General features: G+C 44.3%; 6 protein-coding genes across 16 annotated transcripts; 4 read left to right on the plus strand and 2 right to left on the minus strand.

The window, feature by feature from the left end:
• Positions 1 to 45,210: 45,210 nt before the first annotated feature.
• LOC306785352 (phosphofurin acidic cluster sorting protein 2) lies at positions 45,211 to 87,861 on the plus strand (the record flags this gene model as incomplete). 3 transcript variants are annotated; one of them, XM_079279700.1, is made up of 25 exons in its annotated part: positions 45,211 to 45,617; positions 62,991 to 63,078; positions 69,715 to 69,804; positions 71,257 to 71,382; positions 72,818 to 72,980; positions 74,272 to 74,363; positions 74,657 to 74,737; positions 75,098 to 75,157; positions 76,441 to 76,592; positions 76,752 to 76,845; positions 77,886 to 77,969; positions 78,686 to 78,813; positions 78,999 to 79,131; positions 79,219 to 79,323; positions 79,517 to 79,623; positions 80,559 to 80,713; positions 80,792 to 80,902; positions 81,846 to 81,948; positions 82,487 to 82,519; positions 83,377 to 83,419; positions 83,510 to 83,552; positions 83,825 to 83,963; positions 84,121 to 84,344; positions 84,989 to 85,102; positions 85,276 to 87,861. In XM_079279700.1, the coding sequence occupies 25 exons, from the start codon at positions 45,211 to 45,213 to the stop codon at positions 85,389 to 85,391; spliced, it is 2,991 nt and encodes a 996-aa protein (XP_079135826.1). In that variant the 3' UTR covers positions 85,392 to 87,861. The 3 variants fall into 3 exon arrangements, with proteins under 3 accessions (XP_079135826.1, XP_079135828.1, XP_079135827.1); XM_079279702.1 differs by lacking the exon at positions 82,487 to 82,519 and having other exon boundaries at positions 45,333 to 45,617; XM_079279701.1 differs by lacking the exon at positions 77,886 to 77,969 and having other exon boundaries at positions 45,333 to 45,617; positions 80,559 to 80,902.
• A 136-nt stretch (positions 87,862 to 87,997) lies between these two features.
• On the minus strand, positions 87,998 to 91,689 carry mrpl2 (mitochondrial ribosomal protein L2). Its single transcript, XM_079279703.1, has 8 exons — positions 91,589 to 91,689; positions 91,083 to 91,175; positions 90,826 to 90,994; positions 89,873 to 90,014; positions 89,676 to 89,791; positions 89,451 to 89,561; positions 88,408 to 88,481; positions 87,998 to 88,324 (listed from the first exon to the last, which is right to left on the minus strand). The coding sequence occupies exons 2-8, from the start codon at positions 91,155 to 91,157 to the stop codon at positions 88,115 to 88,117; spliced, it is 897 nt and encodes a 298-aa protein (XP_079135829.1). The 5' UTR covers positions 91,158 to 91,175; positions 91,589 to 91,689; the 3' UTR covers positions 87,998 to 88,114.
• A 583-nt stretch (positions 91,690 to 92,272) lies between these two features.
• klc1b (kinesin light chain 1b) lies at positions 92,273 to 112,881 on the plus strand. Of its 4 annotated transcripts, none has more exons than XM_079279695.1 (16): positions 92,273 to 92,314; positions 98,371 to 98,641; positions 98,954 to 99,184; positions 99,910 to 99,991; positions 100,243 to 100,471; positions 100,629 to 100,716; positions 101,387 to 101,488; positions 101,997 to 102,170; positions 102,521 to 102,620; positions 104,039 to 104,088; positions 104,353 to 104,420; positions 104,660 to 104,768; positions 105,193 to 105,345; positions 110,851 to 110,975; positions 111,165 to 111,222; positions 111,363 to 112,881. In XM_079279695.1, the coding sequence occupies exons 2-16, from the start codon at positions 98,393 to 98,395 to the stop codon at positions 111,438 to 111,440; spliced, it is 1,896 nt and encodes a 631-aa protein (XP_079135821.1). In that variant the 5' UTR covers positions 92,273 to 92,314; positions 98,371 to 98,392; the 3' UTR covers positions 111,441 to 112,881. The 4 variants fall into 4 exon arrangements, with proteins under 4 accessions (XP_079135821.1, XP_079135823.1, XP_079135824.1 ...); XM_079279697.1 differs by having other exon boundaries at positions 99,913 to 99,991; XM_079279696.1 differs by lacking the exon at positions 92,273 to 92,314 and adding an exon at positions 94,764 to 94,882.
• Positions 112,882 to 114,485: 1,604 nt separating this feature from the next.
• On the plus strand, positions 114,486 to 182,263 carry ptk7b (protein tyrosine kinase 7b). The gene is made up of 20 exons (XM_079280681.1): positions 114,486 to 115,019; positions 159,431 to 159,727; positions 166,351 to 166,453; positions 166,714 to 166,898; positions 168,514 to 168,661; positions 170,581 to 170,711; positions 172,371 to 172,637; positions 173,517 to 173,653; positions 173,787 to 173,922; positions 174,728 to 174,847; positions 175,152 to 175,301; positions 175,601 to 175,748; positions 176,823 to 176,950; positions 177,691 to 177,891; positions 178,601 to 178,762; positions 178,934 to 179,166; positions 179,266 to 179,346; positions 179,791 to 179,942; positions 180,083 to 180,261; positions 180,424 to 182,263. Exons 1-20 carry the CDS (start codon positions 114,908 to 114,910, stop codon positions 180,582 to 180,584), a joined length of 3,231 nt encoding a protein of 1,076 aa, XP_079136807.1. The 5' UTR covers positions 114,486 to 114,907; the 3' UTR covers positions 180,585 to 182,263.
• Positions 182,264 to 188,996: 6,733 nt separating this feature from the next.
• On the plus strand, positions 188,997 to 208,815 carry srfb (serum response factor b). 4 transcript variants are annotated; one of them, XM_079280261.1, is made up of 8 exons: positions 188,997 to 189,840; positions 193,333 to 193,599; positions 202,862 to 203,102; positions 204,865 to 205,029; positions 205,295 to 205,396; positions 205,745 to 205,942; positions 206,069 to 206,170; positions 206,744 to 208,815. In XM_079280261.1, exons 1-8 carry the CDS (start codon positions 189,199 to 189,201, stop codon positions 206,773 to 206,775), a joined length of 1,749 nt encoding a protein of 582 aa, XP_079136387.1. In that variant the 5' UTR covers positions 188,997 to 189,198; the 3' UTR covers positions 206,776 to 208,815. The 4 variants fall into 4 exon arrangements, with proteins under 4 accessions (XP_079136387.1, XP_079136386.1, XP_079136388.1 ...); XM_079280260.1 differs by having other exon boundaries at positions 206,069 to 206,145; XM_079280262.1 differs by having other exon boundaries at positions 193,333 to 193,566; positions 206,069 to 206,145.
• Positions 208,816 to 209,143: 328 nt separating this feature from the next.
• On the minus strand, positions 209,144 to 220,758 carry fhip2a (FHF complex subunit HOOK interacting protein 2). 3 transcript variants are annotated; one of them, XM_079280258.1, is made up of 17 exons: positions 220,507 to 220,758; positions 219,371 to 219,449; positions 217,585 to 217,754; positions 216,752 to 216,856; positions 216,516 to 216,638; positions 216,185 to 216,403; positions 215,891 to 216,087; positions 215,368 to 215,482; positions 215,150 to 215,226; positions 214,840 to 215,032; positions 214,246 to 214,409; positions 213,415 to 213,561; positions 213,236 to 213,326; positions 212,945 to 213,088; positions 211,888 to 212,028; positions 211,549 to 211,652; positions 209,144 to 211,456 (listed from the first exon to the last, which is right to left on the minus strand). In XM_079280258.1, exons 1-17 carry the CDS (start codon positions 220,549 to 220,551, stop codon positions 211,345 to 211,347), a joined length of 2,226 nt encoding a protein of 741 aa, XP_079136384.1. In that variant the 5' UTR covers positions 220,552 to 220,758; the 3' UTR covers positions 209,144 to 211,344. The 3 variants fall into 3 exon arrangements, 2 of the variants coding, with proteins under 2 accessions (XP_079136384.1, XP_079136385.1); XM_079280259.1 differs by lacking the exons at positions 219,371 to 219,449; positions 220,507 to 220,758 and having other exon boundaries at positions 217,566 to 217,618; XR_013772444.1 differs by lacking the exons at positions 209,144 to 211,456; positions 211,549 to 211,652 and having other exon boundaries at positions 211,895 to 212,028; positions 212,945 to 213,083.
• Between the last annotated feature and the right edge of the window lie 17,068 nt (positions 220,759 to 237,826).

Raw genomic sequence — 237,826 nt, forward strand, 5'->3', positions numbered from 1 at the left:
TTTCTTTATGAAGACTGCAAACACCTCTCTCAACCTGCACTCAGGTCCTAATGCACATGCCGTCTGCGTTTCAACCTCCTCATTAAAGCTGTACTGTACCTCTCAGAAACACTGCTGGCCACTCATCATAGATGCAGCAGTTTTCTGCACCAGTGCCACGGATATAAATCTCTGATTCCTGACAAACTCGGATTTTTAAATAAGTAATACCAATGCTTTTGTAGCTTATAACAATACCCTGAACAGCATAACACACACTGGGTGACGGTGTTAGTTCATCCTAAATCTGCAAATATTATTTGGTGATTTTCAAAGAGAAAGCGGCTCCTAAGAATAAAATGTATTGTATGTCTGGCTGCCAAATCAATAAGCTTATATGGTCATCTCTTAATGCTGTGGGAGGGAGCTTTGATTCCTCACACTCTAATCCAACTCGCATGCTTCCCCAGCAACAAACGGACTGTAAAAAGAAGATAAATTAGTCGTCAGGGACCAATTGCACGAGGTCACATGCTCAGAGATGTACGGAGGCGGCTGATAAAGAAACTAAGCAGGTCTTTCGATTTGTACCGACAAGATGAGCAAACTAACAGAACGCTGTGGAAGAAGTGATGTATTGTTCAGTACCACCTTTCATTTAGAAGGGCAGATAATGTACACCCATATTTGATACACGGTTTCTGTGTTAGGCATGAGATAGATTTGCATATTTTGAAGCAGTTTTTCCTCTCTCTTCCTCCAGAAAGACTCACTAGCTGAGCCCATAATCCCTGAGCATGAAACATCTTGAGTAAACTCTGAGTGCATGCGACTGCACATTCATGAGTCATGACACCCGCTTCTACTGAGCATACACATGGAAAAATACATTTCCCACAATTAAGTCCGTCTGTCCGTCTGTTTGTAAAAGAAAAGGTGCACAAAATGTGTTCAATAAATAGCTGCTATTTGTAATTCCAATGTGCAAGTCATGAGACAATGGGCTCCGGCACACACACAAGGGAGAGATTATTCATCTCATCTTTCCAGCTCTTCCTGGGGAACACCGGCGTTCCCCAGGAAGAGCTGGAAAACACGGTTGGTGAGAGCGGGATGTCTGGAATACCTAGAGGGCAACCTTCGGGTCTGAAAAGTGAAGCCGATACAGAAGTGCTTTAAATGTACATTCTTGGCCAGCAGGGAGCGACTCCTCTGGTTGTATGGACGTCTATGAGACAATGACTTGACTTGTCATTGAATTTACTTCCTCAGTAAACATTGTAATCATGACATCATGGGCTCAATCTCTCGTTTTAAGTCTCCTTCAAAACAGCATGATGTTCATTGAGTAGATTATGGCCCTTGGTAGAGTAAAATAGATGATGAAGCAGGGTATGCTTCAGAGCGGGGCTACATTGTGATTAACAGGTTGTTACCATGGCGTCGTCCGGTTGGCAGCTTTAACCCTTTCACAAATCTGCACTGCTCTGCTGCTGCTGTACGAATCAAAAACTTTTAGTTTATAATGTAGAATCCATCGTCTGAGTTTTATTTCTAAAAAAAAGAAGCTTAACAGAGGTGGGGGGAGTGATGTAATTGATGTATGCCTGAACACCCACTGAAGACTAACTTTGCATCCTGACACGAGATGTCTCTGTGCTGCTGCAGCTAAACACAGACGACATCACTGGCAGGGACTTTGTGGTGACTCCAGCACACCACATCCTGCTCAAAGAATCACGGAGGCCACCACACGCCAAATGTTTTCCCAGCTAAGCCTCTTGTTTTCTCCACTTTCCACTCTCTTTGCTTCTGCTTTGGCACAATTTGAACTTTGCCACTTACTCTTGGTGATGGTTTTTTTCGTACAATCAATTTCCACTTTCTGGGGCTGTTATTTTGTTCCTTTGAGGGTTACCTCTGCAAAGACCAAGGCCTGCATGACCATGTTGTTCTTGCCCTGCAATGTCGCTCTCCCTATCATCAGTCAGGCTTGTTGCACTTTAAGGGCTCCATTCACTTGGAGAGTAGATCCCCTACACTTCTAACTTCTTGTTGGATTCAGTTAACATCCACTCCTGTCTTAGTTTTACGCATTTCACTGCCTGTGTTGATCTTTAAACCGGATTTGCTTCCTGCAGCATGCTACGCTGCAGAGACTGAGTAAATCCTATACTTACAGACTAAAGCTGATCATTCCTGTGGGTGTCTTACGTTATCATTATCAGTGGTAACACTCTAAAGCTCTTACCAGTTCTCTGCACAGTTCATGTTACACCCACTTTTTGCAAAGCAAGAGACATTTTCTATAATTTGTTCATGTCTTTGGTAGCCGGACCTTGCAGCAACGATCTGCCTAACAACACGTAAAAAGCTCACTTATTAACACGTTGCAACTCGTTTGTTTAATGCGTACAAAAAACACGAAACCCCAGGAAGGCACTGCTTCTAGCCAAGAAATAGTCCACAACATAACCACAGTGAAATAGCAACTTTTCTTGTATGAGATATTATGAGGTAATTAATGAATTTTAAAGGAGTTGGTCGACAGATTTTCTTACCTTTGGACGGAGCCAGGCTTGCTGTTTCCCCCTGTTTTCAGTCTTTTTGCAAAGCTAAGCTAACCAACTGCTGGCTGTGTCTTCATATTTAACAGATAGACGCGTGAGTGGTATTATCTAAATCTCTGCGACGTTGAAATGCGATCCCTACTTGGAACACTTTAGTTTAGTCTTAAATTACAAATAAACTTGAATCTATCTATATGTGGATATATTACACATAGAAGTTACATCTCAAAGGTGCAAGATTCGAGATTGGGAGCATTTCAATTGCCTCTCAACGGCTCTCAACATGGCGACGCCTGAGCCGGCGGCTAACGGCGGGAACAGGACAAACGGCAGGTGACGTGCTGACAGAGCTAACGGTGTTTAAGTGAAGGGGGAACTGGGGGATGGGTCCTTCAACCTATGCTACGACAAACCGCCGCATGATCTCAGTGCAGAGCAGCGGCCGTGAGCGTGGCCAGTGAAGCACGCTCACGTGCACTAATGTGATAACCAGCTGTGTCAGGCAAGCAAGGAGAAACAACACACACACGTTCTCTGCTCCGGTACATTACTCCACTATATCTTCACGCATATAGTAGCTGTTTGCTGCTATTTCAATGCTCTGAATCCCTTTTACTGCGCCTTTAACTGCAGTCGTGATGGATAGAAAACCTCTATTGGAAAACTGGAGCAGAGCTGACAGCGTGTTCGCAAAAAGAAGACATTTTAAGATCGCGAAGAAAATAGGCCTGAATGAAAGATGATCCCCTCCTCTCTGAATATCTCATCCTCCCTCTGTGCACTTCCAAACTCTGCTCGGGTTTGATTCTTTATGCTGTTATACTCGACAGCTTCACACGCAAAACGGCCGGCGAACCTGAAACGAGCACTAAGCTTGTTTTTGTTTGCTTATTAATGCAGGCAAAAATGGAAATAAGCAAAGGATGTGTGATGAATATTGAACAGATTTAAGCTTTGAGCAACATATGCCTATTCTTGTATATAAATGCATAAATTAGTATGTAAGTGAGGAGCCTTTCTGCTTTAACTACTGATGTGTCAGTTATCCAGTTCATTACAGGTTTGTCAATGTCTTCATTATCACAACAAGGACGTGATTTTCCTCCAAATTAAAGAGGCGTCTTCAGCGTGGATGGAGCGATCCATGATCTACGGGGTATTACTCAAATTATTCTGTGCAACTCTCAGAAGTCTTTAGAATAGATACTGACAATGATGCGTGAATATGAATGAATTTATGAAATGAGTACACAAAGAACCTCTGCACTCGTACAGCAAACTGAAACTTTATTTTGCAGCTGGATGCTGAAAAAAGCATTTGATGGAATAGAATGGCCCAATTTGTTTTATCATTGTCTTTCATTTACTAAGTTGTCTGCAAGAATTCAAGGTGACCCGCAGGTTGAAGTGTTCCTTCAAAGTCTTTTGATTTAAAATGCAGTGATGATTGAATGTAACCTTGATGAAGCGTATCCACTTCCTTCCCCCGAACACTTATGATTCAACAAGGATACTGGGAGCAGCCTCTCATATTGTCTTTTACAAGCTCTTGGGCAAAAGTGGCGACAGCTGACGTGTTAAATGAAGAACTGGCTTAAAACTGAGGAAATGGAAATGGAGAATGAATTTGATTCAGTCAGTGTGACTGACAATTAATTGGTTTTACACATTTTCACAACTCATGAGACTTTTAACTAATTAAACTCAAGTTCAGTGTGTGGAATTTAGTGGGATCGAGTGGTGAGGTTGCAGATCGCGACCCATTGAATACCCCTCCGCTCACCCCTCCCTCTCAAAGCTTGGCGGAGCACTACGGTGGCCTTCAGGTAACCTAAATACGCTAGAGGCCCTCTGTTTGGTTTGTCCGTTCTGGGCTTCTGTAGAAACCGTACGGAGACGTAAAGGGCTCATTCTAAGCGAAAACACAACGATTCTTAGTTTCAGATGATTATGCACTTGTGAAAACATATCTGTATATTATATTGAATTTATTAAATACCTCTAAATGCTACACACTGGCCCTTTAACGCATTTAATGTATTTTTAAGGCAGCAGGAAAAACTCATCCCTCTACTTGCTTCTAGAGTTTTATAGTACAGTAAAGTTCAGTACACTGCGTCTGCATACAACCTAAATCATTCACTTGTATTACTACAATGCAACTTAATTGTTAACTGTGTTACCTTGTGAACAGGTTTTTCATTATGGCACTTGATAAGTTAAGGAACCAAACAAATAAAAAATTTAAAAAGCTGTTCTAAAAACTTATTGTTCTTATATTTGTGTAAAAAGCAAGTTGGAATATTGCATGCATCCAATATTTTGTCTTATTATGAAGTAAGCTAACAAATAAATAATCCTTTCACACATTGCTGTGTCGTTTAATGTTGACACAGTGCTGCACTTGTGATGCCTGTTTCTGTGCTGATGTATGACATGATACCTTTGTTCGTTCTGCTTTTCATCTCACTGGAATCAATCATTTCAAACACTGCTGTTTGAAACACACACACACACACACACACACATTCTTGGGACTTGTTTACTATGTGACCTTGAAATAAGTTTGACAGATAATTGCAGTTTCACACCGACGCTGTCCTGGAGGAGCAGTCATTATTATTGACCGGCTGCACAGCCGTGTGAGCGAAGAAGCAGGCGATCACGAGGGGTCGCCTTTGCCCAACGGTGGCTCAATATCTACGGGAACCAAATCCGTCGCATTCCTAGTCATTAAGCACAAACTCAACCTATGGCACAAATAACCTAAATTAATTTATAGCCGGGCTTTTCACACATACTGATTGGCCGTGCCCCAGGCCGCTCCACGTATCCTAGTACAGGATTTTCAGTGTATCGACTGAGTTGTAATGACAGCGCTTAGAGCGGACGAGAGGCCGGCTGTGCAGTGGGGGAAAGGAGGGATGTGAGGCCGACACACCGAGACGCGGCACTCCCTGGCCGGGATTTCAGCAGCTTCAATTTGACAGGCTTGATTTGATTCGGTGTGTGCGAGGCGGTGGTCTCCACAAAACGGTCTTAGATGCAATTCACAGAGACGAAATGGCTCTGCCCGTTTCTCCTTTATGTCAAAGTTCTGGGGAGAATGTAGAAGTATTAAAAAAGCCTTTGTAAAGTCTCCTCAGCTTCACAAGACATCCTTGGGAATTTCAGACTTTCCAAACTTCGCCTGGATCATCACTTGCACCCCTAAACTTGGCGAGACATGCGTAAAGATGGTTTTGAAATGTACCTTAAAAGGCCCTGTATGGACTTTGTACTTTTTAAAAGGCAGTTATTCAGATTTCTCACCATCAGCCACTCAACAAAAGTTCTTCAAGTTTCACTTCCTGGAGAAGCTGACGCATGACCTCCAACACAGAGCGCTGCAGTACCAGACATAAATAGTATGAGGGTGGCTTCCTCACAGCCTTGGAGAAGACTGCAGATACTAAGAAGAGATTGAACAGCGAGGTAGGAGGAACAGCGTGTTTAGCCGTATGAGAGGCCTGTGGGGTGTGTTGTACTTCTCTGTTAAGCCCTCACTTACCACCACACCTGATGGTGAGCCAACGCTAGTATTTGATGCTAAAAATGTTACTTCTCTCCCGTAAAGTGAATGAATTTTGCAACAGAGTCTTTGTTCAGGGTTCTCTTAGATCTGTTTAAGCACTGAGATGTCACAACTTCTTGCGAATTTAACAAATGCCCTTCCCAGCTTTCCATTTGGAATGAACGGAAGAAAGCATAAGAAAACACACTGTTTATATCTTTATTTGCCGTATGGTCGTCACTCCACCTACTGTACACTTCTGATGATATCAGCAGGCACATCACACACATCTACATGCCGCCCATCTCCACTTTTGCCACTCCATTTTCTATTTGTCCAAGTAAATCACTTTCAAGACCGTCTCATTGAAATGCAATTTTCTGTTGCCAGACAACAGGGAAGCACCGGTGAAGGTCCATCGAGGGCTGTATTTTCTCTGTAGGAAAACAACATTAATGTACTCCCCATTTGTTTGATTTGTTCTCTGTCTCACAACTATTTTAACGGTGTTTGTGTTTCACGCCTTGTCGCTATATCATTTAGGACAAAGCTTCTCCAGCATTGTTAAACGGCGTGTGAGGACAGTTTTTCTCACCGTCCAGGCCAAAATGCAACACAAGAGATTTTGGTATATGAACAAAAAAAAAGTCACAGTTGCCATATGGGCTGAAAACGAAATTAATGATAATCTTTTGCAGAGTTTAAAAATAAAATGTCATAGGTTATCTAGTGTCTTACAATTAAAATGTCTCCCCAGACTGAGTGGCGAGCTTTTCCTCTGGAGGTGAAGCTTTCATCCTGCACATTTAATTCCAGGTGTTACTATCAATGAGAAAATCAAGATTATTTGATGCATAACGTTAATGATAACTGAATAAAAAGTCCTCCTGCGTGCGGAAATGATTGCCACACAAGTGCCTCATAATTGAATGGTAATGGCCTTTTCGTCTTGTCTTTAAATGTCATCGTGCTGACCACGTTGACCGATCAATGAGAGATCCGTGACACAGTGCAAAAACACCACATCAAAGATTAGATTGATTACCTTTTGATACTGCTTTCAACTTCAAATGAAAAAGAAAGGATCTGAAGCTTTGCCAGTATTATATTTTCCCAGAAAGACGTTTATCAGAGTATACTGACGAATGACCTGTTTTTGGATTGTACTTTGCTGAAATCTTCCCTCTGTTTCCAGTGCTGATGTCGCCATGGCAACATCGGTGAGGCAGCCATGAAGTGAACTCCAGTCCGTGTGAACTTTTCATCTCTAGAAACTTCAAAAAGTCTCCTGCATGCAGCAGAGTCAGTGTAAACCAAAACACGTCCATTTTCAGAAACAAGCCTGAGGTTGGCTCTGACTCTGAGCAGTGGGAGTGAAGCTACATTATAGTTAATGTGGGGATAACATGTATAAACCAAGTCTGGGGTGGTTTACCATTTTTCATAATCCATTGAGGTTTGGATTCAGCAGCTTGCAGGTAGCGACATGTTTCTAGAAACTACTTTAAAAGTCAAAATGGGTATAAAGTCGAAGTAATCCGACCACTTTGAAGAACTTGTATGTTTCCTCGGCATCCCCAGAAGCCAATTGATTTCCCCCCGCAGCTCTTCTTCATACTTGATTCTTTATTATTCCTATTCCCCACACATCGCCCATCTGCCTTCCTCTTTGAAGTTGCCTTGCTGCTTTGTGGTTTTCACGCTATCGATCCTGAATCAAATCCACACAGATGTGTGCGAGAGACGGCCTTCTTGTCTCACCTCTGTAAACCCAGTTCAGAGAAAGGACTGTTTCAGAGGAGACTTCAAATACGCTTTCATTCCTCCAGACAGCCATTTTATACATATATATATATACAGTATATATATTTATATAGGATAGAATAAACTCTGGCTGAAACTCATAACTTGTCCAAAAGCAAACAGTGAGGATGAGGATGAATGTGACAGCAGCTATAAAACCAACCACGGGATTGTGGCCTTAAACACCAACGCTTCCGCATAAATCGCCAGAGATATATTTCAGTTATATTTCATATTTAGTTTGTTGTACGTAGTCTGTTTACGTGAAATGCCGACTCCTTACTTCCGCCATTGTTTGTCAATTTTTATGGCTCATTTTTGGTGCTCTCTGGGCCTCTCTTGTGGCGCCGCAAGAACCTCAATCAATTGTGTTTGTCGGCCCGACGTGGCAGCAAATCCCCCCTCCGGCAACACAGAACCACCTGACAGCTTGCATTACAGCGAAATTGCGCCGGCCACTTCTCTAACGTGGAGTTTGAATTAAGCAGTTGATTATCACTTGTGAAAAAGCTCTTCTTTCAGCTTTCTCATCAGTGTGGAGGATGACCTTCAGAGCTGTGTGGAGGGAGGAGGGAGCCATCAGAATTAATTAAGGCTGCTGCCCGTGTCACAGAAGTCCTGCTCGTGGTTGTAATAGGGGTGTGTGATTCTCTCTCTCTCACTCTCACTCTCTCTCTCTCACACACACACACACACACACACACACACTACTTATAAAAAGGACACAGTACTGAGGGCTACAATTATTACTGTAAGCTCGGTGGGCACATACTAGAAGTAAATGAGACAGAATAAAAAATTACAGGTATAGATTAGCTCATAAAAGAGCTGTATAGCTGTTATGAATATATCATGAATATATCATTTAGAAAAAAGACACTTGAATCCATGTTGTGATTCATCACCAGAGTGATTTGACAAAGGCAGAATAAGCGGGGGGGGGGGGGGGGGAGTCGAAGTGATTACCCAGCCTGTTCCAGCCCTCTAACTCGCCGTGTCAATCTATCATAGCCCGGTCTCATTGCCGGGGACTCAAATACCGATGCTTTGTAACGGCCCTCTGGACTTTCAAGTAACTACGATGTAAACCCACCCGCTTCATTATGAGACGCTCAGAGAAAATGCTCCGGGAGTGTGATGACGTAGCATTACGAAGAAAAGCAACAGGTGGATTGGTCAGACAAAGACAGGAGTTGTGTCCCAAAGTTAAGTTAGGGATGGTTGTGAATTGTTTTTTAAACCAACCACTATGGTTTTCCTAGACCTAACTAAGTGGTTTTGTTGCCTAAATCTAAATCAAATTATTTAGTTTAGCCCAAAGATGATTATTTTCACAAATCTTACTACGTGTTTTTTTGCCGAAACCTAAGTAACGGGTTATGTTGCCTAAAACTAAAATATAAATACTTATTTCAGCGCAACCATCATTATTTTTCCAAACTAAAAGCCTAAACCTAGCAAGTGTTTTTGTTAGAATGCACAACATTAACCATTTGCCTGTGACTGTGCGTTCCAGTGAGGGTAAGGGTAAGTGACGAGTTGGAATGAAAACGTGTTGTCTGTCATTGAGTGAATAGAGGGTCCAAGGCCATCATATAGCCCCCAACCTTTCTTTCATAATTCATCCACATCTCACTCACTGTCTGCCACATCCAACTCTCACATTCACATTGATTCTCTGTGAGATTTCTTTTTTTCTCTCTGTCTGCTTCTCTCAGATGGCTCCTGATCCCAGGAGTGGATGGCCACATTTTTAAATAGCCATAACTAAGGTTTTTGCTGGCCCCAGAGCTCTGAATGACCACCATCTATCAGCAGGGGTAGCCGGCAGTGTTGTTGATCAACATCAATGACTCGAGGATCACGTCGCAAGGCGCTGACATTTCCCCCTTTCCAAGCGTTATGCTCTATTTTGAGGACTAATCACATTTTTCAGCTGTTCTACGAGGAGCTGGCAATACAAGATGTTTCAGTTACCAAGTACCGAAAAGGCGTGACGGAGGCCAAACATGACAGCACTTAGATTTTCTAACCTTGACATCGTGATTAATATCTTCATTAGATATTTTCTAGATAAAAACCCAAGCCTGACTGGCCTGAGCAGAGATAACTCCATATCTATATATATATATATATGTATATATATATATATATGAAGATATATATGAATAAATATAGATGTATAGATATATAGTTATTATATATAGATATATAGATATAAAGACATATATCTATAGCAAAAAGCAAAACTTTGCCGTGTGTTTACTTTATTAACATAAAAGTTAAACCAAAGTCTGTCCCTAACCTTACCCAAAGTGCTTTTGTTGCCTAAACCTTGAAGGTTTGCATGTTCTGCACTTTATGCCCTATGTCTCGACTCTCTTGTGGTACAAAAATGTAGCGCTTTCATCACTCACAAAAAGGTTTCTAATTAAGATAATCGAGGCTGCAATTACGTGTCCCACCACAACAGAACTGGCAAAACAAATAATCACAACACAAATGTAATTTTTTCAAGACAGAAAGATACATTATCTTTGAGTCAGAAAGATACAAATTTGGCCAACAAAGTGGAGTTTGAATTGAGCTACGTCTAAAGCCAGAGGTGTTAATACCTTATCCAAATGGCTAAATAAAGCCTGCAGTCATAAAAAGGGGTGAGATGCAATCAAAACTAGGATAAGGTCACACACTTTCTGGCAGTCTCTCCTCAAAGTAAAACATGGCATTGCACTCAGTTTAACACGTAAAAAGTGTTGAATGAAAAAAGAGCGCTTGGGAGAAAAGTCAAAGCCCTGATCAGTTCTCGCCACCGCACACCTGATGAATCGCTGCGTGACGTGGACGTGATTATCGTATTGTCAATTATGGAAAGCATCCATAATTCCGTAGCAGCCTTCCCAATCTGACAAGGACATCACTTGAGCCACAGAGATATGTCAGATTGAAATACTTTTTCAGAAAGACTCGCATCTGATACGGGACAAAGGAAAATCGGTGGCGAGTGAGTGAAGGGTATAGCTATGCAGCAAGTAGTTAGCATTTATGCTAACAGCAATCATGCTAACGCTAACTTATGTGAGGCTCTGCTAACCTAGCATGATGCTAACTTCCTTAATCATCTGTTCGACATTTCTGGACCTAAAACAAAATGAAACTGTGTTCCTGCTAAAAGTGTTTGCTAAAATTGTGTGTGCTGTGTTTTCTCATCATGACTATTAATATAGTCCTCGATTCTGATTGGTTCCGCGCTCGTTACTTAGCAGCTCCTCGCTAATGTGTGTACCTATTGTGAAGTGTTACCCCATTGGCAAAAAGGCCAACCATGTTATAAGAAAATATCACCCAAACAAAAAAAAAGAAATTTCTCCCTGGCAGTGCCAGAGAGCTGTCAGTGATGTTGCACAAAGTCAAAAGTGCAACAGTGGAGAAAAGGTACATATTGTTTCTTGGAGACGTTGAATACAAGAAACTCAAGAAACTCCTCCAAAGGTCTGAGCCACTGTGGCAAGAAGAGAAAGGGAGAAACAGGAGGAAACGGCACTTGTAATGTTAAATATTTTTTGAATATCCACGTTATGAACATATTCCACCAACAAGTGGTGTACTAAAGACTTAACTGAAAAATGGTTTATTTGTTATCTCTCCATTCACAGAAAGAACACAAACTCACTTGTACCCAGACAATTGAACAACACTGCAGAGAGAGATGTCCCTGTGTGTCCTTATGTGTCTGGAGGGATTGCGAGTCCGAGACTAGAAAGACGGATTCATCGATTCTTGTCTTCTCTAGGTGACTTTTGATTAATTCCCATTGAGGTAATTGGACTCCTGATCCACATTAATTTAAAAAAGAGACACCTGTCGACTGATAAAGAACAAGTCAGTGTTTCATCAACATTTTAATCACAGTGTAAATTAGTAAAAAGGTTTTGTTATTTACCACGGCGCTGTCACCCAGTCGGCACCGGAAAGATCATTCAACTTTAATATTAACAGTGTCAGTCTTTTTAACAACTTATTGTTTCTTGAGAACAACCGCAGTGTTAAAAAAAGATAGTACCAACCCAGTGTGAAGTAAATGTGGGTGTTACAAACAGCACACAAATTAAACCTGAAGTGGGATTTAATATTCTTGACAGTATTTCAGCTGAGCCAGTATGTTAAAAAGCCAAATAAAATCACTGAATGTGGAATCAACCATTTATTTTCAACTGAATTACCAAAGCAGAACTTAAGCAGAACATTTTGTTAAAGCTGCCCTCGTCAATATCTATTCATCAACAATGGGTCAAATGATTGTGAGTAATGTTTAACGGGTCACTCGTAGGGATGAACCCTAAAAACATACCACTCTACTCTGCAGTTTCCCTCAGCTCCAATCAACATTTTATCTTAAATCACTGTTATATAGCAACATATGGCTATGAACTTTACTGTTTTGGTTCAATCTCACCGCTCTCACCAGTGTTGTTTCCAGTTTCAGCAGGCAACTGGATGTGTTTATATTTCTGTCTTTATGTGGTGCGAGATGGTCTCTAATTTGTAATAATGTTTTGCCTCTGGAATAGTTCAGTGGACAAAGCATTGAAGACTACGGACTTACAAACACATTGAATAAAGTACTGTTATAGTGTTGATGCTACTCTGATATCACAGGTGTAAGATCTATACTCCTTCGATAGCAAGCCAGCGTTATAGGGTTCTTTTGTTAATATCTGTGGTTTTATGCCACAGTTTCATGTGTACTTTATCGGATGCACACAACATGTCTAGATCGATGCATCAAAGTTTCTATGAGTCTGTCATTCATCTCACACCCAGCTGACAGCCATCCAACATTTCGCCTGGTTTCCCTCGAAGTCTTTTCATGCAATATCTATTATACTGCGAAGTTGAGCAGCATTAGAAATAATTAGTTCATTATTTTACAAGTTAAGATCAAGTGCCTCACTGCCCTTTTTTCCCATATTAAGTGAGACGCCTTTGCCAAAAAGAGCGAACTGTGACAGCACTGAAGAGCCACATCAAGCCAGTCACACAGCTCACTCTCTCTTCATGTATTTTCAGCTTAATGAAAGAAGTTCATAAGATATGCCTTTTTTTCCCAGAAATAGACATTTGGGGGGGGGGGGGGGGACTGTGACAGTATCCATTGGCTTTGATGTAATGTTAATTGGCTGTAAATGTTCTGATTGATAGCATTAAGGAGACGTAGACAAGCTCTTAAGCTCGTACTAACAGGCCTCCTGTTGCTGGATTGAAAACGCATCAATAACCCTGCAGTATCTCTATAGCACTGTGTCTGCACTCACACTGTTGCTCTGCTTGTCCCCTTTCTTTCACTCATCAGATAGGGGCATCCCAGGGCTCCCTCAGTGAACAAGTTACGTGCCTGTTTTGGGCTCCTTGTTATCTATCGCGGCTGGCATCCTCCCTGTGTACTCGTGATGAATGCAAAAGAAGAAAGCTTCAGAGAGCACGGAGGGCAGCTTTTTCATAATTCTGATGCTCAAGACAATATTTCTTTGACAATAAAGCTTTGCAGGGGAAGTGGCAGTCTTGAATGGTTGCTGAAATTGTCTGTCATTCCGAGCATTTTTACATTCGGATCAGCCCAGTGCCGATTGTTGATTCATTGTGCCTCCTTTCGACAAAGAAAATCCACTTATTATGCTGACTGACGCAAAACAAATAAGCAATTTTTACAAAGATGTGTTCCATGTTGAAGACACATTTCCCAAATAAGCAACTGTGAACTGTGTTTTCACATTGACTGAATAATGAATGCTGAGCTGTTTATTGATGCTTGCCAGAGGGGCAAGAATCTTGATTTTGTTTGGACGTTAAAAGGCGTTTTCAGGGGTTCTTGTTAAACTGTGCATGCCATGACTTACACTTTTGAATAATGAACAGATATCTAGTCTTGGATAGTGAGAGTTGCACCTTCTCTTCATACTATGACTGACAACTCTGTCAGTGTGACCAAAAACAACAAAAGGCATACAGTGTGAGGCAAACAATCGTGTGGCAAACTTGTTCTCATTACAACCCGACAGCAATCAATAAATCAAATGCTCTGACAAATCGACCTATTTCTATGTACTTGCCTGTGCATATCCTGCTCCTGCACTCACTTGCGCGTCACCGGAGTCTTAAACCAGCGGCTAGCTTGACAGCTGTTCAGTGTTTATGTTCATAATGATCATTTTGGGGGTGTGGCTTTGGAGGGAGGCCTGAAGGGACGGTCTGTCAGTGTTGCAGACTCGGGGACATTCTCGCTAGATTAAGCGACTTTTGGAGCTAGGGCTGCTCCTCGCTACCTTCATTGGTAAAGAGTTGGCAACAGCGGGCTGGACTTTTCCAGCTGCATCATTTTTTTTTATCGAGCAAACTGCTAGTTTCTCAAGATTATCCACCCTAGCTTTAAACGGGAGGACAAAATTGTGACTTATATTATGAGAGTAATTGTACTCTTATTAATGTTTTTCTCAACTCATGTTTTCTTCCCACGGATGTTATAAGTACAAATGAATTGGAATTCCAAAGAGATCCATTTGCGAACACATTCAGAAATCTGAGTAATGTGCAGTTCATATTTGAAGGTTATGGCAAGCCTACTTCTGTACAAACACTGTTTATGGAAACTCTGCAGCAACTGACTGCAGAGTTTCTGTAAGCAGAGGGCCTTTCACGGCCTTAAACCTCCTTCAGAGGGCTAATCCACTACTTTTTAAAAAGTCAGAATAGCTCTCTTGCCTGGGAAAACAACATAACCTTTATTCACCTAATACAGACCATGCATCTTAACACACACACATTCTAGCCTTAGGGAATAGAACATTATGCGTGAGAGTGTGAGTGTGTGTGTGTGTGGGTGTGGTGTGTGGGTGTGGGCACAGTGGCATGAATGCTTGTCGTTTGTGTGAGCTTGAACAAGTGCCCGAAAAACTGATATCCAGAAAGATCTAAAGACAAATAGCTGCGTAGGTAGCGCGCCTCGCATGACAAGTATGGATAAGCGATTATGTGTTGGCTTCTGCGGAGCAGGTGATTCCTCAGGCCCGCAGGCAGGGGGTGAAGCATTTCAGCAGTGCCAAGTGACGGCAGAAACATCAAAAACTCAGCAAGCTGGGAGCTCCGGCTACGCCTTGCGAGATCAACGATAGGGGTTACATCTACAGCTGTTCTCTCAAGAGGGTTTTGTTGCTTGAAGTGTGAAAAATGAATCCCGGCACTGATGTGGTGTGTTGATTACGTTCACTTTTGATGTGAAAAAAAAATAAAACCCTCATTGGTAAACAAGACAAGAGCCTGGAGGATATTAGAAGAGGTCGCTGATAGAGCAGATAAACGAAGGTTTAAAAATGGAGCTGCTTATTAACTACGTTGTGGTCTTTTCTATACGAATGAGAATAGTAAATTCTAAACTCTATTTCTTAACATGAGAAAGAAAGTGTCTCTGGTTTTCCTTGCTGCCCTACCTTACCATGTCCTGTTGATGAAGCCACAAACCTGGTGTCAGCATGACCGTGCATCCTGCATCCTCCCACTGCGGCAAGACTTGAGGCTCACATGAATAATTTGTCCATCTGGGAGCAGTTGATTTAGCATAACTGACTCATCTATCTGGGCGTGAAGCGCGGGGCCGCGCTAAGATTGGCCGCCGACACACAAGTCAACTTTTTTGCAAATGTTCATGGGTGATTTTACGCCAAACAGATTTGCGGAGAGGCTCTGTTTTTCCAACTTCACGGCTACATCAAATTGCCTGTGAAGGCACCACCCACTGATACATGAATAACTGATCCACCTCGGGATGAATATAAGATGTATGGCACACAGTTGGTTTCCATATGGCAGCAATGCTGGATAATTACTCCGTAATTACCTTGAATGTTTGCACTCTGGACCATTTGCCTCGCCAGCTGTCACTGCCGAGGCATCTGCAAGATATCGCAGTACGTAGCAGCTCACACCTTGGTCCCCCTTTGACCACCCAGAGCCACATGCTCATTAACTAACTCGTAAAAAAGTACAGGCAGCACTGCCTCTACCTCCCCTTCTAGCTTATTTGTTCCTTTACCCACTGGTCCTCTCGATAAATGCCATATTTTCGTGACTTAATAGGAACCGCATTGCATCGCGGCGAGTTCATCCGTAATAAACAGAGGAGGCTGCTCGAACCGAGACCCCGCTGCAACTCAGCCAGTGGCGGCTGGTGGAAAATGTTCTAGGTAGGGCCATCCTATCAATTTCAGCAAACATCCCAGTATGATTTAATGCAAACAAAATGTAAGTATCAAACACGCATTATCACTTGGCAGTTAAATATTTAACATGTATTCCAACACGAAAACAATCAGTAAATAACACTTATATAATATAATACAACATGTTCATTTATTGAGATGCCCCTATGGACCTTGTTATAGGAGGTAAAGATCAGGAGAAGTAAACATGAAGTGTAATTATGAATACTGATGTTAAATTAAGCTATGATGAGTTTTCACTGTTAATTTAACATCTCTATTACATGTTGATGCCTCCATGACCAAGTTAAGCAGATGAGACTGAGGACAACTATGTAGAAGAAAAGATGTTCACTTTGCCCAATATGTAGCTTGACAGAGTTCTCCATGTGTGTCCTGGTGTTCTCATGTTTCCTTACCTCCTCATCCCTCACTCCCTACCCTGGTGTTCTCATGTTTCCTTACCTCCTCATCCCTCACTCCCTACCCTGGTGTTCTCATGTTTCCTTACCTCCTCATCTCTCACTCCCTACCGTGGTGTTCTCATGTTTCCTTACCTCCTCATCCCTCACTCCCGTAACTGTCCGTGCTGGATCCGTCCCCGTTGTTTTAAAAAGCTAAACAAATGATTAGCATGGCGTCATCCAGCTGGCCAAACCTGTCTGGTGTACAGCTAGTACAGAAGCTTCGCATGTACTGCTTCCCTTTCCCGCGAGTCTGCTGTCTGATTGTGAAGTCAGGCTGATCTGATATCAGCTCTTTGGCTGCAGAATCGCCGCCAAAGTTCTCCTCTCAAACGGGTCTTGGAGGAGGAGTGCTCGCGCTGGCGCTCGCCTGTAGAGACTTCTCCTGACGAGAACGCGCAGCGAGGGGGCCTGATCGTTCTGGCCCCACGCTGAATCTATTTGAGGGCGCTGATTGGCTAAATTGTATGTCACTCATTTATATCTTGAATCAGCAATTGGCTAAACTGCTTCATAGACCCGCCTCTTTTGGGCCAAAACGATTAGCCCCCCAAGCTGCGCGTTCTCAGAGTGTCGTGCACAGATGGTCAAGTTCCAGCCTTTACATTTGTCACTCATCTTGTCTCCTATGAATGCATCTACCTTAAGGCTGAGTTGCCACCAATACAGACAGCACAGGCACCGTCGGTGAAATCTGACGATCTGCAGTGGGTGAAGCAATTATGATACTCACACCGGTATTGAGCTCAGATTCCCAAAGAAAACGCGCCCCAAAACGTCCCTCAAGCAGCAAAGAAAACTGTATATTTATACTTGCGCACTCAAGGCCCCATATTTACAGAGGGTGTGCTGCTGTTATTAAGTTTAGATATTGCACCTAAAATGTATCTGTTTAAAGAATTAATGTGTATCTGTGTCTGGCAGACGAACTGCTCCTTCTGCTTTTCTGCTGTGTGTTGTGCTGCCGGATGATCTCGGAGGCCTCACTGGCTCATATCTGACAGGCATATCTGATTCGTGTTTTGCAGTGCAGTGGTCCAGGGACAGGTGTAATCTGTTTGGATTTCTTGGATTGCTGTGAAGAATGCTGCTGCATTTCCACCGAAGTCAATGTTTTTGGAGTCGTCAGATAAGCCTTGCATTAATTTCTCTGCTCAACGCTGCTTCTGCTGTTTTGTGATTTGCAAGCGAGAGATTGCCAATGTCATGGCTTTATGGTATCTTTAAAGAATCAAAAATGAAAGATTCCGCTCCTGTGCTTATTCTTGACACACAATTACTTCAGGAAAAGATGGTTCAGGAAATAATTTTAGCAACACTAGTATGTTTTTCTCATAAAACAAGTCGAGTAAGATGTCTCTGGTTTTATCGGGCTCTTTTCCACATATCAATAATGTAACGGAAAGATGAAACACATTCCACATAATCATCGTCTGCTTTTGAATGATGTTTTCGGTCAACAACTCGCTTACATCCCAGCAGGAATGCTTGCTGAACATAGTGGGAGTGTCTTTTCAGGGTTGAAATCTTATCAAAGACTCAGTGGGAATCAGATGACATGCAGCCTTTTTGTGTTGTTTGACAGAGATGACGCACTGCAAACAGTATTTAGGCAGAGGGAAGAGTTTCATTTTTGTTCTGTTGGTTCTCAATTTGTGAGGCTTTACGTATTTATACAGTCTGTGACTGCACATATCTAATCGCTCAGGCTGGGAATCAAATTGCCAATCACATCACTTGTTATTGTGACTATACTCCATGTTGTCGCGGCACCGCTGAAGAAATGCAGACAATCTCCTCGCTGCGCTCCCAGAGAAGCAGAGGAGATGTGCAGAACAATATCATTTGATTTCCCCGCAGTGCAGCTCGCAGGCGTGCCAGCCAGAGACCACAGTCCCCGAGGATCGACACCCCGTGGCTCCTCCAACCACCGGAATCCATGTGAACTTGTTATCCGCCATTTTTAAAACTTTGAAAGTGTAGAAGTTTTGATACTGTCCGGTGTTTACAACTTAAAAGAGTTGAATGAAATGTACTCATTATATATTCATGCCAAGCGTTAGATGAGAAGATTGATGTGCACTCTCGTGTTCGCTGGAATCAGCAGGCGGTTAGCTTAGCTAAAGAGCTACCCTGGCTCTTTTAAAGTTCCGAAATATGCCCGCTAGTACTAAAATCTTGACTAATAAACACATTATATCTCATTTGTTTAAGCCGCATGGTGACAAAAAGACGTAGGAAGTCCCTACGTCCAGCTCCCACCCTTTATGCTAGGCTAAGCTAACTGTCTGCTGCCTCTAGCTTCATAGTCAGCAAACAGATATGAGAGTGGTACCAATCTTCTTATATTTTGGCAACACAGCAAATTCAACTATTCCCAAAATGTTGAACTAACATTGAACTTATTTGAAAAATATATTTTCAGAGGATGGAGGAAAGCAATATAAGTAACACTTTTAACAATTGGATTACTTTTCAATGAAACAACACAACCTCAAAATATTAATAATTCATAGTTATTATGACACCCACTCAATATTATAATTATGCATTAGAAACAAAGTCACCTTTACTTTTCGGTAGAACACTGAAAAAAATGATACTTTGGAGTAACTTAAAAAAATCACTAATTTGTTACACATAATTGTTTTTGTTTTTATCAAGTTATATTTTCAATTTGGTTGAAAGCTTTTTACCTTGATTTAAATCAAAAAATATTGCTTTGGCTAAAGACAAAACTTTAAATTCACAAGTAAAAAGATGATTTATTTAAAAGACCACACGCCATTTTTCACTTAGTTACAACTTCATTTCTTTATTTAGAAAAACCTAAATTTTCCCATTACATCCAAGTATAATTTTTACTTTCAAATAAACTAATGAAATCACTCTAATTTTGTTACAGGTAATTTATTTAGTTTTTATCAAGTTCTATTTTCAATTTGGATCAACGAAAGCTAAAATCTTGACTTGATTTTAATCAAAATATTGCTTTCAACCAAATTGAAAATATAACTTGATAAAAACTAAAATAACAAATTATAGTGATTTTTTAAAGTTAGTCCAAAGTATCATTTTGCTTTGGCCAAAGACAACAACTTTACATTTCACACATCCAAGTACAGTTTTTACTTTGAAATAAACTGATTAAATGACTGTAATTTGTTACAAGCTATTTTATTAATTTTTCCCAAGTTACATTTCTGATTCAGTACAAATAAAACATCATATCACACAAATCTTACATGTAATCATACCTAAATCAATATATTTTCTTTAGTTACAAGCCAAAACTTAACTTAATGCAGGTCAATATAATATATTTAGCTTTTTTTACAACTTAAGCAGTAAAGGTCAGGCTCATCTGATATCAGCTGTTTGGCTGCAGAATCTCCGCCAAAGTTCTTCCCCCAAAATTTTTTTTTAAAAGTGTATAAGGCCATTGGTCTTAAAATAAAACAGTGTTTGTTGGAAATTATTTCCACCAGCACTCCCTTTACTTCTCTCGGCTTCATAAGCAGCCACACATAACCGAAGGTTATTCTACCGAGCAGGGGTTAGAATCAACCATATATTGCATGCTGAAGGAAAGTGTGAGGATTTAATGAAATAAATTGTAAGGCACACCTGAATTGAGGGGATTAAAGGTAATTACAGTTCAATAGAAAAAAGTGCTTCTGGAGCAGAACTCTGACATTCGCTTTAAGGGAAATTAGATTGCAGGGGATCAGCGTGACCTGCTTCTTAAATGGCTTGTATAGTTTTCTGGAGGAACGGCTGCCTCTTACCGTTATGATTCCCTTATATAAGCCTTGATTGGTTCTCAAACCTCCTCAGTTAAGCAGCAATTAATACTCTAATTAATTAAGCTAAAACACTTTAAAAGTTTGCTTTGCCCCTTGTTAGGATTTCATGCCGTGCTAAGCATTGGGGCAATGTTTTGACTGTGGAGAGGGAAACTACTCATCCTGCATTTTCTGTCAAAACAAGCATCACGACATCTTTTGACCAAGCAAAACTGTCTGACAACTTAACCACAGGCGTGCACTTTAAATACTCAATTCTGTTTGCATGTAAACAGTGTAATTATCCCAAACTAATGCCATTCCTCGACTGGCAAGGGTTCATTTTCCATTTGATTGCATTAAAACAGCATGTGTCACCTAATTATTAAATTATTGTTTTTCAGGCTGTGAAACTGTTCTCAAAGTGTTTGGTCCAACAAAGAAGCAACTGTAGGCTGTAGAGACATCCATTAAAAGAATAAGCTCTTTTATTAAGAATACTACAAAAAAATAAAAGAGTAACATTGAGCATATGGGAGATTCTTGGATAGCAGTGGAAACATAAACTCGTCTTTTATTTCTCCTCTTTGGAAGGCCTTTCTTGGAAGCTGCAGCATCAGCAATAAACTGCACATTAAAAAAGGAAACAAATCCAAGTCTATTAAGTCAAACAGCAGCCGGCTGAAACAGAAAAATAAAAAAATCCAGTTGAGGATTTAAATATTGGAAATCACACGGTGCAGAATCTGTCGGGAAAGCTTGTGCTTTAAGTATCAAACGCATTAAAACCAGAGAGGACCAAGAAAGGAACATGATCAGAAGAAACAAACAAGAAGATGACAAACTGGCGTTGCGTCTTTCCAGAAGCTCCTTTGACACATATCATGCCCTGATTTTCACTGTTCTTCTCTGTTGTGTGGTGAACTTTGTTCTCAGTGTGGATCTTTGTGACTCGTGAGTCATGTCCGTCGTGTTTTATATTCCACCTGCGTGCTCAGTAGAGAGCACAACTCAGAGCTTGTCACTGACAGAGGATTGCAGCGACCTATAATAATACCAAACCTGTCCACCATCAGCATCATTCGTGAATATATTGTGAGTCAGTGCAAGAAAACATCTCTCCTATAGATTTCATCTCTGTGTACAGTATGTGAATCCAGAGATCCAGCATTTACAAAACTACACAATGGGAGAATTCTGATATTGTTGCTAGAGGTAGTGTTCGGAAATTACACATGTGATAACTCTTTCATTTTTTCTCGCCAAATACTATAATATACAAGATTAATTTGAACACATCATGATAATGCTATAATTAACCTTTTGTCAGTACTGATTTTTACTGAAAGCATTACTTGATCGCCTCATAATGTAACGTCAACTCAATGAAACCTCCATACATTAGCGGTTAGCGCCAGTGCTGCTAACGTTACGTTACCAATTCCAACATGTTGGAGCAATATCAGGGATTGGCAAAAAGAAAGCCTTAATGCTCGATCGCATATTTTGTCTGAGTAACGGTCGATAACGCTCGCCGTTGAAACTTGAATTCACACTATGACGGTTTAACTGTGTAATTACACTGTGATTCATGCATGTGTGGCACCCTGTACCATTTAATGGCTACAATTATTTGCACAGTTGTTATTGTATTAGTTGTGTCATTACCTTGCCCCCCTCGCTATTATTTTCTGGTTATTAGAATTTAAAACGCTTTGTGTGACTTTTAAACTCCTACTTTCACCTAAAGTAGCTGCAGGACGATACTCATTTTCGCCAATAGGTGGCAGTAGCGGGTTTTGGTTTGACTGGCGCTGTAATTCTTGTCTAAGATAAGCGAGCTAGACCAGAAAGGACAGTCGACATCGCAGAAGCAGATATTCATCTGAGACTGTCTTGTTGTTGTATTCACACGTGCGAGAAGTACACAGGCGCCATATACATTTCTATTAAGTTTGCTCGCTTTTGCGGTGGGCGGCTAACTAAGGCTAGCATCATTAGCTACACGAGGCTATTCGCGCGCACTAGCGGTTTAGCGACATTGTAACTTCAGTAACCTGGCCTGATAATTGTATTGTTCCCATGTAAGGCTATATACAGATAAATGGTGTGTCCTGTGACAGATATAAGCAGTAGTTTGTTAGGCTGTATATTTCAAGTTGTGTGTTCACAATTCATGTAATTCTTGTCTAAGATAAGCAAGCTAGACCAGGAAGGACAGTCATCTGAGACTGTCTTGTTGTATTCACAGCACAATACATTCATCTGGAAAACTGAATGGACATCATCAACATTCAGTGTGTAACATTATGGCACCAAACCAACGCAAGATGAACTGTTTGTAAAAACTCTTCCAGAACGTTGACGTAAATTGGCATTACCTATATCGTGGATCCGAGGACAAATGATGGCGGGACCTGATTTTAAAAGGGAGCACAGTTTGAAGACCACGAGATGAGCAGCTTTGTAAAGTCAGGTGGGTCCAAAGTGACCTACCGTCACTCACCTCATCTGAGGATTAGTAGTCATGCACATATAACCACCTGAACCTGTGTAAAGTTAGTATGTGTTTGTTTGTATGGAGGCGTGGGTTCAAATCTCACTTCTGACTGCCAGTGATTTTAATTCACTGCCGCTGTTATTCTATAAACTGCCTCTGAACAGCAGATCAACCACAATACTAATTGATTCACAATTTTATGTATGTATATATATATACACTAGGGGTGTAACGGTATGCGTATTCGTATTGAACCGTTCGGTACGAGGCTCACGGTTCGGTACGCATGACGAACCGAATACGTTTGAATTTAAAAAAAAAGGAAAAAAAAGGTGAAAAATAATTTATTTTAAAAACCTTTATTTAACCAGGTAGTCCCATTGAGATTAAAAATCTCTTTTGCAAGATGTAAGTAACAATACAAGATGTAAGTAACAACACTACATCACATTAAGGAGCAGTTTTTGTTTTTTATGCTTATGTGTTGCTAAGAAGACACCCCAGAAGATGGGTCACTCAGGTATAGTTCCATCATTGTTCAAAGTCAAAGAATAACTTCATGATGTTAGTTTAATGAATAAATATATTTTAAAATCAAGTACATTTCTCTGGCATTTATAGTTTTCTACTCTACCGAAACGTACCGAACCGTGGCTCCACTGTATCGTACCGAACCCAACCGTGAGTTTTGTGAACCGTTACACCCCTAATATACACAGTATATGATATCTACGTTTTTAAATGTACGTATGTAAACATAAATGTATAAATAAACACAGTAATAAATAAATACATGAAATATACAAATTAATAAATACAGATACAAGGATCTGACTTTTTCCGTCCCTATACCGATAATGAAACCTGTGTTTTGTGTATCGGCCGATACCAAGTACCGATCTGATACCGGTGTTATTAATGTAAGAAAGCCAAATGGCCTGTTTCAGAATGTATTATCATGAGACTAATATTGCTAATGCATGCTAATGGCATAATGTATACAGCCTTTTATGTTTGTTTGTTTTAGCCGTTAGATGCTGTGCCACTTATCAACCACCCTGTATACTGTCGGGCAGTTTTAAGGTGCTAAATACGAGATTGGGAGCATTTCGGTTGCCTCTCAATCAGCGCTATAACCTGAGGGTAATCGGAGGGTGGGCGCTATGATTCTACGACGACAAACCACCTCGTGATCTCAGTTCAGAGCGGCGACACACATCCACACATTAGCTGTCTTCTCCCTCTTGTCCCACTTCCTCATGCCAGTCCCTCCTTCATGCGAGCATCTTGTTCCTCTGATCTCCTGCCTGCGATACGAGGCTCTGGGCACAGTTGGCCCTAACCGTCCCGTGGGTCCCCTGCACCATCAAACACTCAAGGGGCCCGTCCTGCCTCCCATCTTCCCTCAACCCTCTGCCACTCAACAATGCTTATTTGAAGGAAGCTCATTCATTATGTAATGCCGTCTTCAATTATTTACCCTCCGCTGAGCTTCCATTAACATGCAGGGAGCTCATCCGTTTTCCACCGTGGTGTTCGACAGTGGTGATACGTGTCTTTGCCACCTTAAATGCTAATAGTTGTCACGCTGTATGTCATACAACTCTCGGCAGACCAGATACGAGACATGCCAGGTGTTAAATCTTTTTGAAGTTTTCCTGTGTGTGTATGTGTGCCAGTGTGTGTGTTGAAAGGCCTTGGGACTTTTAAAGGTAGCAACAGCTTTAATAAATATGTCTCTATAATAATCATAATTACTTGTGTATTCATTACTTGTGTATTTTTTGAAAGCCTCACTCTTTAACTGGCAAACCACTTACAGTTGTTATCTGTCCATGTGTTTAAGCGCTCAGTTCAACAAGCTAATACGCTGTTTGTAGGACGTGACCTCCGCTTTCTCTTCAGGCTGCTATCTGCTCATCATTTTGTGTGTCAGAGCGACTCGAGCCAAGCGATGTGGTTGAATGTTGGATTCCCTCCAAGAAGCGTCACTTTATTGATCTTTTATTGTAGCCATGAGGGCTTTTGTATTGTTTTGTATTTTTATTATACTTCTTCATTAAATTGCTGAACCTAAAGACGCTGCGGTTAACTCAAATTGTTCAGCAGTGTTTAAAGTTCAATCGAGCTGATATTGTTTTTGCCTTAAACTATCTCGAAGACTCTGAAATATTAATTTGTATGGACTCAGATCCATTGTACTTTTTGTCTATGTTTGAATAATTGTGTGCTGTATGGCCAAATGAAGTCTGATCACTGTTTCCTTTGCACTCACCAGTCTAATGTTATTATAGAGATCTCACTGCAGGATGTGGGAGATGTTAGATTGAGAAAAGGTTTGCAGAGTGACATTTTTTCTATTTTAATTTTGGTCAAATCTATAAAGAATTGATCACAAGGATGTTTAAAAAGAAAGGAACTTTATATACACACTAGAAGGCTTGACTGTAAAGTTTGATGTTGCAGATTAAAGAAATGGTTAGAGACGACTAAGAGAAATCTTTCGGGTGGTTGCCAAGTTTCCATCTGTGTTTCAAATTACTGGACAACAACAATGATTTAAAAAACACGTTGGCATTTTAATAAAGTAGTTGCTAATTGCTCTTGATTGTCTTTGGTTGTATTCTGCTTGTGGCCTTTCTTTCTTTTCTTGCACTTTTGTGTCACTAAGTAAACTGTAAATGTTTGTTACCAGTTGGCTTCTATTCTGATTTCTTTCTTTCACGTTTTAGTCTTTGAGCCTACGCACCTGAGACATCCACTCTCAAAAAAAGAAGTGAAGACATCTTCACCTCCACACAAAACAAATGTGCAGCTTGGATCTCACCATCAACAGGTATTTGGAGATATCTGCTTCAATATCATTTTAAAAGCAGGGGCATAAAGAAGCTGAATGAAAGACAATGCACGAGGAAATTAACTGCAAATGAATATGTTCATTAAAAGCATTTGTAAAGGAAATGCCTCACAAAGGCCTGTATATTTTAACCAGCTTGGTTAATGTCAAGGCTTTTAGAGCCTTGACATTAACTAGCTATGAGTCTTTTTGTATTTTGCAGTCATGATAATGGTTTGTTAGCATCCACATTTCTTTTGGTTTTAAAGATAAGAGTGATTGGAAATCATATTTCTCATATTATGTCTTCAAAAATCACTGTAATTGTATTTCCTGCAGTCGAGGAAGTCAGAGTTTCTCTTCGGTTATCGTCAAGCCGTTTTAGTATGAAGGACAGAAAGGTCAGATGACAAGCTGTGAACGTGACTTGTGTCTTTTTGAAGTTGGTAATGGAAAAGTTGGGATCGGGGTCTCCTGTGGAAAGAGGTCAGGTAAACAGTACAGTACCTGAGCTAGAATGGAAGCTAAAATGTCACGGGAGATCAAGCGCTCTCCTGTCAAGGCCTCTGGCCCAGAATACCTGTCACAGGGTTACACGGCGTAGTAGGCAGGAGGTGCTTCCGAATGCATACCCAGGGACCAGCACAGGTCAACACTTTGAGCCTCCAGCTCTTCACTGTTAGGAGGGATCCGAAGGACCTTGAAGTGCTAAAAGCGACCGCCAGCGATCGCTCCCATGGCCTTGTGGCAGGAGAGGCATCACAATGACATATAGAGTCTGACGGCAGCCTTAAGCTGACTGTCAGCGTGGGACATCCTGCGGTGCCCAGAAGCCCAACAGGGGCTAAGGCAGGGGTCAGCAACCTTTACTATCCAAAGAGCCATTTTGCTCTATTTTCCACCAAATAAAATGTGTCTGGAGCCGCAAAAGCTATTCGACATCACAGCTTATATACGTTTTATATATAGTTGTATTATATATACAAAAACTATAGTTTGTTGTATTTATGAAATAATAGAACAAGAATAAAGACAATTATTGACATTTTATTGCTATTTTAACTTTCATGAAGAGGAGAAAAAAATACACTGGCATGTGTAGGCCTACACATGCCTACACACAGGCCTGAGGTCACAGAACTAAACACAGAACTATGCAGGCCTTGAGTCCTCCCCATAGTGTGGGAAATAACTTAGAACATACAGCTGCAGAAGTGAATCAAACACAGAACAAGTCAAGTCTATTTGGGTCCTCTCCCCATGTTTGTGGAAAAAATATTAAATAAAAAGTAGCTTACTTTGAAATAAATATAACATATAGCTGCAGCCTAATATCTTAAAATGAGTGAAGATAAAAAAAAGAGGCAGTTTGTATTTAAGTACGACTAAAGTCCATTTCAGTGCGATGTCATCCTCTTCTTTCCTCAGACACGTACAGCCATCACCCGTCGCGCCTGAACATAAAAACACAACTACATCAGTTCAGGATCTCAAATAAATATTTTTCTCCAAGATAATAGCCTATTAAATGATAGTGTTCTCACCTGTTTGATGTGACTTGTTTCTGAACATCGCTGCAGAGTTTCTCTATGTCAGGGCTGTAAGATGTGACTTTGAGCTTCAAACAGGACTGCAGGCTGTCATCTGTGAGGCGGGAGCGATATTTAGCGCATTTCCAGCTTGATATTTTTCAGCAAATGCTGTGTGTTTGGTCTGAAAGTGTCTTTCAACATTCGATTTTATGTTGTTTGCAAATTTCTCGCCACATATTAAGCATACAGGTAGGCCAGCGTTGTTGGCAGTGAACGCAAATAAATACGTCCACGCAGAATTAAATTCTCTATTTTCTTCCAGGAGTTTTCTTTTTTTGGATTTATCCATTGATAACCTTACCGAGTCTGCAATCACGATGAGCCACCTGCAGGGGAAAGGGCTTGACGGTGACGTAATAGGATGTGACGCACATTTTAGTTGACTAAATATTAAAACGTTTTTTATTTTCCGTGACACAGTATCACCTCAAACTTCAAGATATGAGGTGTTCCCTTTGAAAGATTGTCCACTGACAAAAAACATAAAAATAAATTAAAATTTTTTTTTTTTTCTTTTTTTTGCACAAAGACTCAGGGAGCCGCAACAGAGTGGCTAAAGAGCCGCATGCGGCTCGCGAGCCGCGGGTTGCCGACCCCTGGGCTGAGGCAAAGAGTTTGACATATTGCTGCCCCCGTTGCAATATTGATGTCCACTGCGATGTGTGAAAAGTCTGAACTGCCCGTTGTGGTGAATGTAAGCAGGACTGACCTTCGTCCCACCTCATCTGTGAGGTATTGCTTCGGGGCTGTTCTAGCTCATCTGTAGTACCACTTTCACTGTGTTGTATTGCAAATACATTCATGTGGACCCCAGGGAGAGGAGCTTCGGTTGTTACAAGAGCTAAATATGATGTAAATAAACAATCAGGCCAGATGGCGCTAGCTCAAACAGGAAGTGTTTTAATGACATTTTGGAATTGGCCCTGTGCATGTGTGTTGGGAAGCCACTGCTCCCAATGGCTTGAATTATGGAAAGATCTACATGGAAGGAGGAAATTTATTTTTTTTATTTTTTTTATGTCATGATTGCAATACAGATTTAAGACCTCTAGTGGCCATATGAAATAACTCTCGTCCATCAGGAGTAAAGGAGGAAGTAGGACGTTGTTATAGAACCACAAAACATCTGCCTTTGTTTGTTTTAACCACATAAATGTTCCCAAGTCTCAATCTTTCTTTTAACCACAGAGATCAAGACACAATTTGTTATTTTAACCCAAACCAGAGTGTTTCACTAAACTTAGTCATTTGAACCTTTCCCTAATACTCGTTACGGTTTTGCAAGGGACAGGCAAATGATGTTGTCCTGCCGATTGGGCTGTCAGATCGGAAAACAAGTTGTTGTTCTGGAGGGCAATGGCTGATGACGTATTTTGCAAGCTGCAAACTGAAAAATGAAGCCAATGCAGAAATTCCAGATACTCGACTGATCTTTTCTGGGTCTGGGCCTGCAGTGTGTCAATGGGTTTGAATGCTGGTTAGTTCTGATGGGCAGGTGGCACCTTGCATGGTGGCCCCTGCCCATCAGTGTGTGAATGGGTGTGAATGGATCAATGACATGTAGGGTAAAAGCGCTTTGAGTGGTCGAAATACTAGGAAAGCGCTGTACAAGTACAAGCCCATTTTTCCCTTTACCATATCTCGCCTTGTTCTTTTGGTCCTTTTTGAGAATATTGGAGTCAAGGATAAATGTATCACGTGTACAGGTGTATGTACATGACACATTTGAAAAATGAGAAAAATGTCCTCATTCAATAACTAATACTAACGACACAAAAAATCAATATCATCTTTTTGTAACTTGAGTTATTATTATGGACGATGAAGAACATGTAGGTCATTAATCAGTTGGCGTCACCACAGACTCCTCAGGGACCCCTGCACTATCCGACAAAAGGGACTGGTTTCATAAAACAAGCATCTCTCCGTCCTTTATGACAAGCTACCTGTGTGCAGCAGTGAAAGTGGGGCAGCGGCTAAAAGAAGTGACAACCTTGTGCATAAAACTTGTATCCTTAAATCTCGCTCCATCATGTGAGGGAGACTTCTGACAGCGCTGACTCCCACAGTCGGTTCAGGCCCTTAACTGCCGAGGTCACATCTTCACATCAGAACAAAAAGTGTCAGACAGATGGTGCCAAGAGCAAGACTTTCGCAAGACTCGGCTTTGCCTATCATCTCCCATGAGTACCTTGGGCCGTCACCGCGGGGGAAAGGCAAACTTTCAGATGACAAAGATGGATTTGATATATAAGAAAAAATGCTGAACATTAAATTTGAAAACCTGTTCCATCTATCAATTCAAGATGCACTTTAACGACAGCACACCGCTCCTTTCCTCCTTCGTGAAACGCACCTCCTTTTCTGACAAGTGTGAGATATATCTGGAGGTGACTCTTTTATTTAAAGTTTTTTTGCAGAGAATAGTTTTGTTTTTGAGAAAATTGGGCAGGAGTAAAGCAACTCTATCCCTTTGATTTAAGCCCAGGATAGACAGCTCTGAGGTAAAGTAAGCTGTAAAGTATAGTAACTCTCACAAGCAGTCGCCGAGTGCCAGAGAAAGAGTTTGTTGAGGTCATTGTTAAACCCTGTAGTATAGGCTTCACATCAATAGATTTACTGAAGGGAAAATAAAACGCCTACAAAATCTGACCTCACAGGGGAGTTCTCTCGTCGCGCTTTAAAGTGCTAAACACTTCACAGATCCCCATTTTTCTGGACCGATGTGGGTTCAGAAAAAAAAGAAGAAAAAAAGTCTCGGCTGTTACCCTGTCTTGCACGAACGAGGTCTATTGTTCTGCCTGCTCACTTACGGTTATAACAATTATTCAAAACAGCATCAGCTGTCCTGCAGTAGGGCTGTAGCCCTCTTCACTGTGAACATGGCTGATTAAGGATAGAACGCTGTTATATTTGAATGACTCCTGCAGAAACACAGTATCCGGCTTGTTGTGCGTTTGAAGGGTGACGTCGTAATCTACAGAGCCACATTGTTGCAGAACGAGCAGCCTTGTTTGTTGGCAGCGACTTGGTGTCAGTCAGTGTGAATTCTGCTGACTTTGTTCTCCTGGAGGGCATCAGGGGAAGCAGGAGAGCAAGAAGATAGAGACCTCGGAATCTTGTGCGAGCAGCCAGCCGTACACGGAACTGGAAAAGCAGTCCGCAGGACCTTGAGGGAAAGCCCTGATAAGAATTTTGTCTTATCATAAATCCCACAACTGAATTATTCATACAAGGCAATTATATTCTATCTCTTATTTGATTCACAGTAGAATGTGGGTGTGAAAACAGTTCTTTGAAGTTTGGAAATGTTGGCCGTTGGCTGAGGGAATAAGTTAACGAAAACATTTTTTGCATTAGCGGATGCTGGTGTAGCCTGCTTTGATTGCAAATGACAGCTCTTGTTGTCTTATATCCGCTCACGACAGAAGTTATTTTTTTTTATTCCTGAAACAAGAAGACAATACACACAGACAGCCACTCAGAGAGAGATGTGATGTAGTATTTGCTTTACATAAACTCATCTTCTGCTGTGCAGACATCGTTGGACTGTGTGATTACGTTTTTAAAGGTGCTTTCATGTAAACAATCATAACTGAACTGTGAGACTTATAGCATCACAGTTGCTGTTTGAATTGCGTTTAGATAATGATGCTCAGTGAGAATAGCTTTTGAAGTTGTAATCCTTTGTGCGGTGTGATATTATAGGTCCCAGAATTCATGCGACATTGACAACTGACCCGCCATCAAAAAAGTGCAAAAGCTACCGTGTTACCGCTTCATGTTTCCTTGACAATAAAAGCCACCCCGTGTTTCGCCATTAAACGCCTTTAATGTGAAACAGCAGCAGTCGGATATTCTGTTTGTATTAGCAGTAACTTAATACAACCCTGCTATGGTGTAAAGAGAATGACTGGTAAACATCGAGGCTCTTATCAGCGGGATAAAATCACACTGGATTACATTTCTGTGACTCTTGCGTGTCTGTAACGGCAATTTAAATCCAGGGCGGGAATGACGGACTCTGCCACAGACCATGAAATCTACTACATATAGCTTCGGTAGATTTCAACATTTCATATCTCTCCTTACATTTACGCCACACTTAGATGAAGCAGCAGCTCAGTAACACTGTTGTGTATTGGGTTTTGAGCTTCTTGTTGTTCAGTATTGTAATCTCATGTGTTAGAAAGGATTGTGTCGCCGGTGCTCCTGTAGTGTGTGCGTACTTGATATCTGCGCAGTGTGGTTTCATAGGCCAGTCAACACTGTAATTTACATCCAGATGCGTTAAACTATCATAATAAAAGGTATAGTTAGAGCCCTGCTGTCATTAAAACCGTCTCACAGCACCAACACACCAGGCGGAGCTGCTTGGTGGCTTGTGATGTGTGTGCAACACTTCTTACTCAACTCAAAGGTCTCCCTTGAGAGCTTGCAAGCATTCAAGATCAAAGAGGGTTTAATAAAAAATGATTTCAGGTTAATTTAAACATAAACCACATTTGATATTAGAATCATTTGATTGCTCAATAGAAAGTGACTATATCCTCACAGAAGTGGGGCGAATTCAGCCGACCAAGGCCACGTGAGTCTTGGATGTGTGATGTGAGAAATGGATTTCACTCAGCCAATCTCAGTATCCTCTCTTGACCTCGTCACCTTGGTGGCAATCTATGTTTTCTATGGAGAAAATCCAATGTTCAATTTCTTTGAAATAAACTGAGCTTGGAAATGTATGTCTTAATGTATGTCTTAATGAAATGTATGTCTTAATGGTCAAGGTTACTCCACATATACTCAAGGCAGCACCTTGTGAGTCTGAGTGCATTCCCCTTTCCCTAACCCTCTTTTCTTTTCTCTCCTATGACATGTAATACTCACAGCACCCATTACAGTGTGAGCCATTATAGTGTGAGCCAGGGGGGGGGGGGGGGGGGGGGCAAATGAAAACACAAAGCACCTGCCTCGCTGGGACAAGCAAAGGTTCACGGTACAAATGCCAGACAACATCACGTCTGTGTAGACGGCTGAATGCAAAATGCTCCTCCAACATGTTCAGATTCAGCCGGCTGAAGCTGTGGAAACAAATGCAGATCTTGTTTTTTTCTCTGAGCGGGAAGTTCACATCTGTCTGCAGGGGTTGGTTACAGCGGTCCAATATGGCGTCATGGACTGGAATGAGGTGGGGAAAAAAGAGCTTGGAAATTGACTGCATCTGCCGCGTGGTGATTTCACGATTGATTGCTGTGTTGTGTAGGTGGAATTATCCAATTGCTGGAAACATCACATAGTAACAGTCAATTTGTATCGACCCTGCTGTGTGTGGAGTTTCTGACCGTGGTTTTGAGACGTGTGCGTATCCGACTTCACGTGGACAACAATCGTCCTCCAGAGAAATAGGAGCAAAATACCATGTGGCCAATTACAGTCTCTGTTATACGTGCCAGGCCCTATAAGAGGAAGAGACGAGCGCGAAACCGAGGTTTGAGCTCAGCAAAGAGGGACAAGGATGAGATTGCTTTGGTAAGCCTGTTAACGGGTCTGTTTGTGTGTTAGGGACACACACATACACACACACATAGGCATGGGAAGGGGCTGTGTGTTCAGCAAGCCGGTGTATTGCATGGTCTGTTCACCCATTACCATGATGTTTTGCTTGGCTGAAACATTTTTTGAATTTTTAGCAACCCCCACTGCAGCCCAGTTTTTTTTTTTCGTTTTTTTCTGTAACAAATGCAAATTAAGTCTATGAAATATCAGAAGTTGTGTTACTGAAAATACCGTCAACATTATGACTGGTAGTCAGTTTTGCCCATGGCGTGTTTGTCTGACCATTTTTCTTACTATCTTATTTTACCTGCCCAGTGACTACAGGCAGAAAACAATACGTCTCTCCTTATTTTGTGTGAGGTTGATGTTCTTTGATCAAATGAAGAAACATTACATAGTGTGTGTGTGTTGTTTCAGGGGAATGACGTTTGGATAGGTAAATAATGGATTCAGGCGAGATACCCCTGCTCTAGGGCCCCAGGGCCAAAGTGAACAGTAGGATCCAAGGTCAACCCATCATCCTTCACTTTCTGTGCACTGTGTGTATGCAATAGTTGTTCATTTTAGTTGGTCTTTGGTAACTTGTTAAAAAGGGTTCTGCAGCAATTTAGTATTGTACTCACAAGAGAAGGATGAAGAAACGAATGCTCAATTCCTGATTTTTCACCCGTACCATGGTTTCAACTTTTAAAAAAACTGGATCCTACGTTGATGACATCACCAAGATATTTTCTGAGACATTACAAAGCTCTCTTTATTTATAAGAGAGTACTCTTATGAATAAAGCAGATATAAAAAACCTTAACATCTGGTAAAGCAATCAGACGTTTATAACTCATCTTTTGAAATGTCGAACTGCAAAGTGTTTCTCACCGTGAGAACAAACTAGAAGCACATTTGAGTTCGCTGTCACCAAAACCTTTCAACCCTTTAAGAAACATCCTCTAATGACAAAAGTTCCAGATCAAATAAATGCAAATGTAGACTCAGTGGCAGACGTTTGGCCTCAACTTCACACAGCTCGAGGATTTAAAGCAGGCGGCGGCTGCTCTTCAGGTGTTACGGTTGAGGCTTTCTCGTCAATAATAAATGACAGGAGAGCTCAGCAGGATGGGGTGCTGGGCAGCGGGATGAGAGAAGAGTGTGTGTGCAGTGTGAGGATCAATAGATGTTTGTGCATTTGTCAGATCTTATGGACAGCACATGCTGTGTATTAGGTCTCTACCACACGCCTCCACAGGGGCCTCCAATATAATAGTTCCTGGATAAACTTTGGGTTTACCAACACATATTACTGGGTAAAACTCTTCAATTGTATCTGTACTCTGTAATATTTTGAACAGCAGATATACAGCGCTGAATATCTAAATGTGACGTATGGCACCTTTTGTCTGTAAACTGTACCTAAAATCCTGTAATGTGGCGTTTTCCATCAGCAGTCAACAGTTTATACCTCTGACATCTTGATCTACATCTATTGCATTGACACAAGTGACACAGCTGTCAGCTACAAATACAAATCGAGCATGCAGTGACAAACCATTGGCTTTAATGTAACCCCCCCCCCCCCCCCCCCCACACACACACACACACACACACACACACACACACTCACACACACTCCCCTCACCCACTCATTGACCTCTTGTGAATTTTAAGGGATGGCTCAAGGGATGGCAATGTCGGTCAGTCGATCGTTCCACCACTTTGGTCCAGACTGAAACATCTCAAATGGCCATGATTTTAGTAATTAAGCCAGCGGCTGTGAGGAAGTTAATTTTGATTAAATGAGGGGATCATTTAAGGTGATAATCGCTGTGAAGAAGAATGCAAATCCACACATATGTCGATATAATGCTCAACCTCCTTTTTATTTCCTCGTTTGATGTGTCAGTGTGGTTGATCGCTCATTTGGGTAGATAGATACCGGCTAAATGGACCAGACCAAATCTTGCCTCTCGGTTAATTGTCCTGGCAGATTCTCTGTTATATTTTCACATCTGACTCGGTTGCCGTTAAATTGTTTGATAAATGCATCTGTCAAGCCATTCAGAATCTCCTTCTAAATCGCAAAAGCCAAACAACCATTAACCATTTCTAATCCTCAAACTGTGGCCATTCCCCATCTTCCCATCAGCTTTAGAACTGCAGTATGAAAGTTAATCACCGGAAAGTCATTGCTGGACTTCAATGATATGTTGATGGTGATACGGAGCTATTAAAATTGGTGTGAGAGGGTAAATGAGGTGCCGGCGAGTAAGCTGCTTGGTGACTCGGCATCGGGCTGAGGAGGAGGAGCTGAGTCATTGAGGTGACAGTGTGTGGACAAGATAATGAAAACTCCAATGATATCTAAGAGAGGGAGAGAGGGACAATAAATCTGCAATCTGTGCCTGGAGATGTGATGACCCATTACCCACATAAAGATAACATCTGGTCCCCACACTCCTCACTGGTGTGAGATAACAGACCATTTTACATTTCACTTTCTTATGCTTTTCTAATCCCTGGGCCCAGGCAGTGAGAGCCGCCCCAGTAATCATTCGCACAGCCGCACACAAACAAACTTAATCTCCTCGAAACTTCAGAAAATTAACAAGACTCATTTTGTGGAAGCATGCACAGCTGTTTCCCATACAGGCCTGAAATGACCAGAATATACCAGCGAGCCAAGGCTCTCTCCCAAATTGACTTTCAGCATTGACCTTTGTATTTTGCCATATAATGCAAATCCATTATATATTATGACCTTGAGTCATATGCGATTACTGCAACCATCTTGCAAGTGATCTTGAAGTTTGAGAGGGTGACAGAAACTCTGGTGTTTTGAAATAAATCCATTCTCCGTCATTTCACTCTTGGTCCAAAATCAAACAATGACAGTTCTCTAAGAAAATCCTTCATTCAAGTTCATTCAGTACATTGTCAGACACTAAAACACTCAGCAATATGTTTTGTCTTTCACAGATCACAACTCTTCTGTGCCTCTTTGCTTTTTTTTTCTGCGAAAAATGCCGCATTCTAGGTAAATTGTACGATGAGATGGATTGTGTGGGTGTCTCGACGTATAAGTGCACAACCTTGCAACGGCACACCGGTGAAGAGTTCCGTTCAGCTATATGCAGAATTAACAGAATACAATTTAATGAGTGTATGCTTTGGATCCGTGCTTGGCACAGCGTGCAGCTTCAGGTCTCTGTTCCACATATCTGGGTCAAAAATCCCACTGAGAAGCGACCTAAGTTGTGTTTTCGAACAGAGAGAAGACTTTGATTTGTCTGTCTCGCTTCCTTGCCTTTCAGCTTTCTGTGATAGTCGACTGTGTGTCACAATCTGGTGAGTTACCGCATGTGATTTTGAGCCAGCTTACACCTAGGTCACACAAAACACACTAAAAAAACCTCTGCTATACCCAGACAACCCTACTGTATCGGATCAGGACTTCATTGTTTTTTATAATAAAGTTATATACCTAAAATCCCTAAAAAGGAAATGGCGATACATGGTGTGTGTGAAGAGCATTGCCAGATTAATCCCTTGACAACCTCCCAGCATGCATTGTGTATGCAAATTGTATTTTTTAAATGTTTTTTAAAATATCCATATGGGTACAATACCAAGTGAAAATAATATAGGTAATAAAACTAGATTTGACGCATCGGCATACAAGACAAGAAATAATGTGTCATTTTCTTCAAAACATTGTTACCGTTGCAACTTAGTTGCATATAAATGTAATTCTTAGCAGACAGGAAGTCACTGCTCCCGGCCAAGAAATAGTTCCAGCACATAAAATCATGATGCTACTTGTCGTTTTACACTTATACTAACAGTATAAGTAGCAGAATGAAACAAATCAGATACAACGTGTTAATTATGAGTTTTAGAGGTGATGGTTGGCAGATTTTGTTACCTTTGGACACAGCCAGGACAGCTGTTTTCCCCTGCATGCTAAGCTAAGCTAAGCTAAGCTAAGCTAAGCTAAGATACGGCCAGAGGTGGGAGTTTTTTATCGATCTTTGCATCTAATACTGTGTCCACTACATCAGCTTCCTGTTCACGCCTGCTCGCTCCTCACACCTATATGTCACCTCATGTCACCCACACAAATTAACGAATTTAGTGAATTAATTGGCCCAAGGATTTAAAACAGGTGGTGATTTCAATGAGCCAAGAGATAAGGAGATCCTATACAAGCTGCAAGAAATTTTGTAAAAGAAGAATAAATCAAGACAATGTGATTGTTACCCGTCAATAAGGACGCAGCACCACATTTTGGAGGCATTGTAAAGGTGCAGATTGTGCTTGGCAGAGTAAAAGCAGTGTGCCTACTTTTATGGTCAGTTTTACTGTTGACATCTGCAGTACATATTCGCAATTTATGTCAAGCTTTATACGACACAAGCCTCAAACATAATTCTTGACTCAATATGTGTTGCTTTTATGTTCTCTCAATCTAACGTTGAAGGTATAGTGGTCACACAGCAAAGCACAGGCTTACTTTGACAGCGTTTAGTCTGGACAGGGGTCAGGAAAAAAAAAGCTTCTGACATTTAAGGCTCACCGACAAGATAAAGCCAGTGCTGTTTTTCTGTTTTGGTGAAGTGATCCTTACGCTGTTCCTGTTCTGCTCTGTCGCTTACATTCAGACATGTCAGTTTGCTGCCCTGGAGTGTCCACGAGCAGAGCGGCGAAGGGACGTCTGTGACATGTTATGGACAAAGGTGAGCTCGGAGCGTGGCCTGTTTACATTCACAGTGTGCCGCATGCGTCCTGTCACAGCTCAGTGCCTGCCGAAGGGCAACTTGAATCAAGGACGAGCAATATATATCTATAATGAGTCGGGGTGTAACGATACGCGTATTCATATTGAACCGTTCGGTACGAGGCTCACGGTTCGGTACGCATGACGAACCGAATACATTTGAATAACCTTTATTTAACCAGGTAGTCCCATTGAGATTAAAAATCTCTTTTGCAAGATGTAAGTAACAATACAAGATGTAAGCAACAATACAAGATGTAAGTAACAATACAAGATGTAAGTAACAATACAAGATGTAAGTAACAATACAAGATGTAAGCAACAATACAAGATGTAAGCAACAATACAAGATGTAAGCAACAATACAAGATGTAAGCAACAATACAAGATGTAAGCAACAATACAAGATGTAAGCAATAATACAAGATGTAAGCAACAATACAAGATGTAAGTAACAATACAAGATGTAAGCAACAATACAAGATGTAAGCAACAATACAAGATGTAAGCAACAATACAAGATGTAAGCAACAATACAAGATGTAAGTAACAATACAAGATGTAAGCAACAATACAAGATGTAAGCAACAATACAAGATGTAAGCAACAATACAAGATGTAAGCAACAATACAAGATGTAAGTAACAATACAAGATGTAAGTAACAATACAAGATGTAAGTAACAATACAAGATGTAAGCAAGATGTAAGTAACAATACTACATAACATTAAGGAGCAGTTTTTGTTTTTTATGCTTATGTGTTGCTAAGAAGACACCCCAGAAGATGGGTCACTCAGGTATAGTTCCATCATTGTTCAAAGTCAAGGAATAACTTTACGATGTTAGTTGTAATGAATAAATATATTTTAAAATCAAGTACATTTCTCTGGCATTTATAGTTTTCTACTGTATCGAAACGTACCGAACCGTGGCTCCACTGTACCGAACCGTGAGTTTTGTGAACCGTTACACCCCTAATAATGAGCATATCTGGCAACACGTCCTAGCCTCTTCTGTTGGCTCTCAGGAAACAGTGCTGCATTCACTTCATAACTGTCCGCTTGGATAAATGTATCATCATCTACAGTACAGTGTGGGTGGTATTAGAAAAAACGGCAACATCCTGTCAGACTTAATCGCATCTATGCTATTCCCTTGAAGTGCCCGTCCATCCTTTTACCGCAGTACAACAAGTATGGACATTTGAGCTGGCAAGTACACACCGTTCTCACATCAAAGCAACATTGTTTAGAATTCCATGGTCCAGTCTGTTTTTTATTACAGTTGTTAAAACAGCATCAATCTAGGAGTGACAAGGACGTGATCCCTCACCAGCTTGCCACCTATACAAACTTTATGAAACATGACCAAGGCAGAGGTCTCACTACACCAGGGATCCAAACCAACTCTCTGCGTTGGTGGATGAAAATGTTTGTCTCCCCTGTGTCTTCTGACAAAAGGCTGATAACTTTTCACACGCATGGAAAAAGGAAAAGATGAGTAAACTATCTGGCGGTCAACTGCACATTTTTCAAAAGCCAGAAAATGTCAACTGATTTCAGGCCAGATGGAATCATCACGTTGTGGAGCTGCCTATGAAGAAGATGTTGCCCACCACTGCAGGGCTTTTTGAAATAAGCTGATAGGTGTTCTTTTGTTTTTACCTCTGCTTCTTTTGTTTTTGTGAAAGGCTTGCATGCTTACACGTGATAGCTTCCTTCAGAAGTGGCATTGATATTATTTGACAAACCTGCAAGAAATACAAACATATCTTTCTGGTTGTCCCGGTATAACGATGAGAATCTGTCATCACTGAATATGTTTCCACTGGACAGAAGACTAAAGAAAAAAGACTTTGGATTTGCTTTGACAGCTCATGTTTAGTGTTTTGTGGCCTACGCTTGGATGGGCGTGATAGATGGCATTTCGAGACAAAGACTTGTTTCTCACTGTGACTTCGGGGAATGCTGTGATAGACAGATACCTTTTCAATTTCGTGGCGAAAAGTAGCAGAAGTTTAGGGCTGTCTGATTGCAGTGGAGTTCAAAGGATTGGGGAACAGCAATCAAACGTACCCCGGGGCTGCCATTTTGGATATCTGGGTTAATGGCAGAGAAAACATGTACTCGCGATCCAGCTACAACTCCAAAGCAGAAAATAATCAGCTAAACTTAAAGGGCTCATTAGGAGGAGCTTTTTGTCTGAGAAACATGTCGCCAAGCGGGGAGTTTCCCTCCCCGTGCCTCTTTTTACTCTGGGAAATCTAAATGCAAAATGATTCCTTTCAAACAAAGGTTCCCACCTGAAGGCATTTAGGAGAGGGGAGGAAAGACAGCAAGCTGGCAGGTGCTTTTCCGGTTTCCACTTTACCGAGAATTAGAATGGCAGCAGAACATTTCCCCCAATGTTGGCGCTTGTCCAGACATGCCTTTTGTGAGGCTGGCAGTGCAGTGGGACCTGGTCACAGGAGATGCTGTAGGTCTTTAGGACTCCAGCACGGCTTTTGTCTTGCCTGGCTTGTCTCTGTTCTCTGCGGCTGACTTTCATGCAAATGGATGTCATAGCTCTCCAGTCTCTCTTGTCTTTCCAGGCGGCGTTGTCTCGAGCGGGAAACACAATGAGTGTCGGAGGAATCTGCCTGTGCATTCTTCAGAGATCACTGGCGCTGCACTGGCACCACTGAATGGATGAGAATTATCAACGGCCTTTATGCAGAGTTCATGTGCGGTGAGATTCGAGGCTGGCACACGATGTCCCTCCTGATTTGCATACTGTGTGTTCTAATAGGATTTCATCGACTCATTCCATCACTTATTCCATTCCCCTTGGCTGTTACCCGTCTTCTATCCTCTCCCACCACTGTCCACTATCTGCGTGTGACGCTGTTAGCGCAAAACGGCAGACGTATACGGGGTGATTTTATGTTAATGCGCTCTGCGTAAGGAGAGTTTCCATAAACAAGCGGCGTGTTGGCTAAACATTCAATTTACTAAGTTCTTAGAAACCTCTATTCACAGATGCTCTCTTGCCATGCTTTCGTAGTAACGTGATAAAACTTGTGTTGAAAAATTTCTCGTTCATTCTCAACCTTCAAATGGGATTTCCACATCATTTCAGTGGCAGGTGGTGAAATGAAACTGACTTTTGAATGCTTCCCTTTTCTGAAATGAAAATTAATATTCGTTTTTTTTGTGACATCAGAAAGATCTGTTTTGTCAATTAGATGGTGTTTGTCCTTTTCTGGAGAAAAAGACATTTGTCTCATGAAGACACCCACACCCGTCCACAGCGGCTGTGCCGCTGGATATCTATGTCCGCCTTTGTACAGAGTCAAGCCACTTCATTTAAACTGTTGTTGTATAAAGTAGTGACTGGATTCCAGTCACTGGAAGCAATAAAAGGCCAACTGAACATCATACTGATAACTTAGATTGGTCAAATTAGACTTGAGCATCCAGGCCACAAAGGATAATCCATTAATCAGACTATCAGGTTGTATTCTGTCAGTCACGTGATCCAAAAGAAACGAAGTTCAAATGAACAACATGGAAACATGACATGTGCATTTGTGGACCCCACCTTGAAATAACCTTTCAAAGAGCAGAATTTAAAACCACATTAAGTCAGACAGATGATTTTCAAAGTAAAATATCTTAAGTGCTATGAGCAAAGATTGTTTAACCTGACCTTGGATCTATATTGACTGGTCAAGATTGGGAATATACAGAATGATGTGGTCCTGTTTCTCTCTATAGATGTTTCTGACTTCCTTTTCACAGCAGGAAGTGAAAATAAAGTTCAACAGGATTTTACAGTATTGTTGAGTTGGAAGGATCTCTGTAGCTTGGGTTGGGTTTGTTCTTTCCGTCTTCTCCTCTCACATGTTCAGTGAGCTTTAGTTTCACCTCCCCCACAATATGTTGCTCTCATTTGTATTATCAGTTTTTAATCAGTGTCGCAATCCAGACCACGCAGAAATAATGATAATACCTGAGATGAATCAAAACACAGGAAATTGTACATCGATTGTGCTGTTATGAAGGATAAAATCCACAGGACATAATATCCTTAATTTGCCAGGCTTGCAAAAGCGTAATTAGATCAGCAGCTTATCTGCAGCCCTTCGTGTTTTGAAGCGTTATTAGTAGTGAGAGGTGTGCCGAGATGTTATGCAGGAGACCGAGATGTGCCTCGGATTGATCTGCTGTACTGTAACGGGGCATGTGGCAATCTTCCCAGCAGATTACGAATAGACAGGACCTTTAAATTGTGTCTGACTGCTCAACGGAGACCAACCACTCTGAGGCGAGAGATGTGTGTGAAACGGGATGGCATTACAGTGAAACTGTGCACAGTTTCCCTGATGAATTTAGACCGCTTTAAACTCACGTGAAATGCTTTGGCTTTGATAGATCAGACATTTTCTTTCACCGCAGTTTAGGAGATCACTCCATCAGTCTCCTCTGGAACACCAACCACTTCAGAGAACGCTGACAGCAACCTCAATAATAAAAAACACAACTGGAGTGCATGTGCATGTTGATATTTGTTGGTTGATAAAAGCACTGCTGAGATATGCATGGAGGCAGTTCAGGGCGAAAAATGATTAATGTCTTTGTCTGTCTCATTTAATGTTGTCCAGTTAACGCCTTTATTGCGGCACAGACTGAAGCAGGAAGGCAGGTGTTGACTCTGCCTCCAGAGGCACCAACTCAGATAAACACTGGCTGCAGGTATTATACGACTCCCACGCAAACTCATCCACGGCACGACGCCACGGAGCTCCTCGGGGGGGTCAGCATATGGCTGCCCATAATTTCCTCTGTGCATCTGAAGTGGCCCCAAACACTTCTCATGACTGCATATGGTCCAGCTTTAGCTGCGTTACAACTGTGATTGACAACACTAATATTCTCTCTGCTAGAACAACGATCACATTATCAGATCTGATTGCTTTGAGCCGTATCGCCAAATTGCAGGACGAAAATCCAGCAGACACAAACTTATTCCTATTATCCCCTCCATTGTTCCCCGGTGTGAACTGCAATATCTGGTGGCAATCCTTGAAGGGAATTACAAAGCAGACCCTTTTCTCTTCTGGTGTTGCTGTTCATCACACATCACAAAAACCCGATGCCCTTTCAGCTCTACAAACAAGAACATGCGTAGCTGCAATCGTAAAGCCCCTTGCAGTGATTCAGAAAAATGTTTTTTTAGCTTGTAATCCAAGGCTCGCTCATTAAAAATGTCTGACTTTGATGGCGTGGAGGTGGCGCAAGCCGAAAACAAAAGCTCCCGCCTAAAAATAGAGAAGATGCATTTGCTTGTCACCACTCTGGCATTATGAAAGATACTGTGGCTTTCAGTGAAATATCTGAGAGAGAAGACGCTGTTACCTAACAGATGATAATTAGTCATGTTTGTTGCCTGTATGCTTCCGTCAGAGAGATGCTCTGCAAACTTTCCAAAAGATTACATTACCATGCAAACATTACTTCTTTGATTTTGTGGGATGTTGCCTGCCGCTGAGCAGATGTTACCTGACAAACGGATAATTGGGTATTTTATTATCTCCGTGCAGAGTGTAACAAAGGTGAAAGGTGGGCTCATAAATATATGCAATAAATATATGCAATATATACACTTATAGGAGGAGAAGGTTCAATCAGGAGGGCAGAGAGAGAGAGAGAAGAAAAGAGATGCAGGGAGAACAACGTGCAGACAGTCTGCCATCTAGTGGATGAATCACAATGTGCAGGTTAGTGTTTCACGTCCTACATTTTGGTGTAGTGCTGTTTTGCAACACTGGGAGGCGATGCACTCCATCAATGTATTCATTAGCCATTACGACCATTATGGTGATCTTGAGGCAACAGCATTTCTTTAGGGCAGAAAATGATGATAAGAAAATAAGAAATACCAGAGGGAAGCCAACACGCACTGCAGATGTATTTAGAAAAAACTCTAGTCTTCATCTCCCGACACCTTGATATCACAGTTATTTCCCCCTTTAACATTACTTGTATTGATACAAAATATATTTTCTAACATCTAGCGTTCTCTTTGTCTTTTTTAATTTAATTTAAAGCACATTGAGTTTTACTCTCTGTATAGAAACTGCTGTATATATAATATTGCCGTACCTTGCCACACACATATATTGATGAATTCTACATAAGCCTCATCTTGTTCAAATGTGTTGTTGGAATGAAGAATAGTAAGCTGAGGAATGGCCCATTTAGAAATTGCATCACAATTTGCCATCATCATTATTATAGCAGCAGATGTTGCCACTGTTCCAGTCTGGAAGACTAAATGCTGTCAGGTGCAGAGTTGCCTAGCAATGATTAAAGATGAGATTGCTAACACTCACTCACGGCATTTCTTTGCAACAGCGAGCATATGTCCCATGAGCAGGTAGAGAAGTGTAGAGTTTATCAGCATATTTCACCTGTGGGTGTCTCTGTGAGCCAATGGTTTACCGCTTTGTTGAAACTCTAAACAAACAAAATGAAGCAAAGGTGAACCTGACAACAATAATGATTTGATAGAAGTATTCATTACTATTACATAATAACAGTGATTGTACAAAACACAGTCACAAAATCATGTGTCCCCCCCCCCCCCCCCCCCCCCCCCACCAGTCAGTTTAAACATGCAGGCTCACACACGTTTCCCAACCCTCCTGAGCAAGTCAAGTCAGTTTTATTTGATTCCTTATAGTCAAAGTTACAGTCAATGGCTTTCACAACACCGGCATTTTGAGAACAATGACTGAATCAAATGTGTCATCGGAGATTGATGATGAATCACGAATAACGTTACAAAAGCAGGTTCTGCCCACTTGAATGTTTGTGAAAGTTTTAATTTAATGGTTAAGACACAACCATGCACAACACTATGCAAGTGTTCATTGTGTAGCCTAGGTATTTTCATTGCAAAAAAAGGACCAGGAAAACAACTGTTTGTCTTAATCCTTGAGAAACGCAACTGTGTCAAAGTTCTACTACTCCCTGAATCACCAGTTTGAAGAGCATTTACATTACGCCATACTGTATTTGCACTATACTTTACCTCTCCACAACAGCTTACAGCAGTACACCTATGGATTTAAAACTAAATGCTGCATTCATGAGCATGAAGAACCAAATCAACTATAGGACCCCTGCATGTGGTTACAATTTAAAATCCTTTCAGTTTAATAGACTTGCCCTCATTTGTGTAAGAACTGTTTGTCTCATAGGGCATGTTTGAGTTAATATGCTCAGCTGTATACAACACGATTGCCACTTTTAGAATGTTGTTGGTCTGGCATGTCTGTGCACGCAATGTAAGATGTCTGATTTTATGTTGCATGCCCATTCTTCTTTATTAACAATTCACACAGCCAACAAAACAAATGATGGAGGAGGGAAATGAACAAGGCTGTGGCCTAGCTGATTCTTTTCTGGAATATACCACCTGTAATAGCTACGCAGTATTTCCCTGCGTGTATCCGTAATCTTTACATGTAAAGTGAGTATAGCGTTGTGTTGTGAGGCCTGGTTGATAGTACAGATGTCCCACCCTAGAAGCAGGGACGTGCTGCCCCGTATCAGATCAGTAGTGGCATGCTCCGCCCCGCCTATCAGCATCTCCAGTCAGTGTAGAGGAGCTGGGAGTCTGGAGGAGCACGAGCAGGCAGCGCAGACTTCAGCGGCTCGCGCGTTCGTCCGACACTCAAGAGCTGCTCCCCAGGCAGTGGAGGTGATGATGGCTGCGGCTGTAGAGAGAGGAGGCGTCCGGGCCGCTTTCCTGAACCCGAGCAGCGGCGGCGGCGGTGGACCAGCACCGACAACCCTCCCGACCGGAGCGTTAGCCGCCGGGGCTGTGGTCCTGGGCTCGGGCTCCGGCAGCATGCCTGTACCCATGAACCTCTTTGCAACCTGGGAGATAGACCGATCATCCCCAAGCTGCGTACCGAGGTAACGTTAACAGTTGTGTTAGCGTAAAGTATCACACAGTGTTTACAAACCACCACGTCGTTTAATAAATAGTAGGCTAACGTTGGGCAAACAACGCCCTCGTTGACTGTAACGTTAGGCGAGAGTAATGAGCTGCCACACATTTCTAACAGTGTTGGGCTGGATTACTAGCAGGCTAACTAGCAAGGTGGCTAATGCTAAAGCTACCTAGCAAGTCGCACTGGTGTTCGAGTGTCTCATGTTGCATGCTGCAAGCATTTGACTCGAAAAAATTTTTTTTGGCAATAACTAAGCAGTCGGCCATAATGGTCAAGGTGATGTCTAATGTACATCATCATTTTAGACGTGGTCTCCAAGTGTGCACGTTGTTTGCTCACAGTTGGTGTATATAATTGTATTCCGACCGTTATAACTAGCTAACGTTAGCGTTAACAAAAGTTCAGCTAACCTAAGTTACGTTAGTTTATCGGTCAGAGCGGCTGCTGCTCTTCTGCTTTGTGGCTACGTTAATAAAGCTTGATAATATATTACATTTCCCTTTGTTCACGTAGGCCCGTGCTTGAACTGATTTACGGAATGCATGCCACCTAATAGCAACATAACTATCTATAAATACAGTGACACGGATGCCGTAGGGCTCATAACTAGCAAACATCCTTTCCATCCTTTTAGAAGCACTGCGTGTCGCGAGCTGTCAGGGCGGCCAGCTGCCTGTGCAAGTGAAGTCCTCGTAATGTCGTGTTTCGGGTCTCATGTTTTGCGGGCTTGTGTTGTGTTTATGTTCCGACGCCCCTGCGTAGCTTCAGGGTTTGGCCAACCGGTCACACTCTCAGCCATAAGACTAACTCAAACAAAAACCTCGGATAGTGTTGACACAGCAGCTGGTTGACACGCAGAGAGTTAACTGTTTTGATCGCCACTTTTTGTGTACGCAAATCACGGTCACCCGCATTGTCCAGGTGTTTTTCAGTAATGCTCTGCATCAGTATTCATTGTCAGTGAGCAGGCACTGATGCCACCTGACCAGAAGCCTCTCGGGAGCTGTGGGCACATTAATCAGCTTTGACCTAGATCTGTTCCACTCATTGGGAGAGAAGTGGGCTGGCAAAGGGGAGGGTTTCCTCCACAGTCGATGAGCGCGTGCATGTGTGCCTGCATGAGTATGCAAGTGTCAATGGCAGCATAGCATGTGGAAAACATGATTCATTTACAGTAAATCATTCAATTCTCTGTTCAAATATTGTTCTGTTTTGCGGGTGGAAACCGAGCTGATTTGAAGCCAGCCAGAACGTGAGCGTGTGATGTGATAGCGTTGCTCTCTAATTCGACAGCTTTATTGCCATCCCTTTTTTGTGACCTCAATATCACGTCTACCATGACAAGCACTATGAAGATCCATGCTGTTTGTCCTTGATGGAATGCTGAAGGTTTCAGATCTCCTTTCTTTCAACACAAACCGATACAAAACAACATACAATCAACTACAACTGAGCAATCTTCTAATAACCGGACCCATTAAATGTTAAGACTCCTGGCAAGCAGAGGAAGCTGGAGACATGTCGGTACATTCATGTAGTGTGCCATACATAGCGCATTGATTTCCCATATTTCTGCCTCTACACTACGTGCATACAAGGTGCTGTATTATAGATGAATAAGGACAAGGATGACAATGGATTATTAATGAGGCACAGTCACTAGTCATTGTTCAGCACAAGACTGCAGTGGCTGCCTGAGTTGATGTGTAACGGTGTAGAAGTGGCAATGATGTATGACACAATCGTTTATTTAGGCTAAAGAGTCAGAGTTTTTGTTTTGACATAGTGGCTTGAAGTAATTTGCTCTCTCTAACTCTATTTCTGCCTTCTGTGTTTTTTTACGCAACTGGTGTGAAAGGTCTAGCGTTGAGCCCAACCCAAGGCCTGTTTTGGGGATTCTGCCTTGGCATGCTTTCATGGGCTGGCCCATTTTGTGTGCAGCTGTTTGCTCCTCTGCTAGCCGTTAGCAAATGTGGGTGTCCAGCTAAGGGGCAAGGTTTCAAATGAGGGCGTCGGTCTTTTCGAAATGTACTATCTTTGTCATTGTGGTACTCAACATCACACACTGCTCTGGTTAATATGACACTGTATTTAAAAAACGAAATCATTAGTCCTCCTAAACCCTTGCTGACAGACACAACTATGGCAATGGACCGCTAAATGACTTATTTTTCTATATGTTTGACCGTTACACAGGATCAAGCTTGATTGATCCTGTGCATTGAGTATTTCAGTCTTCCACTTCCACTTAGTTATTGATTGCTTGTTATATCTCAATGCTACCATAAGCTGGCAGATAAAATGTTATTGCTGAGTGTGATACAGTATTTGACAGTTTTTTGCCCTCCGGCCGAATGTTGTGCTTCCTTAACAGGCCTGTCGGGGCAGTTGGATTGTTTTTGTGTTTGACTGCCCTGCCTGCCAGCCTGCCACCCTCCAATGTTTCTAATACCATGTGGTGTTAGTGATGCAGCTTATTTCATATCCGCTAAGTTTTTTTTTTTGCTTATTGTGTTATCCATCTTCTAAATATCTGGAGGGTGTGCTGGGAGCTAAACAAATTGCTGAACAATGCTTTGGGAATGTTGCTGAAAAACCAAAGACAGCTTTGGGATAAAATGCACAGGAAGGATACAGTATATACACTGTATCCGGGGTTTAGCGGTCTGCTCAGGAATCCAAAGCGTCTGCATGTATCTATTGCAAGGCACGCATTAAATGGACATGTGCAATCGATGGATGAACGTATTCGCTGTCTTTTTTTCTTTGCTGTGCTGTTATACTGGCGACACGGTGATGTGCAAGTCAAATGTATCTATGTCAACTTGTCTATTTGTTGAGGGAACGATTTGGTATGACACTAATGCAAAGGTCAGAATGGTGTTTATCTACGAGCGATAGAGAATGTGTAGCAGCGTGTGAGGGCTGGCTTCTCACCAAGTTCAAAGATCTTTTACAACTTGGTGCCAAAAGTCGTGACCTTTGCCCTCATCGCTAACATTGCGGGGGGGAGGCAACCTATTAATTGTGTCGTGTTTTGCTGTTCAACGTCACCGGGCTTGATTGTTTCCAACATGGTTGTTGTTTTCACGCTCTGGAAATATCTTTGCGTGACATTTTCAGTCCATGGTATTTTTTTTTGCTACAAATATGTGTCTTGTCTTTTAAGTTTGACCGTCTGGGTTCAGAGAGGGGAAGAAATGGCAAAGGTTTTCTCTCAAGGGACAACATCAACAGCATCTTTCCTCTTTTCCTCTGATGTTCCTCTATCTCTCGAAGACAGCAGAGCATCCTTCTTTCTGTCCGTTCGGTTCATGCGAGTCCCGAGATGAACTTGTTCTCTTGTGAGTGGCACAGCTTTATCTGGAAAGTAATTGAGTGTCCTCTGCAGCCCCTGGTCAGATGTTTGTTTTCAACCCTGTGTGTGTGTGTGTGTGTGTGTGTGTGTGTGTGATATCAAATAAATAAGGAAAACAAACTCATGCCTGGACCGGAGTGCCACATTATTGTGTCCTATTTGTTCTAGGTCAGTGGCTATAGGGCTGAGGGCTTCATAACTCTTTACATGTACCGTACGCTGCGACGCACGCAGCTATTTATAATATCCGGAAGGTTGAATTGTAAGCACGCAATCTCCAGTATCATCCCTGGCCTAAATCTCTTTGATTTAATGTCTTATTCTCTGCATGTTCATTTTTAAAACTCAAAGATGAAACCATTAAATCAGGATGCAAATAAAGGAAGCTTGTCGGTCAAAAAGGATGAGCTTACTGTCCCCTTTCAGCCCCTCGCTAAACCCTCCATCTCAAGGCTGGGATATTGTTTCTCCTAGCGGGGGAGCTGCAGTAATCTGATTTCACAACAGGAAAAGAAGAGCCAGTAATCCAATGCTGCACACAAACACGGTCTGCGTATTCCTGCCGCTTCCTTTTGCAATCATAAACAAGGCCGGTCGGCCTTCTCCGGTGCCCTTCAGGATTGTGACACGGCACGCGTCCGTCTGCGTCTTGTTTTACAATCTTTGTTCGGCCACACCGTCTCTATCGATATCCGATGCAGAGCGTGTAAGCACAGGAATGTCCCTCTTACTGTGATGTCGAAGTCAAACATCTCTTTGGGGCCATGTCACTGTTCCTCTCCTACTTGATGAGAGTTTTTCTTTATTTAACTCTTAATTTGTACGCTGATTGATTTTGTACCATAATACAATTACTGAATGTTGCTGATGATGAACTATACTCTTACATTGAAGAGTTACCTCAACAGTTAATTGACATTATATTAATGCCCAGAAGCCACACTACAATAAAAGCATTGGACTTCAGGGACAGGAGTGTGATGGATACCCGCACCACTGACAAATGAAGATGTCCCACTGTAGATAATTTCACTTAAATAGATAACAAGACTCATTGAAAAGTAGCTGCAGCTCGAAGTTTCAAAGAAATGATAATGGCCATGGAATTTGAAGCTGTAATGTAATTGCTTTTTAATGGTAATTTGTTTATCACCACATCCATGGTATAGGGAACTAAACTATTTTGGGCTATTTAGTCGTTTTTTTGTAGGTCCTTCTTAAAATATGTTAGTAGGGTTTTGGAAATATGAACCGATAACTGCTGCAGTTCCCCTTTTGTGTTATGCTGTCCTTGAATAACACGAGCCCTAACTCGACTACATGCTCCATCAGGCTGTTCACACACTTTCCTAACAGAATACCAATCAGCACCCCCCCACCCCCCTTTTTTTCATGCTCACTCCCACTGCCTGAAATGTGTCAAAATTCTCTTAGTTTCCTTCCCTGCCTTCCTGGAGGAGGAGGAATTTCAACGAGAAACATTTCACATTCCTGGCTGCTAGAGGGGCCGCTGGTGCAGATGAAGCCGGGTTGACTTTGCTCTGCCCTCGGCCCCTCTTTTGTTTTCTACCTGCTCTCTGGGGAGGGAGGGCAGGATCGGAGCTGTGGATTGCCCACCCTGTTGAAAAGTTTTGCTGAACTGGCTCAGAGCATCACGGCAAATGTGCTGAACACTCATGTTGAATTCCTCACAAAAGGGAAGACGGGTCTTGTCCCCCTCCCTGGACCTCAGAATGGGAGAACGGCCAGATTCGTTTGTGGGTGGATACCGGGGGGTCTCTGCTCGTGAAGAGATCCAACTTCCTGATCCAACAAGTGAGGCGAGGGAAGCTGTCCTCTGACACGGGGAGGATCCTGCCTAAATAATCACTTTGGGGACAATGTCTCTCAGCTCATTTCTCTCTTGTTCTTGCTCTACTTATTTCCCACCTCTCCCATTCAGGCATTTCCTGAGCTGCATGTGCCAGCAGCAACACAGAGACCATTACTTCAGATACAGAAACAGCGTGGCGTGGGTGAACGAGAGCACTTGACACAATCATTTGAAAACATGAAGCATTTTCATAATGGCAGTCGGAGCCCCCTGTGCCGCATTCTAGCAGGCTCTACTCTTGTAAACAAACACAGGTGGGTTACTAAATAATTTCAAATGAAATGGTGAAAAGCATTGTGTTTATCCCGCTGAGTCAAATGGGGTTCTTTTTAAGGACAAAATGTATTGCTAGCCCTATTCACGGCGCATTTATTTGATCTCGTTGATGTGCTCACAAACCCAGTGGAAATGTTGCCCTTGTCTTGGCTAAATAACACCAGGAGGACACAATCAACACCATGCTGTGTGGTTGAGGACATAACGGTCCCTGGAGTGTCAACTCTCAAATAGCATTGCGCTGGTTGGCCTGCCCACTTGTTTAATCACAGATTAAGGCGTCTGAACTGTCTGGAGTCCTCGTTTTTCTGCTCATGTTTCCTTTTGCTCGATTAACCCCACACTGTAACTCTGCCACTCTTCTCGTTTTCTCTGCAAAAAACTGTTTTGATGGTTTCATGGACAGCAATTAGGCCTTGTTCTAGACTTCAATGAAACCCAATAGATATGTTCACTGGGGACAAAAGACATTTGGACTAGGCTTTAGGGCTTGGGTGAGTGGACTCCACCAGAACTAGTTCCCTGCTGTCAGACCATGTGGGAAATTGAAAGTGTTTTCCAAGCAGAGGACGGAGGACATGAGTCCTTTCAATACGATAAGATATTCAACCATCTGCCAGTTTACCGGTGTAAAACTGGCCCCTTAAAGCTTATCCAGAAATACAATTTTTGGCAAAGAGTGGAGTTCATTTTACTGCTTTTAAATGTCTTTCAGTCTCAGGCAGCTCTTTTCAAACTGTAGAGCGTTTGTTATTTAGTAGCATACTGTTAGCTTTGGTCATTACTCTGACCTAATTGGCGTCACCTTTGCTTCACTAATATTAGAAGTCCTGCTGAAAAAATACAGATACTGTGAGGAAACTGGAGCGCGGATACATTCAGCACATTAATCATTTGGACATATTCAGCCAGGGGGACGTGGGCTGGGAGGAGGAGTCAGAAAGCATTTTTTGGCCGCCGATCGCCGTTGCTCTTCTCCAGTAATAGTGCCAAAGCAGTATAATTACATGCGACAGCTGTTTTAACAGCGGCGTTGATGGGTATTACAGAAATAGACGCAAGTGGCAATGCATAGCTTGTTTATTAGGTATCCTTCCTTCTGGGATTTTTATTTTTGTATCTCTTTATCATAAAAAAAAAGCAGAATCATATTTGCTGATGCTGACCATTATACGTGTATTGATTGCACAATTCCCTGTTCACAGCGGCCCTTCATTATTCTTTGTGGAAGTGTTGTCTACTTTGCAGAAAGTAGTTTTGAGTCGGAGTCCAGTTGTGAAAGGACTGTTTGTCAGCTGCAGTGCAGCAGGCGTCGTTAGCACAGGTAATACACAGCAGGCTGTATTCCGAAGGCTATATCTTCTAACCTTGGTTCTGCATGCTCCCGTAGCATGTGCAGTAACCTCTTTACCACAGAAGTAAATACAGATGCATGACAGCTGTTTGTCTTTGCTCACAGGCAAATGAGGGTGTCGGGTCGACTCTGTGTAAAATCACTGATGAGAGATGGATATGATGGCTGCATGAGTTAAAGGGCAGGCGTAATCCTCTTTGATACCCCATATGGCAGCATGAAATATGTATAGTGGAACTGGATTGAGCCTTTGGATAAAATGTCAGCCGTTTAACTGGAAGGCAGCACCTTGTTTTGCTCATTTTCACACCCTCCAACGAGGTGAATGGGATTAGGTATTAGCTGTAGTCTTTGCTGGCTCTTAGATTTCAAACAATAAGTAATGTTTTGATCTATTCAATTAGATTTTTAGCCAAATGTGATTCTGACGTGTGAAACCTTCCAGGGGTCAATGCAGCTGATGGGTAGCATCTTTTTCATTGCATTTTCAAACTTTTCCAAATAATGGCTGAAATGATAATCACACTTATTTTGCTCAGTATTCAGCAAAATTGTCAAAATATTCTTTATTCATCTCTGGCAACTAAGTAACTGTTCTGCAATTTAAAATTGACTTCATTAGCCGTGTATACACTTTACAACCTTTGCTACAGGCAACAGGAGCGTTCCTACCAGTCGGACCATCCACCTTAATAGGATAACCTTGTCACCTCACAGGTGTCGCCACCTGTTAAACTGGTTACCACAGACTCATTGTGAAGTCATTGCCTGCAACAGGCCTGAAGTTGAAGAGGACGCGTAGCTGATCTTGTCAAGGTGTCTTACTTTTGGCTCTGAGTTTGCCTGTAAACATGTCACGTCTGGCCTGATCTCGTCTCGCACGGCCACAACAAACACGGGCCCGCTGACCTCATCAGTTTTGTGGTCGACGGCGAACAAAAGAGCTGTCTAGCACTGCGAAAACGGCAACAAAGGACGACAGCCACGTACCGAGTTCCTGAAAATGACTGTGAGGTCACTGACTGAGGGAGTGAATGCAGCACGTGGTTGTATTTGCTGTTAAAGAGGCTGAGAGTTTTGAGAAAGAACCAAGAAGTCGTCTGATAGTCACATGTATCTTTCATTTTAAGACTTCTGGGAGACGGCCTTTTTCACAACGAGTGCTTGACTTGATGATGAAACATGGGGACAGGTTCTCCCTTTTGGGGGGGGGGGGGGGGGGGGTTCTTTTCTTCTTCTTTTTTTTTTTTTTTTTTTTTGCCTTTTCCCAAACAACCCTTTTCCTTCTGCCCGTATTTCTCAATAGGAAACAGACACACTAGCACACCCTTCATTATCAGAGAAAAGTCTACCTCCCACACAACAAGAGCATTCTGGTCAGACCTCTGAATCACACTCCACAGACATAGCTTTCTCTTTTCTTTTTTTCAAATGGGCGTATGAGTGAAAGCACAAGCTTAAATCACTAAACAGAAATAAAATCTGGCACTGAACTCTAATGCACCGTCCCTGTGTAGTGTTACATAGAAATGTGCAGTTAATCCCGTCAGTCGATTGTGCCACACCTCTGGGGAGCCTCATGGCCACAGAGTTCACAAAGACCATATTACAGAGAATTATGACGGATATGAGTGCAGCTATTACGTCCTCTCGCGTTCTCGGAAACAACCGGTTTATCTACCCCGCAATCCAATTCTTCTTTTGGCAACACGTCCCTCTGGCTGGTTTCCTACCCGACCGATGACACCTGTCCCGTCCTGCCTTCCCGTTGCACTAAATCGCTCCGTCGCAGCTCGTGCGTCTGCACCAGCTGGGCCAACAAAGCTATAATCCATCCTGGCAATGACTGGACAAAAACTACATGTTGAATGAGGGATATGAAAAGGCTGAAGGGATGTTGTGTGGTTGCATCTTAATTACCAGAGCCAGATGGACTGGTTTCTGTTTTTCATTACATTCAGGTTTTTGTACAATTTTGTCATCTTTTTACAGTTAAGTGCCAAAGGCTCTTTATGGGTTCATGATGGGGCCGCACCAACAATAATTCATTTATGGTTGCGTCATCTCTGTGCTAATTTTCTCAACGGAACAATTGATCTTTATCCAACTATAAAGCAAGGGAATGTCTGTCTGTCCGATCCTCCGATCTACTTCACTCTCACGGTAAAGTCTGGTGTTTTTTCGCCCCGTGAACCAGACTGTAGGTCTATTTCCGCTGTGTTTCTGACCCCGATTAGCCGCGACTCGGGTGTGTGACGCAACTATGTCATGGCAGGTGTATTGCTCAGGACCCGAGAAAGCTCATTGTTGGGTGGGACTTTGTTTGTACGAGTAGTTCTCCAAAAAGCTGGAAGCAGCAAATGCCACAGGCCAAGCATGCAGCCCATTCTGAACAGGCATGTTTTCACCGTGCACTGCACAATAATATTTAAATGGAGAAAAAGGTAAAAAAAAAAAAAAGTACTCGTCATGGATTTAGATCTGTGTGTAGTTTGCTTGTTCTTCATGTGTGGGTTTTCTCAGGTGCTCAGGTTTCCTCCAACAATCCAAAGATAAGCAGTGTTTAGCCACAGCTTGGCTGAAATACGGCCATTGTAACACAGTGAGCATACAGGTGGAGAGTAGAGGCTTATTTAGTGCATGTAAACATTTCCAGTAAGATGAGTATGGCTTTTTGCTGCAGGCCACCTTTCAAGCCTACATGGGTTTAGTGTTTGGTGCTCACAACATTTAAGCCCGTGTCTACATAACATTGTATGAACTCTGTTTCGCTTAATCACATAACTTCTGGCCAGCGTCAGAAATACAAAGGGCAAAGGGCAAAACTGCCCTAAGAAATATAATTTTGCCCCTGATATCACTAGGAGAGGGGCAAAAAATGCCCCCATAATTTCCTCTAATAATAATGATAATTTAACGAACTTGTGAAAAACATCGTAGCCTATATGACCCGGTCCAGTTGCCATAGAATGGTTTTAGATTTTCGCCTTGACTGATGTTGCGTGAAGAACCGAACGTTCTAAACAAATAAATAAATGGAGCGCTTCTTCATCAGACCTGTGACTGCGGTCAACTGAGCAGACACTTGCATGTTAGTGCACCTATATGCTGAAATAAACGGTAAACGGCACAGATCGGGAGCAAGCAAAGGACTTTGAAAGTTAGCGGAAAGACAACATCCGGTTTCTTCAGACGAGCATCCGGTTTTCAGAATAAGATGCCAACAAAGTATACATATTGCATCACGGAAATTAGATTAAATTAATTATATTCACATGAAGTATAAAACATGCTACCTGCATCTCGTGAGGTAAAGGGAAAATACACCTTAAGTATCTTTATTCTTTGATTTGAGGGTTGCTTGACATGAATAATACCTGACTGACAGTCAATTAAGATATTTTACGAAGTACAAACTCTGAACTGAATTTGTACCTTCAAATGGCACATTTTTTAAATGTTTACGGTGCTATAAAAATGTTTTTCTCAAGTATTCCACACAATGACTTATGCATAAGTTCAGGACAAAAATGGGTAATATCACAATATTTGAGGTGCTACAAAAATATCTTTCTCAATAATTCCATACAATGACTGCTGTATATGTAATCAAGGCATCATTGACTTAATAATTCTTAATAGTTGTTTTAAAAAAATGTAATAATAACAATAAATAACTACAAATAAATAAGAATAAAATTGAATATGATTGTCTGATTTATGTTTGTTTTTTGTTCAAAAGAATCTAAGAAAACACTTTGAATCTGCAGACTACTGCCCAATGGTCTTATTGCCGTTTGATGACAATTGCTCATATACTGTAAGCCTAAATAAGTATATTTATTATTTTGAACAAAGGTTAAATGTTATTTCACAAGTTTCAAAAAGTGCCCCCAATTTTTTTTAAATGCCCCTGGATTTCAGTCAGTGGGGGCAAAAATTGCCCCCTAAAAAATATGTAAATTTCCTACCCTGCTTCTGGCCAGGCTTTGAGCTGGCATCTCAATACAACATACATTGTATTGTGATGTGGTTAATGGGTGCACACCATCTGTTGTTTTGCTTTGTAAGAATTAGTGCCTGATGGGAAATGTTCATTGTTACAAGTTTAGAAGATTAAAGGATATATTTGTAATGTCTGTCTCAATTCCGACCTCTGACATTCAGCAATGTGTTTTGCAGAAAAACATCAAAACAAAACGGACCTCTTTGGCACATCGCCGTCATATGAAGGTTTCTTTCTTATCCAAAGGTCTGGTCGACTTCAGTCTCAGTCGGTCTGTTCTTATGGTGACCATTAGGTTGTGAATCACACATAAACTTAACCGTCTCAGAAATCAAGCGATGCCAAATGAATCGTTTCCTCTTGTTCTTTGTGCACCCCGGTCACGGCCTCTTCCTCCTCCGTCACCGTGAGCCAGAGAGGATTTCATTCAGGGAATTAAAGCCCAACCAGCATATGGCCATCTGGCAAACACAACCAGACATTTGAGAGCTAAAATTCATTTTGCATGCAAGCCTGAGTGCCGGCTAAGCTCCTATGGCACTTCCTACTGTGTGGACCAGTTAAAACCAATCTATGCAGTCTTTTGGATTTGTCTTCATCGCTCTCAATGGAGATTGGCTCCTGAATTACTCTCCAAATATCTCCATTTCTTTGTCTAAGAACTGTGAATTTAATAACCAAAACTATAAAGAGGATGATTTGTGCTTTCTCTCTTTGTTTACAATATGTCAATCTATGAATAAAATGTCAAATATAAAGAAAGGAAACTTGTGTGTATTGCCGCCGGAGCAAATCTCACTGGCCGCATGTGCCTCACCGTGAAATGGTTTGCCCCTGTTTTTCATGTCGGAGAATAAAATATTCAGAAGAGATAGCTTTTAGACCAGCATACCCTTTATTTGGACTAAATTATGCAACTGGACATGAACAAATAATAGTGTTATGAAAGAACAAAGTGCTATGGCTTTCCTCAGCAATGCCATGACTGGAGAGAAAAGGCTTTTTTGTTTTGTCAGCCCCCCTACATACAAGCCAATAGCATACACAGCCTCCTTAAGAACTCCCTGCAGAGCATTATGTGAGAGCATGCTTTATGAAAAGAATGTGACCGCCTTCACCTCTCAAACAGAAAATAGGAGAAACGGCACATCGAATGCACTAAAAGCATGACTTGAAGCCTTTTTCTTTCTCTAGTTTAATTTTTTATGGTCCTATGAATGTTTCAATGTTAAAATCCCTGCTACGAATTCTTCAATCTTTCCAACTGAGACGAATGAGAACATCGACACTACCGTTGTGTAAGCAGCCACATCTCAAGATGTGTCTTTGTCTGCTGTAGCTGCTGTCTCTTTGTAGGCTCTTGAGCTTAAGGGTGTTTCCATCACATGTTATTTGAGATGCTGCTGTCACTGGAGTGCTCCAGAAATAGCGTAGAGATAGTAGCCCCATGTACTCTTACACGCCAGCATATCTTGGACTAATGGCTTTGGAGGATGTTGACGTAGACGGGATCTGTGTTGCTTGTTAACACCAGGGCAGACAAGAACAAACACTCCTGAGTGATGATTTATTGTTTTTTAACACTGTAAGCGAGACTTTTTGAAACAAAAAAAGAACATGGAAACGTTGAATATTTATAGCTTTTAAAGATTCCCTTTTTAGAATATAAAAAGATCTGTTTGTGAACTGCCTCTTTTTATTTTGGGTTTTTAAAAGCAAGTAATCGACGGAGCGAAACCTCTGTGATCTCAATGTTGTCGCCTTCATCTTGAATGATATTCCCTTCGTCACGTCTTCTAAAATCTGACAGAGTGCTTTCAGATTTCAGATCTGGGTTTTACATTTCATAAATACCCTTTTGAAGTCAGTGTTTTTTTATATATATGTGTGTGTGTGTGTGTGTGTGTGTATATGTATATATATGTATATATATATATATGTATATGTGTATATATATATATATATATACATATATACACACACATACATACACACACACACACACACACTGTTCACACACTCTGTTCCCCAAAGCGGCCAAACTCAAAGCGGCGACTTGCCGAAGCTCTGTGTCGGGCCAGAGGTTCTCTTTGAGACCCGACTCCAGAGAAACGTATGTGAGGCCCCGTGTGTGGGTTAAAGAAAGCCTGTCTCAGGAGAGGGTGAGGTCAGGGAGAGTCTAACAAAAAGGATTATTCGCTGTGTGTGTGCGCGCCTGGGATCAGCTGCTCCCTGACTTCCACCCTGCTGTCCACCTTCAATCCACCTCCCACAATTGATTTAGTTTCCTTCTGATGTTCCAGCCTCGCTTCAATACAGGTGGGCCGAGTTATTCAGTCTGCACTGGAAGCGAGAGAGAGACAGACACGTCAATAGTGTTAAACACTGGTGTGTACGATGTTCAGATGTAGTTGCGCGTGTGTGTGTCATATATTTAATTTTAGCCTCTCTTGTCAGTGGATGAAAGAAAATGGATGAAGTAGCCGAGATAAGATAATGCACCATCATGCCGTATAACCCGTCATCGCAGGCCGCTTATCTAAAGGCAAATATTTGACCACGGCTGTTTGAGTGCACTGCCTGATACGTTGTTTTGTTTGTCCACGACAGATAAAAGTGAAAGGATTTCAGCGTAGCTCACAGTCACCGATGCGCGTCTTTCTGAACTCTGTGACTCCAGCGGAAGCTCCCGGCTCCTTCTAATAATGTGTCATTAGACGGAATACAAACCAATATTCATTGCTGCCTAACTAAAGTGACATGACGCTTCTATGGTTAGAGGTTTTTAATGCTTTTTCTGTCCTCACACTAAACACAAATAGGATTCACTTTGAGCAGTATAGTCTAAAAGAGGGAAACGGCCTCGTAATCGAATGGCCTTGCTTCACTTTAGATGCCTAAAAGGTCAACGGTTAATGACGGTACAGCGAGCGTCTTGGACGCACTAATGGGCTTACATGCAGCAGCACTACTTGCACTGCGGTGAGTGATGCCATGTCTGCTAAACCTATTAGCCGTAGAGTGCTCCGGCACCTACTGGGCACCCTCCGTCAGAACAGCCAATAACGGTTCGGTTTTACGTGATACGACACTCTGTTGTTTTATGTGTCCATGTCAGTGATTGAAGATGTCATGTAGAAAAAGATTTGCACGCGTCTGCTGTAATTAGCCTGTCGTAGGACATAAATTCAGCTTCCTGCATTGCCTTAGAGCTGGATTGACCTCCACCTGATCTAAAGTGATTATTCCCCTCACGGTTTTGAAGGTTAAAAGTGAGCTGAGTAGAAGTCCTGCATTAAAGGTGTTATCAGAAAAATATCAAAAGTAAAAGTAGTGGTTCTGCAGTAAAATGTGACTGATGTATCATTACTGATGTCTCAATGTGTGAACAGCATTTTACTGATCGAGGTGGAACTAGTTTTAGCAATTTTATATACGCACAGTTAGGTAGTTTACTTCACTAGTTCCCAACCTCGGGGTCACAATATACATCTGAGAGGAAAGATGCAAGAATTTTAATGACCTTTTTAGACTTTTCCCTAATCTTTCCTTTTTTGTGTGGAAAATGTTACTCCTTGAGCCTCGAGCTATTTTCTTCAATTCATTTATTTGAGCAGGTTTGAGGGAAATGTCTCTTCACAATATAACAAGGAACACTGCGTGTGTATAGCAAGTCACGATCCACAAAGGTTGGACACTACCGGTTTAATCTTTAACGAACCCTATTTTGTAAAGTTATTGAAAATAGTAACGGTCAGATAAATGTCGTGGAGTTGAAGTATAAAGTAGCATTACATTAAAATATTCAATTCAGGTAAAATGACTGAAAGGGGTACTTAAGTGCAGTGCTTGGGGTGATGTACTTATTTTCCACCTCTGATCCTCCCGAGTATCAAAACCAGCAAAAGAGTCAATAATAACCAGGATACCATCGTGCTTATGATGATCAATAAACTAGTCTATACCAATGATGACCCAATCAGAAGAGCTCGGCAGGCACAGATATGTTGGTTTAACCCGCGCACGCACCGAAACTGAAAGCCGAAACCCCCATGGGCTCTTATCAACTGGGAAACAGACAAAGATAAGTGAATGCTTCACTTATCTTTGCTTTCCACCGCCTGTTCAAAGAAATATTAAAGTGGAGACTGCTGTATGGATTCTCCACCCACCCGGTCTTCTCTACGGATTGATAACACTGTTGTGTTTTGGTCCTGTTTGGCACAGAGGGCCGTTGCTTTGATCCCACCCCAGGCTCTCTCTGGGAATGTGGGAATGACATGCCAAATGGAGGATTAATGCATCTTTCAAGTGGCCTCTGCAAGCCCTTATTTTGTTCTTGAGTGTGTGCCAGTGTCTGCTGACTACCATAAAATAACAGCCCCTCCCCCCCTCCGCCCTGTAACGGCAAACGCACGGTGCATCCATACCGAGAAGGCTTTCTAAAACGATCTGAATTACGCCTGACTCAGTGTATGCTCCTTACAGCTATTTTAGCCTGGTGATAAGTGAGTCTGTGCAACACCTGGTCCGTCTCTGCAGGCACCGATCGGGTGGCTGAGTGAACTGGCACAGGGGCAGACTGGCATCGGGCCAGAACAGATGGCTACGGCGTTTCACTCGCACAGTAACACAGTGGCAGACAGGAGTGGAGCTAACACCTCTGTCTAATAATAAATAAATACAATCCCTGGTTCCCGAGGTGACCCCTTCAGCACCTGCAGCCTTTTTAATTACATCTGAATCCCAGTCTACTGAGAGAGAGAGAGAGCTGGATCGAGATGTTGTTAACCCATCAGCAACGCGTTCTCTCTCCCTCCCTCCTGACAGAAAGCTGTGGCTGACTGGTGACTCATCCCCACCATAACATAAGGCAAGCTGGATCCATGCGCTACCTACAAGGTTTAACATTTACTTCTGCCAGCCAGCCCCAAATAGATTTGCTTTTGTTATTCTAACGCAGACGAGGTTAATCGCGCAGCCGTGTGGATTTGGCAATTAGCACTCGACTAATTCCAGTAAAATGTCGCACAGTCGTGTCGCCACAGATTTGGGCCGAAGGGAGATTCTACACGGGAACGCCAGGTTCCTGTCGTTGAAAATGTGATACTGTCGTCATTAGACGTATTCTGTCGGCTGCTTGGATGAACATCTCTTCAAGCAATGATGAATGAAAGAAAGTGATGGGTTTACATTAGCTGTCATATAGACTACCATCTCTTCACAATGTCACAGTTGGTGGAATGGGAATCTAAGTAGAACAAGGACCGGGAAATGCACTGTGACAAATCAATATTTGACGCATTCAATATTCAATTCACATTGTTCAGTTGTATTGAACCTTGAAGACTTGACACATTTATTTATTGTTTATGCCCCACAATATCAACTACTAAACAGACCACCCCATTGTTGTCGTGTCTAACTCGGTGATCGCCGTTCTGCTTGAATGTGATGGTTCTCCGTGAATCATACTTGCCTAGCAGCGGAGTGCCCGTGGCTCAGGGAACGTCGGTGACTGGATAGCTATTTGTTTGCTTTGTCTCTCTCTCTCCCTCCCGCTTGGCTCTGGCTCCGACTGATCACAGTGTAATGCAGCTGGACTTGTGGGAAAAGTGGGTCAGGAGGAAGTTCAGCAAACTTGGCTTGTGTGTTGTTTACTTGCTGTGGAGTGTCTCGCTGTAGAGCCAACCCTGAAGGTTTTCTGGAGGGGGGGTTCTAAAAAAAAGGGGGATTTTGAAGGTCACAAATTGCTGTGGACCCATGAACGAGGGGTGGAATTGAGCTTGTGTCTGGCTCAGTTGTTGTTTTTATCTGCCTCTGTGTTCTTAAAGATAGGCTGGACCTGAGGGGTCACCAGGGACCCTCTGATTAAATGATGCAGGTTATTTTACTGTACTTCTTGACTCCCTCCTACTCCGCCCAGTCTGGATCCCAGCGTGCCAGTCACACGAATGTATTTCACGTCTTTAGAGGCATATGTTATATGTTTCTTACTTGTGTTATTTCACAATGAACAGATGTCAGTGAGTCACATCGGCCTCTGTGTTCAACAAGACATTTTACTGCACCACGGCTCGTCGGAGCATCTGTGCCGTGGCACCTTCCATGAAGAATTCGCCCCATAAAGCTGACAATGTGGATCCTGATTTAGTAGCACTTTGGTGAGCCACCCCTTTACAACAAGCCGTAGATTCTTTCCTTGATGACGGACACAAAGCGGAGTAGAGTAGGGTTTGATTACTAAGTTGTTCACTCACTTTCCTGGCGATCATTTTGGATTCCCGGAAGCTGCCTGTTATTATCATCACCGCTGACTAGGGAAGAATAAAGGCGCAAGTACGGCCATGCTTTTCATCCGCAGATGCTGCAGCGTGTCATGAATGTGTGCTCACATAGTGTTAGCCATGCCACTAATTCGTTTATTTTCCTCTCTCCCCCTCTCTTGTTCTTTCTCTTTCCCCACAGGCTCTGCAGCCTCACGCTGAAAAAGCTGGTTGTCCTCAAAGAACTGGATAAAGAGCTGAACTCCCTGTCTATAGCTGTAAAAATCCAGGTGGGTGGGTTAATCTCCCATGTGCGATGTGAGCAACGGGCTCACATTGCACAAAAGCATTCGATAGCAGCGTGTCACGCTCTGGGGCCTGTTGGGTCTCTGTCTCTCGATTCTTTGCCGGGGCTGTGCTCTGTTGAAAGTAATCACAAACCCTAGGCGATGATAAGACATGCTCCTAATCCCGACAATTGATAAAAGAAAAACCTCCTTAGCTGCACAGGAAGCTCTGGCGAGTCGCAGCCACTCAGGTGCTTCTAAATGACAGCCTAGCATTACCGCTCTAAGCAGGAGCATTAGCGCCTTAAGGCGGATTGTGCATCTTACGTTAATTGCTAATGCATTTTTTGTGACAATGGGTGTGCAGGCCTAACATGCCTAAACATTCAAAAGTACAGCGTCATCCTCCTTTTTACAAATGCATAACTAAAGAATAACCAGAGAGAGAGAGATGTACTGCAAAATCTACCTTAATTGATAGCAAAAACCAGCAGATGGCTTGGTAGGAGGCAGATAGCGTGTTCAATGTGTGAACATCTGCCGTGGTGCCTGTGTGCCATGGCAAAAGTTAATTTTACAGTTTGCAGCTCACTAAACAAGCATACATTTGGTTCGCTTGCTGTTGTAGAGTTACAACTTACTTCCCCTACACTGCAGAGCAGCGGGACGATAACTGTGGAGATGAGGTTAGTTGTGCTCTACTTTTAAAGTCACGGAAGCAACACATTCCCATTCAACACGTTCCCATTCAACGATCACCCACAACGAAGTGTGCCTGTATGGAAGACTGAGAAGGAAAAAGAGACAAAATATATGTAATGAAGCACAGATGAAGTGATTTTTTTTTTTTTTTAATAAAGTAAAACTGCTGCTGTCAACTGATTTCCTTGATTATATTTAAATTTTGTATTGCAGGTATTACACCATATTACCGTTATTGTTTTTAATGATATAATCATGGAGCACTAGACCCTTAGTGTTGATGTAAAATAGTTAAGCACATCTTAAGACACACTCATAGACTCATCCGGAGTGTTGGAGCCCTGCCTTTCGTCAGCAGACATGCCTCACAGTTTGAAAACGCACACTCAGCAGAAAGCCTGGTAGCGGTTGTAAAGATGATGGTCCGCTGCTTCTGAAACCGTTGATTCTAAGAGAGAACTATGACTGGCGAGGGCAAGTGTACACAGACGCACGTACGAACACTCTGCCCTGAGGTGGCCGTGTGGAAATAATTCTCAAAGGAAAAAGTCTTTCAAACTTTCTTGACTGCAGTCGCCCAGAAAATCCACAGAGAAGAGAATTTGAGAATTAGACTCGCCTCAAAGCGAGACGAGAGGACGGAGACAACTTTTTCTGTAACTTTTAGCTGAACGATTTAGTGCCATTGAAAGAAGAGAAAAAGCTTTTCTGCTTCCCACACAGAGAGAGATAATCTACTATGTAGCCTTAAAAGACCAGTGCTGCATTTTACAGATACGTGAACTGCCTTTTTTAGACTACCTTTTAAATCACATCGTTAAAAGAGCTCCATATAAAACTCAGAGAATATACATTGCCTCTCAACCGTTCTTAACATGGCGATGGCTGAGCTGGTGGCCTGCTGCTAACAGTGGTAACAGTGCTGACAGAGTGTTTACTTTTATCAGCTGTATGAGCGCAGTGCCGTGTTTTTGGCTAAGAGCCTTGAAACTTTACTGGTTGTGTACTTACCGGCTCTCTGCCTGCATGCCGCAATTCACCATTTTTCTTTCCCTCTCTCAATATGCCCCCCCCCCCTCATTTTGAAATCAATTTAAAAATGTTAAAGAGGTGCTTGTCAATTAAATTTAAATAGAAACAAATCATCTCCCCTCAGCTGTCACCCAGAAGGAGAAAGCTACCAACCAAGTGTGGCGTTATCCGTGAGCTACGTTGTCTCCGGAGCGTGAAATCTCTCCGTTTCTGTTGAGCCGCCCGGAGGACAGCCGAGCGGAAGCCATGTTCACCGCGGCTCCGGAACTGGAGCATTAAAAGCAATTTCCAGCAGGTTTTGTTTCGGGAGAACAGAGACGCTGAGGGGATGAAGAGACAGTTGGAGAAGATGACAGGGGAAGAAGAGGGTTTTGTTTTCAGACAGCGAACGACAAAGCCTGTTTAGCGCACGTCGTCTCTTCTCTGTTCTGCATACAGTGGGCCGTCTCTTCTCTTTCTCTCTCTCTGGGTCGCATCAGGTTAAGTGGCCTGCGTACACACACACACACAACCCCTATAATGGCTAACCATTTGGACGGTCTCCCAAAACCACAGCAGCCGGGCTGATGAGGCTGCAGTTTAGTCTGCAGGAGGCTCCGTTGTTCCCTTGGAGATGGTCTTCTGTTTCTCACCCCAGAGACTGCTGGGGTCACTTCAAGCAGCTGAGGCCTCCGCCGACAACCCGCTGCTACATTTTCTGCACATTTGGTTGCGATGTGGTCGGCTACTGCGCGTGCACACGTGATTATGCAGTTTGTGTCCCGTCTTTTCTCTGTGCGGCCGCCGAAAGGTTGTAGCCAGACATTGACATCAGCTGGATTATGATAGGAAACGCGCGCAATCCTCACTTCAGCACAAGCCGCAGTCCAAAGCACTTCCATTTGCAGTCCACTCAGATATCATGCACGTGTGTGTTGGGTGAAATCAGAGGCCTCAAAACGCCTTTAAAAACCTCTTCATTACGGCTGCACATTGAGCTCTTGTCCCGACCCTAAATCACTTCCGGCCTTTGCTGCAAACAGGAGAGACAATTTAGTGTCTTTTGAAATAACCTTGAGAAGAAGTGTAATGTTGAACTTTTCCCACAGGCTCGGGGAGCGTAGAGTAGAAGGGCTGTAACACCCCCCCATCTGGCTCCAGAGAGACAGTGGAGAAGCTTGTAGCAGGAGAGAGGGGGGGTGGCAGAGAAGGGGAGGGGGCCAGGGGACATTCAGTACAAGCTTGCCTTGCCAAGGCTCCGTGTTGTTAATGCATGTCAGGCAGTTTGAGAGTGCTCGCCTTTTGTGCCTTGGTTCATTGTACCAGCCACAGAGCATAAGAAAAGGGTGCATACAAGGCCTCTTTGTGGAGCTCAAGTTAGTGACGAGGTCAGACTGGGACAGAGATCTACCCCGTGTTGCTCTCTGTGTACAAAACAAAGGCCGCGGCTGCTGTCAAGGTACTGTTAGCGAGTCCTTCTGTGGAACATATTGAGCCATCGGGCTGGATGGAAAACCACTTATTGCAAGTGAATGCTTTGCAAGTGTCGGCAAAGCTAAATATTTTCCCTATAGTCCTTCAAAGCTTCGATTTCATTGCATGCATTAAAAACGATTGACATTGCAATACATGTTCTTCTTTTAAGATATTCACTTTATTTTATTTTACGAGGTATGCTGAAACAGTGTTATGTGTTTGCCCAGATGCTCACTCACACACACACACACACACACACACACACACACACACACACACACACACACACACACACACACACACACACACACACACACACACACACACACACACACACACACATCACCCCTGTCCTCCAAAACCTGCACTGGCCTCCGATAGAACAACACATCCATTTCAAACGTCTCCTCATTGCCTACAAAGGTTGCATACTTGTTAATAACAAGTTTGTAGACCGAGACTGCAACAGCCAGAACATGCAAACAGTGAACAAGAATGGCCGGGGCTAATCAAACCCAGGAGCCTCTTCCTCTCTGGGACAACAGTGCTAATGGGCCACTGAGCCTCCCGAAACATATTCAGCTCACTCGCAATATTCGGAGGCTGTTTGCCGAAGATCAAATTGGAAGTTAGAGAATGCCTTAAACGCGCCTTAGTTGGCAAAGAGCTTTCGGTTTCAGTGGACAAGAAAATGTGTGTGGTGTCAGTTCTGTGTGAGAAATCACGCTCTATACCAGGGGTGTCAAACTCATTTTCACTCTGGGGCCACATCAGCATCACAGTCGCCCTCAAAGGGCCGGTTGTAAATGTAAGACGGTGTAACTGTAACCCTAACATATTTAGTTTCCCGGGATATCTGTGACTTCCACAACACGTACTAAGCAGAAATAGAGGTTCTTTTTTCCATGGTTAATGGCGGACAGTTGAACGGCTTTCAGGGCGATAAGCCACGCCCCCTCTCCGGCGTGTCCAGTGCGAATGAACACAAATAGCCCCCGGCGAGACCGGCGGCGCAAATGTCTCAACTCAACTTTTTTTTTTCTACTCAAACATCTCCGCGACTTATTGAGTGGCGTAATAATCGCACGACACAACGAATCGTTGCCAACTTTGCTTTAACCAATAGGCTCCAAAAGGAGGACCTATACATAAACGCATGCGCACTCTGTCTAAGCGCCTTTAGCTTTCACTTTTCTAGGTCCGTGCACGTATAACTGCTGGACATAATACTTCTGTTACAAATAAATGTTATTGCTTGAATTTAGCTAAACGCCTCGATCTCAGTCTGTTCACTCGAGTTACATCCTCAACATCAGATCCCGCTAGCAACACCTCACATCTCCGAAATCGTCAGAGCAGATGTTTAAATCGGCTGAATCTTGACAAACCGACCACAGATTTGGTGCTTAAACAACTAACTTCTCGCCTCAACGGTCCGGGCATTCGGACCGTGCTTGGCTCGATGTGAACGTTGAATTGGAACAGTACTTGGGCTGAGACTGATGACGTTTCACAAGTCCACGAGTTTACAAGTACCGGTACAGAGAAGTACGCATGTTGAGAAAGGCACGATCACTTGTTGGAAATCCTCTTAATGGGTTGTTGCTTCTCCTGTCCACCTGTTGTGATAGTTTTAATGTCGGCACACAGACAATATGCTATCTCATGACTTCGACTTTCTATCTCATAATGTCGACCATGGGGATATTTTTGTTTTCATATCTAACTTTAAATGTTTGTAAAAAAAAAAAAAAAAAAAAAAAATTTTTTTTTTTTTTTTTTGCCGGGCGGATTCGCAGGCCACATAAAATGACACGGTGGGCCGGATCCGGCCCGCGGGCCGTATGTTTGACACCCCTGCTCTATACAATTCATCCATTCAGCTGTTAACGCTGCTTGGGTGATAGCTGGAAGTGTGCGTATGAACTGCACTGTAAAAGCTCTGGTTTATTGTGCTTGTTTGAAACGTACATAATGCAATGTGTACAACTCATTTCAAATCGCTCATGCATGTGTTGTACCTGCAGAGGCACCACTGCTACATCTAACCCCCTCTGGTATCTTGTGATGATTCCTCAGCACACACCCGGCCATTTAATTTGGTGTCTTGGTGTCTGCTACATGATTTAGCAGCTCTGATGACATCAGGATCCGGTGTCATAGCCATCCGACTATTCAAGAGTTCGTAGGCTATTGAGCCAGATAAAGGATATATTTACTGCTCCACGCTGCTCACAAAGTCTTACTTAATTCTACTGGCAGCCAGTTCAGCAGACACCTGAACTAAGCTATGGCGACTTATGAAATCTTCACGGCAGTTGATGAGTTGCCAAATGTATTACACAACAGATGGCGCTCTTCAGCTCAGACATTAGATCGGGAACTTGAGATTTGACAAGCTGTTCCTGTTCTCACGTCTACACGCTGACTCCCGGTTTCAAGATTAGAAGAGGGGGAAAAAAACTTGCTTGAAGAGAATTAAACTGTAACTTGACGAGGAACTGATCGACTTTAATCTGAGGCTTGTAAGAGAAACTCGCCAGAGGCTGAGACGGGTTCTCTGAGGAGACGCTGCGTGTCTGTGTCCTTGCATTTTGGAAGAGACTTCCTCTGGCATCTAAATCCCTCTGCTGTTTGGCCACAAGACGTTTGTGCCAGCTCCCAGAATTATCCTCGGCGACGAGTCGCTCTCAACCAAAATAGCAAGCTTTGGGTAATATAGTTAAATTTGGTTACAGTCCTTGTTTCACCTGGACCAAACGTCCCTCTCAAGGCTTAAGAGTCCTCGCCAGTTGTTCCTAAGATGCTGAAGGTCGCAGTAGCTTATTCCCCTTTCCCCACCGTGTATATGCAGGGTTTATAAACACGGAAAAAACCTGCTAAAATAGACGATGGACTCCTTTCCCATTGCAAGGATGCTGGTGATTTGTGGTTAGGAACTTCTTTTTTTATATCTGTTATTTAGTGGAAAGTCAAACAAAGACCGTTTTGATGAGTCTCATTATGTTTCTGTCGAGTTTGATTGAAGTGGGTTTTACGACACACTGGAGTCTGGTGGCTTCAAGGAGAACAAATTAGTTGTATGCTTGTGATTAGGTTGCTGATTTTTTAATCCGATTTTTTGTGTCAGTTAGGAAAACCTCATGGCATGTCTCTTAGCAGGCCACATGACTCATATTTCAATGTTTCTAGTAGCACTGTTCTCTACAAAGCAGTGAAGGAGGAGAGGACTATTTGTACCGGACTGCCTCAAGGTGTGAATCTGCACAAATGTGTGAATGTGAAGCAAGCTGGTCCTAAAATAAGGCTTGCACACTCGGGCCACTGTTGTCTGATAGATATTGGCTCAAGAAACAACATAAGATGAGGGATTTGTGGGATGTATAGTGTTCTATATGTTGCATTTGTGGATGTGCTTCCAATCAAACTTGGCTTTTCTTTGTCATCCAGGGTTCGAAGCGTCTTCTGAGATCAAATGAGTACGTCCTCCCACCCAGTGGACTGATGGAGACAGACTTGGAGCTCACATTCTCACTACAGGCAAGCACTCTGACATTATACTGTGAATTCTCACACTGACATGCCAGTTACTTGGCGGGGAGGATTGTGTTGAAGCCTTTATTCACACTTGTGCCCCTTCTAAACTCAGAGCAAAAGTGATGAGTTCAAAATATCCACGTGTATCGAAATGTGTGCTTACAGTATTTTGTATAAATGAAATGCTGTTTCATGTTATTTTGTGGTCAGAAGAGGTCTTCACTCACAGAAATTCCTTTTTATTAAAGTCACTGAAGTGGAATTTTTTATGACAGAATGTTTCAGATTTGAAATAATAGACACTGCATACATGCTGACTCTTTGCGGACTTGATTAGACGGACAACTATAAAGGTGAACTAAACCAGGACGAAGTTATGGATTTACCCATAAAGTATGGTGGCCCAGAGAGCTCAATGCTCTGCAAACACACTCAACACAAGCAAATTAAGAAACATCTTCACCAATTTGCAATTCGATAACGTCAAATAAAAAAAAACAAGAATTTGACGTCATATGCAGCATTTCACCTTGTGAAACTTGATCTTACAAGCTATTATTGTTTGAATATTAGAGACCAAGAAGGCAAGAAAAGTCAATGTGAAGATCAAGTTCTGGTTGTCAGAGACGATATGACTCCAGAGGAGAAATATAGTTCTGAAGTGATGAATGTTCGCCAACAGTTCAACCGCAGTCCAGCAGACGGACCACAGACAGGTTTTTTTTAATAGTTCCGTCAGTAGGACTGCAGAATCTAACACCCACCATGTTGGCTCAGTGCTGCTGGCTGTATTTATACATGAACATGAACCGAGTGTGTGTGTGTCATATCTTTACATCAGCAGGTCACAATATTCAGTGCAGACAGCTTTCTGACTCCAGATGCATCTTCTGAAATAGCGAAGTTTGCGGTCCTGAACAACGTAGGTTTCAAATCTTGCCTAGCACTCTGAGATAGCCAAATGGATTGTAAGGAGCACGCTGGCTAGTGAAACACTGGACATGTCTGATGGCACCGATTTATATGACATAGCCACACTTCATGCTACATTTATGGTGCCAATAATCCGTGGTGGGACAGATCAGCAGTCGACAGGCGACGCAATGACAGAAAATAGATTCAGAGAACTCATTCAAACCTCAATAGAAATTGCTGGCATAGACTGTCTAGGAACAGTGTGCATCAAAAGGCAGTGAAAGCCAGTGAGAACTCTTATAATAAATGGTGTATATATGCAATTTAGTTTTATTATTTCACTTGAATGGTTCAAAATGTCATTTGCAAGAAATGGAAGCGGAACACACACGACACGGCAAGTCACCACAAACTAATGACTTTTCTTATGAAGTAACAACAACTATTCATTGCAATAAGCCTGCATGTGGGTTGCCATCTAAAGGTGGATGAATATATTATATGGTTTGCCTCATCTGACTTTATAGTTGTTGTTTTCAGTACCCCCATTTTCTGAAGAGGGATTCCAACCGACTCCAGATCATGCTGCAGAGGAGGAAACGCTACAAAAACCGAACTATCCTGGGCTACAAAACGTTGGCTGTGGGAGTCATCAATATGTCTGAGGTACCGTACAGTGTTCAACTGGGGCACCACTTTCAATCACTTCCCGGTAAATTTCTCTCGAGGAACATCATTTTGCTCTGAGCTTGTGATTGCCTTCTGCTGTTCTCCGACAGTGACGGCTGTCGGTGTCCGTGGACCACGTCTTGGTTTGCCAGAGAGAGGGCCGCATGCGTTGCATATCAGTTCAGATGACTCACGGTCATCACACATACTGCTGTATGAGATTATGGGCCATCTGGACCTGGCTTCATGTACACTTTTCTAGAAGCGGTGCATTCAGCCATGCTATGCAGTGATAATGGAGCTGATAGAATGCCATCTGTGGATGCTTGCTTGATGTAGAACTTTACGATTAAGCTTTTATGTGTCCTGATCCAGGTCATTTCATGTGGAGTACTGCCAGTACATCCCTCAGCTGGACATGCAGTGGGGACTTTGCAGTTACGTCAGACTGAATGTTTAACCACCGGGCCACCGAGACAATGACATTATAGCCATCCAACACCCACGTAACGTTGGTATATCCAGCAACTTTGTATTTGAGAGAAATCAGGATCAAGGCAGAGATAATGAAAGTCACGCTTATTTGGAATGCACCCATTCATGCTCAGCCCATGTGACTCCACCAGTAGCCCCAGGACAGGAGTTGACTGACATGTGAAAACAAGGCTGATGCTTTATTATTACATTTTGAAATAACACTCAACCGCTGTGCTGCTTTTGGTGCTTGCTGCAGTGAAACGACCCACCGACTTCTATGAATGGAGCTAGATTGGCCGTTACTGGATCCTGTTGGGCAATTATGTTGTCATCCGCTGTAGTGTAAACTCTCCCGTGCCCTCATTCTGAATCTGTCGGGGCATTATGTGGGAGGAAGTCACTTATTGGACTTTGCATGCAGCGTTTGAGTGCTCCACTGCCAGTGTTTGAGCAAAATGATTCTACTCCCCGTGCAGCTATTCATCAAGTGAAATACTGAAAACGCCCTTTCGCTTAGAATGCAAGCTCATCTTGACTGGATGATGTGAGCGAATTGTCTCTTTACTTAGAGATAGCATAGCTGTCATTTGCTAAATCTGTGCGAGCATAAAGCAGTGTAACAGAAGCAATGTCACTCTTTGTTCTGTCGTTATTGGCTCAGTAAAGCGAGAGAATGTTCTTCCATCCTGCCTGTCGGTAGAGAAAATGTTATTTGTTCCATCTGCTTCGACATGGCTCGACAGTGATTGATGGACACGGGAATTGCACAAGACAATGAAGGCATCTCAGCTAGAGAGGACTTTGTATTTTTTCAAGAAACGATATAATTTTTATTAGGAGCATTGCAGGGGAGGAATGAAGTAACAGTGTTTTGGGTACAATTGGTTTAGAACCCGTTTTTGAATGGATTCTCAAAATCAATGTTCAGACTCGATGTTAATCGCCCCGTGTCCAGGTGATGCAACACCCGACAGACGGAGGACAGATTCTGGGTCTCCATAGCAACGTGAAGGATGCGCCAGTGCGTGTGGCGGAGATCAGCGTGTACTCTCTCTCCAGCCAGCCCATCGACCACGAGGACGGGAGCGGTCAGGCCGGCCACAAGACCAAAACCTCAGGTGAGCACAGGCGTCCCCCTAGCGTGGGTCTGTCGGACAGGCCTGTACCAACGCTGCCCGGGCCAATCCCGTTTGTGATTTCAGCCGTCACTCTGGAGCCAGCCCTTCCTGTCCAGGCCCCTCTCTTCCCTCCTTCCACATGGCTCCTATTTCCCAACTGAGGACAGAATAAACTCCATTAATCCCAACCCCGACCGATGGCCAAGGATATGTTATTCTCCCCAGCTGAGCTATGGTTGTAATGTTGATTTTGAGAGTTTAAAAAGATCAAGGGCCTATTACCTTACGCTGTTCTAATTCTGGACGGGGAGAAATGTTGGGCCCCGCTCGGACTCCACGCCTTCATCCCGCCATGCTGATCCCTCGCTGTTCTGGATGTTATTAAGGAGGCCGTTCAAACACAACAGATGAGCTCATGCACCAAGTATTATACGAGTGTCACTCTGAGGCGAGGAGGGGTGTTTGTCTTTTCGCCTTTCTCCTCTGCAGCGATCCTTAATCACATCCATCCCATCTAAGAGCACAGAACAGGACGTTTCACAGGCGAAAGGAAGTCTGAATTGGCTGTTAAGAACAAAAAGATCTTCCATCAGCTGTCAAACACGCAGTAAAAACCACATCTTTAGGAATCTTGGCTGACATTTAACAATCGTAAAACTTTCAACCGCTGAAATGTCATGAAAACGTAATCGAAATGTGAGACACGGATCACAAACAGAGCCCTCCATTCTAATCTCTATTCAGCATGCACATTAAGCATTTGATTATGTCCACAGATATGTTTTTCCCATTACCGTAGCTCATTATTCATGCCAAGTAGTCCAAACTCTTCTTTCCTGATGAACTGTAAACAATAGGACAGGATATTAAGTAACTTCATCCACAAAAGATGGAAAATTGTCTTCGGGCTCAAACTGATATTTGTGAAAATTAAACTGAAATCATCATTTGCAAAATCAGAGAATTAAACTGTTTTGTATGTTTCACTCATTGTGTCTTCCAGTGGCAGAATGAGAACAGCATTTATTATTGAGTTGAGGAGGCTTGTTTTCACTCAACAAATTGCAAACTAGTCATTCTTTGTTCCGAAAGACCGTCTCGGCACTAATAAGGCAGTGACCTTTGACCTTGACCCATTCCCCTCAGCCCACGTTTTTAAAGCATGTGGCCCGCGGGAGACTTGCAAATTTGAATCTCGACTTTGTGTAATGCTGGCTGATATAATGCTACACACGTGTCCCTGTGGTTTGACGTTCTTCTGTGTGTGTTCCCGTGCTTTGCCTACCTCCAGACCGCTCTCCAGACATGGATAACTATTCTGAGGAGGACGATGACAGCTACTCGTCAGAGCAGGAAGCCAGCGATGACGCAAATCATGGCCAGGTCAGTGGCAGAACACGCTCCGGTGCAAACAGATCTGCAGCACCCGGCAAAATTAAATACATATAAGAAATCCAATGAACACAATCTTATACAGCCAAGCAAAATGTAAGCGTCAACTTGCCCTATTGAACATGCTGATGCATGGTATACTAGCGATGTTATATAAGAAAAATAGTTTTTAGTTTGTATCATACTGATGTTTCTACATTTAGCTTATATGCATGCAGGTAGAGATGCAGGGGCACTGTTATGTTGAGGTTTCAGATATCTCATCCAGCCTCTGTGTATTTCAGGACCTTTATGATGAAGACGACGAGGTGAGGAAGCCCAAGAAAGCCCGCAGGAAAATGATCCGAACGACCTCCATGACCAGGGTTAGTTGCCTCCTTTTCCACCACATGGAGTTTCATGCTCGCCAATCATTGACTGTGAGAGTAACTCAAGACCTGCTTTTGCTGTCGTACAAGCTTTTTTTAAGGAAAGCACGCACCGTGTTCCATTTGTCCGAGCCATTAGGACGATGCGGATGAGCACGTCAATGAACCCTGTGGGCTCACTGCACTGATCATAATGGTCTTTACATAGAGTGGCTGCGAATGAGTAATCCAGTGGCCGGTTACGGGGAGAACCGATGAGCCCGAGCCCAGCTGTCATGTGTATTTAATGATGACAGTTATTCCCTTTTCTGTTTTATTTTCCCTCCTAATTGCATGTTGTTTTTTTTTCTGTTACAGCAACCTAACTTCAAGCAGAAGTTTGTGGCCTTGCTGAAGAGGTTCAAGGTAACAGACGAGGTGAGTGTGAAAACAATAATTGCTTTTGTTTTGATTGACCCCCGAAGAAGATGTTCAATGTCAAAGCAAACGGCGTGGGGTACAGCGTCCTCTCTCAGGCCACCCTCCTGGAATCTCAGTCCGTCTGTTTATGAAGCTTTTAGCGAGTCGACTGTGAAACATATCAGTTAATAAATTGGCCTCGGGGCCGGGGAAAACAATCTCAGTATTGACTGTCTAAACAGCATATTGCTGCGGCTAAAGTGCCCCTGACTGGAGAGGAATCATCACCACAGCGGAGGTACAAGCATCATTATGGTGCTCGGCTGCGTTACCTCTGTGCTCCTGGATGTATGATTCATACCTTTCCATTAGCAGGATCCATTAACGACCCTTATTCTCCGCCACTTAATCGAGTGATCAATGGTGGTTTGTATGCATGCCCCGTTTAGGTTTGTGTTTCTCATCTCTCAAAGTCCTTTTTGAATAGATGTTTCTGCGGATCCTACATAATGGCTTGTAATCAGGTCATCAGCAGGAAGTCAACCATTTTATTTGCAACAACTCCCTAGATGTCCATTAGTACATCATCTGTGTTAGGCCATTATGATGTTAATAAATCCCCTTGAACTGTGAAATTTATTGGAGTAATTGAGATTGTCATTGCCTTGTTGTTCATCTTTCTGACCCCAAAAACATTACTTTACATTAGAAACAGATTAGGCTCTGTTTTAAACTACAGGTTTTCAGACCTTCAGGTTTATCTGTACCTTTATCTGGCCATCGGAGTTGTGTGTTGCCGGATGCTTCTAGAAGCTCCAGGTGGCCCGCAGATCTTTCATCACCTCCCCGGTCTCTAATCCCTTCCTTGTGGCCGGCCACAGCTCTATAAATACATAGCCGGGAGGAGGAGAGGGGGACAGACTGTGTTTATCTGCTCCCTGCCAGCTTCTGCACTTATGGAGTGGCATTAATCACCCGATTAGTCCACAAGCCTGCCTGTGTGCAGTTCCTATGACATACATCCCCACTGTGCAGCTGGCAGATCAAGGCTCAGCACCTTAGCACTCCCTTAGCAATCACTTGCCTTTTAATTGGCCTGGTTAGGGCCAAGGCAGGGATGTATTTACAGCATAGATTTTCAAATTTTACAGCCTTCAGTGTCGTTCTTCAAGCTCCATTAGCCCAGCTGTGAAAGTGATTAGCTAATGGACAGCACCAGCCACTCCCTCCATCCATGGCCGTGATAACAAATCCCTGATCACTGTGTACTGATGTGTTGGAGTGTCTGTCCCGTGCATCAGGTCCTGGACTCTGACCCAGTTGACCAGACCCAGGAAGTGGAGGAGGATCTGGACCTACTCTACGACAGCCTGGAGGTGTACAACCAGAGCGACAGTGGGCCAGAGATGGAGGACAACGAGAGCGTCCTGAGCACGCCCAAGCCCAAACTCAAGTATGTCTGTACTCAACCTCTTTCATCAAAGGCCATCTTCTCCGGAACAGTCTTAGTATTTTATAGATGTTACATTATTTCTGATCACACCCTGTATGTTGTTGTAATAAAAGCATTTTTATTACCGCAGTTTTGTCTCATTCCAATCTTTGTTTTTAGGCCGTTTTTTGAAGGGATGTCTCACTCCAGCTCCCAGACAGAAATTGGAAGCATACACAGCCAAAAAAGCCAGCAGAGAGAGCTGTCGTGTCCTGTAAGTTGATCGCCCGGCACTCATTAAAAAAAAAAAAAATACCCGTCGGATGCCTTTCAGCCCCATCGTTCACCCACAAAGGTCCGCCTCCCGGTTGCTGGAGAGACTCTCTTTGTACACAGGGTTACGTAAAGGAATTGCCCCACGACAGTGTTTAAATATCTGGCAGTCCTCTGTGCTTGTTGTGGTTCAGGGAGTCCCAAGGACCATGATACGACAGGCAAGATATTCTGAGCACGAGTGCAATGCTGCTCCCGCCCCTGCAGAGGAGGGGGGGGGGGGGCTGTAGCCCGCAGCCCATACCCTATTCAGCCCTAAAGCCCTCTAGTATTTATAAGGACTAACACAGAACGACCTCTCCACCACCATCAACACACTCTCTCTCACACACACACACACATGCTCAGAGAGAAGATTGGATGGAGCAATCCTTGAACTTCTACTCAGATTTATGGCCCATTGGAAACAACAAGGACAGAGAGAGAGAGAGACATGTTGAGTGTAATGGTTAGAGAGGGAGTGCTGTTTATAAATATCAGGGAATCTTTTTTAGCCTGTAATAAAAAAAAAAGCCCGGCGCATTTCAGCCTGCTATAGCCTTCTATTTCGCTCAATAAATGTCTCCAGTCGAACTTCATAAACCCGTCTTGCAGGCAAAATGGAAAGTATTTGATCTAATATTGAAATTAACTGGATGTTACGAGCTGCACTTAAACACTTTTTGTCAGGCGACCTTGAGCTCACAAGTGTGTCCGTAATTCTCTGGGGGCTTGTGTATTAGCAGGCGCCTGGGTGAAACGTATAGAAGCCCTTGAGAGCTATTTATACACCCCCAGCTCTGCCACCGTCACCGAGCTTGACGGTGGCAGAGCTGCCACTGTGAAATTGGCCAGTTACGCGTCCCAAGAGTGGTCGATCTTGACCCGAGCAGATGGAGCGTAGCACTTCCAGAAGGAGCTGTGACAATTTGTAATTTATATTCACCAGAGAAGTGACCTCCGTGGTTAAAATGGTCGTGTGTGTGTTTGTTTACCCTGCAGGGTGGAGACTTTCTGACCGTGGACAGATGTAAATTGCAAGGGGCCCGGTACCAAGACGACAGCGTCACAGATACAGTCGTTGGGGTATGTGTTTGGAACATCAGCAGTTTTACTTCTTTTTGTTTTTGTTTGTTTTTAACTAAATCTCCCTCGAGCATCTCTTTCTCAGATTTCTTTTCACTTGAGTGCCCTCTCCTCCCATGAGTCTTAGTTGTTTTCCAGGAAAGAGGGAGGGAGTATGCAAGGGCAGGCGAACCAAACGGCACAGTCATCCATTATGGATCAGTGGAGCAGACAAGGCGGCCCCGTGCTGGATAAATCCTGACGGATGAGGATTAAAAGAGGGCTGTTAGTGTTTGTTGTTGTCTTTGTGCCGTCGGGTCAGCCTAACCTTGTTCGGCGACCATCGGCACCCTCTCTTGTTCGCACCGCTCCAGTTCAAAGTGAATGCCTAAAAACTGCAGGAACCTTGTCTCCCCTGCCACCTGCTAAGGGACCCCGACTTTTTTTTTTTTTTTTTTTTTTAATAATCTCATCGTTCGTGGTGGCCTCGCATCATTATCTCCAACCTGAACAGCACAGCTCAATTATTTACCAGACCAGCACCTCTCTACCTCCCTCCCCGCCTCAACTCTTTTAACTCTTGCTCTTAAGATGCTGGCTGCAGATGCACCACACGCTAAAGCACAGAAAGAATACAGAGTGCCCCAGAACCTGCGTGAGACACTGACTGGTGGTAGTAGTAGATGGGACATGACGGCCCCCGTGGCTCACCTTAACCCCCCCCTCTTTTGCTTTAGGAGCCAGAGACTGACGACAGGGGGCCGCCAGCGGGGGAGGTGAGCAGCTGGGACGTCAACACTGAACGGGTGACCAGCACTGTTGGCAAGCTCTGCAAGACGGAGTCCCAAAACCACATGTCTCCCAGGTACACTGCCGACCGCTCCATCTGCAAACATGCACACAAGATAGTGTTGCGTCTTCATGCATGTACACCAGCTACTTTAGATGTTCATCTTGTTTTTAAATGCAATTTGGAATGTGGGTTTCCTTCTGAGCCCAGTTGATTAGCGTCCCTGCTCCGCCTGTCATGTGCTTTGTCGTCTCCTTCAGCAAAGTGGAGAACAGGCTACAGAGGCGTCCCCGCAGCACCTCCATGAAAGACAGACAGAACTCCAAGGCCCAGAGCGACAGGACCAGCAGCATGGAGAGCGAGTGCTCCCCGGACTCGCGACTCATAGCGCAGGTAGACGCGTTGCAGATGTGTTCTTCACACACGTTTCTAGTCCGGCGGAGATGTGCTCAGACTCTCGGCTTCTCGTTCGTCTCCAAGGTTCCCAGGAAGTCTGTGTATGACCAGCTGAACCAGATCCTCATCTCTGACGAACGCCTGCCAGAGAGCATCATCCTCATCAACACCGTGGAGTGGCAAGGACAGGTGTGTGTCGTTCATTTCTTCGTATATATTCGATGAGCTTGGGTCTCACAGGGCTTGCTGCAATTATTCCCCGACGTTATTGCACAAAGACTGAAATACAAAAGAATACTGTTGTATTCTCTCCAACCCGATCAACCCTGCTTCTTGCACACCCATTAACCCATCGTGTCCCTCTTGTGTGTTTTCCGTGCAGTATGTGTCCGAGTTGCTCCATGAACAGGGCCAGCCCATTGTGTCCACCTGCTCTGCCGCCGATGTTCAGGCTGCCTTCAACACCATCGTCACTCGCATCCAGAGATTGTGAGAGACACAGACACACACACACACACACACACACACACACACACACACACACACACACACACACACACACACGCGCGCGCGCGTTTGTTGAACGACCCCCACATGGTGTGTGTTATCTCGCTGCCTGTTATGGCGGAGTATGGCTCTCTGTCCGTGAACGCGTTCTATCTGAATGTGCTTGTTTTGCCACAAAAAGCTAAAGTTCAGCCTTCGTCTCTCTTCCTGGCATCCATCTGTGTCAGTGGCAGACGGAGGCTGTGTCAGTCCGTGGCGCTGCTTCCGTTAAACCCGTTTTTCTCTTTTAACCCAGCTGAAGCGCAACCTTTCCATCCTTTACACACCTGCTCCTCAGTCGTCATGTTTGCTCCCGCTGCGGCCGTGTCGTGTGGAAGACATGTGCGTCTCTGATGTTTGACATGCTCGCTCAGTGCTGTCGCTGCTGTAGCGGGCTGCAAGGTTTTTCCTCAAATGTTGGCCGGGACATATTAAGGTCCCGTTCTGCTATTGGACATTATAATCTCACTTTATGACCCACATTTAGGCCTTAAGAAGGATCTTGAAGTGACTTAAATATCATAATTAATCGTAAGAGGTCAAGTTTTGAACACTTTAAGGGTTTCATTCCTTTTTATTTTTAGACTCATATTAAAGATGAATTTCTCTCTCATTGTAGGATTATGATATAAAAGCTGTTGCAATATTCGGTGTAACTTCAGAAAGACTTGCAGATACCTGCAAGTACCTGGTGTTATAAATCATAACATGACACCACCTGGCTCTCAATAAACGATGGGACCGGTTTTGAACCAGTAAAAACCCTGCTGAGATATAAATCTGCAGACTGCCAAGAAATCTCTCACACGCCCACATCTTCCAGGATTCGGAACTCTCGCTTCCTCTTAATTACTCATTCCCCCTCTTCTCCCACGCAGCTGTAACTGTAATGCACAGACACCGCCGACGATGAAGGTGGCGGTGGCAGGCGACCAGAGTTACCTCAGCACCATCCTGAGGTTCTTCGTGGAGCAGCTGGCCAACAAGACGCCTGACTGGCTCAGTTACATACGCTTCCTGGTGATCCCCATCGGTAAATCATCCCGGATTAGTACGAGCACGACGTGGTTTCAGCTTTGTTTTCTACTCACTTTTTTTTTTTCTACTCCAGGTTCTCACCCCCTGGCAAAGTATGTGGCCTCCTTCGACAGCCGGTTCAACAGCATCTTTATGGACACTGCGTGGAGGGAGCTGTTCTGCAGGACGGAACGGCCCGCCTCAGGTAAGATGCATCGCTCTGGTGTCTGGCTACAAAGCAAGTCTGCGTGTCTAATGTTCGGCAAACTTGAAAGGGAAAGAAATTGGGTCAGAGCATGGGTCTGGGGCTGATGGATGAGAAGAAGATATTTTTTTTCCCCAATTGCAAAAGACAGCTACAGCCAATGGCTCTAGATTATGGCGCTACTCCTCCTCCCTGTAAACGATCCGCTGCTGCTTAAGAAGACCACGAGGCTGTCAGAACTCCAGTTTGTAAGTCTTGGAATTGTTAGCTGGCACACACACACATCCATGGTTACACTTTTGTTCACATCCCTTTTTCCCCTAAATTCTCACTTGTTCTGCCCAGACAAGCCCAACGACCCTCACCCATCCCCACCTAATATTTCACTTCATTTACACCGCGTAGGTGCCAGAGTTACATTCTCACACACCGTGTTGAATCACCTCAAAAGGGGTTTCAAGCTTAAAATAAAAGATGTAAGAAGAAAATAATACTGTGTCTTCTTACCTCATTCTTTTATCCTTCACATTAACTGCCTTCACAACACACAAGGCAGCGTTTGGATGAATGGCTGTGAGGGCTTTCTTTCACAAGGAGAGTTAGTTGAGACTGCAGAGAGGCAATAGGCTGAAATAAATAGACGTTAAAAAATCTGCCCGTGTTGGTTAAAGTGTATCCCGGGCTGCATGTGGCCCAAAGGCCTTCAGTCTGACACACAATTCATCTCATCCTCTCGTCGTATGGATGGCTTCACCCACATTTTTAATGGCATTTTACCCCCCCCCCCCTACTTCAGAGGAAGGGAAATGATTAATGCGTCGTCTTCCAGCGATCTGCTGTGTGTGTGAAAATTAGCATCCGCATCAATTATCTCGCGGCTTGTTAGCCAGACATGAAACAGAAGAAATGCGTTGTTAACAGTCTGTCTCCCCGCTCCCCGCAGACAACATAGATGTAGCGGGACGAGTCGTTCAGTATCTGGTCGGTGCAAACGTGTCCCACCAGTTCCCCATCTCAGAGGCGATGCTCACCTACAAACAGAAGAGGTAAAGTACCTTTGATCGTTTTACGTTTTGAGCACACGCATGTGCTGCATATGTTTGTGTGTGCATGTATGTTTCTGTGCTCGTTTAAAGCATGATTTTGAACTTTGAATACTGCTATTGATGTCCTCATTCACAATGAGTCCTAGAACAAAAATAGCCACGGCTGATCATCAGTCAAACTGCATGAGGAAGATGTTTCAATGCATATGCATGCAAGCGGGCACATTCATAAATTAAACGCACACAAGTTGCATAGGTCAGTTGTCACCTTGGAGTTTATTCTGACATGCATAAAGGAGTCCAGGAGACGCAGGCTCTGGTCCACTTCAAGTAAAGCTGATGTTATATTTCATAGAGCAGCGCAGGCCTCTGCTTCCACAAAGTCCAACGTCAACCCGGCCGTCAGTCTCACAAACACAGACGCAGCACTCTAGAGACAGTGCGTAGCATTTTTGTGTCAGGAGGTACTGAACACAACACACAGCTTTAACTCTGTTGCACTCCTTCTGCCCCCTTTCCCTTTTGATTTGCATTCAAGGAAAAGAAGTTTGTATTTTGATTTTTACATCAGGTATCTAATTCAACTCTTAGTTTTTGTTTTTGAACCTCCCTATTTTCTCTCCTCCATTTGGCTTGAGCCCCTTGCTGTGTCTTAACATTTCCCTCTTCACACTCGATACTCACTGTATCTTCACTCTGCACTCTGTCCTGACTGGTGTCTTTGGTTTGGTGTGTCTTTTTGATTCTGTCCTCTGTGTTGTTGCTATGAAGATTTGCCGAACAACCTTTGAAAAGGACCCGAAGTATTGACAAATTGGAAACCAGTCATTTTTCCAGATTTCATAATGACTTGGAAATGAGCTGCCTGGTGTGTATTGGCTCACCCTCAGGAGTGGCTCCATAATCAGACACTTTCAATATTAGTGACTCGTCCTCCACTATGGTTGCCGCATGTTAGAAGACATTTGCAGAAAGATAACGCTATCTCACCGCTTCCCTGCTGAATCTCTGGGTGTATTTTTGAATTGCTGTGCTCTGCGTGTGTATTGAACTTTATTTGACAATGCCTGCCGTGCTGTTCCCCCCCTAACTTTGTGTAGGCATGTATTGTTGCACCGGTGGCTCGGCACTACTAGTGTAAAGAAGCCACGCGGTTACTACGACCTGAGCCCATTTAGTCCCATGTTTAAAAAAATGACTCCTAGTACTGGCTGATGAGAAAGACCCCTTCTTCTCTTGGTTGTAAGGAGCGTTCCTTCCCATTCATCTGGTTGTAACATAAACCAAGATGACGCCATTTCTGCTGCGATGGGACATGGTGCAGGTCATGCCACAGCCGTCTCCCCTCCAGGACCATTGAGTGTTCGTGTGCACCTCTGGAGTCCCCTCTGGTCATAATCACAGCCTCTTTACTGTCTCCCTTTACAGCCCTGATGAGGACTCCTGTCAGAAGTTTGTGCCATTTATTGGGGTAAGATTTCGTCTTTTTGCCCGACAGTATTGTTGATTCTTTGTGTTTAATCTAGTCTCACATGGAAAACCTTTTTTTTTATTCTTGCAGGTTGTGAAAGTTGGGATTGTGGAGCAAAGCCTCTCAACTTCAGGTAAGGAAGGGCTTTGTTGTTTTTAAAGGTGTGCTAGTATTTCGTCAGGTTAGCGTGTTCAACATTGCACCGTTGATGAGGAGACGGAAACCTTATGAAACACAAAAGTCTCTCCCTTGATGCCGATTCAGATCAGGAAAGAAGAAAATGACCCGGAAACCTCAATATTCTTTCATTTCTTTACTTCATTTATTCGTTTGGGTTGTGGCTATATTTAGTTTTAGTTTGAAGCTTTGTTCATGAGACTATCTCCCCCCTCCCCGATTTTGCAGTGGACTCAGACGATGCGATGGGGGTCAACACAAGCATCCTCTCCTCCCCAACGCCACCATCGGCTGGTCCGTATGGGAAGGAAATAGGGGGCACCCCCCCGCAGTCACCGTCTGTGTCCACCGCCCTCTCTGGAACTGGGTAAGACAATACACACACACACACATATATACATAATTATCAGCAACAATACTACATCCTATTATTTTTTGATTTCTCACTGTGAGCTGTGCTTTAGTAGAGAAGTAAAAGAAGAGGTTTCCGTGGTGTTCCTGACTTTGCCGGTTGTGCTCTGCAGCTCTCCGTGTTCAGGCAGTGAAGTGATGGGGCTTCAGGTGGACTACTGGACGTGGCAAGGCCCAGAGAAGAAGAAAGAGGGCGAGAAGAGAGACGTGGGACTGAAGAACACCCTGAAGAGCAACTTCCGTTCACTGCAGGTCAGCCGCCTGCCGTGTGGAGGGGAACTCACCCCCCCACCCAGCATGGCCATGACCGTGGTCACCAAGGAGAAGAACAAGAAAGGTACGCTTTGGGAAAACATGACTGAAAAGATCTAAAGTAAATCAAAATATATGGAATGATTGTATCTGATAGTCAAAGCACTTTTTTTTCTGACAAATGTAGCACATTTCTCTGGTTCCAAACTTGTCCATGCATGAGACAGATGTGTTGGGAAAAGTAAAAAAATGACCAGAGAAGGGTTAAAAGAGTACTCTGCAGATGTTGCATTACACCTCTTTATGTTGTCAGACTCACAATGGACAGTTAAAAAAAGAAGAAAGGATCAAAAGCGATGCACACTAAGTATGACGTTAGATTGCATATGTAGTGCGTTCACTCTGCATTGTATGTGGAGTCTGTGTACGTGGGGAAATGCCTGTACGTATACTACATTACCAAGAAGAACAGTATGTTTACTCATCAGCCCCACAATGTAAGGATTGCGTCTGGGTGCCTTGAGACCAGCCGTCAGTCCTGTGTGTGTGTGATTTTGATCCAGCTGTTAAAATCTGTCATTTTTATTAAGTTTCAGCATGTTTTTACTCTCCAGGAACTGAAGAACTGGCAACACACCTTTTGCAAGATGTGTAAAATTGAAAAGAGAGTGCATAAAGAAATATGTGTAGAAGATGATTTGTTTTATGCCTTCCCGGTTCTCTCTCCAGTGATTTTTCTCAGCAAGAAGCCCAAGGAGAAAGAGCTGGACTCTAAGAGCCAAGTGATTGACGGCATCAGCAGGTTGATCTGCACAGCAAAGCACCAGCACACGATGCTGAGAGGTGAGGCCCCCCCCCCCCCCCCCCCACACACAGCTGAGGCTACGCTGCCACCTGGTGTCGCTGTGCTCTATAACAGCTGCCAGTGCAAAGCCAGACACGTCTATCCTGAGATGTTGAATGTGTTTTGCACTTCCTCTCCTGCGTTTACCTGTGAACCTTTTCTTCGTCCTCAGTCACCATCGATGGAGTGGAGTGGAACGATGTGAAGTTTTTCCAGCTCGCTGCCCAGTGGCCAACTCATGTCAAGCACTTCCCGGTGGGGATCTTCGGTTACACAAAGCCCGTGTGACCGCGGCCACCATCCACCCGACCATCACCAGACTCTCCGCTGCATTTGTGTTGTTTAGGCTACAGAGAAGTAGAAGAAGAGCCCCCCGGCAGTAATAGTTTTCCTGTGGAAATCTTGCTGACTCGCAACCACGTGTTCAATACACAAATTTCATGTTGTCAAATGGATGTTTTTGATGTCAACGTTGTTGGTTGTTGTTGTTTTTTTACACACTACAAAAAGAACAAGTACTATTTTGTAAGATTTGTGCGACCGCCTCGGAGGTCTCTTGACAATTTGCCACATTTCGATAACGGCAGCTGTGTTTGCACTTTTTTTGTTAACGTTTTATTATTTCTGTGAAATCCTACATTTATTGTTACTCTATAGACAATGGAGGAGTGTGATGGTGCCGTGCAGTGAGGTTGTTTGAGACGTGTTTGTGTTTATTGTTGAAAGTTGGAATATTGCTGTGAATCTAGATGGAATCCTTCTCTTCTAACTCAGTGCTCAGTTTTCTTACTCGTCCCTTTACTTTCCCAAAAAAGGTAAACTTTTATAGAAAGATACGGCAAGTTCTGTTTGTCTGGTTGCTTTTTAGGACGCCGTGTACCAAAAGCGAATGCTGAGAAAATAACCTGACGTACGGTATTTCTGAAGGTGGCTATGATGAATGTAGCTATGGAGCATTTGTAACATGTAAGAAGTTCAAATCAAATCAGTTTGTTATTGTGAGTGTTTGTATCGGTGTACATTCAGACTGTACAGTAACATCTACTTAGAAGCCGGGTAACGTGACACCACAAAACATATTTCCACTATCAACAGCTGAATGCCAAATTTAGTTGTGACTGTATGAACTGTCGTATTGCTTCAAGGCCCTCCCCCCCCCCCCCACACACACACACACACCGTCGTGTTCAGCTCGATGTACTGGCTTACCTGTGCCATACTGGATCCTGGATTTCTCCAGATGTGCAGTGATGTGCCAAAGTCAAGTTTTACATTGTAACCACCAGAGCTCTTGGCTGGGCCAAACTTCATAGTATGTTGACCAGAGAACTAAAACTGTACATTTAATGAGTCTGTGGTCCCTGTGGAGATCAGTATTTAGATTACTGAGATATTAATCTTGGCAAATTTACCAGTTAGTGCTCCACATTTGGCCAGATGTAATCCCATTAAGCATTTACAGGACGGGCACACATCCTAACCAAGCAATTACCGGTGTCCTTTTTGTTACAGCTTCATCGTAGCGGGACATTAGAGACGTAACCTGACCTAAAACACACTGATCAGTCAGTGTTGTGTAGGCCTGCTATGGGAAAATGAGTTGGACTTGAAACATGCTTCGGCAGTAGTGTCGAGCGCAATGCAAGTATTGAAAAACTTTTAAAAAAATGATAGTGTATTGAGTCTTGCCAGGTGCCCGCGTCACTGCCTGTGTGTGTGTGTGTGTAGGTGTGCTATGTGTTTGATGGTACTCCCGGAATAGTGTTACGTGAAACTTTTGCAAAAGGAAACCTTTGGACAAAAGGCCTTCTGTATGAGGTAGTTGTTGCTTCTTTTATATATATAAAAGTGAACACTTACAAGCTTTGATTGGCTGGCTTTTCTTAGTAATGTATATGAATGTATACATAATTTTGTGAATCGCAATCCCTCCCCTCCCACTAAATTTAAAGCACAAATAGCTTCCCTTTATTCCTTGACATAAATGCCAAATATATATTTCCAGAACTCATAACTATGAAGTCGACTTGTACAAAGCAAACACTTATTAGGTTTGTCATTTCCCTGACTTTGTAATGCACTTTCATGTGGTTTTATACATATTGTCACTCAAATTGGGACACACTTTCTTTTTCTGTTGAGGTGAGCGTGTTTTATTTGAAATGTAAACCACTACCTGTAGTCAAAAGGAGGCCGTTCTTTTGTTTGCTCAATGATCCCTTTTCATAGGGATGTTCATGGTGTTCGAGCATCCTGAGGTTGGCTGTCTGTTACTTTGTTTTTGCCACTTGATGTTGAAAAGCTTGTTCTGCAGCTACCACCATACGTGTCTGCCTGTGACTTTACGGTCAAGTTTTCTTGTCTCCTGCTTTTCGAAGTGTTCGCCGTCTTGTTTTAGTCGGGGAAACCAACTGGCCCTTACAGATGTGTAAATTCGGGCTGTGAAGCGTTCGCCAGGGCAGAGTTGTTTGAGGGAATTTGTCATGAGAATTAGCCTTTTGAATTCTAAACGGGCATAATGACAAGTGTATTTCAATGTGTTTGACCTCGAGTTTTTTTTGCCCTAAATCTAGACGTAGCATGGGGGTGTTTCACAAGACCGGATCAATGAGCGGGCATGCTCACTCTGTTGCCATCATTTAGCACAGCAACCAATGAACTCTGGAACATCAGCGATTCATTAATGGTGACGCTACAATTCCAACATGCCGTCTCGTTGCTCCTGTTCCTTGAAATGCCACCCAGTGTCTTTGCACAAACCCTATTTTAAATGACATGACAGTATTTTTAAATTTACCACTACAAATATGGATTACTCTGCATGTTTTACTATAGATGTAAATATGTTTTGGATTTTTATATTGTTTTGTTTCTTTCCATGCTCTCACAAGCGGTTGTGTTCAATAAAATTTTTAATCTTCTATACAAACTGCTCATCTTTATTCACGTCAACATTACAAGGGTCATAAACGAGAGGCGACGCTCTCCGGTCCTGAGCATGCCCAGTGTGTTTACTTGGCTGAGATTGAGGGCAGGTTGACGTAAACCTTCATCGGCGGCAGCGGTTTGATCTTGCGTCCTGCCCAGCCTCCCTTTCTCTGCCACAGGCCGCTCGAGGGGCGGATGCCGAGCCAGCGGTTGCGCCCGGCTTTGCCGATGATCCGTTTATTGTGGTCGATGTTGGACACGCGTCCCACCGTCACCATGCAGGTCTCCAATACCTGCGTGTGTGTCGAGATGACAGCATTCAGAGCAGAGCGTGGTTGTAACACAGCAGGTGGAGTCTGAATCCAGATGAACTCACCTGAACCTGCTGCTTCGAAGGAAGCTGAATGATTGCCGTTCCGTTTACTTTACGGAGTAAAATGCCACTCGTGCCTGAAAAGCAAAAGGAACAACATTTCAGTTTAGGAATTATGAGACTCCTTTTTTCCACAGCAGCTATCACCGTCTTCCAAACGCCTGAGGCATTTAAACAACTTCATATGAAACAATCGATCTCTTTAATTAAACTGTCACACCAAAAGAACAGAAATTAGGTGTAGGATATGGCGGCATCTGGTGGTGAGGTTGCAAACTGCAACCAACTGAAATTCCTCTTGCTTGCCAAGCTTGTAGGGGAAATACAGTGGTGGCCGCTTTGTATGTAGATAAACGTCTCTTAATTTCTTAAGTATTGAAAAAAACCCACTTATGTTAGGGTGATAATACACAAAGGAAAAGATACTAATGAACTAGGGGTGTAACGGTACACATATTCGTATTGAACCGTTCGGTACGAGGCTCACGGTTCGGTACGCATGACGAACCGAATAAGTTTGAAAAATACATTTTTTTATTTATTTTTTTTAAACCTTTATTTAACCAGGTAGTCCCATTGAGATTAAAAATCTCTTTTGCAAGATGTAAGTAACAATACTACATAACATGAAGGAGCAGTTTTAGTTTTTTATGCTTATGTGTTGCTAAGAAGACACCCCAGAAGATGAGTCACTCAGGTATAGTTCCATCATTGTTCAAAGTCAAAGAATAACTTCATGATGTTAGTTTAATGAATAAATATAAAGTACATTTCTCTGGCATTTATAGTTTTCTACTGTACCAAAACGTACCGAACCGTGAATTTTGTGAACCGTTACACCCCTATAATGAACATATTGCTGCTAATAGATTCCACTACTCGTGGTTCCTTTGATGTACGTGGACTGTGAATTTATGATTGGAATCCTTCACTGCTTTATGACATTTCTAAGACTAATTTATTGCCCAAAAAAAAGATTAATCGGCATCACAAGCAACAATCCAAACATGCATTTAGGAAGTACAAACAGTCAAATAATAGACTACCTGCAGCACGGATGTACTCTGACCCCTTCCCTGGTTGTATCTCCAGGCTGTTCACCAGTGTCCCCACAGGAAGAGCTCCCAGTGGGTACGCATCACCCTCATTGGCCGAGACTGCAAAGTAAAACAAGTGTACACAACATAATTTAATGTTAAACGCAGACGATCTTGACTCCCATCATCTTGAGTGAAGGTTGAAAACCCGACAAACCAGAGTGGATCTCATACCTGCCATGCGTCCAATAACTCCAGATGTTTTAATGATGTCTCCGGCCTGCATGTTCTCCGTGGCAATAATCCATCTTTTCCGGCTGCCTCCAGCTACCAGGGCGATGTCAGCGGACCTGTGTAGCACAGATTATGACCACCGACTGTGTTCAGAACACATAATCAAAGAGTCACCGTGTGGCGAACGCTGACCTCACCTGCATGGGTCGTATCGCACTTCTACCACCTTCTCTTCAAAGGGCCGCGCCTCATTGTTGGGTTCGTAGCGCAGTCGCTGAAAGTCGATCCACCTGTATTTTTGTTTATGGCCTCCACCGATGCCGTGTGTCCGTATCCTTCCTGCACGGCAGAACAAAATACATCCCTAAATGCTGACGGCCCTTTAACTCAAGGCTGAACTTCACGTCTGATTGACCACTTAAGTGTATATGAAAATGATTATTAGGTGATTCTCATACTCATAAAACGATCAAACAGGTGCTCTATTTCATGTTTCAAACCAGGCCTGCAGATTATTCAAAACAATGAAATATCAATTATTCTGCCAATTATGTTCTCAGTTAATGGATCATCCTTTGGTGTACAAAATGTCATAAATGGTAATAACAAAGTATATTAAAGCCCAGGGTAAAATTGTCCAATATCTTGTTTTGTCCAAAACAAAACTCTTGGTTTAGCTCTATTTCAACACTGTTCAAGAGTTGTGAAAATGTTATTCTATTGGATGATTTTTTCATTTTCCCTCAGTAACGACTTCTGCACATAACCTTGTACCAGTTCACATCAAAGGCTGTCCTACTTAGTCTAAACAAACCTGGACTAGAGTAACACTGACAGGCTACACACTGTTTTAAATGTCAGATGTTTTTTCAAGCTTTTATTCTCTTTGTAAAAACAGGAAAAGGAGCAGTTTCACTGATTTTACCTTGTTCGATCACACAAGTCCGGGTCCATCTTAAAACCTTCTGTGCTTATGCCAGTTCGGCCAAAAGACTGTTTTAAACTCGGTTTGAGATTTGTATTATTTAAACCTATTACTGAAAACAGAACAAGGGGCAAATCCAGACCTGCGTATTAGATGTCAACCTCGTCCTCCTCCAAACACACAACAATGCATTCTATTCTTCTGCATTGACCACAGTGTTTTTACCTGAGTGGTCTCTGCCTCCTGTCTTTTTCATCCCCATAGGCCTGGTGGTGTACTTCTCCCTCTGCTTCCAAAATGTCCTGTTCTGCTCCAGACAGGCTGTGGTGAGGAAGCCCCTGCACTGTCCGACCACCGTGGGCACCTGAGCTCCCAGCCTGGTCTGTGCAATAGCCTGTGAACACAACAATAAGCAACATAGATTGTGTGGCGGTTGTGACGATTCGGATCTTCGGTGTGAATGACAGGCAGTGGATGTTTACCTGCAAGGAGAGCAGAGCAGGCTGGGAGAGAGTCAGGGATCGCAGGGCTCGAGTGAGACACGACACCGCCATCATAACAACGTCCTCCTGACACTGAGGAGCAGAGAAGAGCCGGTTTGACAGCTGGTGGTGGCTTCAGTCACTGTCTTTTCCACTACCAGGCGTGCAACTAAAGCTCCACTATATCCAATACGGTACAAACATTTCTCCTGCTTTTAATTCAGCATCTTACTTAACTCAGCCTAAAGGAATCAAACCATTAGCGGTCAATACAATAACACTTCCTACTAGGTACCAATTGTATCCCTTAATGTCAGAAGCCTAACTTTGCAGTAACCTTACCAAATGGCTAATAAACATGAGCTATCGCTAGCTTAGCTTTAGGTTAGTCTGGCTCAATAAATACACCTACGTTTCATTTTCTGTTATAATAAACCGAGCCGAATTGGCCTCTTATCTCGTGTCCATTTGCAATATAACTCGGTGAAATAGTGACATAAACCAACCTTTTCATTTGACTTATTTCATCAACAAGCTTCTCGTCGACGTCCTTCACAGTCTTGCATGCCGTGTCGCGCACTGATGACGTTGTCACCAACTCTGGGGTGTCACTGTGCAAGTTAAAGTAGACTATTTATAATATGACGTTATCCACTGTCCCTTGTCAACAGCTTGCAGGGTACGTGTTTACACCTGAGTCAAACCTGTCATAATCCACAGAGTACAGTAACATTAGATACATATACCGGCTTCTTCATCCTCTGACAGCTAGTTTCAATTTCGCCTCTAGGTGGCAGGATTGTTGTTTTACATATTCAGTCTGCAACAAAAATAAATACAATGTAATGTTTGTCTCCCACCTAATTTCTCCTACTTTTTCATGAGCCCCATGTATTAAAACAGTGTGTCATTGTCACATTTTATAGGTAAATTAACAATTAAAATGCTCTTTAGTATTGTTTCTGTGTTGTATTTTATGAGCTATTATAGTTGTTTGTCTTAGAAATTTCGATTTATATCATCTTCTGTCATATTCGCAGAGACATTTATATTTATTTTCCAAGTAAAGAATAGATAGATAGATGGATAGATAGATAGATAGATAATTTGTGCCGAAAACAAAACATGACGTCATAATTACACTCAGCCGTAGAGGCTGCTGGGAGAATCTTGCTATGCTGGAGACATTTTGGATTTAAAGGGGCTGAGCTACCCGTCAGACATAGCTCTCGGTAAGTGATAGCAAGCGTTACATGTTCACTAACCAATATTATAATTGCGTTATATATGTATATTGCTGTATATTGAAGTGGTATTAATCTAAGTTACTGTGAATATAAAGTATCAGCTCTGCGGTTTGAACAGGATGAACTCGCAACAACTAGGGAGTGGTGACGCTAGCTGGTTAGCTGAAGCTAGCTAGTCGCTAACCGGAGCGCTATACGATCAAAACGCAAGCGTCACTATGAGGTTAGCAAAAGTAATGAGTCCAGAAAACATGACAACCAATCTAGTGAATGAAATAATTGTCTATGTTTGCCGTTATTATTGATATAGACCCCTGTAGATGGAGGTAGACAATCATAGACCCGTTGAGAACTGCGAAAGTCACAACGAAATGAAAATCTGAGTCTATTAATATTATCTAATTCGTTGTTTTATGTTTTGAATGGATGTGCAAATGTTCAGAAGACTCTGACTGTGTTCCGAGCACATTTAGGTTGCGCAGAGTCATTATCACAGAGCTACAACGATATTCAATCAAATGTCCAGCATTGTGTTCAACACTGCTGACGTTGTTGTTGGGCTGTGTAGACATTACAACGGTGTAATACGCACACAGGTGTCTCCAGGTAGAGCGTCGTGCCTAACCTGATGAGTACCACGCTGCATCAGTAGCGAGATTCAGGCGGACAGTTTTCAAACAACCAGTGGTGGGAGAGCAGCCCTCCGGCAGCTGGTGTCAGTGTGGAGGACTGGGGACGTTGACATCACCCTCCTGGTTGTACCAGACCACTGCCACACCCTCCTTGATGGCCGACTCTCCTTTGTGTCTGACGGTGGTGCAAACGGGGTTGTTGGATTGCTGTTTTTGGCGGAAACAAGAGGAGGATAAAGTGATCTAATGGTATCAGACTTCATCTGGTAGACAGAAAATGCGTGTCTATGGAGCTTGCACAGACATCAACCACTGGCTTGTTGATCCACCCACTGCAGTCTGCCTTTTTTCCCATTTCCTATGCTCGTGTTTTATTATTATAATACCAACAAGCACCACACCCTCTCCCGACGGGTCTGTTTCCATAGCGTGTGCAATGTTTTGTAGCTGCATTTGTGTATTTCCCTCTCAGCTTTTCAGAACGGTTGTATGACAAACATGCAATTTTCAAGAAGAAAATAGCAGCCTAGTAAGAGTTTTTATCCTGCCATAAAGTCAATAAGATTCTATGTGCAATCACACTTGGCAGTAGCAAGTGCACACTCTGTGCACGCAATTAAGGATTATTCAATGTATCCGCTCTTTGGAGCTCGGTGTGCAAAAGCAAAATTGTCTGGAATGACTGTAGTGCAGTGATGGTAGGAGGAGATGAGGAGAAAGATGAAACGGGGGCCTGAGTGGTGATGGTGTGATAACGTGAGGCTTGAGGCTTCTCTGGAGATGAAGAGTGATGACGAGTGGAGCTCTGCATAGACAAACTCGACAGGTAGATGGCCCAGATTTCCACCGCTGGGAGGGAAATAAAGCAGAGTCCACAAAGTTGTTTCTTTAAACACAGAGCTGTCTTTTATAACACTGTAGGCTCCTCTGGGGCATTTGCAATACAACATGCCCTTTGATCCCCTGTAAGGATGAGTCATCGAACTTTTCTCTGAAATTTTGTTCCTGATCCATTTAATCAGAACAATGTCAAATTAAGACTTGTCTATTTAGTTGGTTTTTGAAAAGATTTGTTTTAATTAGTAAACAAGATTTTAATGATATGAGGTTTTAAGATTATTTAGTATTGTATAGTATTTTCTGAGGTATGATCTTTACAGTCCACCTGTCACGTTGAAGGTGTTTGCTGTGCTACAAATGGTTCCCATCACTTCATGACCATTTGCTTGGTTTGGTTTTAGATTATAAGTGAAACGTAATGGTGAACCTTGTTACCTTAAACAATGGGCTCACCCGACCTGTATTGCTTGTTGCTGTTGTGAGAATGTAGGGCCAGGAGCTGAAAGTCTGTGTAATATTTTCACATATGCTGCCTAGTAGCTCCAGACAGTGGGTGTTGACCTTGCGCTGTGTTGTGTGCCCTCATCCTCGGTGGCGTGTGAAACTCTTTTTGTGCCTGTAAATAGCGTCGTTGAGTCCGTCTCCATTGGACCTATTCCTTTGTGTCTGATGAGTACAGAGGAGCAGAGTCTTAGATTAGGAAGGCTCCCTCCCCCACCCGACCGGCTCATCCGCTCTCCTCCCGTGGGCGTGGCTGTCTCTTGATGTGTTCGCCCTGAGCCGTCGTTGGTTGTTCTGACGGAGCAGAGGGAAGGTCATCATCATCATCACCGCGAGCAGCTCCTCCTCCTCCTCCTCCTTCTCTCTCCATCACTCTCATTCCTCTCCAGTTTCATTTCCATTGGCCTGTGTTTCACACCGAAGGTTTCCTTTTCCATTTGTAAGGAGGATCACTTTGGATTAGCGCTGCAATTTTATGATGCACTTTGCCAGCGTGTAGCGCTATCTCTGGAGGAGTCATTATTTCATCAGTGTTTCACCGTGGCACAGTATGTGGCTCTGATCCGCCACTGAAACCGAGGTTAGTTTTCTGCTCCAGCAAGCTGGACTGACTGAAGAAACATGCTAGCGTGACTGATTGTAGATTTCTTTAGCATTTAGTGGGTTTTGTAATGGACATTAAAATATTCTGAGAGTGTAATTTGCCTTTTTTCCATATGTTGTCAGTAGTTCCCCCTCGTTTTTCCTCATGAAAAAAGCCACAACCTCTTTGCTTAGAATAAGTCATTTCACAATAATGGTCCTATATTTTGCATAATGCGACTAATGGATTGCAACCTCATTGTAAAGCTACATTACATGAAGTAGTCCATCTGCTGCAAAGCACCGATGAGTGGCAGCAGGAAGATCTGTTATTGCATCATGTCGTGGGGTTAGGGTGGTAGGTCATGTAGCTCTGAGTCGAGGGATATGTTGAAAATAGTAAACGTGGACACACGGGGAAACCTTGTGCTTGTGACATTTCTTCTTACTAGCTGCTATTGAGCCTTAAACAAGACTTGATCCTGATCATTCCTGTAACTGTAAAAGCACAAATCCAATGAATATGTGCTGTTATATAGTGTGACATGAACATGTTTATTATTGACCATAGAGCATTGTAATGCATGGCAGCAGTGTGAAAGTCATATGCTGGGCCTTGTGAACTGTTTCATATTGACCTTTGATGATATAATTAATTCGTTTTAGTGCGCGTGATTCGCATAAAACGCAACAAAAGTAAATGTTAAAGATTAATTCAAGGGCGGTCTTTGTAAAGGAAAAACAACAGGCCCTTTGGACTTCATCTCACCTCTTTAAAGACTTGAAACGTATTAACTTCCGCTGAGCAAAACAAAAGTCCTCGATACAGCTGTGTTTTGTCGAGGCGAAGCTGCTCGTTTCTCCCCTGACTTGACATGAAAGCGCTTGTTCTCTTTGTTAGCGACTGTGTACACTCGGCTAGTCAGGCCTTTCATCCACACTGAGTAACTGTGCCGGGTAATACGCTGTGTGATCTGTGAATACGCTTGATCATCCCAATAGATCATTTCATTTCTTGTTTCAGAGCAGGTAAAAGCTTCGGCGTCGGCCCTTATCAGGAAGGAGAAGTACTTCCGGCTCCCCTGGCAAAGCAAACTTCTCGTCATCTTTCTCACGTTTCTTCATGCAGAGTTGGGCTGTTATCATCTCTGCCCTGCCTTCTCATTTTACTCTGGGCTCACCCGTTTCTGTAGCATTATTTTAGAGCATAGGACTCAAACTGCTGCACAATGGAAGACAGTCATCTCTTTGACCATGCAAAGGAGAGTACTGCTTCATTTGTTTATTTGAATAGACTCTTTATGTAAAGTAGCGAGTTCGCTTCTTTCACGTTAGTTCTCCAAAAAACATGTTCGTTCTCCAAAAAACATGTTACTTCTTGCAACCACTGACCATAAACCCTCTGGTAGACCCTCAATGTGTACCATTGTGCATATTTTCTCACCAGAAATGTGATAATTTGACATTGATACAGCAAAGCACTTCATTGCAGATGAGAGATGCTTAATATGAATTAGTCAGCGTTGTAACAGCTTAGAAGAGCTGCTGTTAGCTTTGCATCAGGCTTACTTCACCCGTCATCACGCTTGCCGTCTCCACACAGAGGGAACTTAACAGAAAAGCTTCTTTCGGAGGATAACAGGAAAAATCAACTGATACCTTTTTTCACGTCGAACGTTATGGATTTTTTTGAATTCTTCAGTGGATTTATATAAGCTGGTTCGTGAACCCGAGGATGGTAAAGCTTTTAATTGGAGGAAAGGAAAAACAATATCAATTCAAGCTGTGAGGGTTTTCCCCTCTGTATCCTCCCATACACAACATAGTGTTGTTGTAACTTTTTATTATCTTCTGCACATCCTGAGCCTCCAGCTGGTGGGACATAATGCTCCAGTGTCTTTCTGATCAAAGCACGTTGTCTGTCTTGAGGCGAACACATTCTGGTGGACAGCCATCAGATGTGCAAAGATGAATTGGCTTGTTGGTCAAAAGATTAAACAAACAACTAATCATTTAACCGACGACATAATCAACAGATGAATCGAATATGGTGGCAATAATTGTTAGTTGCAACCCCGACAGCCGTTTACCATCACGTGACGTCTGAAATAGTTTGTTTCTTAACCCAGCGATTACTCGCCGTCGCTGAATATTGATGGAAAATCTTTTCACGGGTTTTGCATCTGCGCTGATTCCAGGTCACATCAACGTGGTTCGACATAGCAGTGTGTCTTCTGTTGTCACATCGCACAGCAAATAGCTATTTATTGTAGTTTGTTTCTGGCTTTTGTTGATCTTCTTATTTCGTCAATTCTTTGCTTTTAATAGACAATTGCTGGAATACAAAGTAGCAAAGCAGGGAGTGGCTCACTAATGGTGGAGAGTGTTCCTCTTTGGGCAGATGGCTCTCAGCTGGTGTTTATAACTCTTCCCCCCCCCCCCCCCCCTTTCATCCTTAACCTCTTAGCCTCACTGCTGTTAAAATACAGTGCACCAGCTCAATGCAGCCTGGGCCCCTGTCTGAAGGGCAGGGCCACTTTTTTTTTTTTTTTGCACAACGTAGCCAACAGTTACGTGGCTCGATGAGTCATAGTTTATCTTCAGACTGCTTGGGGGAAAATGGCACATGTTCCATGCGCTCACCAAAGGGCTGCCATTTCTTCAGCGCACGATATTGTTGACATCGGTGTTTTTTGGACCAGATGCTAAGCTGTCACCCTTGAGGCTTCTGTCGCGTCATCCTCTCCTTCGACTCTTCGGCCGGTCACGCAGCCGGCTGGGCCTCCGTTGGCACCAGAAGGCGGCCACACTGCAGCTTGAGCTTATTATAGGTGCTGAAAAGTTAACCGTCTGTCCAACGAAATAATATGTCCCCTGTTATGCGGTTAAGCATAAAGCAGGCACATGTCTTTACTCTATGTATTCATTCATGCAACCATTGCGGCAGAGTAATTCACAAGACTGTTTCATTAAACAGCCCTTCTTTATTTTCTCATCGAACTGCATAAATTCTGACTTTGTTAAATTAAACAGCTCAAAGAAATGCTGACCTATCTCGCTCGTGAAATTTGAATCTCTCATCTCCACCGCAGCGATAAAACATGAGGTCATATCCTCCTTTTATGGCTGTCCCGGTGCACGTGGATCATGCTACGAGCTCATTAGCCGAGCACATAACGAGTTCGGGCTCTGTCTGCATCAAGGGCGGGGCTCTACACCGGCACACGTCGAGATCTGTAGACCAACAATGGAGAGTGGCCTCTTGTCGTATCACAACGGCAGAGAAGGCCTGAGACGGTTTTTAAATGGAGGGAAAGTAACGAGCCGTGTTGTGACAGCTGCAGTTCAGCCAAGCTCTCGCGTTCTGTTTTGTGAATTTCAGTGTTAAACTAGCACAGCTGCAGCTTTTGGAAGGGCCGTTATGAAAATGTCCTCGCCAGCTGCTGCTGTTGTAACAGTCGTCTCCCTTCTCTGCAATCTGTACAGGTTTCCCTGAGCTACATAGAAGATGTCCACCATGGTGTATCCGCGGGAAGAGAAGCTGGAGAAGCTCTCTCAGGAGGAGATCATCTCCAACACCAAGCTGGTGATCCAGGGTCTCGAGGCCCTGAAGAACGAGCACAACTCCATCCTCCACAGCCTCCTGGAGACCATCAAGTGCCTGAAGAAGGACGAGGAGGCAAACCTGGTGCACGAGAAGTCCAACCTGCTCCGCAAGTCCGTGGAGATGATTGAACTGGGCCTGGGAGAAGCACAGGTGAGGCCGGGCGGGAGAGGTACGATGGATATAGCCTGGTCACTTGGACGATATGAGCAGCAAAGAAAATGTTATGTAAAAGCAGTTTTTAATCTCCGACTGGGCAGAAAAAGAGAACTTAATTCACAATGTAGTACATTTGTGTTTCTGTCTTCTGCTTCCTCATTCTATACTGAGCTGGTGTGGTGATCATGATTCACTCCGAATCAGGCCCCCCCCCCCAACCCGGTCATTTCTCTCTCCGCTTCGCCGCCGCAGACACGTAGTCCTCGTTAAACGTCGCTGCTTCTTCAATGCTGTGTCCGTCCCCAGGTGATGATGGCCCTGTCCAACCACCTGAACGCCGTGGAGTCGGAGAAGCAGAAGCTGCGCGCCCAGGTGAGGAGGCTGTGCCAGGAGAACCAGTGGCTGCGGGACGAGCTGGCCAACACCCAGCAGAAGCTGCAGAAGAGCGAGCAGAACGTGGCCCAGCTGGAGGAGGAGAAGAAGCACCTGGAGTTCATGAACCAGCTGAAGAAATATGACGAGGACGTCTCCCCCACTGTAAGCACTTTGAACAATCACAAATACACCGACGGATTATAATGTTTTTGTGTCTATAATTCCACCGTGTTTTGAGTGTTGTGGTTAGATTGTGTAGAGATAACATGTTAGTTATCATAAGCACGATGGTAAATAATAATACAAATCCTGTGTTCTGAACCGACTTGGAACTATTTTTTTATTTTGAATCTGCCTTAAAATGATTTATCTGTTAAAGTGCAGCAAAATGTCAATGATATTCGATACAGGAGAGAAAACAGAGCTGTGTGGTCTTCCAGGAATGAGGCTTTCTGCCCAGGTCCTTATTGATCCAATGGTGCATATTCTCACCTTATTGCAGGAAATAAAACCCTGAAGGATTCTTATTGTTCCCATTTTACAGCTTTCAGCAGGCTTCTGTGTTAAGGTCCATCTGAAATCACTGTTAGAATGCTGACGTTACTGCTTTATGCGAGGTTTGATGGGTTTTATCGAAATACGATAAGATCACCACAGAAATAAAATAACCGTCAACAAAGACAGATTCTTAACGGAATTAAGCCAGAACTAGTGTCGCCATCTGGGAACCAAATCATAAATATACATTTTGATTACATGGTTTCTGAAGACAAGCGATTGACAGAGCAGATATGAAGGAGAGAAAAACACGGACGTAACAGTGTTTCCAGATGGTCGTCTGCTGTCCGTTAGAGGATCTGACTGGCTGCTTTGTTTCGTCCTCTCAGCAGGAGGAGAAGGACCGAGAAACACCGAAGGACTCCCTGGACGACCTCTTCCCAAACGATGAGGAGGAGCACGGCCAAGGAAGTAGGAACCGGCCGCATTCAGCACTTCGGCCTAAATTCTGACTTTAAACCTGATAACGTAGCTTTTCTACGATAGACCTGGTGTGGATGATGTGGCGTCATCCCATTAAATACTCATTGAATTATCCCCATAATCCTCTTATTCTTTGTCACCGCAGTGATTGTTGGCATGAAATGTGGTTAGCGATATAATCGGGCACGAGTTTGACCCTTTGACTGCCGGGCTGACCTTTGCCCTCCGTACCCCCACAGTGCAGCACCAACACAACAGCGCGGCCGTGGCTGCAGCCCAGCAGGGGGGCTACGAGATCCCAGCCCGCCTGAGAACCCTGCACAACCTGGTGATCCAGTACGCCTCCCAGGGCCGGTACGAGGTGGCCGTCCCGCTCTGCAAGCAGGCTTTGGAGGACTTGGAGAAGACCTCTGGACACGACCACCCTGACGTGGCCACCATGCTCAACATCCTGGCCTTGGTCTACAGGTCAGACATGGCCACATACCGGAGCGTTTGCTAGTTCTACTGTTATTCGTCCTGTTTTGCTTGTGTCATGTTGCTCTTTTTGTTCAGCACAAATGAATACAAAGAGCAGCGATAAACGTTCAGCCTCATCACGTTGTCCTGTCTCTCCCTCTCACAGGGATCAAAACAAATACAAAGAGGCCGCCCATCTGCTCAACGATGCTCTCTCCATCCGGGAGAAAACCCTCGGCAAAGACCACCCCGCCGTAAGACTCCCATATCTTCACATGCACATCTTCATCTTTAGATAGATTAGATTGGTCATCTGGTGTTGGTTCATAATTTAAAGGCCACGGTATTTACGGTTCTACTCGGTCTGTATGGATTTCCTTTTTTCACATTGAAATTGAATATGTGCCTGCAGACGTTAAACTCATCAACCAAAGCTCCTGAATGCCTGCTCATACATCCAGCATGAACCAAACCACAAAGCCCTTTGCAGTCAGAATACAACAAACTATGGCAAAAACATTCAAGTGTGCTCTCCATTTCACTGCCTTTGACAACAGATTTGTATGAATCGATTGACACTGTGGCACCGAAACACCTTGTAAAGCCTGCAGGAAGCTATTGAAGCCCCGTGCTCGTCGCTGCAGCTCTGTGGGGGTTTTGCAGTTCGTCTCATATTGTTGCTCTTGTCACGCTGTCTGATCCTCTATATAGAATAATGAGACACAAAGGCGGGGTACTACAGCCCTGTGTAATCCAGGTGGCTTTGAGCTCTTTGAAAGCAAAAGAACAAGCATTTTTAGGACTGTGACAAGTCATTAGACAGCAGTAAATTAAATGCTGTTATTGTGAAGCTACACTGCCAGTATGAAAGCAAAGGAAGTGGCCTTAATCATGTTCTCTCTCTCTTTTTTTCTGAATGTCCAGGTCGCTGCGACGCTGAACAACTTGGCTGTGCTCTATGGAAAGAGAGGGAAGTACAAGGAGGCGGAGCCTCTGTGTAAGAGGGCTCTGGAGATCAGAGAAAAGGTAGGCCACACCCCTCCATTGCACCAGCAGGGCCGCCCACAGCAGCGCTATCGAGGCCTCGTCTTAACGGCTCGACCAGTGAACAATTGGCTCATTGTCATAAAGTAATTAACAGTAATAATATTTCCAGAATGTCAGTTGGAGCTACTGTACCAGCGACTATAAATAGGTGGAGAAGAGCAAATGATCTTCTTAAATTCTCTGTGAAGTTTCCGCTGGGGGCCAATTACCGTGTTGAAGGAGTTTAATTGAGAACACAGCTGAAACTGGATAGCAGGCGTTGGGGGAGATCGATAGGAGACGCAACAGAGGGTACGAAGAGTCTCTGTTTGCCTGAAAGCTCTATTCTGTCCCCTCTGTATCGATCAGCCGGCCTTTTATTAGATCTGCCGAGTGTCTGCAGCAGGCAGACCCGCTTCTCGGTGACAGCAGCGAGAGAGAGATGCATGGGATCGAGTCAGGGACACAAACTGAGAACATCTTGCTCCCTGTCCCCCCCCCCCCTCAGGTCCTGGGGAAGGACCACCCAGATGTGGCCAAACAGCTGAACAACCTGGCTCTGCTCTGCCAGAACCAGGGCAAGTATGAGGAGGTGGAGTACTACTACTGCCGCGCCCTGGAGATCTACGAGTGCAGGCTGGGCCCAGATGACGCCAATGTGGCCAAAACCAAGAATAACCTGGTGAGAGACAAGTTTACCACGACCTCATCGGCTTTTACCGTGCGTCTTTTTCAAACTCTTTCAGTTCTATCCCAACTTTGTTTTAGCGTTGCTAATAAGGTACCAAGCCACGAGTCCTTTGTCTACTGCATTGCTTCTTCTTCTGCTTCCTGCTTCTGTCTCTAATGATGGAGAAGCAGTATGCAGACGGTAAGGGAGGCGATGTGGTACAATATCATTTTTCAGGAGAAATGTGCAAACTCACTGCTCCTACTGTCTCAAGAGGGTCACACTGTGAGTCAATAGGCCCGTTTGATCCAGCGCTAAGATGTGCTTTCTCCTCTCTCTCTCTCTCTCTCTCCCTCCTTCAGGCGTCCTGCTTCCTCAAACAGGGGAAATACAAGGAGGCTGAGATTCTGTACAAAGAGATTCTGACTCGTGCTCACGAGAAAGAGTTTGGATCTGTCGATGGTAAGGCCTCGTAGTGTAGCTGACACTATACATGGCGGTCATTTTCATAACGCTGTGGTCCATAATCTATTTTTTATTTTTATTTTTATTTTTAAATAAACCCAGAAACGCAATAAATACAAATTTATCCCAAGAGAAATGGTAGTGGGTCACATCAAACTTCCTCTCGTAATACTCCGATTAGACTTGTTGTTTTCATCTTTCCTCCACCTTTGTCTGATGTTCCGTCTACTGTTTGTCTCACATCAGCAGAGTGAGTGATGGACAGATGTTTAAAAAGTGGACCATGTTGTAAGCAGGGGGCCAACCTTCACCGTTCAGAGGACACAAAGACTCTAAACAAACGTTCTAAAGAATAAAGGCTTCACTTGTCTCAAAGATCTTGCAATTTTCTTCTCTTTTTAATTTAAGTTGAGCTTTTTTTGTGGGCTTCCCTCCAGGGATTAGATTGACTGCTTTGAAAAAGGGAATGAAAGGGACTCGACATAACGCTCTGCTCTGGTGCTTTTTTATTTATTGATTGAAAAGCATCTCACATTTTTTCTGAGAGGTTTATTTTTCATGCGTCACTGAACTTGACAATAGCTCTCAGATATTTTTGAAAAGCAGTTTGGAGAGTTGGAGGTTAAGAGAAGCAGCATTAAGCAGCAACAGTTTGTGTTCCTGGGAATGAAAATAAAATCGCACAATGGTTTCTACTTTAATGGAGCTAAATATCTTTTAATGTTGAGCTATAAGTGCGATGTTTGTTTGTTTCCGATGCATATTAAATAATCGAATAGTTACTTGTAAATGTTCATAGTATCAGAAAAGGATCATTGTTTATATGGCATCACCAGAATCACCTACCGGTACTTCCACTTGCTCAGGTTTTTATTTCATTTTTAAGACAATTTAATGGTGCATAGTGTTTTCTGTCTTGACATCTATTGAACCATTTCTTTCTTAATTTATTTGGATAAGAGTATGAAAAGAAAATGTTTTATAAATTAAATTTATAACGAAGTACCCACATTATTTCTAAAAAAGCTCAAGAATGCATTTTTCTGAATCAAGCTTTATCTTAATAATGACTGTCTTTAACATTTAAACTGTTAAATATTTAATATTTAAGCTCCACGTCGACACTCTCTGCACCGGATCTCAGAATTCACCAGCCTCTTGTATGTATTTGAGAAGCCAAATACATAGAAACAATCCAAACGAGACTGTCTCGCAATCAAGACACGCACATAATCGACAGACTAATAAAGAATCTGTAGCACCGAGTGGCTGACGTCGCTGTCCTGGTCTGTCGGGTTATGATAGCAAGCTCAGCATTCATCATCGGGGTAGTTCCTGCTGGATTCAATGAAACCTCCCTGAGGTCGACCTGTTGTGCTGAATGTAGACCACCTCTCCTGTCTGTTTGTCTGCAGCTGAAAACAAGCCCATCTGGATGCATGCGGAGGAGAGAGAGGAGAGCAAGGTTTGTAATCCGCCTCATGTCACTGTGAACACAAGCAGAGCAACTTAAATAGACTTGGAAAGTGAATTACAGTTGATTGCCGTCTCTCACACACACACACACACACACACACACACACACACACACACACACACACACACACACACACACTAAGCCCCAGTAGGAAGATGATATTTATATGTAAACACAAAGAAATGCTTTCCAGTTTGAACCACCGCTCTCCTTCAGGCCCCTCTCTTCCTCTCCTCCCTTATTTCCTTCCAGGGCAAACACAGAGACAACACTCCATACGGAGAGTACGGAGGCTGGTACAAGGCCTGCAAAGTCAACAGGTGAGGCAGAGCGTGATGCGCTTTTACAACGTGGTCATGAATAAAGACACGTGGTAATGAACAGAGAGATAAGTCACTTATTAAAAGTTATTACTTTTTATTTCTGGGGGAATGTGACTAAATCCGCTTTAGTTTTCAAGTAGTTGACTTCATCTTTGAGGGTTTTAGCATTTGCTGTGATCCAATTGTTCCTCAAATGACCTTCAGCTAGTTGTGTTGGTCTTCCTGCCTGTGAGCAGCCCGACAGTGAACACCACCCTGAGGAACCTGGGGGCCCTGTACCGCCGGCAGGGCAAGCTAGAGGCTGCCGACACCCTGGAGGAGTGCGCCGTCAGGTCTCGCAAGCAGGTCAGCTGCATTTCATTTATTTTATGACTTAAATTGTCCGTTTCTGCATGCACATAACTTAACAGTTCCTGTCCTAAATATGTCCCCCAAATCTCATGATATTTCTTCCCCTTTCTCTACAATGCTATGGATCCAGAGCAACACAGTAAGTGGTTTGTCTCTAACTGATAGCCCCCCCCCTAACATCACTCCCATCTCAGATATTTAAAACGTCCCCTTGTCTCTGCGTTGCCTCTGTGACGGTGCCGTGAATGCATTAATCGAGACAGAAAATCCCACTTTAATACCTCCATGTAACTCTCACCCGTATCCACGAGCTAACGTCTACCTCCGAGCTAAGTCTGACGACGGGACGTCTGTTTGTTTTGTGTGTGTGTGTGTGTGTGTGTGTGTGTGTGTCCTATCTGTGTGTTCTCCGCATCAGGGCATCGACCCCATCCACCAGACGCGTGTGGTGGAGATCCTGAAGGACACGGACGGCGACAGGCGGAGGAGCAGGGACAGCCTGAGCAGCGTTAAGTACGAGAGCGGCTCCGAGACCGGCGAGGAAGTGAGTATGGGCGTGGAGTGGAACGGGGTGAGTACAAATCCACTACAGTCGAGTCAACGCGGCCGGTGACCTCACCGGAAGAACAAGGCGCTGAGAGAGTTTGGACCGGTACGGAGCGGTGACTAGTTTGTGACTTGTGACGTGTAAGTGGGGTTTCTCTCACGTCGCTGTGCTCAAACTACACAAAAACACGAATGAGTCATTCATTCAGGACCTATTGTATGATGTCAGTGTTGCACATCATCATAAGGAGAACATGTTTTTTACAATATAAAAAGATAACCAGTGGAACAGCTGCTCATTCCCAGTTCTTTGTGTGAGCCGTATCTGTACCGGTCCACCAACACCTTGTAGGTGTGTCTTGTTCTTCTCATGAGGTCAACCTGGAATTCCTTTTATTTGCAACATGTAACGCTGATTGAGTGTCTCGGCATGCTGACCTGTTGTTGTTGTTGTTGTCAGCATCTTGAGTTTGCTTTGGACTAGATGTTCATGTTTTGTTTTGTTTTGTTGTCCATTGCTTGTCGATGACGTTCCGGTGTCTCGTTTTAACAAGTGGATGTCATGCTGGCAAAGCTTCTGCACAAGTGGAGCGGTAACAAAAAGGAAGAAAAAAAACAAAAGGCACACGCTCATTCTGTGGCTCCCTGGCAACATGTGAAATATTTCTTTTCTTTTATGAGACTCTCAGAGATGCAGCCCGTCGAGACGTCTCTCGTTTCTCCTGTTAAACACGATTGACAGAGGTTCCCTGTATCCTTGATGCTCGTCCCTCTGCGCAGTAACTCTTTTATTGCCTCATTATAACGTCCACGCTGCCGGTGACTGAACAGTCCTTAGTTTCATTTCCCCCCAGGGCTTTTGTTTCTGCACAGCGCTTCCCATTGGACTTGTCAACCCTGTCCTCGTTATTAAAGAGGCCGGTGCTGAAAGCGTGATATTCACTGCAGCAGTGCAGCTGGAAGAAGCCCTCTGGTGAGGCTGACACAAACCAGAGGGCAGGGATGCCTCGTCTGAGCCTGTGCCTTTTTTCTTTTTTTTCTTTTCTTCCCTCACTTGAGCGCAGCCACACCCTTCACCGCACCAACCCAGTCCACAGCATGCATGTAGCCAGCCTGCTGGGCTCACCCTTTAACACGCACACTAATGGACCCATGTGTGTTCACATGGTTGATAACTGTCTGTTAACCTACCTGCTGCTCTCTCTGAGTAACATTTAAGTAGAAAACGGGGGGGGGGGGGTTGTTTGCTGGCTGCTGTTGTGTGAATGGGAATGCTTCTCTACACACACACACACACACACACACGCATAAACACAGCTACTCAAAACTGCTTCACGACAGCATTCGCGTTGGTCCGAGTGTGTCTGTGTTCGAGGCGTGTGAGGGCACGCGGAGGGTTTGCTCGGTGCGTGCTAGCGTTTCATTATCCCCGTCACCACCATAGCGGCAGACATTAAATGTGCGCAGTCCAAACAGGAAATGTATCCCGCGACATTCTCATGCTTCTTTCTTTTTTTTTAAAGATAGTTTCTGAACGCTAACTGGCGCTTTTTGACTCAAAGATTGCTTCAGAAAGTCCATCAATCCATTCATTTACGCGTGTAGCTACAGCTTCTTGTGTTGAAGAGATGAGGCTTGTGAAGTCTGCGTGTGTGTAGATGTTTTGCTGAGTGAGGATGTGATGTTACTGCAGAGCTTTGCCCGAACATGTCTGCTCTGTCACTGGTAGGAGCGCTTCACATACTCGTACAGACACCTGAGGGGACTAACTTGAGGGCCACACATTGGTGGCTGTGTTAATTGGTAGCACGTGTGTGTCTTTATGCATGATGTAATTTACGGCGTACGTGTCTGCTGTTGCTTTTTGACATTTTTTTCAATGTGCCGCCTGTTCTTCCGCATGTTGTCCAGACGTCATCCTTTTTCCCCGTTTCCTCTCGTCACTAACCCACATCGTTGACTCATGCCATGACAACCAATCAGCCTGTCAATCAGATTTCCTCTTTCTTGCTCAGTGGATTGTACTCTCCCTCTTGAACTGTCATTCTGCACAATATGCTTGGGTGGGTTTGGGATAGTGACATCATAGACAGGCCAGATACTTAGTCAATTAGTCATTAAGGTAAAGGAACAAGCCGAGGCTAGCACCCAAGAATGAAGACGCTGTTTTCACCCTTCGTCAGGTACAAATACCGCTTGAGGGAATGTTGCCTCACTGAGGTGAATGCAGAATGTTTTTAACTCAGAATGCTGCGCATAGAGACGGCGATCGGCGTAACGGCTCCGTCAGTGCTGATGCTTGCAGATGTCCTACGTCTGCAGTGCACAGCGTGCCAAGTGCACTGCTTCCTGGTACCCAGAGAGGGAAAAAAACAGCTGAGTCACGGTGACTGCAACCGCCAGCCTACTGCATCACCGACCTGCTTACCGTAGTGCAGCTGTCATGAGACAGAGAAGCACCACTCCAGTGCTGCTGGATTTACACATCCTTTTTGTTTGCTTATGCTGCAGTTAAGACGAGGGGGGGGACTCGGTGCAGGATAGATATTTCGACAACATCAGACGAGTGCAGCCAAGTGTAGAACAAGTTGACGAAGCTCAGATTTAGCAGTGTGTAGGTGTGTAGCGTAGGAAGCCCAAACCCAGAGCTCCTAATCTTACAATGTGCTGTTTTTTTTGTTTTTGTCTGTTTCTCTCTCTTTCTCTTTTATCAGGCCTAAGCCATCAAGATTATTCCTCCATCCTTCTCTCCTTACCCGACACAATAGCAAAAAGGATGCGTGTTGTCGTTCCCTCTGGCCTTCTCTGTCCCAACCAAGCCAACAGCTCCTCTACCGTCCCCGGTGCCCCCCCACCCTGTTCACCTGACAACTGCTGGGACGTTTGGTCTTCTCTTCTCATCTCTGCTCTTTCTGTTTTCTCCCCCCCCCCCCCCTCTTCCTTTCACTCTCTCTGTCCTCTCCTCTTACTAACTGTGTGTCGTCCACCATGTCGGTAATCGTTGCTTCAACTCCCGCTTTCACGTAACAGTTAAAAAAAGAAAGAAAGTCATGGTGGGTGAAGTCTTTTAGGAAGCCACTCGCACATTTCTCCTCTCTCCAAAGCAGCCATTTGTAATATTTCATTGGTGCGCTGTAGATTTCTTTGGTAAGAGGAGGCGGGAAAGTCATTTATTGGGAGACGGCAAGCGCCGAGAGATTTTGAGGATCAGTGTCACCTTTGTGACGGCCGCCTCTGCTCCAGGCGTCGCACGCCGACCCGCCGTCGGATAAAACGTCACATCCACTATAGAGTTGAGAGATATATAAAATTCCCACAGCTGCTCTGCTTTGGTCTCACTGTGGATTAGTTTGCAGTCTGACCTCAAAGCTAGCTTCCTACTCTGTGCCTGTATTTAGCTGTAATACTTTGGTTTTTTTTAAAGACAAGAACCGTTTCTTTTGTCGTGTTTTTAACTATCTTAACGATCTGGAGATCACTTGCCTAAACAGTTTGGGAATAACGGTACTGTATAGTTTTCATCAAAGGTCACTTCTTTATGACGTCTGCTGCCTCGTTAAAGCATTGCCATGTTTTTATAGATCTATTCCCTTTTCATTTCAAATCTTTTTTATTTATTTATTTTTTTTAATTTTTTAATCATTTTGTTTTTTCTTTTAAATGTTGATTATTTTGTGGCTGAATATTATGGCGGCAGATCGTCACGTAGTGAACGACCAGAGGGGCCGACGTCGGCGAATTGGTCAGATCACACCAAGCAGTTGTTGTTGCCGTGGTCATTTATTTTGCAGTCGCTGTGACTCACTGTATCACTGTACTCAGCATCCAGCTCAGACACCACCCGAGAGATCGATCAACAACAGCAGAATTTAAAAATAGTGGACGTAAATGTGCAGAAGTTGCCTTTTTATTTCGTCGGTGCAGGAGTAGAAGCTAGTGTTATTGTTCCACAGTAGTGTTAGTGTGTGCTTGTGTATGTGTCGGTGGTGCAGTCTGGCTATGGATACACGCAGCTCAATGGGAGTGTGTTGCCTTTTTCTTACACGGTTGTCAACAATTGTCACTTTGGTGAATCGTGTTTTTAGAAACTACCGAATTTACAAGTGCGAGTGTTTCCTTCAAGATCAACATGTTATTGCCGATGTTTAACTAATATCATCTTTCACGTGTAACCGTAGGCTGTGTTTCTAGATCGGACGTGTGCATTCACTATACGGCTTTTTCTCGGTATGCTACTTGCCATTGATTCTTCATTCCTTCCAATGAGTACACCTCTCCTTCTGACGCAACTCTGAACAAAAGAATCGACTGTGTTCATCACATAATTATGAAAATATTGTTGTGTTAGTGGAATGCTTATTTATTGAACTGTCTACTCTTGACATTATATAGCGTGACTTCAGTGGAAGAACGTCGATGGTAAGGTCTATAAGCACCATCTTAGTACGTAGGACTGCATCATATTTACCATTCTGCATTGTGAAGATTATATTGCATCAACACTTGTTGGTATTCTCAAATAAAGTTTTTCATTTGTGGAGTTCTTGTCTTTTCTCTGCGTCGGCTGGAGACGTCTGTGTTCAGAGGAAACGGATTCTTTTATGTTTCATCTCTCAGAGGAACGGAAACATTTACTCTTTGGCAGAAACATGTGAATGATCTGATTGGCCAACAGCGCCCCCTGCTGGTGATGAGCCCGTGCTCACACCCCAAACACAGTTTATTCAGTTATGTCTTCACTGGTTGGTTGGGAGTTAAAACACACTATGCAGTCTAGCTGGTTTATACTAATCTAAAAATGAATGGATGGATGGATACATTAGTATACACTGGAAACAAAAAGAAGCTTTGAGCGTCATTATTTTCATTCTCTGTTGATTTCTGAATAAATACATCAAATGTTCTGTCTGTAAACAGTCAGAATAAAGTGACAAAAGATTAAGTGTTTATTTATTGCCGGTTTTGTCCGCCCAACAGACGCGAGCGCTGTCACAAAAGACAAAGAAAAGATGCAACTTCTCCCGTTTTAAGATGCTGAAACAAAGTCACGTGTGACTATTTTACCTTCAAAAATACATGCACGATTATTCTATCATGAGAATAGTTGCGGATTACCTTTCGAAAATCAATGAAGCTCTAATTACTGCAGATTAAATATAACGCACAGCACAATTTGACCACAATGAGACCAATCACACGAGAGCAACCTGAACTACGGTTTATTCTGACGGGGTAACCTTTCAAGAGGTGACAGGAAATGAAATGCTGCTAATATTGCCTGCTGTCATTAATATTGCACACAGTGATAAATCTAAATAAGGATTTCAGATCTCCTTATTCTCTATGCTCTTTAAATAATTGCATGTAAAAACAACCCGCTGTTTGGCTGCAACCAGCCATTCGTAAGAGGACTGGGCCAACAACCACTAATGCGAAGCACAAACGGAAGAAAAAGAGATTTATCTCTTGACTTCTTGTCCTCACGTCTCCGGTGCGGAGCAGACGGGGTGATGGTTGTGTGTGTCTGCAGGATGGCAGCGGGGCCCTCCAGCGCAGCGGCTCTCTGGGGAAGCTCCGGGACGTCCTGCGTCGCAGCAGCGAGCTGCTGGTGAAGAAGCTGCAGGGCAACGGACCGCCGGAGCCTCGCAGCACCAAGTAAGAAACCCTCTGTTGTGATGGACGCCGGGCATTTAAAGACCATGATCCTTCTTGTGTCGGTAGTAAACACTGTCTATGGGAGGCAAGTAGTCATAGTTTGGAATTTAACTCCCCAGCTCCATGAGTGGTAGTTTTGTGCCCTGATCTCAGATACTGTATGAACGTTATTGTCTTACTATTCAACAGCATGAAGAGAGCTGCTTCCTTGAATTATCTGAACAAAACCAGTGATGACCCGTTCCAGGTGAGCAACATATATATATATATATATTTTTTTGTCTTTTACATTTTTTTCAATTCATGCTGTATTATCGTAAGTGTCATGTTTTAACCCTCGTATCATTCCCCCTCCTCTCTCTCGTGTCTTCTTCTGTTTCTCTTCAGACTCGGGCCGGCAGTAACTTCAGGGAGAGCCGGGGCCTGAGCTCCAGCACTGTGGATCTCTACTCTGGAAACAGCTGATCTGTTCAAGGAACCAGAAGAGGCTCCTTCCTTTGGCTCATCCTCTTGAGCCATGATGATCACCATCATCATCACTACCAGACCACCTCATCACACACACACACGCACACACACACACACACACACACACCCTGCCCGTCAGCATCCAACCAAAAGAGCCATCTCCTCCAACATTCAGACACAAAGACTTTTTCCAGTCATCAAAACATAAACATGCATAAACTGCAGTTTGTTTTTAAACCCAGGTTGTTGCTTTTTGGTCTTCCAGAGACAGATTGCCTTATGATTATTATTATTGTTGTTATTATTATGATTATCTTTTCCCTCATTCCTGACGTTGGTGTCGCCTCAGTGCCTCCTAAATGTGGCCAAGACAACAAACCTCATCGCTCCCTCTTCTTCATAATCACTGTGACTCTGCACTTTGGCTGCATCTGTTGCCATATTGTCGCCTGTTCAGGTGTTTTTCTCCTCATGTTGTTTTGATTCTGGGATATTTGTTTTATTTTTAATGCTGTCTTCTTGTGACATTTATTGGTTTATTAGTGCAAATTAGCAATAAAATGTCTATTTTCTCCAAAAAATAATAGTAGTGTAGTAAATAGGTTGGTTGGGTTTGAAATGACAATGATTTTGTAAAAAAAAAACAACAAATCATTTAATTTCCATGTTATTGTTTTTGCCGACTGAGATTTATTTGCGATGCGAGGTGTTGATTAAAGCTTTTGGAAACCGGGTGACATTGTGAACTTCTTGTTAATAAGAAGTTTTGGTAAACTGCTGCTTCAACCTTCTAAAGCTTTGAGATCCACGTGTGTTTTTCTACACAGGTTTCTCTTCCACTGCAGAGAGAATGCATTGATTCATCTTTCATCAGTTATGATCGGAGAGTACCGATGAACACGACCATGGAAATGTTCAACTTTTTAGACTGTATATGTTGAAAAGAAAAGAACCGGTTCTCTTAATTCATCCCGGTCATCCTGAATGTTCTCTGGTGCCATGCGGGACTCGCCTGCTTCGAGCTGCCAACTTTGAGCACGGCATCTTATAATGTTGTTTACAGTGATTCAAATGTGTGATACATATGATGATTATAGTTTTTGCACAATTCTCAGATGGGTGTCTTCTGTCGTTGATTGGATTTATTTTTTATTTTTTTTAGTGAAGCTCAAAAGTACTGGAATGTCTTGTAATTATTACTTTTTGATTGTTTTACATGTTATTCTTTTCATCATTTGTGATAAATGTATACATTTGATTCTGATCGTAAGTTCACAAATCATAGCGTTCATCAGGTAATGAATGGGAAGAGAATTGAGTGTCATAGTTGGTTGCATGTGCATCTGTTTGGATCTGATCAGTCCCACGTGTCATGGAGAATGAGATCCAATCAGAACCACTTTCTGATCATGATTCAGAAATAAAACCTTCAATTTTCTATTTGTGTTTTTGTAATCTATTGTTGTGTTTGTATGTGGCTGAACATGTTGAAAAACTTGTAATTAATTGGTTTAAAAAACAACAACTTAATGTCATGCCTTGCTCTGTCCTCAACCCTGCAAATTATAACACAGTAAATCCCACCAAGCCTGATCTTTAATGTCTGAGCCTTAAGTTAGTGTGGGAACCCCGATGCCTTGCCAAGATGTGATATGTCTCCCAGAGTGTTCCCTCCTCCTTGGTAGAAGTCAGCGCGGGGTTTCTCTGCTCCATGGTAATCTCTCTGTGTGTCTGCTTTAATGCGGAGCCTCAACCCTTCAGCACTTCTGAGAACTTTGAAATAACTAAACTCACCCAAAGATGGTTTGGTTCTACCGAGAGCTGTCGTGCTCATCCGAGTCGACGCCATCATCTCAAGAGACTTAAAGTTCTCATTAAAGTTTTTTGTATATCTTTTCCTTCATCTTGATTGACTGACTGCATGTTCCTGTCAGCCATCTATGGGCCAGCTGGACCAGAAACATGGCACCAGTCCCACATACAGTACTAACAGTGGCCGTCCCGTCCTGGTGAGAGTGATGCACGTGCATGGGCCGTATGTTTGCGCCATTTATCAGCTTTCAAACTCTTAAATGTACAGAATGTGCTGCTTTGCAGCTGGTTGAGATATGATATAGTGTCAACATACCCACAGGAACTATAGAGGTATAATACAGAGAAAATCATAGATAAGGGAATTAACATAATATACAATAAAACATGATAAACACATATAGATTGTAATACTGTTGCTTGAAATAGGTAACGTCACAGTGAACTGACAATGGATTTCTTTTTCTTAAAGAGCTAATCCTATATTTTTTACAATTAATCTACATGTAACAAAATGTATTAAATTAAATTATGCTGGACTTGATTTTTAAAGAGTTTAAATTTTTGCACGACATGAAAGTGTTCTATGTGCAGTTGAAGTAAACAGTGATCAGGTTGAACCAGGGGGTCGCAGTGTTGTATGGCTTATCCCAGGTTCGGTACGGGCACCGGAAGCTGCACTTCAGGAGAATTAACCGACCTGAATTCCCCACATTGATACAGGATGTTGGATGTTTTCATTTCAAAATAAAAAACATTTGGTGTACGGAACCATTAAAATTGTCGAGGTCAATTGACATTACAACGCCAACATATAAGTGAAAACGATGTGAGTAGAAACGTACTTGCTTATGAAAGTTATGAAATTACAACTCATAACGTTACTTGTGAAAAAAATATAGTGGGGTAAAGAAATAAGATCATCAGACAGATACATAACGCGCATCTATGAAAATACAGTATATTAAGTTGAGTCTGCTCAAAAAAGATGACTTAGGCTGGAAGTTTAATAAAGACTTTTACGCCGCAAATTATCTTTTTCTAGAGAAAACATGGAAGAAATCACACGTTCTAACATTTATTTTGAAAGTCCTCACAGGAACTCACGTGTATTGTTTCGGCCCACTTGATGCTGGTGTAAAAAAATCACACAGGCGAGTGAGAGGAAGGCAAGTTGGAAACACCGCGGAGCGAAACTCCCTCTTGTTGCAGACTGAACTGGCCCCGGCGGTTGGCGGCTCTGGACGCAGGCAGACGGCGGCTACACACACCGGCTTGTAATGAACCAAAGCGGCCTAAATTCACATCAGCCCCTCCGTACCTCACGCTACCTGGAAGTTTAAACTTTGCTTCAAACTTTCGGCGGGTCCGAACTCGTTAAGTCGTGTCGCCTGTCTGGCCCGTAACACAGAGGCGTCCGTCCACCACATGTTTCTCCGGCTTGTTCCTGCTACTTTCCAAAACAACCAGGTGAGCGGGCCGTCTGGCTTCCCCGGAGACCTGCGCAGGTAACGGGGGTTGGTCTACCTGCACGCACACGGTGACGCGCGGATCTCTTTTTGTCGGTCCACTTTCGCCCCCACGGCTCTCCACGTAGCGAACGGAGAACAGAGCAGAACCGGGGAACCGCCGAGCGTCAACCAGGACGGTTCATGGATCTACCGAGAGAGCGCGAGACCCGGGGGATGGAAGGCAGGATAAGCCCCGCAGCGATTACCCGGAGAAAACCACCGATGTACCTCGTCGGTATCATCTGCCTCCAAGGTTGGTAACAAGCTACTGTACACTTCAAACACACTGTACGCATACACTTCATTTATTTCAGTCATTCAGAGGCTGTAGGAAGAAAACTACAACCACTGCGGACCACGACATTGACCTCCATGCTTCTCTTCGGGGCTGTTGTTGGCTTTAAGTTAGTCCTCTCTGCTCACTGCCTGTGAGAGACATAACAGAAACACGACAGCGAGGGAAAGCCACAGATACCGCTGCTTTTTGTCATTCACTACTTCAGAAATAACGATTTATGATGAAATTTAAAGTGTTTCAACTACATTAATTACATGTGTGGGGGTCAATGAGGAAGGGGGCACCCCTCCCCCATTGACCCCAGTTTGGGGGGGAAGACAAATTCAGGCCTCTGGCTCCAAAATTATTATTTCATCCAAAGGATTTAACTAGAAATGAGAAGAAGAAAAAACACCCAAACACAAACATGTCAATTCACATATTACTCTACTGCCACTGTGATTCAATTTGTACTCTGGAGAAGGGGAATGGTAGGTTTCCACTGTTGGCAAGCCTCGCCGTGTCATTATGTATTCCCTGGATCATACTCCCATTCTCACACAACACATTGGATGTGTGTGATTATCATATTCATAACTCTTGTTTGCATGTTTGAATGGCCTCCCTGAGCCCCAGTGTGGCATGCTTTATGGGTGCCATTCATATGCACGGCTTGGAGAGCAGTGCTGGGCGTCTGCCTGAGTGTTTTTTTCCCAACAAAGAAAGAAAAAGTAACACTCGCACGCGCACACATGTTGTGGAAGCATTTTAAAAGTTCATAACCTTCGGCCTGCAGAGTGAGAAGAAAGCCACGTAAGGATCTTTCCTGGTTTGGTGCGAGGAATGCTCTTATCGTGCCAGGGATCCGGCTCATTAACTCACCGCTCATCATGTCAAAACGGAGTCTGTTTTATCTGATCTCCACATGTGGACTGAGACGCAGACGAGCGTAGATTGTGTTTGTGCCCGGGCCATCAACACAGCCGCGATAGCCAGAGTGGCTGAAAAAATTCCTTTAAGTTGAAGTGTCCGTCTGTCCCCCCCCCCCCCCACCCTTCCAGGCTTCTCATGGTGCCCACTCTGGGATGAATGTGTCCTCTGTGTGCAGGGGAGACGGAGGCTGCTGCTGGTTTGTGTTTATAAGATTTAATGAATAGAGCCAAGCCAGGTACTGTCATGACAGTCCGCTTTAGAAAATGTCCTATTTTTACCAGGGCCCTCTCCGTGTGTCGAAACACTGCATAGGCCAGGAATGGTGGTGAATGAACATTTTCTTTTTTTTCTCTATATATATATATATATATATATATATATATTAATATTAGTTTACAGTAACGGTTCTGTTCTGCCGCCCCGGTCTTTTGGGGTTTTCTGTATCTTGATCTGGTTTCTCTTTGTGGGCCGACCGTCGGCGTGCGTCTGAAGCAGCTCCGAGTAGAAGATTTTAGAGGCGTGCAATCAAAATTTTGTGATGGAATTCAATAGTGGGTCCAGCTTTATTGACGCATTCCACTGCTTCTATTAGAAGGTCCATAAAGCCGATGTGCAGCATGCGTCCTCTTTCATCTGGAGAGCTGCTGTGAGCAGATACCATGAGGGTTGTTTGTTTTTTCGGGATGTTTTCTTGGCGTGCCCACTGCCCACCCGCCGCTGCTTCATTTTCAGATCCAGTACTCGAGTACTCGAGACCCGAGTACTCTTGATTCAGAGGGGATGAAAGGGTGACGCCCAGATAAACACCGGGGTGTGTTGTGTGGGTTGGAATCTGTCTGTTTACTGTCGGGTAGCTGTTTACAGTCCTGGGGCGGTCGAGCATCATCAAAAAGGGAAATCACACTGGTGGAATTGTTTTCGATCATATTTGAGTGGATTACAAAACAGCTCTTTTGTGCACAGCTGTTGAAGCATTAAACCACTATAACCACATTCATACGTCATTATGGTTTTATCATATTACAAGACAATGTTAAGGAACAATGTCTTTTTTTGTCTTTTAAACGCAGCCATCGGTGTTAATGATTTCAGCCCTGCTGTCTTGTGTTTTCCCACCACAGCGTTCCAGTGTGATGTCTTGTTTGTTTCACTGATGGTTCTGCTGAGGTTTGATATTCCATGAACATCTGTGCACAACATTGCAACATCGAATGTAATCCCAGACAGCGTGTTTTTATCTGGTATCCTGCTCTGTTGTGACGGAGGTGATTTGTGGCTGTAGTGGTTTTTAAGTATACCGCACTTTCCGGACTATAGAGTGCACCGGTATATAGGCCGCACCCGCCGATTTAAAAAAAAAAAAAAAAAAAAAAAAAAGGGATTGTACAAGCCACACTGGTCTATAAGCCGCAGGTGTCCCAGTTGAACAGCAAGATGCTTTTAACAGTACTAAAGTTGTCTTCTTCTCTGAACATCATAAGATGTCGCTAGCTTCTAAGCTAATTTTAACATTACGGCCAATGGGGAAATGCTAACCGCGATTAGCATTAGCGACTATAATATATATTCGTACATCTTTTCATGCAGACATACTTACAGACTAAGGTCTCTCAAGGCTACCAAACGGAAGAAGTAAAACGAAGCAGCGTGTCTTCTCATTAGAATCTAAAAGCAACGAGGCAATAACTGTTGTTGCTCGTAGCTCGTAGCTTCTGAATACCGTAGCTGTTGTGCTAGCAGCTAGCAGAGCTACGAGCAACAACAGGACTCAGGACAGCAGAGTTATATTGCAAACCAAGATGATTTATTTCTCTCACTCAAAAACACGCACACAAACACGCAATAACATCATCAGTTAGGTTTTTCTAAATGTGAACGTGCATCTTAAGGCTATAGCCAGACCAGCACTGGATTTATGAGGCCGGTATTAATATTGATCTTTGAGCATTTATAACAGCCTTTAAAAAAATGTAATCTTTTGATGTGGGTACCATTAAATTACTTCTTTTTTTTTTGAGAATTGTGATAAAGATGGATACATGTAGAGCAGAATATTTTACCATCCTCTGGACAAACTGTCATGGCGACACACATTTCTGTTTATTTACACTGAAGCAACAACCGGTCTGTTTTAAACTTCACCATTGTGTGAGGCTTCATACGGCCGTTACTGTAATCTGCCACGGCTGCTTCAAGGATAGCAAAGCGTTCTGCTCGACGGCGAAACAAAGCACGGAGCAGAAAAAGAAGAGCAGAATAATATACGATCCCTCGGTGTGTTTGTGCACATCAGAGTGTTTTGAGTGGTAGCACAAGCAGAGAGACTGGGGGATGATTTCTGAAGGTCCTCCACGGCTCTGGTTTCTGGTCATTTATCAGACCATGTTTATTCAGGTTTAGGTGAAGCCTTTTGAACTTGAGAGTCCTCTTCTGCTCTGCAGTTTGCACTCTCTCCATCGTGGAGGGCTCCTCTCCCCGGGGGAGGATCCTCTCGCTCTCTCGCTCGCTCTCTCTCTCTCTCTCTCTCTCTGAGGTCACACTCTCTCTCTGAGGTCACACTCATGGCCACCCAATATCTTAGTTTTGGGGTCTTGATGCTCCCGTCTCCTCGGTTCTCTGTCCTCCAGCTCATGACCCCAGAATTAATAATTGATATAGGTCTGCGATCTTTGAAGATGTTTAAGAGGAGCACGGTGCCTCTAAGACGCATCTCTGACTAAATTGAAAACATACGCTGTCATAAATGTACGTGACGTCTCAAAAACAAAGAGCACAGAAGAAATGAGGAAAAGCAAAGCTGCATGATTTAGAGTTTAAAAATACATGATTGTTTTTTTCTCCAATTCACTCTGCTTATTTTTCTCATGCCTAAAGTATATTGGTGGCGCAGCAGGGGGAAAAACTGGCTACATTTCAGCTTCATTTAATTTTTAGTTTCTGAAATGTGTTGATTGGAATCTTTTTAAAGAAGTCATGGATCAGCGGTTGCCAGAAGCAACACTCTCTGCCCCCCCGGCTCCTTGTCATCAATAAAGCCAAATGAACATGCAGGGCCCGAGCTACTCTCCTTAAATGATGATTGCTGCCCCTAATGACCCGTGCACTGGAGCTGCTGTGTGATTGTGCGCGCTGCCTCACGTGTTGGTGGTTTGTACTGGCTCTGGTTGGACCCTGTGGTTGTGATTGGGATCTCTTTGTGTTTTTTCCTTCTTCCCTGTTTCAGTCGGTCCGTGGGCCCTCGTGAGTGCCGGCCTCGTCTGGAGGGATCTCTGTTGTTAATTGACTCGGTGCCTGCACGGCTGGAGGAGCGGTTGGCCTGCACCCACCATCACCACCGCTGCTGACTTTGTGTTACGCTCAGCAGCGCTTTTTATCTTCTTTGTCTTTTATTTGTTCTGTGGCGTTTCCAATTACCTTCTGCCATGCTTCAGTAGGATAGTTTGCTAGAAGAGCTTTGTAATTTACCACGGCATAACTACTGAAATCACTTTTCAGTTTTGAAAAATACAAATGATCCCAGCCTTCTCTCAACATTGGTTGTTTTTTTAAAGTAAATGTCTGAAAGGAGCTCATAATTCAAACCGCATACGATGGCTGCAACAGTTAAGCGGCAGAAAACAAAACTGCCTTTTACATTTACGAGTTCAGCTTTGATGCTTTTCTTGCTGAACCTGAATTTATTTATTTATTTTGTACAGTCGGTCAGACAAAACAAGGCTTCTTAAGAAGAGACGATTCCTTGGCCAATGGGAAATTACACCAGACATGTTTCACTATTTTCGGACATTTTCTAGACGAAAATAGCTGATCGGCGATTAAAGTAGCCGTTGGTTGCTGCACTAGTGGTGAGTTTTATTCATGCAAGCAGCACGAAGATTTAGATGTAAGATTTAGTTTCCAGGTCTAAGCAGGAAACCTGGTCCCTGGTCCCACTGTCTTTGCGAGGATGTAACCAGGTGGAGCCGTTCAGTGGAGTCAGCGATCCTTCAGTAATGAGACATTATTGTCTTATCACATTCAGTTGCTGACATTTGCTGACCGTCTTTAACCTCAGCACGGTCGCATCTTCTGTTGCCGGATCGCTTATCTGCCATTAGCGATGCGCTATGGTTTCATGTTCCCTTTTTAAAATGATAAAATACAGATGTTATTATTGGTTCGCCGCTCAGATAGAACCCACCCGACAGTTTTAAATCCTTACGACAACTCCCCCCACGGGGCAGGTGTGGGGCCCTGGTGAGGGGGGGCGGGGGGGGGGGGGTACTCTCCTTCAGAGGGAAACCAAATCCCTGTTTTGTTCCCACGTCGGTCGGTGCCGAAGCATGCGCAGCGCTGCCACCGCATTCAAAACGCATCTGATCGAAACGTGCAGGAATGCCTAATTTTGGCGTCAGCCCATTTGGAGGGGGAGGGGGGGCGGTGCAGGAGATGAGAGGAGAAAGGCGTCTGGCATGCCATTGCATAATCCAAGCAGCCATTAACTCTTTGTGTCCTGAGGCTGAATGAACTCATCACAGCAACGGGCCACAAGCAGAGTGACACCAGGCAGCTCTCAATCAGACCTCGGCTCCTCCCCGCCACACCAGCAGGTTTAAACAGGCTGAAAGGGCCACTGGTGTTTAATGTGGGGGGGGGGGGGGTCCTACTGTGTTTGATCCTCTGATGAATGGGGTCAGCTGGCTACAACTGACCCCGCACAGGGCCCAGTTGTTGTTTGGAGAGAATATATTTACCTTCAGTAGTGTGCGTGTCCTCGTCGGTGCTGCTTTCTTGGAGTTAACTCTGTCCTGAACTCATTATGCCGCTCCGGGTTGCATTAGAGCTCAGAGGCCCGATCTGTCTTACCTCCCGGTCCTGGTACCTGGCTGAACCTGCGGAGCTCGGATGTACTCGGCATAATGTGTGAGGTAAGCTGGGGGCTTCCTCGGCTGTTGGCGCGGGGAGCCTGTGAATGTTTTGGAGCTTTCCGGTTCCTTTGAATCCTCCCTCATGCATTTTGGATGCGAACCAAGTGCGCGCACCACTGCTGGTGTTCTCCCAGGCTTCGGAGGAGCACAGTTCTTTCTTTTCAGTTGTTCTCACAAAAGAAGAACTTCCCACCACAACAACGTTTCTTGAAAGGGTTTCCTTTTGAAAGCTAGAAGAAAATGTTGACTTGTGTGATTGACAAACGGGGGCGGCTCATACTTCCTGCCTGGATCAAGTATATCTGTGCGAGCTGATGTAGAACACTAATTAACTGGAGGAAAAATAGAAAGCCAGATAAGACAACAAAATCTTCGCAAATTCAGTCACCAACTATTCATTGTTTTAGTGGACAAGAGTCATTCACTCATTCACTCAGTTTGTGCTCTTTAGCCTCATTAAACCAGCATTAAACGTCTGCTCTTTGCTGTTTGTGTCGTTCAGCGTGTATCTCACTACGTCCTTTGTTAGCGGTGTTAAAATGTTTCAGAGTGGATTTGTCCTTTTACTGCCTCCTTTTCACAATCGTACGTCCTTCTGCCGTTCGCCCTGTAATCAGCGTCTGACAGTGAAGCCGCTCGTTCACTCGATTTATTTATTGGCTACATAATCGGCCGGTGAAACCTCTGCTGACCCGAGGTCTGTTAACCCAGCCGTGGTGGATGATTACACATCTCCTCTCCTGCAGCCCAGCGGCATTAGCACATTATGGTTCGCATTGTTCTGCATTAGTAGACAGTAATTACCCGCAGCTGAGAGGGAAGCTCATTACACAGCCAGCGTTCAGTTTTTGTTTTTGTGGTTTTAATTATGTCAAACAACGCCAGCCTCTCCAGCTCCGTCTCCTCTCCGCTGCTGTACTCGCACTACATTTCACCTTCCTCTGCTCCTTTTCATTTTGTTCGTTCCAGTTTGGCAAACTGTGCCAACTGAATCCCTTTAAACCCCCCCCCCCCCCCGCACTCCTTTCTGCTGGCCTCCAGCTGAACCTCCCTCTGAGTCTTCGTTCAAACCAGACTTCAAAAAAAAAAAATTCTGACAGAGGGATGGCACAGCAGAGGCAGACTGAGTGGGTTCGCTGCATGAAGAGGCTTTTGGTAAAGCTGCACTTCTTCGCTCAGCGTTTGGGAGCTGAAATGAGCCCACATGGACATGAAAATGTTTTCATGTCCAAACAATTAGTCTGTCTCAGGACTCCGTGTCCTGTGACCGAAATGCCTTAAGAAGTCTGTTTTAATATTTTACAGCTCGGTGGAGAAAGTCTGTCTGTGGGGGTGTGTTTGGATGTTTTCACCGGTGCAACAAGAGGGTCAGTCCTGTAACATCTGCTACAGGAAGGTGCTTCCTGTTTGTCTTGCTTTATTCCCCTCCATCCTTCCACACAACTCTCTTATGGCGTATGAGGCCGCTCTTTATAGAAACAGATTTCATTGTGTGTGTCTTCAGTTCTTCATCAACACTACTCTGTTTAAGCCATTGACATGTTTATTCTGGGTTTCCATGGAGAATACACAGTCTGAAAGCTTCTTTTTTTTAAAAATATTTTACCCACTGCCAAGAAGGGGTTTTTTTACATTTAAATGTCCCGGTGTAAAGTTATCTGCATAGGCTGGAAAAGGATGGGTAAACACTAAATGTAGAACCAGGTTTTCTTTAAATACGTCACTAGGCAGCTTTCTGAGAGGATACCACTTTAATGCTCTGCTTACATGCTGTCTATACCTTCACTGTACCCTGTTGACTTCATTCTAATGAGTGAACCAACATAAGATAACGTGTAACAGACGGCCCACCTCGCCTGAAATAATTCATACCGAATAATAAGTCTACCTTAACATCAGGCTGCCAAATAGGGCTGCAAGTGTTGATTATGTTCTTAATAAATGTATGCTCTTTTGCTTTGCCTGGAAAAAAAAAATCTGCTCCCTGATTATTGTGGCAGTATGAATTATTGCTACAGTATCACTTTAGTTTGTCACTCCGCAGTAATCCGTTACTACCGGCCTAAGTCAACTACATCATGTATTTTGCCCTCAAGAAGCCCACACTGGTCGATCCGAGGACAAACGGGCCAAATAATACAAAAATGATACACGCCACCACAATGGGCTGCTCTGTGCAGGTGCAGCCTGCTAACACAGCTCTGTTGATCGGGGAGCATGGGACTGTGTTTCCTGTCCTTATCTCTGGAGGTGACGACGGATAGAAATGCCTGTGTTGTGTCTGACAATTGACAATGGTTCCCCCCCCCCTGTGCCCGAGGAAGCAGATATTCTGTTGTGGTTGTTTCCTCCTGGCGTTGCGTCAAAGCGGACGGGGATCTCCGCAGCGTCCTCCCTGCTCCACGCCATAGCTGTCACCACCGCTTTGTGTCGTCCTCTGGGTTACGGACCCAGACAGCGGGCCACGGCCTTGTCTTTCCTCACTGTGAACCATGCGGCCGGGGGTCTCTGCTCTCTGTGTGTACGTGTGTGTGTGTGTGTGTGTGTGTGTGTATGTATGTCTCTGTGTGTGGTCAGGATGGAGGGTAAAGGCTGCTGTCTCCCCGAGGATCTGGACAACAGCTTTGGCAGGAAAAGGTTTACGGCTGTTTGGCTGTTGACTTCCTGTGGTGTGTGGTTGGGGGGGGGGGTGCTTTCATTGCCTCCGGAATTCAAAAAAAATATTTGTGCTGACGCATGTGTTCGTGTGGTATACAATTGGGACTTGTGCACCTGTGGGCACATATGTCAGTCTTGTTTATAGAAAGTGCTTTTTTTTTAACGACGCACACACACACACACACACACACTCACACTCCTTTTCTATTCATTCATACGACTGCTCAGCCTTCACCCTGGGATACATTTTGTATTGAGTCCATGGCTGCAGGAGAAAATGCAACGCCTGCGATGCCGTCTGTTACAGACGAGATGATGGAGTTCTACACAGAAACGGACGGAGCCCTTTCTGCCGCTCGTGCTTCCTCTGCCCTCATTCAGAGATGCATTTCAGCCCGGTGCGTTTTTGCACCATGACTTCACCGGTCCTCTTTCATCTCTCCGTGGACGGTCTCCAGGCAGACGTCTTATTGCCTTTGTGTGTGTGTGTGTGTGTGTGTGCCCTCCCGTCCTGTCATTTGGCAGGAAGCAATGAAAAGGTTGCAGTGAAAGCTACACCCCTGCCTTCCCTGCAACCTCCCGGGCCCATAAAATGAGGTCAGATGACACACGAGCCCTGGGTTTTCTCTCTCTCTCTCTCTTCCTCGCTCTCCTTTTCTATTCCTCCCGCACGCTCTTTGAACGTTCGCTGCGACTTTGACGGTAGAAAAACTACAGTTCTGATGCAACCCCCCCCCCCCCCCCCCCCCAGTCTGCAGTCATGTTCGGCATTCCTCACGTGCAACAAAAGAATGTGTCCGCTGGCAGCGTTTCTCGATGTGTGCACCTTTTTGGATCTCGTAGAAAGGTTGCGACGACAACTTATTCGAAATAGAAAATAATTAACTTGATTAGAAAAGTCTTCCGATTTTCAGTCGGGGCCGAATATGACAACACCTCGGCGGAGAAGACGCTCGTCATTAATGAATCGAGCGCTGCTATTCATAGACACCGGCACACATGTCTCTCATCTCTCACAAGAGAGAGAGTTGGATGTCCTGCAGCTTTTCCTCCACCACTCCCTCTTTGTTTGATCTTTTTTTTTCTGGCACTGTAACTCTTTCTGAAACTCTGTGGCTGTTCAAAAGGCATTAAACATGAGCGAGTTCCCCAGTGCAAGGAAACGGTGAGAGGCGTTCACAGAATATGCGGAGTGTATGAAAGACCCGAGCCTCCCAGGGCCGTTGGCCCAGGTTCCCTCGGTAAAAACACTCACGTTCACAAACTCACACTTGCGTTAGTTCTTATTGTTTTGTAGAATCGAGTTACTTTGAGGTAAGTCCGTACGTTTCCTCAAGTCATAACTTTGTGCCTTATTTCTGGTTTACTTTGGAAATTTGACGATAGTATGTGAATGTTTATGGAAGGAAGGAAAAGTCACCAGTGCACTTGGGCTTTGTGTTTTCCGTTTGGTGAGACCACATCTGGCTATGAACAACTGTAATCAGTTTCATGCCTTCATTATGTTCTGAAGAGTTGGGAAGCAGATCAAGAAAAGCCCAAATATTAACTGGGAAGCGGGAGAGTTGCTTTTTTACATCCAAGGAGTTTCAACTTGGGTGAGGATTTTCTTTTTTCTTTCTCCCAAAGAACCAAGAAAACTGTATTTACATCTCCATGTAGTGTACAAGTCAGACATGAAGAACTGCGTTTTTGGATGCAGACGGTGTACTCAATAACTATTACAGCCGTGTGCTGTTGGTGTGTGAGTCCATAGAAAGCTTGGTTTTCTACATGGGTAATGTTGGCAGCTGGAGGACATCAGAGGGAGAGAGGTTAGAGGTTCACAGAGGAGCTGAGGTCACCAGATGGACTTTAACAAGCATTAACCCATCGAGGAAGAGACGCCGCTTTTAAGCCACTACAGATGGAAGTGTGAGCTCTCAACCGCGACCCTGTCGGCTCTAAAAGGTCAAGGGCGCGCCCAAGATCCGATGGCTCCTTTTTAAAGGTAACATTTTTTGACAATAGGTATTTGAATAGACGTCCTGCAGGTTTTTCTACAAAGGGAATACGATGCAACAACTCATTCCAGCTGTGAACTTGTGAACACGACCATTGGATGCGCTTTTTTTTGTTCCTCAAGGGAAGCACTTTTCAGTCGACACAGGACCGTCCTCAAGCAAGAACACTGTCTGTGGTGGAGCCAGTTACCTCCCTGACGACATGCAAGTGGCTGTGTGTTTGGGGAAAAAACGTCAAAGACGTCTGCCGGTCTGCCAGGGCTCCTTCTGGCGATCACCAACTTGATCCTGTGATCTCAGATCAGATTTTCTCTGTGGGTCAGGTGATTTATTTACTAAACGGCACTCTAAACCATAATGCATCTGTATTTGTGATGCATCTGATCCCAGCAAACTCAGCCTGGTGGGTGGAGGTAGTTGGCGGGTATTTTGAAGACTGTGAGGTTTCATTTTTACGCCTTCTGACACCATCGTAAACTTAACTCTAGTGCTTTGTGGTGGCAGGATCATAAATTATAGCACACATTTTTATGAATTTTTTTACAAGAGTTTGTTTGCTTGTTACAATTAAAAAGAGGATACCACTAAATATTCTCACAGCTCGCCTTCAAACAATAGAAATATAACCCCCCCCCCCCCCATTCACTATTCATATAGAAATTGCGTGCAGAGTCCTGCTAATACTGCTTTAGCTTGAGCTTAGTATTAGGCTGAGGCTTGTGTGTGAGGAACCTGGATTTGAGATTAGATAAATTCAGAGGCCTGGATTAACCCTGTAATTGTGGTAGTAACTGTAACCTGACACTCTTATGTATTGTTCGTTTGTTGATAACTGAATTTAGTGGAGACATTTCCATTTGCACAGCTTTTATGAGCCGTAGATGATTGACTGCCCTCGTACTGAGTCGGTCTTCAACACTTTTTTCCCCCTGGGTATATATGCCTGCAAGGAAAGCGCTGTACAGGATCTCTTTTTTTAAGGTCTGTTTCTATGAATGAAAGCTGCTTTTAGGTGGCGAGCTCCTGAGGTCGCTCTGAGCCGTGCGGCGAGATGATTCCTCTGGAAGCCGTGCAGCGGAGAACAAGTGGTTCTTGTTAAATGTGAGCCGGAGAGAAAATAGCTGTAATTTAATGCGAAACCATATGCTTCTTATTTGGTGAAAATGTTTTTTTAGTTTTTTTTTATTCTAGATCTTGTTAAATGTGGTGTTGCCAGACTACTCAGTACATGCCATCAACAATGGCCCATTTTTCAGCGTTTTATGATGAAGACCAGTTCCCAAAGAAGCTTCAAGCTATTTAATGCGAGGCTTTCATTGATTTTTCCAGTTTGTAAATGAAACCACTGTGTGGTTTTCTACATGGAGGTGCTGTAGAAGAGTCTGCGCTGATCATTTTCATGTGATTTCTGGTGTAATACTGACGTAATCCTGCAGTTAAACATTATCGCCCCCTGAGAGACGACGAGCATCTCTGATTCTCTCATCGACGGTACATTTGCAGCGATGCCTTTTCCTTTAAACTTTGTAAACACACGCCGACGTGCAGGTGGCTGCATGAATCTGAAATATTGGTTGACTGGAGGTATTTGAGGACTGGAGCCAGAGTGTGCCGTTTCTTTTGGCCAAATTCCAACAGAGCTATGCTAATCCATATGAAATAACGGCTCGCTCAAAATAAACCTAAAACCTACCTTTTAGATATGTTTTCCCCCTTTACGTTTAATGTTTGCTTTAGCTTGTAAGTTGTTGGTTGAGTGAAGCATTTGGATTTTTTGGAGCACTTTATATGCTACAGAGAAGAGGTGGGTTTGTTGTTTTGACAGCAGAGTATTTAGTTACAGAGCTCTGACATCTTTCTTCATTTGAGCTGTAAGTGTCAGACTTGTCACAAAGGTATTTTCATGGATTCATTGCAGTGCAGGGAGCTGGGTGTGCCTTCAGACCTGTAAGAGTGGGGTTCAGTTGCTGGGATCAGTGGCTCTTTGTTACTTGCACGTTTAGGAAACCGCTGTTCTGAGCCTCCGTCGTAAGCCACGGTCTCTGGAGTCATAAGCCCGACCCTGGGTGTCAAACATGTCGGACACAGTCGAAGCTTTATGATCGAAGGTCGAGACGTGTGATTTAACCTCAGGTCCTGAAACACTGGGACTCGTGTATAACATGACCTCTCACCTTTCGAACAAGGCAAATCTGCTCCTTACAGGCTCATTATCTGAGTGTCCCCGCCACGTAAACTCACACAGGAAGCTCCGTCCACACCAGCAGCCATGTTGTGTGTTTAACGAAGGTCTTAAATCCTGACAAATTGTCACTTTTCTCTAAACGGCCTCAGCTGCTCCACATTGTCTGTTTACTCGAACAAAAAGCCGGACTGTTGCAAATGTCGAAAGCTCTCAGGATGTAAATTGGTCTGTTCTTTGTGCTGCGAAGGCAAAAGCCCCCTCAGAAAATACTGTTTTTCCAAACCTCAGTGAACTAATGCCGGGGCTATCAGTGGCTCCTCGACCCCCTCCCTTTATGTTTGTGTGATACTCAAACATAGTCTGCATCACCTGCCTTCTCAATGTGTAATAGATGTTTCTCTTTTGGTCCACACTGAACAAAAAATGCCTCATTGTCAGGGCAGAGCAGAGGTAATCTAGGTGGTATGTACTCATTGTTCGGCCGTGCACAGAAACGGTAGAGCTCCGACGGGCTCGATCCTGACCAAAGGCGTCTTCGCCGGGCAGCTCTTCAGTGCAGAGGCGTGAGACGGGGGGGGCAGAAAAACAGGTTCCTGGTGATAAATAGCAGGCCCGGTTTTGGAAAGTGTCTCCTTTCCGACAGAGGATCGGGCTTTGTCTTGAAATGTGAGCCGCCCCTCCGCAGCCACCGCCAGCTTCTCACCCCCACCTCACCCCCACCTCCTGCTCCGACTCTCAACAGCGCAGGAGGAGAGAAAGCTTTATGTTACAGGGGGGGGGGGGGGACAAAAAGATTTGAGTAGCTGTTGCTGTCTGTTAAAGGGGATTACCGTTTAATTAGAGCTGCGGTCAAGGATATAGCAATCAGTAACATAAGGAGCTGTCTGCCAGTGTCCAGTGCTCAAACATTTGATAGTACCATAAGACAACAATCACAAACTACTTTATTTTTTATCATAAGAGTGTAGATTATATATTTGATCTCTCACTTTAGTAATATATTTAGAAAGCCACCTATTGTATTGTTTCTGTGTGTGGGTTCAGGTTCAGGACCTTCCAGCAACCAACGTCACTGTGACTTGATGTACTTATCTTATCTATCTCTGTTTAATTAATCACTGGCGCAGATTAAACGACCGCTTTCCACTCAAATTTATGACCAATTTCGTGTCCTTTGTTGCGTGTAAAACACTGCAGCCGTTCTGTGTGTCCTCTGTAGGAATACGCTTGACTAATCGAAAGACAAATGTTTCCCTTTTTCTTCTTTAGGAACAGTTGCTATATGTTAGGAGAAACTGGAAATTCCAGGAGGAGAGGAGCCTCATATTTCAGCCCCCCCTCCTCCTCTAAAGACCAAATGCTTGGAGCCCAAGTAGTCCATTAGTACGAGCAGGCGAGATATGTCGAAGCTAACATTTATAATGAGATCCCTCTGCTGTTGGTCTCTCTGTGTTCCTGTTTAAACGAATTGTGCTGCCAGGGAACCGCTGACCTCCCGTGTCCTGGGATCTGGCTTTAGCGGATCCTGTTGTGGCTCATCTCGCCGTGCTCCTGGTGTCCTCAGGTGTGATGTGTATTTGTGTGTCGGTGAGGCTGGTTATGCCAGGTGGTAAATTGAAGCGGGTATTTTGCCCACATGGGGTCAACTATCTCACTATGCTGTGTCCCTTCTGGAACACCGGTTCAATCCCTGCTATGCCCACCGCTGCACTCCGTCCTTCCAAATTGACAGAAACACTCGCATATACACGCAGGGGAGTGAGGTGGAGTGCTCCAGACCATGTTTCCCTTGGAAGAAAGCCTGCAGGAGTAGCGTGTGATGGCAGGTGATGGATGCAGTTCATCTAATCTGCTCCCCGTGTGTCACTGATGGATGTGGATGACGGGTGAGGAGATTGTGGAGGCTCGTCACGGTCGTGTCACAGTGCCTTGACTTCTCAGTCTCAGTGATCCCCGCATGCACATACATGCATAGGACAGCTCTGGTTTGGCTTCACTGTGACCCCGCATCCGGTAACTGCATGAATACGTGTTCGTCAAGTCGTTCTTTGGCGATGCTTTGCAGAGGGCGGGCGCGTGACTCGCAGGATTCAATGAGTCTCTTTTTTTTAATGCCTTTTCTGAAATCGCTAATCGGGTTATTGTTTTATTTGGTCATAGTTAAGAGCACTCTAAATGTTTACCCCCTGCATTTCAGTTAAACACAGACTGAATTAAACACTTAACCCGTGGCCGATCTTGGAGAGCTGTGGGAGATGCAGACAATGTGTGTCAGCCTGCCGGTGGGAGTGTGGTTTCCTGGGCTTGTTGATATCATCCATGATGGCAGGAGAATACACAGTCTGCGCTATCAGCCGCAGAAGGCTTTGATCAGCCAGTGAGACCAACAGGGAGTCAGCAAGAGTCCTGGAGCTCTGCAGTGGACCTTGACTCACCCGGGCTCTTAGTGGATGAACCCCGGGGGCGGGAGCGGAAAGGGATCTTGCCGAGCTGAACACAAATACGGCAGGATGAGTGCAAAAAATGTGGGTTATTTTTTGAGAGGTGTGATTTATGCTTTTCTCTGTTTTACTCACTGAATTGAACATGTTTAGGTTATTCTCAGACAACTGCAATCTAAAAATGTCATCTTGGATCCTGGAGCTTATTTTTAGTTAATGAGTACTTAGCTCGTTGTAGTTAGTTTATTTGCGTATACTGATATTTTAACAATAGTCTGTAGCACTTGCACACGTGTGAGGCTTTGCTAAAGCACAGCAGAAGTTTGAGTGAAATGCTAATGTCAGTATGCTAATGTGCTCACAATGAACATGCTGATGTTTAATGGGTACAATGTTTACCACGTTCTCCATCTCTGATTCACCACTAAAAGAGGAGCTGAGGCTGATGGGAATGTCATTAGTGTTGCAGGTATTTGTGATTATTGTGCGAGGTGTAAAAGTGAAAGGATCACTGTTATTACAATTCATCCTCAATGGAACACTTCTTCATAATATTTAATGGCGATCCATCCAATAGTTGTTTGGGTATTTCACTCAAAGCCACAAAACTTAACTTCATGGCGGTGCTAGAGAAAATGTCAGGGACTCGTCCTTGAGATTCATCCTCTGGGAACCATGAATGTCTACCAAACCTCATTCAGTCCATCCAACCTTTGTTGACCCGACGTCAATGTGGCTAAAAAAGTACTGATGACGACTGGTCATACAGTAGTCTCTCCTAATTCACATCATTCACATGGCAACACGATCTGTTGTATATTCAGCGAAACACCCTCGTGTATAAATATCTTAATTAAGCATCAAGAGGTGTCGTTGCACTCGGCGCTCTCTCTCTGTCTAATCATCAATGATCAGTACTGGTGATGGAGACACGCTATCTGATTATGTAATCACAACTGATTTATTCAAAGGATTTAGCGGCTGTAGTTGGAAACACGGAGCGCTGCTCTTTTAATTGCACCATTTCATTAGCGCTTGCCAATCCCCTTTCCTCCGCGGCGGGTTTTGTCCATGCCATGTGTGTGTTGCCCGTCCACGCAGCGAGCCGTCACCCATACTGATGCGGAGCAGGGTTTTAAGCGGAACCAGTGTGGAGAGCTCATTCAAGGGCTTTTAAGGGGGGGGGGGGGTGCTGAGTTTTGCAGGGTTGTCACTCTCTCATTGAGGAGCAGAGGAGCGCGCCTCAACACATCTTACTCCAATACAAAGAGAGGCTCTGATGTACATACAAATGAGTAATATATGAGTTTGTCACTCAATTCACTCTTACTTGAATCTGACAAACAAGCCCTCTGTGTGCATGTGTGTGTACGTGCACATTTCACGCACCCATGCTTGCACCTTACTATATTCTTTTTATTTGCGTGAGCAGTTCCTACTTCCACGCTTTGGTTTTGAAGAGTCTGTTCAGGAGAAACCCAACTCACCCCCCCCCCCCCCCTTCTGTTTCCTCAACCCACTCATTCCCGCACCCATTCCCCCCCTCAGCCTAAATCCTGGGAAAAAGCAAAACATTGTTCGTTCTCGGTGTGCATGACCTGCAGGAGGTGGTGTGTAAAGCAGGAAGTAATTAGAGCTAATTATTCAGCTTTAATCATAAAAAAAAGCTCCTCGGCTGCTGCCTCACCGCTGCAGTCGGCTAACCATGTAATTATTGCTCATAGTGGTTTGTTGTTCACAGTGAGACAGAGAGGCAAAGGAACATTATGCTCTTGTTTTACAACCACTCTGAGTCATCTGAAAGTGAGTCACAAATCTCAGATACATTTGCTGCTATCAGGCGTAATACATATCCACATTCCTCGTTGTCATAATTCTCCCCTCAAGCCTTCCTTTAAAACTTGTTTTTAGTTTAGCAAAACAATAGCACAATATGTGGACGTATTGTGCTATTGTTTTACAAAATGATGCTGTCCAAATTAATGATTGAGACTACCTGTCTACCAATTTAATGAGTGTAATTATACATGTGATTTCTTTCCCCCATACATTTCCCAATAGTGATATTTCCATATCCGCTCTGCAAGTGCTGACAAGCCTTCTTTGTTTAAAAAAATATCGGCCTCCTGTCATAGTCCGGGAGCCGTGGGGTCGAACCTTGTTTTGTCGGATAAAGTTTTTTTCTTTGCTGTTTCTTGTGGCTTAGGGATACGTATTCAAAATACAAGAGGGTGCTCGGTGATATCCCTTGAGCATTTTCAGATATTAACCCCTTCTTGCCCAAAATCATGCAAAAACTAGATTTATGATATTTCATGCAATATACTTGATTTAAATGCATATAATTTGTTGCCTACAGTGATTATTACAAGCTAAAAACACTCAGTTAATTCATATAGTGAGTGCATTGTGTCTGTGTATGCCTGTATTGTCACATTTTTGTTTTTTTCCAATTACAAGACAGCCATGTGCTTCGTTTAAGACCATTTTTTGTTTACAACTGGTCACTGCTTACAACAGCTGCCATCAAAAAACAAGGTAAAAACACTGTAAAAGCTGGCCGTGCAGATTGGAGAGGCCATGTTAGAACATTTTGAAAAGACCTTGCCTGAGGGATTCTACTCCACCATCTCAAAGAAAGTGAAAACAATGACACTAACAAAGAAATCCATCCAGGTTGGAGACTCCAACTTGTGTGATATAAATGTAATCTACTCAAGGGTCATCGCACTGTTCTCCAGTGACCGCAGTGTTGACGTGAAGGATGTTCTTGCCTACGAGCTGGCACCAGTCCCAACTGCCATGTTTACAGAGGAAGGAATGCGACTTTGCAAAGGCAAGTCCACATTGAAGAAGTCACTCCAGGTGGAAGTCTCAAAGAGGAAAGCCGGTGATGCAGACATCACTGTCATTGATGGGTCAGCGCTTCTTTGGACCATTCACTGGCCAGCTGATGGCACTGTAGCTGATTTCATCAAGAATGTCAAGGCACGGCTAACTTCATACCTGCTAGAGAGTGATGTCTACCTTATCTTTGACAGATACTACGACTACAGCATCAAGTCCGTCACTAGAGATGTCAGGGAGACATTGGTCATCAAGAAACATCATCTTCTCCTAACAACCAAGCTACCGGCTCAGAAGGTTGTCCTGTCCTCCATTGAAAACAAGAAACAGCTGAACAGATTACTATGTGATGAACTGAGCAAAGACAGGCTATTCCATCTACAGAGCACAAAAAAACACAAGTTGGTGGTGACAGGTGAGGACCCATGTCCCATCGAGATCAGCATGGAAGAAAAGTTGACCCGATATGATCTAGAAAATCAACAAGAAGAAGCTGACACCATCATTGTCCAACAGGTCCTGAGGTGTGCTGGAGAAGCCCATCAAATCACTGTGGTTTCAGATGATACAGATGTGTTTGTCCTACTCCTTCACCATTACCATGAGGCAAGGCTGGATGTACCCCTCATCATGGAATCCCCACGAAAGGAAAGAGTAATAGTGGACATCAAGTCAACACTGGCCAAGCAGACACAAATTGTTGAACATCTTTTACCAGCCCATGCCATTTCGGGATGTGACACTGTAGCGTCTTACTACGGGGTGGGGAAAGGCTCTGTCATCAAAGCCCTGAAAGCTGGTTACGACCTATCGGCCATTGGCAATTTGGATGCACCATTCCAGCAAGTCCTTAATCAAGCCACTGCCTTTATCTCAGCCTGTTATGGCGTAACAGAGAGCACAGACATGTCGCACACAAGGCTACTTGTCTGGGGAAAAAAGAATGGGAAAGGCCACATGTCTGCACCTAATCTAGCTGCTCTACCTCCAACAAAGGAAGCATTCGTTGAAAATGTTAAGAGGGCCCACTTCCAAGCATACCTGTGGCGAAACCTCAATATGAATCAGTCAATAGTACAGAACCCGGAGGAATTTGGATGGAAGAAAGACAAATGCAACAGGTCACTAATTCCAACCCACCTACCAGAGGACACCAAACTTGTGCCAGACTATATTCTAAAGATGATCCGATGTGGCTGCAAGAGTAACACCCCTTGCAACTCCAAGAAATGCAGCTGTAAAGAGCATGGTTTGCCATGCACAATGTTCTGTGCATGTTTCATGGTAGGATGCTCAAGATCCTAATACCAGACTGCAAGATGTGTCCTAACCAGGAAGTTACTGCTGTTGTTTTTGAGTGTTATTCTGTTTGGTATTGGTATTGTATTTTGTCCTTATTGTCTTGTTATGTCTTAAATTTCTAAAATCAAAATAAACATTGTAAAAAAAAAAGGAAGTCACTAAAGTTTCATTCAAGTTGTGTAATGTTGAAAATAACTCCTGCTACCAAAACGGTTTTGCTGGCATGGCCTGAAAGGGTTAATATTCATAGATTTGTAGTGCAAGACATTTTTACATCACCCTTTGTATGAATAAACACTAGAAAAAGCTAATTTGATTTGTTACTTCAATATATTGCATGAAATGTCATGAATCTTGGTTTTTGTGTGATTTTAGTGATTTGGCCATGAAAGGGTTAATATCTCAAAATGCTCAAGGGATATCACCGAGCACCCTCCTGGATTTTGAAGAGGTACCCCTAAGCTACAAGAAACAGAAAAAAAAAAAACTTTATCCGACAAAACAAGGTTCATCAAAAAATCAGGCTTTGGCTCCCGGACTATCACATCGATGTTGTGACATCACCCAGGAACCAATCTATCAGAGACACAGATGCTATCAGAGACATAGATGCTATCGGAGACAACTAGCAGATGACAGGTGGGATCTGGTCCTCACGCCGCGGCCCAGTCACACGAGTGTCGACCCCACGGCTCGTTCAGGAGCACATAGGGGGGAAGTGAGCCCTAATTGCCAGGGGAAATGGGATGGCCTTACAGGGAGGTTTCTATTGTGGCCGAGGCAATTAACTTGGCTTCTTTCATCTGAGCGTCTCCTTTGAAAAGAGACATTGTACTTAGCTGCTCGGTGAGCAGCGAGAAGCGACCGGGGTCTTCGGGGGCCGCATTCCGCTGCGGTGCCAGAAAGAAGGTGTGCGGGTCGGGGGTTGTTGTCTGGACGCCACAGACGCCGTCCCTGATAGCCGGACCGTGTCGCGTCCCCAACGCTTGCTCAGTGAAAGAGACTTCCTTTTTTTTTCAGTGCTGTCAAGACCGATACGCTTTGTGCTTGTGCTGGTAAATTACAGCCGAGTTTGTCCAGGCCTTCCACTCTGTGTGTTTACCCTGCAGTATTTTACCTCGGAGCACTTCCTCTGAGCAGTTAGCACAGAGCCTGAACTTACTTTATTGCCCAGTTGTTGCAGTGAGCTGCTTGATCTTCTTATTGCTCTTTTTAAAGCCAGAGAGCTCTCGAGGCGATTGGATACACGCCTGCAGGGACTTGGCTCACTGCAACAAACCCCGAACCACAATCTGACCAGCTTTTTATTTTATTTTATTTTTGAAAAGAGGTAGATGATGTTTGCCGAGCCAGGATTGAGGTCACGACACATCATGCCAGACACTGAAACCAGGTTCTGGGAACAATAGGAGACCTGAGGAGAAGGAGAAGATGAGACGCTGGTCTGTGAAGTTCTGCAGCCAAGCATTTACGACAGAGCCCTGCATGTCTGCTCTCCAGTGGAGTGGAAAGGAGGCCATGCAGGGCTGAGGAGAGCCAAGCGGTGCCGGGCCAAGGCATGTGGAGGAAGAGGTGGGATCCAGGGAAGGGTGGGGGCAGACGGACACCCCACACTCTTAACACTTCACTGTGAACGAGAAGCTGACAGGCTCAAATTAATTCAACATTGCAGCAGTGAATCATCTCTTCATTTATATATGTATCATATATATATGTGTGTGTGTGTGTGTGTGTATGTGTGTGTGTATGTATATATATATATATATATATATATATATATATATATATATATATATATATATATATATATATATATATATATACGCATATATATATATATATATATATATACGCATATATATATATATATATATATATACGCATATATATATATATATATATATGCTTATATATATATATATGCATATATATACGCATATATATATATATATATGCATATATATATATGCGTATATATATGCATATATATATATATATATATAAGCATATATATATATATGCGTATATATATATACGCATATATATATGCATATATATATAAGCATATATATATATATGCGTATATATATATACGCATATATATATGCATATATATACGCATATATATATGCATATATATATGCGTATATATATATGCGTATATATATGCGTATATATATGCGTATATATATATATATGCTTATATATATATATGCATATATATATGCATATATATATATATGCTTATATATATATGCGTTTATATATATATATATGCATATATATATATATATATATATATATGCTTATATATATATATATATATATGCATATATATATATATATGCTTATATATATATATATATATATATATGCATGCCTACGTCTGAAGCCCGTCTCCTTGAGAGCTCATGGCGGCTAAAGCAGTAGCGGTGCTTAAGATACCCCCCCCTCTGCCCTTATGCTGCACACTCAAGGAGAGGAGCTTGACAGTCCAGTGGCTCTCCCTGTGAATACCTATCTTTGTCCCTGTTATTTTGAGGGAACTCTAGAGGCTGGCGCAGGACGGACACGCTGGCTGGGGTTCAGGAACTCTGCGGGGCCAGACATTAGCAAGGCATGGCAGGATCCCTGATAACTGACACCCTCCACGCAGGCATCCGAGCCGCTCTCCCATCCCGCTAAAGACCGCAGCCACAAAGACGCCTTTCAGCGCTTGGGCACGGTGGCGCTAATCCCCTTAGCACAAAGACCCGAGCCACCGATAGCATCTAAATAACTCTTCAGTAAATGTCATTTGCCTGAATTAGCTGTATATAGTATCTCCCGATAGCACAAATATTTGTGCCTGTTGTGAGTCCTCCTGACGTGCTCGCTGAGTGCTGGCGTTTAATAAGCCGCGGGGACAGGTCGCCCATTAGCCGCTTGGCCCGGGGTTTTAGGTCAATTTAGTGCTGCAGCTTTGTCGAAAGCATCCTTAACATTCATGTGGCATCCGACTGTCTTACTGTTGGCCCTCACTGACACCGTAGCCTCTTAACCCGCGGAGAGGAGCGCCTGAATGTGACAGGGCTGACACTTAAAACACTTAAAAGCCATACAGTTGATATTGCATGGGGTTTCTCTTTTATGAAACGGCCTCTGGGCATCGTCTCAACCGCGGGCTTATTCAGGTCACCAAATGCTAGATTGAGGTTAGATTGCGCTTGCAGTGCTGTTGTCACAGAAAGGGTTAAAGAAGCATCGAGGCCACGGAGGCCAACAGCATAAAATAACTGACTTTTTTTCTCCGGTTGAAGGAGTCATTTTTAGAGGCTTTTTGGGGCGAAAAAATAGTAATTTGATGCACATATCTGATGGAACTGCGCCGAATACCCACTGAAGCACTTTAAAAAAAACATCAGTCGAAGGGATCTGTCACTGGCGAATGAATATTAACTCTCCTTAAAGAAGCAGACCCGGGGGAATGGCTGCCTGAAGATAGGAGGATCATCGCTTCTCTCCGCAAAAATAAATTATCCTCAATTGACCTTTGACCCCTGGTAAGTCCCCCTTCTCCCTGGAGGACCACTGTCCTGCCATGGTTGCTGTGGAAACGCCTGTTGGAAGATGCTGCATGAGGGATGCTCTGGGTGCCTCACATTGCCCCCACCCACCATTCCTTCTGTGAAACACGCCCCCCCCCCTTTCCCTAAAGATATAGAGCTATTACAAGCAATATAATGATTCATCATTAAAGTTTAATAAGCTCTCATTTGTACGTGCAGAACCTAATTATATGATACATTTATTTTGCAATAGATGACCTGTAGGCTTCTCTAATAACCAAAGAAGAATTCTCCCCTTCTCTTTATAATGCAGCTCACATCCCGTCCTATTGTGAGCCCATCAGCCCTTTACGAGGGCACGTCTGGGTCCGCCCTTAGACCAGACCTTGAGCTGCACAGGGCTGCGGATCAATAAATCAGCTGCTGGAATGGAGAATGAAAACAAACAACCTGTGTGTTGGAGTCAACAAGGAGCCATCCCTAGCCCAGCTTTGTTTGCTCTCCTCCCTTCTGTCCCTCTGGTCCTGAATGAGTTCAAAAGGGGGGGGGTTTAACTCACTACAGTGCCCCCGTCCCTCCCGGCTTCAATTCAATAGACCCGACACCTGAGAACTTGTCCAGCGCTGCGTAGGCCCTATAGCCTGGCTTCTGGGTTCAGACCAGATTGAACGATAGACCAGACTGTTACTGGACGGGTGGGACGGGGGCTGAAATTAGACATGCAGATACTCCCGTTTTTTTCTGTGAAACACGATCTGTTATTGTTTGGCATTTGCCGGTAAAGTAGCACACTTTTTTTTTTTTTTTTTCTTTGGGTAGCAACAGACAATTTAAAAGCCAAGGGAGGGCTCTGTTACTGAAGTTCGCTCAGCCTGTGAAGCCTGAGAAAAATCATTAAATCAGTAGGTCGGGAGGCAGCGGTCACCATTGATGTGAAGAGAGGCAGAGCTGCTCTTTGTGCTATTGATACAGGGGGGGGGAGACGGTCACTGACTGTGCTTAACAGCCAGGTTTTACTTTACACCTTTTTAAAAGCCGTCTGTGATTTATTGGACTTCCTTTTGAGGATGTTCAAAGATGAGGCAGCGGGACTCGGGGGTTTGTTTACTGGAGTTTCACATGTTGTGTCTTCTGTAAGGCATCGGCATGGAGAACTAATTCAGCAACATTCAGAGACTCGGCTCAGGCTCGAGGCTTAAGACACCAGACGGGTTATATTCACTTGAGCACCTTCACGACATGTGTGGCTCTAAAGGTTTGACACACTTTTGCTTGCAGGGCTAGTTTTGGTGGGAGCTCCGTGAAATTCTTCAAGTTGAATTTGACCGGAAACATTTGTGAGGATTTACTTCACGAGTGAATCCATTGATGGTGGCAATGAGATTTAAGTGAGTTTGATTTTGCCATAACATTTTTGTTGTCTTACATGCAGGTGTGACTGGACACTCCTCAGTGCGTGTCCCTTTTATATATTCGGTGTGTGCATGTGACATTTCTCTGTGCATCTGCTGGTCTTGTCGTCTGAAAGCAGCTCGTCCCGATGACGTCACGGCACCCAGACGCCGCCATCGGGGTCGTGTTGCATTGCGCACTTCCATTTGATTCATTCAAACACGTACACCTCCTTAACCACAGTGTCTTGGAAGCCTTCGCCTTGGACGTCAGGCTACATACATGTGCTGTTTTGTCCTCCGTGGTCCTCCCCCTCGGGCTGGGAGTGCTGGCAGAGACAGAGCACCCTCCTGCTGTCTTTCTTTCTTTACTTAATCCTCTTATAAATAGGCCACTGTGTCTATTTTACAGGCAATAAAGCAATGTGTTCTGAGCGTGTCCGTTGGGTTCAGGGGGTGAGCGGGAGGGCGAGGGGTCTCCCATGGTGGCAAAAGCGCTGGTCTTTTAAGACGCAGAGAAAAGGAGATCCACCGCTCTCCCACTTTTTGATGTACTATCTGCCATTTAGCTTTCGCGTCTCCCCTATCTCCCCTCCTGTGGCGCTCAGACTGAGCCGAGATGAGCCCAAAACAGTGGGAAGATAAATGGGACCAGGGAGGCAGTGAAGGGGAGAAAATAGATTTATGTTTCACTGCTCGTGGGGGCTTTCGGAAAAACGTATGGCGCACCTTTTCAATAGATCATTCCTTTGAGGCAGAGAGAAAGCGAGAGAGGGAGATGCGCTGACCTGAACCGCTCTTCCCCCGGATGAAAGCATTACCCAGAAGCCCTTCGTTTGGGCCCAAGAGACCACTCTCGGCGTTGGCGGCGAGGTTTATACCGCCCAGCGGTGATGAACCGTAAATCCATCACTGCCGTATAGTTTTGGGGAAAGGAATGAAGGATGAACAGACGGATTCATGTTTACACCTGCATTGATTTATCTCATCCTGCACTCTATTCGGACGCACCGATGTTTATGTGCCAGGAGGCATTTTCACTATTGCTGCAATAATGCGTTGTGTGAGAAGTACATTAAAGAAACATAAACCCTTCAAAGATAAAGCATGTTCTTGTTTGCTCAGAGTCCTACTCCAAAAACAAAAGTGATGCTGGCAGACAGCGACCCTCTCCTGTTTTTATCGTTGGGTCGATGTTGTTCCGCGGCTAACGTTCTGCTTTTCTTTCCTTCTCTCCTCATGTCTGCTTGCACGTGACTGCGGCCATTTCCAACAAAAGGTAAGCTGAGATAAACTCCCCCTGCCTTGTTTCTGCAAACTAAACACATTTACTTTGAGGTCGTGAGAAATGCCCAGCTCTTCACTTCACAGTGAGACTCGTAGCTTCAGTATCACCTGGCCGCTTCACCTTTTAAGCAAACCATCGATCAGTCGCGCTTGAAGAGAAGCGGTTGGAATATATCACTGAAGAGCATCATTCATATCACATCTCAGATTGTGTTATTCATAGACTACATGGACCAACCGGTTAACGAGGACTAGACTGACTGGATTAGCTGCATGTGATTTTAGGGAATTTCCTCAGAGGAACTTCATAACCAATTTAAATGAATACATATCAATCATGTGTAAAAACAGAACCTTAAACGTACAATGTAACTCATTTACACACACTGTTGCAAATTACCGAACCAGATGGGCCGATACAACAAAACACCGTCAACTGGTAAGATAGCACAATAATATGTTACTTGTCGATGCAAATTACAGACACAAGAGGCAACATCCTTTCATGTGCAAATTAATCTAAATGTAGTGTTGGATAGACGAGTCCCCGGTGTAAGAAATTTGAGCGTAGAACTGTGTGTTTAGAAGTTATAATAAGTGTTTAATGATTCATAATTAAGAATTCATAATTAGGCATAATCATAAGTGTTTTGGAAATGCATAATTAAGATAAGCATAAGGTGTTTTAGGATTAGTAGCTAACAGTAGAATTTGAGAAGCTTTTGCCAAAGTTGCAGTGTCTTATCTATTATGTGGAATATTTATCATAGAGGGATTAAACAATAACTGACAGTCATTGAATGTTTAAGTGAACTCAGGGACAGAGAGACAGACAGGAGAATACACTCCTGGAAGTTAGCCAATAGGAATTGGGATAAACGGAAGGGGAGGAGTTTCGAACGGATATGAGGGCGGGATATAGAAAGACTTTTTCTCTCTGTTATTTACGTGCCCACGCAACGGATGTGTGGCCTGAGGAGCGAGGAGAGTTTTTTGCAAATGTGGGTTAAATATGTAATATTCCATAGAAGTAGTGTACTTCACTGTAATCGTACTGCATCAGTGGGATTAAAATCCTTTTAATTGTAAACCAGTTTAGGTAGATTTATTATCGCAGCGTGTCCACTGTGAACAGCAGCAGGACATGTGCTCTGGCCTACCTCGTTGTGTAGCAGACTCAAGCTTCCACACCGGTTTGATTTGAGGTGGCCATTAGCGTATCGGGGCAGGTTTCCCAGTGCAGCATATACAGTGGGTACGGAAAGTATTCAGACCCCTTTAAATGTTTCACTCTTTGTTTCAGAGCAGCCATTTGCTAAAATCAAACAAGTTAATTAAATTTCTCATTAATGTACACTCAGCACCCTATCTTGACAGAAAAAAACAAATGTAGAAATATTTGCAGATTTATTAAAAAAGAATAACTGAAATATCACATGGTCATAAGTATTCAGACCCTTTGCTGTGACACTCATATTTAACTCACATGCTGTCCTTTTCTTCTGATCCTCCTTGAGATGGTTCTACTCCTTCATTGGAGTCCAGCTGTGTTTCATGAAACTGTTTGGACTTGATTTGGATCCCCCTGTCTATATAAGACCTTACAGCTCACAGTGCATGTCAGAGCAAATGAGAATCATGAGGTCGAAGGAACTGCCCAAGGAGCTCAGGGACAGAATTGTGGCAAGGCACAGATCTGGCCATGGTTACAAAATAACTTCTGCAGCACTCAAGGTTCCTAAGAGCACAGTGGCCTCCATAATCCTTAAATGGAAGAAGTTTGGGACGACCAGAACTCTTCCTAGACCTGGCCGTCCAGCCAAACTGAGCAATCGTGGGAGAAGAGCCTTGGTGAGAGAGGTAAAGAAGAACCCAAAGATCACTGTGGCTGAGCTCCAGAGATGCAGTAGGGAGATGGGAGAAGTTCCACAAAGTCAACTATCACTGCAGCCTTCCACCAGTCGGGGCTTTATGGCATAGTGGCCCGACGGCAGCCTCTCCTCAGTGCAAGACGTATGAAAGCCCGCATAGAGTGTGCCAAAAAACACATGAAGGACTCCCAGATTATGAGAAATAAGATTCTCTGGTCTGATGAGACCAAGATTGAACTTTTTGGCGTTAATTCTAAGCGGTATGTGTGGAGAAAACCAGGCACTGCTCATCACCTGCCCAATACAATCCCAATAGTGAAACATGGTGGTGGCAGCATCATGCTATGGGGGTGTTTTTCAGCTGCAGGGACAGGACGACTGGTTGCAATTGAAGGAATGATGAATGCGGCAAAGTACAGAGATATCCTGGAAGAAAACCTCTTCCAGAGTGCTCTGGACCTCAGACTGGGCCGAAGGTTCACCTTCCAACAAGACAATGACCCTAAGCACACAGCTAAAATAACAAAGGAGTGGCTTCGGAACAACTCTGTGACCATTCTTGACTGGCCCAGCCAGAGCCCTGACCTAAACCCAATTGAGCATCTCTGGAGAGAGCTGAAAATGGCTGTCCACCAACGTTCACCATCCAACCTGACGGAACTGGAGAGGATCTGCAAGGAAGAATGGCAGAGGATCCCCAAATCCAGGTGTGAAAGGCTTGTTGCATCATTCCCAAGAAGACTCATGGCTGTACTAGCTCAAAAGGGTGTTTCTACTCAATACTGAGCAAAGGGTCTGAATACTTATGACCATGTGATATTTCAGTTATTCTTTTTTAATAAATCTGCAAATATTTCTACATTTCAGTTTTTTTCTGTCAAGATGGGGTGCTGAGTGTACATTAATGAGAAATTAAATGAACTTTTTTGATTTTAGCAAATGCCTGCTATGAAACAAAGAGTGAAAAATGTAAAGGGGTCTGAATACTTTCCGTACCCACTGTATGTTCCCAGTGAAACACTAAACCCTTATAAACTGCAAGCTGTCTTTTCTTTGTCGAGGAAAATGTAAAGCGACTGAACAACAAATATCTGAAAGGGCACCAGTGGAGCTCTGATGTGGCCTGTGTGTGGTGGGTAAGGATGGCAACGATTATGGGATAGCAGCATGGTCTCCCAGGCAGATGGGGGAACTCAGACAGGAAACAGCATTGTCCAATCGTGCTTAAAGACGAGACAGCCTCTGACAGAAAGACGAGGGGGGGGGGGGGGCTCCAGCTTCACACACAGGTAATTGGCTGTCTGCATGGGGGAGGGGGGGGGACACAGTGTGAGACTGGATTCTTTATTTTAACAGGCACACACTCTCTCTCTCTCTCTCTCTCTCTCTCTCTCTCTCTCTCTCTCTCTCTCTCTCTCTCTCTTCCTCTTTGCTTCCTCCCCTCTTCACCTTTGAGAGAACTGCCTATAACAACAGCTGTGCCCCACATCCAGTTCGTATTCACACACGGCCAAGCTCGCCAATTAACAGCCTTAGAGCGTGTAATTGTGCGTCTGTGATTGTGTGTGTGTGTGTGAAGGTGTCATTTCGTTAAGTCTCAGGGGGTCGCGCCACCTCCTGCCGTGAGGTGTCTCTCCCTAGAGTGTGAGTGACAGTACACTTGGAGGGAGGCCATTGGGCCAGTCAGGCCTCACTGGTTTCCAATGCTAAGGGGAAAAGAAACCTGTGTGTGTGTGTGTTTACTCAGGACTGAACAACTTATTACCCTCCCATTCCATGAATGAAGTGTTTTTTGAAAGTGTTTTTTTGAAAGTTCAAAGTTTTTAATAGTTTGTTGACTTATTATTATAAAACAAAATGTCTCATGTTCATGTCCTGGTGGCATGACAGGTTGATGTTTGCCAGAGCAAACTCACACTCCTTCCAATTTAGGAAGTGCTATTAAGAGGAGAGGTTCCCGGAGAGGAAATCATCTCTCCATTAGGAGGGAGTGAGAGAGAGAGTTGTGCTTTAAATGTCTGGTCAGAGACATCAGACATCAGGTTCTCCCTCGCATCAAGGGTAATGCTTGCTTTAACAAAGTGACTGCATGTTATGAAAAAACCATTGCATATCTACATTAAGGCAAGTACCAATCCTTCAGCAATACCATTGTGTTCGACTCCTTAAATACAGTATGTGGTGAACTTTATTCATTTTATTGTGAGGAACACAGTGCTGAACTGCTTTCTGTAAATGCATCAGCTTGAAAAACAAATAACCACCAAAGTCCATTAACCATGGCCTGTTGACCGAGTAATTAACTTAAGTCCTGATTGGAATTTTAATGAGCACATTTTGCCAGTTTAAAAAAAAATGAATTAGTTTGTTATTGCAGGTTTGCATGTCAATTTTGGCACGAATGTAAATCGGCTTTTTTTTCAAATCACTCAGATTATTCATTAAAATTGGAAGCTCTCTGCATCTCTATTTTCTATTACATGTTCATGTCAGTGCCTCTCATTTCATTTTAAATAAACATGCTGAAGATGAGGTGTTCTGTTTGATCTGAAGGCTTCTGGCTGTGAGGTGTGTTTTCAGGTCGTTGTTTTCGTGGTGTGAACGACAGTCCTCACCAAGGTTTTTAGCTTAATGGCCACTTTACATCAATGCGGGTGTGTCCATTGTGCCGTGTGGACAGGTCACTCTGTGCTTGGACTGCTTCCCGGTGATCGTCATTGAAAGCGTAAAACCATCCAGAGTACCTTTTCTTCAGACCCAATAACTCAAAAAGAAGCCGTGACTCTCCGCTGAGCCTGGAGCTCAGAGGGGGAGGGAGCTCGACCTGGCTGGTCATGATCACCGGGGGTCTGGCCGCAGTCTGTAACTCCATACACCGGCATCCTCATTAGACCAGAGCCCCGAGCAGAAACGGACCATTTGATCCCCAGGACGCTGAAAGGCAAATAAACAGAAATATTGACATGAATCAGACACTATCTCCATTTTGCCTTTCTCACTCTCTCCCCTTCTCAGTTCCTCGAGTTCATCCAACGTCAGCACACGCATTTGTAGAACAGATGTAGAGATGAATAACAGCTACTGTTGGGCTCTGAAGTGTATTCCTTTACTTGGAGGTTGATGAGTAGAAAGACATCCGCCCGCTCCATCAGGATTGGGTTTCTGGAAAGAACACAATGAAAAGATTGTCAAGGAATTAGGATAAATCACAATCAAGATGGTTTTCCATAGATGGTTACGGCCTTGTACGGTATTCCTGTGCCAGCACAGCAGACGGACAGTTGTTTCAGTAAGACTTTAGAGTCTTTAAGCCGTTGAAGGTGAAAGCCAGCCGATAGCTCGGAGCCTTTTGCTTGTTTGAGCAGGAAAGGTCGAGCGTCGGTCCTCTTGTACCCACCGACGTAAACCCCCCTTGTGTTGCCGTTTATCGGCCTCCCTTATCCCTCGCGGAAGTCTGCCGTCCTGTCCTATCTCAGATCCTCGCTCTCACCGTGTTGGTGTCTAGATGGCTATCAACAGGTGCAGGACCTGGACAAACACTCCACACAGCCACGACGTGGGGAGACCAAAAATTTAATTTCCTGTCCAGGGACCCTTAATCTACAGCTCGTCTACAGTTGATGCAGCCGGCGCCGCCTGATTTCCTCCGTGCTCGCAGTGTGAACACAGGAAAGCTCTTCAGCACGGAGGTGTGAAGGGTGAGCGCTGAGCTGTTCAATTGTTCACAGGAACGACTTCATCACCTTGACCGTGTTCAGCTCCACCTGAGTGGGTGGAAACACAACAAGTGGCGCGTGTTGCCAGGTAACGCAGCCAGTAAGTGGCTGTGCGATCGTGTATAATGACGGTGACTGTTCGCTGCAGTGCTGTGATACAGCTTGTGTAACATTAAGGTTTACAACAGAGGCGTTTAGTAAGACGCTCGTTTACAGGAATTACTTTGATTTTGGTAGTTGGAGTCGTTTTTTTTCAAGGCAGACTATTATTTTGATGCAAAGGAAGAAGACATCCGTTTGTTTGAGGGATCATTCTTCGTTGTTGTTCCTAAATTAGATTAATCTAGGCTCTGCTCAGTTCTTGCATCGGCTAGTTATCCTTCATCAGTGTGTATGCCTGCACTACAGCACCTGATAGTCCAGAGTTATTTACAACCAGATGGATCAGAGGTGATGCAACTAAGTCAGATATTCATTCAACATGTCTGCCAGTAAAAATGGAGACTTTTTTGAGTGACTCTCGATGACACCCCCCCCCCCCCTTCTCTCTTCAAAGTAGATGCAGCTCTCTCTATGCTAATACAAACATTGCTTTGAAAGCTAAATGCTGAGCATCGCTGGGGGTCCGCCACATCCTGCCCATTCTTCTGTTATTCAAATAAATCGGAGGCGCCGCAAATGTCATACACCCCCCCCCCCCCACGGCGCACACACTCAAAGTCGAGCCCATGACATTTGAAAAGTGGCACTTATGCGGCAATTTTCTTTAGATAAACCTCTGTATGGCAAATGTAAATAAAAAGAGAATTGGTGCATTTACACCCTTAAGAGAAATATCCCCGAATGACACTCTGCATAAAAAGATTCAAAAAGCAACGAATGCTCTCCTCTTAAATGTGATCGTTCTCATTCATGATCTTAGAAATAATTAACTGAATGGATATCTTTGCAGGTATACATACATACTAAGGTCCTGTTAATCTACATGATTCAGTCACACATGAGTATCTAACTGTAAATACACGTTTCTTTCAAACCTCCCAAATACTGTTAATATGCCGAACATGCAGGACGTTTTGTGCTCCGTAAGCAAAGTTCTGTTCTCTAAAAGACATGCTGGGTCTCGTCAGTGCATCACCTTCTAAAATACAATCAACTCCAGCAGATGTGTGATGTTTAATGTATGAACAACAGATTCTGATTCATCTCATCTGGATCGAGACTCAAACGTGACCCGGTATGTATATAGACGGATCTGAACAGGGTGTAGCAAACTAAAATAAGCTGAAGTACAGAAGTGGGTAAATAGGTTCTCTGCTCCCTGTGGCTGTGCAAACGGACCACCTGCTGCCTCACAAACACGAGTGCCTTCCTTCATTAAAAGATAATACCACCTAATTATAATCATTTGGGTTGCAGATGCTCGAGAAACATCAGGAACCGTGTTAGAACGTCACACTCCCTCTCTCTTTAGCTCTCCCAATGGGATGCTTTTGATGTCAGATTTTTATTTCGATGACACAAAGTCTGCAATTAGTTCCTCGTGTCGTGTCTTCTTTCTCTCTGGTTAGGGTTGGACCTGGGTGTGTTTTTAAATTAGGGTGGGCTGAGGTACTTGTTTCTGTCTATTTAATTTTGCTTAATTGCTCCTGTGGATACTTTGAAGATACCATTCATTTAAAATAAATGGCTAAATCTCCATAAGGCATCTTTTCTCACCTTCAGACTACACGTGTGCCGAAACGTTCTGCTCTGGTAGATTTCTAAAAACAACACACACACGCTTGCATCTATCTGGTCCACGGTCACAGGGACCTTTCTCTTACAGCGGCAGCAGGCGACGGCCGTTACAGTAGACGTCTTGTCCAGAAAGGTTGCGGCTAATTAAACTGCAGTGACTACACTGAGCTCACTCTGCAGAGCCAGCCAAGCTCTGCTAGGAAACCTACACCACAGAGCCGGCCCGTCCTGGAAACAACCTGGTTGCCAGGTTGTTTGAATCCCTCCTGCCAGCATCAACATCTGTGTGTGTGTGTGTGTGTGTGTGTGTGTGTGTGTGTTGGAGGAGGGGAGGAAGAGGTAGATACGAGGAGGCCACCCTTGTCTGGAATCCATTTTTCTGAATGAAATGAGGAAGGTAGATATACGCGGCTGCTTCCATGAACTTGTATCGTAAAGGTTTGGCTTATTTTTTGTGCGTCTTTTGTCGGCTTCAGTCAAGCACATTGCTTCAGGGTTGCACTAGAACAGGAAATACTGTTTCACGGTTGCTCAGAGGAGGATATTGCAGTATTTCACCAGAGAGATTCAGTACGCTTTTAAAAACACACTTACAAAGGGCAATGGTAGAAGGACTGTTCTAGTGTGATGGAGAGAGAGCCAGATGCAGAGAAGCTGAGGTTTAATGGAGTCCTTATTGGACTCTGGAGCCCCATCGAGTGACTGAAAGAATCTAACTCTTTCGAATGGGCATGTTCATCCATCTGCCCATCATTAAGTATTCCGTCTTCTCGTCTTTATAATCCGTCTCATTAGATCATTAAAATGATACTGCCCTGATCGAGGAAACTAATTACAAACTTTTTTTATGATCTTGATTAGATATATTAGAAAGTCTTCTTCCTTCCCTCTTATCTTGGCTCACTCCTCCCCCTCCATGCCAGGTAGTTTTCCAGGAGGATTGCAGAGTGCCACCGCATTCCTGGTTGGCACTCATGTCTGGACACAGCGGAGGTGCAGGCATTAGCCAGAGCCGCCTGCAGAGCGAGACCAGCGTCGGCTGCCAAGGACTCAGCGCCCGTCTGCTGCCAGAGCCTGCGAGGGAGCCGTCATTTAATACTTCCACTGATGCGAAAAGCAGCTCTTGTCACTCCGGAGACATATTGTCCCGCGATTGCTGCACTCTCGAAGTTTCACGTCCCAAGTCTGCATGTTGGCTTTGGGTTTTGCATCGGAGTTATCCCCCCCCAATTCTTTCTGTTTAATCCATCGAACTCGCTCATCATCGCAGATCATATTTCAGGAGACACTTGGAAACAGCATTCCATTTCCTGCCTCTGCTTTATCTCATTTCTGTCATATTACTCGTCTACGGGCTGCAGACGGAGATTTATTCCTGCAGCTCCACTTCTCTAACTCCCACTTTGGCCCCTTTCTGTCTGAAACATCTATCAGTGTTTAGCCTCACTGCAAACTGCTGAGCTCCTCTGTTCCACTGCAGACTTAATCTTCCATCTTTGGCTCATAATGCTGGAAAACTAAAAAAAAACAATCCCAGAGTGTGACCCCCAGATGTTTGACATTACCGGTCCTCTTTATTTAGTTTGATACTAAATCCTCTGTTCATTCTTGCTCATGGTAGTTACAGCACTTACTTGTGTAAACAGTTTGCATTAAGCTTTCATGTTGGCTGTGTGTAGAGCCTTTGTTGTATATATGGGGGGGAGAAATTAAACATACTTACAAGAAATGGCGGCCTTTGTTCTCCACTGCTGCGCTGTTGAGTTTTCCCCTCTAAAAGTAGTGTCATTACGGGATTAGTGCCCAGTTTGTCAGGACCAAAGAGAGAGAGGGACAACCCAACCTGCTTTACCTGAGCAAAGCCTAATCCGCTTAAATCTAATAATTGCTCTCATAGTCACTCGTATGAGCACAGCTGCAGGGGACGGTTGTGGCTCCAGATTGAAAGGGAACCATGGGTAATAACACCCATGGTTCCCTTTCATGGCCAGGATCCGATCTGTGGACGCCACAAAGCTTTTTTTTTCTTCTTTTTTTTCCTCATCGTCATCGTTTTGGGCGTTCCAGTCAAAATTTGCTCACCCTCCTCCCGGTGCCTCTCTCGTTCCCTCCCTCCTTGTCGGCTCATGTTCGGTGCTCAGCACGGCCGTGAATTACACAGAGATGCATTAGGCTGCCTCTGTTTCAACAGTCGGCCCTTTATGAGTGGGTGTTGAAAATTGGTGAGAGCTGGCCATGCTCAGATGTCTCTATTTTAGATACGGAATGACAGTTATGAAGCCTGGTGTCGAAGGACAGAGCGGGGGGGGGGTTGGTGTGCTGAGAGGCTCACATCTTCTCCGACAGGCTTCTTCACTCACTCAAGCTCCATCTGGCGTAAAGCAAGCGGATCACGCTCCGTGAACTGCCATTTCTACATTATACGATAACGTGGAATAGACATTGTGATGCTCGCCGTTAAATAGTTAAATAACCTCAGCCATCAGATAAAAGAAGAGAGTCGACCATGTGATGCAAAGTGGTGCCATGGATGTTAAACAAAAAATGTAAATGAAATCCAAAAGAGTCTTCTTTTTATTCATTGTCCGTCCTCCATGCAGATTACTCTGTGCTTTTTCCTGCTTAAACAACAAGCGAGGGCTTTTTTTCCTGCTGGTTGTATAATGAAGACCCCTACTTGAGTTCCTAGTCCTCGTAGTACGACTGAGGCGGTAATGGCCTGGGATGGGTGGCCTATTAAAGCCTATGTGAAGGAGTGTTTGGGTGGGGCCTAGCCAACACTTTGATGCTGTTGCCCTTATCCCGGTGCGCTTATTAAGAGATTTATGGCTGACGCCCGCCTCCCCCTTTCCCTCCTACTCGCACTGTTACATGAGTGTTCTTTATTATTCTTCCCGTCATGGAGACCATATTCTTCATTTTCAAAGGCTGAGGTGTGCTGGCAAGCAGCGGCTCGTTAGGAGACATGAGAGAGCATTTCACTACGGCATCGGGGAGGTGGCACACTTCTGTCAAAATGCCGTGTCGGGTAGTAACGGTGAAAACACAGCGGCGATGCAGTCGGTGTCATGTTTCTGATGAAAGGGTTAATTGTAAGTGTTGTCAGAACGAGGATCGCGGTAGAAATCGTCGGCGAGGCGTTATGAAAGACTGTTGCTGCTGCTTGAGGGTTGAGCGAAGCAAAGCAACGGTCCACCTGAGGTTGCATGCCTGTTGCCATGCCAATGTTGCCTGATAATAAGCTGATGAGGGTGGGGGGGGGGATCTCTAATGGGAGCAGGGAGCGACCCTGCTGTCAGCGGCAGGATGGAGGGAAGCAGGCATAAAGTGATAGTGATCTCAGCGAGGTTTGTTATAATGAGCCCGGCCCACTCTTTGCACCCGAGCGAGTGGCTTTGCAGAGCGAGACCCCTCCGCAGTGCAATTACACTGGCACCAAAAGAGCAGCGGTTGTATTAAGTTAGCGGGTGTGCATACCGGTCGCAGCCCGGCTCTGCTGCTTTGAACGCGGGTTTTCAATTAGAAGCAGAGGAATGAGCACAGGGATGTGCTCCGCTGATGTATAACACGCAGAGAATGAAATACTACCTGGGGTCAGGTTTCTTTTTGGATGCAATGAAAAGAGACTGCAGGGAATTGTTCTTTTGTATTACTTTGATCCATTTCAACTTGATAGAGTGGGGGGGGGGGGGTGGGCTCTGTAACTGCATTGGTGCTGGTTGAACATTGTCGATTTGTTCTACGGTGAAGGTTTCCTTGTACGAGGCTCTAAAGTCATTTATGAAACCCTGAGAAGAAAGGTAATATAACGGTAAATAAGATATTGGTCAACATGCCAATTCACTTTGCTAAGTTAGATGCTAAGCTAAGTGGCTGCTGGCTGTAGCTTCATAAGACACGAGAGTGGCGTCAATCAGACGTGTTTTTATATTGCTGTGAATTAAATACGGAGTGCTGGTTGAACAAAACAAGCAATTCAAAAGAATCACCTTTCAGTAAAAACTTCAGCAATTGTCAAAAAGAATTGTCTGCTGCAGCCTTTGACAGCTTTAGGATCAAATGCATGAACTCCACTCTTGTACGTTTTTTATTTCCCTACTTTTGTTTCCTATGTCAGAAGTCAATAACGGGATCGGTCTGTGGTGAACCAAACTGTCGCTCCGGTTACAATGTTTAGACGGAGACGTTGTACCTGGTCTGACTCTGCCCCGTTCAGCGTCTCTGCTGTCAAGTTAAATAGGGCAGCCAGCCCGACCTCTTTGTTTTCGGCAGCATTTCAGCTTCATGCGCTGCTGAGTTCTCTGTGTAAATCTCATCGGAGATGCCAAACTACTTCTGACACGCATCATTGTTCAAAACACTGACCGAGAGGTCACCGAAGCATGAAAACGAACCAGCTAAATAAACTCAACCTGACATCAGTATCTGACATTAGCGTCTACTTTTCTGTTCACGGTGCTCTGTCTATACGCCAAAGTTTGGGTTTTATATCATCTATTTTTTACACTTTCAGTACCATGATACACATTCTCCAACCCTGCATTGGGTTTGTGTTCTCAGAAAGTGGAATTTAAATTGTGATTTGTCAAGATATCGCAGTCCTAATCAATCAAAATACAGTTTATCATGTTTTTATACCTGCTTTATGCTCTTTGGGGTTCTGTGCCAGCTAGTTCTCACAGGGGCAGCTGTCAAGGCAACTGTGGAAAACTGAAACACACCCACACACACACTGACAGGCAATGAAATCTCAGTCAGTGGGCTTCGGTACATCCAGTTTGCCCTTCATTCCCACGGTTCATCTCCCTGACGTCTTGCTCCACAAACACAACTGTGGATGAAGCGTTCCTGGTTTTATTTCAGCTTTTAAAAACACACACCGTGACAGATGGTTATCGGCCTCTCTCTGCGAGTGCCAACATGACACCTATCCAAGCTAGCCCCTCTGAGACTTCATCACGATACGATGGATTGTTCGATAACGTGAAATGTATTTTGGCTGCCGTGTGATTGCTACTGGTTACCACAAATGATATGAAGTAAATTAAATGTTTACAGCTGAATGTGAGTCAGAGTCGCTGCCAATAGGACACAAGTTCAGGTACCGACACCAAAACAGGACTTATTAGTGAATTAATAGAAGTTTTAAATGAAGATCTCTCCTAAAGAAATGTTGTCTTATAGTTTCTTATAGTTAAAGGTATCTTGGTTCTTAGATCGGGAATAATCGGATCAAAGAATAAGAATCTGACCAGGCCTTCGTTATCGGACACTCTTTCTTACTCGATGCTAAGAACGCATTTTAGTTGGTACTAAAAGGTATTCAGGTTCAATACGCAGGACTATTTCCAAGTAGGTGAAGCTATTTGCCATACTGTGCGTATCTCCTGACGGTACGGACCTTCCCCCTCTTGCTCCGTCCTTCGCTGTGCGACATCCACTCTGATGGGAATGCTAATCTCGTTAGCTTGGCATTCCAGTTCAGCCAGCTGCTGTAAATAAAATAACGGATCTGTGTGTTTTCGCACCGACTGCTGGCGTTCCTGACTTTAAAGATGGCCTCGTTAAATCAGCCTTTTCTCTCATAAAGTTGAGGGCGGCAGACTTGCGCATCTTACGATGTAGGACAGCCCAGCAGCTGTTAAAATAGATGCTTCCAGAGAGAGAGAAGTTTACATCAGTGTGCTCTCTCTACCCATCCTCTCTCTGCATGCTGAAAAACTGGTGCCATGTTTTTTCCAGTCTGTGCTCATTCTGTCGGCCCCTGTATGACCCTGCGACTGCCATTAGCTGAAGAAGATGTTTTCAAATCATGCTGCTCTCAGATCTCACGCGAACTCTCAGTTGTTAATAATTGAGTTTCTCTTTTTTTGGTGCTCTTTTGATGTTGCACTGTTTGCTTGAGTGTGCCGTTTGAGTGAGGAAGGCTGATGTTATCTGGAGTCTTGCTGCTCTTATCCTTAATTGGGTTATGTAGATTTTGTGGCTCGGGGAGAGGAGGGAGGAATGAAAGTAGACTGATCATAGATGGTAGAAGTGTCTTCATTAACAATGGCAGACGTCAGTGCCGTGTTCATGGATTACAGACTTTAAACTCAGTGTTTCACAATGTCTTAACGGATGTCTGCAGCAGTTTGATTCTGGGAATTGTATGTCGGCTGAGCCGTCATTGAGATAAACATCTAATCGCGGCCACGCTCCAATCGCTGTCTCACGCTCGGCGACTCCTCGTTCTGCCGTCCTGTCACTCCGAAACGTTTCAGAGCAGCTGTCTCGCTCCGACACGGTCCGCTGAGAGACTGTGAAATCACACGCATAGGGGCTTTTCGAGCTCCCACAGGGGGAGACGTGAGTGTTCCCGGTGCCAAGTATTTGTGGGTGCCGCCGTTTGCGTCTGTGCATGCGTCTTCCCCTTTTAACCTCTTGCAGCCTCTGGCATGTGTTTCACCACGCTCGTCGTCAACCTGGCCGTCCTGCTGGAGACACTCTATCCCGAATACAGGATCCTGACAAGATAACGTCCTCTGATGCAGCTGTTCATCTGAAGGAATCCAGGCTCTTATCTTAAACATTTTTCGAAATACGGTACATATTCGCAGAAGCATCTTTTTAGTTTTGACAGACAACCTGCACGATAACAGCCCGTGTGTAGTCTGGATTAATGTCCAAACTGTTTCTTATCTGGATATTGTTGTTAATGTCCACAAACGATGCACACACACTCCAACACAACCCTTTTTTTTTATGGCGATACGTCGTTCTTTCCTGAAATATGATTCCACTCGGCCACTTCTGCCTGGGGGTGCGTTGCCTGCTGATGAGCCCATTATGGTGGGTTCTGTCTGTCTTCCACCTGACAGCCGGGCCAGGCTTAATGGAGCCGGCAGTGCAGCGACTTGAAGAGGAGAATCCCGGTGTGCGGATTATTTCACCCCTCTCAGCCGTTTTTCCCCTCTCCGTCTTTAACCTACTTTTCTTCCAGATACCTTGATCGAAATCCAGGAAAACTCAAACTATTTTTGAAAACTAAGAACTATTAATATTTCATGGTGACGGCTGCTCATCCGGCTGCATGAGCGTATCCGTTGGAAGCTTTTCCCGGCAAGTGCATATTGATTGGTATCGGAGCCAAGACTCTTTTGTTTTCTGTTCTTCTTAATCTGTGAAGAGATGGAGGCTCCCTGGAGAAAGTGTGTGTTTGCACCGTGCACAGTTTTCAACAGCTTTGACTTATTTCGACACCATATTCCTCTCCTGGTCTGAAGCCGGCTGGTTTTTAAAGAAAGGCTACATTTTAAATCAATTGAGCAGTTAGTCAACATAAACTCCTACGCTTAATCGTTTATCAAGATTATTTTAGATGAAGTCATTCGTCAATCAAAAATGCATTTACTTGTTTCAGCATCTCAAATGTGAGGCTCTGCAGTTACGTTTACATTCAGTGTGTATCCTTGACGTCTGATCTGTCGTTGAATCCTTCCAAAGCTGATTCATACATTTTGTTTTAATTGTTCTAGCTTGCGGTCGTCTTCTTTGCTACCTTTGATGGCACGTTGCTGCTCTTCTTTGCTTGTTACGGCCTTCAACCGTCTGTCAACGCAATAATGTGAGACGAGTGAGAGCAATGTGTCTTGTGTGCAAACAAACGGGGAAACCACAAAACGTTTCTCCGTAGCGCTGCTAGGATAATAATAATAATAATACATTTTCAGAAAACTCAGACACTTTACAAAGGCGATAAAGAAAGTGGTTTACTCCACTGTATCTTTATGTGCACTGGTTAGTTCAGCTTGTCAATTTAACATCCCCCCCTTTCAACACCTCGGTCTGAAGAGTTTTGTCATAACAACATTCCCATCCTGTCGTTGTTTGTCTCCCCTTTGTCTGTAACTCTCCCTTTTCTGAAGGGCCCTCAGTGGGAGTTTGGATTGCATCTGCCCCGCTTATCTATTTGAGATGACACTGTCTGTGCAAAACATTCCTCTTCCCCTCAGTCCTTGTGTGACTCAATGAAAAGCGCGACCTCAGTGAACTGTATTGATTTGGTCAGACAGACACGACTTTAGAAGTATTTCTGTTGCAACTTGCAGCGTGCCTACGTCATGGTGGTAGAGAGAGTGAGTGTGTGTGTGTTTGGATACGAGTGTCAGAGGCAGGGCTGCAGTGTGTGTGTGTGTGTGTGTGAGAGAGATGTAGGTCACGGAGCCTCCCCTGTTTGATCAGTACAGTAAACTTGGCAGACTTCATCAGATGTGATCGACTATGCGTCCCTCTATCTGCTCTTGTCGTCCTGTGGTATGTGACAACACCTTATCTGTGTGTGCTGTCTCTGCTGGGACTTTTCCAGGAAGTCCTTCCCTCTCTAAACACGCACACACACCGAATGTCAGCGTTCATCTCAAATACAACCATCAGCTGCGTGCCACAGCTCCGCCGTTTCTCCACCAAAGCCTGTAACATCGCTGTAGACGGAGTGTGATGGAAGCTGGCACGCCATCTCACACCGCAGCTGTGTAAGCTTGGCACGGAGGCAGCGTGCTGTCTGTGAACATTACACGATAGATTGTTTGAGGTGGATGTTGGGGATGACTCTGCTGGCGGTTCCTACCAATCTGCTGCCTTTTTATCCTGGTTTTTATTCTCAGCCTCCGAGAGAGATTGTCTGAGACCACTCTCTTATGCAGAAGAGACTTAATAACAATCTGTTGTGCCATATGTCCAGATGATTGAACAATGAAGTTGGGCTAATTATTATGTCCATAATCAGTAAATCAAAAGTTCTCAGAGACCAATACGACCTATTTAAGTAGCTTGTTTGGTTCAACCGGTTGTCCAGAACTCAATATCTTTAACTTAAAATCATGTAAAACAGAGGAAAGCAGCAACGCTTGAACAAGCCAATGTTTTGTATTTTTGCTCGATAAATAACTTTAAACTTTGAAATGATCAATCATCTTTTATGTTGATTCATTTTCTGTCTTTGGACCAACTATGTAGACCTTCACCCTGTGTTGAGACGGAGCATGAAAGATAAAAAGAATAAGACGCTGTGATTGAATATGAAATATCTCTGAGATGGGGAGATGGATGGTTCTCCAGTCTCGGCGGCTCAAATTGAGGTGAAGAGGTGAAGTTTGATCCATCGTGAGGCGTTTAGACAGATACGATGAGGTAGAAGCCAGTCATCTGCCAGCAGCTGTTTCTCCTGGAGCCTGTCCATTTCTCTCCAGCGTTGTATTAACGGCTGAAGGGAAAGCCACTGGGCCGTGACCTCTGATACGGTTTCTCCATTCAATTCCCCGAAGGAGCCATCGATTCTACTGACAACTTGGTGAAATGAAAAAGATAACGTATGATGGACCAGAAACAATAACACTGGAGTGCATCGTGTCATTGTCTCACCAGCCCTCGTTGTTTTAGCAAGTTGAAATATAGTGAGATATTATTTTTTGATGAAATGAGCTCACGTGGACATCTAGATCCAAAAGTATTAAGTGCATCTCTACGAAAGTGCAGTCAGAGCAAAGTGTCTTGTTGGACAGCAGAGATGATCCTTACGCTCAGGGTTCACTCCAGCATCCGTACCAATGCACTGACTCGTCATACAGACCATGTTTGTGACCTTCAAGGGGGAGATGTCTGTGGATTTGTCCCACTGTGGGAAAGCACTGAATGGTGATTGTTGTCTTCAGTGCATCCTGCTGCTGTGTCCTTGAGGATATTTCTTTCTTCCAGCGGCAGATGTGCGCAGTAAGGAGGCATTCAGCAGTGGATTTTGACTTGAACACAAGAGTAATGGTTTCCATCTGCGTGGGAGGTGTTTATCTCTTTACTTTATGTTCAAACGTAATGTTTTCACGTGCAAAAACCCTCAAGAGCACGGCAGATAGTATGTGAATCCATAATGCATACAGCTCAGTTGGATGCACTTACCGACCTCGTATGTAACGTTGATGGTATTTCAGTATCTTACTCAAGCTGACATTACCCACAGAGGTCCACATCTATAGCTAAGTGTTTGGTTCTTTTCCTGTCCTCCTGTCTGTAAAATATAATGCAAGGGGGCATTTAAAGCAAAATGATTCGTCCATGTCCCACCCTGCCTGTCTAGCGGCGTTATTGTGTTTGACCAGCCTTTCTGTCTCTCTGCCTCCTGCCTGCCACGTCTGTCTGTCAGCTCGAGCCACCTGCAGCTGAGACAAAGGTGAGTCTGATGAAGAGAAGGACTGCAGCGGTGGGATGACGAGGGTGAAACATGGAGGAATTACCTTGGCTCATCTTCTACAGGCTCCTTGATTTAACATTATTGAAAGATCCTGTTTTTACTTGGCTCCAGTACTGCAACAGGCTATGAAGACCCCCACACACACACACGCCGTTACGCAGGTGTAGGTATGCTCAATCGACTCTAGCGGTGGACCGTCCCTTAAGATAACAAACCTTTGACATCTGGTATGATAACATTGTGCTGCACGGGGGCACACGGGGGCTCTGCCTTGACACACTATTGAGATGGCTATTGATGAGTAAGTTCACTGAGGTAGTTGTTCAAGCAAGGAGGCCCGAGTGCAGCAGCTGTTGAGTTTAAATTGGAAGATGCCAGTCAGACTCCTTCCCTTGTTTCCAAGACGTGTTGTCTAATTGGCAACAATCATGAGTGCAGCTTGCCATGAAAAGTCTTTGTTCTCAGGCAGAGGTGAATGAGCGAGTGTGAAAACACTTTGAAAAGAAAACATTTGATTTCTTGTCTAGTCTATTTAAAATCAACACATGACGATTAATTGGTTAGATTATAATTCTTACCACATGCTACCGCAGTGTTGTCACAGACATGTTCTTCCAAGTTCCAGTTGTTCCATGATTGGCATTTAAAACTGGGAAAAATAAAAATGTGCACACTAAATGTGGTTTCCTGTGCAGCGTGACCTCTTAGCTTGTAACTGTAGCATGTTATTGTGACTGTGTGGTATTCATCCAGCCGTACTCCAAGTCACACTTCTCCACAGAGATGTGGGTAAATAGAGCGGAAAACCTGTCTCTCTCTCTCTCTCACAGCTTGTACTCCGCATCACGAGGGCAAATAAAAGATTTAAGTGTGTGTGCAACACATCACATCTTGTTTGAGAGGCTGATCTGATGGTGTGTGTGTGTGTGTGTGTGTGTGTGTGTGTGTGTGTGTGTGTGTGTGTGTGTGTGTGTGTGTGTGTGTGTGTGTGTGTGTGTGTGTGTGTGTGTGTGTGTGTGTGTGTGTGTGTGTGTGTGTGTGTGTGTGTGTGTGTGTGTGTGTGTGTGTGTGTTCGGATCACCCGCTCACGTCACAGACACACTAACGGGGGAAAAAGGGTATTTTCTCCGTGTTGGGTCTGATCATTTTTTACGACAAAATAATTCACAGCTAGCCGGTATTGTCTAAACATCACATTCCTCCACCAGGCTAAGTGGTTGCTATGACGTCCACTTAATGAACGGAAAAAGCAGTAAAATGTTAACGGCAACCCCATTCTTATCCACTGTCATTTACTTTCCCTCTTCTTCTCTCTCTCGCTCTCCCTTTCCAGTTCTGGCCATCCAGGCCGCTGCCATCCAGTTCACGAAGGAGCCCAAGTCCCAGGATGCCTTGCACGGTCGCAGCGCCATGCTGCGCTGCGAGGTCAGCGACCCGACCGACATCAGTTACGCCTGGCGTCACAACGGCCAGCGCCTGCAAAGCGGCGAGAGGCGCTTCCAGGAGGGCAGCAACCTCAAGTTCACCGCCGTGGATCGGCAGCTGGACGCAGGCAACTTTGTGTGCGTCGCAGAAAACTTGGCCGTGGGAGAGTTTCTCGAGTCCACCAACGCCTCCTTCAATATCAAGTGTGAGTGTTTCATTTCAAGCCCTTCTCACCCTCATTCTAAAAAGTAAAAAAAAAACCTTGAGTGAAAATTGCCAGCTGACAGGGTTTCATAATGGCAACAAGGGCGCGCATCAAGTTTCCGGATCAAAAAAGGCAAACAAAAGTCACAGTATAAGATGACAGGTAGTATGAGCTGGAGGAATGTTTCCACCTTGTTGCCTTGTTCTTTGTGGCTTCCTCTCCCTCTCTCCAAAGGAAACTGGAGACGTACGCCACCAAGCATGTGTTTCTTGTTGCTTGTTTCTTCTTCCTTTTCTCCGTTGGGCAATGCTCTCTTTTCTCATCTACTGTCAAAAGGCTTTTGTCTGGAAATTACTGAGCAATGTAATTTGCAACTTTCTAGCTGTATAATTATTTCGGTTGACATTAACACTGCCCTCCTCGCTCCAGCATTTTTATTCGTGTCAGGCTTTTTCGCTCCTCAGTTACTTTCCAAGTGGTTTGTCCCATTAAGGGGAGGCACACTAGTATATTCATTTTGTTGTTCAGCCCCTTAACCGAGCCTCAACGAACCTCTTAAGTTCCAGAAGAAGCCATGGGAATTCTGCACAGCGCTGTTTGGGATAAATAACAACCTTGTTCCCGTATTGTGGAAAGCCCTCTGGTACCAGTTGTTACTCAAAAGCCTTTGTGTCTTACAAACAGAGAGAGAGAGACGGAGATGGAGAGATAGAAAACAAACGGCAAAGCAGGGTGAAAAATGGGCCCCATCTGGAAAATGTTGTCCTCTCTTGCCACATTCTGCTGAAGGTTTCTCTTTGCGGAGATGTTGCTGATTACAAGAACAGATGAGTGTCCAGACCTCCTCGGAGCCGACTGAGAGAGCCAGAGGTTTAACCCCTGCTCTGTGATGAGCCTCCACTGGGGGATATTTGTGGGCCGACTCTGAACGATTCAAGTTTTTCGCCAGATAGACCAAAGAAAGCAACACCAGTGTTCCAAACCGTGTCTGATCTGAAAGGCAACTGCTTTGATGTGTTACAATTACGCATGAAGTAGTGTGTCAATAAAGCTCAACTGACAACCTCCCACAGATTCAAAAGGGAAGAAAACAAGTCTGACACGAAGCACCAGTTCTTAAGAGCTGCCGCCGTGACCCAGAATGAACTTTATTCTCTGCCAGGTCATTGATATTCCCACACATTGGAAAAGACAGACATGTTTTTATTGGAAGGAAGGTGGTGTGTTCATTTTAAAAATGAATTCAATTTATTCTCTATGAACTGATTTAATCATGGAAATATTTATGGCCTCTTGTGGTTGTACATAGAATAGTGGTGACAGATTTTATGATCGGCTCAGATGTAACATTTAGGGAAACGGTGCAACTTGATCTCTATCGTTGTGGCAAGTTCAAGGCACACGGATGAAACATCTGACTTCTCTTTTCACATTTAGAAGAGGTTTAAGAGGTTGCATGTTAAATCTGCAATAATCAATATTTTTATATTAATAATGGATGAAATTATGGTGTAATGCGAAAGGTGTAGCTCGTAGTGATAATTAGCTGGCCGTGATAATTAGCTCATAGTGGTTCACTCATACAGCTCTCATTGGCAGCATGTGTTGACACAACAGTCAACTGTTTTCAGCGTAAAGCACTACAAACCTCTTGTACTCTACCTGCCCAGCACCAAACGGCAGTGTTGGAGCACTAAGCAGCTTTAGAGGGAATGCTAATGTTGCTAATGTCCGTTGGATGACTGAATAAACAACTGTCTGTCAACACGTCTGCCATACCAAATCTGGTCCTCTGAAACCCCTCAGTAAGTTGATCCGAGGCGTAGTAACAAATGTGCTTGCACGAGATATTTCCTGTATTCCTGTTTCTGGGTGTTAATGAGCGTGCGTGTTTGGATGCACGGGTTCTCCAACTGCCTCCGAGGGTGTTTATAGGGCGTCGTATCGAGGAGCCTTTTAAGGAGGCCTTTGAAATTAGGTATGCTTGCAGAGGCTTTTAGCAAGTCCACTACAGACCCCAGACCTGCACTACATGCAGCAGATAGATGCATAGCTGAGAGGCAGATATTAATGGATGTAGCGCAGTACATTCTGCTAGAACTTGTTAGATCGATAGCTCTGTGTCAGTTTGACAAGAGTACATCAACAGGAGTGGACTCCTCAGGCAGGACTTCAGATAAGACACCACCTACAGTCCACCTCCTGTCCGCCGTTATCAGGAGTAACACGATAACTTACAGCACGACACATACTCCCCTAAATCAAACGCACACGGCGAGGTATCGGGCAGCAATACATCATCCTTAATCACTTCTGTACGCCGTGTGCATCAACACATTTGTGTCTCTGTCAGAACGCGCAGGTCATCTCTGGATCACTTTAGGTGGATCAGACCGCGTTATGACAGATGTTCTCATATTTCCCCAACATGCATTAAACGGGCGATAAAGCCGTGCACGGCCTAAACGCAAAGACCCCCTCTGGCATCAACCCTGCATGTGCGCTCACTCATGTGTATGCTAGTTTGCGTGCGTAGTAGTAAATGTGGGTGGGTGGGGGGGGGTATTCCATATGTACTGTACATTGTTTCCCCTCCCCCACTCCTGCTGAGAGAGAGAGTTCATTTATCTTGCTCTCAATGGTGGGTGGGCAAATCCTGCCAGTTGAGAGTAATTATCCCCCCCCCTCTGTTTTCACTAATGGAGGTTTTTAGCCCCCCTTCATCCCTTTGTCCCGCCCGGTCACTGGGCCTCCATGGCGAGACCGCGTCCAGCGGAGGCGTCGGGCTCAGCCGTCACTATTGTCAGCGTGTTTGTTGGTCCTGGAGGCAACGCTTCGCTTGACTCTCGGTAACAAGATGCGGACTGACAGTCTTTTTGAAATCGGGGACACTGGTTGTAGGAAGAAGGAAAGCTTACTGTAAAAAATCACAGGCAAGCTGGCACATATTCCTCCCTATTTAATCTCTCTCTCTCTCTCTCTCACACACACACACACACACAGGCCATCTCGGTTTAATCACACAGCGTGTGTCCTTAACCTACATTTGTTCGGCGGATGCATTTCAGAGTGTGCAGCTTCACTCTTTCACATCCTGTCATAATTCCTGCAACTTGTTTTTGTTTTTATTTTATTTTTTGTTTTATTTTTTTTGGTTCTTGTCTCACGTGAGCTAAAAAATGCAGCTCCTCGTGCTTAACGACCCAGGCTCCATCCGTCAGCTTCTCCCCTGCAGTGTCACTTTGCTCCAGCCGGAGTCTTTTCCCCGTCTTCCTCTTTCTGCGTTGTCACAACAGCAGCGTCTCTCTGAGTTGCCGTAGTTTGACCCCCGTCAGCCACAGCTGATAAAATCTGACACCTCGTCTAAAGCAGCGAGCTGACTCCATCACGCTGTTCCCAGGACTGCGCTAGGGCACACGGTTAACAACATTAAGCCACGCTGCCACATGTTTTAGTTATTTCCATCCCCACATGCTGCTGTCAGTTAAATCTCTATCCCCAAACCCTGGATATCACAATCCACCTTGCCTCTCTGTCGCAGAAACCCTGCTCCATGGCAACAAATCAGCTCATTGAGTGAAACGGTTGCAGTTGCCGTTTAGCGCAGTGAGGACTGAATGGTCCAAGCATCTGCCTTCACAATCTCCTCACAATTCGTCTGTTATCATCCCCGGGTTGATGGGGCTTCCTGTTCTGCCTCCAACATAATAATTATACGCCCCTAATTATGGCGGTAGCTGCCAGGCCTACTCCAACACTTAGTCATGCATTCTGGGAGGGATTACGGAGAAGTATTTGCCTCTAACAGGTTATGAAAGAGCGCCTTCTGTTTGTCGACTGGACAGCTGGAGAAACCTGAAGCGCGGATGGAGCTGTGAGCGGAGTAAAGGGTTAGAATGTGTGACTGTCCGGGTCAAAGTGGAAATTAAATAATACCAGTAATTGGATTTAATCTGCTAGAGAGCAGAATGGGCCAGGAGTGGCAGAAACTGTAGACAGTCACCATGCTGTGTGTGTGTGTGTGGGGTGCTCATTTTTCCAATGATTGTCAGGTCAGAGGTCAAGCAGTGTGTCCTGCACTGTGATTATTTTTTCACCATGGGTTCTCTTAGTGCTCACGCTACCTACTCGTCTCTCTTTGCTCGGATTTCACACTCATGCATCTGGAATGTAAAATATTTCTCACACATGTAAAAAAAGAAGAAGGTGTCGGAGGGGTTTTCCCAAGAAAGACATACCAGCCACCGACACGTTGAAATCTGTAGTTTGACGCATTATGTTTTTTATTATTTCAATCGATAAGCAGAAAACGCACGGACTCTCGTAAAAGCAGCACAGAATGTGACTTTAAAAAGGTTTGACTCCCCCTGATGGTGGAAGCATCCACCTGTTGCACCAGGCAGGTTGAAACAAATTCTTTATTTCATTTTGTAAATGTCAGTTGAATACTTGTTGTTCTATCAAACGTTGTCCTCCTCCATCGGTGACTCACTGTTTCCCCCGTCTGGTTTTGTGGGCCCCGCTTTGCTTCCAGTGCACTAATAATACGTCTGCCTGAGCGTCTGGCCCCGGGTCCCCGTAGCTGGGATGGCCTTCATCACCTCCTCCTCCTCCTCCTCCGCTAAGCTAGAACGGCCTTGGCTGAGGCAGCCAACCAATTAGGATCCTCTGCAGAACTCTCAAAAGTCAAATCGGGTACATTTGTACGCATGCATTCAAGCTCAGGGGCACAGCTCCGTAGTGTGTTCTACTTCTCACCACCACGTACACGCTCACACACTTGTCTCTAACCGACGCATAAACACACACATTTGATGTAATGCAGCGTGATGTGCACACACTGGCTGTTCTCGGGGGCATTTGTGTTGTGAGGGAGCTAATGAGCGCCCCCTGTTACTGTAGAGATGATTACCCATGATCCCCCCAGGGTGCAGAGTAATACCCGGTTCCTTTGTAATTCATTATGACAGGTCTTCCTCTAGCGCCCCCTCTGACCTCACAGCGGTGATTCTTCCACCGCCGTCTCTGGTGGAGGCTCATGGCATGCATATTTCATCGATGATCGAAACTGCAGCAGAGATGCAACCGCAGTATTCAGCCACGGGCTATAGGAAGGGAGCTCAGCGTGATGGAAGGACTTGCATTCACTCGAAACCCTCGTGGACTCGTGCAGAAACCAGGGCAGCCCAGAGAAACGCTCTGTCAGCAACCACGCCGGGTGTAAACAACTATTAGCCCTGGTTCTCATTCACCGTGAACATGAAGTATTTGTGTAGTCAACACACTCGGCAGGCGAAGGGGAATTCCTGCCGGGTACACTAGCGCTGTGTCACAGACAAATATAAGGTGCCACTCACCAAAGGGAGACTCCACGAATAACTTCAGTAGACTTTAGTGTGCATCTGTGTGTTACAGTAGAGCGATCAGTTGATATAACATTTTGAAATACAAAGACTCCGCTTTCCTGCCATATTTTACCACACCGCCTTGAAAAGGGCACAGCGGACTGGAGCCGATCCTGAAGTTCGCGACCTTATGTACCGAATCCAGAACTGATTCCCAAGAATCAAAATTGAATCTTGAAATACTGTAAGATTCACACCCCTACTCGGCAGCACGTGGACATTTTATCAACAAAAAATTAAAAAAAAGCGTCTTCATCAAATCAAATAAGGCATTTTCATGGCTGGCCCTGGATTCCTGGCTACGCCAAAGAGGCTTAGCACACAGGAGCCAGCGCACTGCTGTTTTATTGAAAGAGGGATGAAGTGCCTCGGTTCATCATGAGATGCATCTACTAGTCTCCCTTGGAGACTGAAAAATGATTGTATGTTGCCCTCCTCTCAGGAGAAGGTCGGAATGATTTGCTGCTGTGATGACTTCTTGACATATACTGTATGTAGTCGATGTATAATTCCCAGTGAACTGGGTCAAAGCCGTAATGGTAAAACCACACTGTTCTCATTCGTCACTGCCCCATGATGCATTCAAGGGACGGCTGCGGATCGTTTTCCCTGGCATCTGTTTCCTTCATTTATTCTCTTGTTCATCTGTCACTCAAGACGCCATTGACCAGGTTTCATGTTACGAGCGAGAGTGATGTCGCCTCTTCCCATGATGATAATAATACTGTAGACCCACCTGATCAGGCTTAAAGACATTTTGAAGTATGCGCTGTTCTTGCATTTAAAGAATTAAAACTGCATGGTGCAAAAAAATTCAAAACATGTTCACTGTCTGCCTTGTTGTTCGTTTCCCTTTTTGCCAGATTTTTATGGGCCGCTGTGACAGCAGTGAAGCTCTTTTAACAGAGTCAGCCAATGAACTGTCCATTAAATGTCCATAAAAAGCGCCGTAAAGGCCCAGCTCGCTCTTCTTGAGTGCAGGACAGCGGTATGCCGATGAAAGCTGACCCAGTGATGTGGTAGCTGCCTTGCTTTGTCCACGTGCATGAGTCACTGGGCTGTGACAGCGATGTGCCCGACTCTGCCCTCATCCCGCGAGGGCGAATGACGGGATGACCACTTAACTCAATCTTTCCTCCCGTCCTTCTCCTCCCTTTTATTACTCCTGCTCCTTCCCTCCGCCGGCTCACGGATCACTCTGTTTTTCTTCCTCCTCAGGGTTAGAAAGTGGTGGTGTGACGTTAAAGGAGCCTGCCTCCGAAGGAGAGATCGAGAGCTCCGCGCCGGTCACGTTGCGCTGTCATATTGATGGACACCCACGGTGAGTCTCCTCCCCCGTCACCTCAAGTTCAGAGCTCAAAGGGTTAAAGATCGCGTTGAGGACTGTACTGAAAAACTCTTCTTCTGTCCTCGTTGGCCTCTCTCATGCCCTGATGTTCTTTGTCCCTATTCTTCTTCTTTCCCCCTCTACTCACCTTTGTATCTTCTTCTTTTATTGCTTCCTCAATCGCACGGCTCGTCCCCCATTTTCTCTTCTCCTCTCCTGAACCTCCCTCATGCCTATTATCCTCTCCCTCTCAGGCCGACGTGCCAGTGGTTCAAGGACGGGGTGAAGCTGACAGAGAAGAGCCACCAGATCAACAACAAGGAGAGGACGCTCTCCTTTACGAGTGCCAGCACGGACGACAACGGCCTGTACTACTGCTGTGCCAAGAATGCAGCCGGCCACGTCTGCAGCAACAGCAACTTCACTCTCAACATTATAGGTGTGTGTGTGTGTGTGTTTGTTATTGTCCAATGTAACGTCTTAAGATTTTTGGTTTGTTCAGCACACAGTCCAAAACTCAAATATATTCATTTTGCAACTATATAAATCAGTCAAAAAAGCAGCACATTGCCTCCTTACATTATATACGTTAAAACCTTTAATCGCCATTTTTTTTTAAATGACTTGAGTGAGTTTTTCCACATTGCCACACCTGCCAGGAAGTGTGGCGAGGAGGGCGGGGGGGGGGGGGGGGGGGGGTATATAGTCCATTAGTGTTGAGAGAGAGCAGGAAGAGAAAGTGATAGAGTTCCTAATGTGATTACCAGAGAGTGTTAGCACCTTCCTCCTTCCACGCAGACAGAAACAACATCATAAACATCTGCAGAGTGAACAATAACATCAGCTCCCTCAGCAGCAGCGGTGTCGCTCTGTTGGCCTGACTCTGTAACTGTAGTGTGTGTGTGTGTGTGCACCCCTCCTATTATCCCCTCACTACACCACTGAGTAAGTAGGTTCCATACAGCAGCACATCTGTGTGTGGAACCTGATGCCCCGCTCCACTCTAATTAGTCACCTGCAACACAGAGGCACGCCAGGTTAGCACCTGTGTGGAGGGAGAATGGGTGATTGTTGAGTTTCCAGTTACCATGTCGCCACCCTCTGCTCCTCTATAGGGCTTCACCTTAAGGAAAGGCTGACAGCTTTTCAATGCACGGTCACAGCTCTTTAAGATGAGCTCTTCCTGCCGACTTCCTGGGTGGGCCAGGTGTGAACGCCTTTCTTTTTCTTCACACCAACCGGGGGCCATGTCCCAATCCTGTTATTGGCACCATGCCTCCATTAGCTGTTCAGATTTGAAAGACTCACACGCGTGAACCTGGATTAAGGGTATTTTCGTGTTCCTGTTTCTTTATTGAGCGTCAGCTTTGTATTTGGAGAATAACAATGTTCTGAAGTCTGTGAGGTATTTATTTTAATTTTTTACTCCTGTAGGATGTTATGTAGCAAATCTCCGGTTTTGGCAGGTCAGAGCAGCCTTGTCCAGTGTTAGAGGGCAGCTGGGGGGCTCGAAATAGTCATCAGAATGTGAATAGAAGGAAAATACTGTGCCGTGTTTTGCGGTGATATCGAAAATCCAGCTACATCCATTGCAAGAAATACAATATGACCAGCCCTAAATAGTTTTTACCCATTAAATGATATATTAAATTGATCATTCAGGCACAGATTTATCTTGCTTCCATAATAGTCGACCCCACTTGAGTCCCTCTAACCCCAATTTCTTGCCTTAGCGTGAGTTGAGATTACCACAGAGAAGAGAGAGATGGTCTCCTTTGTGTGATTCTATTCTCCAGGTGGTTAAAAGAAAAAAGGAGGAGATGATGGTCCAGATAAGCAGCAGGGTCGGTTCACTGACCTCATTAAGTCTCCCCGGGGCCCCTGAGGTGTTGACACACACCTGCAGGCCGCTTGCTCGCCAGCCCCACGCTGCTGTTGGCGGCTTTTAATAAAGATCGGAATAGATCGGCGCCTACGCATCCGCGCAGATGCAACCTGGCGGCCTGACGCCTGCAGATGTAATCATGCAGATGTTTGTCTACCCCTCTAAACAGATAAGAGTTTTCCGCGGCCGGTGGTCACTCCCGAGGACCAGGTGGTGTTGAAGAACGAGGAGGCCTCGCTCCACTGCCAGTTCACCGCCGTGCCGGCCCCCACGCTGGAGTGGTACCACGAAAACGAGCTGCTGGCGAACAAGTCCCGGTATGTTGAGCGCTAAATCCTCCCCTTCTGCAACACGCTCCTCTTTCCTATCGTACATCTCAAGACTCTCGACCCCACTCCTTACTTACCGTTATATCAGCTTCAGCCACAATCGGATATTCCTTTTGAACCCAATGAGGCGTAAACCCTTGCGATGGGCTCTCGGCTCTTTGTGTGCCGTTACAACTCGCGTGCAAGATGAATTGCACATTAAGGAATATTATTACTGGAGCAGAGCGCTATAAAGTTTCTCTGCCGTCTACTATACATCACTTGAACGCAGCCTTTCTCTCCAGCCTATCACAAAGGGCTCTCCTGTAGCCCTCAAGCTACAGTACGCTTACCAGCATGTCTCCTATAAGCACACGACATAATAACCAATTTCTATACCAAGTGCCAAGTATACCCTCAGGGCTCATAGCACCTCATGCTTCTACTTGGACACGTTGGAGGCAAGCTGTTCCACATGGGGAGCAAGAGCCTGGTTTTGTATTGTAAAGTGATTATTGTGTTCAGTGAGGGAGGGAAGAGAAGGACTTCAGCATCAATAGTTAGTCACTTGTATAATGAGATTGTCGGAGGCGGGCTTGGTCACCTAGGCAGTGATGACTCAGCACCGGGATTACAGATGGATGGGTATTAAGCATGAATATAAAAGCACGCGCGCAGACTGTTGCATTAAAATCCTGGCTTCTCTGTGGTTGAGGTATTCCAAGGCTGCCTTTGTGTTTGTGTTTATTGATCTGCGCTGATGTAACGCCAGAGGAATGCAGCTCTCTGTTTCGCACCTGCACTGTTTTGACAACCCTCCCTCTAGATCATGTGTGAATATTTGATGTAGATTGTTTTTCCACGCGTGTGAAACTAAGAAAAAACATACCGGAGTGAGCTCAGGGCTATTTTAGCAGACAGAAAGGTTTGTGCCCCACGGGTCAAACCAACTCAGGAGGGAGAGACGAGGAACCGTACCAATTCTTTCAGCGCATGTAGCTATGAAGATGAAGCGCTGCCTTTTGTTCATTTTGTTTTGTGGTTATTTTAGAGTTCCCTCAGAGTGAGGTACACAGATTCACACACGCAAGCTCCCACAGCTCATTTCCCTCCCGCTATTGAGAAGAGATGAGACGAGATGACACAGAAATATCAGCCGTCCTGAGGGAACCCTGTGCAGAGCCAGATAGTCCTGGATGGAAAACTCTGCATCCTAACTGGATCCAGCATCACTAATTCCACTCTGCTTTACATTTTCACTTTTCCCACGAGCTTTGTGATGTTTGTCTTGTAGCTGTGATGGGCTGTTGAGTTGTCCGGTCTGTTGAGCTCTGTTCTGTCCTTGTCTTTCAGTCCTGAAGCTGGGTTAAGGTCAGCCTTTAATTACTTCTCATCCCGTCCATCACTAGCACTGATACTCCCTTCAGCCTGCCGGGGGGGCAGCCATCAGTCCTGCTCTTTATAAAGCCTTTTTAGAATTAAATTGTGTTCCGTCTTCGGCGGACAAATTCTTAGCATTTCCTTTAACCTAATTGCGGCAGCAGATTGCTCGGGTTTAGTGAAACAGGGCAATTCACATAGCGTCAGATAACACGCCAAGAACGGAGAAAGTAGGCCTGTGCTAAATTAGTCTTTCCATTATGGCACTCTGGCACTTGATTTGTCCTGTGTGGCAGAGCATCTCCATCTGGTGATCCCAGCAGGCCGAAATAAATGCTGCAAATTATTTTCAGATGCCATCTGAGCGAGATCTGGCGGTGGGAGTTGCACGCGTGCAGAAAGCATTCCTGCGACATGCGCTGCTGTTAATGTGCTTTCATGTACAAATGATGTGTGATACCCTTTTTCCCGTTGGACAGCGATGGGGAGACGGTATGAATGAGCAGAGGTTGAAGTGTTAACGTGTTTGATTCGTCTCTCCTCCGCAGTCTGGTCCTGTTATCCAACGGCACACTGCTCATCACCCAGGTGAAGCCCAGGAACACGGGGACCTACAAGTGTGTCGGCCGTGGCCTCAGAGGGTCCCATGTTACACTGGAGGCCTCCCTCCTCATAGCTGGTACGTACACACACACACACACACATATATTTGCAGTTGAGAGATGAACACCTGTGATTCAGTAATCTGAGAGTGAGTGGGGCATTTGGATTACATATTTTTCCGCCCTCCAATCGCATTCTGCTCTCCCCTCCCGTCTTCTTCTTCTTCTGGCTCTTTCACTTAGAGCCAGATCCCTCCAATGATAATCACATTCCCTTATTGACATCCGGCCCAGCTGTATCCACTGCACGCGCCACACCGGTGCATTCTCCTGCTTTCCCTCCATATTATTTCCTCCTCCAAGTCCGGCCGTTTGCCAAACTTGTTTCGCTCAACAAGCTTCTCCCGAGCGCAGCAGCACCTGGCTGATCGAGCAACATTAGATAGCGTACCAGTGTGACTCAATCTGGTTAACAAGCAGTGTAATTATGAGCTCGTGAAATGTCATGAGAGCTGCTTCTGTGATTTTCTACCAACATCAGTAGAAATTTACTGCTAAGAAATGAGTACACCTGTTAAACCACTTAAAACAGCCGAACTATAACCAATATAATGTTGTGGATGTGCGCAAAGATCAGGTTCTCATAATTGCAGGGGAAACAATGTAACCTACAAGTCCAGACACATACAGTTGTTTTAACATTGCACATAACAGCGCCTGCTCTTTTCCTGTCACCAGTACTCCAAAATAAATAATAAATTTTGAATGGCTGCTTGAGCGTAAAGCAGAAACAATCGGTAGTATCTCCTTTTAGCAGTCAGTCAGCATTTGGAAATGCAAGTGTATGCAAGTCAAATATTTTGTATAAGCTTAGCGCTGGAATTTCTATGAGTTTCAGAATCTCGAACAGTTATTTCCCCTCGATCAGCCCCCTTTTCCCCCCAAGGGTTTTGGATTAAGGAGGCACGGCTGTTTCTGCAGTTTTAACCCAGTGAACCACGGCTCCATTTAAATACCTTAATTCTCTTAATCTGATGGTAATCCCCGCAGGCATCATAGGGGATTGTGTCACAGTAGAATTCAGTATTTAGGGAGAAGTTTAAACAGCCACTCCATCGTAGCTCAACCTATTTCATTCCCCTCGACTTCCCTTTCATCCGCTGAGAAATGTGTGTTTTCTTCTGTTCTCATTAATTGATTGAGATCTTAGACTCATAGGTCGTAGCCACTGACCAGCTTTCGGAGCGTTGTCAGCCAATAAAGTATTAATGACTTCCATTTAGGACACACACACATTAAACCACACAGTAGTGGGAGGTCTTGTGAGTCGTTGTACCACAGATCACATTCCACTTTTCTGTATAGGGGCTGCCAGCTTTGATATGACCCACCTCACACAGGCTGTAGTTAATTCCCACACAACCTATATACCCAGTTGGCCTACTGTGTGCTTTGTTCTCTAATTACTGTGACCGGCGCTACAACTCAGAGGACTTTCACTAACAAGACAGGATCTCTGCTAACAGAACCGTGCGTTGGAATTAAGTGCGCTCGGGGCTGCTCATGAAATTAAAAATCAGCAACGCTTCGCTGGCTTTTAAGACAGATATGTGATTATCAGATATGTGATTATCAGATATGTGATTATCAGGGGCCTTGTGTGAGTGGAAATCAATTCATTCTGCATTGCTACTTCATGCTAAAAGTTCCTCACTGTCTCTGCTTTCCAACCACAGACATAGAAGACGTGGTGGCCAAGTACTCGAAGGTTTTCACAGCGGACACCCTGCAGCGGGTAGCCTGTCGTCCCCCACGCGGCAGACCTGAGCCCCGGGTCTGGTGGGAGAGAGGAGGTCAGCCGGTGCCCACGGAGGGCAGAGTGTACCAGGACGGCCTGGATCTGATCTTCAGTCCCACAGAGGAAGGAGACTCGGGCACCTACACCTGCGTGGCCCAGAACAGGGCAGGACGCAGGACACAGGAGGTCACCTTCACTGTGGCCAGTGAGTCATACGCAGACAGCTTTAAAGGGACACTTCAGTTTACCCATCACAAGGACTACACCTCCTGGGAAACTGTTTTGAAATGTTGTAAAAGAAATAAGAGAAAAAACCCTTCGCTTGGGCCTGAGACTTCAAATTATTTGCAGGAAGCATTATAAACTGGACGCATGTGGTTTGAAAGAAGTTTGCGAGTACGGGGCCGGGGAGATCTATTGGAAAATGTTTTCACAAAGCATTGTGGGAGATGTAGGATCCAGTGTTTTTGGAGCTTTGCCCTGACTCGAGATATTTAAAGAAAATCAGGATATCTCTGCTGCTTTAATCTTAACTAAAATGCCTTTATGTTTATTGACGCACAATGTGTTTATTGTATTTTCAGTGTTTAATGTTAAGTTCGATACTCAAAATAGTTTAATAGTTGTATTTGTTGAGTTTTAGATACATAAGCCAATAAGGCCTAACAAACAGCACAGGTCATTGTAGCACTCTTTCATTCACAATAAGTCTTGTTCCTTAATGTCGGGAGCATGCTGGGAACACTTGGAGCTTCTAGATACACAGGGATTAATGGTGTCTATGTCTGGGTCATGACCAGTGGGCTAAGCTCATTAAGATAAAATCAGCTGTTATTGATCCCCAGAGGGGAAATTCAGATGTTGAACACGAACAATAAATAGACCAGTTTAAATACGCATAAATGAAATGGAATTACAGAAATACACGACTAGTATAAGAGTAGAAACTATACAACATCTATACAAGAATGAAGAAGTGTGGTCCTTCAAGGCACCGCCATGTAGCTGTGTATATTCTGTGTGGGTAGTTGTCTGTGCTTATATAATATTTTCTGTGTGTGTGTGTGTGTGTGTGTGATCACAGCCGCCCCGGTGTGGGTGACGAGGCCTCAGGACAGCCACCTAGAGGAGGGTAAGCCCGGTTACCTTCACTGTCACGCTCAGGCCAACCCTGAACCCGAGGTCACGTGGCTCCGCAACAACATCATGATCACGCCAGAGGTCAGTGACCAAATACAATAACGCACACACACACACCATCATTGGTGCCCTCTTTCAGACATGCATTCTTTCTACACCCAGCCGATGAACGTTTAAACTTTAAAATATCTTCCTCTCTCTCTTTTCCCTCTAGGACTCTCGATTCAAGCTGTTCTCTAACGGCACCCTCAGGATCAACAATGTGGAGGTGTACGACGGCCAGATGTACGGCTGTGAAACCAAGACTGTAGGCGGCCGACTGTCTGGGCAAGCTAGAGTTATTGTACTTGGTAAGCAGTGAGGGAATTAGTGTGTGTGTGTGTGTGTGTGTGTGTGTGTGTGTGTGTGTGTGTGTGTGTGTGTGTGTGTGTGTGTGTGTGTGTGTGTGTGTGTGTGTGTGTGTGTGTGTGTGTGTGTGTGTGTATATATATATATATATATATATATATATATATACACACACACACACACAGTACGGTAGATTATTCTTTGAACGTACACCGAGCAAATATGTGAAGTTATTCCCCCGACTGACTGAAAGATGATGTGTAATGAGTGAAATCCCATCCAGGCAATAGTACCGGTAATACATTGTTGAGAGTAAATATCAAACAAATGTGGTCATGCCTGTGGGCTTGTGTGTGTTTCCTAAAATAGGAAGAGCCATGTTCATGTTGTGTCCCAGCAGGACACCCACAGAGGCGTAAAATATGACCAAAGCAGGACAGCTTTATTCTAGCCTCCATTTTAACACATTCTCTCCACGTTGGAACCCTGTCAGCGTAGAGCTCTGCTGCTGTAGGATCACTGTGCTAGAAGGCCTGACGCATCGCTGCTTTGTCTGGCCGATCTCTGTTTATATGATCTCAGCCTCTGATAGACTTCAGTTTTCACACTCAACAGATCTGTGTCTACACGTGTGCGTGAAGCCACTTTCTTGAATGTGTGAACTTGATTAGCATCAGCTTCGTGTCTTTTTTTTTCTGCAGTGCGACTTGCACAAAAGAGGCTTTGACATGTCTTTCCCCCCCCCCCCCCCCCCACCATGTTTACAATGTGTGTAATGTGCGTGTGGTGTTTTGACTTGCGTTCCAGAGAAGCTGAAGTTCACGCCGACCCCCCAGCCTTCTCAGTGCCTGGAGCTGGATAACCAGATCATCATCCAGTGCTCTGCTAAAGGCAGAGAGAGCCCGAGCATCCACTGGACCAAAGCAGGTGTGCACGTCGCTGGCTCAACCTGAGCTCAAAAATAGCTTAAGTCAGATGAGGACTGTTAAACACTTGATTTAAATGTCTCTTTCAAAATGCAGCAGTACCCTTCATTCCTTTTTTTGTCCTAATGATGACAAATGATGTTTCCAGAAGCATGCGTGGAAACATCTGTAATAAACAGTACGAGGAAGTTTAATCATCATGGATCATTTCCTCCATTCATCTGCGTTTGCCATAGACTTAACCGCTTAACCACCGAATCACCCTAACCCCGCTTTTCCCTCTGTCTCTCTGTCTCCCCCTGCAGACGGAGGAGAGCTGCCGCCCCAGGTGGAGCAGAGGAACGGCCAGCTCCACTTCACCAAAGTCACCCGCAGCGACGCCGGCAACTACACCTGCATCGCCTCCAACAGCCTCCAGGGGGAGATCCGGGCCCTGGTGACCCTCTTTGTGGCAGGTAAACCCGCTCACTGGTCATGCTGAAAGAAAGGGCCACGCCGCGGTGTTGGTCAATAATCCCACACAGAAACTATCTGTGGTCTCAGTACGTACGAGTCATTGATCGTCTTCATGCGGCGAACACAGACTCATTTAATGTGCACTCGGTGGCTTTTTTTTATTGCCCAGTAATGAAATGAATTTGGGTTGTAAGAGTGTGACTGAGATGTTGACCACGTCAGTACAAAGGAAATGTTATGGCCCAGTTGTGGTCTAAGTGTTGTTTTAATGAGTGTGTGTGTGTGTTTGTGCACACAGTGTACATTCGCTTTAAGGTGGAACCGGAGAATACAACGGTGTACCAAGGTTACACAGCCATCCTGCACTGTCAGGCCACCGGCGACCCCGAGCCTCACATCCACTGGATGGCCAAAGACAAGACGCTGGACATCAGTAAGAACAGGAGGTAAGTGAGACGCGTGGCCTCCTGATCTGCCATCAACCGTCGTGGATTAGGATTACGGGTTGTGATTACAGGTTCCAAACAGGATTGATTGCAGCTGCAGGTCCGTGCCTTCATAAAAGATTTAGCTTGTGCAAAAATACTGTTGCACACCTGAATACAATGGGCCTCGTGCAAGAACTTCTCTCACGACCAGATCTGTTTTGAAGTGGCACATAAAAGAGAACTTGTCATAGTCCCCAATTTTATTGTGCTTTCTTTTAGTAGTCGGCAGATATACACGTGTGGTCCAGAGCTTTCGTATGAGTCATGAACAGACGTCCTGCCTCTCTCCACAAAGAGAAAACAACACAAATTGTCTGGTTTGACTTGACAATGAGAATGCTTTAATCTAAATGAATGCAGGCTTTTAATATGTCAACAAAATTAACTGAAATAAACATGAACAGCTAAAATAAATATAATGCAAAAGTTATATTTTGTGCACTATGTTTTTAGATTTATTGGCGTATCTTAACATGGCAATTTTTCAACAGTCAGGAAAGTTTTCTCAATGCAACAGTTGCCTCAGGGTATTTATGCAGGTTGCTGTCCATCACTTACCTGTACATTATGATATTCTGTCCTCCATCTCTGTGACTGTCACATGTCCTCTCCATCGCCTGCTTTGTCGACAGCTGTTTCACTAATATTATGTAATACCGGTGCTGACACTGCTAAGTGTTTCTGGTTTCGCCTTCTGATTTCCAACGGTGGGCTGTGCGGTGTGAAGTCCTTCTCTTAACACTTGAGTAACATTTTTGTGAATGAACGTTGCCCACAAACGGAGAGGAGCAGGCCGGGTGTTAATTATGCCAAAGATCAGATCTGACACACAGCCACCTGCTATTGAACAGGTTGAAACTAGCCATTTATGACGCGTTTGTGCTGTTAAGGTTTTAACTTTACACAATAAAATAGGAGAGACTCAGGATGAGAATGTGAAAATGCTCTTGCATGCGGCCCGTTGTGTATTTGAAGTGGACTTCGTTGTGCAAGACCTCAGCCTTCATCCTTTCCGTCCCTTCTTTCTTCCAGGTTCCAGAAGATGCCCAATGGCTCCTTGGTGATTACAGATGTTACTACCGATGATACGGGCAGGTACACATGTGTGGCCGGAAACAGCTGCAGCATCGAAGACCGTGTGGCTAAGCTGTATGTAGTGGGTGAGTTCAATACACACACACATCTACACACAGGCTTCTTTTGTCGGGGACAAAGGTTGCACACATGGGGCGAAAGCCCCGAACACCAAGTATAAAAGGATGAGGGCATTAATTAAACCTCCACCCTCTGCCTATCGTCCCTCTCGACAGCTTAATAACCACAGCCTCAACTCTGACGCCACAGCTGTCACCGAGGTGATGGGTTTGGGCAGACGTTAGATCTAATAATGCTTCACTCTCTCTGGCGCCGTGTGTGTGTTACAGTCACACACTTTAGCATTAGTTTCCCACATCAACTCGTTATCTCCCAATGTAGCAGAGTGGTCGTCCAGTTTAGTTCAAAGTAAGAGACGATTGAATTAAGATGTTTGCCGTAGTTTGTCAGGGTCGACGCCTCACCGGCAACTTGTTGAATGAAGTGACTGTTTCAAAAATAGTATTATGTTTTAAACTGTGCTCAAATTCAATGCAAGCACCTTTTTAATCTATAAAACCGACATAAAGGTTTTCTTCTGTAGAGCTTTTTGTGCGACAGCTTCCTAAGATGATTGCATATTGTATTTCCATTTACACTCTTACAACTCTTATTTTGAAAAGTCTACTCTTATAAAAAATGTGCATACCCGTGCTGAAAGATGTAACACCATATGTGATGCTGATTAAAGACTTGGGTGTGTTCAAAGATAAACACTGTTTCAGGACACTTTCAGTTGACCATATTTAATGCCTGTGCCCGACAGAAAAATCACCGCATTCCTTCGATGAAGAAATAGACAAGGCTCCCTACAAGATGATCCAAACCATCGGCCTGTCGGTGGGAGCAGCCGTGGCTTACATCATCGTCGTGCTCGGACTCATGTTCTACTGCAAAAAGAGACGCAACGCTAAAAGACTGCAGAAAGGCCAGGACGGAGAGGAGCCCGAGATGGAGTGTCTGAACGGTACGAGTGTTCGGTGGAGACGAACTTTCATTCATTTGTGGTTAGGCAGTTGTCCAAGCAGCCCGAGGGTTAAGTGAGTAGTCTGTATTCCCTCAGTCATGGTCCTCTAAGTGTTTAGGATATTTGCTGCCATCTTGTGTTTATCCGAGGTATTGCAGTGAACCTGTAAGATAACAGCACACTTCAGATTTTGAGTACGTCATGTGTAAATACTGGAAAGGTGACTCAATGAAGCATGCTCATCATTTAATATACACACAAAAAAAAAGATTGCTGAGCAGGTTGATGTACACAAACGTAGCAGCTGCTTTGAGCTGGAAAACAAACTCAACGTGGATGATGGAACAGCTCAGAGCACGATAAATATTCCATTATGTGAGAAACGGTCAGCCATAAGACATTCCTAAGTCACAGTTTGATTTACATTTGACTGAAACTACTAACTCCAAAAATATCACACTGTAAAGAAGTTCTGTACCAGAAACAACATCCAAAATGACTTATTTGTTATTTGTCTTTGCTCCACATTTAACACCACCTTGTTCTCCGTTAGCCATCGTCTGACGCTTATCTTGGATTTGTCTGAGCGGAGCATCGAGGAGGTGTTCACAGAACAACGATGAATACATTACACTCTGTTTGGACCCACGTCAGATTTGCGGTATTGCGTCTGACCCTGAGCCTGTGGGATGTGTGTTGTGTTCATCAGGAGGAGGAGCCGTTCAACAAAATGGCCACACCACCGCTGAGATCCAAGAGGAGGTGGCTCTCACCAATATGGATACCATGGCAACAACCGAGAAACGCCACAGCCACGTCAACGATAAGCTCCACTTTCCTCGAGCAAACCTACAAACCATCACTACTCTAGGTGGATTGATTTGAACTCTTCTCTTCTGTGTATTAACTGAGAACGAATGTCCCTGTGCTGTGTGTCGCCTGATCTTTAAGCCATAACTTAACAAAACAAGATGTGCAACACATGGAGCATGTGCTCTGACATTTACACTGTGTGTGTGTGTGTGTGTGTGTGTGTGTACAGGCAAAGGGGAGTTTGGTGAGGTGCTGCTGTGCAAAGCTAAGGGTATCGAGGAGAGCGAGGAGGAGACGGTGGTGTTGGTGAAGAGCCTGCAGGGCAGAGACGAGCAGCTCCAGCTGGACTTCCGCCGCGAAGCCGAAATGTTCGCCAAGCTCAGCCACCCCAACGTCGTCCGCCTGCTGGGCCTGTGCAGGGAGGCGGAGCCCCACTACATGATCCTGGAGTACTATGACCTGGTAAGCACACAGAAATAGAAGCGCCCACTCGCAGCTTAACAACAATGACAAACTAAATGTTATTCATGCATTCTTTTTTTGTTGCTTTTATCATAACAGGGAGACCTAAAGCAGTTCCTGAGAATTTCCAAAAGCAAAGATGACAAGGTGAAATCTCAGCCTATCAGCACCAAGACCAAAGTAAGTGTTGAAATACTCGTTCCTGTTAAGGGTCAGATGAGTAGCTCAGACTGCGCTGAATATGAAGCTGCAGCCAGGAGACGGTTGGCGTATAGCGAAGCGTGTGAAGTGGAAACATATGTGCAGTTATCCAGATTTTAGGGAACAATTCCCGAGCTAAGAGAAAGATTAGAATATGTATCAAGGGCCCAACTATAACTGAAGCAGCTAGCCTCAAAAGGACAGGGTCAAGACTAAACATGAGACAACAGCTGACCTGGCTCTGTGCAAAGATAAAGAAACTCACCAAAATGTTCCAGCACCTCTTCAGCTCACGTAATAACACGTTACATCTTCTTTGTTTATTCCATAGAAAAGCCAAGTGTAGAAATTGAAAGTCATGGTTTGATCTCATGCTTTCTTGGTCAGTTGAGTACCCTGACTGTTTTTTTTTTGTTTCTACAGGTTTCCATCTGTGCCCAGGTGGCTCATGGGATGGAGCATCTGTCCAATCACCGCTTCGTTCACAAAGACCTAGCCACCCGAAACTGCCTGATCAACAGTCAGAGACGCATTAAAGTGTCGTCGCTCAGCCTCAGCAAGGACGTCTACAACAGGTTCATAGTAATCACCCACTTAAATAATCTACGACAATAAATGCCATGATTCTAATTTAAAAAAAAGAAAGTCTCTGTTTGTCTGGCTGATTTGAGTCGTTTCCATCGCCCTGTTGTGTCTCCTGTGAACATGTGTGTAGCGAGTACTACCACTACAGACAGGCATGGATCCCGCTGCGCTGGCTCCCATCAGAGTCCGTGTTTGAAGACGACTTCTCCACCAAGTCTGACGTGTGGGCCTTTGGAGTTTTGATGTGGGAAGTGTTCAGCCTCGGGGAAATGCCTTATACCAAACTCAGCGACGACGAGGTGCTGGAAGGTCAGTGCGAGGCTTTTATATTTAGTCCAGGTTCTGATCCAGCACACCAAACAACATGTTGGGGTCTTTCAAGAGCTAAGAGGCCCCTGTTAACCACCAGGTGTATCCGTGTTTCTGATAGGGTTTAACCTCCCTCTCTCCTCTGGTCCTCCTCCCCTCCAGGTCTGCAGACAGGGAAGCTGAAGCTGCCAATTCCAGATGGATGCCCCTCCAAAATCTACAAGCTCATGGTCCGCTGCTGGGCGATAAGCCTGAAAGAGCGCCCCTCCTTCACTGAAATCGTCCACGCCCTGGGAGACCTGCCCTCTGACAGCAAAGTCTGAGACGCCCATGACCCCACATCCGAGGGGAACTTTGACCGCCCCCCCTTCCTCCAAAATAAAGACAGGAATGCTGGATTATTAGTCTCAAACATTTCAGGGAAGAGGGTTCGAGGAGGAAACACTTTTCTTATATGCATTTCAAACTGTGTGTGTGTGTGTGTGTGTGTGTGTGTGTGTGTGTGTGTGTGTGTGTGTGTGTGTGTGTGTGTGTGTGTGTGTGTGTGTGTGTGTGTGTGTGTGTGTGTGTGTGTGTGTGTGTGTGTGTGTGTGTGTGTGTGTGTGGATAAGACTTCTTTGGTACATCAGTGGAAACGCACTCACATTTGTGTGAATGGCTTCTCGTGAGCAGTGCCGGGCGTTCACGTTTGCCTTAACCGCAGCATGGATGACCCTTCCCGTGGTTCCACTGTGACCGACCCTGCCTGCGACCGCTCTGTCCCAGAGACTCCTTGTTTCACAGCGCCTCAACCTCAGTGCCTCCAGCCCTCCACACACACACACACACCCTCACCCAGACCTCCGACTGCTTTGTAGTATGTTACAGTGCTCTCACTAGCTCAGATCAATGGAAGTTATTGGTCGGACGTTTAGGAAATCCCTCTGAAATGTAGGTTCACTGCTCCGTCAACTCTGGAAGAATATTGAAGGGAAGGCGGGACCTGATGTGACTTCAGTGGAGCACTGAAGCTTCAACCACTCCGGAGTGTGTTGAGTGAGATCGTTTAAACTGGTCCAATCAACTGCACTGGACTGTAGTGCATGTTCAAAGAAGAAACGGAATAGGGTTTGCATGAAGGTTCGTCTGTTACGCTTTGTGATTTGGGCCGTGATGAAACTTGTGGAAAAAGTCATCTGTGTTATGGTAACACTTCAGGAACATGGAAAAAAAAAAGATCAAGTTTATAGCCAAGGAATATATTTAATAGATGATTGTGCCAGTGTGGGCTTTGTATCTTGTTTTTTTTAAGAGTGTGTTCTGTTCTTGTATTCATTTTGAGGTGCTTGTTGGTCACAACCTATGGGTAAGAACACCCATTACTCCACATTACCATGTTGCTGTCTTTAACCTGCGGCATCATTTCTTCAGAGGTCCAATCAGTTTTCCTCCGGGTCCAGTTGTTTCGTGCAAAGTGGACCATCACACCAGGCAATGTGTACATAATGTAGAAGCCATGCACTAACTTCACTTAAAAGAACATCCCTCTTTATCTCTATCATGTTGTGTAGTAGACCATGCAGGTGCCTGTTTATTTATGATGAAGGTCCTGTCGTCTTTTTTTATAACTATGTTCATAACATAAAGGTACTTCTCTGATGCTCTGTATTCACTCACTGTCCATCTCGGTGTGCGTTCAGTCTGAAGATGCTAACACAAAGTACAAAGGAGGTCAAAAGAGGGGCTGCTGGTCACCAGTATTCATTTAAGTGCCTGGTAAATGAAGGATTATCTTAACTGTTTCCAATTTTCTTTTTTTTTACATTATCTAATCAAATGCAATGGCCTTTGTTGATGAACTTGTTTTTATACATTGTTTTTAGTGTAATGTTTTTTATGAATGCTAGGCACTCACACCTAGACCTTTTTTTTTTTTTTCGTCTTTTTTTTACCTGCTTCAGCAAATGTTCACAATAATCACAGATATATACATACAGCTGTCAATAAAGGTTCAGTGTTTTTACTCAGTGTTGTGCTTAATACTGTAGAAAGCAACGCATCTTCAGGAACCAGGAACTGTAGTTGTTTTTTTCTTCAGTTGATTTTCCGACTGTTAATAACAGCAATCATTCAATTCAATCTTATAACCTATGACATGCTTTCAAAAGAGGTTCAGGAGTAAAAAGTATATGCAATTAATATTTAATGGGCTGTAATATGTACAACCACCTGTATTGACTTTTAAAAGAACATATGCTTGCGGTCCTCTTACTGCTAATCCAAATGCTTCTCTCATTGACCACTAGAGGGAGGTATGTCTCTGCTGTTAGTCTTCATAAACCTGATCCTAAAAGCTTGCCAAATGTTATTTTTCCATTGAATTATGTTGAGTTGAATATGCTAACATGGCCTTTTATAACCGCAAAAGAGGATTCCTACATGAGTATGTCCATTTCGTCCTGTCGTCGTTTGTTACAATATATAGGTGACCACAGGTGACTTCAGCAGTTCCCTGTAGAGGTTTCAGTATTTCGTATAGATGGTAGCAGGTGGACTGGTGTTTACACAGTCTGTGGGACCTATGGAAGACTCCTCAGCTCCTCAGCGTTATAAAAGGTCTTTAAAATGTCTGAAATACTAAGATGGTCAGTGGTCTATGTCTCCGTCCTCCAGAAGATGCAGGAGTAAGAGCTGGAGAACCATCAGAAGCTGCTCGGAGGAGCAGAGGATGCTGGAAGAACTCTGAGGAAGGAAAAAACGGGTAAAGCAGAATAATGTCCTGATCATTTCTTTTTTGTTTCAGTGAGTAGAGAGTATGCCGTGAAAAAGTGTCATGATAAAAAGTCATGAAAAATTTACAGTGTCACAAAAAAGCTGTCATACAAAATGTCAACCAAGTCGGTGTATAGTATGCAAAAAAATATATAAGATATCACATAGAAAATGCCGTAAGAATATCATTTAAAAGCTAATTTAGTATGCCATAAAAAGTCATGACGTCATAATATAATTTGTCATACAAAATTTGAAAATATAATTGTGTATTATGCCATAAAAGACAATGTAATAAAAGTAATATGAACTTTCTATAGTTTGTAGAATAGTCACAACATAGTATGTCAAAAAAGTTCATTTATACTTTATTGAAAATAAGTCTTATGAAGGTCACAGGTTATAGGTGTCATGAAAAAGTCAGAGTATAGTATGTCGAAAAGTCACGTCAAGTACAGAGTATGAAAAACCGTATACCATGTCCAAAAGAATCTTAGTATAGTATGTTGAAAAAGTCATACAAAGTCCTATTAATGTATGTCGAAAAAAGTCTTATAGAATCATGTTGAAAAAGTTAGAGAAAAGTCATAGTATGTCACAAAAATTCATAAACAAAACATAGTATAGTATGTCCAAAATAAGTTCCGAACGTTCGGTGTTCCGGACGTTCGGCGTTCCGGGCGTTCGGCGTTCCGAGCGCCCGCCGTTTGGCGTCTTCAGGTTAGCATAGCATAGATAAATAGGGGCTGAATCTTTATTATTAAATTATAAAATAGCTATAACTTTGTGATTCTGTTTAGTCCAGCAGAGAAGGCTTAGCTGGCCCTGACGGCCCACCACTGGACGGCACTAATGACTGATCTGAATACCAAACTGCAAGGCAAGGGCCTCTTTGCACACGACATGCAGCCTGGTGAAGGCTTTCATGACAAAGTTGCAGTTTCTTTCAAGCCAGATGCAGGTAACACTCTCACCCACCTGCAAACCCTGAAAGAAGCCAGTCCATCAGTTGAACATCTGCACAAGTACTCATCCATGTTAGGGGCACTGCATGGTGTGTTTTCAAGGCCATTTCAAGACTTCAAAAGAGTTGAGAGTGAAACATGATTTCTTCTCCCTTCACGTGCAGTGTGGATAATGCTCCCAGTGATGTTCAGCTCCAACTCATTGACCTGCAGTCTGATGCAGTACTGGCAGAGCACTTTAAGTCAGTGTCACTGCTGCAGTTTTATTCTTCTCTCAAAGAGGCGAACTTTAAACACATGAGGAGGCCTGCTCAGAAGATGTTGGTTCTCTTTGGATCGACCTACATCTGTGAACAAACATTCTCTGTGATGAAGTTGAACAGATCCAGATCCTCTCTCACTGACATCACCTGTCAGCTGTCCTTCACATCTCACCTCACACATTCAGCCTGGCTTCAGTGCACTTGTTCAAAGACTAGATTTCTCGCACTGAACTGAAAAACAGAAAGAGCTCATTTGTATAGTTATAGTAATAAAAGTACTAATTTTGCAAAAACATGATCCCTGTCAGTGTTCTACTATTATATATGAATATTTCAAATGTATATTTGTTTAGATCATTTTTCATGCTGCAGATGTTTTAGGTGGAGCTCATTTGAACTCCTTTATACTCTGTTGTTCAGTTTGGGTGGTTAGGAAAGGTTACACAAATTATAATGTGCAAAGTAACTAAAGCTGTTAGACAAATGTAGTGGAGTAAAAAGTACAATATTTCCCTCTGAGATGTAGTGGAGTAGAAGTACAAAGTTAAATAAAATACAAATACTCAAGTAAAGTACCTTGAATTTGTACACAAGTACAGTACTTAAGCAAATATACTTAGTTACATTCCACCACTGATCATAACATTTACTCTTCCCACTCGCAGCTTATAAAAACCAGACAACATACTGCTTTTATTAAAGAGGTGGAATAGTATTGAGCAGGATTGAGTTCAGTCTATTGGTCCGGCCCTCCACAACAGTCCCTGTTTCTCATGTGGCCCCTTGGGAAAAACAATCGCCCACCCCTGCTCTATACAATGAAACAAACATATTAAGTCATCAGAATTTTGAGTTGCATTCATTTCAAGTTGAACCATGTTGCACATATTCAAACCAACCTTGGTGTATGAAATAAAAGTGTCTAATTGCACTGATAAGTTCGGCCTTGTCTTTCATTTCTTTAATGTATGCCTCCAATAATTTGATAATTCTGCATACAACAGAGAGTAAGTGTGTTTAAGCAGTTGTAATGTGAGGCAATGACAGAATAACCATGAACATTGTGTGCATTTGCACATCAGGACTGTTTGATCCAAATAAGCAGCTGTGGGCTATACATTGGGCATACAGCTTTAACTGACTGCGCTCACTTCTGCAAATGTTTTTTGGCAGACAGACAATCAACTTTTTGGCATGAAGAGGCTTTACTGCTGAGTTACAGACACAGTCAATGAGTCCCAAAAGAATATATACTCTCATACATGTGCTGAGTGAAGAGGCACGGTTGACATACCTGTAAGAAATAAATAACATCAACTCAACAATGCTATTCATGGCTATAGCTAATTTAAAGATCTTTACAAAGTGATATTGATATTCCAACATGTCATACAACATAACATCTCACACATTACATCAACAAACTTAATAAAACATTGTGTGAACAACTTGATGATTCATCCACAGGAAAGCTTTGCTATCGCCAGATAATCGGTTTATTATTAACACTGATTCACCAGATTTGTAATGGTTTCATTTCAAGTCCACAGAGAAGAGAGACAATGCCTTTGCTGTGCTGTGATTGTAACACTGGTTATGGAAATACGAACATCTGGATTTTAAGTTTTTCAGAGAAACGAGTTGAGCAAATGTTTGGGACAGCTCGGCTGGCAGCTGCTCCCCAAACACCACCACTTGTCCTGGGTTCCACAGGGAGCGATGTCCATTGGTCAGTGTTGTTGCTGGCGGCTAGTGACACTACAGTCCCTTGGTCAGGCTCCATCGCCACCGTGACTCCGGAGATTGCCCCCCCAGTCGAGCTGAAGATCCCTAGATTCTACTGGGTCAGCTCCCAATATTGAACCTACTGACAGCAGGGCTGTCGTTGGCAGGGGAAACACAAAGTAGCATGCGATCTTGCCACGCTTGACAACCTGATGAGATCAGACTTGCAAATAGATTAGACATCCTGGATCTGCAGGACTTCCCAGGCTTTACCAAGGCTGGAGAGGCAGTCTAGCGGGTGAAAGGTGAGCCAGGGCCCGCAGAGCATGTTGGAGGCTATACATCCAGAGGTACGTGGACATTGGAGGCCGGCCGACATGGACCCTGCACACCTACCGCCCTCCTTCTGGTTCTTCTGGTTATGCTCTCCTCTCACCTGCTAGACTGCCTCTCCAGCCTGCAAGCTAACAGCAGGGTCTGTGAGCCTGACCCATCGACCCCCACAGCTTCCAGAAAACGTTGGGGCAAATTTTCGACTCTCCAAAAGACAAAAATAATTTTCAATATTTCTGTAAATATCACCTGTAGATGCCTGATGAGATTTGCAGCGAAACAAGCAGAAGCATGTCCTCTAGGAACCTCATTACTGTTACTGTTCAGTTACAAATGTGCCGGAAGCTCTTTCTGCTCTCTGAGCTTTTAAGCAGACTTCTTCTAGGTCTTCTTCACTCATCACAGATGCTAAGATAAATGATCCAAGTGGTTTTGGTCATTTATTAAGGCATAGCAAATATGTTCACTTGAGTATCCTACTGTCTGAAAGGCTTTCGGATGTTAGGATTCTACTTGGCTGTAAAAAACAGATTGACAATCAAACATTTCTTTCAGTGGTTTTACTATTTTCAAAGAGAGGAGTTAAAAGTGGAGGTGTGGCCTTTTTTACGTGACCTTTACTTCTGCCCAATTGCTTACAATCTGAAAGTCCCTGATCCTGAACTTGCTTTACGCTATTTTACCATTGTTTTTAACTCTGTTTTAGATGTGCAAGCACTTTTTAAAAAGACAAGAAAATGTTGCTCCACTCCCTGGTTCACTGCTGAGCTTTCTGGCTTTATTTTGTTCTAGAAACAAAGAATGGGCTCTGGCTGGGTCACACCAAAGACTGTTTAGACAATTGAGGAGTAGGTGCACTACTGCTGTTAGAAAAGCAACAACTGACTATTGTCGTTTCTTCTTTTACTGATTCCTAAATTCTGGAAATGAGTCAAATCTACCTCGAGCAACTCTAGCAACCGTACCTGCCTCTGTTGTTGGTGACCTTACTCAGATTGCTGATAGCCACGACGTTTGCACTGCTTTTAACAATCATTTAGTTGTATATTGTCAGCTATGTGTTTCTGTTGTATTCTTCTTTTGTAACTATTTCGTTGAAATTGTCTCTATCACATATTTTAGGCCCATGTAAACCTCGGGCACCATTGATAATAAGGCTTCTCGCTCAATGTGTTTTCCGAGGTTTTAAATAAATGACATGAAATGTGTCAGGACGTTGCTAACTTGACGTTTCTGCTGAGCTGCTGACACGGCTTGACTGACAGCCAGACTGTAGATGACAGTACCAGAGGAGAGGGGAGAGAGCTGAGAGGGGATTGGGAGCTCGAGCGGCTGCTGTTTCCGCGTGGTCCTAGTGAGTGCAGTCCTCATGTTTTGTTTTTTGTTGTTGTTTTTGTTTTTGGACTGCAGAAAAGGGAGGGGCCCAATACTGCCCTCTGAAAAAGTGTGTGTGTGTGTTGTCCATTGTCCATTCTTATCTGATAAACTGAGTCTTAATTAGGTCCAACTTCAATACTTGTGATATCGTTGCAACTTTTTTTTTCAAGTGCATTTACATGTGCCAACTTGCCAACAAATCTTGTTTGAGAAATTATTTGAAAATCCCGTGACAGGATATGTGGCATTTGTTTAACTTGCTTTACAGCATCGTTTCAAACACTGTCAGATACACCAAGGGCTTCTGACACATTTTCCAGTGAAGGATATTTTTTTATCACAGAACACAAATCACCTGTGCAAATAATTAAAGGGATGGCTGAATGCCATATGGCTGCTTCAGCTCAGGGTCCTGGTATTGTACATTCCGTCTCACTGTTTTTATGGGGCGCTTTAACAGCCATTGCTAATGTCAATAATTACACCTGTGCTTTTCCTGCTATGACAAGTTGAAGCCAAAATGTCTGCTGTGAAAAATACCTATTGTGAAAACTATACAGGGTTAAGTGCATGGCATTGCCACACAAATCAAACTTTGCTCTTTCAGTTTTTGTTTTTATTTTCTAAAATGAATTACAACTACTCCTACCTTCATGTATGTATCTAAACTCATACATTCACCAACATCAATGTGATATAAAATCTAATCTAAAATCAGAAAACTATCATTCGGCCAATAAAGTTCATTAAAGGGATATTTGGGAGTAAAAGCTCTGTAAAAACATGGTTTGTGGTTTGACAAAACAATCTGTAGGGAATAAAAAGTTGGATGTTTTGTTATTTTAGTGCCTCTGCTTGTGTACGGTGACGTTGTCGGTAGCGCAACCATTTTGGTATTTATTCTAATGAGCGTTTGTATTGACCAATGACAGCGCTACTCAGATAACCCTCAGCCAATCGATAGGCGACGCTGTGACTCACCAAATAAGGAGAGACAGGACCAAATAAGGAAACATTGTATCTCTTTATAAGGAGGGAAGTAGTTCTTGGATTGTAATATCACTCCGCTGTCTTAAACGGAGTTAAAAAAGAAAGAAACTGACGTTTTTATGCGTCCCTTAACTATGAAGACATACATATTGCGTTTTGGTGGAGTGACGATTTGCAATTGGATGCCAGCAGGCCGGAAACAGCGTTATTTTCCGCTCACAGTGCGGACTACGTAACATGGCGGATCGACATCGAGGGCGCTCTTCGCGTTTTCCTTTTTGAGAAAGTGCTCTCAGAGTTTTGGTAATAGAGGAGGAGGGTGAACCAAACCGACCCGGGTTGAATGGTCTTGGGGGTAGCATCACTTTCGAAAGTTTGTCCCGGTTATTTCCTGCAGTCTCCAAATGGGTCTGGTTTGTTTACGTTTTGTGGCCCAGGCGTGTAGCCTATGCGTTTAATCAGCCATTTACGAGACAACGCGCTCCAGCTCTTTCAGCTGGCGTTTAGAGACTCTGTTCAGCAGCCGAAATAGAATGTTACCGAGCCGGCTTGGATCGGCACCATCTGGAAACGGGTCAGCTTCAGGCAGAGGTAACACGGGACACGGTTCGGGGATTGTCGGCAGCGGGATCCGTCCCGTTTTAGTCAGAGCAGGGCAAGCTTTACCGGGGGTCGGCGAGAGTGACGGGCGACAGGGGGAACGAGACGCCGTCGGGATGCTGGGGGCTAACGGTCCAGGGGGCTCGAGAGGCGTGAGACCGGGGAACGGGACTGGGGTGACCTCCCTACAGAGCGCCGTCCAGGGCAACATGGTGGGCTTGAACTCGGGAGTCGTGTTAGCTCAAGGAACCAGGTTCGACCCGGACAGAGAAAGCGCTCCGATGTGCAGCGGCTCGGAGAATGACTCGGACTCCGGAGACGAGGATGACCCAGTGGGTTCACTCGGGGACAGCAGGAGAGGGGTGAAACGAGAGAGGGGGGAGATGGAAGCTGCGGTGACGGGGCAGGAGGTGGGAATACCTCCCGGAGGTTACGGCATGGTGCCCGGGGGGGTCGCGGGGGCAAAGCCGGGGAAGAAGACACGTGGGCGCGTAAAGATAAAGATGGAATTTATTGACAACAAGTTGAGACGGTACACAACTTTCAGCAAGAGGAAGACTGGTATTATGAAGAAGGTGAGTCGAGGGATTTCCTTTGGTTCTCATTCAACGGAAGTCACATTTGATTTTGAGTGTCACTTCAGTCTTGCTTGGTCTTGATACACTGCATTAGTCCTGTAATTTATGGTGCTGGGAATGCTTCCATTCATGGAATGAACGAGGTTGAGGTTATATCTTAATAAACTGTAGCATCATAACATCAGTGGGAAAGTAGGCCCACTGCAATATAATATAATAGTGGGGCACATTTAAAGGCATTTGACCTGCACGACATCTTATACCAATTCCTTTCTTTACAAAAGACAAAAACATTTGTGGCACAAACTAGCTCACTGGATGTGAGGGAGTCATGACAGGCAGTTGGTTTTAAATAGACTTTGAGCAAATGACAATTCTATTTATGACCATGCTCACCCCCAGCTATCTCACACACACACACACACACACACACACACACAGATAAACTGACGCACTAATTCATGCCCCGCTACACGCAAAGATCGGCCTCCAACTGTTGGACGTGTAGTTCCCCATCAGTAGCCCTCAGTGCACACAGGCTGTTCCTTCTGTCATTGTGAAGCAGGACTTTGCTTGCAGGCGGCAGCCATGCGGTGGTGAGCAGCAGCAGCAGGAGCGGTGGCCCTGTAGCTGACTAAACTCCAGGGAAACCAGATCAGAGGGCAGTCAAAGAGCACTGAAACAGAAGAGAGGAGCCAGGGACTGTCTGTGCATGCATTATGGTACTGTACGTTGTGATGCAAGCAGCCAGCCTCACCCAGTGATGACTTGTTTTGGTTTCAGTTTTGTTAGATGGCGTCTGGCACAGGAGCATTTGACATTAAAGAGGACAGAACTCGCTCCATGGTCGTAATGATTACCTCCACTGAGTTTAGTACCAAAGCAGTATTAAACTGGAAACCCACACAAGCACTCGATTGGTGCCGTGATAAAGTATTGCTCTGTGGCTTTTGGCATCAAGGAATCTGAAGTTGATTATTCGGAGACGAGGTTAACTGTTGAACAGAAGCACGGCAGTCGTTTTTCATTACGACTTTAAATAAACACACTTGTTTACTGTGGTGCAAGAGTCTTCATTTGTTACTTTTGAAGCGCATGAAGTGTGTGTTCTGCTTTGTTTCTCTCCTTTTTTTTTAATGTATCCCAGACTGTTGTCGTGGAAACTGAGGCGTCGTTATGTAGGCTCTTGGCAACATGAACACTGTTTGACACACTGTGCGAATAGAGATTTTTTTGGAAACGTTGCCTCCACCATGTCAGCCATCACAGAAACAGAGGTGGGTGGAGGGGGAAGATTCATAGTACACTGGTCTCAAACTGGTTTCTAGGATGAGCTTGTAGTGTAATTGTGAAGCATCGGCCCGTTTCTTCTCTTCTCATAAATTCTTGAGAGTATGTGCATGTAAATAATTGCAGAATACAACTTGTTACGTCAATTTGAGGCTCAGGATTACTCTATTAATACTCGTGGCTCATTTTGGGTTCAGTATTTGTACAGTAAAGGACACGATTTCATGTTTTCATGGCAGACCTTCTAATTGTCATACCAGGAAAAGCACAGATGTAACTAATAACATAAACGGTCGCTCCATTCCATTTAAGTGCCTCGATACACCGCGCAAGTGAGCCAACCGGCGCAATACCAGGGCCTAAATGGAATGCAGCCATTACGTTCTATTTACAAGCAATTGAAGACCCTGCCTTCTTCTCCTTCTTCTTCTCGGTTCACTGAAGCGTGATGGTTATATGACAGTTTCCCATTTCTTTACACAGTCCTTTGCATTTTTATTGCACACTGCCTCGGACTTCAGGGACTAAAGTCCTACTTTATACTTCATGATAAACTGAAAGCATGAAGGACAAATCCATAATGTAAGTAATCTTTAACATTATAGGGATACCGTGCTATGAGACTACATCATGTCTTACATTTACAGCTCTACAATAGTTGTTGTCCGTCACAATTTCCCGGAGCCTAAAGTGACATTCTTCAAATAGCTAGATTTGACTGAATAAACCAAATTGCACAAATACATTACACGTTAGCGGCCATCCGTGACTTTATCTTATGCCCCTTTTTTTTTTTTTTTTTTTTTGATGCGGTATGTAGGCTTGACCGGGACGTTTTGTGTGACAGAGGAACCAATTACAGCCAGGAGTAATTGGCACTATGCAGCCATGAATATTTATGAGAATATCAGCAGAGCAAGGGAACTTATTAAAGCATTGTGTGGCTCTAGTTTGTGCCGCCACCTTGCACATTTAAGGTGACAGATGAGTCCTTTCCTGCCCAACATCAGACTCTGTTGTTGGAGACTCCTCTGTAGCTGCTGCAGAGCTAATCAAGGGAGATGGTCGTACAAGAGGACGACTGGGGCTGTGTAGTTCATTGCCTACTTCTGTAGTGCTGCATTGGCAGGGGAGAGGTGAATTGTGCAGCTAACACTCCATTTAACACCGTTCTTCAACACACACACACACGCATAAATAACCCTCTATATAATCAAGGTTTGAGGTGCTCAGGGGAAACAAGCGCGTAGCAGCATTCAGCCACTACGGCAGTAGTTGCTCATCATTAGCCTTGCTGTGCTCTTGTCGTCATATTATTGCACACAAAAGATAAATCTACAATCGGCTTCAGCATGTGCCCGTATTGGACCGATAGTGCCCACAATGAGCGCAGTGTTTGAGCGCGATGGAGTGGACCAGTGTGAATGCATGGGGTTTTATCACGGCTCAATAAAAGCCTTTTTAATTTGAATGTGATTTGTCTCCGCCTCCTGTGCGCCAGCGTTACAATGACGCATCTATCAGCCGGCTCTGACTGTTCTGTGTTCACCAAGGTGACGGTGATGGCGCTGTGCCTTCACAGCACCAGCAGCATCCTCCACATAACTTGTGACTCACTTAGATAAACAGGCTTTCTCAGGAGTTCAATCGGAGTGCAGCACCGGCGTGTGTGTGATGGAGTTCAATCTCATTGTCTTTTGCCTTTACAATGAGGTGTGTGTGCGTGTGTGTGTGCGCGCTGTATAATGAATGGCGAGGGAGCAGACTGTGATGGCCTCATGTTTCACAGGCTACCTCTGGGTGTTGAGAATGATTCCTCATGTCCCCCGTCAGGACTGGGTTACTGCGCCCCCCCCCCCCCCCCCCGCCTATGCAAGCCAGCTGCAATCAGTCTCTCCGCTATATCACACCCTCTATTCTGGGAGCCTTATCTCATGTTATTTTAGCTTCATTTGTGCTGTACGTCAGAGTTCACTACAGGGGTATTTTTAGTTAATAGTGTCTTTTGTCTTGGCTCGGTTATATTTTCCCAGAGGTTCACTGTTGGATTCTCTTACTGTATGTTCCCTTTCCAGTTGAAATCACTTTGTCTGTAAATGAAAGTAATCCAAGCTTATCGTTGTGATGTTTGACCTGTAGCCCGACTCTTGTCCCATGCTCTCCGTCATAGACTTTAATTTGCTTCTGTCTCTTTCCCAGGCCTATGAACTCTCCACCCTGACGGGAACCCAGGTTCTTCTGCTCGTGGCCAGCGAAACGGGTCACGTCTACACTTTCGCCACCCGCAAACTCCAACCCATGATCACGAGTGAAACGGGGAAAGCTCTGATCCAAACATGCCTCAACTCGCCGGACTCGCCGCCGCGCAACGACCCCTCCACGGACCAGCGCATGAGCGCCACGGGCTTCGAGGAGACGGACCTCACCTATCAGGTGTCTGAGTCGGAGAGCATGGGCGACACAAAGGTTAGAATCAAAAGTGGAAAGGGGACAACAATTAAGAACCCACTTAGCGAGGCGGTAGCTTTGAATTCCCATTAAATGCACTCATTAATATCCCTGTCCCCTGGTCTTTCAGAAACAATCGTACCCGAGTTAAAGTCTTTGTGACTTTGAGACAAATATAATAAAAAAACCCGATACAGCACCATAGAGAGTCACTAATAGATATAGTGGGAAATCTTTACAGAGAAAAGGCTAGACAGGCACACGAAGAGAGCAAATAAATCAAACCTACAAGCAGCTGTGGAAAATAATCTGTCCTATTGTAAACAGTTTTGAACTTTTGCCGGTAATATGCGAGGCCTCTGCTTTGGGCTCGTGGTTTGGTTCTAAGCAACAAGTCATTTAAAAAAAAATGAAACCAAAAAGTCTTCGTGGTCCTTTCCAAAGGGCTCTAAACCTGAAGGGAGAGCCAGATAAGATGTGGAGTATTACTCCGCTCACTAAAGGGAGCCGTCTCCACTTTACCTTCCTGACCTCTCGTCCAGGAAAGCTTCGTAACACTCCTCGATAAATCACAGCAGGTCTGGCTTGTGTTAGGATGAGAAACGCACAACCTGCTGCACGGAGGAGGACTTTGGTGTTTGTCTTCTGTTTTGTGACGGAGCTGTCTGATGAAATGCGGAGATCGGTAACAGAACTTACATTTCTGGAAATATTTCAACGTCAGACATTTTGTGCCGTTTTAACTCGCTAACCTTCTAAAAGTCGTTGTGACGGAAATAAGATAAAAGATGAATTTCTACTCTGAAATCCTCATGATTGTTTTTTCGTTGGCTGTGTGGCCTCCTCTCATCCTCTGCAGTTCGGGTCTCTGTGTTTTCTGCCGCATCACTGCGAGGGTTCTTAAACTTCAGGTCTTTAGAGGTCTTGAAGTGACTCATAAGCGGACACACTTCGCTGTCCAGCACCTCCGTGCGCTCAGGTGCTGGACGCAGAGATTCCCTCCGCTCGCTGTTTACACGGCTTAAGGACGCCCCTTTGAAGACGAGGCGCTAATTAACACGTAGCGTACACCGTCAGGGATGGGAGATCAACCTTTGTGTGCTAAGCCACCGCTCTCATGCCCGCTCTGCTCATTGATAAAAATTAGATTGCTCTGTTGCCATATATGGTATGGTTTCCCTGCCTGCTCTCTTGGCTGAGGCCCCTCACATTCCTTATAAGCTGCAGCTGTCTTTGGAGTCCTGTGATCCCGCCCCGCCTCCCCCCCCCCCCACCACCACCACTCATTTGGTGATATGGAGGGGAGGTAAGGATGTAGATATGAGCGGCTGGAATGGAAACATTTGAGCGATATTCTACGTCCCGTTTCATGTGACGTCTATTTAGGTGGCTGACTGTGACAGCGTGACAGCGTGGGCCCCGTGGAGCCCGCTCACCGAGGGACACCCTCATTATGTGAGCCATGTCGGGATCAGCGCAGTTGCGGTCAGGACAGGGCGAGTGGATACGGCGGTTCATTTCTGTGCAGTGGGTCCGATGCGTGCACCTCTGCAGCATCTGGGCGCCGTTCATCACGAGAGTAGGATGTCGTACATACAGTGCAAGCCAGTCTAAACAGTTCAGAGTGTGCAATGGCTGGGGGGGGGGGGGGGGGGGGTGAAGGACATTTTGGAAAAGAAAAAGGGTTGGAAGATAAGTGCTGTGTATTTTGTTCTTATTATCACAGATAACTGGCCCAAGCTCTGGTGAAATAGGCTTTTGCTTTTGGTGCTAATCCGCCAAAAATCAAAGGCCGACAAAGCCACCCTACGATGTTCAACATGCAACATCGTGGAGGAATTAGCTCGAGACAGAAGAAGTCATTTCACATCGGCGGTCCATTAAAGGATCAACCGTTTCCTGCTCTGGAAATCCTAAATCTCCTAAGCTACCACCAGAATTAGTTCATTTTTCTAAATACATTGTAAGTCGTGTAATGGATCTTGCAATATCAGAGTCATGCTTCGTATCACACTACAACTTCTTCTTTTCATAGTTGAGAGCTTTGTTTGTTTAAAGTTTGAGACTGAAACGGCTGTGGGTTCCATTACTCGGGTCTTAGTTGAGATGTCTTTAGTAGATTAGTAACTTCAATTCTGTTATTGATGCTTTTTTTTCATGCTAAATTACTTATTTCCAAGAAATGTATGAGCGCATTTCTGATAAACACAAGATTTAAAGCTTGTGTTCGTAATCTTGAGGAACTCGCAAGAGAGCGTTGTAAGAACGATCCAACGATGAAGCTGAGCCCAGTGTTGCTCCCTCTTCTTCTCTTTTCCAGTGGAAGTAGCTGGCGGGCCTCCCTCTAAAGCCCCCCCCCCCCCCCCCCCAAAGTATTGTGATGATTGTAAACAACGAACATGTTTGTCGTCTGTGCTTGCAGCTGTTAAGCTAGCAATTAAATCATTTGAGTGGAGGTCGACTAAAATACCTTTGGTCGGGAGCGGCCCGACACATTATCGTCTGCTCGTCTGCTGATCGTTCTGATGCGTATCAAGCTGCCGTGAATTGGTTCTTGGGCCAATGTCACCGGGCCTAAATCGGGTACTGACAAAACTGAGCTCGCGAAATGTCATCTAGCTGCGAGAGATGTCAGAACGAAGAGCAGGGGCTTCTTTCTAGAAACATCTCAATCCGTGTCTCCTTCCACCCACGCCGTCTTCAGTTGAGCCGATTGCAGCGTTGAAATAATACGACATTAAGTTTAGCTTGCGTGACTGGAAAACCCTGGCTTTTCTGTCGTTATTGCTCTCACAGCACACATTAAGCACTTAAAACCGACAGCTGAAGACAAGCAAGTTCATGGCTGCAGAAATGCATTCTGGGGAAATGTGATGTTGTCTGACGTGGAGGTGAATGAGGAAGGTGAAGGAGGGACGCCAAACATGAATATCAATACTTCACAGAGAGGGTGCATCTTGTAATTATTGTGGCGGCCCACAGCTGATCTTTGGATGGTTGTGGCTTCTGTGGCAGCTTCTTGATGTCAGACGTGCCTACAGTACAGATGTTTTTATGCTTTTGGGGTTATTTTTGGACGGGGATGGAGGATCTAGCTTAGGACAGAATTCTCAGTATCTCACAGTCTCCTCTGGTTTTCTCCTCCTCTTCCCTCCCTCACTCTTTCTCTCCTTTCCTCCCTTGCTCCATCTCTTTCGCTCTCTTCCACGCTGCTCTGGCTTTCAGTGCTGTTGCTGTTGTGATCTTGGTGAAGTCTTGTTTGTTGCCCTCCTGCTCATGAGCACAGATCACATCGTCTCTGTCGCTGTAGTGTTGCAAGCGAAACGTCCAGACCATCAGCTGCCATGTTTGTTTCCCTCGCATTGTGGCTCTCCGGACGTCCTGCGACACATCTGACCGCCTCTTTATTTAACACATAGCGTGCATATAAATGGTATTGGTCTCCGTAGACAACTGAAAATGATTTGTTAATTAATTCAGTCTTAAACGGGGAACTGCACTTGAACATGTCGTATTCAAGATGTCTTCCTGTCTTAGCTGCTGTTGTCGGAGCAGAGCGGCGGCTTGAAGTAGGTGACGAGAGAGAGTCACTGAGATCATGGAAAGTTAATTTACTTGTTAGATATGCGCTCTTATCACAAGGCTGCTCCTTAAACAGACGGTACGTAGAGAGAGGCTGTGTTGTCGGAGGGAGAGCAGCATGTCGGCTGTGTCAGAGAGGAGGGAAAGCAACTCCACCCCCTTATTTTACAGCAAGCAACTGGACAGGTCAGCCGCCATTGGCTGCACCTCCTCCACTTGGGCTGCCTTGCCTTTTTTAGCAGTCCCAAATGTGGAGCTGCAAATTCCATGTTGCTGGCAGGGTGACAGACGGGGAGATGGGAGCCAGCAAATGGGAGATTAGACGAGGGCCGGCCACCAGCACACGGCACAATGGGCTCCGACCAACGCCGGACGAGCCTGCCAGTTGTCGCCTTCGATTTGGAACGATTAATCCCTCATGAAGAGGGAATAATTAGTGTCCTGCTCTTTTTAATTACTCATTTCCTGTTGCTTTAAAAACAGGGCCGGTCGTGTGATGTGTGTGAATGCGAGGAGGGCAATGGAGGCTTTTATTCTTTTACCATATGTAGAACCCTTACCAACGCCCATCATTTGGAAACCAGCGTATTGAAAGGACTCTTAGAGGTATAAGAACCACTACCAAACCAAAGAACCCTCGAATGATTGTGTGAATAAGATTGCTGGTGTCTCTATCTGTGGCATTCTGTCTCCGGATCCTTTTAATATTAGGATTTTGCAAATGTTCACAGGCGGGGGAGGATGTATGGTATTTGAGGTCTCTTCGTTGAGTGAAATCATGTCCGTCTCTTGTTAAATGGACTACTTGGCATGTTATGGAGGGTTCACTCGGTGGCAGAGTCCAGAGGAGTCGGCCCTCCATCGGCACGACTATCAATTGTGGCTTAAAGAAATCTAAACCAGCTTTTGCTTTCTGAAAGAAATCTTTTTTTCCCCTCAGGCTGATACAAACAATCCCTATGTGGTCATCATTCAGTATCAAACGAGTATAAATATATATAATATTACATGATGTAGGGCCACAACTAACGATTACATTCACTGTCGATCAGTTGCCTGGTATTTTTCTGAATTAATCTGTCTCACAACTCTAATCTGTGTCTGTCATCACAACGTCCCAGAACCTGATGTGACCCGATATGTTTGGCACTTTTGCTTCAAACGTGACTTTCATGATCAAAATAGCTGCAAATTAAGAACGGATCAATCAACAACTCTATCATTAATGGGTTGTATTATATATACCGGTACTATTCAGACTTCCAGGCCATTTGCATATTACAGCGACGGCGTTGATTGTTGGTGATGGAGATGATATGATGTGCCGGTGTGTGAGACTGAATCAGAAGGAGCAGGAGTGAGATGACAGTGCTGAGGCGTTGGCTACGCTTCTTCTCTGGAGGAATGCGTTACACCACTGCAGCCTATGTTTACTATGCACTGCCTTGACTCTGGACTAAAAGCCTGCTCTGTTTATAGACCGGCCAGTTGAACACAGGACACGTGGAGACGGTCAAACAAAGCAGTAGGTCAGTGGAAGCTCGCTGTGGAGGTCACAGAGACGTGTCTGTGTGACTGAAACCTGGGTGACCAATCGGTGGAGCCCGACTCTCTGTTCATGTTGGACCGGAGCAGGAAAGCAAGATTTCAGGATGGAACGATATGAGATTTGATCACGATAGAAAGACACTCAATAAGTTGACCGTGGTGATTTTCTATTATCGGGTTCATCGTAAATATTGTTGCACGAGTGACTTGAAGAAGCTCGTTATCATGGCAGAGAACTAAAAGAGAGAGCCTGACTCATGAGAAACAAGTGCCGTTTTAAGAGTTTTAAGCATATTTTGACAATCATAATATCGTGAATCACAATGACTTTGTCCAGGATAATTGTTGTTCCTATTGTTCCCATGCCCAGCAAGAGCCGACATTTATTTCTCCATTTAACGGTAAAATAGGGACAAGTTGGAACACTACGAGCCACATTGTCTTTTATTTTTTAAATGGCGCTACAAGGTGACGCATCTCTGTGGATTCAGTCGTTCTGCTGTGAAGCCGACGTTGAGAACTGCCGGGAGTCATCGGCTGCTGTCTACTCACTCACATGGCCTCCTGCTGGCCTCAGCTGGCCCTGGAAGGGTTAATTCCCCCTCAGAGCTGCTCAGGTTTCCCTCCAGCTGTCTGGACCCTCAGCTGTTTGTACTCTCGCCCCGTTCCTGTCCCCAAACCTCACACAAGACGCACATACTCTGCTACTGCTGTGGCTATAAAAGTGCTACTTGCTTCGCCGCTGAATGATGTTCACTTTCTCGACATGCTTTTTGGTCATCCCCTGTCCCTTAACTGACTGTTGTTCTGCTTGGTTACCGCTTTCCACTTCCTCTCTTATCTGTAACCCCCGCACCGACGCAGAGAGTGAGCTTGTCTTGAGTTCTAGTGAACATTGATGCAACAAATGACACTTCTCCTGGCAGAATGGAGACGTGGTGAGAGCGTGCGTCACCACGTCTGACTGTCAGCAGTCCCCCTGTGATGAATGACGGGCCTGATAGCGGTGCAGTAAATGGATTACATATTGCTCTTGGGTGAATTTGTTCGGTTTTCCCGCTTGGTTGAAAGGGCAGAACAACTGCGAGTCCTGTGTGTGGCCCTCCCTCTTTGACGTTCCAGCTGCTGTTTAACTAAAGAGGTAAAGGACCTTGGACTGTCGGAGCCCCTCGGCAGGGCCCGGATCTGAGCTGCCGACGAGCTCACTCACTGTGTAACTTGTTGATTTTGAGCGGCTTGTATAAAACAACACCTCCTAACCGTCCGTACGTCACGAGGGCCAGAAAGCTCTTTCATTAAAGATGACGCAATTGATCATTTGCTTATCCGGAGTTTCTTTTTACCTCATTAAATGAAAAAACGTTTGTTCAGTCATTGCAGAGAGCCGTACTAGACTTTTGATATTACAAGCAGACTGGGATGTGGCTAAAGACTGGGAGCTAATCCTCACAGTTCACTCACCTCGTTCACTCGCTTGCTCGTGGTAGGCCTGCCTGTCGTGACACATGGCTGTGTTTACATGTAACAACCCGTATTCACTCGGCTCGTCTGTTCCGCTGTCGAGGGCTTTGCGTCTGTGACACAATGGCTTCATCACAATGAAAAGGATCCTCCAAAGGACGAGGCCTTGAAAGGCATGTTCTTCAGAGGTCCCGAGGTCTACGCTGAGCTTGCATTTTCTCCACAAATAATGTGGTCTTTCCTCAGTGTAAAATAAACTGATTTCACAAGGGGTTGATAGGCAAGGCAAGTTTATTTGTATAGCACATTTCAACAACAAGGTAATTCAAAGTGCTTCACATGAAACCATTAAAAGCATCAAAACATAAGGCAAAAGAAAAGGAGATTTCAAAAACAATTAAGAAATAAAATGCAGTAGTAAAATGCAGGAAATTGATGAATATATTAATTGAATGTGGTTCAATTAAAGGCAGCAGCAAACAGAAAAGTCTTCAATCTTGATTTAAATGAGCTGAGGGTCTCAGCAGACCTGCAGCTTTCTGGGACTTTGTTCCAGATATGTGGAGCAGAAAAAGTGAACGCTGCTTCTCCATGTTTAGTTCTGACTCTGGGAACAGAAAGTAGACCGGTCCCAGACGACCTGAGGGGTCGGGATGGTTCATAAGGTAGCAGCAGATCAGAGATGTATTTTGGCCCTAAACCATTCAGTGCTTTGTAAACCAACAGCAGGATTTTAAAGTCAATTCTTTGTTGGACAGGAAGCCAGTGCAAAGACCTCAGAACTGGGGTGATGTGATCCACCCTCCTGGTCTTAGTGAGGACTCGAGCTGCAGCGTTCTGAATCAGCTGCAGCTTTCTGACAGACTTTTTACAGAGACCTGTAAACACACCGTTACAGTGGTCCAGTCTGCTGAAGATAAATGCGTGGACAAGTTTTTCCAAATCCTGTTGAGACATAAGTCCTCTAATCCTTGATATATTCTTCAGGTGATAAGAGGCTGATTCTGTAATTGTCTTGATATGGCTGTTCAGGTTGAGGTCTGAATCCATAACTACACCGAGATTTCTGGCTTGGTTTGTGGGTTTTAACATCAGTGACTGAAGCTGAGCGGTGATTTTCAATTGTTGGAGTGCGAGTTGTAACATTTTACGTTAATAGATGAGGTCTCAAAGCTCAAACCCAGATGGATCATCACGGATACTCAAATCTGGGATTGAAGAGTTCAGAATGCATCATGGGACACAGACTGGTTGCGTCAACAAATTCAGTCCCAAAGAAAGCTGCATTTTTATTTGGCCACATGTGGAGGAACCTCTAACATGCCGGTCTGTTACGTTGTCCTCTGCACCCACAAGCACATGTGTCCGTGTTGATCACGCCCCTTATTAAAGGACATGCCTGTCTAGTGTAAGCTTGTTCCCTCTCTGCTATTGCAGATCATTGGCATCAAGTGTGTAAGTGCGTAGAAACGGGCCTGGTGGGTTTGTTAGTCCACCCTGCTCTCATCATGCAGCCCACTCACCAGCACATCCTGCTCTGCTGCTCGATGGACGTTCACGTTAGCGTGCGCTGCTACATCGCACCGCCGTTGGTTTTAAGTTTTACTTGAGTCTCATCTTCTACACATTGTACTGTGGATGTTGCGTGGTCAGTTAGTTGTTCCCATAGTCACTGAACAAAGTGTGCAGAAATGATGTTTTTGTTCTTCTACAGTAGAGTTGTAATTGAAGCAGGTACAGATGATGAATGGAGTATTCAGGCAGTATTCAAGGAGAATACACGCTTGTGTTCCTACACACCTGGTGTGATTTATATACTATTTTCTCTCTCTTGGGCATGATGTATTGTGGAGTAGCATTTCTAATTGGTGTTGAATCGCCATACGATACTGAATTTCCTACATTCAATGATGACGAGATAGTTTTCTCCGACTTAATCGCAGCTGTTGTTGCATTCAGACTTGAAAAGAGCAACGCTCCTCCCTGCACGGCACATTATTTTACATGTGGTTGCAGTTAGACGGGTCCCAGCCTGTTTCTCTACCTTGTTTATGTCGTCTGTCATTCCTCTATTAAATCCCACTATGGCTTCTGTCACCGATTGCAAGTATTAAAACCTCCTCCTCCTCGTGCTTAAAGAGGAGAAGCCCTCTTCATGGTGGTGTTTTAGGCGTTCCCCTGTGAAACTCTTCGGGTGTTGCTCTTGCAGTCACTGGGATAAATTGGAAATACTATTAACTGATGATGTCATCAGGGTTATCATAGACTACAGGGTTACAAACTGAAGATGTGTGGAATGTCTGGCAAGGTGGACATCAGTTCTCTGCAGCTTATTAATAACCTGTATTCTTTATATTTAGTTTATTGGCATATCTTATCGAAAGATGTTTGCGTTGACCATTCAGGGAAGGCACTATTGCGTTGCATTATGGGAATTGTAGGAGCCAGTGCTTTTAAAGCATGACCTATACTCGGGACGAAGCCTCTGGATTCCTCCGTAGGTTCTTTTTTAAAAACGTCTCTTGCGAGTTCAAGTTTATGGAAGTGCAATACTAAATCACTAGCGTTCCCCTCAATGTTGTCTTCTTCCTCGATAGAATCCAGTACTGATTTTAATTTCATCAAATGATCTCTCCCCCCACCCCCACCCCCCTGTCTTTCTAATCAAAGTGTATGTTTTCTCCCACAGGACACACTGAAGCCGACGTTCACGATAGCCAGCCTACCGGGCAGTACCAGCAGCGCCCAGTGCACGGTACCCACCACCTCCACCACCATGCAGGTGAGCAGCGGCACTTCGTTTCCCATCACCAACTACCTGGCACCCGTCTCGGCCAGCGGCAACATCAGCGCCAACGGTACCGTCCTCAAGACCGCCTGCGGCTCCACGGGGCTCATGCAGCTGCCCGGTGGCTTCACCTTCATGTCCGGTATGTAGGAGAGCAAAGAACACGGGGTGCTTCTACCTCCGACGCCCATTGCGCTGTTAACGGTCTTCATTGTTTTCATTGTGGTTTGTTAATCTTAACTTCATCCTTAAGAATTGAACTGATGCTTCTGCAGGCGTCCGTGTTTTGTCAGTGTCTCCGTGTTGTCGAGCCCGTTGGCTCATTAGAATTAGAATGGCAGAGTGACCTCGGCCGTGACCTCGGCTGTCTTGGAGTGGTCGTGCCCCGCTCTCTCTTCAAGCTGTTCCACCTCACAGCCAGTCCTCAACAACTCGGCAGCCTTGGGTTTTTACAAAGCCTTCAGTATCCAGGAAAGCCACGTCTATTGGCGACTGGCTCTGCCTTTGATTGTCACTTGGGGACAGGAATAATTAGGTGCGAGGGACACAATGGGCCTGGCGATGAGGGCCCATAATTAACCATGAATATTCAATGAAGGATCGGTGGCTGAAATTATAATTGCGTACTTTATGGAGCGGGAGCTTTGTGACAGTGGTCCTGAACTAGACATGACCCTTCATTAAGATGGACTTCACAGACACGAGGGGATCGCTGCTGCACCAACTCAGCGAGGACATTGGGGGGCAGCGGGCTCTGATTTGGGATCCTTAGGTGTTTCTAAATTGGCTTTCCCCCAGTTATTATTCATTTTACACTTTTTCATGGTGGATGTGCTGGAAAACACTGGGGTGTCAACATGGAGCATGGGGATACCAAGAGGTCACGATTCCCCCAAAGACATTCATTTAGATATTATCTTATCTGTATGAGACGATCAGTGGTCTGGAGCATTGATTGGGACTGTCCATGACGAGAGCAATTAGAAAAAGGCTGGTTGACCCTTAAATGCTGACTGGTGCGATATGTTTTCTACAGTATATGACGCTGTTGTTAACAAGAGCCCAGTGCTCGTCGGTGCTGTATATTGTAAGTGCTGGCAATAATGCCGCAGCTGAACAGACAGACACATGATGCCCACTAATTGGTGCTGTATGTTATTTTGACTGACAGCTGAAGGACAGTCCCTCCCCCCCCCCCCCCCCCCCCTCCATTTTCTTTCTCCTCCTGCAACCCATGTCTCTCCCTCTCCCTCCCTCTACTGCTCTCTCTCGCCTCCTCACCACCTGTCTGGCACATAGCAGCAGTGCCAGGTGGAACAACACGCCCTCCCACACTGCAACCTCCTTCAGCTGACAGCTTGAAAGGGCCTGCCCGCCCTACTGCAGCAACTGTTTCTGGAGCATGTGACCAAATGGGATGGTGTAACTCCAGAGTCATGTTCTGAAATGACATCTCTGGCATGTGGTGAAAGACGACACCTTGACAATAGAATATGAAACAAGTCGTGCAACAATTGAACGCTTTTAAATGCCAATGTGCCAGCGACGGTCATATAGTATGTGTTAAACCTGTGTATTGTTGTCACTGACAGAAGCGTTCAACTTTACTTCATCTCAATGTTTAGTTTAATGTGACATCAGCTGAAAGGTACTCTGTGTGTAAGTGTTGACCACCGGTAGCGCTATGGAGCAATGTTCTTTCAAGTGGCTTCTTGTTTTGTTTGTAGCATATTGCTGCTTGCTTTGTTGCACAGCAGTCGTGTTCTCGACCCGAGGATGTGGAACCTGCCAGATGGAAATAACATGAAACATTTGTGTCGAGCTTGTAGTGAACAGCACTTTTCCAAGCTGTACTATCCTTTCACATTTAGTCTCACCCCCCTCTGTGTGTGTGCCCCATATAGCAGGCACGACTCTCCCCCCTGGCACCCCCACCATTCCTCTGAGCCAGCTGCAGCAGCACTCCCTGGCCCTCCAGGGGCAGCATGGTCAGGCCCTGGCTGCCGCCCTGCATCCACAGCAGGGACAGCAGGCTGTCTTCCGCTTCCCTGCTGCTGTCTCCCTCACAGGTGACCCACGCTGCCACGACTGCCTGCTTCTGCTGCTAGTACTGCTAATGCTACCTCCTCTGCTACGACTACGCATCATGCACATCATGAATTGTGCTTGCACGACAACTTCCTCTACCTCCGCTAATATTACTAGTGCCAGAGCTACCATATGGCACCCCCACTGCTGCTGTCCCCACACTCCTACTGAAACTACCACTCTTCCCCCGTGTGGGCTGCTTGATGACTTACTGTAGTTGGCTGTATGCGCTCTGTGTGTCTTCAGGAGCAGGTGTTCCCCAGCAGCTCCAGGCTATCCAGGTACACCACAACTCCCAGTCCGGCGACGGCAGCCTCGACATCTGCCACACGTCCACAAACTCCACCGGTAGGTCAGATCTTTTCTCTGAAGAAAGACCCTGTTGTCCTGTCTGGATGATTCAGTAACCAACATTCATGTAATGTAATAATGACATACAGTAGCTTTTTTATTTTTTTCAACGATCTCTTTTTAAAATGTGTTTTCTAGCTTGCACTATTTTTTATTCTGGTCCTGTTGTGTCCTCCAGAAAGGTGTTATTGTGCCACTACACGCAGCACAAGCGGTTGAATTTAGATGCATGTTGAGCGCCATCTGCTGGCCAACATGTGTACATTTGTACACACACGCACACCTAGTCCTCGGTGTAGAATTTTCTTTCTGTCCCTCCTCCTCACTCCCCTGCTCTCTTTGCAGCGACGGTCAGTCTCCCGGCAACCATCGTCACCTCGTCGATGCCGACGTCTGTTGCGGGTCACATGATGTACAGCAGCCCGCACACAGTGATGTACGCCTCCGCGCCGACGCTGACCGACGGGGGGCTGGCTGTGCTCAACGCCTTCTCCCAGGGCACCTCGACCATGCAGGTGTCCCACACACAGGGCCAAGACTCAGGTGAGCCTCTGAACACCACAGGCTGACGGAACATAATTTACTGACAGATGTGGATTAATATGTCAATTGTGCTTCATTTCAAATAAGCATAATTGCTAGAGTTGACCTTTTTCCCCCCTCCCGTAGGTGCTGTCCCTCAGGTGTTCCTCACAGCACCTCCAGGCACGGTGCAGATCCCCATCTCAGCGGTGCAGCTACACCCAGTACGGCAAGATCTGCATTTTACAAGTGAAACTCTCATATTCCCTATGCAACCAGCATGCCACGTGTCCGCACTAATGCATCCTAACAGAGCACTGGCACACAGAGGCCACAGGGTTGTCACCTGTTGCCCTTTTGTTTTTGGGATGAATGTGAATGATCAGCAAAATACACATGCAATAGACTTCCACCACCGTAGCAGTGCATGGGAATCTAAACTTGTTTATTAATTCACTTTATAGAGTCCAGTCTTATAAAGAAAATTATTGGGAACTCCTTTCTGTAAATTGGTTTAAAGATGCGTTGGTATTTTGATTATACGCAATTGGAAACATCCCGTAGAATTCAAGATCATTTTTTGATGTCTTTTAAACAAAAGTAATCTTGCCGAATAGTCTAAATTGCACGCTACAGAATATGATTTCATGAGTAAATTATATAACAGGAACCCATCAGAATCTATTCCAGCATTAAAGCACTCCTTGATAAACAGCATGTAGTGTAGCAGTTTTCCCATCTGTGCCGGGTGTAGTGATGACTTGTGATTGGCTGCGTGTTCGGCTCTGCACCGTCTCCTGACGTAGCCGTGTTGTGTTCCAGATGGTGATTGGTCCGCAGTCGAGCGGCAGTAACCTGACGGAGCTCCAGGTGGTCAATTTGGACGCAGCACAGAACTCAAAGAGTGACTGACGGACGGAGCTGTTCAACACAGCAGACCCAGGGACACGGACGGACAGACTTACATACATCTCTATTTATTGATGCCTTCCTAGTTTCACATTACACGTTGGAATGTGACTTTAAAGTACACACACACACACAATCAAGGGCATATGTGTGGCTGACCCTTATACAGTATGTTTTGGTATATAAATATATATATTCGCAAATGCATAGGAAATATATCACGACATCTATCATAAGAACCTATTTTCTATGGCGTTGGGTTATTTTTTTTGTGTGAGTGTTTTTTTGGAAATGTGTAATTACATGTACACACACGCACTGCGAGGTGTCACAGCTTCACACCAGCCAAAGAGACATTTGTTTGTCTGAATGTTCCAGTGTGAGCAACTTGTGCACAAGCGTGTGTCGGTGTGTGCGCACATATCTGGGGTTTGTAAATGGGTGGGGAGACGCTTATTGACTTTTCGAAATGTACATAGTTTTTTTTTTTTTTTTTTTACTTTTATTGTTAGCCTGGTTTAGTTTGTGCGACGGCATGTAGTTGTTTTTTGTACGTAGTGATTTTGTATGTACATGAAAATGATTTGCCTGAAGAAACGTGATTTACATGTATATGTAAATTAATTTAATATACCATCATATGTTGATAAACGGTCCTGCTGTTGGGAGTTTTCACTACAAGATGGAGAAGGAACGCTGGATTTCTTTCTACATGTGTCGCTTGTGACATTTGTAGGACTGTCCCTCAAACAGGATCAAGCAGCTGGGTCACAACATATAAAACATAACACATTTATCAGTTACTGTTTTGCTGCGAAGGTTTCGGGGCTGATGGCATGATCGTTTAATACATCGGTTTTGCATGTGAGGTTTCCTGATGAAGCCCTGATCTGGCACTTTTAGTGTGAAAACTGTTAAAACTATGACAATCAGATGGAAATCTCACTTCTCACCTTTTGACCTACTGCTATCTATGTTTTCATCTGTGTATACACAGAAATGCAGCACAATTCTGACATTTTAAAAACACCCTTAAGTGATTAGTTTGTTCACTTCATTTTAGACGCCACAACTGTTGACTTGGTCCTTCTGTGGGTAACAAGCCCGAGTGTGCCAAACCAGTTTTCATGACATATATATGAACTTTGTTGTTTAAAAAGCAATCCATTGCCTCCAGAACTTTAATGTTATGATGCTATAACTGGCTTGAGTCAGGGCATTGGACACAAATCTCTTGTTTAACAAGACACCGTATAGACTTGGCAATTCCACTTCAATACTGCGATTAAAGCGTCGTTTCCTAGTATGGAAGCACTCTTGTTCGGTGTCAACGCTGCAGTATTACAACTGAGTATGAATATTTTTGTACAAACATGGATCTCTTATTTAGGAAAAGTGACTTCAGGTGCTTTAAAATGTTGATCTACTCCTTTTAACAACTGCTAAGACCCTGGCTGACTGCAATCTCAGCAATCATTAAGTGAGTTATTAGACCGAGAGCCTTCTTTCTGTGCCGTTGTGCCTCTTTTCCATGGCTGATTTCTAAATCACTGCTGGGCATGGGAAATGTAGGAGTTACTGATTTCGAGACCACCGTACATGACTTTACATACAATCCTCTGCTGTGAGATCTCGTGACTCATTTCTACAGAACTAGCTGGATGACTGAGCATGCTGGCTTGAAGCCAAAGAGAATTTGACGGAGGGTAACGCACCCATGCCGACTGCTGTTCGGTTATTCACTGGCAGGTCATGTTCACGCTCGCTCGATGTTCCTGTACACGTCAACCTAAAGGGTTGTTTGTGTAGGAAATGTACAGGTTAAAGACATTCAATTCCCTCATCTGGTGATTTAAAAATACTATTTTAAAAAGGGGAATTATTGAACCGAATTTGTGGTTTTCACCTAGTCATTGAGAGAAATGGTTATGTATTTGTTTTGTTGTACAGACATTTTGTAATAAAAACATGATGAAACACAATGACCACATTCTGCTGAAGATTGTTTTTTTTTTTAAATTGGGACTGAGTGTCAAAGAAACCATATTGTCCTAAATGAAACAATGCGTTGCATAACTGCAAAGTTGAAATGAAGCCAGCTGATTAGGAATAAATACGCCAACGCCTCCGAGAGGCTGCTTCACTGCTCTGCGAGGCAGGAGGAGTGAGCGTGCACCTTACCGTAATGTTTTAACGAGGCGTCGCACAATCGCTAAATCAAACTGGCCCTAAGATAAAAGTATAATAAGACTCATCCCATTTCACAAACAAAAAGCAGCGATTAACTTAAAGAAATGCAACACGATACAGTGATTGGTCTAAACTGTCAAGAACATTATCAGTTGGCATCAGTCCTGTACATCTTCACAAACCAAACAAAGTCGATGCAACACAAGACAGGCATAATAAGAGCACGACAGACAGAAACCCCTTCCACAGTGTGACAGTAAGGCATCGTGTCTCCCCGTCAGTGTCTTCAAACAACAAAGTGCTGACAGCTAAGAAATCATCAACGGATGGCCCGGCTGCCTTTTTTTTTTTTTTTTCAACAATGACAAATAATGTAGAAGCATGCATTTACACCAGGTAGTATATCTCTATTGCTATTGTACACATACAATATACAAACATACAGAACAGCTGGAAAGATAGTAGATTAAAAAAATGCATGATTTGACTGTTTAAAAAAAGTTTCCCATTAAAATGGAAACGTTACTCCCGGTACATCACAGATATTTTTTGGTTTATGAAAACATTTGGGGGGAAAAAAACTAAAAGCTTTTTGTTGTGTATATTTACATTTTGAACAAGGATGAAAAAAAAGACAATGTGCAAATCTGAGTCCATGCAAGCAGTTGCATAATGTAGCTTAGGTGCTCGAGTGATGGGATGGGACCAGAGAGAGGGAGAGACCAGGGACTACTGGCTTCAATGAACGACTCGGCTCTTTTTCCACCGCAGTAATACATCACGGGAAACAAAACAAGCAAACTTACATTAAGTAGCATCTTGAGACTAATTCAAACCTTCCGTTACCGATATGCAGGCACGACACAACCAACCTGTTCCAACAATACACGGCACCTCGTCGTTCAAGACCAGAATGAAAAGGTAACACTGCTAGTAGACCAAACACCTCACGGGAAGCCATAATAACCTGGAGAGGAACTCAGAGCTCTTAGGATGTCGTCTGGACCCCTAGAGAGAGTTCTGAGATGAGATGGATATCGGATGTTGATGTTTTTCTGTTACACAAAGTTTCTAAATCACACTTTCTTCTAATCTTGTGAATTACTTCAAATAAAAAACAACAACGTGCAGACAAAGCTTTGTTTTAGGGATCAAAAGCCAATAAAGGTTGGGAACCCCAGCTGTAAGCCCAAAGTTAATGATGCACTTAAGACACTGGTCAATAGTAGAATAAGTTAATTACTGAGAATTAGAAATGGTGTGAAAAAAACAAAAATGATACTTGGACGAAATAAACACTGTTGTGAGAAATGCAACACTGGTTCTGGAGAACAACAACTAATGTGGAATCACAAACGTGTCTCTTCCCATTTCCTAAAAGTCAACCCCCCCCCCCCCCCCCCCCAACAAAAAGCATGAACATGAATAATGTAACAAGTGCAATGCAATGAGGTCTGTGTGCAAATTCACATGACTTGCAAAATTCACCATTTCATTAGAGAAAATGTGATGGATGGTGACGTCTTTGGGCGAGGGTGATTACAGGTGAGCCTTGAGAGCACAAGCATTGAGAGACAAACTTAGGAAGGATGAGGAAGTACATCATTCATGTGTTCTCAATATGACAGTTAAAAAGGCAACACGAAAGCAAACAAATAAATAAAGAGGACTTGGCATTTAAAATAGGAGTGCAGTATCGTAAATACTACAGATGGATATGTATGTAACTACAGGTACATGAAGGGGCTGAAGGTAGTGGGCTCTAGTCCTCTTGTCTTCAAACAGACAACGCGTGAGGAGTTAAGATACAAATCTTTCAAAAGGAAACAATCTTGTGTAACTGAAATGTGCAGTTCCACACTAAGGCAATGATGTTTACAAATGGGTGATAATGGGACAGAAAATAAATACACAAACATCTTTTTCTCCTTGATATAATAATTACAGGGCTGTCTTTCGGCTGGTGGAGAAAGAAAACGGAGGGGGGGGGGGGTGAGAGAAAACACGGAGGCTGAGAGTCCAGTGACCATCTCTCTGCACCTCGACCTCCATTCTCCTCTTAGTGCTCCGCTGGCTGGGCAGTGTCTGTGCTCCGACCCTCTCAAAAACAACACCCAAGACTTCAATAGTGGCGCCCGAGAGGCCAGAAGAGGGGGAAGTGATGACCCCGTCCGTGTGGGCTTTAACAGTCTTGCAGGGATGAGCGGTTAGTGGTAATCTTTTGACGACCTTGTGACACCAGTGCCACCACACCCCCCCCCAAAGGCCCGGTTTACTCCTGACCTGTCTGCCTGGCCGAGGCAGATGGATGAACAGCAGGAGGATTACGGCGAGGAGGAGGCAGCTGCGTGGTATTTGACGAAGGCAATGGCTGCCAGCTCTTTGCAGAACTCCTCCAGCACGATCACCCCCTCTAGCAGAGTCATGTGGTCGATACTACAGGAGGAAGAGACAGAGAGGTGAGAGGTGCACACACACCAAAAGTCAACCCAGAAGATAAGAGCACGGAACCGTGTGGAGGTACGTACTTGATGCCCTCCGGCTCCAGGCCTAATAATCTCTTCCTCACGAGCAGCAGTTTGGGTGTGAAGTCTGGGATGCGCTGAATCCTCAACATGAGATCTCCCACCACCTAACACACACACACACACACACACACACACACACACACAATATCACAGCACTGCTTCCATCTGGGCCCACCTCCTCTGAGTAAAGGTGAAACTGGAGACACAAACCAGACAGGAGCTGCTTCCACCAGCCTCTACACTGCCGTTCACACTATGTGCTACTGGGACAAACATATATATAGTTGGACTGATTCAACTATTTCAAGATACTACACAAGGGGGGGGGGGGGGTCTTACCCTGACGATGACCGAGAACAGAGACCTGCAGCCGGGGGCCAGGTTGATGTAAGGGTCCAGCAGGTACTCGTGCAAGTGGGGGTGTGGAAACAAAGAGAGCTTGGACAGCACAGCGGTCACCTGCAGGTTGACATCGTAGGGCTGGAGGACAGAGAGGGCCTCAGATATACAACTACACAGGATATCAACTGGTGCTGAGAGGGAACTAAAGATGTGTGTGGAATAACTAACAGCACAAGCTTTTAATGATAGAAGTGAACACAGCGCTCTCTTTCAGATTTCATTTTCTAAATGCTTCAAGAAACCCATGAATGCCCGTTAGACGTCTTCACAATTCCCGTCTAACATCATTTATCAAATGAGTTTATGGCAAGAGACGATTATTTTAGTTCAACAAAAAAAATACAGAGCATCTGCATAATCAGCAGCTCATTTGCATAATTTTCCCATTTCCCCCCCCCCCTCTCCTTTTTCCATTAGTGGGCCTCATTTACGCTAAATTGCAGTGAACACTGTTCTCTTGCAGCAAAGAATGACAACATGTGTGTGTGTGGGAACACAAGACCTCAGTGAAAATATGTTTAAACCGATATGTTCCTAAAGAAAAAAATAAATACAAAAGGGCCAAAACTTATAGACCGAAGTAAGTTTGACTTTAAATAACATTTTGTGCTCACTCGCATGCAGAAAGCTGAATTTGTTCAATGGAATCTGGTTGCACACGTCTAGTTAGTATCTAGATGAACCAGCGCAGCACGTCTCACAAAACCTTGGAAATCTGCCATTTGAGATTATTTTGGAATCGATTGGGTCTATTCCATTTCCACCGACTAAAAGGCAGTCACGTGTTGATTCAAGTGGTGCTCCATAAACAGCATGACACTGGCTTTATTTGCTCCGTGGATTTGTTTACAAGCTGCATTTGTGATTTAAAAAAAAAGACCACTTACGGATCGGTGAATCCTAAACTATGCAACAGATATTTCATACAGATTTTTTTTTCCTGAATGATGCAAGCATCATTGCAGATGTTAGCTACATGGTGGATCAAACTCACCTGATCTAGGATGCGACCCATCCTGTCGAAGAGAACCTTGAGGAAGTGGCCCTCGAAGAACGGGCTGTCCAAGTCACACTTCTCAAAAGGCTTTGGATTCCCCCTCCAGTCCCACCGCTGGCAGACCCCACAATCGTCCCTGAACTGAGGAGAACAATTCATCTATATCTCTTGCAGCAGTTTCCATGGACTTGCCTCAGCAATTAGTTTAATTGTGAAAGACCCAGGGGGGGAGATAAACTTTTGTCGAGTGTATCTCGAGCCTTAAACGCAGTGCAGAACGAGCCGTACCTGTCTATGTGCATCTCTGAGGTAGGTGTCATAGCCTGTGCCTTCAACGTGAAACGATGACTTCGCCTCATCGGGCACCAAACACAGGAAACTGCAGGCAAACAGAGTTCAACAGTTAAAAAAAACAAAAAACAGAAGACTCCACATGATGTGCGTTGAATAAGGAGCAGACGGTGTACCTGTTGACAATCTTGTGGACCTCCGTCTTCCCGTCAGACTTTGAGTGGTCGGGGCTCTGTGGTGGAGAGGAGCTGAGCCAATCAGAACCAGACAGCCTGCTGTCTGGAGAGACGTCGTCACCAAACAGTGGATCCTCCTCAAGGTCTCTGGAGAAAGAACGCCTTCATTAAAAAGTATTCATTTTTACCAGAACATCATGTGATCTCTCAACACCAAACTCTGAGGAAAGAGACAAAAGAGTAAGCCATGTGCTCTTTGTCAGTGTTCTTTTGTGCAGTTAAATATATGAGGAATACGAGGTGTTTCATGAGATGACAGCATTTCTTTGGGCTTGCGTTGCACTTTGAGTTCTGGAGTGTAACATGTGAAGGAAATGAATGTCGACATAAAAGTTGACTGCATTTACTGTATCTGGAGGTATGGCCTGTAGATATAAAAATGTCACGACATTCTTCAACTATTGACCCCATGTAACGTCTACCAACACTACGATTATGTCATATCATGTAACCCCAGTCTCATCACGCAGCCTGGCTTCATTCATTTGCTAGAAAACTAATAAGCCTCTTATGTTGATATCAATAACTCTCCCAGAACTGATGTGAATCAGTGTCTGACATTCATGCCCTGTTAACCATGGCTTCAAAAGAATCCCACCAATTGAAACACACAATAACAAACTGTTACGTTGAATTGGTGGCACATCTGGAAAAACACAGCTAGCTGGTGCATTCACTTTATTTCCACTGGTGTGTGTGTGTGCAGATGCTTCTTCCAAGTAGGACTGTAAGGCAGCTCAGGGAGGGCTGTGGTCAGAGGCCGGTCCTTACACGGCATCGTGGGGCTGCCCGTTCTCCAGAGGCTCCCGCTCCTCCTGTGGTTTGTTCTCCAGGTAGTTCCTCTCCTCCAGGCTCCGCAGCAGCAAGCTGTGGAGGATGTGCTGGTTGGGCTTCTGGATCAGCTGCTCAAACAGCCGCAGTGTCATGATGCTGATCTGGGGACACGGAAGGAGGCATGAGGCTTAGCTCCCTCTGTGAACCGAGAGCACCGTGCCAAGTATTTACCCACTGAACAAAAAAAGTAGGCAGCGGCTGTTTCAAACATCAAAGAACGATGATTCATCTCTTTTGTGTGATGAAAATGTGTGCAACCGCTCCGTCATATACCAACTAAAATTCATGTGCTTTGGTGAAACAAATGATCCACTGGAGTCCAGAACTCCTTGAAGGGCAGATGGTGATTTGTACTTTAGAATATCGAACAAGTAACGAGAAGAAATAATGAACACATGATTTACATTTCTGTAGGAACATTAACGTGATCACGAAAGGGTGAAATAAAATGGCTTGAATGAGTCGGATCAACAAGACATACATTATGTTCAAAGTACATTCATACACGCTGAATAATGATGCGATAAGTACCTCGTCTGACAGGTGGTCGCAGTGCTCGATGAGTCTGTGTCTGAGTGGATTCTGAGCCATAGTAGCCGCAGTCTCTGGCTCTCTCTCCTCTCCTAGCAGGAAGTAAATCATCTCCTGCAGCAGAGCCTCTGAGGTCACCTGCCTGATGATCCTGTTCAGCAGGGCTGTGGAGGTCAGGATGCCCACCTCGGACCTGCGAGCACCCACAAGCACACCGCGCGTTAACGAGCAGTCACGGCGCATAACGCGCCGACAGGACCAAGCATTTCAATAAAAGGATGATTGATTGATGATTCAAAGCTAGACTTACGTCTGCATGAGCTGAGGTTCCATAACAGACACAAAGAATCTTTCTCTCACTGCCTTTGCCATCACTGCAGCTGCTGACTGGAAGATAGTGGAGACAAAAAAAGTACTTGAGCCTTCTGTGGCTTTCAAGATAGCAAAACAATTGCATGTTCTGTCATTCAGTGGATTCTGACGACAACATGACGCATGGAAGCACAGTGAGTCAGCATTGTTAAGGACCTTCTGAGCCTCCTTGATGAGCTGGTCACAGTAATCTAGCCAGGACAGGAAGGAGATGAGAGCCCTCTTCCCTGTAAAGACAGCAGCATCCTCCTTCAGGTTGTATACATCCAGACTAGAAAGAGAGGGAAGAAACATATTAACGGTTTGATACAAATCTACCGACGTAGCCACTGCATGTAGCCTTAATTAATCGCCTCAACCAGCTATGCGGGGCAGGTCTTGTACAGAAATGCAGCAGGAATCATAATAGTATGTTCTTGCCCTGCTGTTAGCTGGTTGTTGGCTTGTATTTCATAACTGATGACTGTGGATTTAGATTGCATGGACGCAGTAGTAGTGGTGAAATGCTGCCCCCTTTTAGTTTGGAGCATGTGGCTAAACATTACACCTTTAAGGACTACCAGCTGATTCAAAAATCAATCAAAACTTCAGACGATGACGCAACAAAAAATTGTGTGCAAGTGGTGTTTGGAAGTCTTTAAATATGTGGCTATAGAAAGTAAACACGAGAGACATTTACCCCCAATTGACCGACTCCACTGTCTCAATGTCCAGGGGGTCCATGGACTGTGGAAGGGCTTTATAGAAGGAGACCAGCCTGTCAGTCAGGAGCTCACAGAGCTCAGTGTTTTCAATCAAACACTTGGCGGCTGCAGGCTCTGGTAAACTGACCAGCAGCATCAGGCCCTCACACGCCTTCACGACTATCCTGCCATCCTGAGGAGGGAAGAAAATGATACAGCTCATGATTCCAGACTTTCAACCAAAGATCACCAGAAGATCACCCAAAATCCTTTGCATGAAAATAACTTACAGGGCTCTTTGTGAGGTTGAGCAGCGAGGTGACAAGATTGTAGTTGTTGCTGTTGTTATTGTTACTGGTTTGACTGGAGAAGGAGGCAGCAGCTGCAGCCGGAGGCTCCTCTGGGCAGGCAGCCTTCGTCAGAGACTGACCAGTGTCTGGAGCCAAAACATTCTCCTTCACCACCTCGGTCCCCCCAGGACGCTTGATCTCAGGTCTCTTTAACTTGTTCTGCAAACATCATAAATAAAAGATATTCTCAGGATTTTTTGCTAGTAATATTTACAGATGAATATTTATGACTTATGTTCAACTTTTTCCCCCCCTTGGTGTCATAACTTACCTCAAGGAAGAAGTTGACAAGATAGGGGTCCTGCTTCAGTTTGGAACAGACGATACAAAGGAACTGAATCTCTTCATTTTCCGTAGGAGCAGTCAGCACCTCCCCACACAGACGGATCAGTTTCTGACAGAGGAAAAAAGAAAAGTTAGGAATAAGTTACATAACCTGTCAGTTAGCAGACTATTTTGAGGAAGACTATCAAAAATAACTCAAATCCAGACTGCATTACTTCTCACCTGTACAGGTCTGTGGACATTGATGTGCGGCAGGAGAGGTTGACGAATGTGTGCTAGCAGCTTTGTGTAGAAGGTGAGCACCTGCTGCTTCATCCCTGGAGGACACTGATGGAAAAGACAGAAATAGAATGTTAGAATTTATTTTTATACCAATATAAAAGTGTCCCCACCGTGCGTGGAAATAGCTCTCAGTGGAGATTCACCAAAGGGTCCACCAAAAAGTGCATGTTGACATGAGGAGTGACCCCGAATAGTCGACCATTGGACGATTCGATCTCAGGACGCTGATTTGCAGCGACGGGAAAATGTGGAAATGAAACCGAATTATTTGTCATTCATGAATGACAACATGGCTGTTTCAAAATCAAAGAACAGGCCTACATTTATGAATCAGAGCAGTCACATGAGAATGTAGCTCTGTCAAAGCACTATATACATTTAGATTTTATTCCCTAAAATCAGCTGAGGGGGGCGCTTAAAAGCTGTTTGGGGCTTGCGTCTCTCTCTTTCGATCAGCGCTCTGTGTGAGTACGACAGACAGCACCCTCTGCAACTACACACACACACACACAATGCATAAACAGGGGGGGATCAATGAGCAAGGAAAATTAACTACACATGATTTGACGATCAGTCGACTGTAGGCAAGTAGGCAAGACCAATCAGATTAGACTATGTTTTGTTAGTCGGGGACAACCCTAGTTCACATACAGGTATTTGTTAGGTCACTACACTATGTTTCATCCAATATCACATAGACAGGTGCCATATCGTGATATGCATGTTTTCCTGGAGGTATAGTTCATGTAGTTACCAAAGCATGACTGCCTTACATCTGCCTTGCCCAAGGTGTAGAGAGTCTCCAGGATCTTGTGGTGTAGGAGATACTCCATGCAGGGCCCCGTCTCTCCAGACTCCCGTTCCTTCTCCTCCTGGGTCAGGATGTCCAGCATCTGTTCCAGGTGGGATGGGATGTTGGTGTCTGTGACTGGAGCTTTGTCATCTAACAGAGGAAAACGAGGAAACATGTCAGAACTTCCATCTGTCCATTCGATATGAACATAAGGGAAACGATCACATCTCCACCACATGTTGGAAGTGCCTAAAGTGTGAAAGATTCTGCATTCTTCATCTAACCTCTTGAACTCTGCACGGTTTTCCTTTCCATGGCTTTTTTTTTTTTTTTTTAAATAACACTACAGTGTTAAAAGAGTGGCCGAAGTACGGGTGAATAAATTCAATGACAAGGTAGGATACACGTGTGTATCTCATGCTGAATGTAAGAAAGCACACAATGCTATGAAATAGATTCAGTAACAGACATAAATCACAACAGCTTCCATCAAAATGATCAAATAATATCATGGAGATACTACAAAGGACTGTGGAACTGTGGACAAAAGTTGCATTATTTACGAGCACCAGAGTCCCTTTAGAAAATCTCTCAATTCACTGCAGCAGCGTCTGACAGTTGAATTTGCACAATCCTGGTTCTGGTTCTTCCGTGCCCCCTTTCCCGCCAGCAGGCCCAGCAATGCGGCCTGTGCCTCAAGCAGTTTGGTGTCTGTGTTGGCGCTCAGTGGAGCAGCAAGGGGAACTCTCCTCCTCTCTCTGGAGCTTCCGAGTGCACGTCAAAGGCGGCAGCAAAGCCGGATCTGGATCTGTTGCCTAAGGTCTGCAGAAACCTGACCTGAAGGAGCTTCTGGTGGACCTGCTTGAGTTCATCTGATTTTGCATGGAATCCGACACAGGGGCACCAATGACGAGCATTAGAGTCAATTTACTCGCTCATGGTCATGTTTACTTCTGCAGGTCATATAGAGTAATCAGTATTAAATTGAGACTTGTTTCATAACCAGTTCAAAGTTCCTCACAGTAATTTTAAATTAGTTATCATGTGGATTTCCTTCTGTGACCTCGAAAAAATTGATAAAGTTCATTCAAGTCACAAGTCTGCCAAATCAGTGATTAAATGCCCCTGAAAAAAAGCTCAGCGACATAATACTCAGATAGAGATAATCCCCCATCAGCTGTTCAGAGGGAATCTTGTTAAACTGGTGTAACTGCTGCAAAGAAACTCTCCTTTGTGTTGAAGAAAAAGAAAAGGAGACTTTACTGGCCCAAAGGGACTAGATGGCAGTAGTTCACATCGAAGCTGTCTTTAAATGACTGGGTTTAACCATCAAGTACATCGACAGACGCAGAGTGTACGAGTTCTACTTGTGCAGATCCCACAGGCAAACATGAAGGAAGCACACACAGTCTGACAGAGTCTATTGCAAACACAACCAGCATGGCATTCCGAGCATACTTCACAATAACGCCCTGTAACTTGTATTTCTTCATAAGCATCCCCTTTGCACTGCCTGCGTTCATTGTATATACAGTGGTACTCCATGCACAGGGGATTAATTCGTTGATCAACAGAACATTTTGATGATCAATTAATTATTAGTTGAGAAAAAAATATCATGCATTTGCTGGATAAAGCTTAAAAATGCGACCATTTGCTTGCATTTTCTGGTGCCATAGGTACAAATGACATCAACAACTTTGAAAGCAACCTGCACAACAATCAACCGTAACAGGTGTAAACGTATTCGTTCAGACTTTTCTTACCAGAAGTCTCAATGTAATAATGTGTAATGGCCTTCCAGTGGTAGACAAAGTCCTCCTGCAAGGGCAGCGATGGGGCAAGCTGAAAAAGAAAAATGCAAACAGAAGCATATTGAATGTTTACACTGGTGGCTAAGAGAGACATCATAGCGACATGTTCAGACACTTTCAAACAGAAGTTGAGATTGAAAAGACTGGTTGGCCTTGGAAATGTATCTTCTAGCTTGTGATTACGGTAACTAACGTTATATCATCTCTTTGATGAATGGTTCTAATGTGCCACTACAAGCTGGCAGTGACCAGTGTGTTGTGATCCAAGACACAGCCCAGAACTCTTCTAAATGTTAAATAATGGAGTTTAACTTTTACTTGAGTAGAAGAAGAAAGAAGACATTAAGCTTAAGCCTCGTCATGGGTCTTCACATCATACACACCAATAAACTATATGGCAGAATTAAGAAATAACAAGCTAATATTACGCCAGAAGTCAAAAGTGTTCGCTTTGGGTCACCACCAAGCGTCTATTGTTTGAAACTCGTGAGGTGAAGCAGCTTGAAAACAGTTTTCAGGTTATTGCTGGTTTCTAGCTAACGCTAACTGGCTAACGTGTAACAAAGCTAAGCTGTACGACGGAAAAACGTTTGCGCAACATCAAACGAGGCTGTCCAGTCGTTTCGACACCGGTCTTCGTGATAAGACTCCGCTGTTTGAAACAAGATAGCTAACGTTAGCTACCTAGCTATGACGTTACTTAACAGTTAAGCTTTTTGGGGCTCAAATGTTAATAGTTATCAGTTACCATTAGCGGCTAACTAGCTCAGCTAGCCAAACTACCTTAAACATTGACAACTTTCCGCAAAGAACAAACGGGGAATGTGATAATGTGTTAGTAATATGAAAGAACAGCGAAAGAAACACACCCACTGATATATGTTACTGTCGACAAATACAAACAAATTGACAGGACAAACACAAAACGCTAACATTTGCTTGCGCTAATAAGTTAGCTCGCTAGTTAGCAACGTAGCCCTAATGCTGGTGTTGTGTGTGATATCCCAAAGGCCCCTTTCAACCAAAATAGACGATACACAAAAGCAGGCCATTGGATACACATATGTTCTTTGTAAAAAAAAACTCACCGCTTCCACAGCATGCTGGAGAATGGACGTAAATTTTGAGAACATTTTGTTCTTCGACTGGACTAGTTTCTCCCGAGAAGACCTAGAGAATTCCTCTATCTTCTTCTTCCTGTTGTTGCCGCCTCGATCCAGGTTGGAGGTTTCATATAATGACCCTTGTAACGAAAGAATAAAGGTGAGCAATAAAACAGTAACACGTTGGTGTCCACAGGTATTCACAGGCCTGGCTCAACCACTGTAAACAAGACGTCTACAGACTCAAGTAACGTATGCCCCACTGTGGACACGGTGGCACTTCCTTCGCCAAACGCTACTGTTTCAACCCACCAGGGGGCGCAGGCACACAAAGCACCCGGCGTATAATTACTGACAACGATCAATGCATACAAATGAAGACAGCAACCAATACATTCAGTGAGGGACGGTGAGCTATATTTCCAGCTTGGAAACAACAATCAATACGCCCATGACAAATATAAAAGCAAGTATGGGATTCCGATAACCAAGCAATACATGTTATATGGAAACGACCGGGGAGCTGTAAAATCAATTGATTATGCCCCCACATAATGCACGGATGTGGGCTATTTTTCTGATATTGCAGTGTTTTTCCCAAATGCAGCTGAGGTTATACCAAGAGTCACTGCTTTTAGGATCAGGTTGAGGAGTCCACGTGATCGTTAAATATGTGCCTTTAAGTAGCCGGATTTATGGCGAAAAAAAACATGTAAAATAACATTCATTGCGCCTGTGAACTTTGTGATTTAGCCCAACTACCACGTCCAGAACAGCACAGTCATCCCAGACAAAAAGAAAAGTAGGCTAGCTGGTTTAACGATAAAGCGACCCGACAGCAGCTGCAGGCGAGACATTTTTGGAATTATTTAATTTATAACTCCGTAATTCTGTGATATTAATGTTCAAATATGGACATAAACTTGTTGGAAAATAAGAAGGATGCTGTCTGTTCCAGTACACGCCCTGTCGCTGGAAAGTGCTCTCTTCCATCGCGCAGTCTAGTCTAGTCTATACAAATCGCCGGCCGCGTTTAATCCCGTTAAATGACAGCCAAAAAACTTAAGCACAGATAATATTAGCCTGCCAACCGGTCTTTTCCCCTCCGTCAAAGCTGCACCGGGGCTCCAGGTTATCGGCAAAGAAAGAGAGGCTCTACCTACCGGGCATGTCTGCTAGAGGTGAGTGTCTTTTGCCGCAGAAGCCTTCATAACAATACACATACAGGAAAAAAGTCTCTTATTTTTTTGCGGGGGAGGGTCTTGGTTAAAGAACGGATGCAATGTAGCAGAGAGCCCGTTTGCGTCGTCTTTGGGAGGTTCAGGCTGCGATAATGACACTGTTATTGTAAGTAGGTTACACGGCTATAACTACAGCTTCCACTGCTGCAGCCCTTTCGAGACAGCCTACAACTTATTCTGTTCAAATGAACGCTCCGTTGCAACCTATAAATAGATCACACCTTCTGTCCCAGCTGTGACAATGAGCCTTATCTGATTGCTGTTTCTTTTACCATTTGACATTATCCTTAACCAGGGCTGATGCATGTCACCAGGACGCACACACCCTAATTGTTGCCGAAGTGAAACTGTTGATGGAGGACATGTAGCATATTCTTAATTGGTTGGTTGTGATACAATAAAGTAGTGAAATACGAGGGTTATTGTACCTGTTAAGCGTTTAGCTGGTGAGGTGGTAAAAAGTACATCGTTTTTGGGAAAAAGAACACAAATGTAATCATTTGGTGCAACAATCTCAACTTGTCTGATTGGAGGAGAGGTTTTCACCTCTTGGTGAGCATAAATCCGTTTATACCTGCAACACGGCACAGGCAGGGCATGCTTGTGTGCCCATCAGCCTTTTTTTTCTGGATGAGCGTCAGGTGACTTTGCTCTCTGGCAGAAGAGACAAAGAGCCTCCAGCTGTTCCTGCTATATTGTGTTCAGACAGTCTGACCGTCTGATTGTGAGCTGGATAAAAAACATTGTATTACATCTCGCGTCATGGGTCTGATCCTGTTATTGTGTAAAACATTTATAAAGAAGCTCAAACTGTACAGTATGTCACTCACCTTCAGACTCTGTATGGTTGAGCCTGTGTATGATGGCTTTATCCCCCCCCCCCCCCCCCCCCCCCCCCCCCCCCCCGATGTGGCCTATCTGTCCTCTATGGCTGCTGCTGCTGGAGATCGATGGAGCTCAGAGCCCACCGCTTGATGGCCCCCCTGTGGTACATAGATCTGATTAGCACGCTTCAGCCCCTGCAAGCAGCCAATCATTATTCATGAGAAGTAACTGCACCAGTTGTGGCAATTACCTCGATGTGTGTTCCACACGGAAGTGAGGTTATTCATTTATAATCATTCACAAATAAATCAGGCACATTGATGCAAACAGCATTCTCTGTAACAATATGTCCCATTAAACAGATATTTGTCATGGGCCAGGCTGAGTCAGTGCCTTTTCAGTTGCACCGGCTCGTACATCTCACATGTACTGGACATCTTGATTCACAATGTTTAACCAGAGGACATGAAGTGTATTTGTGTAGACAATAATTCAGAATATTTTTTGTGGAAATATATTTCTTATATGCTTTGAAGAGCATCTGAATGCACTGTCCAATATGTTTCGGCCAGTCAGAATGCATTTTGAATGTTTTTGTCATCTTTCAAAAGAAAATTTAGAGAATTGATTCATCATTTAAGTGATTTCTTTGAGCAACATGCTCAAATATTTTACATTTCCAGCGTCCCAACAGTGAGCTTTAGCTGCTTTCCTTTGTCAAAATGTGATAGTAAACGTAATATCTTTGGTTGGTTGGCAAAAACAAACAATTTGAAGACATCCCATTGTGTTTTATCAATTAATGATTTTATAGAGGAAATTATTAAAAAAGCAACAATTAGTTGTCGGCTTAATGTGGACTAATGTAAAGAATGGACGTGATCCCTGGCCTGATCCGCGTTAATGTCTGAAGTATCAGTGTGTAGCTGCAGGCTGAGCCTACACTGTTGTTGTATTATTTTAGATATTGTAGCATCTATAAATCTACAGGCAAGATCTAAATCACGTTAGCCGATTGAAACATTTTCCTTCCCACAGACAACAGGAAGTTAGAAACCACGTTTCCCTCGTAGTGAGCATTTATGATGACCAGCCCCTCCCTCAGTTGTCCAAGCATTAGCCATTACTGTGCTCTCAGTCTTGCAGTCGCCAACTCCCCACCCCCTCTCATCAGCACAGGGCCATCAGCGTTTACCTTGGTAGTGATGCTCTTCCATTAGTCACCCCACCTTTTAATACACCCTTGAGGCCATACTGCTCTATCTGGACCTTTCAGTGTCGTATCACATTTCCTGTGCAGTTTTCTTCTGTCTAGAATCTCTTTTCATGATTTATTTTTGCAATAAAACCTTTTTTTCTATGTACAACTTGGATGTTGACGGAGAAGATACTGTATATTATTTCGAGCCGTGCTTTTACCTTCCCTCTAGCCTGTAAGCTGCTGCAGCGAGTCTTTCATTCATGGTCACTGAGCAGTTAGAGCGGAGCAACTGGGAGTTAAGTGCTTTGTTGAAGGTCACCTGCAGGTAATAGCATTCATCAGATTCCTCCATCTTCTCCCTCTTGGTTGGTGAAATCACCTTAAAACCTGCCACAGCGTGCCACAATGTCTTTTAGCACAATCTTGTCTTTTGTTGTTATAATTTGCTGTTCTGCTATCATTGGTTCTCTGCTGTTTACGTTGAGCATTCCCACGTGGGTGAATTTATTTCTTCCTCTTGGTCCAGGGGAGCCATTTATCTCTGAATCTTAAAACAACATGTTGGATGACAGAGTTCTCACATATGTGGGCCCCAATGTTTCTGCTACTCCTGGGCTGTTTCTAAGAGTTGGCATGTCACATTTTATAGCTTATTTCATTGACGTTTTTGATGGCATTGTAGTAGAGTGTGTTGAGTTTATTTTTTTAGTTTTCTAATGAAATCTTCAACATGAATCTGAGTTTACCACAATGCGGCAAAACGTTCATATTTAGACCCGTGATCACAATTAATATACAGAAATAAACGAGTGCTTCTTCTTATTGTAAGTTGTAGCATGAATGCAAGGCGTACACTGAGTTGTGTCAGCCTAAAGAGATTGGGGGTAACTTGATTTTGTGGGCCATGCGTCCCCATTTTATCCCCATTTTCAACAGACTTCACTGTTTTCCAGTAGTCAGATCTGACAGCAATCAAATGCATTTGGATGTCAGGATAGCTTTAAGTGACCAGCAGCCAAAGAAAGTCCTCGTCGGTACATCTTCCGTTTTGCCCCGCTCTGACCTCCTTCTCTGTCCCGCCCTTTCCCCGAGCAAGGTTAGGACATCCGGCACACCGTATACCTGTTACACTGCAGTGCAATCCGGATGATCAATGGTGGAGGAAAAAAAGGAGGCATGGCTCCATTCTGCAGTAACTTAATGCCTCATCCTTATCCCACCACTGGAGAGGGCTGCTCATGCTCCAACAGCACGACCCTCTGCATTAGCACTTTTCTCTCTGTGTGCATACTCTATGGGGGTTGGTGTGCGCGCGCATGAATGTGTCCTGGCAAAAGCCTGCATAATTGATGAGCAGGGGAAGGAGTGAAAGCGCTGGCGGACGGGACAGTGTGTGTGTGAGTGTGTAGAGATGGGGGAGAGGGATGCAGCGTGGCAGGAGCCCGGCTACGATGGGCTCTGCAACTACGCCCAAAGAATCACCTCCTGCTTCGGACTGGATGGTAAGACGGGGGGGAAACCGATGAAGAGGAGGAGGAGGCGGGAGGGAGGGAGGAGGGGGGGGGGGTTCTTCTTGTGTGAAGCAGAAACGGCAGAGGCTAGGAAAATGTTTGGGATGTCTTTTGTGCGCGATGCAGATTTATTTCTGCGTGCAGGGACAGCACTCTTGCTTTCTGAGCATGTGTGTGTTTTGATCTGCGAGTGTGTGTGCGTGTGTGTGTGTCAAAGCGACCCCACAGGGGAGGACAGTAGGAGGGCAGTGGCTCACTGCAGCAGAATAGCACGTCCGTAGCTACCCCGAGGTCCATGTGTCTGCGTGTGTGGGTGTAAGAGTGGACCTCACTAACACTTTGATCTCAACCCCGGCTCTCTGATTGGGAGTTGAAATGAGTTAATTACTGCATGGATGTAAATATAAGTCAATTTGGCCAGCTAAGCTCCAGCCATCCCGTTTCTGTGCTCCCTCTCAGACGAAGAGGAAAGTCATCAAATTGGAAGTGCAGGCCAAGCACCACATCTCCAGACCTAAAGGGCATTTTGTGCTTTGTCATTATCTGCCTTTCATCATGCCTACCTACCTCAATGATTTATTTAATTTCCTGGGAGAAAGTAGCTGTGATGAATCTGTTTGATGAATATTAGATGTCTTGGAAGGTTTTTCTGTTCTTGTGCTTTTAGTTATTTTTCTGTGTATGTATGGAAGAGACAGTCCATGTCCTAGAAGCACTGTTTTCACTTAAACATATCAGAGCACTCACTGGTGTGGGGTTATTTTTGTTTTTGTGGAGTTTGCTTAGATTCTCCCTCTGCATCATGTCATCTTTTCACCTCCCACCAGAACATGTCTATGAATCAAAGTTTGCCTCATGCTAACCGAACTCACAGTTCCAAGAAAGGTGACTGCATCTTTGACTCACGAAAGAGTGCTTGTAAGACACTCAGTAGCTCGAAATGTTGGTTTTATACGGATTTGGCTTGTCAAGAAAACACTCTGGAAGTCTTTGCAGAAACAAATTATTAAAAGATTAAAAACTCAGAACATGCTTTCTTACTAAGTTACATCTTCCAAAATCCGATACCCGACGAGTTCAGCGGATTATGGTGAGCCACATGCTGGCATTTCCATTTCAGCACTGATGTAGTACTAACAGTATCTGTTATTGTGAAGGATCCTGCTGCTGATTGACGGTGGGTTTGTGCATTGTTGGTTGGTGGAATGACCTTGTAAAGGACTGGCAGACTTCCAAGCCAATCTACCCTGAAAGCATGTCTTGGATCAATGTGATGCTGCAAAGCACATTAACACAAAAACCCTCTTTGGGAGCGTAATAGAATATAGAATGCTCTCTCAAGGAGGATCTTCTTGTCTAATTACTTTTTCTGACCTAGAATGTAGCACACAGGGGAACAAACGACGCGTTTAGCTTTTTTAAAGGTCTGCCAGAATCTCATCTCGTCATTGGACGGATGTGACTGAGCAGAGCAGTGATTGGGATGCACATGAGCCACATCAGGTACAGAGACTCCCACCACATGCAGGGCCGACCTGATGTAGAACTACCTAACCCCACCCAGAAGATAATCACGGGATCGACGTCAGCCCTAAGCTGCTTAAGGCACTAGGCTGGCTGGGCTGAAGACGCTTCCTACATCCACTGCCGATCTGAAGTGACAAGTGGAGGGATCGTAACAGGACGAGTTTTCCACCGCTGGATATTGCCGTGATTTCATGATGAGCTGCTGTGAAGTCGCCCACCAATCTCTGGCTCCTTTGTTTCCTCTTTGTGCCTCTATGATCACCCCGTGTTGTTAATGTCAAAAGGCGACTGGATTTTAGAGCGGGTCTGAGCCCGACCCTGGCCTTACTCTGTGGGACAGCCGAAAGGGAGCAGGGCGCCATGCCCACCCTGCCCAATCTCAACAGCCTGGGCAAGCTGTGCAGCTCCAGCCGCAGCAACAGTGTCGACCGCGTCCGGGTGAAGCGCAAGAGCTCGGTCAAGCGCATGTCCATCATCGAGGACGGGCACGTGGCCGAGGTCCTGTACCTCATCCCTAAACAATACATGGAGCAGCTGCCTTACCTCGACCCAAATGATTATTACCTGAGTGAGAGGCTGAACGTTGTCGCTACAGGTAGGACAGGAGCAAAAACACATCTATTTGAAGAACGCGTTCACCCATCTCCCATTACAGCCATCCATCCCAGCTGTGGCTGACTGCAACACCAGTCAGCTTTAATGAGAAATACAAAAATGTACTGTTAAAATACAAAACAGCAAGTTTTCGCATGGATTTACAGGAAGTACTTTGTTCTTCTTTTCGATGCTTTGAATTGAAGTTGCATTTCATTCTGTCCTGTCCCCTTTCCGCTCCTCTGCTTTCCCCTTTCCAACAGTTGTTTGTTGGTCGTGTCTCGCTTGTTTGGCCACCCTGCTTTGCATGCTGTTTGCGAGTAGGTGTCTGAAAGTGAATTGATTAGTCGCTGCTCAGAGATTACTTCATTTTAATTGGATGACATTGAGTGATTACACCTCTTGAGGCGTTCCACATCTGACCCATGCATATGTGTGAGTGCCCCTGTCCACAAGTTATGCAACCGCAACTCCCCAACGCCAAAACAGTGTTGCTTCAAATGTTGAAAAAAAACCAGGAAATTAATCACCGCCCTCTCCATAGTTATATAATATAATGCAAACCGCATGTGCAAGGGCTGACCTGCTGCTTTTTGCCAAACAACAGTACACGGGGAAGCTACATGGTGGCTTGTATCAGGATTACAACATGGGCATGAGGACAAATCGAGATTTTCAGACCTTATGTATTCTCTGACTGCATGCCAGGCACAGTAGTAAAGTCATCATTGCTTGGAACGCGTTTGTAAATACCACAGACGGCAGCAACTCCTTCGGTTTTGGAGAGGAAGTTTGATATTGACTAATGGCTCAGGTTCAAGGAAGCGTTGTGTCTGCAAACTGACCCGAGATCAAAAGGTCACAGAGGTCAAGGCTTATGTTAGCCATTTCATTCCTTCAGTGACAGCTAAAATCAAAGCGACGGTGACAGTCAATAGCTACTCGTATGCTTGGGAGAAAAAGGCTTCCATGACTTTCCTGAGACCTGATAAAAACAGCAAAAAGAAACAATAATCCTCATTTTATTTCATCTTTTCTTGAACCTCTCGAGTGTTGAAGCGTCACCCCAACAAAGCTGAAGTGTTGTGTTCACTGTTTCCACTGTTTCCATAACTTTAAATCAAATGGCCTTTATTTCGTTCTATGATATGCTAAATCCCAACAATGCTTAGTCTGCACTGATATGAGGGCTGTGCAGGGTTATTAATGGACAGTGAGACATGGATCATAGGTGAGCCAATAGAAACCTTTCATCCATTGATAATAGGCTTTGCCACTTGCATGAATGTCCAGCAGCTTCTACAGAGATCATTCAAAGAGGCAACATGATAACAGGTCCATTACTGTATTATGAGAGGACACAATAACTGGACTCTCTCTGCGTTGCATGCAGCAGTTAATTGCCACACTGTAAACCTCTAATCTCCTCAAAGGAGATGCTTTTTTGACTAGCCAACATTTTGAAAACAGTGCTTTTTGAAAAGCCACTCAAATTCACTACATATTTCTCTCCCTACATAAAAAAAGGGTGGATTGCTGGAAACATATCTGCAAACTATTTTTACCGTTTGCCTCACTGGCGTGTCTGTCTCCACTTCCCGGTGAGAAAGAAAACGCCCCCGAGGAAACTGCTGAACGGTGTTGGGTATCCAGCAGGTGGCACAGTTGAGACTGCAGTGGATGAATGCATTTTGAATGCATAATGGGCTGCCTGCATCAGCAATTACAGAGGTGGTGCTGATGCAAAAACTATTCCTCCCCCTCAGCCACAGGAGAGGGTACAGCGAGGCTCCAGCACCAGACAGAAGGATCGGTGACCGCGTGGTCCCTGATTGCTGCTGGTGTGACACGGCCGAGTTACCTCTGGAATCAGATTTGCTCGAGCTTCCACACTGAAGTGTCTGCAGACAGGGGATTGGTCCCCTGCTATGTCGCTGTGGGGTTGCAGCGGATGGTATTTGCTCCCCAGGCGGCCAGAAACTTTATTAATGTGTTATATTGTGGAACACTGGCTTGAGTGAAATCGTTTTTTATAAACATTTCTATACATTTCTATTTGTGGGGACGATGAAATGGATGAGGTTCAGCATAGAAGCCTTTATAGTGAAGAATAGGTTGTCTATTACTTCATAGTATACAAAAACAGAGCGATAGTCCAAGCACCATCACAAACAAAGCAACAATCACACATATCGTGTCATATCATACAATCTTACAAAGAGTACGTCATTTATGAGCCAACTTTCTAATGTTGTGACAAGATATGCCCACATGGTGATTTCAGTGTCTTCACCAGGCTCAGCCAGGAACTTGCTCTCCCGTGCTCTTTGTAATTGGATTTCAGAGGATCCACTAAAGATGTTATGGTAGGTCTGATCTTCCACTTCAAACAACCCCCCCCCCCCCCTTTCCCTCTCGCTCAACGCAAACCCGTCTTTACTGATGATCAGGTCGAAAGTGTTGATTGGCTGTAATGAGATAACTCCTCATTTCTATCTTTCTTAATGCTGTACAGTGTGGGTAAGATTCTCAATAAGCGCTGATCATTTCGGCACTGTTTTTTTAATGTGTTTAATACATCTTTTATTTCATGTTAATTATTCATTTTGGTGCTAGAACCACCTCCGGTTACTCTCACGAAGACCAACATTTCCAGAAGAAGTCGGTCTTTCACTCCGTTGCATTATCTTTGAAAACTTTACGGCTTTTAGGCTTTTTTTCACTTGTCAAATACGCAAATTTGTGTGTGAACCAATCCTTCAGCGCAGCAGACTAACTATTGCACTGAAAAAAATTATTAAAAAAAAAAAACAACCTTTATTTAACCAGGTAGTCCCATTGAGATTAAAAATCTCTTTTGCAAGATGTAAGTAACAATACAAGATGTAAGTAACAATACTACATAACATTAAGGAGCAGTTTTTGTTTTTTATGCTTATGTGTTGCTAAGAAGACACCCCAGAAGATGGGTCACTCAGGTATAGTTCCATCATTGTTCAAAGTCAAAGAATAACTTCATGATGTTAGTTTAATGAATAAATATATTTTAAAATCAAGTACATTTCTCTGGCATTTATAGTTTTCTACTGTACCGAAACGTACCGAACCGTGGCTCCACTGTATCGTACCGAACCGTGAGTTTTGTGAACCGTTACACCCCTAATATCTATATATCTACATATCTATATATATATATATATATATATTTATATATAGATATATACATCAGGAGTGTATGTGCTTGAAGGAGTCTGTTTTGGGGATTTGGGGTTTCTGTTTTTGGTCACACAGAAGCAGCAGCAGCCACCTGGTTGCTGCAATGAGGAGGCAGCCGACACAACAGAGGGGCTGGGAGAGGGAGCAGAAGAGGGAGGAGGGGGAGGAGAGGGATGGGAGAAAAACATGCAGTCAGGAGGCAAACCCCACGCTATAGCTGCATTTTCGGGAGGAGAGCTTAGCAGCGTCTCTCTCTCTCTCTCTCTCTCTCTCTCTCTCTCTCTCTCTCTCTCTCTCTCTCTCTCTCTCTCTCTGGTGTCTCGGCTCGTTTTATATTTTGCTCTTCAGTCTTGACTAGAAAAGGAACGAGCAGCTCATGTGTTACTGGAGATCGATACCCGGAGCCTTTTCTGGTGCAGATTTACCTCAATTCCAATGGTCATGGTAAAAACAAAAGGTATTCCAGCGGTCGTGGTCAGAGAGTGTGTGTCATGAGTGTGTCTTTATGTGATTTGTTTTGCTTGTTGTGCTGTTGACTGTGTGCAGTGTGTGTACAGCCGGGCAGCATGTCCAGTTGGATTGGCACTGCCGTGTCAGGCTGTTTAAATTAGATTTAGTTTGAATCAATTCTTCGAGTATTGTTAGATGTGCGGATACAGTCACAGTAATATGGACCTGTTTCTTCTTTATGTGGGTGTGTGTTGCTTGCAAGAAGCCTGACTAATAATAGATCAACATATTCTCTCTAGTTTAAAGACTTGAACGTGCTACGCCCTTCTCAGTACTCCCCAGCAGCTGATGCTTGGGTTGGAGTCTGCTTAGTTTGGCACCGTCAGTCTTCATGTAAATGTATGTTGGAACAAAGCATCTGGCTCGTTGTATGACACCAAAACGTCCCGGGTGATAATGTGCAGGTTGAAAACGGTCTCCTTACGCAGACTGGATCTATAAAGGCAACATGCAGAGAGGAGAAGTGAAGCACTCGTGTAGGGATCCACACTGCGCAGAGCCGTGGACCGGCACACTCTCTGTCGCTCTTGTCTGCAGCCGTTGCCATGGCGACCACCTAAATGGTACACTCCATTGTTGTCAGCCGTGGCCTCCTTCACAGCGTCCTGCTCAATAGAAGAAAGGTCATTGTTTCCACCTTTCACTGAGGTCGATCAACTGTTATTAGGTGAAGTCAGGAGGCATGTTCCAGAGAAATTAACGTTCCCGGCAATTTGCCGGAGCATGTGGTCGTGAGGTTGACCATTGTTTGTCAGTATGACTCACAGCAAGCTGCTACATAGGCACAATTTATACATCTATAATAACAATGTCTGGTTTGAATTCAAAAGAGCCGTAAAGGCAAACATTTTCTTCCTTTCCTTGTGACTTTAAACACTTATCCACAAATATTTATTTATGTAACTGGCATATAGTGAATACATAAATATTACTAAAAGCAAACTGCTATATCGATATTTACCGCATTAAATTCAGCCGGACTGCATCGGAATATGAAAGTAATGAATTACACTAATTATCAAAGTCATTATCACCATTCTACTCTCTTAATAGTGTCTCAATTGAACCAGCTTGATGTATTACTCCTGTGTTTCAGTGGATGCTTCATGAGCTGATCCTCCAGCGTCTGTAGACAAACAGTGCTCTATGTGTTGGCATGTGATATTTTTACGTTTTGTCTGCGCTGTGACTGGTATGAGTGTGTAGGTTTGTTTATGTATCTGACGGTGGCTGGAGGCGGCGTCCGGCTCTGCGGCCTGTTCTCTTGATGTGGATTTGACTGGCCACAGAGAAAAAGGCCTTTGCCATCATCTCGTCCCCGTGCTGGCAGAACACCCGTAACCTCTGGCTGCCACATGTTCATCGCCCACAATCCCTCTGAACGTTTTCCGTGAAGTTAACCCGCTGCCTCGCCTGCCGACTCTTGGGATCTGTTCGTGGCCGGAGGCTCGTCTGGGTTAACCGTCCACATTCGGAGGCCTCTAGTTTTTCATTCCTCTCAACAGAAAGCTATGGCAACTACTTGTTTCCTCCAGAGATCTCATCATGCAACCTGTCTGAGACCAGGTGGGCTCTGTAACAGCAGGACGCACAGCTGACCAAATACTGGATTATACTGTACATGCTCAGAATGATAAATCACAAGAAAAGGATCGCAGCGTTCGTGTTTTGTCTGCCTGCAAGTGGTTGTCCTATTTTCAAAGCCAAGAATACCTTTGAAATAGTTTGCTATTTATTGGGGCCGTGTGTACCCAGGGCAGTCTGATGTTGATCTACACGTGCTTCTGAGATTTGTGCACATTTGTACGACAACTTGATTAATTGAGACTCTTTCTCTCTGCTATGCTCGGTGTAAGAGGCCATCGCTGACCGCGCTCTGTGAAATCAGACAACCGTCATCACATGTACGTCACCAACTCCCAGGAGTCCCTGCATCCTCAATCTGAACATTTTCCTTTGACACAAAAGTCGGATACCATGTGCCTGTGTAGCTGCTTCTCGTGATTTCGCAGAGTGCTGCAGACAACTGCAGTAATGCCTCATCGTTGAAGCTCGCCAGTGTCTGCCCCCTGAAAGAGGAGCTAAACGCTGTCATAGACCCACTCTGTTTGTACAGCTGGCGCACAGGTCCAGAATATACAGACAAGATAAGGGGTTGGCCCGGGGCGAGGCGGTCACCGGCCTAAAATATACGAGCTATAACAACAAGAGCCATGTGAAAGTCCCATGAAAGAAACACAGACTGTGGCCATGCATTGTGCAAGTCAACAAACATCCTCCCTGTCTGGCATCAATCGGTCTGATTATCACAGGAAATAAGGCACAGGAGTGTGGGGTCGTTCAGACGCAAAGAGCCAAGGCATTCATCTCAGCTCCACTTCTACGAAACACAATGGCTCCTGCAGTTCATTGTCTCCTCTCAGATAAGTGGACTGGAAGTCCCTCTCTCTGTTTATCAGCGTGGTATTATTATTGCGTACCTGCCCAACAACAAACGCTGCGCACTGTGGCGTTCAACCATTGAGAACAGATCATTAATCCACACCCAGGTCCCCGGGGATTAGTTATTCAAGGTTGGGGGGGCCTGGTGGAGGACGATAGGGTTCCCCCCCGCAATTTGTGCCCGTGTTTGAAGTGCTTTGTCTGGGACGCTGGAGGTGGGGCAGAGGGGCGGGGAGGCAGTGAATACAGCCATACATATTCATGGCGGGGAGGGTTAAGAGCTCCTTGTTATGTCTGGGTGATGAAGAGCTCCGAACACCCTCCCCCATCTGATCACGCTTTGGGATTTCATGGGGGGCATATTTTATGCCCTTTGATATTCGTCAGAGGGTCAGACCCCCTTGGAATCTTCCATCCCAAACTGGTTGGATTGGATGCAAACTGGAGTAGAAATCGTGTTGGTGTGTGTGTGTTTTGTTGTCTATGAAGCAGACACATCTCGGGCCAAAAGTGTGGAGATGGATGCCAAGAGTGTAGCCACTCTCTTCATCTGTCCCTCTCTCACATACACTACGTTGGGGCTGTCTGTACTACCTCTTCCATCTATGACCCTTACAGTAACAAAGGCGGTGAGCGACTGAATAGTTTATGAGACCTTTTCGTCTCTCATCTATTGTTTAATTGAATTCCCCTTTTCGCAATCGTAAGCCGCTACTATAAGGCTTTGCGTTGCTCAGGGTTCCCACAAAGGCAACAAAGTCTTTGGCAGCAAACCACGCACTCTCTGTCAATAAACCCGCCTTTTGTTATTTACCAGCGAGGCTGGGGCACGTGTTACAGGGAAATCTGTCCTCGGGGGATTCAAGATGGCCTTCTTCACTTCCCTCCAGGGAATCATCTGGAGCCTTTATTATTGCCAACGCAGCTCGGCTGTGCTTAAATGGGTGGGGGGGGGGGGGGGGATGTAGGGGTCGAGAGAGCAGTCCCCTTTCCTCCACGCCTGGCTTTGGGACGCTCTGCTGGTTATTGTTCCCTCAGCTCCATGGTTGTGTGTGTTTCAGTGTGTGTTCGTTGTGTGTATACATTCTAGCAAACCGAGCGCCATTTTTCTGCTATCACAAGAACCAAAGACTCACTAATGGATTCATTTCAACGTTATTGCGGTAAAATTGTCACGCTTTTGTAAACATAGAGGCATGAGTGTGGAGGCCTGTTAAACCTTTGAAAGAGACCTCACTAATGGATTTATGTCCAAACAAGTCCTATAAATGCTTCAATCTGAGCAAACATCCCTTTTGATGTTGGCTTCCTTATTCTTTATGAAACACCATGTAGAGTACCCATCTCGGCTTGACTTTGCCACAGTCTCTCCCTCTGTGCAGCCACTGCTGAGGCAAACACTCGACAGTGGAAGAGGCGGGGTTAAGCTGGAACAACACACAGCGCTCATAGATTCCCTCCCGTTTTAGAACCTCTGTGCATGGGATTCAAACATCTGTCTTGGATTTTTGTCAACCTGTTATGACGTTAGCAGTGTTGACTTTCCCATGCTGGGCTGTTCTGCTGACAACACTCTATGAAATGGTAAAAATAGAAAGTGAGGAATACAAACAAGCTCAAAGAGAGATTGTTGGCATCACAGTAATGTCAAATATATACTTAAAAGCTGCTCGAATCAATATTTTTGTATGAACACTGGAAAAAAAATACTATTTGTAAGGTTTTTTTGGTGTCTTTTAACACATTGCTTTGGTTTCACAGCCTGAAACGGCTTTAATTTACTGTCACTGATCTTAGCAGCATTGTGTTCAGACATAGCAGGCTGCTGTTTCAAGCCGTGGCTACACACAGTTTGAGGGATTATTATCAACATTTTGGATGTGCTCACTTTTGGATTTACCTCCAAATCCGGTTTGATCATCTGACCGCTGACACCCTCTGCTCTGCCATATCTTAGCAATTACTTTAACTGACTACAGGGTTATCATCAATGATGTATCTGGTTCAATTAAATGGAACCAAGTTGTCAATAAAATGTAATTTTACTTTGAGTTGTTCGCGGATGTAAAGTGTGCATGAAATGACTCGTTAGATCGGGTGTCCTTGCAGTTAGCCAGATGGCCTGTGTTTTTCTATGGAGGTGCGATGTCACACAGAGCTGCTGAGACTCCGTTCACTGTCACAGCAGTCTGGTTCACCTAGAGATGACTCATTGTCCTGCTGGATGTAATCACACTAAATTTGAAAGTAATGTCCTGAAGACTGGGCTCTCTTGCTGATTTGATTTGACTGCAATTAAACCACCTCTCATTCTCAGACCGCCGCTGCAACTGTAGAAGTGGGATGCGGGGGTAGGCCAAGTTATCAATAATCCAGAGTAATGTCTCTCTTTGGTCGACCATCGATTGGTCATGATGCTATTTCTGTGCTTTTGGCGGTGTCTTATTTTAGCCTTGCAGACTAATGATTCATTGCAGAGCAGAAAGAGCAAAGATCATTTCATGTGTATTCTACGTGTGTGTGTGTGTGTATTTTTATTTGAAAAAGATAGCGATAGAAGAAATGAGAGTATGCGAGAGAGAGAGAGGGGCTGCCTTGCTAGTTAATGTTCCTGAATGTGAATTAATCTGCTGGTTTCAGAACAGCTGATAAGCTGTGTGCAGTGCGGCACTGCAGCAGTATTTACATCCCGTACAGTAGTGCTGGATTCGTGTCTGTCTATGTCAGGGACGCCCAAACTCTCTACTGAGGAGGGCCACAGGCTGACGTGTCATGGACCTAAAGATAATATTGGATGCTGCTTGTAGAAGGTGATAATAGCTTCTCTGTCTTATATAATTGTGATGGCGGTCACAATACCTCCCATTAAGAAAGTGACGTCTAAATCTTTACTCGGATTAAGATCTATGCATGCTGTGTAACCAGAGTCATTTTAACAATTTGCCATCAAAAGAGGGCTATTTCAATTTGTAGTCACGTTGGCGGCACTAGTGTGGCTTTAGGAATAACAACGCCGGTATGTCGGTCCACTACTTCGGTTTGGACGGGAATATCTCAACAACCGTTCTTTGGTTGCTATGAAATGTGGTACACACATTTATGTTCCCCAGAGAATGAAGCCCACTGGCTTTAGTGATCCTCTGACTTTTCCTCTCGGGCCACCAGTAGGTGAACATTTTCATGTATCCAAGTGAAATATCTCAACATCTACTTGATGGAATTGCACAAAACTAAAGACAAAAAAAAGACATGTTTCCGAGAGGGTGGATCCTAATCACTTCAGTGATCCTTTTTTTTCTCCCTTACGGCCATGAGGTTGACATTTGTGGCTTTGTTTGAACTGTCACAACAACTGTTGGATGGAATTTGGTCCAGATACTCCCTTCATCCCCTCGTGTAATCTTTAGGATCAAACTTTTAGCTTTATTCTTTTTGTATGACCAATCTAATGATATTCCTATCAGACTCTCTGTACTTTGTGTGTAGTGGTAATTTTCTAAAATTTCCTACCAGATTGCTACAATACCTACACTCTGGAAAACTGCTACCATAATCCCTGTACCCAAAAAAACACAGGCCACACAGCTCAACCACTATGCCCCGTTACCCTCCTATCCATAACAAGGATGTGCCTGAAGAAGCTGCTGCTGAACATCACTCCACAACTGGAATTCCCCTCCAGTTTCCCTAAGAGGGGCACAGAGGAACTGTGGCCTGCCTGCTGCACTTCCTCCCCCAGTACCTGGACTCCACAGGCACCTGTGTTAGGATCCTCCTTGTGGACTTCAGTACAACGCAAAGTGGTTTTAAATACCTCGGACTGATGCTTGACAACAGACTCAGCATCAACCACCTCACTAATGACATCCAAAAAAAGAAGCCACCAAAGACTATCAGTCTAGTCGTGAGCTTTAAGGACCCTATGCCCCCCCCCCCCATCTCCTCCTGTTGTTGAGCCATGTTCAGCCCATTCTGCTGTACTGTTCCAGCTGCTTCTTTAACATGTACTCCGTTTCTAACCGGGCCCCAACTCACACACAACAAAAACCGCTGCCAGGATAATTAGTGTCCTCACACCCGACCTCGCAGAGCTAAACAATAAGGCCATTGCACGCATTGCAACCTAAACAGAACAGGACATCACACAATCACTCAATCCCCACTTCACCCTTCTGTCCTCCGGGCGCGGCTCCAGAGCACTGAGGTGCAGAAGGGCTGACTTTGGGAAAAGCCTTATC

This window comes from Melanostigma gelatinosum (assembly GCF_949748355.1).
Source record: "Melanostigma gelatinosum genome assembly, chromosome: 12".
Lineage (NCBI taxonomy): Eukaryota > Metazoa > Chordata > Actinopteri > Perciformes > Zoarcidae > Melanostigma > Melanostigma gelatinosum.

Coding starts and splice junctions, on each gene's coding strand:
- mrpl2 (XM_079279703.1), bottom strand. CDS start 91,157: ATGATGGCGGTGTCGTGTCTCACTCGAGCCCTGCGATCCCTGACTCTC. Junction 90,995..91,082: donor CTGCTCTGCTCTCCTTGCAG/GTAAACATCCAC, acceptor TTGTGTTCACAG/GCTATTGCACAGACCAGGCT. Junction 89,792..89,872: donor GTGCGATACGACCCATGCAG/GTGAGGTCAGCG, acceptor TGTGCTACACAG/GTCCGCTGACATCGCCCTGG.
- klc1b (XM_079279695.1), top strand. CDS start 98,393: ATGTCCACCATGGTGTATCCGCGGGAAGAGAAGCTGGAGAAGCTCTCT. Junction 104,089..104,352: donor AGGAGAGAGAGGAGAGCAAG/GTTTGTAATCCG, acceptor ATTTCCTTCCAG/GGCAAACACAGAGACAACAC. Junction 104,421..104,659: donor AAGGCCTGCAAAGTCAACAG/GTGAGGCAGAGC, acceptor GCCTGTGAGCAG/CCCGACAGTGAACACCACCC.
- ptk7b (XM_079280681.1), top strand. CDS start 114,908: ATGGATCTACCGAGAGAGCGCGAGACCCGGGGGATGGAAGGCAGGATA. Junction 172,638..173,516: donor GGTCACCTTCACTGTGGCCA/GTGAGTCATACG, acceptor GTGTGATCACAG/CCGCCCCGGTGTGGGTGACG. Junction 178,763..178,933: donor ACAAACCATCACTACTCTAG/GTGGATTGATTT, acceptor GTGTGTGTACAG/GCAAAGGGGAGTTTGGTGAG.
- srfb (XM_079280260.1), top strand. CDS start 189,199: ATGTTACCGAGCCGGCTTGGATCGGCACCATCTGGAAACGGGTCAGCT. Junction 193,600..202,861: donor AGAGCATGGGCGACACAAAG/GTTAGAATCAAA, acceptor TTTCTCCCACAG/GACACACTGAAGCCGACGTT. Junction 205,397..205,744: donor CACGTCCACAAACTCCACCG/GTAGGTCAGATC, acceptor CTCTCTTTGCAG/CGACGGTCAGTCTCCCGGCA.
- fhip2a (XM_079280258.1), bottom strand. CDS start 220,551: ATGTTCTCAAAATTTACGTCCATTCTCCAGCATGCTGTGGAAGCG. Junction 217,755..219,370: donor TTATTACATTGAGACTTCTG/GTAAGAAAAGTC, acceptor TTCCTCTGTTAG/ATGACAAAGCTCCAGTCACA. Junction 216,404..216,515: donor TTGTCAACTTCTTCCTTGAG/GTAAGTTATGAC, acceptor TGATGTTTGCAG/AACAAGTTAAAGAGACCTGA.